Here is a 288,358-nt window from a genome sequence, read left to right on the forward strand (position 1 = left end):
CTCCTGCAAAATCGGGACTGGTACAAAAAAGTGTCTGCAGCCCATGTCAACAACATGACCATTCGCTACAGACAATTAATTGGGACTGCCTATCATCAAGGCTTAATCACAAAACAGACATGGGACTTTCTTAATGTCCCCTGCCCCCGGATTCCCACACTATATGCCCTCCCCAAGATCCACAAGGATCTGCAAAATCCCCCTGGCCATCCGATAGTGTCCGGAAACGGATGCCTAACTGAAAATGCTAGCCAACTGGTCGACAACTTCCTTAGATCCCATGTCGAGGGTCTGGCATCGTATCTACAAGATACCAGTGATCTTCTCAGAACATTAGACGGCTTAGCTATTCCTGAGGAAGCATGGCTTGTTACCCTGGATGTGGAAGCCCTCTACAACTCAATTCCCCATCGTTTGGGGGTGGCAGTTGTGGAGGGCTTCATCTCTTGAAATACTGATGTGTCTTCGGCCTATAATGGGTTCATTTTGGACCTCTTGAGGTTCATTCTGACAAACAATATTTTCATGTTTGCACGCTCCCATTACCTCCAGGTGCAGGAGGTCACTATGGGGAACAAATGTGCCACCTCCTATGCGAACCTGTACCTGGGGGAATGGGAGCAAAACCTGTTTTTCAGGGACGACATGCAGACCCTGTTGGAACACATACCAATTTGGAGACGTTACATTAACAACATTTTCCTCATCTGGACGGGCAGTAGGGAGGATCTCTCCTGTTTTTTTGAAGGCCTCAAATCAAATTCATACAATATGACCTTCACCATGGAAGCAAATCAGTCCACCCTTACTTTTTTGGATATAACAATTTTTGTTAATCCTGATAGAACTATAGGGACCACCCTCTTTCGGAAGCCCTCAGCGGGAAATTCTCTCCTGCACGCCACCAGTTCACATCCACTTTCCATGATAACCAATGTTCCGTATGGACAATATTTGAGGCTAAGAAGAAATTGTAGTGAAAATGCCCATTTTGAATCTGAGGCCAAAGCATTAAGAGACCGCCTTAGATTACGTGGCTACAGCAACAAATGCCTTAAAAGAGCTTACTTAAGGGCCAAAAAGCAGGACCGTACCCATCTCATCCATGGTCGAACCACCCCCAGACCGGATTCCAGTCTGAGATTAATTACTAGATTTTCTGGACAACACCAGCAGGTACGGGATCTTTTACAGAAACATTGGTATTTGCTGATGGGAGACCCCAACGTCTCCAAACACTTAAAAGATCACCTGGAAATCACATATAGATGCTCTCGCTCAATTAGGGACCATATTGTCCATAGTCATTATGCTCCTCTCTCTAAAAACAACACCAACGTCAAGGGGACCAGACCTTGTCACAAGTGTGACTTTTGTAGATATATCTACGCATCACGTAATATTGCTCTCCCTAATGGACAAGTTTATAATCCAAATTTTCTGGCCACTTGCCAATCCATTGGCGTGGTCTATCTAATGATATGCGAGTGCAATGCGTTCTATAAAAATCTTTTTTTTTTTTTTTTCTTGCCCACCATTTACCCTACACCTAAATATGTTGTGATTAACTATTATTTTCTGATATTGACTATATATCTATTATATATATTTTTTATAACTACTATATAAGTCACTTCTCAATTTTTGTGCCTTTTGCCTTTTCTAGCCCTTCCTTCACTGCTTGTGGTATGCATGGACACCCGGGGCACTCAGCGGTTTGGTCTCCAATCAATATTTTGACTGCTTTGTGCCCTTTTATGAGGACCGCCTGGGGCTCATGCACCCTAGCTCCACTATTTTCCAGTCCTTTTTTTTCCCCTCGAAGACTGGGAGGCACCATTGTCCTCCCTTTGTATATCTCTGAGGGCTCTCTTTGTGTCCTGCTCCGGGCACCGGATTTTCCAAAATGGCCGCCGCTCAATGAACGCTCCTGCGTCATTGACGTCGTCGCCATTTTGCAGCCTGGATGCGTGCACATGCGCGGTCCTCTTCTTTGGTCCGCGGCATGACAGCAAGTCAGACGCCGTCACGCTGGAGAGGGGTATATAGCGGGGTTTTCCCCGCCACCCTCTGTCATTTCTTTCCGACGCCAGGCAGATAACGCTGCGGTCCCTTTGGTGGACCACCTCGGTGTCCCTTTCTGCCATCTGTGTCTCCTTCAAGTAAGTCTCCAGCTCCGCTCCAGCTATGGATTTGTCATTAGCTTTGTTCCTGTTTAGTACCATCATTTTCCTACTGTTGAAAAATGTTTTTTTTTTTTTTTAATCTATAGGTCCCCAGCTATGGGAAGTACAGCTCCTTCTCATGCTGTCTGACCCGCAGGACCCACGTGGGGTCATCTTTACATCTTGCAAAGTTGCGCTTGCTTCCCATTGTTTTTAAGGAACCCTTTACCAAGAGGTTATTTGCTTTTAACCATCCTTTGGATGTGACTTTGAAACTTTATTGATTCTACTCACCTGAAGAGGTATTTTGCAATCAATATTTTAATCTTTTACTACCCCAGGGTGACACCAATGTATTTGATTCTTTCTCTTCTCACAGAGAGTTTCATCTACTCTACATACCAAGACCTTTTTTGCCCCTCTCTGCATACCTTGCCAGGGAGTCAGGGCTGGAGGGCATCACCCATTTGTGCACAATTTCGAGTTTCAAATACATATCTACAGTTACTCCCAGTTTTTATAATACTGGTAAGGTGGATTGGTTGTGGTGGTTGGGTTTTTTTTTGTTTTTTTTTGTTTTTTTGACAATATTATTACTATTATTATTGTTTTCAAATCTATTATTCTCTTTTGCAACTCCGTTGACAAATTATGTTGCAATATTTATACCCTGCAATGATTTATACACCCCTATACCCAAAAATGTATTGTATTGATGTATACCAAATGAATTTAATATGGTTGTTATGTGTATGTTTGGACATGAGTATTTATTGCTTATTTCTCATTCCATAGTTGATCAGATGCCACATTATATCTCCTGAAGAAGCTTTAGAAAGCGAAACATGTCGAGAAAGTGGTAGTAAGCTCTGTATCATATTTTTACTAAAATTGTTCTGTAAACATTCATCAGCGTGTTGTCTCATGTCTGTCTTTTTTAAAGATTTATCAATAAAATATATATTTTTTTACTTTGTAAATTTTCATTTTGTCTATTGAGCGCTGTAAAAGTCCATTGGCCTCTCCGTGGCCTCAAGTCCCTCTTTTTTGCACTACATACTTTGCTAATGTGTGGAGTGGGTGTTTTGTTTGGACATCTAAACACTCGACATGTATACACATTTGAAGCCAGATTCCAAGAATACTTACTTGCACAAACAAGAGGCTCCCGAATACTTTCTTCTTCCTCTTCTGGGTTGCTTTGGCCCTCACTGTGACTCACGTCAGGGGATTTGATGTCCACAATGGCAATGTCTGTGCTGGGTCAAGGAGTCAGATCCCATGGCTCCAAGGAAACATCCTTAGTGAGCTGACCACACTCACTTTCCTCTAAAAATAAACAATACACCATTCATTAAGCCACCCCAAGTCACTGTTTCTCTGTTTCTAGCATCCATTTTGCTACATTAGTTGACCAACCTTGCACTTGGTCTGATGTCAATGTTTGCTCCTAACTAGTGGACTCCACCATGCTGCACTCTGGTTGTTTTTCTGTGAAAATGTATAGAAAAGGGAAGGTGATGTCATTTTACAGAGGGCAAACACTGGAAAAGTACCAACATTGGAAAAGTACAGCAGTTGCCCCCCACCCCTCTTGTCTCCTATGGGATAGGGAATATATGATGATCATCCTAGCAGGCATGAATCTGTGTAGCCTCTCCTTTAACCATGTCTACATTGGCAAGGCTGCCTTAATGGGCATTGATGAGCCAGGCAGCAACAAGAAAGTGTTCTTGACCCCTTAAGTTCTGCCCTAAGCCCCTGGCCTTTGGCCAACCTAGAAACACCCCTGTCAGTGGCTCCAATCATTTATATGAGTCAAAAAGAAAAAAAACTGCGCTTGGCAAAGGAAAAAGAAGCTGCGGTTATAAGTGTGGTCACACCAAATACAAACTAATAAACAGAAACCGCGCTAAAATAATAAATAAAAAGTCTTAATATAGTCCGTGCAGTCCCATATGAATGTCCACATAAAATGAGGTGGGTGGAATTGTTAAATGCAAATAACATAAGATTTCATCCAATGTGGTAAATGAAAAACAGCAATGGAACTGGAAACACCAAAATACTGGGAGGCACCAAAAAAGAAGGCTACAGCCAAGCCACCACAAGAGACAAAGGGAGGCTACCCCCGCTCGGGCCCCAACAGGAGAGGCAACAAGGCCATCTTCCCCACAAAAACGTAAGTGCCAACTTCAAACACACTCATATATATAAATATATATATAAATATTTTTGGGATTTAAATCTTGACGGACTGGACATATGGGACGGATGTGATCATCTTGACTCGGCTGGATCATCATTTTAAAGGCCCAGGCTGGGTTTAAGCCACCCGCTCTTATTTGGCTTACATCTGGTAAGCGCAGTATTTTGGTGTTTCCAGTTCCATTGCTGTTTTTCATTTACCACATTGGATGAAATCTTATGTTATTTGCATTTAACAATTCCACCCACCTCATTTTATGTGGACATTCATATGGGACTGCACGAACTATATTAAGACTTTTTATTTATTATTTTAGCGCGGTTTCTGTTTATTAATTTAGATGAGTGTGTTTGAAGTTGGCACTTACGTTTTTGTGGGGAAGATGGCCTTGTTGCCTCTCCTGTTGGGGCCCGAGCGGGGGTAGCCTCCCTTTGTCTCTTGTGGTGGCTTGGCTGTAGCCTTCTTTTTTGGTGCCTCCCTGTTGAAAGAAGATAAATAACTTTGATCCAAAAATAAAGAAATGTCCAAAAACAGGAGCAAACAACAATGTTCATATCTGCTTTATATTTACCATTATCTTTAGAATACCAAGTCATACAAGGATTTTAGAAAACATTAGATAGAATTCTCTTGAGCTACTTGTATAAAGAACATATACAGACAGCTAATTTACACATATACATATTGGTTATATACAAATATTGCCTACTTCTTTTTTATGACCTGATGTATGTACTCCATCTGGTCTTGTTCATGGTGTTTGAGATGAGACCATCGTTTTCTGATTTGGTCCTTTGATCATTCCACCAAAAATTTGCACTGCAAAACAGCGATGACCTTCTCCAAAATGAGGTCCTTTCGGCTGTTGGGCCTTTTGTAATTGCGCAGCTTGCAGTCATAATCGTGCTTCTCTAGGATGCCCACCATCTCCACCATCTACCCTTGCTCATGGGGGTTGCTTTGTGCCTACTATGAGCTCCACCACCGCTGGGGCTGCCTGGAATCTGCCGAATCCGCCATGTTGTCCCTCCCAAATGTTCCGCTGTGTGTGTTGCATGCAGAAGAGAGATGGTCACGTCCCAACATCATTAAGCACTGAGAGCGGAGTTTCACACAGGCGCAGTGTATATAAAGCCAGAACGCATGGTCGATGGAACGGCCATAGGAATGATCTTGGAGTGAAGGACAAACGTTAGCCAACACAAGAAAGGAGTCATAAAACAAAAGGACAATTGGAAATTGGGGCATAGGAGGGTAGTGGTCTATACTGCTTAGATTGAGGCCAGTATTGGGACCAGCTTATAAGTTAAGCCAGACATTATGGTTTGTCTTCAATTCATTGACCTGGGAGCTGCCCTGTCTCTGGAAGGTCAAGAGTAGAGACTACTCCAATAAAATATTGAGGGAGGTAGCTGTGGAGAAACTGCTCGAGTTGGTGAAGCCTGTATACCCCAGGGCAGACATCAACTACATCAAGACAAAAATTTCAAAACCCAAGGAGTACTTTTAAAAGGGAGTTGAACGAGGTCCTTGACTCAGAGAGATCTGGAGCAGCAGCGGATGACCTATATGTTCCCAGATCGTGGTATTACAACAGCCTGCGGTTTTTGACTGGCCAGACAGAACCTAGGCCATTGCTGTCTACACTCCCTTCGACATCTGCTGAGGCCACAGCTCCTGAGGTCCACACAGGTCCTGCTGCACAGGATGAAGATGTGGAAGAGATCAGCTTGACACAGGTATAGCATTGTTGACCATATTTGTCCAAAAATACAATGATGATAACTAGACCTTATTGTTAAAATATTTCTGCCTTAACAAAGTGGTTTCCATAGCAATAGATAGTAGTGACCAGAAATTATTTGAACAAGAATGAAAAATGCTGGGGTCAGAATGATAGTCTTTTCTCTTTCTCCACATTCAATTTGCAACAGTGAGGAGATCAAAATTGTGTGTGATTGATGACCAAACCCTAAAAAAGATTACAATTATGTCCCATTTTCATACACAGGAAATTGTCAGTCTGGAGGAGACAACGGGTAGTAGCCAGACGGAATCGCGGATCCCTCCCCTACACCCTCCTGCTAAAAGGGCCAGGAAGAGCAGAAATCTGGAGACCACAGCTTCCTTCCTCAGCCAGGCCACTACTGCGCTCTGTACAGATCCAGATGAGGCTGAGGGATTAAGGCAGATGGCCGGTGAGCAAAGGAGCAGATGTGAGGGACTCATCCTGCAACTCCTCAACAAGGGGGTGAGGGGCCAATTTTCAGAAAACACATACCTGTATGATTTTGTGGCCCCCACATCCACCACCTCCACAGCCAACCCACACACAACAGCCACCCCACCCACCACAGCAGCATGGCGGTCAGTGGCAATACCAGCCACAAGACCCCCGACAAGGCCGCTGGACTGGGGATTTTCACTGTTTCACCACTTACTAATTTCAATTTTTTTTTTTATAATGATTTTGTTTGTTATATTTTCTATATTTTTGTATGCATAGAATGCACTTTTTGGTTAAGTTCTTTGTATTTGGATGGCAGATAGCCTCTCTAATTACATTTTTTTATTTTTTTATGCACAATAAACAAATTGTGTAGAATAATAACTGGCTATGTGCTTTACTTCAAAATGACAGTTTGGGAGTAAGCAGTTACATTTTCAAAAATACAATGTAAAATTAACAAGGGACACCAACATAATTGCATCTTTGATTTTAAAAACTCATGGATAATGGTGTTGTGGTAATTTGCCCAAAAATAAAAAAACAACCATAATAATAATAATCTTGCTATCACTAGAAAACAAAAGCCTTTTAAAATACGTTTGCCGTAACTCCATTAGTATCACCAGCAAAGTAGCTTCATTATTATCCCAGTAAAGAAGCAGAGAAAGTGCGCTGCATTTAGACATTTCATAATTTGCCGCATTATGAACACTAGTTTACAAGACCGACCGCTTCCGGCTCGTTCCTTGCTTCCGGTCATTTGTGTTTGTACTTTCGACTTTTGTGTGACGGACTACTGTATTGACAATACGAAAAACAGACCGTTGACCCCCGAAAATGTACTAGCCGTTGGACAACAATTGTCAGAAGGAGCGTACTGACAGTCAGATTTTAGGACAATAATGTGTGAACAGACAGTCCCCTGCCAACAATCAGATTGTGTGTACGAGGCTTAAGACTGGGATGCCATTAAAGTTCATGTGTGTGTAAAGGCAGGCGTCCAAATGCTTTTGGTAATATAGTGTATATACTGTATACAGTGAGGGAAAAAAGTATTTGATCTCCTGCTGATTTTGTACGTTTGCACACTGACAAAGAAATGATCAGTCTATAATTTTAATGGTTGGTTTAATTTAACAGTGAGAGACAGAATAACAACAAAAATATCCAGAAAAACGCATAAAAAAGTTATAAATTGATTTGCATTTTAATGAGTGAAAGAAGTATTTGATCCCCAATCAATCAGCAAGATTTCTGGCTCCCAGGTGTGTTCTATACAAGTAACGGGCAGAGATTAGGAGCACTCCCTTAAAGGGAGTGCTTCTAATCTCAACTTGTTACCTGTATAAGAGACACCTATCCACAGAAGCAATCAATCAGATTCCAATCTCTCCACCATGGCCAAGACCAAAGAGCTATCCAAGGATGTCAGGGACAAGATTGTAGACCTACACAAGGCTGGAATGGGCTACGAGACCATTGCCAAGCAGCTTAGTGAGAGGGTGACAAAAGTTGGTGCGATTATTTGCAAATGGAAGAAACACAAAAGAACTGTCAATCTCTCTTGGTCATGCGATCTCACCTCGCGGAGTTTCAATGATCATGAGGTGAGGAATCAGCCCAGAACTACATGGGAGAATCTTGTTAATGATCTCAAGTCAGCTGGGACCATTGTCACCAGGAAAACAATTGGTAACACACTACGCCGTGAAAGACTGAAATCCTGCAGCACCCCCAAGGTCCCCCTGCTCAAGAAAGCACATGTACAGGTCCATCTGAAGTTTGCAAATGAACATCTGAATGATTTAGAGGAGAACTGGGTGAAAGTGTTGTGGTCAGATGAGACCAAAATCGAGCTCTTTGGCATCAACTCAACTCGCTGTGTTTGGAGGAGGAAGAATTCTGCCTATGACCCCAAGAAAACCATCCCCACCATCAAACATGGAGGTTGTAACATTATGCTTTGGGGGCGTTTTTCTGCTAAGGGGACAGGACAACTTCACCGCATCAAAGGGACAATGGATGGGGCCATGTACTGTCAAATCTTGGGTGAGAACATCCTTCCCTCAACCAGAATGGATGGATATTCCAGCATAACTGTAACGAGCCCCTTGCTCGCTCGGTTCCACTCTCCGACACTCCAGTGCAGCTAATGATTTAGATTGCAACGTCTGATGGTTCGGTCATCCAATGCTCGGGGATTAGAACTTCAGCTATGTGCCGTTCTAACCCAGTTGTGATAGCTCAGAACAAACACCAGGCAGGCTGTATGTAAGTTCAACCAGGAATCTATTTTATTGCAATATACAGGCTCTTTTATACACTAAAAGTGGAGGTGCATACCTCCGACTCATATTACTCTAACAATACAGCTGTAACCTAATTAACCTAATTAACATGAGCTAATTAACTAATCCCTTTAGACAGCCTAGATGACTCAGACATGACCTTTAGGCCAGACTGGCCGTCTTGTAGTTCAGAAAATCCAATCAACATTATCACAATAGCAGAGTTAATTAAACACAAACAACAATGGGGATCTAATGACTCTTAGATCCCATAGTAGACTTATTTATAATACACATTCTAGCAGGCAACAGACAGACAGGTGCTGGAATTTACATCAGCATCTCCTAACAGTATCTGTCCCAGCATTATGAATCAGCCACTATTTCTAATATGGCAAATCCAGGGTCCCCAGAGTCTGTGTGTCCTGGGGAACCAGGACCCGAATCCACAGTAATACCACCTCAAGGGTCCCCAGGCATACAGCTCTCAAAGAGCACCCTTCCCCCAAATGCAAGGGCCCACGATCGATCGGCAAGAGGCTAGCATACAGTCCCCTCCAAAAGTCTCTCTCCCGGATAGGTCTGTCACAATAACAATGACCCAAAACACATGGCCAAGGCAACAAAGGAGTGGCTCAATAAGAAGCACATTAAGGTCCTGGAGTGGCCTAGCCAGTCTTCAGACCTTAATCCCATGGAAAATATGTGGAGATAGCTGAAGGTTTGAGTTACCAAACATCAGCCTTGAAACCTTAATGACTTGGAGAGGATCTGCAAAGAGGAGTGGGACAAAATCCCTTCTGAGATGTGTGCAAACCTGGTGGCCAACTACAAGAAAAGTCTTACCTCTGTGATTGCCAACAAGGGTTTTGCCACCAAGTACTAAGTCATGTTTTGCGAAGGAGTCAAATACTTATTTTACTCATTAAAATGCAAATCAATTTATATTTTTTTTAAAATGCGTTTTTCTGCATATTTTTGTTGTTATTCTGTCTCTCGCTGTTATAATAAACCAACTATTCAAATTATAGACTGATCAATTTTTTGTCAGTGGGCAAACGCCCAAAAAAAAAAAAAAAAAATATATAAATATATATATATATATATATATATATATATATATATATATATATATAAAGTTTGTTCTGTCATAAAAAATTGGATAGACACATAAGAAACTTTATAAGTTAGGATATTTCAAATAAGTCACAGTGAGTGATACTAGTTTAACTTTTTTACTTTGTTTTTGCAGTTACATGAAGTAATGCAGGTGTATACTGTAAGTTCATAGCACATTGACATTACTAAGATCTAGCACTTTACCTATTAGCACTGCTATTGTTTTTTATATCTTTTTGTATTCAATTTTATGATGGTGTCATAGGAGGTACAGTTTCTAGTAGCTGCTGAGATCCTTGGGAGGGTATATTTCCTTTTACACTATAGGTGCAGGTTAGTGGTGGCTAGTGGTTTTTTTGGGGGGGGGGGCGGCAAACAACCACCCCCCGGATCGATTGGTCGGCTGGCAGCACCCCCCCAGTCAGTCAGTCTGGTCACCTGTACTATCCACCCCCCCCGCGGTCGGTCATCCAGCCCAGCACTTACCTCATCTAGGTTGTGGTTGGGCGATGGCTTGCGGCTTCCATTGGGTCTTCTCTTCCTCCGCATCGTAGCGGGTTGCACAGTGCACCTCTTCCTTCCTCCTAGGCATCCAATCCGATCACCTGTCCTTTCAGCCAATTGGGTGATGGGTCTCAGGATCCTTCCTGATTGGCCGGGAGGAGGATCAGTGTTTCAGTAGCAAATATTATTGCATATCAATTTAGTGCATATCTATTTATAAGTGGACTTCAAAGTAATGGACACATGAATGGCAGGTCTTAAAGTTTTCCAGCAAAACATTGCCCAAAGCATCACACTGCCTCCGTCAGCTTGTCTCCTTCTCATACTGCATCATTGCGCCATCATTCATACCATGCACACACACCGGGTCATAAATGTGAAGTAAAAGAAAACATGATTTGTCAGACCAGACCACCTTCTTCCATTGATCCATAGAAAGGAGGTAAGGGTGCTCTGGTGGAGGTGGATAGCTGGTCAGGGGGATGACAATGGAGGGGTGGCTCTTCTGGCAGCACTTTGGTTTAAGGTGTGTTGTGGAAATTTTATGAAGATGTATTTTATTATGTATTGTCATAGTGTCTCCCAGTGTTATTACTCCCGCAGCCTGCTCTAAAGAGCTGACTGGGGCAGACTGACACTGGTTGAGATCCGTTTGATAGTGGAAAACTTCCTGAGGTTGGAGAGAAGTGTTTGCAGAGTGGGGATATGTCCGCCAGCGAAGGGCCCCTGTGCGATGCACAGAACGATCGTTGAGGGGGGTGTTCACTCTGCAAAGACATTATCAGTTTAGCGGATGTGCACTTGTGTCACCCCTGTATGCCTGATCAACATATTTGAGGTGCCATGGTGTACACCTGCAGATAATCTCCCATCAGCAGAAACGGTAGCATAGTCCGGGTATGCGTTGTTCTCTGAACAACGCAGAATAAGGACTCACGAAAAACGGGAGCCTTTGGGTGCGTTATGGTCAGACAGCGTCCATGATTTAACCCAGCCATGCGGCTTCCATTGTCTAGCTGAGGATAGCTTACAGAGACAGGGGGCAGGAAATCATACACGCTTCCCATGCCCAGGCACGCCCATAAGACTTCTCTAGTCATTGTTCATTAGTTGTTGTATAACCCCTCCTGTTTGAGGGAGCCTGTGCTTGATTGGTCGATTGTGAAACCGTGAGGCTATGAGTAAGCGCGCTGTACGAGAGTGAAACATATTTGAGGTGCCATGGTGTACACCTGCAGATAATCTCCCATCAGCAGAAACGGTAGCATAGTCCGGGTATGCGTTGTTCTCTGAACAACGCAGAATAAGGACTCACGAAAAACGGGAGCCTTTGGGTGCGTTATGGTCAGACAGCGTCCATGATTTAACCCAGCCATGCGGCTTCCATTGTCTAGCTGAGGATAGCTTACAGAGACAGGGGGCAGGAAATCATACACGCTTCCCATGCCCAGGCACGCCCATAAGACTTCTCTAGTCATTGTTCATTAGTTGTTGTATAACCCCTCCTGTTTGAGGGAGCCTGTGCTTGATTGGTCGATTGTGAAACCGTGAGGCTATGAGTAAGCGCGCTGTACGAGAGTGAAACGCGTTAGCGGCTAAGCTGTACCACTCCAGCGGTGTCATGTACTTTATTATTCCATGTTTTGAATAAAGAAGATTTTATCTGCCTATCACGGTGTGCGGCCGTCCAGATCTTTCTACAGGATTACAACCGTGAGACTCTATTGTTTATATGAATAAAAGGTGGCTCCCAGGAAGAGATCAAGGCAGATGAAGGAGCTATGGAGCTAAGATGGTGATTTTGTCTGTTTACTGGGGAAAAGGGGAGACATGGGTTATTTAAAGATGCATTATACCATTAGACTGAATGTGTGCTTATTAGCACAAAAGAGGAAAATGGGTTTTTCCACGACAGTTAAGATGGCGGGCCAGGACCTTAGGAGTGAACAGAACCTCCTTCACAATCAGATCAGTAGACTGTCTGATGCGTTAGCGAGGTTCTGCTTTGCAAAAGAACAAATTTTTCATCTTTTGGTATAATGTTATTTATTGTATGTTTGTTATGTGTAAGTAACCGTATGTTGTGTATGATTTGTCAGTATTGATGGGGTATTTGCCTCTGCTATGGGACCCATTTTGTGCAGCCTGGAATGTGTGTGTGACTGAGCAGTTTGTTTGGGTGGCTGATGATTGAATTCGTTTTGGGGCTGCCATGTGGCTTGGCGGAGGAGTGGCGGCCAGGCAAGGCTGTTCCATCATTTACATTGGAGACTGCTGGCTACTACCTGTGGACAATAGCATGGGGGGAGCTCTTTTTGTTTTGAGATGAAAAGATCATGCATGCAAGCATCACTGTTGAAATGTCTTGTTCCTATGGAAGATGCCAGAGTAAGTATATGAACTTTATTTGGGAACAAGACTGTATGTTTGAGCCATGTTATTTTGTGTTTTATGTAACGTTGTTGTTTGATTGGAGAGTCTGTGTTGTTTGGTTGGCCAAGGTCCCTAGTAGTATAAAGCTTAAAATGTTTGTAAGAGTTCATTTGTATATCTCAAATGTGTAGTTTTGTGGGGAGAAAGTGTTGGTGTTTTAGTGAAGAAATCTTGGTTTTGGCAGGATCAGCAACTGCATTTCATGTGTTGGTGTTTTGGTGTGGCCCTTTTGTCGTCGGCCATTTTGCCATGTGGTTCCTTTGTTGTCGGCCATTTTGCTGTCTGCCATGTGGCCCAGCTCTTGTGGTCTCTGTGGGGCCGTGGCGTGATCTTCGTTTGTTGCAGCCACCATTTTGTGTCTGCTGTGTTTTGGTTTTAGATGGAATTACTCTGCTTTTTGGCCAGGTTTAAAAAGGTGATTTTGGTTTGTAGAGGCTCAGTTTAAGGATTTTGTGCTGTTTGGCCTGTGGATCATCCCAGAGAGGAAGCTGCTCCAATTCCTTTGTGTGTGTAGCCATGCGCTTTAGCTGAGGTTTGTATTTTATAGCCTGCAGTGGAAAAGAAAGGCTTTGGTTGACCTCCTTGAGCCATCTTTTTTGCAGGAGTTTCAGTTTTTGGCTTTTGTTGCGCCATAGATTTTTTTAATGTCTTGATAGACATAATATGAAACTAGGCTTCCCCTCCCTCTCCCTCTTCCTGTTCATTGATATTTAAATAAACAAGTTAGAAGAGTTTTTAGAGCTGAGAAGACAGGAAGCTCTTCACAAGATGTGATGTACAACAGGAAGTTTTTTGCAGGTGTGCAACAGGAAGTTGGTTGGAGGAGCTTGGGGTCTTTTGACTCGTGTTTGGAAGTATATTTGATTTTTAAATGTCATTCCAGTTGTTTTATACTGTAATACAGTTTTGGGTAGAGAGCCAACAGGAGGCATCCAAGTTATTGTTGTAATATCTAGGTACAGAGAGAAGCCACATTGTTCTGTAGAGAAAGCGGGCGTAAGTGTGCTGTGCACTTTAGTCAAGCAACACAGTGTACGGTCGTACAGCACAATGTGCTTGTGTATGCATACACTGTGAGGGGTAGAGACATATTTCGGGGGTTGATCTGTGGTTGTTGACGAATCATTTGGCATAGTTAATAGTTTGTTGTTAAAAGAGTGGTACTCTGTAGTTCTGTGCCAAAAGTGTTGGGACAACAAGCCATAGAGCTGACGCCTCGGTTAGGGTTTCTAGTTGGGGGTCTGGACCAGCTATAGTGGTTGTAGTCCGTCAATCCACTGTAAAAAAAGGTACTGGGCGGTGCTCTCCTAAATGGGTGCAATGGTTTCCCTGGACGCAGGGGTAAGACGATAAGCCGATTCGAATCGCTATGGGCAATAAGTAGTCCATGCAAGGGAAGGAATGCGAAGCTTCCCACAGTCAAACAAGATATTTGGGGGGCACACCCTAAAAGATGCATTAAAGATGGTGCAGTCATAAGACTGTACAGTAGAAGAAAATATTACAGCGCACACATGCAAAAAAGACATTTACCTCCAGCAAGGCTAGTTTAAAACACCTAAACATTTTCAAAAAACACTATAAAAAAATATGGGGATTTGGTCACACCATATTGCTATATGGTGCTAAGCCCACTTACTGCGACAAAGTACCCCATGATCAGTGGGTCCTACACTATCCATAGATTGGGAGATCCTGCTTCTCTAAACCATGAGAGCAATACACTCTTCTAAAATGGGAGAATCTTGAGGTCTCCACCCATGACGCAAGTGGACACTAATTAGAGGTACTTAATGAGGGAGTGGGGTGCTCCTCACCCAAAGGGATTTGGTCAGAATCCATACAATAGACAAACAAGATATTGTAGCACCATATAGCAATATGGTGTGACTAAATCCCCATATTTTTTGATAGTGTTTTTTGAAAATGTTTAGGTGTTTTAAACTAGCCTTGCTGGAGGTAAATGTCTTTTTTGCATGTGTGCGCTGTAATATTTTCTTCTGCTTCCCACAGTCAGACGGTTGCACAGTACATGAAGTCTAGTTTTGGGGAAAAGGCCATTAAACCCCTTAAAGTGGTGTTCCGGCAGAAATTATACTTTTTAAATAAAAATACCCCTATATTACACAAGCTTAATGTATTCTAGTAATGTTAGTCTGTAAACTAAGGTCTGTTTTGTTAGTTTATAGCAGTAATTTGTTATTTTATAAACTTACAGCAGGCTGTGGCCATCTTAAGTGTGGGCATCTGAAGCCAGACTGTATTTCTTCCTGGATTTCATCCTTGGAGATCTCGCACATGCTCAGTGCAGCACAAGCAGTGTAATAGGTTTCAGGTCAGGTTTTCATAGCAACGCCAGTTTCAGAGGAATTTGCCGCCCCTTCCCAGAAGGCATTGCAAACAGGAAATGATGCGATGGGCCGCGGCCAGGGAGGAGGAAGTGAAAAATGAATACAGCAGATATAGAGTAGGTGCTGAGAAAAAAAAAAAAAATATCCAATTTGTTTACAGTGCACAGTTTAGTGGGGGATGCTGAAGAGTTGTAAAAGTGGGTGGAACTCCACTTTAAAGATTGGCATATATGGTCAGAGGGTAGAGTAACGTGTATTCCTTTGGAAGGTACTTTTGATGCCTGGAGGTATGAGACCCCAGAATAAAAATACCTTGGAAGTAGTTCAGCTGTGGCTTCAGAAATCTGTAAAGTACACGTTTGTGTGGTTAAAATTCTTATGCCTGTTTTTCAACTTTGTGTGGCTGGTCCATGCAAAATTTCGAGATGCTCTCATGTCTTTCCCATTGTATTGTTTTTTTCTATCGCTAAGAGTGAAGGCAGCATTCCATTTGGTTGTTTTGTTTTTTAATTTTTGTTTTGGGACCTATAAAATATCCCCCCCACATTTGTATCTAAATGTTTGTCTCATGTTTGAGTCTTCTCATTGTTTGTATGTAGTAACAAGAATATGTTTGAACCTACCACGACAGCCCTCTTACGTGTCACGGGTGTTGTATTCTAGTAGGAACGTGAAAGTAATGCCGCGTACACACGGTCGGACTTTTCGTCTACAAAAGTCCGACAGCCTGTCCGACAGACTTCCGGCGGACTTTCGGCGGACTTGCAGCAGACTTTCTAACGAACGGACTTGCCTACACACGACCATACAAAAGTCCGACGGATTCGTACGTGATGACGTACACCGGACTAAAATAAGGAAGTTCATAGCCAGTAGCCAATAGCTGCCCTAGCATGGGTTTTTGTCCGTCGGACTAGCACACAGACGAGCGGATTTCGGGTCCGTCGTAGTTACGACGTAAAGATTTGAAGCATGTTTCAAATCTAAAGTCCGTCGGATTTGAGGCTGAAAAAGTCTGCTGAAAGTCCGGAGAAGCCCACACACAAACGGATTACCAGCCAGCTTTAGTCCGTCGGCGTCCGTTGGACTTTTGTAGACGAAAAGTCCGACCGTGTGTACGCGGCATAAGGGTTACAGAGGGTCTAGTTATTGTGGGTTTTGAGGAATGTCAGTGACAATTTACCAATGTACACGAATGTTGTATTGTTTACCATTCTTTGCAGGTTAAATATGAAGGTTAGAGTAATAACTTTTGTTTATAAGTATCTTTTCAGGTCCAAGGAGTTTCTGAAAGTGTATGTACATAGAAAGCAGGTGAATTTAGATAGCTGTACATATGCATAAATACACATGCCTGAGAAGATAAAAGTATTATAGGCTAGAGTTTAGGGAATGTTGGGAGCCTGGTCCCCCAACCAGGCTACCAAAAGGAAATGAGGGCATTTGGACTATTGCGGTACAGTAAAAGGTGTTACAATATAAGTAATATAACAATACAAAATAAAAATTAAAAAATTGATTTATTGATGCAGAAAACAAATCATCAGTTACACAGTAAAATATAGTAACAACAGTAAAGTCATTGAACCCCAAAAGGGGAAAAATTGTACACAGTAGAAAATTTCATCTCAGATATCACGTTCCTCGACTAGTTTCGCGGATACTGGCCGCTTCATCAGGAGTGAATCTGTAGATTGTATTTCTGACTAAACAGAGGTTGCTAAAAGACTTTATAATACAGCATCATAGGTAGATAAGATATTAATGAGGCTAAGAAGGGGAAGGAGCGAAGCTGCTTACTCGTGTCCCAGCAGACCCCAACCGCAGGGCTCAACCACCACAATTGGTCCCCCCGCGGCGACCCGGGGGAGCTGCAAAAATGATGACAAATGATCAGGGTAAATAGAGTAACCAAGTAGGTATACTAGGGTAGCCAAACTAGGGACAAGTGGACCACGGGGGGTGTCAATTAGTAGAAGGAATACTAAGAATAAATTGGTGACAAGCGTGAGGTAGTGATAGAAGTGTATACACAGTTAGGGGAAAGGAAAAATGGTGAAGATGATGGAGAAATGAATGGTATAGAAAGTGTGGAGTGAAAGTGATAAAAATATAAAGGAATGCAAAAGAAACGGTGAGAAATAAGTAGAAGTGTGGGAAGGGATGGGGGGAGGAAGGGGGGGGGGCAGAGAGGGGAGGGGAAAAAGGATGGATAAAGCAAGGGGTAAATAGGAAACGTGGGGGGGGGAGGAAGGGGGAGAATTGGGAAAGGCAGCACGGGAAGGAAAGGGACAAAAGGGAGGGAAAGGGGGAAGAAAGGAGAGGGGGGGAAGAAAAGAGAAAGGGAAAAGGATGATGAAGAGGAATGTGAAGTATGAGGTGAGTAAGAGGCACAGTAATACCTGGTACTAGTATAAGGGTTAGAAGGTTCCCAGGGGAGGCACCCCAGTTGATGTCTTCTCAGACGAAACGCGTCGGGTGTAGGACGCTACCTTATACCATCTGTCTACTGCGCTAATTACGTTTTTATGAATTTTTGTTTTTATCTGGAACTTTTCGTTGGAAATTTTTTTATACAATAAATCTCCTGATTAATTGGATTTACACTATGTGGAGCCTCTTTTCGTCCACTTTTTCCCTATCTCATATTGCTTGAGACCCAAGAGAGTGCTGGAGGACGAACCGGGAGACTGTTTAGGACTGGAGTTCTTCTCAAGACCATCCGATTGTAGACCAGGAACAGCTATAACCCTACCGTGCTACACGGTTCAAGCTCGTACGACTCACCGCTGTATGGCTTGTGAGTCCACCGCGTCCGGTAAGGGCATTTTATGTTACTTTTGCACCAGGCTGATCAGTGGAGGAGTCCACCATTAACAACTATTACTATGAGATCTATATCCATGTTCTAAGAGGTCTCCACCTGATTAAAAGAACTGTCCTCACCTCAGGGACTTATCACTTATTCCCACCCCTACATGCCTGTGTTTTACTATAAGGGTTTGGGTTTAATTTGTGTGATGCACACTTTTTATATTGTTATATCACAAAGGACATGATAGGAGTGGTTTTCTTTATAATATTTGAATTCTCACTGTTTCATTGCTCTTGTATATGTGATCCAATACTACTTAATCTTTGATATACACTGTTGGCCAATCAGCATACTCCAACGTTGCTGACTGACATATTATAGCGCTACACTTTTTTGTTTATATTTGTTGTCACAATTAGTCTAATTGGTGGTGTTGGCTGCTTATCGTTTTCACTACATTTTTCATTCTATACGTATATTTGTTTTGTTTGGTGGGCGCAGCAGCTTTTTCCTTCACTTTTTACCCATGTATTATAAATATGCTGGTATCCATCTCTTACCTGAGCCTGTGGTCGCAGACACTCACCTGTTGTGGTGACAATTTCCACCACGTCTTCCTCCTCCTCCTCCTCCTCCTGTTGGCTTTGGTGGATTTACACGTCTTTATGAGGTGGGGGGTCTGTTGTCTCCTCAGATGAGTGGTGTCCTCCGAGTCTTTTCTCCCCTATGTAAAAAAAAAATAGGTATACTTAGCACTCAGGTATTTGATGACAGAAATAGGAATATGAAACATTGCTTGGAAGTGGGGTACAATTGTCTGTTTTGGCAGAGTTCCAAGATGAAGAAATATTTTTGTCCTTTGTCAAGTTTGAATACTTACCTGTTTTGTACAAGTTTCACAGATGGATACACCCCTATAGTATACACTGGAGCACCTGTTTGGGGCCCCTAATAAAAAGGGTGTTCTTGTGTCCCACACTAGTGCTCCTGTGTCCAGATGTGTAGCTGCTGAGTGTCCTCTCCTTACACAGAATCTAGTTTGCATTACATTCTAGTTACAAACCCATCTAGACACCAAAATTATTTTAAGAGAAGTAGGCTAGCAAAAATGTATTCAAATGCATATGGCCAAAACAATGGTGTTTTCTAGGCCAAACGAACAATGTTTCATACGAACGAACAATGTGCCCATGAACATGAAAGTTGCCATTTTAAACTGTACAACAGTAAAGAAAAGCATATGGAGCAGCATGAACGTAATAAAAATAACGAATAGGAACACAGGACAACTACTTACTTTTTTGCAGCACTCTCCTGATCCTTCTGTACTGCTCATTCTCCCTTAATTTGAGGTCTGACCACCGCTTCCTGAGTTGATCTTTCGATCGTCGTACCCCAAAGTTTCTTTGCAGACTCTTGACAACTTTCGCCATGATCTTGGCCTTTCTGACATTGGGGTTGGGGTAAGGTCCATACTTCCCGTCATAGTCCGCCCTCTTCAGGAATGTCGACCATCTCCAACATCTCCCCAAAGGACATATTGGATGCCTTAAATCGTCCCTTCCGGGATCGGGACGTTTCTGGCTCCGGGCTTTCCTCCTCCTCCTCCTCGTTGCTGTAATTAGCACGCACCTGCTCTGTCTCCGCCATGTGCTCTTCCCCCACTGCGCCGAACAAGAAGGGGTGGGGAATAGACTAGAAAGAACGTCAGGGGCGGGCGGAGTTTCACGCATGCGCAGTGTATATAAAGCGTTATGCTGTGTACACACGAGCGGACTTTACGGCAGACTTTGCCCGGCGGACTGGATTTCATCAGACAATTCGATCGTGTGTGGGCTCCAGCGGACTTTGTTTTCTCAAAAGTTGGACGGACTTAGATTTGAAACATGTTTTAAATTAATCCGTCGAAATCGAGTCCGGTCGAAAAGTCCGCTCGTCTGTATGCTAGTTCGACGGACAAAAAGCCACGCTAGGGCAGCTATTGGCTACTGGCTATGAACTTCCTTCTTTTAGTCCGGTCGTACGTCATCACGTACGAATTCGACAGACTTTGGTGGACTGTGTGTAGGCAAGTCCGTTCATTCAGAAAGTCTGTCCTAAAGTACGTCGAAAAGTCCGCCGAGCAAAGTCTGCCGTAAAGTCCACTCGTGTGTACGCGTGTGTCTTCGTACGATCTGTGAGCGGAGGAAGGAGTATTGGAGGCGCCTAACGTGATAACGAAGGTAAGATTTAAACTTGGGCCTATACTGCTTCTAGATTGAGGCCTATATTGGGAGAGGATTAGGAGAGTTCGGCCTGACGTTAGGGTTTGTCTTGTCTTGTGTCTTGCAGATAAAATGGATGGCTTCAATGATCACAACTTCCTCCCCCTTTTCATAGACAAATACATGGAGCTGCCCTGTCTGTGGCAGATCAAACACCCACATTATAATCATAAACAAAAGAGGCAGGCAGCGCTGTAGAAACTGCTGGAGTTGGTGAAGCCTGTGGTCCCCACAGCAACCAATCCCCTATTTAAAAGCCAAAATTGGTGGCCTGAGGGGCACTTATCTTAGGGAGCGCAAGAAGGTCCAGGATTCCCAGAGATCAGGAGCTGCAGCAGATGACGCTCATGTCCCCAGGCTCTGGTACTATGAGAGACTTTGTTTTCTGTCAGACCACCCTGAAGTCAGGGAATCCCTCTCAACCCTTCCTTCCACTCTGCTGAGGCTTCCGATGTCCAACCTGGGACTTCCAGCCAGGAAGAAGTGGAGGAGCCCAGCTGGAGCCAGGTATAGCATTCTTCTACAGATTTCTGGTCAATAAATAAATGATGTTTACTAGATGTAATTATTGATCACTAATTGCTGATTTAATAAAGTGTTTTACATATCAATACACAGTAGTGGGCACCAAAAATTGGGACAAGAATGAAAAATGCTGGGTTCAGAATGATAGTCTGTTATATTTGTTAACATTCAATTTGCAACAGTCATGAGGTGAATATTGTGTGTGATTGATGAATAAAAAAATAAAACTATGTCCCTTTTTCATACACAGGAAGACCTCAGCCAGGAGGAGGCTGTGGAATGTAGCACACAGGAGGAGGCTGTGGAATGTGGCAGCCAGGAGGAGGCGGGGGTAAGTGGCAGCCAGGAGAAGGCCGGGCCCAGTAGGAGCCTGACAGAATCAGAATCGCAGGTTCCTCCCCTCCGCCTTCCAAACAAAAGACCCAGGAAGGGGAGTAACGTGCAGGATTCAGCGCTCAGGCTGATTCAGGAGGCTTCTGCGTCCCTCAGAGCCTTCCCCACTCGCGAAGAGGCCTTTGCCTCCATGGCTGCCACCAAACTGCAGGACATGTAGGAGGGCCAACGCCTCATGTGTGAGGACCTTCTTTATAAAGCCTTAACTAAGGGGGTGAGGGGTGAAATCACACACAAAACCCACCTGTGTGAGTTAAACCATCCTCCTCCTCCTCCTCCTGCCACACTTCCACCACCAGAGCCACAGCGTGGTAGGAAGCGTGGAAGGAAGACCAGAGAGCGATGGCCCTGGGTTCAGTCTGGTTTGACAAAAGATGCAGGCTCTTGTATGACCACAGCCTGGGGACAATACATGTCATCTGCTGCTGCTCAGGATCTATTGGACTTCTGGACAAGACTGCACTCCCTTAGATATGGACTCCTCAGGCCACCAATTTTGGCTGGAAATAATTGATGTCTGCCCTGGGGGCCAAAGGCTTCGCCAATTTCTGATGTTTCTCCAGCGTTGCCTCCCTCTTTGTTTGGTTCTGATCCCTTAATAAAGGATTTTTTGTTTCAATTATACTCGCCTATGTGTGTTTTCCTTCAAAAAGGACAGTTTGTGAGGAGGCAGGTACATTTCAAAAATACAATGTGAAATTAACAAGAGACACCAACACCAAGCAATCTCCTTGAGATTAAATAATACAAGATAATAATGGTGTTGTGGTAACTTGACACACAAAACACGCACAAAAATATTCTGGAGTTAAAAAAAAAATAAATAAATAAACATCAGGCTTGAAAAAAATACTAACCAAAAAAAAAAAAAATTTTGAGTCAGATGTGACAAATACAAATATTATATTGATGAAATCAACAGAAATAATAAAGAAATAATTTTGTGAGAAGTCTGTGTGAATATGAGCAGCAAAAATACTTTATTCTTCTAGCATTATAAAGAAGAACAGAGTGCGCTGCATTAAACAATTTAAAACATTGCAGCCTGACGAAAATGCTATATCCATTCCGAACGCTAATTTTACCAGACCGAGCAGTTCTGTCTCGGAATTTATTCCGAGCATGCGTGGCACTTTGTGCGTCGGAATTGGCCACACACAGTCGGAATTGACGTGATCGGATTTTGTTGTCGGAAAATTTTATAGCCTGCTCTCAAACTTTGTGTGTCGGAAAATCCGATGGAAAAAGTCCGATGGAGCCCACACACGGTCGGAATTTCCGACAACACGCTCCGATCGCACATTTTCCGTCGGAAAGTCAGACCGTGTGTACGGGGCATTACAGGAGAATTTCCCTTCCTAGGGGTAGATTTCCTCTCACTTCTTGTTGTCTCCCTCCGTTTGTAAGTAGGAGTCGTTTGTAAGTCGGATGTTTGAAAGTAGGGGCCTGCCCTATATACTCTGCAGAAATTTGGGGCTTAGGTTTGGGTGGTACCAGAACACTGTAAGCCCTCACAGTTACTCTTGGTGGGCGCTGGAATGGGCCCTGCTGTGAAATATTATATCAAGAATTGTAATTACATGCCCCTGTTGAACAGGGTCAAAAAAATTGGGCCTTTGGTGGTGGTGTGGTGGTGTGGTGGTGTTGCCACAACACTGTAAGCCCTCACAGTTACTCTTGGTGGGTGCAGGAACGGGCCCTGCTGTGAAATATTAGATCAAAAATTGTAATTACACACCCCTGTTGAACAGGGGCATAAAAATTGGGCCTTAGGCACTGGTGGTGGTGCCACAACACTGCAACCCCTCACAGATACTCTAGTTAAACGCAGGAACAAGCCCTGCTGCAAAACAGTACAGCAAAAATTGTAATTACACGCCCCTGTTGAACAGGGGCAGAAAAATTGGGCTTTAGGCACTGGTGCTGGTGCCACAACACTGCAACCCCTCACAGATACTCTAGTTTAGCACAGGAACAAGCCCTGCTGCAAAATATTACAGCAAAAATTGTAATTACACACCCCTGCTGAACGGGGGTCAAAAAAATTGGGCCTTAGGCACTGGTGGTGGTGCCACAACACTGCAATCCCTCACAGATACTCTAGTTAAACACAGGAACAAGCCCTGCTGCATAATATTACAGCAAAAATTGTAATCACACGCCCCTGTTGAACAGGGGCGGAAAAATTGGGCTTTAGGCACTGGTGCTGGCTCCACAACACTGCAACCCCTCACAGATACTCTAGTTTAGCACAGGAGCAAGCCCTGCTGCAAAATATTACAGCAAAAATTGTAATTACACGCCCCTGTTGAACAGGGGCAGAAAAATTGGGCTTTGGGCACTGGTGCTTGTGCCAAAACACTGCAACCCCTCACAGATACTCTAGTTTAGCACAGGAACAAGCCCTGCTGCAAAATATTACAGCAAAAATTATAATTACATGCCCCTGTTCAGCAGGGGCAGAAAAATTGGGCCTTAGCCACTGGTGGTGGTGCCCAGAACCAAAAATGTTCTTACAAGCTATCAACATGAACATTGTGGAGGAATAGTATAGTCACTCAGCATAACAGGATAGTCACTCAGCATCAGCATAGGCAATCTTCAAGAGATCTCACATTCATAAAAAAATTAGTCGGTTACATCAGCATCAGGTGCTTGGTAGCTGGTGATCCAAGACTGATTCATTTTTATGAAGGTGAGCCGATCAACCGAATCGGTGGACAGGCATACTCTGTGATCGGTTACAAAGCCTCTAGCAGCACTGAATGTGCATTCCGAAAGAACGCTGGATGCAAGACAGGCCAGTAGCTCAATTGCATACTGTGCAAGCTCTGGCCAATGATCCATCCTCAAGACCCAGTAACCCAGGGGATTTTCGGTTGGAAAGGTCTCCAAGTCTGATCTTGCCCCTAGGTATTCCTGCACCATGTAAATCAGATGCTGGTGATTGTTGCTGGAACCGATCAGACCTTGGGGCTGCGGTCTAAAAAATTGTCTGAACGCATCTGTCAGACGGCCACCTTCTCCACTGCTCCTTCTGTGACTGACCAAAGCCTCAGCAACACGTTGTCCAGGACCAGGAATTTGTAACCTCCCAGGCTCTGGAAACGCGTTGCACAAACCTTTCTGCAAGGCCTCCCGAAGATGTTTCAGCCTCTGCTCCCTCTGCGACGGCTGGATAAGTTCTGCAACCTTACCCTTGTAACGTGGATCAAAGAGGGTTGCCAGCCAGTACTGATCCCTCTCCTTGATACCACCAATCCGAGGGTCCTTTCACAGGCTTTGCAGGCTCAGGGAGGCCATGCAGCATAGGTTTGCTGAGGCATTCCTCTGGGGGGTCACTAAGGACGACCTGATCCGCAGCCACCTCCTCCCAGCCACGTACAAGTCCATGGGTTTCTGGGGACTGTAAACAATCCCTTGAAGACTGCTGCTGATGCTGAGTGCTAGGCTCCACCTCCATGCTGACACAATCCTCCTCCTCCTCTTCCTGTGTGATTGGCGGGCCCACAGGAACACTGTCTGGATAAGAGGGGCCTTGAGAGGTAAGGAAGTCCTCCTCTTCCTCCCTCTGTTCTGCCTCAAGTGCCCTGTCCATTATTCCATGCAGCGTGTGCTCCAATAGGTAGACAAGAGGGACAGTATCACTGATGCATGCACTGCCACCGCTCACCATCCTCGTGGCCTCCTCAAATGGTGACAGGACAGTGCATGCATCCTTGATCATGAGCCACTGCTGTGGCGAAAAAAAGCCAAGCTCCCCTAAACCTGTCCTGGTGCCATAGTCGCACAGGTTTTCATTGATGGCCCTCTGCTGCATGTGCAGCCGCTGCAGCATGGCCAACGTTCAGTTCCATCTGGTGGGCATGTCACAGGTTAGGCGGTTCTTGGGCAGGTTGTATTCCTTTTGGAGGTCAGCCAGCCGAGCACTGGCATTATATGACCGGCGGAAATGTACACAGACTTTCCTGGCCTGCCTCAGGAGATCCTGTAAGCCTGGGTACCTGCACAAGAACTGCGGCACCACCAAGTTAAGGACATGAGCCAAACAGGGAACATTGGTGAAGTGTCCCTGTCGGAGGGCGGAGAGGAGGTTGGTGCCATTGTCGCAAACCACCATTCCTGCCTGAAGCTGGCGTGGCGTCAACCACCTCTGAGCCTGCCCCTTCAGAGCTGACAGAATCTCTGCCCCAGTGTGGCTCCTGTCCCCTAAGCACACCAGCTTAAGCACCGCATGGCATCTTTTTGCCTGAGTGCTTGCGTAGCCCCTTGAATGCCTACAGAGCACCGCTGATTCAGAGGACAAATCTATAGAAGAAGAGGAGGGGGTGGAGGAGAGAGGTGTGTTAGAATCCCCACTAGTAGCATTTTGGAGGCGTGGTGGCAGAACAAGCTCCAACAATACTGCACCCTGTCCTGCATCCTTCCCAGTTGCCAGCAGGGTCACCCAGTGCGCCGTGAAAGATAGGTAACGTCCCTGTCCATGCCTGCTAGACCATGATTCAGCGGTAATATGCACCTTACCGCTGACAGCCCTGTCCAGCGAGGCCAAGACATTGCCTTCCACATGCCGGTAGAGAGCCGGAATTGTCTTCTGTGAAAAAGTGGCCCTTTGGGAACCTGCCACTGAGGTACCGCACATTCCACAAATTCACGAAAGGGGGCAGAGTCTACCAGCTGAAAAGGCAGCAGTTGGAGTGCTAGCAATTTAGCCAAGCTAGCATTCAGCCGCTGGGCATGTGGATGGCTGGGACCAAATTTCTTTCGCCGGTTTAGCAACTGGGGTAGAGAATAGCAAGTACTTGGCACACCTAATTCTACACCTTCATTCCTCTCAGTGCAGGTTTCTGAGAGAACTGAAGGTATAATAGGGTTGGAGATCCCAGCTTATGAGGAGCAAGGAGAGGTCTGCCTTGTTCTTTGATGTGGGTCTTTTAGGTACGCTTACCAATGGACTGCATGGGAGTTCGACATATGTCTGGTCTAGCATGTGGTGCCCAAGCGGCTGCTGTTTTGGCCATGCTTGATACGCTTCAGACATATGTTGCAAACAGCAACGGTGCGATCTGCTGCACACGTCTCAAAAAATGCCCACACCACAGATCTTTTGGAAAAACGCGCGGAGTCAGCAGCGCCCTGCACATGCGGAGCTCTGCGGTGTGATGCAGTCGGTTGGCTGCCCTTAAGCTGGCCCCTGGAGGGCATCTTGCCTCGTTGGAGATGTGCTTCCTGCTCCTCCTTCTCCCCTCTCCTATCAGGCACCCACGTAGAGTCAGTGACCTCATCATTCCCTCCCACCTCGTCACTGGAGCAAACCTGGCAGTATGCTGCAGCTGGGGGAACATGACTGCCAGTTTGTTGTCCTTCTTGGGCATCCCCTCTCTCTTGCGCTTCAGCCTCTGTTCCTGACGTGCCCATTTGTGTATGATCCGGCCTGTCTGTACCTGCCTTCTATTCAGCCTCGAGGGTGCCACCATCCCTTCTGCTGCACCTGCACTTCTGCCTGTGGGGACCGGTTGTCTACTCGCTCCAGATACCTGCCTAACACTGCTCTGGGATTTCTACAGACACCTCTACAGCTCGGTCGAGTGCTCCGATCCAGCTCCAGGTTCAGCGATCCCACCAGGCACTCGTGCGACTCTGCATCTCGGTGCTTCCTGTCAGCTCTATCAGGGGCTCCAAGTCAGAGTTGTAAGAGAGGCCATCCTCTGCATATCAGGCTCCATCACCAGGTACTTGACAGTAGCAGACAGCCATGTCTGAGCCTGTGCGAGGACCCTCTCATATGGAGGAACTCTGCCAACACAGTGTCTGCCTCTGCTCCTGCTCAAGTACCTTCCACTTCTGGGATGCCAGCAGCTCCCGCAGTCATTATGCTATCACCTGAACCCAGATTCCCAACTCTTGAAAAGTTCCACGTAGAACGCAACAAGTTCAGAGCCTTCTGCAACGCATGCAACCTCTATTTTGCGCTACAACCACGAACCTTCTCACTGGAAGCTACCAAGGGCGGGTTTGTCATTTCCTTGCTTCAGGGGGAACCACAGGGCTGGGCTCACCGGCTCCTTGAACAAAAGTCCACATCTCTGACGGACTTAGCCTCTTTTTTCGGAGCCATGGCTCAGTTATATGAAGACCCCTAGCAAGCCGCTACTGCGGAACTGCCCTTTACACGCTTCAGCAGGGTCACAGGGCCGTGGAGGACTATGTTTCAGAATTCAGGCGCTGGAGTTCTGACACCAGCTGTAACGATGCTGCCCTGCTTTACCAGTTCCGCATGGGCCTTTCTGATCATCTCAAGGACAAGCTAGCACGAACAGGTGTTCCTTCCACCTTGGAGACACTTATAAATTTGTCAATCCAGATTGACCATCACCTAAGGCAACGTAGGTCGGAACGAGCCACTGACTAGTCACGTCCAGTATGGATGCTTCCACAAGTGTCTGGTTCTTTCAGTCCCTCTTCATCTGCTCCTTCCGCATCCGCTTTAGATGCACCTGAACCCATAAAGCTTGGCCTCCTCCGCCCTCCTCTGACTACAGAAGAACGCCAGCGCAGACACCAGCTAAATCTTTGCCTGTACTGTGGAGGATCAGGACATTATGTGAGGTCTTGCCCAGTCAAAATCCGCAAGTGCCTCTCAGTTACATCCGCTTCTCCTCCATCTCTACCCAATCACTTTGCTCATCTTGCTCTTCCCATTTTGTTACAGCTCCCAGGAGGAGAAATCTGGATTGGTTACTCACGAAACCATCCCGTTATCTGTCACCATTGCCGAGAACCATCAAGAGCTTCTACACCAAGATGCAATCGCTTCCCCTCTGTTCCCAGTCATTCTGGGTATGCCTTGGTTAAAAGCTCATAACCCTCACATTAACTGGGTTACAGAAGAAAACAAGTTTGTTTCCCCCTATTGCCTTCAGCATTGCTGGCAAGAGAATCATCAGGACCAATCTCCCCTGCTGTGCATCGATGTGGAGTCCAAAGCCCGCCAAGTCATTCCAGTAGCATATCACGACTTTTTGGACGTTTTCAGCAAAAAGGGTGCAGAAACGCTTCCTCCTCATAGGGCTTATGACTGTCCAATTGAGCTCCTTCCTTTATTTGAAGTTCCTTTTGGCAGAATCTTTCCTCTATCTGAATCTGAACTTGTTGCTTTGATAGACTACATTGATGACAACCTTAAAAAGGGGTTCATTCGCCCCTCCATGTCTCATGCTGGTGTGGGGATCTTCTTTGTAGAAAAAAAGGACCACTCATTACAGCCCTGTGTGGACTACCGTGAACTTAATAAGGTCACTGTAAGAAACCGTTACCCTCTTCCACTTGTGCCTGAATTATTTCAGCGACTCGGTACGGCCACTATTTTCACAAAATTGGATCTTCGGGGTTCTTATAACCTGGTTCGCATACGAGAGGGGGATGAATGGAAGAAGGCGTTTTGCACACGGTTTGGGCATTTCGAATACCTCATAATGCCCTTTGGACTTTGCAATGCCCCCGCTACTTTTCAGCACTTCATCAACGATGTCTTCCAAGATTTCCTGGATCTGTTTGTTGTTGTTTATCTTGATAATATACTAATCTTCTCTCCCTCCCTAGAACACCACCGTAGTCATGTCAAGAATGTACTGAGTCGCCTTCGACAACACAGACTTTATGCAAAACCAGAGAAATGTGTATTTGAACACCAAAGCATCCAATTCCTGGGTTTAATCATCTCCACCGAGGGCATCCAGATGGATCCCCAGAAGGTTACGACCATCCTGAGTTGGCCTGCTCACAGTGATAAGAAGGGTGTCCAGCGTTTCGTGGGGTTTGCAAATTTTTATTGAAAATTCATCAGAAATTTTTCTGCAATCATATCCCCCATTACAAGCTTAACCAAACAAGGTACAAGATTCTCTTGGTCTCTGGAAGCTCAGAAAACTTTTGACATCCTAAAAAGACCTTTCACATCTGCATCTGTCCTGAAACACCCTGACCCAGCCCTGCCCTACGCCTTGGAAGTAGACGCCTCAGAAACAGCGGTCGAAGAAATATTATCTCAGAGGCAGGGAGCTAAGGCTCTACTGCATCCAGTTGCTTTTTTTCCGCAGGCTGTCAAATGCTAAAAGGAACTACGATGTCGGGGACCATGAACTTTTGGCCATCAAAGCCGCTCTGGAGGAATGGAGGTACCTGCTACAGGGGGCCGCACACCCAATCTTGATCTATGCCGATCATAAGAACCTCGAGTATTTAAGAACAGCAAAAAGATTGAAACCCCGACAAGCCAGGTGGGCACTATTCTTTTCTAGATTCTCTTTTCACTTAATGTTCAGGCCCAGATCCAAGAATACAAAATCCGATGCACTATCACGCATGTTCAGCAAATCTAAAGAGATCTCATCTCCAGATACCATTCTATCCCCTGGGAACTTCCTGTTACTTCGAGGAGAGTTAATAAAACAAATTAAACAAACTCTAGTAAGGAACCCTTCACCAGCCGGGCTTTCTCTACTGGCAAAGGATGGGCTACTTTGGCACAAAGACAAGGTCTTTGTGCCGGAAGACCTCCGAATGGCCATCCTGGGGCGATGCCATGATCATGCGCTGGCAGGTCACTTTGGCATTGGCAAGACAACTGAATTAGCACAACGGACATTTTGGTGGCCTGGGGTGGAAAAAGATTGCATCTAAGATGGCACACTTCCTGCCAATGAAGGGCACACCATCTGCTCAAGAAACAGCTCAAACCTTTGTCAAGGAGATCGTAAGGCTTCACGGGATTCCGGCCAATATTGTGTCCGACCGTGGGATGCAGTTTACATTCAGATTCTGGAGAGCCTTATGTGATTCACTCGGGATTGAACTTTCATTTTCTTCTGCATATCACCCACAAACGAATGGGCAGACAGAGAGGACTAATCAAACCCTCGAACAGTACCTGCAATGTTTCTCCCCATTTTCTCAAGACGATTGGGCTTCTCTGCTTCCCCTGGCCGAGTTTTCTTATAACAATTCAGTACACTCTGCTACAAAGCAATCTCCATTTTTTGCAAACTATGGTTTCCACCCTTCCTTTTTGTCTAATACAGTTCCAGATTCCCCTGTACCAGCTGTTTCCGAAACTATAAATTTCTTCCACGCCAATAACAAACTGCTACAGGAAACAATGGCCAAGACACAGGCATACAATAAGGAAGTTTTTGACAGGAAAACAATGGGAGAATTGATCTTGAACCCTGGTGACCAAGTGTAGCTAGTAACTACTAATTTGAAACTTGCCTGTCCCTCGAAGAAACTGGGCCTTAAATTTATATGACCATTTCCGGTGAAGAGACGGATCAATGAGGTTGCGTATGAATTAGAGTTGCCTGAGTCATTTAGAATCCACCCTGTATTCCACATTACCTTGTTGAAACCTGCCATTCCTGACCCCTTCCCAGGACGAAGTTCTGGCCCGTCTGAACCTGTAATTATTGACGGGGAGGAAGAATTTGAGGTGGAAACAATCTGCAGGAAGAGAAGACATCAGATCCAGTTCCTGATAAAATGGAAAGGGTATGGGCCAGAGGACAACTCCTGGGAGCCTGAAGGTAACATCCATGCCTGAAATTTGGTTCAAGCTTTTAAGAACTCCCATCCTGACAAGTGGGCCTAGCTGGGCATCCGGAGGCTGCCCATTGGGGGCGGGCAGTATCAGGAAGGGCATGCCGGCACCCAAGATGGCTGCCGAAGAAGATGACCTGTTACCTCTGCCCTGTCAGAATGCCATTGGTGCACACGCACCCTGTGACAGCTTTTGCCGCCCAAACAGGCTATTTAAACTCAGTTTCCAGAATCAGTGCTGTCTGCTCTACAGCGTTCCCTGTGTATCCTGCAATTACTTACCTGACTTCCGTTTCGGTTGTGACCCGGCTTGCTTCCTGACGTTCCTGTTTCCTGCCTGCATCCGACCCCGGCTTGTCCTCTACTCCGCACCTGCCTGCTCCTTCTGCCACTCCGCTGCCAGTCTGTTGATGACCCGGCCTGTAATCTGATTCTGCTTTTGCTTTAGCCTCTGTTCCTGACATGCCCATTTTTGTATGACTCGGCCTGCCTGTACCTGCCTTCCCTTCAGCCTTGAGGGTGCCATCATCCCTTCTGCTGCACCTGCACTTCTGCCTGTGGGGACCGGTTGTCTACTCGCTCCAGATACCTGCCTACCACTGCTCTGGGATTCCTACAGACACCTCTACAGCCTGGCTGAGTGCTCCGATCAAGCTCCAGGTTCAGCGATCCTGCCAGGCACTCATGCGACTCTGCATCTCGGTGCTTCCTGTCAACTCTATCAGGGGCTCCAAGTCAGAGTTGTAAGAGAGGCCGTCCTCTGCATATCAGGCTCCATCACCAGGTACGTGACACAGACATACTGTATTTGATGCATTTGTAATGTATTTGAATAGGTATACCAGGAATGGCCTGTAGTATATCTACTGACTGGAATGGTACCAGCTGATTGGAGAAAAAGCCAAAAGCCAATATTTAAAAAGGGCCCAAAATACATCCCTGGGAATTACAGACCAGTTAGCCTAACATCAATAGTACGTAAACTCTTGGAGGGAATGATAAGGGACTATATACAAGATTTTAGTAATGAGAACGGTATCATTAGCAGTAATCAGTATGAATTCATAAAGAATCATTCTTGCCAAACCAATCTACCAACCTTCTATGATGAGGCGAGCTGCCATCTAGATAAAGGAAGGGCCGTAGACAGGGTGTATCTGGATTTTGCAAAAGAATTTGACACAGTTCCCCATAAACGTTTACTGTACAAAATAAGGTCCATTGGCATGGAGCATAGGGTGAGTACAGGGATTGAAAACTGGCTACAAGGGCGAGTTCAGAGGGTGGTGATGGGGAGTACTCGGAATGGTCGTGGGTAGCGGGGTCCCCCAGGGTCTGTGCTGGGACCAATCCTATTTAATTTGTTCATAAACGACCTGGAGGATGGGGTAAACAGTTCAATCTCTGTATTTGCGGACAATACTAAGCTAAGCAGGGCAATAACTTCTCTGCAGGATGTGGAAAACTTGACAGCTCTTATGTAGCTGAAGGCTGGGCCTCCGGTCACGTGACCCCGCCCCCCTCTGACAAGGGGAAACGCCGGGGTTTTCCAGTGATGTGTACGGGTGACCCCGCCCCCCTCTGATGCAACGCAGGATTCTCGTTGCATCAGAGGGGGGCGGGGTCACCCGAACACGTTACTGGGAAACCCTGGCGTTTCCCCTTGTCAGAGGGGGACGGGGGTCACGTGACAGGTGGCCCCGCCCTCAGCTACATAAGAGCTGTCAAGCTAGCGTCGCGTCATTGGCTGGGTGCCTCCGCTGGAGGCAGGATCCTGTGCGTGTTCCTCGCTGGAAGATCATCCATTGCTGGAGATCGAAAATTGGATTACATTGCTGGAGTAGGAGCATGGATTAATTGGATTACATCGCTGGAATCTCTTTTTTATTTTTTATTTTTTATTTTTAATAAGCTGAGTTAGACTTACCGGTAACTCCTTTTCTGAGAGTCTTCCAGGACAGCCCATGAGACCTTGGGCTCCTCCTGCCAGGACAGGAAACACGTCACCCCCACCAGATAAAAGGGCGGTCCTCCAGGCCCATGTCAGTATTCTCAAGAACCGTAGGACCCTGCAAAACATATGCATAATACACATAACTTCAGACAATACCGGGTGGGAATCTGGCTGTCTTGGAAGACTCTCAGAAAAGGAGTTACCGGTAAGTCTAACTCAGCTTTTCTCCAAGCGTCTTCCAGGACAGCCCATGAGACGATGAGCCAGAACTTACCAGTCTAGGGAGGGACAACTGCCTGAAGGACCTTACGACCAAACGCCTGCTCCTGAGCTGATAGGAGATCCAGGAGATAATGTTTAATGAAGGTCGAGTAACTGGACCAAGTGGCAGCCCTGCAAATTTGTTCCGGTGAGGCACCAGCCCTCTCAGCCCAAGACGTAGACAAGGCTCTAGTTGAGAGCGCAGTAACAAAAGGTGTAGGGACCTCCCTAATTTTGTAAGCTTCCAAGATGGCTTGCTTTAACCATCTAGCCAATGTGGCTTTAGATGCACTATTCCCCTTGTGAACTCCAGAAAAGAGGACAAACAAGGCATCAGTTTTCCTAAAGGTCTTCGTGACCTCAAGATAGACCAAGAGAATCCTTCTTACATCTAGAAAACTAAATTTTCTTTCTAAGTCGCCCTGTGGCGAACTACAAAAGGTTGGTAATACAATGTTCTGAGATCGGTGGAATGTACTTGCCACCTTGGGCAAAAAACCTGGATCGGTTCGTAACACAACTCGATCCTCAAAAATCATGAGGAAGAGCTCCCTTACTGATAGGGCCTGCAACTCACTTACCCTACGAGCTGAGGTAACAGCTATAAGGAACACAGTTTTTAATGTAAGTAACTTAATTGACATACTTTCCAGAGGTTCAAACGGAAATTCTACCAGAGTTTGAAGTACTAGGGACAGATCCCACGTTGGACAACTTCTCACTACTACTGGTCTGGCCCTAGAGATAGATTTGAAAAATCTGGCTATAGTGGGATTTTCCAGGAGAGAAAACACCAATAACTGCCGCCTGTACCTTTAAGGTACTAACAGAAAGACCTTTGTCGACACCCTCTTGGAAAAATTCCAAAATAGACGGAATATCATGAGTTAATCTATCATTTTCAGATAGCCATGAGTTAAACCTTTTCCAAACTTTGGAATATATGGCTCTAGTAACCGGCTTCCTGCAATTAACGAGAGTCCTGACTACTTTGTCAGAGAACCCTTGGGCGCTCAGTATCTTTTCTTCACATACCAGGCCGTCAAGTTTAAGGAAACCACCTGAGGGTGTGATACTGGACCCTGCAATAATAGGTCTTCCCTTTTCGGAAGACTCCACGGAGGCTCTGAAACCAGAGACTGTAGCAGGGAAAACCATGGCCTCTTGGGCCAAAACGGGGCAATTAGAATCAGATCTGTCTCTTCCAGCCGAAACTTCCGGAGGACTTCTGGAATCAGTCTGATTGGCGGAAAGGCATAACATAGGCCTGGAGGCCACGGGTTTGCCAGAGCATCGATCCCCAAGGCTTGGTCTGCCGGGTTCATGGAAAAGAATATCTCCGTCTTGCGGTTGTTTCGGTTTGCGAACAAATTCGCTACGGGATAACCCCATCTCTTGGTGAGGTCTGCAAAGACTTCGGGATGAAGGGACCAGTTGTCTCGGTCTATCCTGTGACGGCTGAGATAATCTGCCAGGCAATTGTTTGTCCCCTTCAGGTGTACAGCAGAAATAGAGGCTAGATTCCCCTCTGCCCATGAAAGGATCTCCTGGGCAATGGACTGAAGCCTCCGGCTTCTCGTGCCTCCCTGCTTGTTGATATACGCAACTGTCGAGATATTTTCTGACAGAATTTGGAGGTTGTGACCCCTGATCTCCATCTGAAAAGACTGAAGGGCTCTCTGGACTGCAAGCAGCTCTCTTTGATTGGATGAGGCCCTTGCCTCCTCTGGGGACCACTCTCCTTGTGCTACTGCATTGCTGAGGTGGGCCCCCCATCCCCAGGAACTCGCATCCGTGGTAATCCTTCGGGAAATGGGAAAGGACCATGGGAGACCTCCTGCTAGGTGCTGACCAGCTCTCCACCACCACAGGCTTCTTTTTATCCTGTCGGGAAGCCAGATCCTTGACTCCAGGGACCTTACGTCCCCGTCCCAGTTTCTTAAAAGAAACCTTTGTAACGGACGCTGACGGAGTCTCGCCCATGGTACTGCGAGAAAACATGAGGTCATAAGACCCACTGCCCTCGACACCTGTCTCAGAGAGACCAACTGGTTGGTCTGCAATGCTGACATAGTCTGGAACACTTTGGTAATCTTCTCCTGAGGAAGAAAAACTCTTTGGTTCACTGAGCAAAAATCGTAACCCAGATAAGTTACTTTCTGGGCCGGAATCAAGGACGATTTTTCTTTGTTTATTAGCCAGCCTAGGGACTGTAAGAAGTCCTGTACAGCCTGGAGATCCTCCAACAGCCTTTGGTATGATTTTGCCACTATCAGGAGGTCGTCTAAGTAAGGGATAACCATTATTGCCTTTAATCTTAGTGGAGCCAGCGCTTCCCCCAACACCTTCGTAAAGATATGTGGGGCTGAGGAAAGACCGAAGGGGAGGGCCTGAAATTGAAAATGTCGGGTTCCCATACCCGTCTTCACTGCTAATCTCAAAAACTTTTGGAAGGCTGGATGGATAGGGATGTGAAGATAAGCATCCCTTAAGTCCAACGTGGCCATAAAGCAGTTTGGGTATAGTAGGTTTTTGATTGTAAAAATCGTCTCCATACAGAAATGCTTGTATCTGATGGACTTGTTTAAGGTCCGGAGATTCAGGATAAGTCGAAACTTTCCTGCCGGCTTTCTGACCACAAATACATGGGAATAGAATCCCTTGCCCTGCTCCGATCGAGGAACGGGAATCAGTACTTTTTGATCTAATAAGTCTCCGATCTGGAGACCCAGAGCCCTCGCTTTCTCCCGATCTTGTGGAGGAAATGTGACCAACAAACGTTCTGGTGGTTGGTGAACAAACTCCAGCCTGTACCCGTTGGTCACTAGGTCCAGGACAAAGGGGCTCAGAGTAACTGCTGCCCACTGTGGGATGAAGGCCCTCAATCTCCCTCCCACCGGGGAACACAAGTCACTGCGGCTTGGCGGGCTGTTGAGGAGGGTTAAACAGCACTCCCCCTTTGCCTCTGCCTTTGTGCCCAGTCCAATGCTTTTTTGGCCTGCTGTCCTTTTCTCTAGGACTCTGTTGCCTGCTTTGGCCACAAAAAAAATTTCTGGCTGTCTGAACTCTCTTTTTCTCTGGAAACGCCTTTTTCTTATCAGTGCCTCCTGTAGACCTGGGCCAAATAAATGATCGCCAGTTAAAGGAAGGCCACAAAGGTGCAACTTGGAGGCCGAATCCCCTGACCAGGTCTTAAGCCAAAGGCTTCTTCTGGCCGAGTTCACTAGAGCCGAAGTCCTGGCTGACATTCTTACCGACTCAGCGGAAGAATCTGCCAAAAAACCCACTGCCTGAAATAGGAGAGGAAAAGACTTTAAAATTTGCTCTCTGGAGGTACCTGCTGACAGATGTGACTGAATCTGAGTCAACCAAACCTCCAGATTTCTGGCCACACAAGTGGAAGCCAGAGCTGGTTTCAGGTTTCCAACTGCTGAGTCCCAGGCTCTGTGGAGAAGGATATCCCCCCTCTTGTCCATCGGATCCTTAAGCGTACCCATATCATCGAACGCCAGGTCCGAGTTTTTTGAAACCTTTGAAAGAGGTGCGTCTAACTTGGGATTCTTATTCCATGGCTGCACAGTGTCCTCATCAAAAGGAAACCTCCTTTTTAGGTTACTAGAGAAGAATGGTTTTCTCTCAGGATTATCCCATTCCAGTTTAATAGTATCAACCAAAGAACTATGAACTGGAAAAACTCTCGATTTTCTCTTATGCAATCCTTTATACATAAGATCATGTTTGGATAACTGAACCTCTTCCTCTTTTAATTCAAGAGTAGTATAGATAGCCTTTAATAAGTCATCTACATCCTCAACAGATAACTTAAATCTTGAGCCTCGAGTGGATTCTCTATCTCTGGGCTCTGTATCTGACCCTGATTCTTCCAGAGAAGAACGGGTAGATCTGACCTCAGCCTCAGAGTCCTCACTCTCTGCCTGCTGCGGAGTGCTTACTGACGCCTTCAGTGAAGACGGACTCTCCGCTGGAGTCTGGAGCTTGTCAATAAGCGTTCTAAAGGAACTGAAGGTGGACGCAAGCTCATATCTAACAGAAGTAAGCATCTTCTGGCAAGAGGCAACCGGGTCATCCTTTACTAGGCCTTCTATACAGGTGCGACAAACTGCTTTGCTCCATGAGGAGCTCAATTTGTTTGTGCAAACCGCACATTTCCTTTTAAGTGGCTGCGCCTGGGCCTTGTCCTGAGTCTTGGTCTGCAAGACAAAAATAAATGACCCACAATGTAATTAAAGCCACCCAATCACTCCGTAACACCACGTGCAGGAGGGAGGAAATGTGTCCCCTTACACCCACTACTACAGAGGGGGGAGGGGGAGGGAACACTCACAGGGATAGCAAGGTGGTGACAGAACACCCCAGGCTTACCTGTGAGGTGCTGGTGTTGGGAACTGCATCCGCTGCCTGTGCAGGTACTGCAGGAGGATCCATTCTGCCCCTCTTGGTCATCCACAGCCTGGCTGCTTAACACCAAGAAACACCAGCAGCCAGCGTTCTCTGTTCGCGCCGTTTATGAAGACCGGAACCTCGTCTCCGGCGCCCGATGATGAGGTCATATGCCCCGGAAGTAACCCTCTCCAGGCACTTCCTGTGGGCCAGCTTGGAGCGCAATAGCTCCGCCCCCTCGAGCGCTGCGGCTTCCTCCATTCCCTGCTCAGATCAGCCACGCTGTCGGCAGGGAAGGACAACCGAAGCTCAGCTGAGCTATAGTGCAATGCACTGCGCTAGGGGCACGACCTCACACCGGTCCTGGCCCTCTCCAGGCACTGAGGACAGGGAACAGCAGCACAGCCAACCTCCCCAGCGGTGTGCTGCTTCTGGCAGAGGAAGAGGTAAGTGATATGCCCCAGAAAATAGCCATACAAAGCCCCTGCTTATAAGGCCTATGGGAGCAGGTTCCATGAACATGTTACCCCCCGTCCGGAGGCAACACAAATAACTGACATGGGCCTGGAGGACCGCCCTTTTATCTGGTGGGGGTGACGTGTTTCCTGTCCTGGTAGGAGGAGCCCAAGGTCTCATGGGCTGTCCTGGAAGACGCTTGGAGAAAAAGGACTTGTCCCAAGCCGTCTCCTGTGGTTTTTTAACATTTTGACACTTTTTTTTTGTGAAATGGTAGGGGTACCCCTTACCAATTCACATAGGGGGGCGGGATCTGGGTGTCCCCTTTGTTAAAGGGGGCTTCCAGATTCCGATAAGCCCCCTGCCCGCAGACCCCCACAACCACCAGGCAAGGGTTGTGGGGATGAGGCCCTTGTCCCCATCAACATGGGGACATCTTTCCCATGTTGAGGGCATGTGGCCTGGTACGGTTCAGGAGGGGGGGCCGCTCTCTCACCCCCCCCGCTTAATATCCATACCAGACCTGAAGGGCCTGGTAATGGAATTTTGTGGGACCCCCACGCATTTTTTTTTATTTTTCAATTACTTTTAATGACTTTTATGTGTATTGTCGGGACCAACAATTCATTAATAGCCGGCACTAGCGCTAGTACTTTTAAATAACTTTTGTTTCCTTTAGAAATGTAATTTTTCTCTCGGACTGTTATAAACACGGGAAACATGCGCTATTTTACAGGCATACTATAGACACCCCCCAGGTACAAAATTTAAAGGAATATTTCACTTTTATTGTTTCACTTTAAGCATTATTAAAATCACTGCTCCCGAAAAGACTGTCGTTTTTAAAACTTTTTTTTTGCATTGATACATGTCCCCTGGGGCAGGACCCAGGTCCCCAAATACTTTTTATGACAATAACTTGCAAACTAACCATTAAAATTAGCACTTTAGATTTCTCCCATAGAATTTTAAAGGGTGTTACGTGGCTTTTTGAATTTGCCGCGAACACCCCAAATTGTTCGCTGTTCGGTGAACGGGCGAGCAGCCAATGTTCAAGTCGAACCCATGTTCAACTCGAACAGATAGCCCGTCCCTACTGATGACCCCACAATAGGGATAAAACTCGTGGTCACTCATTAAAATTAAAAGAAAAGAGATTTAACCTTAAACTACATAGAGGGTTCTTTACTGTAAGAGCGGCAAGGATAGGCGGTGTTCTCAGCGGGGGGCATTGATAGTTTCAAGAAACTATTAGATAAGCACCTGAACGACCGCATTATACAGGGATATACAATGTAATACTGACATATAATCACACACACAGGTTGGACTTGATGGACTTGTGGCTTTTTTCAACCTCACCTACTATGTAAATATGTAACTGTAACTATGTAACTATAGTGTCTCCCAGTGTTAGTACCGCCGCAGCCCGCTCTAAAGAGCTGACTGGGGCAGACTGACGCTGGTTGAGATCCGTTTGGTAGTAGAAAACTTCCTGAGGTTGGAGAGAAGTGTTTGCAGAGTGGGGATATGTCTGCCAGCGAAGGGTCCCTGTGTGATGCACAGAACGATCATCTGGGGGATGTGTTCGCTCTGCAAAGACATTATCGTGTCACCCCTGTATGCCTGATCAACATATTTGGGGTGCCATGGCGTACACCTGCAGATAATCTCCCATCAGCAGAAACGGTAGTATAATCCGGGTATGCGTTGTTCTCTGAACAACGCAGAATAAGGACTCACGAAAAACGGTAAAAACAAGAGCCTTTGGGAGCGTTATGGTCGGACATCGTCCATGATTAACCCAGCCATGCGGCTTCCATTGTCTAGGTGAGGATAGCTTACAGAGAAAGGGGGCAGGAAATCATACACGCTGCCCATGCCCAGACATGCCTATAAGACTCCCCTAGTCATTGTTCATTGGTTGTTGTATAACCCCTCCTGTTTGAGGGAATGCCTACGCTTGATTGGTTGATTGTGAAACCATGAGGCTCTATTGTTTAAATGAATAAAAGGTGGCTCTCAGGAAGAGATCAGGACAGATGAAGGAGCTAAGATGGTGATTATGTATGTTTACTGGGGAAAAGGGGAGACATGGGTTATTTAAAGGTGCATTATACCATTAGACTGAATGCGTGCTTATTAGCGTAAAGGGAGGAAAATTGTTTTTTCCACGACAGTTAAAGCAACTCTAAAGGTAAACAAAGAGAGGTGCCTTAAAGGCGCGTTTCTTCCTTTTGTTTTCATTGATCCATGGTCCACTTCTGAGGATCATGTGCCCATTGTAACTGTGGACACGGGTCAGCATGGGCACCTCAAACGGTCTGTGGTTGCCCCATACACAACAAACTGTGATGTACTGTGTGTTCTGACACCTTTCTAATGGAAAATATAGAAAAAAATTATTTGTTTCCCCAGTTTAGGCCTATATGTATTTTTCTACATATTTTTGGTAAAAAAAAAAAACGCAATAAGCGTATATTGATTGGTTTGCGCAAAAGTTATAGTGTCTCCAAATAGGGGATAGTTTTATGGCATTTTTATTATTATTATTATTTTTTTTTTTAATTAGTAATGGTGGCGATCTGCGATTTTTATTGTGACTGCGACATTATGGTGGACACATTGGACACTTTGACACTATTTTGGGACCATTGTCATTTATACAGCGATCAATGCTATAAAAATGCACTGATTTCTGTGTAAATGACACTGGCAGGGAAGGGGTTAAACACTAGGTGGGGATCAAGGGGTTAAGTGTGTCCTAGGGAGTGATTCTAACTGTGGGGGGATGGGCCAATACTCACATGACAGCGATCGCTGCTCCGGATGACAGGGAGCAGTGATCTCTGTCATGTGGTCAGAGTACAGAATCAAGTCAATTAAATTCCTGGGATATTGATCTGGTCAGTTGAGTAGCAGAGGGGGTTGTTAATCAGTTTTTGCTGCTTTGATGTTAATGAAATTAACAACAGGTGCACTAGATGGGCAACCTCAAAAAACAGGAATGGTTTTACAGGTGGACGCCACTGAAATTTTTTTTCCCTACTTAACTTTTATGACTGTTTTTCAGTAGTTTGCATTTGGCTAGAGTCAGTGTCACTGCTGGTACCCTATACCTGGACCCTATAGAGGCTGCACAGCAGTCCAACTCCTCCAGGATGGCACATCAATACGTGCCATTGTCAGAAGGTTTACTCTGTCTCCTAGCACAGTCTCAAGAGAATGGAGGAGATTCCAGGAGACAGGCAGTTACTCTAGGAGAGCTGGACAGGGCCATAGAAGGTCCTTAACCCATCAGCAGGACCGGTATCTGCTCCTTTGTGCAAGGAGGAACAGGATGAGCACTGCCAGAGCCCTACAAAATGACCTCCAGCAGGCCACTGGTGTGAATGTCTCTGACCAAACAATCAGAAACAGACTTCATGAGGTTGGCCTGAGGGCCCGATGTCCTCTAGTGGACCCTGTGCTCACTGCCCGGCACCGTGGAGCTTGATTGTCATTTGCATTAGCACCAGAATAGACAGGTCAGCCACTGGTGCCCTGTGCTTTTCACAGATGAGAGCAGGTTCACCCTGAGCACATGTGAAAGACGTGAATCCATGGAGAACGTTATGCTGCCTGTAACATCGTTCAGCGTGACCAGTTTGGTGGTGGGTCAGTGATGGTCTGGGGAGGCATATCTATGGAGGGACACACAGACCTCTACAGGCTAGACAATGGCACCCTGACTGCTATTAGGTATCAGGATGAAATCTTTGGACTCACTGTCAGGCCCTACGCTGATGCAGTGGGTCCTGGGTTCCTCTTGGTGCACGACAATGCCGGCCTCATGTGGCGAGAGTATGCAGCCAGTTCCTGGAGGATAAAGGAATTGATACCATTGAATGGTTCCCACGCTCCCCTGACCTAAATCCAATAGAACACCTCTGGGACATTATATTTTGTTGCGTCCAACACCAGGTTGCACCTCAGTCTGTTCAGGAGCTCAGTGATGCCCTGGTCCAGATCTGGGAGGAATTACCCCAGGACACCATCTGTCGTCTCATTAGGAGCATGCCCCTGAGGTTGTCAGGCATGCATACAAGCACGTGGGAGCCATACAAACTACTGAGTACCATTTTAGTTGCTGCAATGAAATTTCAGCAAAATGTACTAGCGGCGCCTGCTGCATCATTTTTTCACTTTGATTTTCAAGGTGTCTTTGAATTCAGCCCTCTGTAGTTTGATAATTTCCATTTCCATCAATGTGGCATCCTTTCATTCCTAACACATTACCCAGTCCATATCAGTATACTGTAGATATCCAGCATGATATTTATCCCATTTGACATTTGATGTGTTTTTAAAGTGTTCCTTCAGCCTGGGTTCAAACTATTGCAAACACAGACATTGCATGAGATTTGCACCCGCACTACTGTGCCGATCACATGGGATGTCTGTGCAATGCGAGTTCAGCCTAGGGTTGCCACCTGATCCCTTTAAAACCAAACACATATTAATTACAAAAGTTCTGTGGCTGATTAAAGCGGAGTTCTACCCAGGAATGGAACTTCCGCTGAGCCAGTTCCCCCCCCCCCCCTCCAGTGTCACATTTAGCACCTTTCATGGGGGAGGGGGGAGCAGATACCTGTCTAATCCAGGTATTTGCTTCCACTTGTGGCGAAATATCGCTGCAGTATCCGCGGCGATCTACACCATGTCCGGCCCCTCCTCCGACCCCCCCCGCTGTCTTTTGGGAGACACACAGGTCCCAGAAGACAGCAGGGACCAAACAGACTGCATGCGCAGTAGGGAACTAGGCTGTGAAGCCGCAAGGCTTCGCTTCCTGATTCTCTTACTGAAGATGCCGGTGCCTGCACCCAGAGCCAAGGGGCGGGTTGGCTTTGGGTGAGGACATCGCGGGGGTGCCCTGGACAGGTAAGTCCTTATTTTAAAAGTCAGCAGCTGCAGTATTTGTAGCTGCTGACTTTTAATTTATTTTTTCAGGCGGAACTCCCGTGTAAGGTGGTAATGAAACACTTGGAGCCTTTTAATTAGCCTCAGAACCTGTGTAATCCGTATGTGTTCAGGTTTAACCACTTGCGGACCAGCCGCCGTCATTATACTGCGGCAGGTCAGCACGATCCCGCGAACCGTCGTAGCTGTACGTTGGTCCCATTAAGAGGGATAGCAGGCAGGGGTGCCGATGCTCATGACCGGCGGTTGCGATGACCGCCAGCCACGAGCGATCGCGGGCACGAGAGGCAAAACAGGGACGTGTGTGTGTAAACACCTACATCCCAGTTCTGTGTGGAGAGGAGAGAGAGATTGGGAGTTCCTACCAGCTGGGAACCACAATCTCTCATCTCCTATAGTCAGTTCCATCCCCCACAGTTAGAACACACACATAGGGAACACATTTAACCCCTTGATCGGCCCCCTGGTGTTAACCCCTTCCCTTCCAGTGACAATTACACAGTAATCAGTGCATTTTTTTAGCCAATGGTCCCAAAAATGTGTCAAAAGTGTCCGATATGTCCACCATAATGTCACAGTCCCGATAAAAATCGCAGATCACCACCATTACTAGTAAAAAAAACCCCAAAAAAACAATAATAATAAAAATGCCAGAAATCTATTCCCTATTTTGTAGACGCTATAACTTTTATGCAAACCAATCAATATACACTTTTTGCGATTTTTATTACCAAAAATATGTAGAAGAATACATATCGGCCTAAACTGAGGAAAAAATTTGCTTTTTTTTCCAAAAAAATTGGGGCTATTTATTACAGCAAAAAGTACAAAATATTGAGTTTTTTCAAAATTGTCGCTCTTTTTTTGTTTTATAGCGCAAAAAAGAAAAAACGCAGAGGTGATCAAATACCACCAAAAGAGAGCTCTATTTGTGGGAAAAAAAGGACGTCAATTTTGTTTGGGTACAACATCGCACGACCGCGCAATTGTCAGTTAAAACGACGCAGTGCCGTATCGCAAAAAATGGCCTGGTCATTGAGCAGCCAATTCTTCCGGGGCTGAAGTGGTTAAAGGGATGAAGTGGAAACCCTAGTTCAGCCATACAGTTGTACGGCTGGATTCGCATAAAAAAAAGGTACAGGGACTTCTTTCTGCCCGCACTAGAATCAGATCGCATGGGTGTTCTCATCCATGTGATACGATTCCTGTCCGAGCCCACAGTTCACACTTTGATCTGTGAACCAATCAGGGGTCTTTAATGTCATTAACATTGTATTGACACCCGCAGCGGTTCGCAGAGGGCAGTGTAAACTGCCTGTGGGAGGGATGCAATGTGGGAACCGACGCTGGAATCGCACCGCTATAGCATAGTTGCCAATAGTCACGAATTTCCCGGGACATTCCCGGGATTTGGACCCTTTTCCCGATTTTAGTGTTTCCTGTGAAATGTCCCGGGAAATCCCTTTTTTCACGATTTTTTTTTTTCGGTAGAGGTCCATGGCCGCCGCCGTTTTCCAAAAGACCAGAACATCCATGCGCTCTGTGTTTGACCTGAGCTCAGCAGCGGTGGGTGTCCTGTGATTGGCAGAGGAGCTGGTCACATGTGCATGCAGGTCTGGACTGTGTCTGTGGGTAATCGCGCCAGCCCTGCATGCTCCCGGAGTGTCCTATACTCGTGTTGTGCATCTCAGTCATCTGCTCTGTCAGCCGTCCCCCTCTCCTCTCTGTCAGCCACCCCCCTCTCCTGTCTGTCAGCCGCCCCCCCTCTCGTCTCTGTCAGCCACAACCCCTTCTCTCTGTCAGCTGCCCCCCCTCTCCTCTCTGTCAGCCCCTCCTCCTCTCTGTCAGCCCCCCCCTCTCCTCTCTGTCAGCCACCCCCCCTCCTCTCTGTCAGCCCCCCTGTCCTCTCTGTCAGCCGCCCCCCCCTCTCTGTCAGCCACCCCCTCTCTCCTCTCTGTCAGCCGCCCCCCTCTCCTCTCTTTCAGCCCCCCCTCTCCTCTCTGTCAGCCCCCCTCTCCTCTCTGTCAGCCCCCCTCTCCTCTCTGTCAGCCGCCCCTCTCCTCTCTGTCAGCCCCCCTCTCCTCTCTGTCAGCCGCCCCCCCTCTCCTCTCTGTTAGCCCCCCCTCCTCTCTGTCAGCCGCCCCCTCTCCTTTCTGTCAGACCCCCCTCTTCTCTGTCAGACCCCCCTCTCCTCTCTGTCAGCCTCCCCCCCTCTTCTCTGTCAGACCCCCCTCTTCTCTGTCAGACCCCCCTCTTCTCTGTCTGACCCCCCTCTTTTCTGTCTGACCCCCCCCCTCTTTTTTGTATGACCTGTACAGCCTAACAGCAGCCCTGTGAGTGCACCAGACCTCCCTACTCTCTGTCAGACCCCTCTCTTTCACCTCTCTCCCCTCCTCTCCCCTTTCTCTTACCCCCCCTCACTACTGCCTCTATGACAGGGGGTAGGTCAGTGTGGAGTGTAGGGGTCCCTCTATTAGAGGGGGTAGGTCAGTGTGGAGTGTAGGGGTCCTTCTATTAGAGGGGGTAGGTGAGTGTGGAGTGTAGGAGTCCCTCTATTAGAGGGGGTAGGTCAATGTGGAGTGTAGGGGACCCCTACATTCCACACTGAACTACCCCCTGTCATAGAGGGACCCCTACACTCCACACTGACCTACCCCCTGTCATAGAGGGACCCCTACACTCCACACTGACCTACCCCCTGTCATAGAGGGACCCCTACACTGCATACTGACCGACCTGAAATGTAAGGAGGCACTCCGCTGGGGACACCTGAGATGTAAGGAGGGACTCTATTGGGGACACCTGATGGCATCTGGTGGCAGGCGACGTGACAAGTGTTACATTCTGGGCTCCCACTGGTTCTAAATTATGGTGAGTTGAACTATTTAATTTTATATTACAATGTAATAATAATGCGCTTCAATCACCCTGACACCATAACAACCGTGGTGCTGGGATGATTGAAGTGCTAGCACCAGGTGTTTGGAGTATCTTTACTTGCTGATTGTTAAACTTTCTGAAATACACATATTTCTATTGTGGTGTAGGATCTGGGCCTGCTGTCCCTCCATCCCTTTCTTTCTTTCTCCCTCCATCATCCCTTGTTTATCTCAGACTCTAACCACACCCCCTTTGAGTCACGCCCCTTTAACCACTTGACCACTGGGCACTTAAACCCCCTTCCTAACCAGCACAATTTTCAGCTTTCGGTGCTCTCACATTTTGAATGACAATTACTCAGTCATACAACACTGTACCCATTTGAAATTTTTGTCCTTTTTTTCACACAAATAGAGCTTTCTTTTGGTGGTATTAAATCACCGTTGGGTTTTTTATTTTTTGCGCTATAAAAGAAAAAAGACTCAAAAGTTGGTAAAAAAATGAATTTTTCTTTGTTTCTGTTATAAAATTTAGCAAATTAGTAATTTTTCTTTGTAAATTTTGGGCAAAATTTATACTGCTACATATCTTTGGTAAAAATAAGTACAACTTGGTGTATATTATTTGGTCTTTGTGAATGTTAGAGAGTCCAAAAGCTATGGTGCCAATATCTGAAAATTGATCACACCTGAAGTACTGACGGCCTATCTAATTTCTTGAGACCCTAACATGCCAGAAAAGTACAAATACCCCCCAAATGACCCCCTTTTGGAAAGAAGACATTCCAAGGTATTTGAAAAGATGCATGGTGAGTTTTTTTGAAATTGTCATCTTTTCCCACAATTCTTTGCAAAATCAAGATTTTTTTTTTCTTTTTTTTTCACAAAATTGTCATATTAGAAGGTTATTTCTCACACACAGCATATGCATACAACAAATTACACCCCAAAACACATGGTGTTTGGGGAGTATGGCGATACCACATGTGTGGCCACATACAGAGACCCAACATGCAGGGAGCACCTCCAGGCGTTCTGGAGCACCCAGGCCAATTCTGACATTTCTCTCCTACATGTAAAAATAATCATTTATTTGCTAGAAAATTACATAGAACCCCAAAACATTATATATATATATATATATATATATATATATATATATATATATATATATATATATATATATATATATTTTTTAGCAAAGACCCTAGAGAATACAATGGCGGTTGTTGCAACTTTTTATCTCGCACGGTATTTGCGCAGCAATTTTTCTAACGCGTTTTTTTTGGGAAAAAAAAACAGTTTTGTGCTTAAAAAAAAAAACAAAACAGTAAAGTTAGTCCAATGTTTTTACATAATGTGAAAGATGAAGTTATGCCGAGTAAATAGATACCTAACATGTCACCCTTCAAAATGGCACACTCTCGTGGAATGGTGCCAAACTTCGCTACTTAAAAATCTCCATAGGCGACACTTTAAAATTTTTTACTGGTTACATGTTTTGAGTTACAGAGGAGGTCTAGGGCCAAAATTATTGCTCTCGCTCTAACGTTCGCATTGATACCTCACATGTGTGGTTTGAACACAGTTTTCATATGTGGGCAGGACTTAAGTATGTGTTCGCTTCTGCATGCGAGCAAACGGACAGGGGCGCTTTAAATTTTTTTTTTTTTATTTATTGTTCATTTTACTTTATTTATTTTAGTTTGACACTTCCCCCCCCCAAAAAAAATTTTGATCACTTTTTTTCTATTACAAGGAATGTAAACATCCTTGTAATAGGAATATGGCATGACAGGTCCTCTTTACAGTGAGATATGGGGTCAATAAGACCCCACATCTCACCTCTAGGCTGGGAAGCCTGAAATAAAAAAATAAAAAAAACGATCCTGGCTTCGATCGTAGCGGTGAGTCGGTAGAAGCACCGGAGGGTGGCGGGAAGGGGGGGGCCGTCCCCTCTCGCCTCCCATAAGAATGATCAAGCAGTGGAACAGCTGCTATGATCATTTTTATGGTGTAGGAAATCGCCAGCTGAAAAAGCTGATATCTGAATGATGCCTGTAGCTGCAGGCATCATTCAGATACCCCTGCTCAAAGTCAAGGACGTCATATGACGGCGGGCGGGAACTGGTTAAAAATTGCGGGGTATTGCGGAGTATTGCGGGGTATTGCAGAGTAGTGCAGGGTATATTGCAGAGTATATTGCAGAGTATTGCTGGGTATATTGCAGAGTATTGCTGGGTATATTGCAGAGTATTGCCGGGTATATTGCAGAGTAGTGCGGGGTATATTGCAGAGTAATGCGGGGTATATTGCAGAGTGTTGCGGGGTATATTGCAGAGTAGTGCAGGGTATATTGCAGGGCATATTGCAGAGTAGTGCGGGGTATATTGCAGAGTAATGCGGGGTATATTGCAGAGTAGTGCGGGGTATATTGCAGAGTATTGCAGGGCATATTGCAGAGTAGTGCAGGGTATATTGCAGAGTATTGCAGGGCATATTGCAGAGTATTGCAGGGCATATTGCAAAGTAGTGCAGGGTATATTGCAGAGTATTGCAGGGCATATTGCAGAGTAGTGCAGGGTATATTGCAGAGTAGTGCAGGGTATATTGCAGGGATGGCTGTGCATGGAGTGATGGATGGATGTGACTGCAATTGTCACTGAGCACCGCTGTGGGAACTACACATGCAGCCCACAGCGGTGCTGCCATCCGATCCCCCCCCCCGCACTGTACCAATTGGTACAGAGAGGGGAGGGAGGAACCGGCGTCATGACATGACGCCGGTTTGTTGACATGTGATCGCTCCGTCATTTGACGGAGCGATCACATGGTAAACGGCCGCGATCAGCGGCCGTTTACCGTGATCCGTGATGCGCCAGGTCCCCTGGACCCGGCGGTCACGGAAGTTCTCGGGGGAGCGCGAGAGCTGGATTCTGGGATGACGTCCATGGACGTCCACCCAGAATTAGCCGACCGCACTGCTGCCGTCTTTCGGCTATGGCCCGGTCGGCAAGTGGTTAAGCCATACCCACTATTTCACGCAAACCACGCCCATTTTTCGTCGTGGCACGCTCAGCGTGCCGCATGTTTCTCTTTCCCTATGCCACACCTACTAATGCATGCCCCCGCCCCCTAATTATAAGGTTACTTCGCCTACAGCCAAAAAAGTGTCCCAGATTTTTTTTTTTTTTTACAATGTTGGCAACTATGCTATAGTGTGAACCCAGGCTTTATTTTTTTTGAGCAGTGTCTTTTTGAAATGTATTTATATAAAAGACAAAACTGAAAAAGCTGAAAGTAAAGCCAGTGAAGAGGATTTAGTAAAGCTGTAGAGTGAAAAATCTGGTGCAGCTCTGCATAGAAGCCAATCAGCTTGTAGGTTTTATTGTCAAAGCTTTATTGAACACACTGAATATAGAAGCTGATTGGCTGCCATGCCACGCAGCTTCACCAGATCCTGAGGGCTCCAGTTTTAGTAACTCTTCCCAAGTGTTTCTTTATTATTTTGTGTAGAAGACATAAGGCCACCCTGTGACCCGAGCCTGGCTGGGTAATCTCCAGACACCACTCCCTGGAGTCAGAGCGCCATTTGTTTTCCTTTCTCTCAGGACCCGGAGCAGAAGCCTGACACAATCCCTGTTGGCGCGCCGAGCTCGGTGATTTCCGTAAAGTGTCGTCGCGCGGCTCGCCCAGAACTCGGCAATTTCCGGCTCATCGGGCGGCGCCATTTTGTTTGTGTGAGCGGAGCGGCGGAGGTGTTTTACAAGAGAAACCTAAGGAGTGTGTGAGCGGCGCGGCCATGGACGGGTAGGTGACGGGGCTGTATGTGTGGTGAATGGGTGTAATGAAAGCGGCTGAGTGGCCGTAGACGGTGGTGTCCGGAGTGTTGCACCTCACAGAGGCGGGAAGTGACATTTTCGGGACGATCACCTGAGCCGTGGCCTGCTTGTGTGTGGAGCGGGGACGGGAAGGCGCGCTGGGAGTGGGACGGAGGCTGCGGGGAGGCCTTCCATGTGAGAAGGGCCCCTTGCCTGTCCTCAGAAGGGAATGGTGGTCTCTATAGAACGGAGCCCCCCCATCACATCACTTGCCCACACGTCATCTTTGTTCTCGGAGCTCCCTGGGCCTCAGTGTAAGCAGGTGCAGCTGTCAGGAGCTGGATGACTGGGCCCTTTTCTGTAAGCATACTACTTTATTCATACTTCAGTCACCCATAGCAACCACTTAGAATGCCTCTTCTACCACCTAAATGATTATTACAGTCCGGTGCCACTCCTAAGGGCCTGTTCGTGCCAGATCGGTCTTCCCCAGATTCACACACATTAACACAACTTATTCATTTGTATAGACTACCCAGCAAACCGTGAGGGGCCCATGACCCCCCTGCGGTATTTTTGGCAGCGCACCATAACACAAGTGCGCCATGGTGCAAGGAAGAATGGCGCCACGTCATCGTGTATTGTTCATGTCACTGCAATGGCGGGACCCCCAACTAAAATGTAGGCAGACACTATGGAATTACTACAGATTCGATCAAGCATTCTAATAGCAGCACATCACACGCCAACTTCCCATACCCATCTAGAATTTGTGCTTGAATTTGATGCCCGCTGCGCCATTTTTAGAATGCATGCAAGACAATTTGGCAAAATCTGTTTGTGCCAGTGCCAAAAGAAATTTGGTCTTGGGGCCAGTTCACAACGCAGTGCGTTTTTGTTTGCTGCATCAAAAACATATGGAAAGTAGGTTATATGGTTTCCAACAGCATCGTTCACACCAGTGCGTTCCAGGGGAAAAAAAAAAATGAAAATGTTGCCATTTTCCTGGACTGTACTGGAATATGGCAAGGCACATCAAAAATGCACCAGACCCCAGTATGGAAAAAAGCATCTGTGGTGGGAACTCTCCCTTAAAGTGGTTCTAAAGCCTCAAGGTTTTTCATCTCTAAAGCGGAGGTCCACCCACATACTGCAGCTGTTGGCTTTTAATAATAGGACACTTACCTGTCCTGGAGTCCAGCGATGTCGGGTGCCACAGCTGATGTTTCCATCAGCTGTCGGGTGCTTACGCCGCCATTGTGGGTAAGGGATTTCGGCAGTGTAGCCCTATGGCTTCACACTGGGAACCCTACTGCGCATGCACAAGGCCTCTCTCCTCCTCTCTCCTACTGGCCCAGCGACACGGGAGGAGGAGGGAGCCCAGCAGTGACGTCATGGGCCGCGGTGCAGACTCCCCGAAGTGGGAACAGGATACTTGTCAAAGACAGGTATACTGTCATGTGTCTCCCCAATTATGGCACCGGAGGGGGAGAGGAGACAAATGAGCGGACGCTCCACTTTTGGGTGGAACTCCGCTTTAATGCATTCTATACATTAAAGGCAGAAGTTGTTTTTTTTTTTTTTTAATCTTAATGCATGAAGACAAAAAGCCTTCTGTGTGTAGCAGCCTCCCCAGCACCCCTATAATACTTACCAGAGCCCCATCTCCATCCAGCGATGTCCACAAGTCCCTTGGCCGTCCGGAACTCTCCCTCCTGATTGGCTGAGACACAGCAGTGGTGCCTTGCTTCCCGCGGCTGTCAATCAAATTCAGTTAGCCAACCGGGAGAGAGAGGGGGCAGGGCTGAGCGGCAGCTTCGTGTCTGAATGGATACATGCAGCTCAGCTCCGGTGCCCTCATGGCAAGCTATTTGCTGTGGGGGCACTTGCCAGGAATAGTGAAGAGGCACCAAAGAAGAGGAGGATCCAGGCTGCCCAGTGCAAAACCACTGCACATAGGAGATAAGTATAACAGGTTTGTTTAAAAAAAAAGAGACTTTCAATCACTTTAAGGTGAAAAACCTTTTGTGCTGCAGATAACCCCCCCTGTGCTTCCCCAAGCCCAATCCGATCCAGCAATGTGCTCAATAGCAGCGGCTCCAACCATTGTCTCTCTCCTCATTGGACAGATTGATAGCAGTGGGAGCTGCTGTCAAGCAAATCCTGTGTCGGGGGGGGTGGGGGTGTTAGAATCCCGCTGTCTGTGTCAATGGACATAGCAGTAGAACTTGGGAGCGAGCCCGCACAGTTGCTTCCAGGAAATGCAGCTTTCTGTGGGGGCAATCAATAAAGAGGAGGGCCCTGGAGTCCTGACGGGACCCCAAAAGAAGAGGAGCGCGACTACTCTGTGCAAAACCATTGCACAGAGCAGGTAAGTATAGGCATGTTTGATATTAAAAAATGAAGGTTTACAACCACTTTAAAGCTGATCCTCAGCCCCCCCCCATCTAAATCGAGCTTACTGGGATTTGCCTTCTGCACCCATCAGATCCAGTGTTGTCTTGCTGAGATCCTCTTCTGGTTTCCCTGTGCTCAGTCCTGTACTGCCATGTTTAGGTGTAACATCATCAGTAGGGTTCCGGCTTTTCCAGGTTCAGCTTGACCCGCAAAAAAGTTTTATCAAAGGTTAACTTGGCCTTTAATGTAGGGCTGAAACCACTAATCTATTAATCGACAACTAATTGATTATGAAATGAATCATTTACTATTTTCATAATCGATTAATCGGCCAGTAACATAATGGGGTTAAAAATAATAAAATTAGCCCTTTACAGTGCAAAAAGAGCAAATCGCTACTGTAAATATTACTTTCACAGTTCTACAGTAAAAAAATTGAACCTCTTACAGTAGCGATTTTTTTGCTTTTTTTGTACTATAAAGGGCTCATTTTAGTGTTTTTTTTTTTTTTTTTTTTTTTTTTTAACCCCATTATGTTACTAAACGTCTTAGACCTGGTTCACATCTTTGTGTTTTTTGGTGCTTTTTCAGAAACACACTACAGTTCATTTTAACATGGTTTTCTATGGGACACATTCACATCTATGCTTTTTTTTCAGCCGCTGCATATTTGGAAGACAAGGACTTCTTTTTTTTTTTTTTTTTTTTTTAAGCGCAAAACGGTGCTTTTTTGGTTCAATATACTTCAGTGGAGAAGCTGCAGAAAAGCATGTAATGCGTTTTTGCAGCAATTTGTATTTTTTAATCTGCCCAACAACAAATTGGCCAAAAAACTGTATTTATCTTCTAATAGTGTATACAGTATATCCCTTCTGTCTGTTATTCTCAGAGTGGATTCAATATTTTGCTCCCTAACCATATAGTTGGTTGTTTATATTTACCACTGCATAGAGATATTTAAGAATAAATTGATTTTTTTTAAAAACTTTACATATTAACTAAATTATACACCACACTTTTTTTTTTTTTAAGGTTATTAACGATTAATCGAAAGAATAATCGACCTACTAATCGATTATGAAAATAATCGTTAGTTGCAGCCCTACTTTAATGTGCCTAAAAACATGTATCACCACGCATACACCAATGGAAGGAAATGCGCATTCATTTTTTGAGCACATCCATGCATTTTGGTGCACGTTTGAGTGAACAGGCCTCTAAGTTGATACCCTACAATACACTATTCTTTTACTGCCCCTGTTATGAGGGAATGGAAGTTAGGCAACTGGTGTGTCACGTGACCACCAAAAAAAAAACATGAAAATTAAGTAAATAATTTATTTTTGGTAAAAAATAGCTAGTTTCCAAATGCTGCTTTTTTTCTCTGTATATGGATTCAGAGATCTTTGTTCTTGTACTTTAAGATCTCACATGGCTGCCTAGAGGTCACAGGTGTTTATGTACAGCCACTTGAACAAATGAATGACAGGCTGACTGATGCCACAGCGGTATGCACATCTGGGCATTTACATCTGTACAGGAATGGATGAGTGGCCCTGGATGTAAAGCGTGTTTGTCCAGGGCTGCCTATTCTTACCCGTATGGATATAAATGCTGAGATGTATGTACAGCCATGTTGACTGTCAGCCTGTCATTGATTTGTACAGGCTGCTGCATGATCCTCTTATAGTTTTTATGCTGACTGATTGAGGCCTACTGGTGACTGGTTGCTATGGGTTACAACACTCAAGAATAGGAACTCTGAATTATTGCGTTTATTCAGCAAATGCTGTATACACAATAAATGCGCCCATGCCTCTATTCCTTTTCACCCTTTTGATGATTGCATTGTGTGTGGTTGTGTTTTTAGCGAGATGTCTAGAATCTTTCTGAGGTAAAAAAGAATATTGATTGGATGAGGCGAAATGTGATTGTTCTGAGCAAATTGTATTATGCGTGGTGTGCTTGTAGGATTGTTTTTGGGTTGCAATCGTAATGAGCATGCGTAGCATGATTTTTCTTCGCTGGCGTGAATGGGTAATCAATCAGCATGTATTGTGAGAATGTCCAGGCCTCTTGCTAAATATTCCTGCTTTATATGGCCTGTGATTCAGCATGTGCATACATATTGAATGTATCTCATTGTCTGTCATTTTGTTTTATTTATAAAGTAAATGTTTTGGTATGGAAATGCACCTGCATCCCCTAAGGCTCGGTTCACACTGGGACGACTTGGGATCCGACTTGTCGCCCCTCAAGTCGCCCCAAGTCGCCCCAGAAAGAGATTCACATGAGAGTGAATGGGAGCGTCTTAAATGACACTACTGAAGTCGCTCCGACTTCAGAGCGTACTCCCTGTACTACTTGGATCCGACTTGGTAGGCGACCTGTACCATAGAAATCAATGGAAGTCGCCTCCAAGTCGGATCTCTCTGTAAAGTCAAGCGACTTTGCAGGGAAAACCCCTCCCTCCCCCCCTCCCTCCCAGAGAGCTGATTGGCCACAGGCGAAGTCGCCTGTCATGCAGGCGACTTCAAGTCGCCTTGTAATTTGCTAAAGTCGCGTCGAAGTCGCGTCGAAGTCGCGTCGAAGTCGCGTCGAAGTCGCGTCGAAGTCGCCGTGCAAAGTCGCGCTGAAGTCGTGTTGCCCCAGTGTGAACCGAGCCTTAGAATTGTGTATACATATGTGTATGCTGTATGCCTGCTTTACAGGAAATAAGTCAGCTCTAGGATGACTAAAATTCATAATAATGCATGGACTGGCTGCATTTAAAGGACTAAAAAGCTATTACCCCAAAATGTAAAATGTCATTTGACTTTGTTATCATGTATTTGTTTATGAATGTAGTCTTTTTCTATTGCCTCCTCTGCTATAAAATACTTGATGACCTTGCTAGTCCTCCTCCTTTTCTGTTTTAATCTGACCATGCCAGTAATGGAAACTGATCCTCCTAGAATGGTTAGTCTCTGCCTTCTGTTTGGGAGCTAGGGACACTTCTATGGGAGATGAAGGGAGGTGAGGGTAGTATGTATCTGTGGAGGGAGAAGGAGGTTAGGTTAGGTTGAGGCAAAGCGGCAAATTGAAGAAGTACTTTGTCTTAAAGTGGACCTCCCCCTACCCCCTCTTCAGAATTTGAATTGGCGTGGTTGGGGCTACATCACCACTGCCTTGAGGAACCCAGAAGTGTAAAAGAGAAAGGAGTAAAAAAAAAAATAGACGTATTAAAGAAAATGGTGGTTGATTTTGGAACAGCATGCTTAGTAGCACATAATACAGGAATGTGCATTTTAGGAGGGATAAGGTGTACTTTAACCTGTCCCCAGCTACGGTACTCGTATACAGCCTCATGGCTTTTATCTGTAGGGCCACATATATACATATCAGTCTTTGTGCTGGAAGCACGCCACACAGCGCACTCCAGTCACAGAGACTGGATTGTCACCAGGAGCCCCAGGTCCCGTACTAATGATTGGAACCTGGGACTTCCGATTCCGGGTCACCTAAATGCTGTGAGAGCCTCTGATTGGCTGTCACAGTGATTAGTTACTGTGCAGCCCACCCCTGTGTTTTCCTTCTCTCCGAATGGAGTTAAAGATATATTGTAATCTCTCTCCTTGGAGGGAGAAAGATGTAAAAGTGTGTAAATAAATAAAAATGAAAGAAATAAAATGGCTAGATCAAGGTTTGAACTAGGTGAGGCGCAGGGTTAGCATTTGGGTCAAAGTTTGGGGCCAAAGGTCATGACCAGTATATTTTGGTCAGGATTCTCCTTTTTTTTATTTTTTTAAAGCATTTTTTTAAATTGGTGTCAGTATGTTTTAGGTAGGATAAAAAAAAAAAAAAGCAAAATACACATGATTGTTTCTTGGCTGTACTACAGGTACAAACAACTACTGACATACACATATGTAGGGATCGACCGATAATTATTATTTTTTTCTTTTTCAGGGCTGATACGATACCTTTATTTCTTAATTTACTTATTTTTTTTGGCTGCCTTACAGACCGATAGCCGATATTAGGTGCCAATATTCTGTAGATTTTAAACTTTCTATTTTTACATGGTCCTTTAAAAAAAAAAAAAAGAAATCTGTTACTGCTGTCACAAAGAATGTAAAATCCCTTGTGACAGTAATAGGCAGTGACAGGTACTCTTAATGGAGGGATCTGGGGTCTATAACACCCCAAACCCCTCCCCTGCACTTGAAAGTATTCAAAATGTCAAGATGAATACTTCCTATTTTTTTAAAACTGCCGCCTTTTAGGATGCCAGTAATCTTACTAGATCTGAGACCCGAACAAAGCCGATCCTGCTTTGACGCTGCTTTCGATGAAGTCCCCTCCTGCTGCTTGTAATAACAGCCAAGTGGCTGCTGTTACAAGAAAGCCGCCCGTCCGCTCTAAAGAACGGTACCGGGGTTACCCGAGTATAACCCCTTGAAGCAGTATCGGTAAGTTTGTCAGTTCTTTGGCAGTAAGTTATGGTAATCGCAAGAAATATACAGCTAACTTAAAAAAATAAATATATATTATAATTTTTTTTCTATTTTGGGCCAGTTTTTTTTATTAATGAAAAAAAAAAAATCAAGAGTTATCCTTTCCCATTTACCCCCAAAAGAGTTGCAATGATATGTACGGTTTTCCTAACACATGAGAAAATTGCAAAATTGTGTTCAGGCATTAACATTTGTTTTGCCCTCTGTCACAAAGGGGTTAAAAGCACCTTTTCTTTAATGCCCTGAGGAAAACTGCCACAATAATTTCCCTATGTTTTGCTGCTGATTTGTCCAGCTACCCATCTACTCATTTAAGCAACAAGAGTACTAATTGTAGGTGTGCCCTGTAAGAATTGGGCCTGCTGAAGTGTAGTGTTTTTACATGTGTTGTGTCGACAAGCATTTTGCCAAGTTAGCAACTTCTCACCCATGCTATGAAAGCACATATCGTCATTCTTATGGGATAGAACAGGCATGCTATATTATGGATATGTGAATAGAACTTCAAGAATAAGCACTCCATTAAATATGGGCTGTGATTTTATTTATTTGTTTACTTATTTTTTGTCTTTATAAGTGCCTCTCAAACATTTTGTTTTTGTATGTGAGGTATAAACCGTGTATATAATGCCCTGGTGCTCATCCACAAAGAATTCCATACAAATCCAAAACTGGTATAAAGGCACTCCTGGGTCTTGCAGAAGAGATAAGTCAACGCAACAGTGGTTTATATCAAGACTTGAGAAAGATGGACTGGGCTTTATCAATATGTTGGCAATAAAACACACTTGCTTTGATTTATGTCCTCTGTAAGACCTGTGTGTGCCGCTTTAGCTCTGGATTTTAACTACATGTGGCAGGCCTGGACAAATCTCATCCAGAACGAAGAGCCAGCTTTCACCCCACTACTGCCAAAACCATTTTTGCACATGTATAAAATTATTTAGACCTGAAGATTAGATAAACCCCTAAACAAATGGGTATATTTTCTGAAAGCAGGGACCCTGGAGAATAAAACGGGAGTAGTTAAATTGCAGTTTTGTGGCACAAAAAAAAAAAAAAAAAAGTTTTATCAAATCCATATTAGTAAAAAATACATTCAGCTGAAGTTCCATTTCTGGGTGGAACTCCGTTTTAAGTGCTTAAACTGACCTCAGCTACAGACGAAGCTTATTCCTTTTGATATTAGAGCCCTTTCACACTGGGGCGGGCTATAGCATGGCTTTACCGTTGTTTTAGAGGCGCTATTTGGCTGATAGCGGGGCAGTTTAAACCCTTGCTAGCAGCCGAAAAAGGGTTAAAACTTCCCACAAAGTGCCGCTGCCCCAATGTTTTCAATGGGCGGGGGCACTTTAAGGGCGGTGTATATAGGCGCTGCAAAGATGCAGCTTGCAGGACTTTTTTTTTACCGTCCTGCAAGCTCACCACTCCTCCGGGCTTTCACACTGAGAGGAGAGGCTCTTTACAGGTGCTATTTTTGGCGCTGTAGCGCCTGTAAGGCGCCTCAGTGTGGAAGGGCTCTAAGAATGAAAAGTAGCAATGTTTAGTTATCTACCAGCGGGGACAATGTTGTGTAAAACTTGTCAGGCTGCCGTTTTGTTCCTTTAGACAGCTGAGTGAGCAGAGACTCCCTTGTTACATGAATGAATCTGGAAATTCTGCATAGAGATCACGAGGGGGTTTGACATGAGATTATACATTTTTTAACAATCGTGCAGATTTACTGTCCAGGCCTGGCATGTTGGTACACTTTTATACATGGGCCCCTTATTAGCCTCTGCCCACGTTAAAGTCACTGTCACTAAATTAAACCAGTGAATACAAGCTGTACTTACAAAAAAAATCTTGCAAATACTTTCTCTCCTGCGGTCTGTGCTGCTTTGTTAAAGAGAACTAGTATGTCCAAAAACCAGCATATTAGGAAGTAGAGATGTGAAGGCCCGGGAAAAAAAACGGAAAATTTTGGAAAAAAAACGGAAAATTTTGGAAAAAAAACTTTTTTTTTTGTTTTCCAAAAAATTGGAAAAATTTTAAAGAAAAAAAAATTGTGGAATATTTTATTTTAACATGATGAATACAATATTTTAAGACAGGGTGTTCAAATATTTTCCAAATCATTTCTAAAAAAAAATGTATGATATCATATTATTCTAATTTCTGTGCACTGAGTGAGGACAAGCAAGTCCTAGGTAATAAACTGAACCCTCCAATGCAAGAACAGTATGCATTTCTTCCTTTAGTAGGTGCTGTGCTGCTATTATAACAAGAACCGGTTCGGTCAAACCTTAAGTTTTTAGAAGTTCCTAATTGTGATGACGGACAAAAGAGTAGCTGCAGAGACAGATACTGACAATTTCAGCTCAGAAAATTATTCTGATTAAATGTCCATTGAAACTTAGTCACACTCTCTTCTTAACACTTCCCCCATCTTCAATTATTTTTATGAGAATGGGGTTTTTATTTTTATTTAATACTGTGTAGAGGAAATATGAAAAATTTGTTACTTTTGGTTTTGAAAATTGTTTTGTGGAGGCTTTTTGGCTGTTTCACATAAACTAGTAAGCAGTTCAGGAGATTGTTGCTCCCTTTGTTACAAATAAATATTATAAAAAAGTAAATTCTGTTTGATAATTATTTGGCTACACTATATTTTTAATATGCTAGTTGTGTTTTTTCTGCCAAGTCAAATTGTCCATAGTCATATTTTATGTTCCTGAAGTAACAGAATGACTTTCAATCTTGAAAAGACAAAAAAGTGCTAATGTAGCATTTTTTTTTAAAATTTTTCTGAAAATTTCTGTTTTCTTTTTTCCCCAAAAAAGTTTTTTTTTCCGAGCTTCAAAATTTCCGGAAATTTTACATGTCTATTAGAGAGTGTTGATCTACTTTGCCCTCCACTAGGGTTGCACTGATGCCTATGCTAGGCATTTACACAAGTATCGGTACTCGTGAAAATGCACTGATACCTTCTGGCTCAGTTGTCAGCGGGATTAGAGGAGGAGGACGACGACATAGGTCATTATATTTGTGGGGCCAACAGAGTTGAGTGTTGGGAGTGCTTTGTTTCTTCATCACTTGGACTCATCCAGATGGTAATATTACACACTGATAGATGATAGAGATCCCCCTCCCTGCTCCTTCTCTTTATCTCCCTAAATGCTGGAAATGGGTATTGGTAATTGGTATCTGTGAGTACCAAAAAAAGAAAAAGTATCGGTACTTGTACTCCTTGCTAGAAAAAGTGGTATCGGTGTGTCCCTACCCTCCACACAATCCCTACTGTGCTCAGTGGTTCCTCTTACCGACATGTCGCTGCCTTCTGCAGTGACATGAGGTAACCCTGAGCGCACTGTTAAGATGTGTGGGTATTTACTAGCTTTTTTTTTTTTTTTTTTTTTTTCCAGTTACAGCTTTTATTTACTGGTTTAGTTTGAGTCACTTTATTACAGTATAACAGTGTCCTAGTATGCCAGTTGCAGTTATAAGCTTGTATTCATGAACATGCACTGCAGTGTTTCAGGAAGCTGTGCCATGTACACCTGTATATATGTACCTAAAAGCTAAGCTTGCCTTTTGTAAAAAAAAAAAAAAAAAAAAAAAAAATACACATGAGTTTCCAGGTAAAAAAAAATGTCTTGAGCCTTCAAAGCCCTATTCTTTCCATGTACAGCACACTGTTAAGATATAACCTGTTCATTAGTTCATGTTTTAAGTTGCGTGCCTGGTGCAGCATTGGGGAAAGGTCCAGCTTGTTTTGTCTTCCAGCAAAATGAGCACTGTGTAAGGTGCAATTTTAACAGCATGGTGTGCCCTAAACATGCCAAAGGGCCTTTTCAAAATGATATGTTTTTGCTTTGCTTTTACCTTGTCAAAACTCAATAAAAATATTTCTCTTGAAATTCTATGGGGGTCTTAACACCACTGCGCTACTGGTGCGGTGCGTTTTGAAAAGTCCTCCATACTGCATCTTTGGTGCGTTCAAAACAGTTTCCCTTTGAAATGAATGGGAAATGTGTCAGATGCATCGACAATGCACAGTAGTTGCATTTTTAGTGCGTTTTGGGTTACATGTCCATGTTTCACAGGTGCATACCAACCAATAAATGCATTGGAAATGTATGAAAAAACGCATATGCATTTTTAACACATTTTTTTTTTTCAACAGAGCAATGTGAATTCACCCTAATATGCACAGATGTATAAAAGGCCTTACTATGTAAAGGGTTATTGATTATAACTTCTAAAGACCTCTTTCTATTCAGGTCTGCTTTGACACAGTTGAGTCATAGTTCTAATCTCTACAGCTTTAGTGATTTCATCCACACGATAGTAACACTGGCTGTCTTTAAGGCAAAACATATTTTTAATGTCATTACTATTTTGTCTATCACTGAGTGTGGTTTGGCTTGTTTTTGCCTTTAGCACATTGCAGTAGATAGGAACAGATAGAAGAAGAAATAGAAAGCTTTGATTTGAGGACAGTCTTTGGGTGGAAGTTGTAAGCATATGGAATCAGTCTTTTGTGTCTTGGCATTGATCCAGTGAGAGCAGTCAGCACATTACATGGCTCTGTTTCATGGTGGAAGGGAGGAGGGATACCCTGCTCATTGTGACCATTGCATCCGCCTTCATAAATGCAGCATGATGGAGATAATTAAGCCTTCTGGTGGGGAGGCAGACAAAACAATGGACTGAATGAGATTAGGCCTCACAAAAGTCCTCCATTAAAAAATAAAGTTTTACATATGATTCCCAAAAGTGTGACTATATTACCACTTTCAAAAATGATACTGGTTGATTACTTGAAAACTGTAATTAATAAAAGTATGAATAGTCATAAACAAACGTTATAACATCACACTGAGATACTTGAACTGTTTAAATTAAAAGGATTATTTTTTTTATTTTTTTTTTACCTGTCTATGTAGTGTGGTTGGCTAGTCCTAAATCTTAATCAGGATGATGTTTCAGGTAAAGATTTTACAATGCTACAAATACAGTCACAATAATTAAAGTAATATTAACCAATTGCCTACTGGGCACTTAAACCCCCTCCTGCCCAGACCAATTTTCAGCTTTCAGTGCTCTCACACTTTGAATGACAATTACTCAGTCATGTAATACTGTACCCAAATGAATTTTTGTCCTTTTGTCATACAAATAGAGCTTTCTTTTGGTAGTATTTGATCACCTCATGGGTTTTTTATTTTGTGCGCTATAAATGAAAAAAGACTGAAAATTTTGAAAAAAAAAAAAACGCATCTTTCTTTGTTTCTGTGATAAAATTTTGCAAATTATTTTTCTTTATAAACCTTGGCCACAATTTATACTGCTACACATCATTGGTAAAAATAACCCAAATTAGTGGATATTATTTGGTCTGTGTGAAAGTTAGAGAGTCTACAAGCTCTGGTGCAAATCATAAAAAAAATAACACCTGATGTACTGGTGGCCTATCTCATTTCTTGCACCCCCCAACAAGCCAGGAAAGTACAAATACCCTCCAAATGACCAATTTTTTTGAAAGTAAACATTCCAAGGTATTTAGCAAGATGCATGGGGAGGTTTTTGATGTCTTTTTTTTCCCACAATTCTTTGCAAAATCAGGATTTTTTTTTTTTTTTTTTCACAAAATTGTCATTGTAATAGGTTATCTCTCTCACATGGCATGTGTATACCCCAAATGACACCCCAAGATACATTCTGCTACTCCTAAGTATGGCGATACCACATGTGTGGGACTTTTTCACAGCCTAGCCATATAGAGAGGCCCAACATGCAGGGAGCACCATCAGGTGTTCTAGGAGCATAAATTACACATCTAACTTGTTGACTGCCTATAACACATTTGAAGGCCTTGGAGTACCAGGACAATGGAAACACCCACAAAATGACCCCATTTTGGAAAGCTAACACCCAACGTATAATCTGAGGCATAATGAGTCTTTTGAACAGTTCAGTTTTTTCCAGAAGTTTTTGGAAAATGTGGGAAAAAAATGAAAACTCTTCTTCCTTTTTTTTTTTTTCCACAAAGTTGTCCATTTATAAGATATTTCCAACGCATAGCATGTACATAGCAAAAGTGACACCCCAAAATACATTCTGCTACTCCTGAGTATGGCGGTACCACATGTGAGACTTTTACACAGCCTGACCACATACAGAGGCCCAATATGCAAGGAACACCGTCAGGCATTCTAGTAGCATAAATTACACATCTCATTTCTCAACCACCGATTACACTTTTGAAGGCCCTGGAGCACCAGGAAAATGGCCACATACAGAGGTCCAACATGCAAGGAACACCGTCAGGTGTTCTAGGAACACATAGCATGCACATACGAAGAATTACACGCCAAAATACATTCTGCTGAGTAAAGGGTAAACTAAAGATTACCTGTGGTTTTAGTAGTGCAGTTGTCCACAGGAGGATAGCACTGGTCCAGGCAACAGGCAGGGACTTGGTCAGCAAAAGTGAACATAATTGTTCAGGCAACAGGCAGGGATACTATCAATAGTCAGTAAAGGGCATCAGGCAGGGATACTGTCCATATGCAGTCCAGGGTCAGTGCAGGCAGAGATTGTCAGCAGTGCCAAAATATTGGTCCTGGTAGTAGGCAGGAACATGGTCCGTGTGGTGTGGTCAGTTCATGCGACAGGCAAAGGCATGATGGCAGAAGTCCTACAGGCAGCAGGCAGAAGTAGGGCCTCGTTCAGGACAGAATGGGGACAGGGGTAGAGGCTTCTCCCACCCAAATCTCTTTAAAGCGGAGCGCCGCCGAAAAAAATTTTTTTAAAAAGTCAGCAGCTACAAATACTGCAGCTGCTGACTTTTAAAACATGGACACTTACCTGTCCAGGGCGCCCGCGATGTCGGCACCCGAGGCCGAATCGTCTCTCCGTCCTCGGGTGCTGCCGCCTCCATCTTCGATAAGGGAATCGGGAAGTGAAGCCTTGCGGCTTCACTTCCCGGTTCCCTACTGCGCATGCGCGAGTCGCGCAAACGCAATACGGATGGTCCCTGCTGCCTCTGGGACGCGTGTGTTTCCCAGCAGGCAGCGGGGAGGGAGCAGGAAGTGGCGTAAATAACTGCAGATTCTGCAGCTATCTATGCCGGAAGTGGGTACAGATACCTGTAATATACAGGTATCTGTACCCCCCTGAAAGGTGCCAACTGTGTCACCGGAGGGGGGGAGGAATCTGATGAGTGGAAGTTCCACTTTTGGGTGGAACTCCACTTTAAAGCTTTCGAGTCTCCAGACCCTAATCTAGGAATGAGAAAACAAAAAAAATTGTTTTCTTCATCCAGAAAAACATTTCTGGGGCCCCTCATATATGTGAGACCCCTGTGTTATGAATCCCACTAGTCCAGTAGCAAGCAAGAGGCATGGTCAAACAGTCCAGGGTCAGTTCCAGATCAGGCAGAGGTATATACAGAATCGGTAGAAGCATGGTCGAATAACAAGCCAGGGTCAGTTACAGAGCAAGCAGAGGCATAAGGGGTGTGAAGGTAAATGGCAGGAATTGAGGGTTATGGTTACCATACTTCACTAATGATTTACTGAAGTATGGTAATGGCGGAAACAGTCAACTATGCAGAGGCCTGGTTCTGAAGGACATTGGGGACAATAATGGTGTCTCTTACTCCTCCTTTGGTGCACAGCTGGCATGACGTTTTCGGCCTGTTGGTCTGGGAGGGATTTTGTCGGGAAAGTGGCGTTCGGAGAGTCGGCTAATCACATCGGAACGAATGTTTTCTGGCGGGCCGTTTGGGAATATAAGGGCAATGGTGACTTCCTGCTGGTAGCCAAGGAAGGGTTTGGGGCTTTCAGTGGAGTTGCGATAGATTATATAGGTGTTGTAAATGGTAGGGCTGGGCGATTTTCTTAAAAATTCACGATTCAAATCCAGTTTTTTTTTTTTTTTTTGGACACCGCGCCAGTCCTGAGGAGCTGTGGGCAGGCGTTTTTAGGCGAGGCCGCAGCTTCGTCCTAGTCCGTGGAGTCCGGCCTTGTGGACTAGGCCGAAGCCGCGGCCTCGCCTAAAAACTCCTGTCCGCAGCTCCTCAGGACCGGCGCGGTGAAAAAAAAAATCTAAAAAAAATCGATTTGCCTAAATTTTGAATCGATTTGACCTCTCAACTCTATTCAAGATTTAAATCGATTTTTTTTTTTTTTTTTCCCCAGTCCTAGTATATGGCCAAATTAAACAAATGATATTTTTTATACCACTGGTATGTTCGTCTTGTGGCTAGGTAGGGTACGAGCATTTGGTCGTTGAAGTTGATATCCTCCATGAACATATTGTATTTGTGGATACATGTTGGCTTTTGGATTCGGCCAATCCTGGTGATAGACCACAAAGCTATAATTGTGGATCGAAGACAACATGTAGACCTCTCTTCTGTCCCTCCACTTTACAGCCAGAATTTCCTCATTCTGTAAACTCGCCATCTCCCCCTTCTTAACTTCTGGTTGAGGAGCCTTTGAGGAAAGCCCTTATGGTTCTTCCTCACGGTGCCGCATGCTGAAGTGTTCTTCCTATGAAAGTTGCAGAAAAGGGGCCAACTACTATAAAAATTGTCCACATACAAATGGTAGCCTTTCTCCAGGAGTGGATTTAGGAGTTCACAAATGACTTTCCCGCTGGTTCCTATGTAGTCTGGGCAATTAGGGGGATGCAGCTGGGTGTCCTTCCCTTCGTATACCACGAAGGCATATGTATACCCTGTTGCTCGGTCACACAATTTATACAGCTTCAGGGCCCTTTTGGTGGGAATAAATTGTTTTATGTCCAGCCTGCCAGTAAATTTGACAAGAGACTCATCCATGCATATGTGTTGGTCTGGGGTAAACAACTGGGGGAAGTTTTCAGAAAAATAATTTAGTAGTGGCCGAATTTTATAGCGCTTATCATAATTTGGGTCATTTGGGGAGGGCACTGGGTATTATTATAGTGTAGGAATCTCATCATGAGATACCTGGTTCTGGCGTTACCGAGGAAAAGATGGGCATGTGGTGGATGAGGAGGGATTACCAATATGAACGTAATTTTTTTTTTTTTTTTTTGTCCCATACATAATGTGAGGCCCATAAAAATCTTAAACTCCTTCACTGTTAGGGCTCTCCACTCGTAGGGACAGGCGTAATAGGACGTTGGGTTACTTGTTATGAATTGTTGGGCATATAGGTTGCACTGGGCCACAATTGATGCAAGCATGTCCTCAGTAAAAATAAGGTGGAAAAAAAACTTTCGGTGAAAAATTTTCTGTGTCTACCTGGACTCCTGGCTGGGCAGTGAAAGGGGGAATGTTAGCTTCTGCTGAATTAGGAGGAAGCCACAAGGGGTTCTGAAGGGGATAGGAAAGGCTGGCATGAGACCTAACCCTTTGGGACTGAGGTGACACCCCACTGGTACTTGGCCTTTCTTGCTGAGGTACTGCGGTGCTGGTGGATGGCACTGCCTCCTCACCAGAACGCTTTTGTCTGGCGGACGGGCTCTCATCCTCCTCTGAGGCTGTCAGTGTTCCACTGCTTAGGACAGGCTCGAAGTCCACGTCAGACTCAGAATCTGAATTTGAGAAATCCGAAGCGGAGAGCTCCCCGTTGCTCTCGTCGGCCGCAAGAATAGTGTACGCCGCCTCAGCTGTAAATAATTTTCTATCCATTGTTGATGGGCACTGGTGACACTGATTACACGTGACACTGATGACAAATGGCACTGATTACATGTGAACAAGAAAACCAGATAATCACCGCGCTATATAAAATACCCCTTCAGAAAGCAGCAGTTCAACTGTGAGATATTCACAACATACAAAAAACAAGGAAAAAACTGCTATAACATAAATGAAAAAAAATGCATAGAAATCAATCAGTGCAAAAAATAAATACAAATTAACATCAAATCATGTACAAAATGATAGTAAAGTTCATAAACTCAGAAATCTAGAAAGTCTTTTATGGAGATGGAAGAGTCCCCCGATAACTCTTCATAACAGCCAGTGTGGAAAGGTAGGAAATAAAAACACCCCTCACAGTGAGCCTCCACCACCTAAGTTATGCGCTTACCAGATTGCAAGCACAACAAGCATGTGTGTGAACCCAAATCAGGATGTGCGGCTAGCACTGGAGCAATCCTCTAGACAGCGTAATGGATGGTAACCAAAACAAGCACGTAGTAGGCTGTATCCGGATGTCCCGCTAGTAGTAGAACGTCCCTCTCTATACAGCGTGGCTCCAAGCACATAAAAGGACAATGCAGCAACCCGAGTTCAAGGACATGGGGGTGAAGAAAAAGTGGCCATAGTGTGATTCCAATAAAACAATTTATTAAAAATAAAGTGGAAAACTTACAAGATTGCAGTGTAAACAGAGCAGTTCGCCGGCTGGCAAGTGAGCGCCCGTTCTGGCAAAGTGCGATGACGTCAGAGTGTCAACCTCCCGACGTACGTTTTGTCTATAACTGACGTCGTCTGGGGAACGGGCGACGCTCTGACTCATCGCATTAAATGGACAGGTAAAACCACGCCCCATTATAACATCTCAGGGGCGTCAGACGTAAACAGCCAATCGTTTGAAAAGATTGAATCAGGAAACGCCCACGTAACAGGAAGCTTCCCTGAAAGCAAAAACCCATATTGAAATCAAATGAAGATGAAATGATAAAATAACAAGGTCTAAAGCTCAAAATATGTGTAATAAACCCCTGAAATGTTCATAGGAATAAAAATAAAAATAGAATTGGCCACATGGATAATCAGTCCTTAGATGATAATACACACTGACACAAACCCATATCAGCCCGAAATATATTAAAAAACATTTCAGGCTCTTTCTTCCCATAAGATGGAGTAATGCTGTTTTTTAATATATTTCAGGCTGATATGGGTTTGTGTCAGTGTGTATTCTCATCTAAGCACTGATTATCCATGTGGCCAATTCTATTTTTATTTTTATTCCTATGAACATTTCAGGGGTTTATTACACATATTTTGAGCTTTAGACCTGATTTTATTATTTCATCTTCATTTGATTTCAGTATGGGTTTTTGCTTTCAGGGAAGCTTCCTGTTACGTGGGCGTTTCCTGATTCAATCTTTTCAAACGATTGGCTGTTTACGTCTGATGCCCCTGAGATGTTACAATGGGGCGTGGTTTTACCTGTCCATTTAATGCGATGAGTCAGAGCGTCGCCCGTTCCCCAGACGACGTCACTTATAGACAAAACGTACGTCGGGAGGTTGACGCTCTGACGTCATCGCACCTTGCCAGACCGGGCGCTCGCTTGCCGGCCGGCGAACTGCTCTGTTTACACTGCAATCTTGTAAGTTTTCCACTTTATTTTTAATAAATTGTTTTATCGGAATCACACAATGGCCACTTTTTCTTCATCCCCATGTCCTTGAACTCGGGTTGCTGCATTGTCCCTTTTATGTGCTTGGAGCCACGCTGTATAGAGAGGGACGTTCTACTACTAGCGGGACATCCGGATACAGCCTACTACGTGCTTGTTTTGGTTACCATCCATTACGCTGTCTAGAGGATTGCTCCAGTGCTAGCCGCACATCCTGATTTGGGTTCACACACGTGCTTGTTGTGCTTGCAATCTGATAAGCGCATAACTTAGGTGGTGGAGGCTCACCGTGAGGGGTATTTTTATTTCCTACCTTTCCACACTGGCTGTTATGAAGAGTTATTGGGGGACTCTTCCATCTCCATAAAAGACTTTCTAGATTTCTGAGTTTATGAACTTTACTATCATTTTGTACATTTATGATTTGATGCTAATTTGTATTTATTTTTTGCACTGATTGATTTCTATGCGTTTTTTTTTTTTCATTTATGTTATAGCACAGTTTTTCCTTGTTTTTTTACTGATTACACGTGACACTGATGAAAGATGACACATGACACTGTGGCACGGATGGCACTGTGAAACAGTGATGAGCACTGTGACAACCAATGGCGCTGATGTGGTACTGTATGGGCACTATTTGGGCTGATTTACTGTGTTTTTATTGTACTGTACTTTGAAAACCGTTGGCACTCACAGATCCGCAGCTCTCCCTCCTCACATGCGGTCTCTGTTTGAGGAGGGTGAGCCGGCACTGAGAGATGATCTCGTATGTTTACATTTGAGATCATCTCTCATTGGACATTCCGATCGATTGGTAGATGGCCGCTGTGATTGGCCATTTACCACGATCTGTAATTGGCTGTGTCCAAGGGACACGGCCAACACAGATTTTCCCCGATGCGCGCCCTCGGCGGCGTGGGGAACAGGGAAACAGGAGGGCGTCCATGGAATTAAGCCCCGCGCTGTAGCCGTCTTTCGGCTATAGCGCAGGCGGGGAGTGGTTAAAGGCAAGTACATTCCTATTGGCCCCTTACAAAGACAGGGGCAGGCAGTATCCAACACTAGTACTAAGCTTTGTCCTATCTGAATGGGGGGTCATCGAAAGTTGCTGCAGGTAGAGGTGCCCACTAGCGGTTTTATGTTTTGCTTATTTGATTGAGTGACAGTCACTTTTTTTTATAAAAAAAAAACAAGTTACCCACTATTTGCTTGATAGATGCACCCATTTATAAATTAAAAAATACATCTCCATAACCAGCCAACACAATTTAAAATCTATTCTTTATAACCCTAAATTGGTAAATATAGCTGCACTCTGTTGTATTTCAGTAAACTCAAGTATGTTTGGTGATAGTAAAAATTTGCCCTCATGATGGAACCATTAGCCATGGCTATTAGGATGAATCTTTGGTATTAATGTTACGGCTTATTCCCATAAGATAGCATTTTCTGTCAATGATGTCATACTTACTTTAAAGTGGCTCCTTCTCTGAGAGCTGTGCAGGAAGAAGTTGAGAGATTTGGCTCAGCGTCTTATTACAAGATGAATCCTTTTTCTGTGCTCTGTATAGATGAAAGACGTAGGGCGGGGGGCCAGCATCCTATGATGTCATGCCTGCGCGCATATATATATATATATATATATATATATATATATATATATATATATATATATATATATTTATATTGCTGTTTGCAAGTGGTTCACAGGGGTTATGGCTGAAAGCGGGGGTTCACCTACACCGCCAAAAAAAAAAAAATATTAAAAGCCAGCAGCTACAAATACTGCAGCTGCTGACTTAATACATGCCCACTCACCTGTCCCAGGGTCCAGGGATGTCGGCAGGGGACGCAGAGAACCCGCTCGGTTCTCGGCAGCTGCCGCCGCCATCCTAGGTGAGGGAATCAGGAAGTGAAGCGTTGCGGCTTCACTTCCTGGTTCCCTACTGCGCATGCGCGAGTCGCGCTGTGCGTCCCTAGTGGTCCCCGCTCTCTCCTGGGAGCTGTGTGTTCCCAGCAGACAGCGCGGTGGGGACGGGAAGAGGCGTAGACTCCCATGGGAGTCTATGCCGGAGTGGGTGCAAATACCTGTCTTAGACAGGTATCTGCACCCCCCTCCCCCCTGAAAGGTGCCAAATGTGACACCGGAGGGGGGGAGGGTTCCGAAAAGCGGAAGTTCCATTTTTGTGTGGAACTCCGCTTTAAGTTATCAGCCATATCCCTGGTGTGTTTTTTTTTTTTTTTTTTTTTTTTTTTTTTTTTTTGTGTTTTTTTTTTTCCCACCGGCGCCTGCCATTTTCATGAAAGCAATCCGAACAGCTCATTCCCAGTGGATCGCTTTCCCCCCTGCTGCTCGCCAGTGTCGCTCTGGTATATGTCGAAAGTAAACAATTTTTGCTTTTGAAGGTAAAGGAAAGATTTGGGATCTTTTTGACCCGAGATCCCCCCCCCCCCATAAAAGAGGACCTGTCATCCTTATTTCTATTACAAGAGATGTTTTTATATTTCTTGTAATAGGAATAAACAAGGTGAGTAGGTGATGACAAAAAAAAAGTTGAAGGGACAGCATAATATAAAAACCTAAAATAAGGGAAAAAAAATATTTAAAGCGCCTCCATTCCTCCGTGCTCACGTACAGAAGTGAGTGCATACATAAGTTGCACACGCATGTGTAAATAGTGTTCTCACCACACGTGTGCGCGGTATCACTGCGAATGTTAGAGCAAGAGCAATAATTCTAGTGCTAGACTTCCATTGGAACTCTAAGCAGGTAACCTGTAAAAAAAAAAAACTTTAGAGTTGCCTATGGAGATTAGGTACCTTAGTTTTGTTGTCATTCCACAAGCTTGCACAATTTTAAAGTATGACATGTTGGGTATCTATTTACTCAGTATAACATCATCTTTCATATTTAAAAAATAAATAAATTGAGGTATATATTTTGTGGGTTCTTTTTTACATTAACCCCTTGCCAACCAGCGCACGCCGATTTATGTCGGCAGAATGTCACTGGCAGGCAAAAGGGTGTACCGGTACGTCCCCTTTCAGAAGCGGTGTCGCGCACGCGCCTTGGTTTCTGTGACCGCGGGTCCCGCGGACTCGATGTCCGCCGGGTGCCCGCGATCGTGTCACAGAGAGGAAGGACTGGGAGATGCTTTTGTAAACAAAGCATTTCCCCGTTCTGCCTAGTGACAGGACAGTGATCACAGCTCTCTCTCATTGAGAGCTATGATCACTGTTCTGTGTTGAAGTCCAGCCCCCTCACGGTTAGAATCACTCCCTAGGAAACACTTAACCCCTTCACTGCCCCCTAGTGTTTAACCCCTTCACTGCCAGTGTCATTTACACAGTAATCAATGCAATTTAATAGCATCAATCGCTGTGTAAATGACAATGGTCCCAAAATAGTGTCAGAAATGTCTGATGTGTCTGCCATAATGTCGCAGTCACGATAAAAATTGCAGATCGCTGCTATTACTAATAAAAAGGCTATAAATCTATCCCCTATTTTGTAGACGCTATAACTTTTGTGCAAACCAATCAATATATGCTTGTTGCAATTTTTTTTTTTTTTTTTTTTTTTACCAAAAATATGTAGAATACATATCGGCCTAAACTGAGGAAAAATAATTGTTTTTTTATTTACTTTTGGGGGATATTTATTATAGCAAAAAGTAAAAAATTTAGTTTTTTTTTTTTCCCAAAATTGTCTCTATTCTTTTTTTTATAGCGCAAAAAATAAAAACCGCAGAGGCCATAAAATACCACCAAAAGAAAGCTCTATTTGTGGGGAAAAAAGGACATCAATTTTGTTTGGGTACAACGTTGCACGACCGCGCAATTGTTTAAGTGACGCAGTGCCGAATCTCAAAGTGCTCTGGTCAGGAAGGGGGTAAATTCTTCCGGGGCTGAAGCGGTTAAAGTGCATTTTTGCATTTGAACAACTGCTGCACAAATACCATGTGACATAACAAAAATTTGCAACAATAGCCATTTTATTCCCTAGGGTCTCTGCTAAGAAAAATTTTTCGGGGGTTAAAAGTAATTTCTAGCAAAAAATACACATGTAAACAAAGAGTGCCAGAAAACGTTTGGTCTTCAAGTGGTTAAATGTGTGTGTCTGTATGCATGTATAATATATACATACTCACACACTATGTCACAAAAAATGAGTACACCCCTCACATTTTATTTGATTTTATTTATTGTAAATTTTCTGTACCCTCAAAATTAACTCAACACACAGCCATTAATGTCTAAACCACTGGCAATAAAAGTGAGTACACCCCAAAATTGGACCAAAGTGTCAATATTTTGTGTGGCCACCATTATTTTCCAGCACTGCCTTAACCCTCTTGGGCATGGAGTTCACCAGAGCTTCAAAGGTTGCCGCTGGAGTCCTCTTCCACTCCAGTCCTCTTCCACTCCAGTCCTCTTCCACTCCAGTCCTCTTCCACTCCAGTCCTCTTCCACTCCAGTCCTCTTCCACTCCAGTCCTCTTCCACTCCAGTCCTCTTCCACTCCAGTCCTCTTCCACTCCAGTCCTCTTCCACTCCAGTCCTCTTCCACTCCAGTCCTCTTCCACGATGACATCACGGAGCTGGTGGATGATAGAGACCTTGTGCTCCTCCACTTGCTGTTTTGAGGATGCCCCACAGATGCTCAATAGTGTTTAAGTCAGGAGACATGTTTGGCCAGTCCATCATTCTTACCCTCAGCTTCTTTAGCAAGGCAGTGGTTGTCTTGGAGGTGTGTTTGGGGTCATTGTCATGTTGGAATACTACCCTGCGGCCCAGTCTCTGAAGGGAGGTGATCATGCTCTGCTTCAGTATGTCACAGTACATGTTGGCATTCATGGTTCCCTTATGAACTGTAGCTCCCTAGTGCCAGTAGCACTCATGCAGCCCCAGACCAGGACACTCCCACCACCATGCTTGACTGTAGGAAAGACACACTTGTCTTTGTACTCCTCACCTGGTTGCCGCCACACACGCTTGACACCATATGAACCAAATAAGTTTATCTTGGTCTCATCAGACCACAGGACATGGTTCCAGTAATCCATGTCCTTAGTCTGTTTGTCTTCAGCTAATGGTTCGCAGGCTTTCTTGTGCATCATCTCTTTAGAAGAGGCTTCCTTCTGGGACAACAGCCATGCAGACCAATTTGATGCAGTGTGGTGTATGGTCTGAGCACTGACAGGCTGACCCCCACCCCTTCAACCTCTGCAGCAATGCTAGCAGCACTCATACGTCTATTTCCCAAAGACAACTTATGGATATGACCCTGACCACTTAAAGTGGAGGGCCATCCTAAAAAAAAAAAAAAAAAAAAAAAAAATCTCCACAAATCCTAAAAAAAATAAAAAAAAAAAAAAAAAAAAAAAAAAAATTTGAAAAAAAAAAATTTTTTAAAGTTGCATAAACCCTTTTTGCTAGGCAGTCTTCCTAATCTGCCTCTTCCTTTTCCGCGACGTGTTCTGCTACTCGATGAGCGCCCCGTTGTCTTCTAAGAACTGTGTGTGTTCCCACAACACCACGGGGCCATTCACAGAGCGCCGCTCACGCGTGCGCAGTAGGAAACTGGCAGGGAAGCCGCAAGGCTCCACTGCCTGTTTCCCTTACCTAGGATGGTGGTACCGAGGGACGGGTCGGCCTCGGGCGGCCGACATCGCGGGCACCCAGGACAGGTTAGTACTTATTTAAAGTCAGCAGCTACAGTGTTTGTAGCTGCTGACTTTTTAAATTTTTTTTTTACCGCCGGAATCCCGCTTTAACTCCTTTGGTTGACCATGGCGAGGTCTGTTCTGAGTGGGACCTATCCTGTTAAACCACTGTATGGTCTTGGCCTCCGTGCTGCAGCTCAGTTTCAGGGTCTTGGCAATCCTATAGCCTAGGCAATCTTCATGTAGAGCAACAATTCTTTTTTTCAGATCCTCAGGTCTTTGCCATGAGGTGCCATATTGAACAGTGACCAGTATGAGAGAATGAAAGCAATGACACCAAATTTAACACCTGCTTCCCATTCACATCTGAGACCTTGTAACACTGAGTCACATGACACCGGGGAGGTAAAATGGCTAATTGGGCCCAATTTTTGGACATTTTCACTTAGGGGTGTACTCACTTTTGTTGCCAGCGGTTTAGACATTAATGGCTGTGTGTGGAGTTATTTTGAGGGGACAGCAAATTTACACTGTTATACAAGCTGTACACTCACTACTTTACATTGTAGCAAAATGGCATTTCTTCAGTGTTGTCACATGAAAAGATAGAATAAAATATTTACAAAAATGAGAGTCGTGTACTCACTTATTTAACACATTTTAGTGGTCTTTAAATGCACATATTTTTTGATGGGTTTAAACCTAACCATTTTTATTATATTTGATTACAGCACTTGTATCATTCATTTGATATTGGGTTTTTTGAATTCTTTTTGAATATTAGTTATATCTTTCTATATCTGCAACACAGGGTGCCGCATTACCTCATAGCACTAAGCACATAAGGGAATATTTGTTTTTAATTTTACAAGGTGAATGTAAAGTGATATTAAACCTTACTAGAAAATAAATGTAGTTTCATACCTTAAGTCACCATTGCTTCCTGTACCCAGTTATGTGCAGTCAATGACACCCAAACAATAGAAATTACTTTCTCGAGGCAGGGGTACTTAGAAATTTTTTTTTTTTTTTTTTAGATCTGCAGGGGTACTTCTCCTCCGTAGAAGGTTGAGAAACAGTGTTCTAAAGCACACCTGCAATTTGTGAACTCCAGCAGGCAGGGAGCAGTGATCTGACATCACACACCTCGCAGCATAGAAAGGAGAGCTGAGTGTGCTCTGAATGTATACACTCCCCTCTACGCAGTCTCATAAGAAAACATGCACAACAGAGGTTGTCAATCACCTGCTGAAGAGGGGGCAGTCTCCGGAGATTCTGTAGTGTCGGCATTACTTAATGCACTTGTTACTTTGGATTGAGGCAAGTATACACTATAGAAGGATATGCTCTGTTCATTTTTCATTTCAGAGGTTTACAACCACTTTAGAGCAGGTTGTTGACACACTAGCACATTTTTTCACAGGTTCACAAAAAATTTTAACTACTTCCGAACCGGCTCAAGACTATATACGTCAGCACTTTGAAGAGGGGTATCGTTATGGAAGCAGCTAGCTGCCATAACCCTGGTATCCTCTTCAGTGAGCGGTCCGTTTTCAGATAAAAGTGGTCTCTGTGTCGGATTCACCGCAAGATCACTTTTTATCGGCGAAGGATTTCAGAGTATACTTACAGTATAGTTGTAGAGCTGTATCATTGTGTTACATAAGAAAGTTAACAATGATGACATGAAGTACAATATGCCTTATTGAATAAAGGTTCCATAGATCTATGTGTAGCCAATTGTAAGTCCGTTCCAGATGGGGAGGAGGTAATGGTACTAGGAGATGAAAGTGGGTCGTGTTGGTACAGGTGAGGATGAGCGTAGGAATGTGGAGTAATCCGTGTTAATAACATGGTATGAAGTTGGTAGAGTAACGAGGTAATATCCAGTTAATTGTATTTTGAGCCTTGGAGCCCAGTCCTTTTGGAATTTAGGTAGGTTTAGGTTTGCTTTGGCAAACATGGGCTCCAATTGTAGGTGTTGATGAAGGGTCTGAAAAATGAGTTGAGAGGGTAAAGAGTCGCTGTTCCAGTTTCTCGATATTGAAAGTCTAGCTGCGTTTAGGATGTGGGTGAGGGTAACATGGAATTGAATGTCCCAAGCTTCCAGCCCCATGCCTAGGAGAGCCAGTTGGGGTGTGACATTTGTGGAGTTGCTAGTAAGGTTGGTGAAGAGGGTTTGAACAAAGTGCCATAAAGGGGAGAGTTAGGGTCACGACCACCAGATGTGTATATACGATCCGACATTGCCACATTTCCCCCAGCAAGCATTTGATTGGGAGGGTGAAAAACGAGTGAGTTTATCCGGTGTTTGGTACCATTGGTCGAGCAGTTTTTGTGCCGTTTTCCAGTGTGATAGGCACTTAAAAACTTTCAAGGGGGCGTGATACTTGGTACCACGTTGTTAAGCTTGCTAAGAAGGTTAGGGTCTGTTCCCACTTTTCCATAACTGGTAATTTCATGTGGTTCTGTGTGTTGTTAATCAATTTGATAGGGCTTTCATAGGCATTGATGTCTGTCATGAGAGGTTGGTCCGACCAAAAGATAGAGGCCATGGCTTGACGTATTATAGGTATTTATAGAAGTCGTTGTTAGGGATGTTGAATTTTTCATGTAGGCCTTGAAAGGTACGTAAGGATCCACTGTTTAGGATATTCCCAATTGTGGTGGCACCAGCAGTTATCCATGAAGAAAGTGACATATCTGTACATATAATTTCAAGTGCTGATAGGGGGAAGGACCCCATAATGTCTGTTGATATTCCCTTTGTTGATGGATCGAGCTCCAGACTTTAACTGTTACATTAACTGTGCTTTAGAAAAGGTGGTGCTGGGTGATGTAGCCAGATGGTGGCTAGCAGAGATTTGGTGGGGGAACTAAGAGAAGCTTCTTCTATCAGAACCCACAGTGGACGAGAAGTGGATGACCACCAGTGTTGAGTTTGGTTTAGGATTGTGGCTTTGTAGTAAGTTTTTTTTGAGGTTGGGGGTTCCCATGCCTGCTTTTGACGTTGATGAGCAAATAACTGAGTGTTTAATTCTAGGGCGCTTGTCGTCCCATATGAAGTTGTTGAGAGTGCGCTATAGCATATCCAATTGAGAAGATGGTAACAGGACTGGGAGAGTCCTGAAGAAGTATAACAGATGAGGAAGAAGAAACATTTTGGTTAGTGCTATTTTTCCACACCACGAGGTACGGGTGGAGCGGGGAGAGGAGCAGAGGTCTTGCAGCTTCTTGAGAAGAGCTTCATAGTTCGTACGGAGGATATTACTGGAGGAGACAGTTGTGTCCCTAAGTAGGTAAGCGTTGAGGCTGGTGCCCATGGAAACGGGGACGGGTGAATGAGGGGCCTTTTGTGATGTGATCTAAGCAGATGCCAAGCAGATTAGATTTGGAGCAATTGACTTTGTACAAAGAGATTTGTCCGAATTGTGTGATAAGGTCATGAAGTGTTGGTAGGGATTGGAGAGGATTGGTCATGAATATTTTTTTTTTTTACCAAAAATATGTAGCAGAATACAAATTCACTTAAATTGATGAATACATTTTGTTTTTTTGTTTTTTTTAATTTTTTGGAAATTTTTTATAGCAGAAAGTTAAAAATTTGTGTTTATTTTTCTTTTCAAAATTGTCACTGTACCCAAACTAAATTTTTATTATTTTGTTCCCACAAATAGAGCTTTCTTTTGGTGGTATTTGATCACCTCTGCGGTTTTTATTTTTTGCTAAGCAAATAAAAAAAGACCGAAAATTTTGAAAAAAATAAGTTTTCCTTTTTTGTTTCTGTTAAATTTTGTAAATAAGTTTTCTCTTTCACTGATGTGCACTGATAAGGCGGCACCGATGAGGTGGCACCAATGAGCGGGCACTGACAGGCACTGATGGGTGACACTGATATGCAGTACTGATGGGCATTGATAGGCGGCACTGGGCACTCATGGGTGGCACTGGTGGACACTGGACACTGATAGGCGACACTGGGCACTGAAAGGCTGCAAATATGGGTTCTTATGGGTGGCACTGCTGGGCACTGATGGGCACTGATAGGCGGCACTGCTGAGCACTGATACGCGGCACTGATGGGCATCCCTGGTGGCAGTGGTAGGCATTGTGAGTGGGCATTGATTGGCAGCTGCCTGGGCACAGATTAGTATTTCCCTGGAGGTCTAGGGGGCATAACTGGTGGTCCAGTGTGGATGGCTTCCCTGGTGTACCTGGGCGGCTTCCCTGGTGGTCCTGGGTGGGATCTGAGGGGGGACTGTACTGATAAACCATCAGCACAGACCCCCCCTGTCAGGAGAGCAGCTGGTCGGCTCTCCTCTACTGGCGTCTGTCAGATGCGAGTGAGGAAAAGCCGATCACCGGCTCTTCCTATTTACATCGTGATCAGCCGTGATTGGACACGGCTGATCACGTGGTAAAGAGTCTCCGTCAGAGACTCTCTACCTAGATCGGTGTTGCGGGGTGTCAGACTGACACCCCGCAAAAACGATTGCCGCGATGCGTGTCCCCAGGGGCGTGCAGCGGCTCAATATCCTGCGGACGTCATATGACGCCCAGTCAGGACATTGAAACCACTTTGCTGCCGTCATTCTGCTATATGGTGGGCGGCAAGTGGTTAAATACTGCCAAAAGAAAGCTCTATTTGTGGGGGGAAAAAAAGGACATCAATTGTGTTTGGTTACAGAGACGTGCAATTGTCAGTTAAAGCGACGCAGTGCCATATCGCAAAAATGGCCTGGTCATTAAGGGGTAAATCCTTCCTGGGCTGAAGTAGTTAATCAGTATAGTTTTCCTCCAGAAAAGACAGAGAAGAGACTATGCTTGCTTAGAAACAAAAAAATACATTACATCACTTCTGAAGTTGTATTCTGTCATACAAGAATTTTCGTAAGTTAAAGTGGTGTTCAGGCCGAAATTATACTTTTTAAATAAAAATACCCCTATAATACACAAGCCTAATGTATTCTAGTAAAGTTAGTCTGTAAACTAAGGTCTGTTTTGTTAGTTTATAGCAGTAGTTTGTTATTTTATAAAATTACAGCAGGCCGTGGCCATCTTAAGTGTGGGCATCTGAAGCCAGACTGTATTTCTTCCTGGATCTCATCCTTGCAGATCTCGCACATGCTCAGTGCAGCAGAAGCAGTGTACCTGGTCCTGCTCCCTCTCCCCAGATTGGCTTCCACTGCTGTCAAAGTCAACTAGCCAATCAGGAGGGAGAATCTCGGAAGGCTAAGACACTTGTGGACATTGCTGGACCTTAGCTAAGTGTTAAGGGGACTGAGGAAGGGGGGGGCTGCTGCACACAGAAGGATTTTTATCTTAACCACTTGCTTACTGGGCATTTAAACCCTCCTCCTGCCCAGACCAATTTTCAGCTTTCAGCGCTCTCACACTTTGAATGACAATTACTCAGTCATGTAATACTGTACCCAAATTATTTTTTTGTCCTTTTTTCATACAAATAGAGCTTTCTTTTGGTGGTATTTGATCACCTCTGGGTTTTTTATTTTTTGCGCTATAAATGAAAAAAGGCCGAAAATTTTGAAAAAAAAAAACGCATTTTCTTAGTTTCTGTGATAAAATTTTGCAAACTATTAATTTTTCTTCAATAATTTTGACCACAATTTATACTGCTACATATCTTTGGTAAAAAATAACCCAAATTAGTGGATATTATTTGGTCCGTGTGAAAGTTAGAGAGTCTACAAGCTATGGTGCAAATCATAAAAAATTGATCACACCTGATGCACTGGTGGCCCATCTCATTTCTTGCGACCCGAACAAGTCAGGTAAGTACAAATACCCCACCAAATGACCCCTTTTTTGAAAGTAGACAATCCAAGGTATTTATTAATATGCATGGTGAGGTTTTTGATGTTGTCATTTTTTCCCACAATTCTTTGCAAAATGAAGTTTGTTTGTTTTTTTTTTTTTTTTTTTTCTCCACAAAATTGTCATTTTAATAGGTTATATCTCTCACATGGCATGTATATACCACAAATAACACCCCAAAATACATTCTGCTACTCCTCCTGAGTATTATGATACCACATGTGTGGGACTTTTTCACTGCCTGGCCACATACAGAGGCCCAACATGCAGGGAGCACCATCAGGTGTTCTAGGAGCATACATTACACATCTAACTTGTTGACTACCTATTACATTTTTGAAGGCCCTGGAGCACCAGGACAATGACACTTGGCACTGATGACAGATGGCACTGATGACAGGTGGCACTAATATGTGGCACTGACAGATGGCACTAATACGTGGCACTGATGACACATGACACTGGGGACGGATGGCAGTGGGAAAACATAACAGTGGGGACGGATGGCAGTGACGTGACTTTTTTTTTTTTTTTTAACTCACCGCTGCAGCGGTTCGCTCTCCCTCCTCACACGCTGTCTCTGTGTGAGGAGGGAGAGCCGGCGATAAGAGATGTTCTCATATGTTTACATATGAGATCATCTCTCATTGGCACCGCCAATCGCACTGTAAACGGCCGCTGTGATTGGCCGTTTACGGCGATCTGTGACTGGCTGTGTCCAAGGGACACGGCCAGCACAGAACTTCCCTGATGGGCGCCCGCGGGAGCGCGCATCGCGGAAGTAAACAGCATGACGTCCAGGTACGGCCACCCGGCAGTTGGCGTCCGCGCTGCAGCCGTCTTTCGGCTATAGCGCGGGCGCGAAGTGGTTAATGCTTCTGCCTTTTACAGCTCCTTTTTAAAGTGATTTGTAAACAATCCCCTTGTAAAACAACCCATTCAGTTTGAAATACCATTGAAAGAAAACATAAATACACCTTTATCCCTATCTATCTCACCTTCCCTCTGTTCTCAGCTGCATAAGAGCTGAGGGGAGGAGGAGAAGCAGCAGTATACTGAGTTTCCCCGTGAATGGCCGTGCGGGGGGTGTCCGAACAAGTCTGATCATTGGAAGAGAGCAGGCTGAGTTCCCAGTGTAGCTAGAGAACTGACCATGGTGTGCTGTACTGCTTAGTGTAGTCAGTTTTTAATAGGAAAGTAGAGAGTCTGGCAGGAACACCACAAAGAGAACAGGAGACTTTTTTTCATACAAGTACCTGGTACAGCAGACACATATCAGGAATATGAAATTTGGGGCAACAAACACCTTAACTGAATTGCCTAGGTTTTCTTAGAGCGAAGATCCAGTATTTGTAGCTGTTGACTTTAATTTTTTTGTGCTGGAAGCTGGACTTCCTTTAACTGAATCGCTTATGTTTACTTGAAAACATATATGTTAATAGGTGCTGCTTACCATTTGTACTGCAGTGATTTTTTTATTTTTTTTTTATGACATGAAGGGGCAGTATTCTAGATCAAAACTGATACAGTGCCATAAGATTAGGGCTACAACTAACGTTTATTTTCATAATCGATTAGTTTGCCGATTTATTGTTTTGATTATTTCGGATAATAACCTTAAAGTGGTTGTAAACCCCCACCCCCCCCAAAAAAAAAATCCTGCAAGACAAAGGCATTACTTACCTTAGATCGAAGCTCCCGCAGCGGTCCTCGTGAACCACTCCAGCTGGCAACATTACTTCCGGGTATTGTGGCTCTGGCGTTGTGATTGTCCGGAGCCGCGATTACGTCACTCACCGCACATGCGCGCGGAAGCTGCCGGTAACTGCACAGTCTAACTGAAGTGAAACGTGCCGTTGCTCCAGTTTGCTTCAGTGCGCATGTGCTGATGATGTCGGCACATGCAAATACAGGGGATATCTCCTAAACTGTTCAGGTTTAGGAGATATCCAGGGTAGCTACAGGTAAGCCTTATTATAAGCTTACCTGTAGCAAAAACTGTTATAAGGGTTTACAACCACTTTAAAGTGTGGAGTATAATTTAGTTAATGTGTAAAGTTAAAAAAAAACAAAAAACAATGTATTCTTAAATATCTGTATGCAGTGGTAAATATAAATAACCAACTATATGGTTAGGGGCAAAATCTCTCTGAAAGTAACATACAGACAAGATATACTGTATATACTATTAGTGGTTGAATCTGGTAAATATTATCAGACTCGGAGATCAAATTTATTATTTTAAAGAAGAATTTTTTTTTAAAAGACTTGTAGCGCGTGGTTGCTACTAGTAACTAACATCCACCATGTTGCCCTGCTGCCAGACCTTCATCTATTAGTTCTGAGACAAAGAACAGTGATTTTGCATTGGTTTTGTTTATTGGGGGGATATAACTTGGTTGGGGGAAAGGAAATATAGGATGCCCATGGAACAATTGCTTTGCCATCATATTTAAAAATTAGAATAAAAGGTTGAGCCGTGAAGTACTGATGTACACATAATATCTACAGACTCTTCTCCTGCATAAGACCATGCAGATTATTTCTCCTCCTCTGCATATCTCCTGCAGACTATTGCTCCCAGGACTTTCACCCTCCTGCACAAACTTGCACTGTAGATCATTACTCTTCCTGTCACATCATCCGCTTTTGACAAGAGACCACTCTGAACAGTTTCAGTTGCTGGCTAGAATTGGTTGCACTGTTACTAGGCCAGAGGTCTGTAGTACCTCTCCCCGGCGGCCTAGTAATTTACTAACGTGCTGATTGGTAGACTACTGCTCCCAGCTAGTCCGGCCTGCAAATCCTGCACCCTCAGGCCGCAGCGATTTGACACTCTCTCCAGTCTCTCCTCCGGCCTCGCACCCAGCTCCCCTGGCATGCCCCATCCAGAGCTCCACTGTGGTCCACTCACCGATCTTCTGCCCCATCATCTTCCATGATGGAGAACTTTAACTGGACATACATTCCCGCAGCTTCTCCAGCCCCTCTGTTCAAGAACACTTCATCCATGACTGTGTAAAGCTGAAGCTCCCTCCCAGCTCTCCTGGGCTCCTCTGCTGGGGCCTCGCACCCACACCCCCCCTTCCCCAATGGGGATGGGGCCGGGGGCCCCTGCTGCTGCCTAGTACTCCATGTCTCCCAGCCGACAACTCCCCCCAATGGGCTGTTACCTCAGCTTACATGGGAGACCTACCCCTGCCATTTCCAGTTGAGGATTGGTCAGGGTTCCTCACATGAGCTTCTTGCCACTCCAGTCCTAGGCCCTGCCCCTCTTCCAGATCATTCTTCCTGGAAGCAGGGGAGGAGCCTCCGAACTAAAGCACAGGTAGTCACACCTACTGCTGCACTAACCACTCCCTGCCCTCCCAGTTTAAAACAAGCAAGCCTAGCCTTCAGCATAGGCCTGCCCAAATTTATCTGCACTGACAGTTTCCCTTACAAAATCCTCACTCTAGCACCTACCTATGGTAGAGGGTGCTACAGACTTTTTTTTAATGGATTTTCCGAAGAACTGTAATATATTATGTATGACAGACTCCCTTGTCATAGGCAGGTGGCTTGATAAAAGCTCCCTACGCCTGCTGTCACTTATGCCATACAAAAACAATGCCATCCTTCATAAAAAAAATTCATTTTAACAACGTTTGTTTGATTTTTTTTAATCGTTAGTGGAGTTAAATCGGCGTTTGTTTTCAACCACAGTGACAGGAAAATTTGAAGGAGCAGTATAGAAAACCTCTTGGTGAAAGGAATTTTTAGACCGCGTATGTGTGTTTTGTTCAGAAATTACATTCTTTAAAAGCAAGTGAAATGTTCAAATGACACCCTTTCATTCTGCGAATGTACAAAGATTATTCACATGAATATTCTCGTCCGAAAATCGATACGTGTATGGCCAGCATAAGGCTCGGTTCACACCTATGCAGTTTGCTTTTGATCCGTTTCTACACTGCTTATCCGAGCACGCAGCCTGGCTGGTCAGGAAAAGGGTTGGGGACGAGCGAGCACCCCCACTCCTGAACCGTACCAGGCTGCATGCCCTCAACATGGGGGGGGGGTGGGTGCTTTGGGGAAGGGGGGTGCCCTGCGGCCCCCCCACCCCAAAGCACCTTGTCCCCAAGTTGATGACAAGGGCCTCTTCCCTTCAACTCTGGCCATTGGTTGTCGGGGTCTGTGGGCGGGGGGCTTATCAGAATCTGGGGTCACCGGGTGACATCACCCGGTGACCACGCCCCATGCCTATATAAGTCCTTGCACACTGCATACACGGCATTACAGCGGGAGAGAGCGTTGTGTCAACATCGGAAGAAGAGAAGAGGGAAGAAGACAAAGACAACCGGGCCACCGCTCGCAAAAGAGCGGCAAAAAAGCAGAGGATAGCGGAGGAGCCCGGGTGAAGAGGCCAGAAAGAGCGAAGAAGTCGGAAGAGACCCCTGAAGTCGGAAGAAGACCCCCGGAGCTGCCTAATAATGAATTACTTTAAAAACCTGTGTAGTGTGTTATTTTTATTGACACTTCTTTTCCCCCAGGTGAATGGGTAGGGGTACGATGTACCCCATACTCATTCACATAGGGTGGGGGGCCAGGATCTGGGGGCCTCCTTATTAAAGGGGGCTCCCGGATTCCGATAAGCCCCCCGCCCGCAGACCACGACAACCAACGGCCAGGGTTATTGGGAAGAGGCCCTTGTCCTCATCAACATGGGGACAAGGTGCTTTGGGGTGGGGGGGCGCAGGACACCCCCCCTTCCCCAAAGCACCCACCCCCCCATGTTGAGGGCATGCGGCCTGGTACGGTTCAGGAAGGGGTGGGGGGTGCTCGCTCGCCCCCCTTTCTGACCGGCCGGGCTGCGTGCTCGGATAAGTGTCTGGTATGGATTTTGGGGGACCCCCACGCAGTTTTTTGGTGTAGGGGGTTCCCCTTAACACCCATACCAGACCTAAGAGCCTGGTATGTTCAGTTCCCTGTCCTGGAGGCGAATTCAGGTCGTGTTGTAAGTCGCGCTGAAGTCACCCCAAGTCGTGCTGTGATTCATACTCCAGTCGTGTTCAAGTTGCCTCCCAAAGTCGCGCTGGAAGTCATGTTGCCCCTGTGTGAATGGGCTCTTACGTCTATTCCATTGACAATGTATTACAATGTTTATACTTAAAACATTCTTTATCCATTTGAAGTTGATTCTTGGCAGACTGCCCAGTTTTTCTCTTCCTTTCTTTTGAGGGCTGTGGTTTCAGAAGAGCAGAGAGAATTCCTTGCATAGAAACAATTGTGAAACACTTTAGTCAAGAACGCGATAACTATTCTTGACGATTAGTTGTGCAGCTCTAATAAATACATGTGTATGTGTGTATATATACATTTTTTTTTTTTATTATATTTAAAATGTTTATTGAAAATAAATTGCATGACATGGTATTCGTAATAAAGAAGACCAAAAAAGTGTCGCATTCACATTGATCGTTGTCTGTCTAAACAAATATCACGCTGCAAGGTATTGGCAAGACCTTGTTACAAAAAGGTAAATGTAATCTAATAACTGGGAGATAAGTCCAACTGTTAATAAGGGATCGTGTTGGTCCGTCGCTCATGACACCCCTAGTGGGTTCACACTGTGTCATGAGTCAGCTGCCAAGGGTAAGAAGGGACTGGTGCCTTCTATAGTATTACCCGAACAAGAAACTTGGAAATGGCAGTAGTTTCCAGAGATGCTGTGAGATCTAACGGAGTGTATCTCAGCTGGAGAAGGAACATTCCATTGTTGGCAGTGTATTTCTAGTTAACCAATGGCAATTTTCATCCGCCTGCTGTTGAAATGTCAATAACGGGTAGAAGACAACCATAATTAAAACGTGTTTTTTGTCATCAATAACTTCACATAGAAGAGAAGAAGAGGAAAGAAAGAGGAGAGCAAGAAGAAAAGAAAAGGAGGTGAGTGAGGAGAGCCAGATTCCGGGGGTGGCACCTATTTCGTGTTGGGTTCCAGGAATGAGTTGAATTCCTACATATCTGGCCCAGGGTTCCGATGTTGCTTGGAATGAATTGGTGGTGTTCAATATGGAGCTAACCATTTTTTCTTCGGTCGTGATCCACAATATTTTACTTTTCGCAGCATGGAAGGAGCCCGTGGGTCATTTGCAAGCTTTGGCAATTGTTATCTTTGCCCCCAGAAGGATAAAGAAAATTAATTTTTGAGTGTGTTTGGGGGTTAACGGTATGGGGAAATTCAGGAGTGCCACTTGGGCAGACTTTGGAACTGAGTGTCCTGATACTTACCTGATAAGGTTGAACATTTTGTTCCAAAATCCTTACATTTTCGGGCATTCCCACCATACGTGGATCATGGAACTAAGGGTGTGACATTCCCTAAAACACAGTGGAGAGGCTGAGGGGAACATAATGGGCAGTCTAGTGAGAACCTGGTACCATCTAGTGATTACCTTCAAATTGGCTTTGACTAGGGGAGACGTTCATTATTCCCTTTTAAAGGCTCTCGATACTGCTTGGTGCCATTCCTCCAGGTCCCAGGTTTCTTGTAGGTCATTTTCCCATGCATCCATGTATGGAAACCTGGAAGAGGGTTTGGATAGTGCTATGTAGATTGATATCCCACCTTTTTTTGCTTAGAACACGATTCTCACGGCATAACATCATCTTTCACATTAAAACAAAAAAAATTGGGCTAACTTTTAGGGCTGGGAGATTTTCTTTAAAAAAAAAAATCTTCGATTCTCTTAAAAAAAACTCGATTCACGATTCGAATCGAGTTTTTTTTTTTTGGAAACCGCGCCGGTCCCGAGGCGCTGCGGGCATGAGCTTTTAGGCGAGGCCGCGGCTTTGGCCGTAGCCGCGGACTAGGCCGAAGCCGCGGCCTCGCCTAAAAGCTCATGCCCGCAGCGCCTCGGGACCGGCGCGGTGAAAAAAAAAAATCTAAAAAAATTTTTTCCCAGCCCTACTAACTTTACTGTTTCGTTTTTTTTTTTTTTTTTTTTTCATCGAAGTGTATTTTTTCCCAAAAAATAGACTACGTCTATTGCCCGCCTTACTTGATCTGGGCCCTGTTGTCCCGGGATGAATCCCACTTGGTCCTTGTGTATATAGCGGTTGATAAAGGACCCTACTCTGTTTGCTAAAATTTTGGTCAGTATTTTCAAGTCATTGTTAATCAATGATATGGGCCTGTAGTTCTCAACAATTTCTTAATCTCTATCGGGTTTCGGAATGACTGAAATGAATGACGCATTGAGGTAAGGGTCTACCGGGTCTCCCTCTTTTTTAATTGAAGAATTTGGCTAGACGTAGGGCTAGGGTTTCTGCAAAGGTTTTACAATAAGGAACGGAAAATCCGTCAGGGCCTGGGGCTGATCCCCCCCCCTTTCAGGTTTTTGATCACATTGAGAACGTCATCTGCCGAAATAGGGGCGTTCATTATTTCCCTGTGTTCATTTTTTAATGTAAGGATAGGTTGGTCGTCTAAAAAGGAGTGTATTTTGGACTCGTCAGTGTTGGTCTCTCCCTGATACAGTTTGGAGTAGAACGCTTGAAATGTTTGTAGTATGTGTTGAGGGTTTAGGGTCGTAGAACTGCCTTTCAGTCTAATTTTTGGTAATGCTTGGGACCGAGACTTAGGAGTAAGTTTGGTGGCTAGCATAGTGCTCATCTTGTCTTTGTGCTGATAGAATTTTTTGTGCTTAACAGTGAGCGCTAGGTTTAAGGCTAAGCGAGCAGAATCAAGTTGTGCTATGGAGACTGTAGAGGGGTCTTGCTTGTGGCATTTAATTAACCCCTTCCCGCCGACCGTACGCAGATATGCGTACTCGGCTTTCCGGGGTTATACCGGGATGATGCCCGCAGCTGCAGGCATCATCCCGGTACCGTTGTTTACAGCGGGCGATCGGCTACCCGAGTATAACAACCGATGCGGCTAAAAGCCGCTCAGTTGTTATACCGGAGGAGTGGGAGGGGACATCCCCCCCCCCCCCCCTCCCGCCGCTGTTACCGGGCCTCCCGTGCGGTTGGGAGGCCCGGTGTCTGATCCTGTGCCTTCGGCGGCTGGGGGCGGGCTGGAACGAAGCTGTGGGCGACTTCGTTCCAGCCTTCTCGTTGTAAACGCGGAAGCGACGTCATGACGTCCCTTCCCGTTTACTCGGCTGCCAATGGCGCCGAATTTAAAAAAGTACACAGTATTCAGAATTGCCGTTTTCGGCGATCTGAATACTTTGAAGTGTAAAGAAGGGATGGGGGGGTCTTTTAGACCCCCCATCCCTCCATAAAGAGTACCTGTCACCACCTATTACTGTCACAAGGGATGTTTACATTCCTTGTGACGGCAATAAAAGTAAAAAAAAAAATAAAATAAAAAAAATATATATTTTTAAAGTGCCCCTGTCCCCGCGAGCTCGCGCAGCGAAGAAAACGCATACGGAAGTCGCGCCCGCATATGTAAACGGTGTTCAAATCACACATGTGAGGTATCGCTGTGATCGTCAGAGCGAGAGCAATAATTCTAGCCCTAGACCTCCTCTGTAACTCAAACCTGGTAACCGTAAAAAAAAATTAAAGCGTCGCCTATGGAAATTCATAGGTACCGTAGTTTGTCGCCATTCCACGAGTGCGTGCAATTATAAAGGGTGACATGTTTGGTATCTATTTACTCGGCGTAACATCATCTTTCACATTATACAAAAAAATTGGGGTAACTTTACTGTTTGGATTTTTTAAAATTCATGAAAGTGTCCCTTTTCCAAAAATTTGCGTTTAAAACACCGCTGCACAAATACCGTGTGATAAAAAATATTGCAACAATCGCCATTTTATTCTCTAGATTCTCTGCTAAAAAAATATATATATATAATGTTTGGGAACTCTAAGTAACTTTCTAGCAAAAAATACGGATTTTAACTTGTAAGCACCAAATTTCAAAAATAGGCTTAGTCATGAAAGGGTTAATATCGCAAACTCCTTTTCTAGTTTATCTATGTCTGAGGCTCTTTCCTTTTTAAGCTGAGTTGCTATCTGTATAATCTTGCCTTGCATCGTTACTTTATGGGCTGCCCATAAAGTCTCGGCCGAGATGCCATTTCCGTCATTGAGGGGAAAATATTCTTTTTAAAGCTTTTTCAATTTCAAGGACTCTAATGGGGTCATTAAGTAACGATTCATTGAGAGTCCAGTGTGTCACATTTGGTCTAGTGTGGGGTGTCCTCATAGGGTAATGAGAACCATGGAGTGGTCAGAAAGAGCTGAGTCTTTAATGTGGGCTTTGCTGACAAAGGGGATGTGTTTAGTGGAGATGAGTATGTGGTCAATTCTGGAGTAAAATTTCTGGGGGCTCAAGTAGTGTGTGTGTGTGTGTAGTCACGTTTTGTGGGATTAAGTTCTCGCCATATGTCTGCAAGACCAGGTATATTAGTTAGAGCTATTTCTGGTGGGGCTCGTTAGTTGTGAGGCCGGGGGTTTTGACTTATCTAGTGACTGAATGCTGTGTTGGAGTCTCCTCCGAAGATAACAGTCCCTTCTAACTTTGGTCCCAGTGAATGGAACATTGTCTGAAAAAACTTTACCTGACCCTTATTGGGGGGCGTAATAAGAGATGAGGGAAAAGAGATTCTGCTGTACTGAAAATTTGCATTTCTTTGCGAATAATACGGCCACCTCCTTCATCTTGTTCTCAGCAATCTCTAAATAGAATTGTGGGAATTGAACGTGGAGGAAGGAGGGGATGTACCGCCTTGACAAGTTCGTCTCCTGTAGCATTACCACATCCACTTTTTGGGAGTGATAAGCCTGGAGCACTTTCTTTCTCTTGACCGCTGAGTTTAGGCCCTGAACATTGTGAGAGACTACTCGGAGTGCAGGGGCATGGCAAACGGAGAAAAAGGCGATATCAATACAGGCATCACTTACCCTCAGCTTTGGAGTCAAAAGAGGATCTAGATACGGCTGGAAGTAGAGCCTGGGGCCTGGAGGAATTGAGAAGCATGGTGACGTCCATGCACTGGCAAAAATAGAAAATAGTTTAGTGGGAGATAGAGGAGAAGAAAGCGTAAAGAGAGGTAGCCTGTAATGGGCCTGTGGTGAGAGGAGAGAGTAAAATGTCTCTCCTTTTTCACCAACCGGTAAACAAACATAGCCCTCAAATTGGACCTTAGTGCCATCCTTCGGGTATGGATTATTCATAGTCGAAAGATGGATGGAGGCGCACGACTGCTGCCTCAGCCAAAGACAACCCTGGAAAGGAAGCAAGTTATCAAAAAAGGAAACACAAAAATTGTAAAAACTAACATTAACTGAATTAAGAATTGCAACCAGCCGGTGAAGAGAGAACTAGGCCGTTAGGCCACATTTAGGTATTAGGGGGAGTGGGTTATTCAGGGGTGACCCGAGTCATTTTAAGCGGAAGACTGGATAAAGTCGAGGGACCTCGAAAGTAGAGTTCCTCTGGACAATTCGCGGAGGGTTGGGAAAGTCTGGTGTCTTCCCACACTTAATCTGGGGCGTGTTTGGTGTATGCACCCTCATGTTGTCTCCTAAGGAATCTGAGAGCGTTCATGTAAGGGTGTCCTTCCCAGGCATTGTCAAAGTGTATAAATGATTTCCTAAAGTGTGGGGAGTTTGTGTTCCTTCTAGGGATGCACCGAAATTTCGGCTGCCGAAACATATCCGCCGAAAATGGCCCTTTCTGCAAAAAGCCGAAAGAGAATTCTTGCCGAAAATGGGGCGGGGCTCCGGGAACATCCAATGGGACGGGTGATCTGTCTGTCAAAGTGCCCGGACAAGGGGGAGGGGCTGTATGTGACCGCGCGCAGTGGGGAACACACAGCTATTGAAATGAAAGCTGTGATGTTCCCGCGCTGTAATCCTCTCCCTTCACTGGCTGCACTACTGGGGACACTGGCTGCACTACTGGGGACACTGGCTGGCTGCATCTGGCGGGCACTGGTGAGGCTGCATTGATCTCTTGTATCATGTTTGCAGTCTCTGACTCTCTCTGGCCATGTCCTGTACCATGTCTGCAGTCTGACCATCTCCTGTACCATGTCCCCAGTCGCTGACCATCTCCTGTATAAAAATATTTTTAAAAACAGTTACTTTCGGTATCGGTGGTGTTTCGGTATCGGTTTCCGGTTTAAGGAAGATTTATTTTCGGTATCGGTTTCGGCACCAAAAAACCCATTTGGTGCATCCCTAGTTCCTTCATTTGGCCCTCATTGTGTTGGGGACAAAAATTTGATCAAGACAGAAGTCTCGATCAAACAACTGGGGGGGGTAGGTCCTGGTATAATCAGCTAGACAATGCCGAGCAGTAGCAAGTGGCAGTGAGATAATCCTGTTGTCATGTTCAGGTGGGCATGGCTTCTTTCACTCTCCTGTTTTTTGTGGTTTTCCACGAAGGGGAGATTGTGGTATCCATTGCGGAGTCTTGGGTGATGAATTTCAGGTAAAGGAGCACCCGTTCACCCTCTGGAAAGCTGGTGAAGGAGTGGGTTTTGCCTTTAGAAGCAAATTTTAAGGCAAAGGGGAAGGCCCACCAGTACTTGATTTCTTTTTGCGAGAGAATCGTTGGTAATGGTTTAAGGCAGTGTTTCTCAACTCCAGTCCTCAAGGCGCCCCAACAGGTCATGTTTTCAGGCTCTCCATTATTGTGCACAGGTGATTTGATCAGTTTCACCGCCTTAGTAAATACCACAGCCGTTTCATCTGAGGGAAATCCTGAAAACATGACCTGTTGGGGCGCCTTGGGGACTGGAGTTGAGAAACACTGGTTTAAGGTATCTACGACGTTGGATGGTCATGGGAGAAATGTCTGCGAAAATCTGAATGTTCTTTCCCTGAAAGGAGATGTGAGGTTTTCATTATGTCCTCCTTTTACCCCGTTATAATGAGGCTTGACCACTACATCCCAGGGGGCTCCATTTTTCCTGGGTTGTCCCAGAGATCTGTGTGCTCTGTCCAGCTCAAGTTTGTGTGGTGCTATGGACGGGATGAGGGTTTTGATGAGCTCCTGGACTGTCTTTGGGATGTCAGTGGTGGACTCTGGCAGGCCTCTAATTCTAAAATTATCCCTCCTTGAACGATTTTCAAGATCGTCGATCCTGGCAAGGGCTGTGTCCAGTTGCTCCTGTATGACTTGTATATGGTCAGTGTTTTGGTTGGCCCTGGACACTGTTATGTCAAGCTTGTGTTCGATCGCTTCCATTGTGGAACCCAGGTTTTGGAAGTCAGAACGAATGTCATTGGTAATTTTGTTGGCAGTGTGAGTGAGACCCCCATCAAGAAGCTCAGATAATTTGAGGTATAGGATTCCTGCGTTCAGGGGGATGTCTATCTCTGGGCCTCCTTGGGTAGTGATATTTTCCATGAGGGCTGGGGTTTCCCCCATAGGGGAGAGCCTGTATGTGTCCATCGATCGCTCTATAAGGGATTCTGTTGAGGCAGGAGATGGGGTGGCAATGTGGGTAATGCTAGTGGAGTCCCGGAGGGTATAGGCCAGTGTGGAAGGGGTCAGGACTTGCCTGTGTTCTTGCTGTCTTCCTGAGTGCTGGTGTCGTGGCTGAGTTGCAGCCTCCATCTTAGATTTGTCCCGTTTGCTCTCTGCGGAGAATTGTGGTCTGAGGTCTCTCCTAGCGGTGCTACCTGGCATGTAGATGCTCCTGGGGGGTTCCCCAATCGGCTCCTGCTGTTTGCGGGGGGACCCGCTGGTCACAATCCAGCGTTAGGATTGCTGGATGGCTGAGGCAGTGTGGAGCTCCTGGCTTACGCGGCCATCTTGGAAGCTACCGCGCATGTGCCCTTATACATATACATTTTAACTAAGAGTCAGACATGAAGCTATATGAAGGGTAGAAGGGCGATATAAATCTTTTATATTATTATATAAGTAGTACTAAAAGCTGAGACTCTTTATTACTCATGGATGTGATCATTTTTATATATAATGCGCAATACTGGTAAAAGTTTAAGGCCTCATGCACACTGGACGTTTTTGGATGTTTTTACAGCATCTGTTTTTGGCAGTAGATGTTTTTATCCTACAGTCATTAAACTCTCCATCATGTTATCCTATGTGTCCATGCGCACACAGGCTGTTATCAGCAGTTTTGGGCAGTAACGTTTTTGAGCAGTAAAAAAATCCCCAAAACTAGCGGGTTCTGAGAGACTTTTTTCAGCTGTAAAAGCGCTCTAACGCTGATAAATGCTGATAAACGTGGATAAACACTCAAACGTCATTCACCAGTGTTTTTTAACGTTTTTGATCCATTGAAAAAAAAAAAAAAACGGAAAAACGCTATTGCAAAAACGTTGAAAAAAGCTGAAAAAGTTGAAAAACTCACTGCAAAGCTACTGGCATTTTTATAACGTTATTTATGAGGCCTAAATGTAATTGTAATTCCTTATATTACCTCCAGTCTATCAGCCTCCCCCTTCCCTGGGTTCAGATGCTGATCTTCTCTGAGTCTTTAAAGTGATTTTTTTTTAAACAACAAACATGTTATACTTACCTGCTCTTAATGGTTTTGCACAGAACAGCCCCGATCCTCCTCTTCTGGGGTCCCCCACCAATGCTTCTGGCTCCTCCTGCCTTCAGAGTGCCCCAATTGCAAGCTGCAAAGTATAGTATAGCGTGCCCCTATAGCAAGGTAAAAAAAAAACTTATGCCTTTTTAGAACCACTCACTTCCTGCCCAGGACTACATGTCCCATGAGGCATTGCTCCTCACACATTCTCAAGTTCTCAGGCACTTACTGACATGGATGATGTACTGAGCTGTATGTGTGCTGCACTGTATTTCCTGATTATGTAAAAAATGAATTCTGTTTGCAGTCGAACTAATCGGCTGACTGATTAATCGATTATGAAAATAGTTGACAACTATTTTCATACTCGATTAGTTGTCGGCCCTACATAAGATATGTTTCTTTTAAAATACAGAGGTTCACTGAATGCATTCTACTATGGCATGGTGCAGTGTCCCTCCAAACAAACCACATCACCCTCACAAAAAAATATTCAGGTTCTGTAATATTACTTTTTTTTTTTATTTTTAAATTTTTTATCATTGCACTTTTGTGTGGCGGTAAGCATTCATTATTGCTGACCTAGTTGCTCACTTTTAAAATGGTAACCACTGTAAAATACAAGATGTGTGAAGAGATGCCATCATATTAAGATAATCCTACGAGGATAACTATATGGGAGCTACCATTGTTGACCTATTCATGAAGGTGGAAGCTTTAGAGGCTGTAATCCTAGCCTAACTACCAAGTGGGTTCCTAACCTGTTTACAGCCACTAAAAACTTCAAAATCTGAACTCCCTTCTGCATGCTTTTCCATGTTCAGAATCTCGGTTTGGGGTGGCAGTACCTGAGCATGCATCTGAAGAGATATGTTGAGCAAAGCAACTTGTATACTGTACTGTTTGCATATCTGGGTTGGAGGAACTGCAGATACAAATCCTTGAAGTAAAGGTACCTCTTGATAGCTCATGCTGTCTTTTTTTTTTTTCTAATTTTATCAGTTTAGGCATTTTATTATACCCACAGGGTCAGTTTTGGTTCCAGTTTCACTGCTTGTATTTTCTGTTGGAAGATAAACTTGCTCTGCAAAAAAGATATTTGAATACATAAGCAAATTAAATCTGGAAGGAGACTGGCGGCACATGGGCTTTGCATATGTTTGCTAGTTCATGTGTAGTTCACTGTCCTAAACAGAGACATGAATTGCACATACTTGCTGGAAAGTAATTTTCATTTGGTCATTTTGATGCCAAACTTGGCTTAGGTTTGTCATTCCAGCTTATATTAATCAGACTTTGAATGCCTTCTTTTCCTGCTGGTTTCTATTTTACTAGCTTGGCTCTGGTACAGGTTTCCGGCGTTTTTCCTTCTTCATTCCATTAACACTGTGTGCATTGTCTATTTTAATCTTTCTTTATGTTTAGTGATGTCTTGGTGTTAGGTACAGCACTTTTTTTTTTTTTTTTATATATTTTTAAAAGTATGACTTTTAGTATTTGTTCATAAAAATGTTTATTTCTTTTACAGCATTGTTACTGATGTTGCGGTTGGTGTTAAGGTATGATTTTTTTGTTTTTGTTTTCCCTACTTTTATATTGACTGTAAAAATTTTGGATGTATGTGGAAAATTAAACGAAATGCATGAAAGGGTTTTTGCCTGATTTGAGTTGAACTAAAGCTTATCCACATGTCTGATGGTACCAACCTTGACATTTAGCTGTGCAGTGCTAGGGCCAATTTGTTTGAATTTAGTGTGAATAAATAAGGTATGCCCCCACATTACATGGTTAATGGTGAATTAAAAGGAGTTTGTACAATCAGATTGTAACATGCATGGCCAACAATAGTAGAAAACACTAGGAACTTTTTACTACTAGTTAATACAACTTAAAGCAGCGTTCCAACCAAAAGTGGAACTCTCGCTTATACGCTCCCCCCCCCCCCCAATCGGGTGCCACATTTGGCACCTTTCGGGGGGGAATGGGGGACCTGTTTTTGACAGGTCTCTTTCCCCACTTCCAGGGACAGGCCGCAGGCCGATCTCCCAGAAGTTCGCGTCCCCTTCCCCCGTCGCCGGGCCAATTGGAAAGCGCAGCGCACAGTAGGGAAATCGTTGTGAAGCCGAAAGGCTTCACTACCGGGTTCCCTTACCAAGTATGGCGAGAGTCGATCCAAAGATTTTCTGGGGCGCCAACTTTGCGGGCTCCCTGGACAGGTAAGTGCCCTAATATTAAGTCAGCAGCTACAGTATTTGTAGCTGCTGACTTTTATTTTTTCACCCAGGCTGGAACTCCTCTTCAAAGCCCGTACACACGATCAAAATATCAGACGAAAAGAGACGCATTTGAAGTGATCGTCCAATAATCTATTCATTAGTGCACAGCTTTCGAGAGCTGCTCATGACAGTTCGTCCGAAAATATGCGAAGGGACAAGCACAAAACTTTTTCTTGTATGATACCAGAATGAACGATTTTCGTGTATTTGTAAAAAAAAAAAAAAAAAATCTGACCAAGACTGCATGCTCAGAATCAAACGAATACATTCCAATACATTACATTGTTTCCGAATTTGTATTCTGTCTTGCGAGAATTTTTGTAACTTTAGTAACCTGTTATTTTCGATACGAGTCTGGCATGCAAAAGGAAATGGACAAACATTTGTCTGATTTTCTCATTGTGTGTACTAGCCCCTATTTACCTGTCTTGTAGTGTGTTGTTTTTTATTTTTTATTTTTTTTTTTTATTTTTTTGTAAATACATTTTTCCCTTAACCACTTCAGTACTGGGCACTTTCCCCCCTTCCTGCCCAAGCCAATTTTCAGCTTTCAGCGCTGTCATTGTTTAAATGACAATTGCGTGGTCATGCCATGCTTTACCAAAACAAAAATTTTATAATTTTCTTCCCACAAATCGAGCTTTCTTTTGGTGGTATTTGATCACCTCTGCAGTTTTTATTTTTTGCTAAACATATAAAAAAAAGACAGAAAATTTTGAAAAAAAAAAAGTTTTTCTTTGTTTCTGTTATAAAATTTTGTAAATAAGTACGTTTTCTCCTTCACTGATGAGGCTGCACTGCCGGACACGAATGAGGGGGCACGAATGAGGTGGCACTGATGGGCACGGATAGGTGGGCACTGATATGCAGCATTGGGCACTCATGGGTGGCACAGATGGGTGGGCAGTGATAGGTGGCACAGATGGGTGGGCAGTGATAGGTGGCACAGATGGGTGGGCAGTGATAGGTGGCACTGATGGACACTGGGTGGGCAGTGATGGGTGACGCTGATGGGTGGCACTGATAGGTGGGCATGGATGGGAGGTGATAGGTGGCACTGATTGGCATCACTGATTAGCAGGTATTGCTGATAGGCACTGATTGGCATAATGTGTAGGCACACATTGCCACCCAGGGCCACCAGGGATGCCATGCCTGGTGGTCATCAGTGGTGGCCATCCCTGGTGGTCCTGGGTGGGCATACGAGGGAGGGGCTGCGGTGATAAACAATCAGCACAGACACCCCCGTCAGAGGAGCAGCCGATCGGCTCTCCTCTACTCACGTCTGTCAAACGCGAGAGAGGAAAAGCCGATAAATGGCTCTTCCTGTTTACATCATGATCAGCTGTGATTGGACACAGCTGATCACGTTGTAAAGAGTCTATCAGAGACTCTTTACCTAGATCCGAGTTGCAGTGTGTCAGACTGACACACCGCAACGATTGCCGCGATGACCACATCATATGATGTCCGGTCAGGATAACATAACCACTTTGCCGTTGTCATTTTGCTATATGGCGGGTGGCAAGCGGTTAAAGTCCAGGTCCTTAACCTAGTTGAGAATTATGTTGCGTGCCAGTTAAAAGATGCAGGAGCCTGCAGGTTCCACAGGTGCTGGTACCAGTCTAGCATCCCTGAGACTACTAAAACGTTTTCAATGCACCTGATATTTCCAGACATTCTATATATCGAAAAACCAGCCTGCAAGGAAATGACAAAACTGGATGGCCTATAATCCTCAACGTGTTTCACCCAATTGCCAGGCGTTTTCAAGAAGCTATGGGATGCCATCTTGCCTATGGTAATTATACTCAGGGCCAGTCTTAATTACCTAAGTTATGTAAGGGTCTTGCGAGCCACAGATGGATTAATGCCTCTGGAATGTATATCAATTACAGATAAGCTGCAAACACTGACCACGTTTCATTTCATGTACATACCAAAAATATATGAATAATTGTGTCTGCGCTAAAAAAATATAAAAATATAGAACTTTGCTTAAAAATACAATACAGAACTCTGCTGAAAAAATACAATATAGTAGAACCAAAAAAGTGCCAATACAAAACAAATGCGTATAATAAATGCAGTCCTTTTGTGGAAGTATACTATAAAGTGTAACATGCAAAAAGGAAAACAATATATGCATATAACTATAAATCTAAAATCCAAGTGCTAATTGTGTAGCAATCAAGTGTCCACATCCAAATAAAAATCAGCTCATTGATAAAAAATAAAGTGCAAATATATAGTGTCCATAAAAATTAGTGTCTATCATGCTCCTCCTTAATGGTGTCCACAATAAAGCATGCTTTAGTGCTCTCCTGTGACCCCCCCAATCGTGCTTGCGCTCACCTCTAAGCGTGTGACACAGTAATTAAACAGTGTCTAAACACGCATTGGAGCCACTCCTGGGCTCATACAGGGTATGCTGATGTAAACTTCAACCCTCTCAGATGGCATCAATGGTTTCACATAAAAGAAAGAAAAAGCTCCATAGTGTGATATAGCCAAGGATTTATTAAAAGTAAATTAAAAATTCCCACCAGGAGGGAACTCACAATCTACAGGTGCGTGAGTGCACCAGCCTTTCCAGAGTGTAGTATACAAAACAAATGTTCGTATGGCGTGCGGTGTGGTGTGCTTCCTCTGCTCCTCTGCTGACAGCTCCGTCCTACCCCTCCCCAGTCTTAATTACCTGATGGAAACTCGTTTATTTTTATACCCAACGGACAGTTTTACATTTTTCCACAAGCAATTACCCTGTATATATGTCTATATTAAACTATATAGATTTTATTTAAAAAAAAAAAAACGTACATTGTTTGTGTCATCCCATGGGGAATATAAGGAATATCACCCCCTAGTGGATGCAATCCAGAAAAGCTCAATATTTATTAATAAAATTTTTTTTTAAAAAAATTAATAAAAACAGATACAAATGTATAATTCATGGATAATTAACCATAAAGATCTGTTAAAAAAGCCTTTGCTTTAAAAATTGTTTACCTCCTGCCCGCCATATGGACAAACTACAGGGGCGGGATGCTCTGTTGTTCTGGGATGACGTCGCCCCATGCTCAACGTGCTTGTGCGACCACGGGGGCGTGCAGCGATGTGATTGCCGGCAAGCTGTGCCACTGGGACATTGTGCAGCCACAATCTCGGTGTCCAATCACAGCTGATCACATGTAAACAAGGAAATGCTGTTTATCGGCTCTCATTGCCTCACACTGACATTGTGAGGAGAGGAGAGCCGACCAGCGGCATCTCCTCACAAGGGAGACTTGTGCACTGATCATCAGTGCAGCCCCAACAGTGGCCAGCAGTTATGCCCATCAGTGCTACCTATCTGTGCTTCATATCAGTGCCGTCTCATCAGTGCCCATCAGCACACATCAGTGAAGGAGAAAAATTACTTGTGTACAAAAACAACTTTTTGTTTTTTTAAGCAAAAAATAAATAACTCCATGATGATTAAATACCAACAAAAGAAAGCTCTATTTGTGTTAAGAAAAAAATCGAATTTGGGTGTTACATGCCCACACAATTGTCATTCAAAGTGCGACAGCGCTGAAAGCTGATAATTGGCCTGGGCAGGAAGAGGTTAAAAGTGCCTTGTATTGTAAAATTTTTAATTGATGTAGAATATAAATATATATATTTACACCCCCTACAAGCCAATAATATTCAACAAAACAATTTAGATCTATTTCAGGGTTCATCCCTTTGGGGGCAAGTGTCTCCAATTAAAAAATCCAGCAGGTTTCATTACGTGAAACCTCCCTCTTCAGATTGGACCCCCTCCCATGTCTATTCACCTTATCTATACCATAAAAGTTTAGTAGTTTGGGGTCTCTATTCTGTTTTAAAAGAAAATGGTTAGAGACGCTGTTTCCTGTACCCCTTCCGGATGTTTTTCATATGCTTCTCTATCCTCACTGAAAGTTTGCTTGTGGTGCAGCCTATTGTAGGCCGCCAGGACATTCCAAGGGCATTCCAGTACATATACAGAGTGGGTACTGTACTGCAAGCCCTATTTTTTCTGGCAGATGCTGCATTGCAACTGCCATGGCCATGATGTTAGTCTGTCAACCATTAGGTGAATGAACTACATTTGCGAGAAGGGATTTAGCTTCAATCCACACGATGCCTCTGTTCGCTGAATATTTAGTATAATTTGTTTATGCAGACAACTCTGCACTGCTGTGTGGACGGGTCAGTCTCCCATCCTATTTCCCATAGAAGTCTCTTATCCTTTAACATGCAAAAAAACTCTTTGTTTAAAATGTTGGTTGTGGAGTTGGCATATAAAAAACATTTAGTGCGTATGCCCTTGCAGAGATGACATCTCTTTGGAGCTGCCTTGGACACCCTCTTCTATCCCAGCGAAAGCAGCCTAGGCCTCAACCTGGAAGCAATCACTCATCCTCTGCATCCAAGAAGAGTGCCATTCATTACTCCAGGGTTCAACCTTCAAAGCTAAGCCCAAACCAGGATCCCAGTTACGCCACAAAACCTTAGCGCCTAAATTCCCCATACCTACAGACAAATCCTCCTTGGCATGAATACACAAGGGGATTTTTTCCTCTATGGGACTTTAAAAGGCAAAGAGTGTTAAACTGAAATTGTATCAAAAAATTATAATTTTGATTAGAATAAATTAAAACATGATAGAATAAAAAATCGGATGCATGTATAACACAAATGAGGTAACAAGATCAGGAAATATTGCAACGATACAACAAACACCACAGTAACTCTGTCCTGACTGTTAGACTAGGACTAGAAAAGCCTTTCTAGTTCTAGTCTGTCAGGACAGAGTTACTGTGGTGTTTGTTGTATCGTTGCAATATTTCCTGATCTTGTTACCTCATTTGTGTTATACATGCATCCGATTTTTTATTCTATCCTGTTTTAATTTATTCTAATCAAAATTATAATTTTTGATACAATTTCACTGTTTAAGACTCTTTGCCTTTTTAAGTCCCATAGAGGAAAAAATCCCCTTGTGCATCTCAATTAGGGATGTGGGCAGAGTGTATTTTTTCCATAAAGTTTTTGGCACTACCACAACATATCTTTGGCATGAATAGGAGGGGGTTTTAAGTGGGTGTATGTAACTTTTTTCACTTTATTGGTATCACATAGGGGGGACATATTTCCTGTGATAGGTTCTATTGGATCTCTGACAATTCCACTGTACTAAAGCTAATGGAGTACAGATTGCATGGGGGGGGGTTTCCATGGAAGCGATTCTGCGGCCATACAACCACCAGCTTGCTTCCACCTGAAAGCTGACAATTGACTTGCCCGATTTACATGCGTTCCGTGTGTGTGTTGCTTTTTTTTTTTTTGTGAATTTAACTCTTCAAGAAAATTAAAGTAACTGTGCAGCTTTATAAAAATGATGATTAATGTAATTGCCATACTTTTGGCCATTTTGATTTTACATGATTTTTTTTTTTTTTTTTTTAAATATATAGAGGGGTTCTGACGAACTGCTGTCAGGAAGTGTTCTTAATGGTCCAAGCTCTAACTTAAACAGCATAGTTGTGACTGGTAAGTACAACTTTTTTCCACACACAGTAGATTCTTCTTTTTTTTTTTTCCATAATATATATATCTATATCTATCTATATATATATACTCTCAAATTACGTACATTACATTTCTAAGCAGATTGAACCACATATTTTAGCTGAAGGGTTAGGTGATCAGTGTAAAGGAAAAGTGCTGCCCTTTTTTAAAGGGAATTTACTTATTGTCCATTGAGGGAGACAGCACTCTAGACCCCTTTTTTTTTTTTTTTTTTTTTTTTTTTTTTTTAATAGACATTTGGGTTATATGCTACTACTGCCTATAGGACACTGGCAGAGAAAAATATGAAGGCCAGCCCCGATATAACCCTGCCCCTAACCATCCTACTTCAGTTTTTTTCTACCGTTCTAGGAAGTTTGATGCCTTTTTCCAAAATTTAACCATATTTCTGCTAGTTTTTAATTTTATTTTTTTAAATCACACTTCTTGGTACAGACTCCTTTTTTTTTTTTTTTTTTTTTTTTTTTTCATATATCTTGGGATACTGCCCAAAAAAAGCCAGGGATTCGCCTCCCAGGCGTAACACCTCCTGGCTAGGCATAGCTATAGTTTTTTGACAGTGTCTTAGGTGATGGTCATGTCTGTGCAGACTTTTGTATATAAAATGGCTAGTTTCTCAAGATTCCATCTGAAATTAGGAGACTGGCTTTTACAGATCCATTGCCTAAGAATTCTGCTCTGAAGAATGGCCCCTAGACATGTGGAAATGGCCTGTAATGTTGCCGGTCAGCACTGGACTCTGTGAAACGAGACCCTGTGCAATGATAAATTGTCCTGAGGAGCGGCAGGGTGCTAAACAGGGTACAGCTGAATAGTCAAGTCTCCGAAGGCCCTTGTGAAACTGGCCTGCAGATGGATAATGATGGACCTCCTTCCTTAATAACTCCTTCTGGGATAATTCTTTACTTCCTGAGTTCCTTACAGTACCCAGTGCAGGATTTTGGGCTTTCAAAGACCTCAAATTCCTGCATCAGCTGTTCCATGATGGTAAAATAAAGGATTTCTCTGTAATTCATGCAGAATTTGATGTTCCAGCAAAACCTTTTCTTTTCTGTTTTTATTTACGACACGCTGATAACAGCCAATTTAATTTCCTATCTGTGTTTTGGCAAACCCTGTTGGAGAAGCTCCTACTGTCGTCTTGGGTCCAAATTGAATAACTACTAAATAATATATTGTCATCTCCTCTCCGAGTTTGAGATTGAAGTGGCATGAGATGATCCCTCAATTGTCTGAAGATGATTGTGATGAGGTTGAGGAAGCCTATATTACATTGGTCATCTTGTCTAAAAGTAGACTTAAGCCAGCATAGACAGATCGATATTTGGCACGTTCAGCAGGAACCTGCTGATATTTGATCCATGTATGTACAAGCTGGTTGTACTGAAGATGATCCACTTCAGTACAACCAGCCTGTTGGATTTTCTTCAGCTATATCTGCAAGCAGTGATCATTCTATTCTGATGGCTTGGAAACCTCCTGCCATCAGAATACAGTAGCTGTACGGTAGGGATTCCCTCATCAACACGTTTTGATGGGGAAATCTGGCAGAAAATTGGCTAATGTATGGCTTTTCTTATATAACTTAAACTGTACAATCAGACATACGATACACCCCAACATTTGCATAAGCTTAAAAATAGACATTCTGGCCACACTGCTTTTGTCAGCGTGGCCAGGGATGCAAACTTCTTCTGTGATCTGCGCTTGTGCCCACAGATTAGAGTGGTTAAAACTCAATGATTTAAAAAAAAAAACAAAATTAAAAAAAAAAACGCATTTAAATATGATTTATTTTAATAAAATGCTTTTGGAGTAAAAATCTAAAGATAGTTTTCTTTTTAAAGCGGAGTTCCACCCAAAAATGGAACTTCCACTTTAAGTGCAGGTGACCCCCTGACATGCCACATTTGGCATGTATTTTTTTTTTGGGGGGGGAGCGGATACCCTCTTTTTAGAGGGATCCAGCTCACACTTCCTCCTGGGGCACCGCAACACCGGAAGGAAGTTCACCCCCACCTTCAGCAATCATCTGGGACTTGTCACAGGTCCAAGATGATTGCCCGGCCAGTCACAGTGCACAGCACGACTCGCGCCCACAGTGACTATGCCGGTGCTGCAGAGAGGAGCGGGGCTTTGTTCGCCCGCATCGTTGAACCGTGGAACAGGTAAGTGTCCGATTTTTTTTTTTTTTTTTTTAATAAAAGTCAGCAGCCACACTTTTTGTAGCTGCTGACTTTTATATGGGTGGAACTCCACTTTAAGATGCATTAATAATTTAGTTTATTCAGCATGAAATGGAGCTTAGTTATGTAGCAGGAGGCTGTATATTCGGCAAAATTTACATTTTTGGCAAACTCATTCAATGAATCCATTCTCTGCAAGCTCAAATAGCATGCACTGCATTAATGCATTCACACAATTTCACCGTAACCATGAGCTAAAAACAAAGTTCAAGAATACGAAATAGCATGCACTGCATTAATGCATTCACACAGTTTCACAGTAACCATGAGCTAAAAACAAAGTTCAGGAATATTCCTTTATTCCATTGTTTTGCAAATCTATGTGTAGCACTGACCCCTGAAGGAGCTGCTGATATTTGATTGGGCCTGTACTCTGCTAACCTTACCCCCTATAATTTGCTCAACCCGCTTGACACAGCTGTGGTGTAGTGTTGGTGTGAAGCTTAACACTTAAGGACACTCCCACAATATACAATACACAATAATGTACCTTTTACCAGCTCCTGGGTATCTGTAGCTTGAATTGCATTGAATTGGTACCTGCAGGAGAATTGACAACACCTCCACACATTGAATTTAACCAGAATGCAATTTTCCTGAGACTGGTATGAAAAGTAATTACAATGGCTGCACTGCCACACAAACGTAATGTGACAATGCGCTGAACTTTCACAACTTATTAAGATATAAAGATTTCTTAGATAATCCCCTGCAGGTGCGTCTCCGAGTGGGACTAGTGCTCAGAGTGAACAATGCCTTTACACTGGGCACCTTCCCACTTCCAGCACGCTGTACTAAACACATGTACAGTTATAAACACAGCACAATACAATTGCTAATGAGCTCCTACTGCTTTATGATGCAGTCCTTGTCACTGTGACTGAACACAAGGCCTTACAATGAAAGCTGTAGTCTTTGATCTTCTGTCTTCTGCTAGCTGTTATACCGCAGTGATTGTAATCCAATGGTTTAACAAGCAAAGCAATAGTGTAGAATAATAAGTGAAACTGTTCTTGCTGTATAACACACTTGTAACTGCCTCCAGTACAGTTGTCTCTGAACCACACAGTATCAATCCTCAGTGAAGTATAGGCTTGAGGCCTGCTTAAACTCGGTTTATTTGAATGAGACCCCTCTGCGGGTCCCAGCCACTCGGTTAGTGGTTTATTACTTATTGTATTTGTTAGATGCTTGTATTTGAAATATTAAACAATACCTTTATAAAAAAATAAGTTTGCGCGATGGAATGGTAAGTACTCTGATAGCTTTCCTGCGGGTCCTCTACCCGGTTTGCCTATCTTTGAGTGAGCTAAGTTATCTGCTATACCTCTTTATTTTTATATTGTGTTTTTCACTGCGTGGCTGCCTGAAGTCATATCGCTTTTAAGGTGCAGCCTGTGAGGCTCTGGGTGCCAAGAGCAAGGATGACATGCACACGGATGCTTGGTATGAGCAGTGACGTCCCAGAGGGATGCTATCTTAGTCTTTCTAAGTGGATGCAGAACATTCACAACTGGCACCCCGCACACAACGAAGAGGCAAACTATAGGTTGTAGCAAGTATCTTTGTGCTGCTTACAGACAGCTATTTTTGTGGGGAGGGTGAATTACTGGCAGGGTACCACCACACTGGTGCTAATTGCACTGTGTCCTCTTGGCTGACTTGGACTGCCAGTTCTGCAAAAGTTCAGTACAGGTTGTTGGTAGGCCATGTTTTGACTTCCTTTGCAATATATCCCCTGGAGGTTAGCTAGTTCCACATGGCTATGACTCTCTCTACTTGTCTGGTCTTTCCACTACCTCTGGGGCACCTTCCTCCAGTTATTTGTGTCAAGGGAGGAATTCTCATCTGCTATTGGTTGATTGCAACACCAGCTCTGTAGAATCTTTTTCGCTTTTGACCATCGTGGTTGCGAGCAGAAATGCTTCCCTTCTCCTCTTGGTTTAACGGAGGAGGAACCTGCCAAAGAAAAGGTGGAGAGATAAGTAAATTTTCCAGAGGATGGGGATGCAGAAGTTCCCACCTCTGAGGAATCCCACGGTCAGATTTTATCTCCTATCCAAAAGGCTTTTGTGGTTTTCTTGAGAAAGTGGCTGGACAAGTTTGAATCTACTGCTTCCTAAGTCTTTCCTAAATTCTTTGCCCCAAAGGTTGCAGGATTTGGATCACAGTACTCGCACAGTATCAGCATTGTCAGTTTTCCTGTACATTCTCATTTAAATGATGTACTTATATGCATATTGGGCTCACCCCGACAAGATATTTCTTCCACCAAAATGACTAGCTCAATAATACACCATGGCAAGTGAATTTGTTAAGAAATGGAATATGTCTGTGGTGGATCCAGCGGTTTACTATCTCAATAACACCCTCACGGGTTCCATCTAGAGACCTTATTTAAAAGTGAGTAAAGCAACAATTGTGTGTATAGAATATTCAGTTCAGTAAACCTTTGATTACAGGTAGCCGGCCGCTCAGTGCTTCGGCCCACCCTCCTCCCGTGGTTCCCGGGCTATCCTGTTCTTGCCAACACCAGGGAACACATCCACTGGCTTTGGGAGAGAGACTGCAGGTGAGATCGAGGCATGGATTTGCCTCGGTCTCCATGCAAACAATGACACTGCAAGTGATGTCACTTACGCTTTCATATGCACACTTTTCTGCCCAGTACAGCCAGGGGAGACACCTCCTAACCAAGTTGAATTGTGCTTGGTTAGATTGTATGAATGACAGGGGAGACATTGGGGTCTATTAGACCCCTAATGTCTCCAAAAAGAGTACCTGTCACCTGCTTAATGCTATGACATAAGGGTTTATTAACCCCTTGTGATGGCAATCACATAAAATTAAATCAAAAAGTAAAATAAAATATATATATAAAAAAAAAAAAAAAAATTGCGGTCTCACCACACATGACATATCACCATGGGCATGAGAACAATAATTCTAGCACAAGCACTCCTAGTTAACTCTAAATTGATAAGCATTAATGGCTTTTAAGGGGTCGCTTATGGTGATTTTTGGGCACCATATTTTTTGGTGATATCACGGGCACGCACAATTTTAAAACTTGGAATGTTAGGTATCTATTTATTTACTTGATGCAACCTCCTCTTTTATACTTTAACTAACAATAGGTCTTATATGGTGGTATTCTACAGGGCCTCTGCTTTCAGAAAATATATAATGTTCTGGTGGTTTTATGTAATTTTTACTGCCAGAAATTTGGATTTTTACATGTATGCGACAAAGAAAAAAAATTGCTCTGGAGCTGAATTTGGAAATACTGTATAGATGCATACGGAAACATGAACAATTGCATCTGCAAAAAAAAAGAGAAAATAGTAGTATGAATATAGAGTCCGTAACAAAAGCTCAGAATAAAATAGGAGAAGTAATGCCTTACAGCGTCTTGAGCAGGTAACCTCTAAAGACGGTTCAGAATCATAAGGGGCTGGACAAAATTTCTCTCATCTGTTGCTGTAACTCCTCAGAAGATCAGGGCAATCTTGAACTGGCAACAAACATAGCGGGCTTTACAAAGGGGGCACTGCCTAGAGTGTGTGTTGTAAGGGGCCCCTCAGCTGTGCTTGGCTATAGTCTGTGATCCAGCAGAATCTGTTTTATGGTAGTGCTGATCCCCTGCAGCAGATAGCGGTATTCCTCTTGGTGTGGAGTAGCCTCCTCACTGTGGCTGGGTTTTTGTTTCCTTAACTTTTGAGTCATGTGAGTAGGGATGAGCTTCGAGTTCGAGTCGAACTCATGTTCGACTCGAACATTGGCTGTTCGCAAGTTCGCCGAACAGCGAACAATTTGGGGTGTTCACGGCAAATTCGAATGCCGCGGAACACCCTTTAAAAGTCTATGGGAGAAATCAAAAGTGCTAATTTTAAAGGCTTATATTCATGGTATTGTCATAAAAAGTGTTTGGGGGACCTGGGTCCTGCCCCAGGGGACATGGATCAATGCAAAAAATAGTTTTAAAAACGGCCCTTTTTTCGGGAGCAGTGATTTTAATAATGCTTAACGTGAAACAATAAAAGTGTAATATCCCTTTAAATTTCATACCTGGGGGGTGTCTATAGTATGCCTGTAAAGGGGCGCATGTTTCCTGTGTTTAGAACAGTCTCACAGCAAAATGACATTTCAAAGGAAAAAAAGTCATTTAAACTACTCGTGGCTATTAATAAATTGAATCAGGTCTGGTATGGATATTAAGGGGAACCCTGGCCAAAAAAAAATGGCGTGGGGTCCCCCTCAAAATCTATACCAGACCATTCAGGTCTGGTATGGATTTTAAGGGGAACCCCACGGCAAAATAAAAAAAAAAAAAAAAAAAATGGCGTGGGCTCCCCCCAAAAATCCATACCAGACCCTTATCCGAGCACGCAACCTGGCAGGCCGCAGGTAAAGAGGGGGGACGAGAGAGTGCCCCCCCCTCCTGAACTGTACCAAGCCACATGCCCTCAACATTGGGAGGGTGCTTTGGGGTAGCCCCCCAAAACACCTTGTCCCCATGTTGAGGACAAGGGCCTCATCCCCACAACCCTGGCCGGTGGTTGTGGGGGTCTGCGGGCGGGGGGCTTATCGGAATCTGGAAGCCACCTTTAACAAGGGGACCCCCAGATCCCAGCCCTCCCCCCTGTCTGAAATGGTAAGGGTACCCCTACCATTTCACTAAAAAAACTGTCAAAAATTACAAGGGACAGTTTTTGACAATTCCTTTATTTAAATGCTTCTTCTTTCTTCTATCTTCCTTCGGTTTCTTCTGGTTCTTCCCCCGGTGTTCTCGTCCGGCGTCTTCTTCCCTTCTCCTCGGGCCGCTCCGCATCCATTATGGCACGGAGGGAGGGCTCCCGCTCTTCTCCTCCATCTTTTTCTCTTCTTCATCTTTTTCTCTTCTTCATCTTTTTCTCTTCTTCATCTTTTTCTCTTCTTCATCTTTTTCTCTTCTTCATCTTTTTCTCTTCTTCATCTTTTTCTCTTCTTCAACTTCTTCTCTTCTTCAACTTCTTCTCTTCTTCATCTTCTTCTCTTCTTCATCTTGTCTTCATCTTCTTTTCGGGCCATTCCACATCCTTGATGGCATGGATGGAGGCTCCCACTGTGTGACGCTTCTCCTCTTCTGACGGTTCTTAAATAACGGGGGGGGGCGGGGTCACCGGGCCTCTGACGCACGGGGACTTGACGGGACTTCCCTGTGGCGTTCCCCGTGACGCCACAGGGAAGTCCTGTCAAGTCACCGTACGTCAGAGGGGGGGGGGGGTCAGCGGGTGGCCCCGCCCCCCCCATTATTTAAGAACCGTCACACAGTGGGAGCCTCCCTCCATGCCATCATGGATGCGGAGCGGCCCGAGGAGAAGAAGGGAAGAAGACCCCGACGCCGTGGAGGAAGATGCCGGACGAGAACACCGGAGGAAGAACCAGAAGAAGGAGGAAGAAACCGAGGGAAGATAGATAGAAAGAAGAAGCATTTAAATAAAGGAATTGTCAAAAACTGTCTCTTGTCATTTTTAACATCTTTGACCGTTTTTTAGTGAAATGGTAGGGGTACTTTTGTACCCCCTTACCATTTCAGACAGAGAGGAGGGCCGGGATCTGGGGGTCCCCTTGTTAAAAGGGGCTTCCAGATTCCGATAAGCCCCCCGCCCGCAGACCCCCACAACCACCGGCCAGGGTTGTGGGGATGAGGCCCTTGTTCTCATCAACATGGGGACAAGGTGTTTTGAGGGGCTACCCCAAAGCACCCTCCCAATGTTGAGGGCATGTGGCCTGGTACGGTTCAGGAGGGGGGGCGCTCTCTCGTCCCCCCTCTTTTCCTGTGGCCTGCCAGGTTGCGTGCTCGGATAAGGGTCTGGTATGGATTTTTAGGGGGGACCCCGCGCAGTTTTTTTTTTTTTGTTTTTTTTTTAATTTTGGCGCGGGGTTCTCCTTAAAATCCATACCAGACCTGAAGGGCCTGGTATGGAATTTAGGGGGACTCCCACGTAATTTTTTTCTTTAAATTTTGGTTCGGGGTTCCCCTGTGGGGAATTCCCATGCCGCTTTTATCAATGAACTTCTATGTGCATTGTCGGACCGGCAATGCATTAATAGCCGCGAGTAGTTTTGAATGACTTTTTTTCCTTTGAAATGTCATTTTGCTGTCAGACTGTTTTAAACAGGGGAAACATGCGCCCCTTTACAGGCATATTATAGAAACCCCCCCAGGTACGAAATTTAAAGGGATATTACACTTTTATTGTTTCACTTTAAGCATTATTAAAATCACTGCTCCCGAAAAAGGGCCGTTTTTAAAACTTTTTTTTTGCATTGATCCATGTCCCCTGGGGCAGGACCCAGGTCCCCAAACACTTTTAATGACAATAACTTGCATATAATCTTTTTAATATTAGCACTTTTGATTATTAATGTTCGTGTCCCATAGACTTTAATGGCGTTTGCTTGTTCGAATGAATTTTTTGCCTGTTCACAAGTTCTGGTGCGAACCGAACAGGGGGGTGTTCGGCTCATCCCTACATGTGAGTGGCCATTTGGCTTTATTTTTATTAAAAGTTTATTTACTGCCCTAAGTAAGCGCACTCTATGCTAATTTATTTAGCTTTTATTTAAGCCTCCTTTTGCTCTTGTGGGCAGCCCTACAGCCTGTGATTTATGGTTGTAAGAGTGTGCCATTTATGGTCTGGGCCCGTTGAATCCTGATAGCGGGGATACCGTGTTGGGCAGATACCTGGCAGATTTTCCATGTGTCCTTAGATGCCTTAAAGGACTCCTCCATCCAACAATTTTCTTGGCTGGATGTGGTGTTGCTACACATGTGTAGGATCTTGAGAAGCATGTTGAGTACTTGCTTGGGTTGGGGATGATTGTCAGGGGGTAGATTATGGACCATTCAGTCAACAACATCATGGCTCAAAGGTACAGTTACATAGTAGGTGAGGTTGAAAAAAGACACAAGTCCAACCTATGTGTGTGATTGATTATATGTCAGTATTACATTGTATATCCCTATATGTTGTGGTCCAGGTGCTTATCTAAGAGTTTTTTGAAACTATTGATGACCACTGCCTGTGGAAGGGATTTCCACATCCTTGCCGCTCTTACAGTAAAGAGCCCTTTACGTAGTTTAAGGTTAAACCTCATTTCCTCTAATTTTAATGAGTAGCCATGTGTCTTGTTAAACTCCCTAGTGCGAAAAAGTTTTATCCCTATTGTGGGGTCACCAGTATGGTATTTGTAAATTGAAAATAATATCCCCTCTCGAGCGTCTCTTCTCCAGAGAGAATACAGTAGGTTCAGTGCTTGCAACATTTCTTCAGAACTAATGTCCTCCAGACCCCTTATTAGCTTTGTTGCCCTTCTTTGTACTCGCTCCATTTCCAGTACATCCTTCCTGAGGACTGGTTCCCAGAACTGGACAGCATACTCCAGGTGCGGCCAGACCAGAGTCTTGCAGAGTGGGACAATTATCGCTTTATCCCTGGAGTTGATCCCTTTTTTAATGCATGCCAATATTCTATTTGCTTTGTTAGCAGCAGCTTGGCATTGAATGCCATTGCTGAGCCTGCATTCATATTTTTGCCACCCAAATGCATTATTTTAAATTTTTCTACATTAAACCTCATTTGCCATGTAGTTGCCCACCCCATTAATTTGTTCAGATCTTCTTGGAAGGTTTCCACATCCTGCGGAGAAGTTATTAACCTGCTTAGCTTAATATTGTCTGCAAATACAGAGATTGAACAGTTTACCCCATCCTCCAGTTCTTTTATGAATAATTAACAAATTAAATAGGGTTGGTCCCAGCACAGAACCCCGTGGGACTCTACTACCCACCCCTGACCATTCCTAGTATTCCCCATTTATCACCACCCTCTGAACTCGCCCTTGTAGCCAGTTTTCAATCCATGTACTCACGCTATGGTCTGTGCCAACGGACCTTATTTTGTACAGTAAACGTTTATGGAGAACTGTGGCAAATGCTTTTGCAAATTCCAGATACACCACGTCTACGGGCCTTCCTTTATCTAGATGGCAACTCGCCTCCTCATAGAAGGTTAATTGGTTTGGCAAGAATGATTCTTCATGAATCCATGCTGATTGCTACTAATGATACCGTTTTCATTACTAAAATCTTTTATATAGTCTCTTACCATCCCCTCCAAGAGCTTGCATACTATTGATGTTAGGCTAACTGGTCTGTAATTCCCAGGGATGTGTTTTGGGCCCTTTTTTAAATATTGGTGCTACTTGGCTTTTCTCCAATCCGCTGGTACCATTCCAGTCAGTAGACTGTCAGTAAATTTTAGGAACAATGGTCTGGCAGTTACTTGACTGAGTTCCCTAAGTATCCTTGGGTGCAAGCCATCCTATCCCGGTGATTTATTAATGTTACGTTTCCTAAGTCTAATTATAATTCTCTCCTCTGTTAGCCATGAGGGTGCTTCCTGTGATGTGTCACGAGGATAAACACTGCACATTTTGTTTCCTGAAGCCCCCCAATTCCCTTGTGAAGACTGAGGAGAAGAGTAAATTTAATAACTTCACCATCTCCCCATCCTTTGTAACCGGATTTCCTTCCTCATTCTTTATGGGGCCAATATGGTCTCTCCTCCTTTTTACTGTTTACATACTTAAAGAATTTCTTGGGAATTTTTTTGCTCTCCTCCACTATGTCTCTTTTGTGTTAAATCTTAGCCACCCTAATTGCACCCTTACATATGAGCAGTTGTGCTCATAAGTTTACCTACCCTGGCAGAATTTGATTTCTTGGCCATTTTTCAGAGACTATGAATAACACAAAAAGTTTCTTTCACTCATGGTTAGTGTCTGGCTGAAGCCATTTATTATCAATCAACTGTGTTTACTCTTTTTAAATCATAATGAAAACAGAAATTACCCAAATGAACCTGATCAAAAGTTTGCATACCCTGGTGATTTTGGCCTGGTAACATGCGCACAAGTTGACACAAAGGGGTTTGAATGGCTATTAAAGGTAACCATCCTCACCTGTGATCTATTTGCTTGTAATTAGTGTGTGTATAAAAGGGTCAGTGAGTTTCTGGACTCCTGACAGACCCTTGCATCTTTCATCCAGTGCTGCACTGACGTTTCTGGATTCTGAGTCATGTGGAAAGAAAAAGAATTGTCAAAGGATCTGTGGGAAATGGTAGTTGAACTGTATAAAACAGGAAAGGCATATAACTAGATATCCAAGGGATTGAGCATGCCAATCAGCAGTGTTCAAACTCTAATCAAGAAGTGGGAAAATGAGGGGTTCTGTTGAAACCAAACCACGGTCAGGTAGACTAACTAAAATTTCAGCCACAACTGCCAGGAAAATTGTTTGGGATGTAAAGACCCACAAATAACTTCAGGTGAAATACAGGACTCTATGAAAACATGTAGTGTGGCTGTTTCAAGATGCACAAAAAGGAAGCACTTGAAGAAAGATGGGCGGCATGGTCGAGTCGCCAAAAGAAAGCAGTTACTACACAAATGCCACAAAGTATCCTGCTTACAATACACACATACGCAGAGACAAGCCTCAAACCTTCTGGCACAGTCATTTGGAGTGATGAGACCAAAATTGAGCTTTCTTTTTCATACATCATGGGACACAGAGTCGGGCTAATATTCATTACCTGCTGGGTTATACTCCATCAATAGGTGAATGGACACTGGTAGACCAAAGGTCTTCAGACAAAGTGATCCCCTATATAACCCCCCCCCCCCCCCCCCCAATACAGGAAGTAATTTAGTTTTTACCAGTGTCTGCAAGGTGGATGGCAGTTTGTTTGAGCTCTCTGAGCTCCAGATCTCTAGTCCCACAAACGGTTCCAAAAATGAATGAAGGGATTGACCGGATCCATTTGACACAGGCCTTTATGCTTAGATAAATGGTACCCAAGCCTTGCATAGAAGATCTCAAGATCCTGCGAGGTTTTACCTGTAACGTAGCCTCCGGGCACTGGACACTGTGGAGTGGAAATCCTGAACACTACTGCGCTAAGGCATTTCCTGCAGGGTGCTGTAAAGGTCCAAGGGAGTGGACCCTAAACATGAAGGGGTACCCAGTCCTTGAAGGTCCAAGTGACAGGAACCCATCATGAAGGGTGAAGGATGTCTTCCAAAAAGAGGAGTGGGACTAACACCATAGGGAAGGGCACACCTATGTCATCAGCAGTTCCTGATGAACCTAGTCGTATCCCTAGTGTTGTATCCCCTGAAAGACCAGAGGCTCCCAGGCAATCTGAGCCCCTGCTCCTATTTTGTATTGTGCCTACATTCAACGCTGCTGCTTCACCCTTATCACTAAGGATGAACTGTCCTTAGCCCTAGCCGGGTTAGAGCACAGGATTGCCGGCATGATTGCCTCCATCCCGCAGAGTGACAGAAAGTGTGACAGATCCCCCTCCCGGAGTCTCCTAGTCTGCAGCAGGAATGGGTTGAGGATGAGGAAAGCTCAGGATTCTCTGGAGTGCCCAGCAGATGAGTCTGCTTCCGAGCAATCTGGACAAGAAGATATCCTTTGGATGTCTGCCTCTGTCGCAGAGGCTTTTGATCCTGACTCTGACCGAAATGGTTCGTTCTGCCTTTAAGTTGCCTCCTGCAGAGGTAACTGAGCCCCCCTGGTCCTCTTTGGGATCTATAAGACCTTTTCAGGTCGTACAGACTTTCCCGCTACACCCTCTGTTGGAAGGCGGTCTATGCTGATTGGGAACATCCTGACAAGACTTTTTTGCCTTCTAAAAAAAAAAGGTTTACCCTTTTTATAACCCATGGATGAAAAGTTTGTTAAAAAATAGAGCATGCCAGACCTAGATGCAGCACTCTCTTCCTTAAACAAGAACTTAACTTGTCCAGTAGATAACGTACAGGGCTTGAAAGACCCTGTTGACAAGAAATTGGAGTTATTATTAAAGGCTTCCTTTTCTTTGGCCAGTTCAGCTATGCAGCAATTGCCAGTCTGTAAAGGATCGGGTCAAACAGCCGGATAGGCCTAAACAGGAGGATGATCTTCCTGAAAGTAAAATAGATATTCCTCAAGCGCTGTGTTTTGCTGTTGATGCTTTAAAGGATTCAATAAAGCAGGTTTCTCGTCTGGCTCCCTTGTCTGTATATATGCGCAGACTTTCATGGCTTAAGAACTGTTCAGCTGAGCTTCCTTGTAAAAAGTTATTGGTAAGTTTCCCGTTTCATGGGGAATGTTTATTCGGTGATCACTTTGGTGGAATATATCCAGAAGATTTCCAGAGGGAAGAGTTCTAAAGAAAAGCACCAAACGTCCCTTGTTTAAAAATCCAGGGACTGCTTCCTCAAATGTCTCAACGTCAGGACGGTTCCGCCATCAACAGGGCACTAGGGCCAGAGGCAAGCCGCAGGGCCAGAAAAGGCTCTGGGTCCAAAATTCTTCTAAACCCAGAACCAAGCTCTCCTTTTGAGGGGACGCCCCCACTCCACCGGTTGGGGGGAAGGCTGCTGCACTTTGTGGACATTTGGAAAACAACAATTCAGGACGAGTGGGTCACCTCAATTATATCTCGCAGTTACAAGCTGGAGTTACGGGGGTTTCCCCCTCAGAGGTTTCTAAGATCCAGCATTCCCTCAGGTCCTCCAAAAAAAACTTAATGTTTTAGGCACTACATCAAGTGCATCAAGGAGTGATTGTAGAGGTTCCTGTATTTGAAAGGGGCACAGGGTTTTACTCAAACCTGTTTACAGTTCATAAACCAAACAGGGACATAAGGCCCATTTTGGACCTAAGGTCCCTGAACAAGTATCTATTGATGCAGTCCTTTCGGATGGAGTCTGCCCTCTCAGTAGTAACCTCACTCCAGAGGGGAGACTTTTTAGCCTCCATCGATAGATATGTGTAAGTACGCGTCCTTTTTATCTTTCAGCCTCATCAGAGGTCCCTACGTTTTGCAGTAGAGGAACGTCACTTTCAGTTTGTGGCTCTACCTTTGGGCTTGCTATAGCTCCCCAGGTGTTCACAAAGGTCCTAGCTCCAGTACTGGGTCTTTTAAGGGCCCAAGGGATTCTGGTGCTTGGGTATCTGGACGTCGTCTTGCTCAAAGATCACTCAGTACAGGCTCTAGAACAGAGCATAATATACACCGTAAGGTATTTGAAACGCTTAGGCTGGATCATAAATACCAAAAAGTCAGCCTTGAGACAAACTCAGTCTAAGATAGTTAGGTCCGATTCTAAACACGGTCCAAGCAAGAGTATTCTTGCCACCCGTAAGGATCTGTGCCCTGAAGGATCAGGTGCGTTAGATAAGGGGCACCATACACCCTCCATTCAGCTCTGTATGAGTCTTCTAGGGAGGATGGTATCCTCCTTCAAGGCAGTTCCCTATGCCTAGTTTCGTTCCAGGCCTTTACAACAAGACATCTTGTCGGCTTGGAACAGAGGAAGAAAAGCCCTAGATTATCCAATGTGCTTAGCTCCTCAGGCATGCTTAAGCCTAAACTGGTGGTTGCAGGATCAGAACCTGCAAAAGGGAAAATCCTTTCTCCTGGTAACTTGGAGAGTACTGACTACAGATGCCAGTCTATCAGGCTGGGGAGCAACCCTAGACGGGCTCACATCTCAGGGGAAATGGTCAGGGACAGAGCAGACCCTGCCCATTAACATCTTAGAATTACGGGCAGTACGTCTGGCCCTACGGTCCTGGACGGTGGAGCTTCAGGACTACCCCATCATGGTTCAGTCCGACAATGCCATGGCAATGGCCTATATAAACCACCAAGGCGGCACCAGGAGTCGTTCAGCTCTGAAGGAGGTGAACTACATACTAGCCTGGGCAGAGAGACATGTGCCAATGATATCGGCAGTCCATATCCCGGGAGTAGAAAACTGGAAGGCATCTTTTCTCAGCCGCCAGCAGATCTGCCCGGGGGAATGGTCCCTACACCCAGAGGTGTTCCAGGAAATTTTGCCAACGTTGGGGATGGCCAGAGGTCGACCTACTGTCATCCAGGTTCAACAACAAACTACAGCAGTTTGTGTCTCAAACAAGACATCCTCTGGCAATTGGAGCAGATGCTCTGAGAGTTCCCATGCAGCCAGTACTCCCTGGTTTATGCTTTCCCTCCGGTCCTTCTCCTTCCACATTTATTGTGCAGGATTCAGATAAAGGGGGTTCCAGTCATTCTGGTGGCACCAGCCTGGCCCTGGTTCCCGGAGATTGTGAGACTGACGATAGACGGGCCATGGGCGCTTCCACGTTGCCCCGATCTACTGTCTCAAGGTCCCGTATTCCACCCCAATTTACAATCTCTAAATTTGACGGCATGGCTATTGAAGCCAGGGTGTTAAAGGACCGTGGCAACTCGGGACCAGTGGTGTCAACTCAAGCTGTCACTAGGAAGATTTATCATAACGTCTGGAAATGGAAATCAAATTGGCTTTGAGTACAATCAGAGGTCAGGTTTTGGCCCTATCAGTATTCTTCCAAAGGCCTTTAGCCTCCATTCACTGATCCAAACCTTTTATGCAAGGGGCAATTCGCTTGCTTCCCCCATTAGGTCACCTATGTGTCATTGGGACTTGAATTTGGTGCTGTCTGTGTTACAGAAACAATCATTTGAACCTATTAAGGAAATTCCATTAGACTTTTTGTCACGCAAGCTTGCCTTCCTGATGGCTATCACCTCGGCTAGAAGGGTGTCGGAGTTGGCCCTTTCATGCAGGGAACCGTACTTGATCCTTCACCATGGCCGTCCTGTTACGACTTGTTCCATCCTTTTTTACCAAAAGTGGTGTCGGCCTTTCATTTAAATCAGGATATTATTTTGCCTTCTTTTTTCTCTCAGCCTCGTTCGGCGAAGAGAGACGACTGCATTCTTTTGACGTTGTCTGGGCAGTCAAGTTTTATCTGTCTAGATCTGTGGAGATTCGAGGATCAGACTCTTGTTTTTTTTTTTTTTTTCGGTTTTACCAAAAGGACCCAAGAAGGGGCAGGCAGCTTCCATTGCTAATTGGGTCCGTCAATTGGTAATTCAGCCATATGGTCTGAAACATAAAGCTCCTCCCTTTTTAGGGTGAGAGCTCATTCTACCAGGGGTGTAGGAACGTCCCTGGGCTTTTCGCCATGTCTCAGATTTGTAAGGCTGCTACCTGGTCTCCAGTGCATACGTTCACAAAATGTTATCGAGTGGATGTTCAAGCAGCCGAGGATTCGGCTTTCGGCCGCAGTGTACTGCGGGCTGCTGTATAATTTATGATGGCTATTGTTTGGCAGGGTGTTTCCCTCCCCTCAAGGCTATTGCTCTGGGACGTCCCAGCAGGTAATGAATATTAGCCTGATTCTGTGTCCCATGATGTACTCAAAGAAAAGGATTTTACAGGTAAGAATGACGTTAAAGTCCTATTTTTTGGCCATGACCATAAATGCTTCATACTGTGAAACATGGAGGTGGATCGCTGATGTTTTGGGAATGTGTGAGCTACAAAGCCACAGGAAATTTGGTCAAAATTTATGGCAAGATGAATGCAGTAGGTTATCAAAAAATACTGGAGGAACATTTTCATTCATCAGCCAGGAAGCTGACGTACTTGGACATTCCAACATGACCATGATCCAAAACACAAGGTCAATCAACCTGTCATTGGCTACAGCAGAATAAAGTGAAGATTCTGGAGTGGCCATCTCAGTCTCCTGACCTCAATATCGTTGAGCCACCACGGGGAGATCTCAAATGTGCAGTTCATGCAAGCCAGTCTAATGCCCCGTACACACGGTCGGATTTTCGAACGGAAAATGTGTGATAGGACCTTGTTGTCGGAAATTCCGACCATGTGTAGGCTCCATCACACATTTACCATCAGATTTTCCGACACACAAAGTTTGAGAGCAGGCTATAAAATTTTCCGACAACAAAATCCGTTGTCGGAATTTCCGATCCTGTGTACACAGATCCGACGCACAAAGTGCCACGCATGCTCAGAATAAATAAAGAGATGAAAGCTATTGGCTACTGCCCCGTTTATAGTCCCGACTTGCGTGTTTTATGTCACTGCGTTCAGAACGATCAGATTTTCCGACAACTTTGTGTGACCGTGTGTATGCAAGACAAGTTTGAGCCAACATCCATCGGAAAAAATCCTAGGATTTTGTTGTCGGAATGTCCGATCAATGTCCGACTGTGTACAGGGCATAAGAATTTACAGGAACTGGAGGCTCTATTTGCCAAGAGGAATGGGCAGCTTTACCATTTGAGAAGATAAAGAGCCTCATCCAAAAATACCAGAAAAGACTTCAAGCTGTCATTGATGTTAAAGGGGGCAATACACAGTATTAAGAACTGGGGTATGGGTATGTAAACGTTTGATCAGGGTCATTTTGGTAGTTTGTTTTCATTATGATTTAAAAAGAGTAAACACATTTGATTGATAATAAATGGCTTTAGCCAAACGCTAACCATGAGTGAAAGAGAAGTTTTTGTGTTATTCATATTCTCTGAAAAATGGCCAAGAAATCATAAATTCCGGCCAGGGTACCTAAACTTATGAGCACAACTGTATTTGGTGTATTTGCTCCTGAGTATTTTACAGAATAAGATGGAAACTTAATGGTTTCTAGTATTCCTATTGAAATTTTGTATCTTGGCAACTGCATTCACCAGAGGCTGTCCACTTAGTTATTTGCTTCTAAATTCCCATCTGAATACCTCCTTTTTGACTTTCAAACTATTCTGGCTTCTAAATACGTTTCATTAGTGCCAAAGAGTAAATGCCTGTTTATGACATTTTCTTTAATTTTTTCACCAACACCACCGCCACCATCGTCTAAATGTGCCATTATTGATTCCATATGTCTGAACTGTATGGGTGAATAAAAGCATCCAGTTTTTCAATTGTAATGTTCATGTACTTATTTTAATCTACCTTTTGAAACAGCTATCATCTGGCCCTCCAAACGGGAGCTTCTTTTCTTTTCTTGTTCATGCTGGATCTGAATAGCAGTTTTGTAAAAGCTTACGTTTAGGACACTTTAAAAGTAAAGCTGTTCGGAATGTTGTAGAGCCTTTTGTTTGCTAGTAAATGGGATTCAGCCATGCAGCGTGGAATTATTGCAGATGATTATGACATTGTAAAGAATCTATTCAGTGGTACGTTCCTCACTTATTCCAAGGTCATTTTCTACTGGGAGAAGACAGTAAAACAGGTGCAGAAATGCTCATGAAGAAAGACCTAAATGTTTTACATTGGCGGTTTTCAAACAAAACAAAAGATTTCTGCTCTGAAAGAACAAAAACTCTTTATTGATATGTTATGAAAATTGAAGTGCCTCTTTGAATCCTATCCCTTTTCCATCAAGTTTTGTTCTAACCTTCCATTTTTAGAGATGTGACTCAATTTTCTAAACTGCCGATTTAGAAAAAGTACAGATACCTTTGGTCAGTGCTTCAGAATTGCAAAAATTCACCTGGGTTAAAGAATGATCGTATGTTGACTGATAACTGAAATGATACCTTCCAGAAAACTCACTCACTGCTTCACTCACCATTTTTCATAGCAGAAAGGGAATATCTAGCAACAGCTCATAGAAACTGTAGCATTATCAAAATAACATTTGTGTTACCCCAAGGTTGATGCCTTGCCCTATAAAGGCTTGCACCAAGATAAAAGCAGACACAAACCTTTATGGCAAAACTCCAATTTAAACTTGGTGTGTATATGCCGATTATGATTGAGCTGCAAAGCACTAGACCTTGTAGACATTGAAGCACAAGTGATGTAACAATTCAAGGCTAAGTTCAACCTTACAAAATAAATGCAGCACGTGTTTTTGCAGGGGAAAAAAAATGCATTGATTATTTTTTAAAACAGGAGCCTGGAAAGCATTGCACCCGCGATTAGTAGATTACGAGTGCAATGTCAGGCTCCTGCACACACTGCCTACAGCTCTGTTAACAGCACCTCTGTATGGGCTGTCATTGCAGAGCTATAGCCAGTGTGACTGAATTACACGCATGCTGATTAGCACACCCACAGTTCATTCAGACCTCCAAAGTGCCACAGTGGCTGGCGATACTTGTGGTTTATTCTAAGGAAAGACTGAATGACTGACGTGGCTGTGTCGGTTGAGCTCTGCACAACAATGCTACTTTTAAAATTGACAGGGCGCGTTGTCCCATGGGGGTGGATCGGGCAGAGGGTGCAGGAACTGGAATATGTTACACGTTCTACCCTAAAAAAAAAAAAAAGTGGTGGAATATGTAACAGGAGCCTTTCTAAATTTAGTGTATAAGTGACAGCAATCTTTACCTGATATTGGTGGATTTCAGGTGTATAAAAACCCTCTGCAAGCGAGCAGACGATGAAGAACTTGCTGATTTCCCTTAAACAGACATTGTACTCAGACCTCTCAGCTGCAGTATCCTCGCTGGCTAACGTGGTACAACACCAGGACCAGCATCTTCACCATGTTAAAAACAAAATGTCTGATCTCTTCACTGCCCACAATATCGTGCATGTATGCACAGAACATGAGGATGAGATGCAGGCAATCAACCTTTAACTAGCAGATCTCGAGGACCGCTCTCGCAGGAACAATATTAAGTTTCCCAACATACCCGAAACGGTACAACAACCCGAGCTGGTACAATTCCTGCAATCTCTGATGCGAGTGCTAGTACCTGACCTAACTGACACAGACCTGGAAATCGATGGAGCCCATAGGCTACCAAAACCACCTCACCTCCCAGCAGAGAAATCAAGAGCTGTATTGGCGCGCATACACTTCTACAGCACAAAAGAAAAAGTGATGTTTGCCGCCAAGCGAGCCCCACACCTCCCTGACCCTTTCACTACAATTGCACTATATACAGATCTTTCCAAGGCAACAATGGAGTATCGACGGCAACTAACCACGATCAAGAAAGCACTCCAAAACCACCATATACCATACAAATGGGGTCCCCCCACCAAGCTCCTGATCAAATTTCAAGGTAAAACCCATGTTGTGCGCACACTCCAGGCTGGTCTCCAGCTACTGAGGCTCTGGCGCATAATTCCTGAGGAAAGCCCAAGACTACCTCCTTCTCCTCCTTCCCAAATGGAAACTGACTGGTCTCTTCAAGACGCCTGATCTATCCCATCCACGCACATGACCCTAATTTGTTACATAGCCGGGTTGCAGCGGATTACTGCCTATTCCAAGCCTCTTTCAATCCACTGACTCCAAATTCCTGGAGGAAATCCCCCTCCTGTTTGGAAATTATCAGCAGTAATTCTGCAGATTGAACCCGCACACCAGCCTCCAACTAATCTTTTGGACTTGCTATATCAACTCACCTTTTTACTGACCGGCTTTATCGGATCACCCAAGACCACACTCCTCTACGGATAATCGCTCCTGGCAAGTGCTTTCCCACACCTAACATCATTGTATTACCACAAAGAGACATTACCAACTGCCCTAAAATGCCAATAAAACTGACTTCCCTAAGCGTAAAGGGCCTAAACAGCCTGCACAAACGGGCTAAGCTACAAAGGGAAATGACCAAACAAAATGCGGCATTGTATTCGTACAGGAGGTGCACTTTACAGAATCAAAAACCCCAAAGATCAGACTCAAGGGGTATGGCACCATCTATCTCACCTTGGGCCTGAGGAAGAAGAATGGAGTGTTGACGGCTGTCCGAGATACCCTTCAGTTCCAACACCACAACACCTATGCCGATCCGCAGGGCCGATGCCTAATACTCATCTGTACCATCGCTCAAACCACCTACACCCTGGTCAACATATACGGCCCAAACTCCAGACAACTCCGCTTTTTCCGACGCTTCTACAAAAAGGTTAATAACCTTCAACAAGGAAACCTAGTTATGGGTGGTGACCTCAATATATTGTGCGATCTCTTCATGGACCCCTCCACTAAAAAAAAAAGGTCAACACCGGCCGGCTTTGAACCCCCTGCTCCACAACCTAGACCTCTTCAACGTATGGAGAACACAACATGGCTCAAAGCGTGACTATATGTACTTTTGCCACTCACGGCTATCTTATTCACGCATTGATTCCTTCCTGGTGGATATATGAACCCTTCAAAACATCATGAAGTATGAGATTGGTCTCATTTAGTGGTCAGATCATGCCCCTATCTCAACCCTAGGCAACCTATAACCTGGACCACCGAGACTATGGCTAGACCCCTCCCTGTTAGATGACCCTATAGTCCAATGAGAAATAGAGACCGAGCACCAATCTTTCTATGAACTTAAACTGACAGATACTGACAAATTTACACTGTGGTCAACTTACAAAGCTTACTTCCGAGAAAGTTCTGTCCCAAATATCCTGTATAGAAAAATTAAACAAATCCTCTCCCTTTCACGCGCAAGCCATCAAGCTCCTAGAGCTAAGACAGAAAGCATAACTTCGAATTCTCCAAGGCCGATTTTTATGCATTAGGCAATAGAGCTGGTTCACTTTTAGAAAAACAAGTTGAGGCCCAACGTACAAAAGCCAAAATTCTTTCCCTCCACCACCTGATTTAGAAGCAACTTTTAACCAACCCTCAGGAAATTGCTAATGTGTTTAGCGACTTTTACACATTTCCTATAATCTCAAAAAGGACCCTCTCACTCCCCAATCAGCTTTCTCACCCCTGTCAATTTACCCACGATTTCAGAGACCCAATTCGAATGTATTTCTAAACCATTTACTACGGAGGAAATACTCAGAGCAATTCAGGCTCTCTCTCTGCATAAGTCCCCCAGGAGAGGATGGCTTCACTAATGTTTTACAAAAAGTTTGCCGACATCTTAGTTCCTAAACTAACAGACCTCTTCAATGCTGCTGGCTTCTCGGGCTCCTTGCCTACAGATATGTTACGCTCTATCATAACCACCATCCCAAAGCCTGGGAAAGATGCCTCTGTTTCCTCTAACTATAGACCAATATCTCTCCTGAACACGGACATCAAGCTACTTGCTAAAGTTATTGCCAACAGACTGATGATGTTTCTCCCTGAGCTGGTACACCCAGACCAGGTTGGGTTTGTCCCAGGTAGGCAGGCCCCAGACGCAACCAGAAGGGTGATCAACCTCATCCACCATGCTGTTCATAATCAAACGCCTTCTCAGCTACTATCCCTTGATGCAGAAAAAGCTTTGATAGAGTCCACTGGACATTCCTTCAGGCGATACTGACTGGTATTAATGGGTGGTTCCAAAATGTAATCCTATCCTTATACTCCAACCTATCAGCTAAAGTACTCACCGGAGGGACTTTATCCACCCCTTTCGAGATTTCTAACGGTACACGACAGGGATGTCCCCTCTCCCCAATTACCTTTGCCCTACTCATGGAACCTTTGGCCTCCAAAATTTGATCCGATCCACAAATATCGGGGATTCCCTGCAATGGCACGGACCATAAAATTCGCCTATTTGCAGACAACATGGTCTTGATGGTCACTAACCCCATCCAGTCCCTGCAGGCAATACAAGACACCCTCCACCAGTTTAACTCTGGATCTTATTACAAACTTAATACCACAAAATCCGCAGTCTTCCACAAATGGCTGCCCGGACGAAATCCAACACACCCTACATGTGGGCGAGTACATCTATCCCATACTTGGGAGTTCAGATTGCCCCCAACCCAAAACGACTGACTTAAATTACCAAACCTTCTCTTGAAACGTACCCACCCTACTGAAATCACTACGCAGCATAGGCCTTTCTACACTGGGTCGTATCTCTACCTTCAAAATGATTACTCTGCCTAAGCTTCTCTACTTATTTTGAACGCTCATTCTGCCTATTCCTCGCTCCCTCCTGACCTCAATTCAGAGCCAACTAACTAAATTTATCTGGGACTCTAAACCACCTAGATGTGCTGGCTACATACTCACTAGGCCCCACAGGAAAGGCGGAGTGGGATTGCCCCATATCCGCAATTACTACTACGCGTCAATATTAGACCAACTTTACTTTTGGTGGCATCTTACGCCCGAAAAAATAGACTTACTAACAACGGCTGGATACTACCCAACCCTTCGGAAAATCAACCCTATGATCTCTGCCTCACTGTTGACCTGGAGAAAACTCTTAAATGCATACCCCCACAACTCCCCTAGTAGATCACTAAGAGCCGTATCTTCCTGCATCCTTGATTTGAACCTCTCCCAGTTGCACTCCACTGGTATCCTAACCATTGGCGACATGATAAACCACGGTTCGCTGCATACATTTGAAGCTTTCCAAGATAAATTCAAACTCCCAAACTCAGAAGCTTTCACATACACGCAAATCTCTCACTTCCTGAGCACATCTAAATTACCTTCCATAGTAAGTATCCCCGCACCAGTATTACTTTTCCACCCAATGCCCTAGCAAAGGTATTTTCCTGATGTACTCTTGTCTTCGCAAATACTGACCCGGCTCTCAAGTACATTCCTTTAAACAAATGGGCTGCAGAATTGAATGTCCCTTTCACCCAAGACCAGTGGCTACGAGCATTCACAGAAACCATTTAAAGCATCTCACTGTACCAACCACTGGGAATCCTACCAGAAAACCATCCACAGATGGTATTTCACACCTTATCGACTATCTAAAATGTACCCAGGTCACCTGCCATCTTGCTGGAGAAATTGTGGCAGTATAGGCTCCATCGCACATACCCTTTTGGTTCTGCAAATCCTTGAGTACCTTTTGGAACCAAGCATTCGCTTTAATTTCCTCCATTACTTGGACACCCTGGTCCCCGTCCCCTGCACTAGCCCTTATTACATATTGGCATGGAAAAATTTCCACCTCATGCTAGATATGTTGTCATCCACCTACTTTAAGCTGCTAAATTAAACATTACCAGGTTATGGAAAACTACTACCATCCCTTCCATTTCAAGCACTATTGCTGATCTCAACTTCCAGCGTGAAATGGAAAGAATAGTAGCTAGGAAAAACTTGCACCAAGAGAAATGTATGGCTATGTGGTCACTTTGGTTACAACGTCCAAAATGTACTGTTCGTGTATAAATACTCCAATAAGAAATATTCATTGAACACATTTGTCTCTATCTCAGGTCCGCTGGTGCCCCTCTACCTCCTCCTTCCTACCCCCCCCCCCCCCCTGGTTCCACCCCTTCCCCGTCTAGATCCTCTCCCTAATTGAATACCTTTGCTTCACCCAACCTCGGTTATAATCCCACTGTTTACAATTAACACGGTGTTGCTCGTTAGAAGAGCTTGTTTCTAGTTGGAACATCTGTTTATGGTATTAAAGTTATGGCTGTAACATGTATGTACCTACCTTTCTAAAACTCCAATACCAAAAAAAACCCACTCTGCTAGATTGCTACATTTTTTCACTGCTGTGTATTACAAACTAGCGTATCTGGTGCCACTGACAATCTGCACATCCAAGTCTTTATAGGAGAAGAGAAGTTTTGATAGGATGACATTAAAGTGGAGCTCTACCCAAAAGGGGAAGTTCAGCTTTAAGGACTCCTCCCCCGATTTTGACAGGTACCCGCTCGGACCACCTAGGCAAGTGGAAGCAGAACTTTTCCAATCCCCCGTGAAGTCTTTTGGGACACGTGACCAGTAGCGCCGCTCGCGCATACACTGTGGGCACCTGGCTGTGAAGCCACAAGGCCATAGTAAAGATGACGGCGAAAGAGGACACAGAGGGAAAAAGCGGCTGGGGTGAGCACACCGCTGGATCATGGGACAGGTGAGTGGCTGATTGTTAAAAATCTGCAGCTACTTTTTTTTTTATTTTATTTTGGTGCTGATTTTACATTTTCACTTAAACTGGAGCTCCTCTTTAACCACTTCACTTTGTACACTTCACAAAAAGTTAAAAACAAAAAATAAAAAAAGCTGTGGGGGAAGGGGGCTTGGGTTGTGGCTGGAAGGGGGTTGACATCACTCCTGCATGCGCAGGAGCTAGTCATCACGGCACGCCTCAGGGACCGACCTGTGCCGCTCCGTTCACTGCACTGGAAAAGACCGCAAACAGGTAGGTAGGGACATTTTTTATTGCAGAGGAGTTTTCTAGGAGTTTTTTTAAGCTTTTTTTTCCCCTGGTGATCTGGCCAGAAACACCCCATCTGTACTAGAATGCATCTGTAAGAGACATCTAGGTAAGTATGATTGTTTATTTTTTCCTAATCCCATACTTCTCTTTTAAATGGTTTTTCTCTTCCCTGTGTAACTGATGCATCTAAAAGAGAGCTTGTTCTTTTGAAAAATAACAGACTTACTGGCCAGATCACCAGATGAAAATAGACTTCAAAAGAAAACTAAGAATTGGTAAGCTACAACAGTATAATAAGTGCATTTAGGTTTAATACTTCTTCCAGTTTAAAAATTGGTCAGAAAGCATTTCCTAATTATATCCTCCTTTTTTTTTTTTTTTTTTTTTTTATCTCACTTTTTTTTTTTTTTTTAAAAAGTGAAGTGAAAGTGAAGCGTTATAAATAAGAACGTAAATGTAATGTCATGATTATTTTATTGGGACCTGTAAGGCAATCGGGGCCACCATAGCAAGGCTAATAAAGTTTAGGAATTGTGCACATTTTTGACTCTATTTATTTATTTTTTCCTTGTAGCCAATGGTAATGATAACAAAAAGTTCAAAGGTGATGATAAAATGGAGAGCACACCATCCCGAGTGCTCCATATTCGAAAACTTCCTGGAGAAGTTACAGAAACCGAAGTTATTGCTCTGGGTTTGCCCTTTGGGAAAGTGACAAACATTCTGATGCTGAAAGGAAAGAATCAGGTATATTTACGTATTTTGTGTCTGTAAAATTTATCTCCCCAGCTCTTTTTTTTTTTTTCTTTACATATTTCATAATATGCTTGTGATTTTTCCAAGTTGGCTAATAACCATTTAGAGAGCAGGGTTTCTCAACCAGGGTTCCTCCAGAGGTTGCTAGGGGTTCCTTGAGCAATGAGCATTTTCTGCCTCTCAGATAAGTTTCCACTGATATTATTGATCATTTTAGCTATCTTTACGGGGGTTATTCTTCCCAGAATCGTAAGGAGCATTCTACCCACTGACCATCACACTAATCGATCATAAGTTCTAGATTACATTGCAAAATTATTACAAGGGTTCCTCTGTGTTGAAAAGGTTGAGAGGCTGATTCTGAGTTCCCTGAAGTCATTACACTTTTTATTTTTATTTTTTTAACATTCTAAAACGTTGTGCACCATGTGTTTTTTATTTTTATTTTTTTTGTATGCCAGAACTGGATAAATCCAGAAGATAGTTCACAAGCAAATAAAAATTAAAGTCTGCACCTTATTTCGTTATTTTTATTTTTTTTTTTTTTTGTCTTTTCTGTGAATATTACTGAAAGTACGGGTCTCTGGCTCCTACATTGGACTAACTGCCTCCTGGAGTCTAACTATATTTAGGACACAAGAACATGGACTTTAAATCCCTGCTGGTGAATGAGTAGGAGATCATTCCTTTCTTTGTGACAACTTTAATCTATAGCCAGTGCAGAGCATCAAGTAAATTTTCATTAGTCATGGAATATGTATTTTGCCAAATAAAGTGAATATAAAGAAAAACATTGTGCCCCATGAGATGAGACAACTTTATCTTAAATGATGTGTCTGTTCTGTTCGATAACTGTGTATCATGCTAAAGGGCAGAAATCTCATGTTTGGATTGCTGATTCCTTCTCCTCCTTTTTTTTTTTTTTTTAAATGGATGCACACAGTGCCAACATGCAAAAGTAATTTGAAAAATGTATTCATACTTTTGTAGGGGCTTGTCCACATCTCTGTATTTTCACAAGCATTTTGCTGCTCACAAAAGTACATACAGTATCTCACAGAAGTGAGTACACCCCTCACGTTTTTGTAAATATTTTATTATATCTTTTCATGTGACAAGACTGAAGAAATGACACTTTGCAACAATGAAAAGTAGTAAGTGTACAGCTTGTAGAACAGTGCAAATTTGCTGTCCCCTCAAAATAACTCAACACACAGCCATTAATGTGTAAACCGCTGGCAACAAAAGTAAGTACACACCTAAGTGAAAATGTCCAAATTGGGCCTAATTAGCCATTTTCCCTCCCTGGCGTCATGTGACTCGTCAGTGTAACAAGGTTTCGGGTGTGAATGGGGAGCAGGTGTGTTAAATTTGATGTTATTGCTCTCTCTCTCTCATGCTGGTCACTGGAAGTTCAACATGACACCTCATGGCGAAGAACTCACTAAAGATCTGAAAAAAATAATTATTGCTCTACATAAAGATGGCCTAGGCTTTAAGAAGATTGCCAAGACCCTGAAACTGAGCTGCAGCACGGTGGTCGAGACCATATAGCAGTTTAACAGGACAGGTTCCACTCGGAACAGGCCTTGCCATGATCGACCAAAGAAGTTGAGTGCACGTGCTCAGCATCATATCCAGAGGTTGTCTTTGGGAAATAGACATATGAGTGCTGCCAGCATTGCTGCAGAGGTTGAAGGGGTGGGGGAATCAGCGCCTGTCAGTGCTCAGACCATACGCCATACACTGCATCAAATTGGTCTGCGTGGCTGTCGTCCTAGAAGGAAGCCTCTTCTAAAGATGATACACAAAGCCCACAAACAGTTTGCTGAAGACAAGCAGACTGAGGACATAGATTACGGGAACCATGTCTTGTGGTCTGATGAGATCAAGATAAACTTATTTGGTTCAGATGGTGTCAAGCGTGTGTTGTAACATACTGAAGCAGAGCATGATCCCTTTCTTTCGGAGACTGGGCCGCATGGCAGTATTCCAACATAACGACCCCAAACACACCTCTAAGATGACTACTGCCTTGCTAAAGAAGCAGAGGCTAAAGATGATGGACTGACCAAGCATGTCTCCAGACCTAAACCCTATTGAGCATCTATGGGGCATCCTCAAAGGGAAGGTGGAGGAGCGCAAGGTCTCTAACATCCACCAGCTCCATAATATCGTCATGGTGGAGTGGAAGAGGACTCCAGTGGCAACCAGTGAAGCTCTGGTGAACTCCTTGTCCCAGAGGGTTAAGGCAGTGTTGGGAAAAAAATGTTGGCCACACAAAATATTGACACTTTGGGCCAAATTTGGACATTTTTACTTAGGGGTGTACTCACTTTTGCTGCCAGTGGTTTCGAAAATTAATGGCTGTGTGTTGAGTTATTTTGAGGGGACAGCAAATTTACACTGTTGTACAAGCTGTACACTCACTACTTTACATTGTAGCAAAGTGTAATTTCTTCAGTGTTACATGAAAAGAGATAATAAAATATTTACAAAAATGTGAGGGTGTACTCACTTTTGTGAGATACTGTACATATATATTCCTGCAATGTAACACACATTATGTTGCGCTCCCAAGCTTCTTCATTTAAAATGATAGTAAAGCTTTGCATTTTATTTTTTTTAAATAACCACATGTTATAGTTTTCTGCTCTATGCAATGGTTTTGGTCCCCCGCTAGTGCTGTCTTCCCAGCCGAGTGCCCCATAGCAAGCCATGTGCTCTGGGGGCACTCGTACCTGCACGCTCCCAAATTGGCCCTGAAACGCACAGCGCGAATCGGTCCTGCTCCCATTGATGCCTCTCTGTCCATGAGAAGAGAGAGCCACTGCTGTCGTGCACATCACTGGATCAAGATCAGTGTCCAGTTGTGTGTTATTAATATACATGTAATGTGATTTTGCAGAAGGCACATTCTTCTGACAACAATCTTGTTCAGTGAAAATGTTTGAGTAGAAGGTCAATGTTAGGAGTATTAGTGATATTTTGCTATGATATTATGATGGCTAAGTTTAAATGGTGAAATGCAGATAAATAAAACTGTCAGCTGGAGACATTTGCACAGTATTAACCTTCTCAGAAAAAACTTTTTATCTTCTTCAGAGCTTGTGCTAACCTCTGTCTGGTTTTGGTCATCAGTAGTAACTTGTATCAATGATGTGAGCAGTGACAGTTATATAAACATTGACTTTATGTATTGTCTCCTATTTTAGATACCAACTAAGATAGTATTCTAGATTGTAGTATAGTGCTAGCACAGACTTTATTTAACCGTAGTTTAACAAAACAAACGGCAAGACTTTGTATGACTAAAGAAGTTAGGAATGACATTTAGTTGTGTGCATTTTTGTAAATGTAGTATCTTGATGTACTGTAGGCGTTTTTGGAACTGGCTACTGAAGAGGCAGCTGCCACCATGGTTAATTATTATACATCAATGACACCACATCTACGTAACCAACCGATTTATATTCAGTACTCGAACCATAAAGAGCTCAAGACAGACAGCGCACTCAACCAGGTATTTATGTTGTAATGATTTATGTCAAAAGGTGATCTTGCAGAAAATATTCATGGTCGTTCTTTTAGATAATGACCTAAAAACACCCAAGCTTAACACGCATAGAGAAAATGCCCTGTAGCAAAACCATCAACAAGATGATAACCTATTACAATGAACTAAATTTCTGTGGTTTTTTTCTCTGACAGAATGAAAGAGGAGGGTGAATGGGCTTGCAGCGTGAATAAAAGCATTCTAAAAATAGGATATGCATAAATTGTGTATACTTAAAGTGGTTGTAAACCCCCCAGAGACATTTTTACATATAGGTAATCCTATAATAAGGCTTACCCATATGTACTGAAAATATCTCCTAAGCATGCGCCGTTTAGGAGATAATTTACCTTGTAGTGCTCCAATGACATTGGAGCATTCGCAGTCAAGAAACGTCCCTCTGTGCCGTCTCTTCCCCAGCATGTGCGGTGACTGGCGGCTCCCGCATGCGTGACATCATGCAGCTCCGGCCAGTCACAGAGCCGGAGTACACAGCCCCGAAAGGAAGGGGGGGCGAAGATGGATGCTTCCACCAGCGGGGACATTGCGGACATAGCAGGCTTCGTTTGCAGATAAGTGCCACATAATGGGCTACAATGCGAAGCATACTAGCCCATTATTCCTTTTCTTTGCAAGGGAATAAAAAGGAAGTAAAAACCCATCTGGGTTTACTTCCTCTTTAAAGCCCACTTCTCAATAAAATGCTCCACCTTCCCTTCCACCAGGGGATAAATGCAACATGCATAGCCAGTCTCTCGGGGTGCTATACAGGTCCAGGGCACTGGACACTATGGAACCCAATCCCTAAAGACACTTGTGGGGGTTATGCCCACACTGATGGGTAACGGTTGTATTTTTTTTTTTTTTTTTTATACAGTCCAGCATCGTGAACAGGTAAGGTATGGTCACCCTGTATGTTTCTGACTATTACTGTTAATCACTGGGGCAATATTGAATTGTAGTCACTACTGTGTAACCATTTTAAATTTGGTGCTAAAACCCAACTGCTCAGAGCTTAGTACTGAGTAAATGACCAGGTTTGACATCATACCACAGGCTACATAATTTACTGCCACTTCCTCCTAAAGCCCTAATAAGGTCTTTGGGTGCTTCCTTCTTTCCTTTTGCCACAAGTATTCCTTACAGGACAGTCTACACCCAGGTTGCTGCATTTTCTTTCAGGATCTTACCTTAAATATACCTTGATTTGTAGCTACGGTAGAGAGCAAGCGAGGGAGTCATTGCAAAAGCACAAGCGAACATTCACTCTGCCAAAGGCCTAAACGCTCAGCCTCAGAGTGACAATGTTTCCCTTGCACTGGAACAGGAACCACCTCTAACACCGGGCTCTGCATCCAATTATAACTCTTTCAGGCATGCAACAAGTGGCCTATTTGGGGTGGGTATTGGTCTAGCTGACTTGATCTCATACTATCAAGCCTTATACTTGTCTAGAGTGGTGTCATGGTGTACTTCCTCGCAGACCAAACCCTATGTACAAGTAGAACAAGAAGCTTCACCGATCGTTTTGTCTGTGCTTCCCTGGGTTGCCTATAAACATTATCGGGTATTGAAGAGGCACCCTACGATTGGGGCTACAATTGCAGTCCTTTCTCCCAATCCATCACCTTTTAATACCAGTGATTCAGAACTCAGACTTCACGCCTGGGCTTGATAATAAACAGCTCCGGGGGCTTGGTAGGACTTGACATATCTAGACGTAGCCACTTTGCTACCTCGCAGGGATGGATGTCTAGGCGAGATCTACCCACCCGTTCACAGCCCCCTCTGAGCCCTTGGTCAGCCTTTCAGTTGGCACATTATTTAAGGTCTATACCAGATGCGGAACTTCATGTTAGGTCACTGACACCCTTTGAGCATCTATGTGTGGCGGGGGAATATGTACCACACTCCTTGTCACTCTTGTATAAACTGATCATTGAGCCTCTAGAAGGCCACGTCCCCTCCTATATACGCTGCTGGGAGGAGGACCTTCAAATTTCCTTTTACAAGCGTGCAAATTAAAAGGATTATTTCATTGGCCCATAAATCTTCTATAGCAAGCCACTTTCAAGAACTGGGCTATAAGTTGCTGGTCAGGTGGTATAGGGTTCCGGCCCTACTTGATAAACTCTATCCCCAAACCTCTAACTTATGTTGGCATTGCAAGAAAGAGCCAGAGACTTTCTTACATATTTTCTGGTTATGCCCTTCAATTGTACCATTTTGGAAGGAAGTGGGGAATTGGATTAAATTGACATCAGTCGACCTTGGTTTTAGACCCCCTGGGATATCTTCTGCACCTAAATGGGATACCACTCCATAAATTTAAAAAGTCATTGGTAGCTCACATGTTGAATGCTGATCGGGCATGCATCCCAGACCTATGGAAATCTACTATCATACCACCCGTGAAACATTGGTTTACCAGAATAGATGAAATTAGGGCAATGGAAAACATGACCGCTTCATTCCATGGTAGAGAGGAGGAATGCAGGGAAACCTGGCGGCCATGGATGACCTTTACTTGTACACTTCAGTATGTTGATTGCTGTGCTGATTAGACCCACCCATATAAATCTCAAGTATTGAATTGAGATTTATATGGGTGGGTCTGGCTGGGTGGGGTGGCCTGGGGGTGGGGGGGGGTAGATTTAGAGGCCGAGAAGTTATATTTATTCTCTTTTTTTTTTTTTTTTATCTCTCTCTCCTGACCTCCAGGGGGGAGGTTTCTTTTCTTTTAAAGTAGAGAAGGGAAGGTATAAGAAAGGAAGAATTTAAGTAGTTATATGGAAGGAATGTAATTCCAAGTTAATAATTGTAGTAATATTTATTACTAGGCATATTGGGTAGCTTTATACTCCTAATTGTATGAATTGTATAGGTGATACCGCTGGTTTATTTGTTGTTGGATGGTTAGATTTGTTCTCTACTTTAATACAGGTTTATTTATAATTATTTCTTTTTTTTTGTTATTGTTTTATATTGTTTATATGTTTTGTTATAACTGAAAAATATTGAATAAAGAATCATATATTCAAAAAAAAAAAAAAAAAGGGTAGCTATTGGCTAAAAATGGGTATAGCGTTGGCGATATTTTGAAAGGACATGTCTCTGCCTATTCCATTTTTTCCGAGACTTCTGGCTTCTCTCTCCATTGTAAAATTAAAATAAAAATTAATAATTTCTTCAATGTGTATTTCACATTGCAGCACCCCGTGTTTACTTGGGATCTTAACTTGGTTCTTTCTGCCCTGAAGCCAACCACCCTTTGAACCCACCAGGGATATATGTTTAGAAGGTCTCTCTTGCAAAGTAACCTTTTTATTTTCAGTCACAGTGTCTTAGTTGGTGGCCCTCTCCTGTAAAGAGCTGTTCCTCATACTTCACGCAGAAGGTAGTCCTTTGCCCAAGACCATCCTTTCTTATTTAGGTGGTAATAATCATCTGCTTCAACAAGGGCATAGTTCAACCTTTCTTATGCCCTGCTCCAAAATGTATCTTCATTGCCTGGACTTGGTCAGAGCCAATAGTCTACTGGCCGATATATATTCTTCTACATATTTTTGGTAAAAAAAAATCGCAATAAGCGTATATTGATTGGTTAGTGCAAAAGTTATAGCGTCCACATAATAGTGGATAGATTTATGGCATTTTTATTTATTATTTTTCTGCTAGTAATGGCAGTGATCTGCGATTTTCATCAGAACTGCAATATTGCGGCGGACAAATTGGACACTTTTGACACACTTTTGGGACCATTTGAGAATTGTACAGCGATCAGTGCTATAAAAATGCACTGATTACTGTAAATGTCACTGGCAGGGAGGGGGTTAACACTAGGGGGCGATCAAGGGGTTTACTGTGTTCTAACTGTAGAGGGGATGGGACTTGCTAGGGGAAAAGAGATCGGTGTTCATACTTTGTATAAACACACGTTCAGTCTCTTCTCTCCTCAGAGAACCGGGATCTGTGTATTTACACACACAGATCCTGGGTTCTCGCTGTGTCACAAGCGATCGTGGCTCCGGGAGCAAGCACCGAGTGCGGGCGCGCCCCTAGTGGCCAGAGGGCGAAGCATCGTAACATAACGTTGTTTTGCCCAGCCGTGCCATTCTGCCGCAGTAGAACTGCAGCTGCTGGTCGGTAAGTAGTTAATAACCATACAGGAAACAGTTCCAATGCAGCTCAATGGTGCAGATTTATCCCCTTTACGACAGCGTAACATGTATATGTGGTGTCCAGGAAGAGGGCTTTAAGCCTGGGCCTGTATGTATTGTGTTTTGTGCTTGGAGTGCGGTTGATCGCTTGTTCCCATTTCTCAGATTGGGCTGTTGGTGACAGCCTCAGCTCTCTACTAATGATCAGAACCAAGGGGGAACTGGATCCTAAGCCTCTGATTGGCTATCACAGCAATCATGTGATATCACAGTGATCATTCATTCTGCACCCAGTGCCTGTGTTGTCTCTTCTGTGTGTAGAGGAGAGACAACCGACTTCTCTGCTAGTGGGGGAAAAGATGCAATATATCAATTCTTCCTTGCTGGAGAAGTCTGTTCAAAAAAGACAAAAACAAACTAGTTTAATGCTTTACCTAGCTTAGTGAGTGTAGGTGGAAGTGTTGGCAGTGTAAATATCAGTTAATGGCAGTTAGTGTCAGAGTAATTGTCACTGTCCGTAAGTGTCATTAAGCCTAGGTTCACACTGAATGTGGCTTTGAAATCATGCGACTTCACTTAAAATTGCACGATTTCAAAGCCGCATCTCAGTGCGACTTGGCTGACATATGTGTGACTTCATGCACAGATGTTTATGCAAGTCACACCCGTAGTGGCCAAAAGTAGTGCAGGAACTACTTTTTTCAAATCGGTGTTACACCGCGTTTCACCAGTTTGAACAGTTCCATTGCCGACAATGGGGTGAAACAAGTCGCACCGGTGTGAATGGAGGCTTAGTGTCTGTGTCAGTTAATGGTAGCGTGTTAGTGTATTTTGGTAAAGAAATAAAGGTTTAGGAGAATTTTAGTAAATTTTTAGTAGATCCTTTTTTTTTTTTTTTTTTGGTGGTGATACAGTGAGTGAATAAAGTATTTGATCCCCAGCTGGTTTGGTACATTTGCCCACTGACAAAGAAATGATCAGTCTATAATTTTAATGGTAGGTTTATTTTGACAGTGAGACGAACAACCAAAAAAATCCAGAAAAACGGATTTCAAAAAAGTTATAAATTGATTTGCATTTTAATGAGTAAAATAAGTCCCCCATCAGGCTAGGGTCACACTGATGCAATGCAGGAACCAGCGCAATTAGTGCTGGTTCCTGCATCGCATTTCTCCCACAGGCAGTTCACACTGCCTTCTGCGAACCACTGTGGGTGTCAATACATTGTTAATGACACTCCCAGATCGGTTCACAGATCGCAGGGAGTCCCTGCACTTTTTTTTTCCCTGCAAATTTAATGAGTTCAGCCATACAGTTGTATGGCTGTACTCACATCTCGCAGACATCACATGTGCTCGGCACCTGCAGTGCGGGTGCGAATCACATGCGATGTCTAAGATCGCGCTAGTGTGAACTTGGGCTTGCTCAATCAGTAAGATTTTTAACTCCCAGGTGTCTTCTATACAGGTAACAAGCTGGGATTAGGAGCACTCTCTTAAAGGTAGTGCTCCTAATCTCAGCTTGTTGCCTGTACAAAAGACACCTGTCCACAGAAGCAATCAATCGGGTTCCAATCTCTCCATCATGGCCAAAACTGAAGAGCTGTCCAAGGATATCGGGGACAAGATTGTAGACCTACACAAAGCTGGAATGGGGCTACATCTCCCAGCAGCTTGGTGAGAAGGTGACAACAGATGGTGCGATTATGCAAATGGAAGAAACGCAATATAACTGTCAATCTCCTTTGTTCTGGGGCTTGATGCAAGATCTCACCTTGTGGAGTTTCAATGATCATGAGAACGGCGAGGAATCGGCCAAGAACTACACGGGAGAATCTTGTAAATGATCTCAAGACAGCTGGAAACCTAATCACCAAGAAAACAATTGGTAACACACTACGCCGTAAAAAACTGAAATCCTGCAGAGCCCGCAAGGTCGCCCTGCTCAAGAAAGCACATGTACAGGCCCATCTGAAGTTTACTAATTAACATCTGAATGATTCAGAGGAGAACTGTCTGAAAGTGTTGTGGTCAGATGAGAACAACATCCCCACTGTCAAACATGGAGGTGGAAACATTATGCTTTGGGGGTCTTCTTTTGTTAAGGGGACAGGACAACTTCACCGCCTCAAGGGGGCAATAGACGGGCCCATGTACCATCAATTGTAAATACGAATATTCCGCGCTTAGGTCAGACACAAGAACTGCAGCCCCCCAAAAAAAGGAAAACACCAAGGTGAAGTCCAAGTGCTGAAAACTCAAATAGGGGAATTGGCGCTGTTCACAAATCAGATAATTATTAAATATCTCACCATGCGAAAATGTATGTGCAACAAGGTGTATTATCAAACTTGGTGAAAAAACTAGAAAACTAATCAAAATGTGTGTGTCATATAAATTAATAAGTGTACAAATCACCACAAAAGATGTGAAAGTAAAATAAAAGCTAATATGGGTGTAGCTGAAACAACATAAATCACACTGATAAAGGTATGACACCTAAAAACAGCAAAAAAAGAAAAAAACTTTCTGATGTTAATTGGAACAATCCAAAAGGTGATACAAAAAATAATCTATACCAAAAATGAATAAATTCTATGGTGAAAATTAATGTGATAATCTTCCGTCCAACCAAATACTCCAAAAAAATATATTGTGTAAATCCAAAAATTGTCCTATGTATGAAAAAAACCCCTGTGAACAAATGGTGTATACATCCAAACGATCCCAGATAAGTTTGCTGTAGCTGGTGTTAACCGTCTTGAGTGGAACCCCCACTTGTGCCCTCACTCACCGGAATGCCCAACCCCTGCAGGGGTAGTGGGCATGTGAATGTAGATCCAGTAGCCGGATTCCTGAATGATTGATGTCCCCCTCACCGACCCCGCGGTCCCCTTCCCACCTGTGTCACTGCTGTCTTTTTAATAGTATCCACCGGGAGGTGTCCATATGTATGGAGAAGAGAGGAGCCTCATAGCGTAAATCCAAAAAAAATTTTTATTGAACCAATACAGATTACAAATAAAATGAATTAGAATAAAAATGGGAGCTGGCAGTGCTCCGCCGGCTGGCTACAAGCCAATGGCTGCAACAATAGCGTGGTAGCGGCGTGCGTTCCACGGCCTGTCTACCAAAAACTGGAAGTATCCACACAATCAGAAGCTAGAGCGACGTATGCGTACCGCGTGACCACAATTTTTTTGACAATTTTTGGACTTGCACCATATATTTTTTTGGAGTATTTGGTTGCACGGAAGATTATCACATTAATTTTCACCATAGAATTTATTCATTTTTGGTATATATTATTTTTTGTATCACCTTTTGGATTGTTCCAATTAACATCAGAAAGTTTTTTTCTTTTTCTGCTGTTTTTAGGTGTCATACCTTTTTATCAGTGTGATTTATGTTGTTTCAGCTACACCCATATTAGCTTTTATTTTATTTTACTTTCACATCTTTTGTGGTGATTTGTACACTTATTAATTTATATGACACACACATTTTGATTAGTTTTTTAGTTTTTTCACCAAGTTTGATAATACACCTTGTTGCACATACATTTTCGCATGGTGAGATATTTAATAATTATCTGATTTGTGAACAGCGCCAATTCCCCTATTTGAGTTTCCATGTACCATCAAATCTTGGGTAAGAACCTCCTTCTCTCAGCCAGGGCATTGAAAATGGGTCATGGATGGGTATTCCAGCATAATGACCCAAAAGAGTGGCTCAAGGTGAAGCACATCCTGGAGTGGCCTAGCTAGTCTCCAGACTTTAATCCCATAACAAATATGTGGAAGGAGCTAAAGTTTTGGGTTACCAAACGTCTGCCTCGAATCCTTAAAGTGTTACTAAACCCACAACAGTAAAATCTGTATATGCAGAATAGCATGCTTGTTATACTTACTGTGGAATTTAAGGGGTTAATCCTCTGCATTGTGTAAAAAGGCTCTTTGATCCTCAATGGACAGATAGTTCCCTCCTGCACTGTCTCTTGGCAAGGCTAGAAAATACAGTGAGGGTAGCCCTCCTGCACATGCTCAGTTGAGTCTCTATTGCTGTCGAGAACATTTCCTTGTTCTCAGAGCTAGCCAGATCACATGATATTGACATCACACATGTGGGCGTATATACAGACTGTAGTGGAAATCTCCTCCTCCATGAACACACAAGAAAAATTAACACAGCTCTGGATAAACTCTGCAGTTTATCATGTGACCGTGGTATAAAGATTAGCCAAAAAGGTATATAGTGGCAGAATTGTAATATAAAAAAAGATTATAAGCTGTGGGCAGATGAACTATTTTCGTATTACTGGGTTTAGTAACACTTTAACCACTTAAGGACCAAGCCTCTTTCTGAGATTTGGTGTTTACAAGTTAAAAACAGTTTTTTTTTTTTGCTAGAAAATTACTTGGAACCCCCAAACATTATATATATTTTTTTCTAACACCCTATAGAATAAAATGGCGGTCGTTGCAATACTGTGTCACACCGTATTTGCGCAGCGTTATTATAAGCGCACTTTAAAAAAAAAAAAAACAAACACTTTTTTGAAGTAAAAAATAAGGCAACAGTAAAGTTAGCACAATTTTTTTTGTTATATTGTGAAAGATAATGTTACATCGAGTAAATTGATACCCAACATGTCACGCTTTAAAATTGCGCCCGCTCGTGGAATGGCGACAAACTTTTACCCTTAAAAATCTCCATATGTGAGGTTTAAAAATTTCATACTTGCATATTTTTAGTTACAGAGGAGGTCTAGGGCTAGAATTATTGCTCTCGCTCTACCAATCGCGGCAATACCTCACATGTGTAGTTTGAACACCGTTTTCATATGCGGGCGCTGCTCACGTGTGCGTTTTTTTTTTTTTTTTTTTTTTTTTTTTTTTTTTTTTTTTCTTATTTTACCTTTTTATTTTTTTTTATTTTTTTTTTTATTTTTACACTGTTCTTTTAAAAAAAAAATTGTGGCACTTTTTTATTCCTCTTCCTATTACAAGGAGTGTAAACATCCCCTGTAATAGAAAAAAAGCATGTCAGGACTTCTTAAATATGAGATCTGGGGTCAAAAAGACCTCAGATCTCATATTTACACTAAATGCAATAAAAAATGTCATTTAAAAAAATAACTTAAAAAAAAAAAAAAATGCCCTTTTTAAGAGCTATGGGCTGAAGTGACGTTTTGACGTCGCTTCCACCCTGCAGTTGTATGGAGACGGGTGGGGGCCATCTTCCCCTCACCGGTCTCCATACCAAGGCAGGAGGAGGAGCCGATCGCCTCCGCCACTACCGACGGCTCCGGTAAGCGGCGGAGGGGCCGCTAAAAGTGATCTTGCGGCAAATCTGCCACAGAGACCACTTTTATCGGAAACCGGACCACTCACTGAAGAAGAGGATAAAGGGGTTATGGCAGCTAGCTGCTGCCATAACGATATCCCTCTTCAAAGTGCTGACACGTGTATATATAGACGTGAGCCAGTCCGGAAGTGGTTAATGACTTGGAGAGGATCTGCAAAGAGGAGTGGGACAAAATCCCTCCTGAGATGTGCAAACCTAGTGATTAACTACAAGAAACGTCTGACCTCTGTGATTGCCAACAAGGGTTTTGCCACCAAGTACTAAGTCATGTTTTGCGAAAGGGTCAAATACTTATTTCACTCATTAAAACGTAAATCAGTTCATAACTTTTTTTTAAATGCATTTTTCCTGATTTTTTTGTTATTCTGTCTCTCACTGTTGAAATAAACCTACCATTAAAATCATGGACTGATAATTTCTTTTTTGTTTACAAACTTTTTTTTTTTTAATGTATATAAAATGTACATTCTTGTGACAAGATACAACAAAGAGTAGGTGTCACAAATATAATCTTGAATACAAAAACAAAGAACAATTCAGAAGCATACAGAAGAACCATTAGAAAATATGGATCGATAACTGTAAAAAAAAAAAATGTAGGTATATAAAGAATTACAGATCATGGCAACTCAACCATTTACGGACCACCCGCTGTCGTTATACGTCGCTACTTTGCCCCGCTCTGGTGCCCTCCGCCGCTTACCGGAGCCGTCGGTAGCGACAAAGGCGATCGGATCCTCCTTCCTGCTAGGCATGGATATGAGTGAGGGCATGGTGGCCCCCACCCATCTCCATATCATGGTCAAAACGTCATTTCCACCCATAGCTCTTTTTTTTTTTTTTTAAATACTTTATTTAATATTTTTCCCATACAAAACCAAGCCCCTCCAATAAACAAGAAGAATACAAATTTCATTGACTGACAAAATACATCATATTACTGACAATCTTCCCCCCCCCCCGGACCCCTCCCACACCCCCCCCCCCCCCCCCCGTTCCTGCAGAAGGATCTAAAGGAGACATATAATACATCCATATACACCTAATCTTATCTAACTCACCCACCCTTTATGCAGCGTTTATAAACTCCTCCACATAGCTCCAGGTCTTTTTATACTTTTGCCATCCTTCCCATTTGCCCTCCCGTACCTCCCCCTCATCTGGTGCCATTACCCTGCTGTCCAAACTTTCGACGTTGTATACCTCATTAATACAGAGGAGCCAGTCCCGAATATTTGGGCTAGCTGGGTCTAACCATTTTATTGCTATCTGCTTCTTGGCTGCATCCAGCAATATAGGAACAATAGAGGATAGGTAACTCTTCAACGTCTTTGCCGTACCGTGGAATAAACACACCCATGGATCTTCAGCAATATCTTCCCCTGTTATTTCCTTAATCAATATTATGATTTTTCCCCAGAAGGATTTTATACAGGGACACTCCCACCACATGTAGGCCATAGTTCCCAGGCGAATACACCCCCTCCAACATAAATTGGATTTAGTATTATCTATTTTGCTTAATTTGTCTGGGGTGGCATACCATCTTGCCAAACATTTGTAATGACTTTCAATTCTCCTAGTATCAAGTGCTAAGTGTACCAATTTCAATATCTTCTCCAACGTGGATTCACTACATTGTGACCCCAACTCCCGTTCCCACTTTTTGACGTAAGGGGGCACCTCCAGCTCCGACCTCTCACCCAGAATCCTATAAATTTGTGAGATAGCACCAATCGGTTGTTCCCTCACACAGAGCCGCTCGAATGGTCTATACTCCTCCTCGCCTCTGAGTAGTTTCGGTAATTTTTCAATGAAATGCGAGAGCTGGAGATACCTCCACACATCCATAGCCCGCAACCCCGATTCTGACCTTAAATCTGCATACGTGCATAATCTCCCCTTATTTAAAAAGTTTTTTAGTTGAATTCCTTCCTCTTTTAACCAATTCCCTCCCACCTCCCTCATCCCTGGCTCAAAAAAAAAATTATCTTTCATGTAAATCAATGGTGAGTTATGTGTCCACTTATTCTGAGTGTGTAACAAATCCCAATGTTTAAGAGTGTTTCGCGTCAATACCGCTGTGTTTGTGCCCAGTGCTCTATACTTTGGGGGGTTCCAGATAATCCTTCCTAGATCGGTGTTACTCAAATAGTGTTCTAAGTTAACCCATCTCTTCTCCGAATCCTTTTTTGACCATTCAATAACACGTGATAATGTGACTGCTAAATAATATTTATTAAAGTCGGGTAGGGCCAATCCCCCCCTTTTTTTTTTTTTTTTTCCCCCTACTCAGAACTGCGTAGGAGATACGTGGTTTTTTACCACCCCAGACAAATCTTACTATCAAACTCCTTAGAGCTCTGAGGTAATACTGAGGGAGTGGAATAGGCAACATCTGAAATTTAAACAATATTTTTGGAGTCCGTATCATCTTAACCGCATTAACACGCCCAAGCCATGAAAGAGGTCTCGATGATAATCTTCTAGTTTCTTGCCTCATCTCATCCAACAACGGTATATAATTTTTTAGGTACAGTTTTTTAAATGTATTGGAGAGTTTTATCCCTAGATACTTGATTTCATTTTTCCAAGCGAAAGGGAATACCTGTGCAAGATGGGCTTCCTCTTGTTTTCCCACACTAATATTCAGGATCTCCGACTTCTTCAGATTTATTTTAAAATTTGAAGTTTCCCCGTATCTTCTAAGAATTCGAAGTACGTTCGGGAAGGTGATTCTAGGGTTGGTAATAAAAAACATTACATCATCGGCGAAAGCCACGAGTTTGTGTTCCTCTGCTCCTATCTTCACCCCATTGCAATCTGGGTTATTGCGAATAGTGGCTAATAGAGGCTCAAGGGACAGGACAAATAGGAGAGGGGACAGAGGCCACCCCTGCCTGGTGCCGTTTTCCATATTGAAAGGTTTTGAGAAAACCCCATTAACCCTAACTGTGGCCGTGGGGTTGCTGTAAAGGGCCTTAACCCACGAAATATACCTCGGGCCCACCCCCATTACTTCCAGCGTTTTCATCATGAACCCCCAGTCTACCCTGTCAAACGCTTTTTCCACGTCTACTGACAGGAATAGAACTGGGGGTCCCTCACGTTTACTTAATTCCAAAAGGAGCGCTGCTCGTACCCCGTTATCTCTGCTCTGTCTCCCGGGCACAAAGCCGGCCTGATCTGCATGTACAAGGGAGGTCATTTTATCCTTCAGTCTGCTCGCCAGAACTTTTGCATAGAGTTTAACGTCTGCATTCAGCAGTGAGATGGGTCTATAACTGGAGCAAAGCTTATCATTTTTTCCTTCTTTTAATATTAGGGTAATTGAAGCTGTTAACGCCTCTCTCCCCATTTCACAGTTAGTGCCCAACTCGTTCCAGAATTGGCAGAGTCTAGGAACTAGAATGTGTTTCAATTTATCCAGGTATAGCGTAGTGAAACCATCAGGGCCAGGGCTCTTGCCCTTTGGGGAAGTTTTCAGGGCTGCCAAAATTTCTTCCTCTCCTATCGGTCTATCGAGGGCCGTTCTCTCTTCCTCTGTGAGCTCCGCAACTCCCGCCCCCCTCAGAAATTCCTCGGCCATCTCCAAATGTGTTGAGTTACCTATTCTATTTTGCCCAATAGAGTAAAGCGCCTCATAAAACTTTTTGAACTCATTTGCTATACCTTTTACTAGTCCCTATTAACTCCCCTTTTTTATTCTGTATTTTTTCTATAAAATTCCTGTCTCTTTTCTTTCTTACTAATCTGGCCAGGTGTTTACTTGACTTGTTTGCCCACAGGTAATTATCCTTTGTTATCCTATTGAGAGTTCGCTTAGAATCCTGTTCCATAACGTCCCTTAGCTCCTCCCTTTTAACAACTAGTTGGTGGAAGACTTCCTGACTCTGTCCCCTCAGCTTTTTATGGGTCTGTTCCAATGAAAAAATTTCCTCCATCATCTTTTCCCTTTCTTCCTTTCTCTTTTTTTTAATTCCCGCTCCTATGGAAATAAGAACCCCTCTAGTATACGCCTTGTGCGCTTCCCATAGAATGGAAGAGGGGACCTCTCCTGTGTCATTTGCTTTGAAGTAAAAATCAACCTCTTCCTGTATCTTTTCCAATATTTTTGGATCCTTCAGCAAAAATTCATCCAACTTCCACGAGAAAGTCCTCTCAACCCTTTCAGGGAGCCTCATTCTCATCGTGACTGGTGAGTGGTCTGAGAGAGAGAGAGAGAATTTCTATTCTAGTTTCCTCTACCCCTTCCAGGAGACTATGGTCCACAAAAATATAATCTAATCTCGAATACGTCCCGTGCACAGGGGAGAAGAAGGTGTAATCTCTGTCCTTGGCATGTTGCAACCGCCATGCGTCAACCAGGCGGCAACTAAAAAGCCGCCGCCCTATTGCTCTAATTGAGGCCTTCCTTGTCCCCTGTGCCCGGGACGTACTATTGAGACCAGGGTCAAGGCAGAAGTTGAGATCCCCCGCCAACACCACCTCTCCCTCCCTAAACTTCGTCAACTTCGTCAGCACCTGTCCAAAGAATGCTATTGGGTTTTTGTTAGGACAATATATATTCGCTAAAGTAAATGTTTTGTTCCCAATATTGCCCTTCAGAAAAATATACCGGCCATCCGGATCCGACATTCTATCTATCAGGGAGAAGTTAGAAGTCCTCGATAGCCCTATTGCCACCCCCTTCGCTCTCCTAATAGGGGAGTCGCTGTAATACCATTGCGGCAGTCCTGGGGAGAAAAGCCTGATCCTGGACTCCAATACTAGGTGAGTCTCCTGTAGGAAAACTATGTCAGCGCCATAGTGTTGGAGTTCCTTCAGTATTTTGTGTCTTTTTAGTAGGTGAGTTAAGACCTTTTACATTATATGATAGGAACTTAAGATCAGGCGTTTCTCTGGGTCTATCCCTTTTTCACCTTCCCACTGCACTCCTAAGATCCACCCCACAGGAATGCCCTTCCCCGCCCCCCTCCCCCAACCTCAACCCCACACCCCCTCCTCCTCCCCCAACCTCAACCCCACACCCCCTCCTCCACCCCCCCGGCTGCAACCCAGCCCCAAGCCCGCCTGTAAGGGATGCTCCTAATCCCATACTGCGCGCTTCCATCCTAGGGGTGGTGCTCCAATGACGGCTCCTGGTACCCCCTCCGTAAAAAAAAAAAAAAGTGAAACGGAGGGAGGAGGGGAAGGCAAGAGACCAGCACCCCGACCGGAAGCCACCTCTCCCCCTGCCCCCCACCCACCAGCAGCAACCTCTTTATCTTTATTCACATGTTCAAATGTCCAAAGACCAGAGTAACAGCATCATATTAGATCCACGAATCACCTGATTGGAGGAGAGGAGTAACAAACAGAAAAAAAAAAAGAAACCTCCCCCCCCCCGTAATCCCCCCCCCCACCTCCCAGGTGAACAAAGTTCGCCAAACACTCTAACACAGCTTATGTGTTCATTGACTATCCCTTCTCTAGACTTCAGGCATCGGAATCCCCAAGCTAACGCAAAAGTCCTGCATCTCTTCTGGGAATCTCATCCTATAAGATCTCCCTTCTTTAACAACTATCAGGGATGTTGGAAACCCCCAGCTGTACTTCAGGTTGGCCCTCCGAAGTTGTTCTAACAGTGGTCTCATCTGTCTTCTCCGCGCCAAGGTTCCAGCTGAAATGTCCGCAAATATCTGTAAATTTTTATTTTCAAAACAAATTGGGGGTGCGCCCCTGAGATTCTTCCATATTTTTTCTTTATCCTCATAAGAGTGAAACTTCACGATTACATCTCTAGGATGTCTTGTTTTAAATTAGGGGGTTTCCTCACCCTATGGACCCGGTCTATCCTTAGCACCTCCTCCTCCCTTCTGCCTAGGATAGGATTGAATATTTTTCTCAACTTATCCCCTAGGTCCTCATTTAGTTGTTCCGGGATGGATCTGATACGCACATTTTGACGTCTACTCTGGTTCTCCTGCTCTTCTATTTTATATGCCATCATGCGATTTTCGATCTGCATCTTGCTGATTTGCTCTTTAAGGTCCGAAATCTCTTTTGCTTGTTTTACTGATACCTCTTCTGCTTCTTCCACTCTGTGCAGAAACTGGCCCATGTCTATATGAACATTCATGATTTCCGTTTTTATAACACTTTCCGTTCTATTCAAACCGAGCTCCATGTTTCTTTGCTCTTCCAGGGTGCAGCTCGCTACTGCTCCTTCCAGGTCTAGTTCCTTCTTGGTCCTATCCCCCTGTCCCCCCTTCTGTTTCTGCTGGTCTTTTTTCTTATCTTTTGTTCCTGCCTGTTTCATATCCAACCCAGGACTCTTTAGACTTGCTTCTTTCAGGTATTTTTGTATGGAGCTAGAATTGAGGCTCTCCCTTGGATTTTTAGGCTCTGTTGTTCTTTAGAACCGCCCTCTCATACTTCAGCTTACTGCCAGCTTTTAATTCCGACAAATCTTCCCTCTTGCGATTTCCAGGTCTTCTCCACCCGCCTCCGACCCTGTTACCACGCAATATTACACGCACCCTCCCACTGATGCGTCCACACTGCGTGTATATATTATAACACAAAAAAGTCCACGGAAAGTACCCTCCTTGCCCTCCTCGCCTTCTTACTGTCCTTATTGCCCTCCTTTATTCCGTTCCTCCTGTAAATGCTGGGGCTTTCCTGGATTGAGTGTATACTACCCGACTACTGGGGTCCCGCTTATTTCCTTTGTAGGTCCCCCACCGTATACCTCCTCAATGACAGGGAACAAGGCAAAGAGGCAGACTAAGCGTACTAAGTAATAAGGCTCAAAAAGATAATGACCAGCAATATAAAAGTTTCCCCAACAGTCCCGGAATAATATGGCCAAAGTTCACTGCTCTCTCGAGCTAGTTATAGATTCTATGCTCCAGACCACACTATTATTCCTTATGGATCTTCATATTTAAGAAGGGAGATTTTCATACCTTTGCTTCTGATTCCTGTCCCTCACCTGCAGTGCTGCATCACTTCTGTTACCTTGTTCTTTCTGCAACAGGACGGATCAGAGTTCTTGATGCTGGTGAAGGGAGGAAAAGTGGAACCCAGAAGGTCCGCAGTGCGTCCAGGCTGGCCCGGTGAAACCTTCTGGCTGCTCAATGTTCCGACATCCGCTCTGCTAACCACCACGTTCACTCCTGCTCTGGTTCCTAATGCTTGTCAGCTCTGGTCTGCTGATGTCTCAACTCTAACCTGGCCAATAATGCCGGCAGAGCGGGACGGTGTCTGTCTTGTGCTGCCGCCTGTGGCCCCGGGGGCACGGAAGGGGATGCCGCCTCACGGGAGGTCATGTATCCCAGTCAGGCTCTTTTCCTGGGACCGCTGCGGTCTCTCACCGCGCTCGCGTGTCTCTCCTGCCCGGAGCGGCTCGCCTCAGGCCCTCACATCGGCGCCGCCATCAGGCCCCTCCCCCTACACGGACGTCACGTCCTCATCGCCTCGACTGAAGACTACTCCACCCATAGCTCTTAAAGGGACATTTTTTATTTATTTTTTTACAAATGACAATTTTGTTTTTTTATTGCATTTTAGTGTAAATGTGAGGTCTGAGGTTTTTTTTGACCGCAAATCTCATTTTTAGGAGGTCCTGTAATGCTTTTTTTCTGTTACAAGGGATGCTTACATTCCTTGTAATAGGAATAAAAGTGACACAATTTTTTTTTTTTAAAGAACAGTGTAAAAATAAAAGGTAAAACAAGAGAAAAAAATTTTTAAACGCGCCCCGTCCCGCCGAGCTTGCGTGCAGAAGCGAACGCATACGTGAGTATCACCCGCATATGAAAACAGTGTTAAAACCACACGTGAGGTATCGCCGCAATCGGTAGAGCGAGAGCAATAATTCTAGCCTTAGACCTCCTCTGTAACTAAAAACATGCAACCTTTAGAATTTTTTTTAAAACGTCGCCTTTGGAGATTTTTAAGGGTAAAAGTTTGGCGCAATTTTGAAGCGTGACATGTTGGGTATCAATTTACTTGGCGTAACATCATCTTTCACAATATAAAAAAATTGGGCAAACTTTACTGTTGTCTTATTTTTTAATTCAAAAAAGTGTATTTTTTCCAAAAAAAAAAAAGTGCGCTTGTAAAACTGCTAATACGGTGTGATGAGGTATTACAACAACCGCCGTTTTATTCTCTAGGGTGTTAGAAAAAAATATATATATGTTTGAGGGTTCGAAGTAATTTTCTAGCAAAACTGTTTTTAACTTGTAAACAACAAATCTCAGAAAGAGGCTCGGTCCTTAAGTGGTTAAACTGGTACTATATTTAAGATAGCAGAATGTCTGAGTTTTCCAAGCTTCCCATTTACGATCAAACAGGTGCAGTTTGTCCTGTAGGGTATATAAAATCTTTTCCATCAACATACACCTTCAACCCTATCTAGTATTGAGGACAGGGGTACTGCTGGGGACTTCCAGTGTAGAGCAATAGCCCACAAGGTCGATACACAAATAGTGTGTAATCTTTCCTCCTTGTGAAGGACACCTAGAATAGGTGCTCCAATGAGACACATTGAGATTTAGAAATGAACCGGATATCGCCGAGGCTATAGAAGTAATTTTTTTCCATACCGGAGAGCGAATCCCACACTCCCAAAATACATGTTTGAAGGTACCCAGTAGGTACCCAAAAACAGAGTCCCGATGTTCCTGGAAAGATGGCTTGGAGTCTGGAAGGGGCATAATACCAACTGGTCAATACCATAAAGGCAGTGTCTCTGACTGCTAGGGATTTCGTACATTTACGTAGATTATCCAGCATTATATCCCAATCTTCCAGAGTAAACTGTGCATCACAGTCAATTTCCCACTTGTTCCTATAGTGAAGCTCACTAGAAAAATAAGAAGCTAATGCAACTTTATAGAGGTCTGAGATTAGGCCTTTACCTCTGGGAGAGTTATGGCAAAGCTGTTCAAAAGATGTAGGTTGGGAGGATGGGGAAAGGCTATAATGTGAGATATAAAAGTGCCTTATTTGCACATAGTGATAATGTTCCGGAAGCAGGATTTGCTTCTGTGAGAGTAAAAGATCAAAGTGGCAAATGCACCTCCTATTTGTCTAAGGTGACAAGGGAATCAGTCTGCCACCATGAGAATCTCTCTGGGGAGTCAAAAGCTGGGGTAAATGATGGTTCTCCTAGGAAGGATGAACCTTGAGGTGCAATTGAGATCTAAGTTTACGCTTATAGTGGTTTCAGAGGATTAAAGATTGAGTTACAATAGAATTAAGGGGGGATACTTTTACTGTTGGTTAGAGGGTGACCATAGAATATATGGGAGGCAATAAGGGCGGATGGAGTTGGTTTCCAATTTCACCCAAGGTACCTTTTTTGAGTTTGGGATATTCCATTGGGCAATCTGAAAAAAGCGGGCTGCTAGAAAGTATAACCATAGATTAGGTAATCCTAGGCCACCAGTAGACTGAGATTTATATAAAAATTGTCTAGAGAATCTTGGTCTTTTTGTCTTGCCAGATAAATCTATTAACATCTTTTTGTAGATTATCACTAAAGTGTTTTTGGGATAATGGTGCGAAGAGCTCCAAAAAGATATAAAAGTTTAGGTAACAGGTTCATTTTGACAGCCGTGACTCTCCCTAAGAATGAAATTCGATAGGAACTCCTGACTTTAACCAGTTGCCGACCACCTAACGCAGATATACTGTGGCAGAATGGCACGGGCAGGCCAAATCACGTACCACTCATTCATGGCCACCCCTTTGCGATCGCTCCCAACGAATGAGAATCTTCCTCTGCTGCTGTATAGTAAACAGTGGCAGAGGAAGTGATGCCATCTCTCCTCGGCTCAGTATTTTCCGTTCCGGCGCCGAGGAGAGAAGACATCTGAGTAAGTGCACAACACATACACTTACAGTAAAACACACCAGGCACACTTTACACTCCCCCGATCACCCCCTAATGGGGCCCCCCCCCGTCACAGTGACACAAATAGCAGTTTTTTTTTTTTTTCTGATTACTGCATTGGTGTCAGTTTGTGACAGTTAGAAGTGGTAGGGCAGTTAGTGGTAGCCCCCTTTAGGTCTAGGGTACCCCCCTAACCCCCCCTAATAAAGTTTTAACTCCTTGATCACCCCCCCCCCCGTCGCCAGTGTCACTAAGCGATCGTTTTTCTGATCGCTGTATTAGTGTCACTGGTGACGCTAGTTAGGGAGGTAAATATATAGGTTCGCTGTCAGCGTTTTATAGCGTCAGGGACCCCCATATACTACCTAATAAAGTTTTTAACCCCTTGTTTGCCCCTAGTTAACCCTTTCACCAGTGATAACGTATAACTGTTACGGGTAACGCTGGTTAGTTTATTTTTTATAGTGTCAGGGCACCCGCCGTTTGTTACCGAATAAAGGTTTAGCCCCCTAAACGCCCGACGCTGATATAAGTTAGGTTTTAGGGTCAGATAGGGTCTGCGTCGCCCCAGGCAGCGTCAGTTCAGTGCCAGTACCGCTAACGCCCACGCACGCACCATACACCTCCCTTAGTGGTATAGTATCTGAACGGATCAATATCTGATCCGATCAGATCTATACTAGCGTCCCCAGCAGTTTAGGGTTCCCAAAAACCCAGTGTTAGTGGGATCAGCCCAGATACCTGCTAGCACCTGCGTTTTGCCCCTCCGCCCAGCCCACCCAAGTGCAGTATCGATCGATCACTGTCACAAAACGCTAAACACATAACTGCAGCATTTGCAGAGTCAGGCCTGATCCCTGCGATCGCTAACAGTTTTTTTGGTAGCGTTTTGGTGAACTGGCAAGCACCAGCGGCCTAGTACACCCTGGTCGTAGTCAATCCAGCACTGCAGTAACACTTGGTGATGTGGCGAGTCCCATAAGTGCAGTTCAAGCTGGTGAGGTGGCAAGCACAAGTAGTGTCCCGCTGCCACCAAGAAGAAGACAAACACAGGCCCGTCGTGCCCATAGTTCCCTTCCTGCTGCATTCGCCATTCCTAATTGGGAACCCACCACTTCTGCAGCACCTGTACTTCCCCCATTCACATCCCCAACCAAATGCAGTCGGCTGCATGAGAGGCATTTTCTTTATGTCCTCCCGAGTACCCCTACCCAACGAACCCACCTCAAAAAAGTGTCTGCAGCAAGCGCGGATATAGATGTGACACCCGCTATTATTGTCCCTCCTGTCCTGACAATCCTGGTCTTTGCATTGGTGAATGTTTTGAACGCTACACTAGTTGAGAATTAGCATAGGGTACAGCATTGCACAGACTAGGCACACTTTCACAGGGTCTCCCAAGATGTTATTGCATTTTGAGAGACCCGAACCTGGAACCGGTTACAGTTATAAAAGTTACAGTTACAAAAAAAAACCCCACAAAATATATAACATAAAAAAACAAAAATAGTTGTCGTTTTATTGTTCTCTCTCTCTCTCTTTCTCTCTCCTCTATTGTTCTGCTCTTTTTTACTGTATTCTATTCTGCAATGTTTTATTGTTATTATGTTTTATCATGTTTGCTTTTCAGGTATGCAATTTTTTATACTTTATTGTTTACTGTGTTTTATTGTTAACCATTTTTTTGTCTTCGGGTACGCCATTCAGCTGCAGCGCGGATTTATTTATCTTGACAGCAACAGCGTTTGCTCCCACGATACATAAAGCCGTGACTCCAGCGCTGTCGGAGGTGATATATGCCGAAGCATGGGGGCAGCAGGGGCGGAGGAGCGATTTGCTCCTAACTTTTGGGGCGGATGCCCCCATGCTTCGGCATATATAAATGGTGCATGTATGCCCATCATTAGAAGTGGGTGGAAGAAGGGAGGTATTCTGATGGTGGACATACCCACCAATCAATTTTTTTTTCGTTCAGCCCACAGGCTGCATGAAAAAAAAAGATTACAATATATGCCCAAGGACCAGCAACGTACTGGTATGTTGCTGGACTTTGAGTGGTTATACTAGAATGATGCCTGCAGGTTTAGGCATCATCTTGGTATCATTCTTTTTCAGCCAGCGGTTGGCTTTCATGTAAAAGCAATCCCAGCAGCTAATTAGCCTCTAGGCTGCTTTTGCAAGCAGTGGGAGGGAATGTCCCCCCCTCCCCACAGTCTTCCATGTTTTTCTCTGGCTCTCCTGTCCCAACAGGGAACCTGAGAATGCAGCCGGTGATTCGGCCAGCTGACCATAGAGCTGATCAGAGACCAGAATGGCTCCAATCATCTCTATGGCCTAAGAAACTGGAAGCTATGAGCATTTCATGACTTAGATTTCGCCAGATGTAAACAGCGCCGTTGGGAAATTGGGAAAGCATTTATCACACTGATCTTGGTGTGGTCAGATGCTTTGAGGGCAGAGGAGAGATCTAGGGTCTAATAAACCCCATTTTTTTCAAAAAAAGTACCTGTCACTACCTATTGCTATAATAGGGGATATTTACATTCCCTGACATAACAATAAAAATGATAAAAAAAAAAAAAAAAATGAAAGGAACAATTTAAAAAATAAGATAAAACAGCAAAAAAAGAAAAAAAAAAGCACCCTTGCCCCCCCCGCCATCGCGCAAAGGCGAACGCAAGCGTTGGTCTGGCGTCAAATGACAGCAATTGCACCATGCATGTGAGGTATCACCGCGAAGGTCAGATCGAGGGCAGTAATTTTAGCTGTAGCCATCCTCTGTAAATCTAAAGTGGTAACCTGTAAAGGCTTTTAAAATGTATGTAGTTTGTCGCCACTGCACGTTTGTGTGCAATTTTAAAGCATGTCATGTTTGGTATCCATGTACTCAGCCTAAGATCGTCTTTTTTATTTCATCAAACATTTGGGCAATATAGTGTGTTTTAGTGCATTCAAATTTCAAAAAGTGTCTTTTTCCCCAAAAAATGCGTTTGAAAAATCGCTGCGCAAATACTGTGTGAAAATAAAAATGAAACACTCACCATTTTAATCTGTAGGGCCTTTGCTTTAAAAAAATATATAATGTTTGGGGGTTCAAAGTAATTTTCTTGCCAAAAAAAAATATTTTTTCATGTAAACAAATAGTGTCAGAAAGGGCTTTGTCTTCAAGTAGTTAGAAGAGTGGGTGATGTGTGACATAAGCTTCTAAATGTTGTGCATAAAATGCCAGGACAGTTCAAAACCCTGCCAAATTATCCCATTTTGGAAAGTAGACACCCCAAGCTATTTGCTGAGAGGCATGTCGAGTCCATGGAATATTTTATATTGTGACACAAGTTGTGGGAAATTTTTTTTTTTTTTTTTGCACAAAGTTGTCACTAAATGATATATTGCTCAAACATGCCATGGGAATATGTGAAATTACACCCCAAAATACATTCTGTTGCTTCTCCTGAGTACGGGGATACCACATGTGTGAGACTTTTTGGGAGCCTAGCCGCATACGGGACCCCTAAGGGTATAAATTTTTGATTTCACTCCTCACTGCCTATCACAGTTTCGGAGGCCATGGAATGCCCAGATGGCACAACCCCCCCCCCTAATTACCCCATTTTGGAAAGTAGACACCCCAAGCTATTTGCTGAGAGGTATGGTGAGCATTTTGCAGACCTCGCTTTTTGTCACAAAGTTTTGAAAATTGAAAAAAGAAAAAGAAAAATACATTTTTCTTTTCTTTCTTCATTTTCAAAAACAAATGAGAGCTGCAAAATACTCACCATGCCTCTCAGCAAATAGCTTGGGGTGTCTACTTTACAAAATGGGATAATTTGGGGGGTTTTGTGCCATCTTGGCATTTTATGGCCTCTGAAACTGTGATAGGTAGTGAGGAGTGAAATCAAAAATTTACGCCCTTAGAAATCCTGAAGGTGGTGATTGGTTTTCGGGGCCCTGTATGCAGCTAGGCTCCCAAAAAGTCCCACACATGTGGTATCCCCATACTCAGGAGAAGCAGCAGAATGTATTTTGGAGTGTAATTCCACATATGCCCATGGCATGTTTGAACAATATATAATTTAGTGACAACTTTGTGCAAAAAAAAAAAAAAAAAGTTTGTCATTTTCCCGCAACTTGTGGCAAAATATAAAATATTCCATGGACTCAACATGCCTCTCAGCAAATAGCTTGGGGTGTCTACTTTCCTAAATGGGGTCATTTGGGGGGGGGGGGGGGGTGAACTGTCCTGGCATTTTATGGCCTTTAAAACTGTGATAGGTAGTGAGGAGTGAAATCAAAAATTTACGCCCTTAGAAATCCTGAAGGCAGTGCTTGGTTTTGAGGGCCCTGTACGTGGCTAGGCTCCCAAAAAGTCCCACACATGTGGTATCCCCATACTCGGGAGAAGCAGCTGAATGTATTTTGGGGTGTAATTCCACATATGCCCATGGCCTGTGTGAGCAATATATCATTTAGTGACAACTTTTTGTAAATTTTTTTTTTTTTTTTATTATTATTCAATCACTTGGGACAAAAAAATATTCAATGGGCTCAACATGCCTCTCAGCAATTTCCTTGGGGTGTCTACTTTCCAAAATGGGGTAATTTGGGGGGGTTTTGTACTGCCCAGCCATTTTAGCACCTCAAGAAATGACATAGGCAGTCATAAACTAAAAGCTGTGTACATTACAGAAAATGTACCCTAGTTTGTAGACGCTATAACTTTTGCGCAAACCAATAAATATACGCTTATTGACATTTTTTTTTTTACCAAAGACATGTGGCTGAATACATTTTGGACTAAATGTATGACTAAAATTGAGTTTATTGGATTTTTTTTTTTATAACAAAAAGTAGAAAATATATTTTTTTTCAAAGTTTTCGGTCTTTTTCCGTTTATAGCGCAAAAAATAAAAACTGCAGAGGTGATCAAATACCATCAAAAGAAAGCTCTATTTGTGGGAACAAAAGGACGCAAATTTTGTTTGGGTACACCATTGCATGACCGCGCAATTAGCCGTTAAAGCGACGCAGTGCCAAATTGTAAAAAGTGCTCTGGTCAGGAAGGGGGTAAATCCTTCTGGGGCTAAAGTGGTTAAGTAAACTCTGGAGACAGGATACACATGGTGGATAGTTCGCAGCAAAAATAGAAGATACCTGTGGTGTGATGTATATGCCGAGATGAGGTATTTTGTCAACTGACCATTGGAAAGGAAAAGGGATCCTCAGAGTGCCTCACTGAGCAGCTGGTGTATTAATTGGGAAAGCTGTAGATTTTGTAATATTGACTGAAAGCCCAGCGATAGAGGCGAATTTAGATAATATAGAGAATAAATTGGGCAGGAATATTTGGGGATGGGTCAAGAAGAGCATAACATCATTTTGCATTCATGTAGGGTTTAAATTGAGAAGATTTAATAGGGTATCCAGTTATATCTGGGTGTTGTTTAATAGCTATTGCTAGGTGTTCTAGAGCTTAGGCGAATAATAAAGGGGACAAAGGACATCCCTGTTGGGTACCCCTGCCCAGTGTGAGGAAGTCCGAGTTTCAACCTGGTAATTTAATTCTAGTTTTCGGAAAGTGGTAGAGAACTTGTACACCCGTCAAAAACTCATCTTTAAAGCCCATACGTTGTAGCACCGAAAACAAGTAAGGCTAGAGTACGCTATCAAAAGCCTTGTTAATGTCAAGACTCAATAGTAGGACCTGTTTTGTATGGAGATTAGCATCTTGGAGAACATTCATATTTAGATGAATGTTGTCCCTGATAAATCTATTCGGAATGAATCCTGATTGATCAGGAGAGGTCAGGGTTTCTATAATAGCCAGCCTATCAGCCAAAGCGCGACTAAAAATTTTGAGATCATTGTTAATGACCAATATCAGCCTGTAGTTTTGTGGGAGTAAATGGTCTTTAAGAGGTTTTGGTATTAAGGACATATTGGCCAAGGTAATTTAATTCGGGAAATAATCATCGTTAAGAATTCTGTTAAACAAACACAGTGGTTAATCGTGGGGTTAAAATAGGGGCATAGTGTTTATAGCAACTAGCAGTAAACCCATCTGAGCCTGGGGCAACCGAACGCTTTAAGGATTTGATTACTAAAAGTATTTCTTCCTCTATAAAGGGCGCATTAAGAGATTCTAATTGAAAAGATGACATGGAAGTAAAAGGAAGGGAGGTTAGCCAATTGAGTGATGCCTGTGGGGGGGTGGGGATGGGCAAGTAAAGTTGAATAAAAGTTTTCAAAAATGTTAAGGACTTTGATCATTTGTCAGGGAGCAAACATACAAAATCAGCAGGGGATCAAATACTTTTTTCCTCTCATTGTACATGGTAATGCCATAGAAATATTTTTTTACTAATTTGGGCAAGTTTTTTTTTTTTTTTCTTATTTACAAAATCAAAGCCTAGTCTGTCATAAAAAATAAAGTATAATCCACCTGGATACACATAGTCGTTGCGATATGTACGCTTTTTAACTAACGCATGTCAGAGTGGCAAAATTGGGCTTGGGTGTTGTTTGTTTTGACCCTGGTGATGAAGGGATTAAACGAGCCCTCTAATAAAATTGTGAAAAATTGAAACATATTACTGTTATGTGGCGATCTATACAACTCAATTATTTGTGCTTCTTAAAACACACTGATATTACTCTTAAAAGTATAAAGGGATCTGTTGATATTCAGAATAAAAAATTACCTGATATTGTCCATACATGTAATTTCCTACATGTATATCGCATGCTACCTGTCAATTATTTAATGCTAACAGAATTGAAAAACATTGCTTTGTAGGGTAGTTTTTGTTTTGAGGCTTCTGCCCTTTGGAGCTGTTATAGAAAGTGGCACAAAAGTGGAGCTGTCACTCATAACAACCAGGTTGTGCTGTGAAAGTGAAACAGGCAATTTTCTGAACAGAATGACTTGGGTTTTTCTCTGGTTTTCATGAATCAGCCAATTTTAAGGTCACAGTGCAACAAACAGGACAGCTGTCAACTGAAATGCTGTGGATGCCGGAAGGAAGCGAAGTGTGAAAACCTACAGTGATTGTTCTTTAGCCCTGACTGTTTTCTGCATAGTTAGTTTAATTTGAAGCATTCGAGAATTTTAACATTTTCTGTGTGACAGAGCTTATAGTAGTTCATCTTTATTTCTATACGCATGCAGTACGTTTTTCTCTCCGCCACTACTGTTTTGGAAGTTCTGTGAGTGTTTTTGTTTTTGTTTTAGCGTGCTCAAGCAGTGCTTCAGGCTGTATCTGCAGTTCAGACTACAAATTCTGCTGTGGGTACTACTGCAGGAAGTGAGACCACCGTTTCCTCAGCACAGAGTCCTGTCCTAAGAATAATTATTGACAACATGTACTACCCTGTCACCCTTGACGTCCTTCATCAGGTAGGTGAAAGTGAATCCTAACGGGCCAGTAAAGCTAAAGTAGTAAACAACTTGTATAGAGTGTGCTAATAACCTTTACAGAAGACAATAAGTAAAGTCACTAGCGCTTAGGATTGCTATAGGAGGTTTGTTAATAAAGACTGTGTAGCAGCTAAACAAAAAACACAGGCTGCTAACAGCCTGTAGTGAAATTGCAGAGACAATAAAATATTACTATATTAACAAAGCACATATACAGTACATAAGTCTTTTAGAAATGTGTAGGTTTATTTAGGGTTAACTGACACACAAACATCATAAACTTGGTCTTGTAGCTGAAGGGTTAACTTGAGTTAAGTGCAGTGGAAAGACTGGATTGGCTCCTTCCCGATGGGGCTCCAGTCTTTCCACTGAACCCACTAAGTTAATCCTTCAACTACCAGACCAAGTTTATGATGCTTGTGTATCCGTTAATTCTTCAACTACCAGACCAAGTTTATGATGCTTGTGTATCCGTTAATCCTAACTTCACCTGGGCGTTTCTAAAAGACATGCAGTATCTCACAAAAGTGAGTACACCCCTCATATTTTTGTAAATATTTTATTATATCTTTTCAAGTGACAACACTGAAGAAATGACACTTTGCTACAATGTAAAGTAGTGAGTGTACAGCTTGTATAACAGTATCATTTTGCTGTCCCCTCAAAATAACTCAACACACAGCCAGTAATGACTAAACCGCTGGCAACAAAAGTGAGTACACTCCTAAGTGAAAATCTCTAAATTGGGCCCAAAGTGCCAATATTTTGTGTGCATGGCCACCATTATTTTCCAGCACTACCTTGACCCTCTTGGGCATGGAGTTCACCAGAGCTTCACAGGTTGCCACTGGAGTCCTCTTCCACTCCAGTCCTCTTCCATGAAAACATCACGGAGCTGGTGGATGTTAGAGACCTTGCGCTCCACCACCTTCCGTTTGAGGATGCCCCACAGATGCTCAATAGGCTTTAAGTCACAAGACATGTTTGGCCAGTCCATCACCCTTACCCTCAGCTTCTTTAGCAAGGCAGTGGTTGTCTTGGAGGTGTGTTTGGGATCATCGTCATGTTGGAATACTGCCCTGTGGCCCAGTCTCCGAAGGTAGGGGATCATGCTCTGTTTCAGTATGTCACAGTACATGTTGGCATTCATGGCTCCCTTATGAACTGTAGCTCCCCAGTGCCGGCAGCACTCATGCAACTCCAGACCATGACACTCCCACCACCATGTTTGACTGTAGGCAAGACACACTTGTCTTTGTACTCCTCACCTGGTTGTCTCCACACACGCTTGACACCATTGTAACCAAATAAGTTTATCTTGGTCTCATCAGACCACAGGACATGGTTCCAGTAATCCATGTACTTAGTCTGCCTGTCTTCAGCAAACTGTTTGCAGGCTTTCTTGTGCATCATCTTTAGAAGAGGCTTCCTTCTGGGACAACAGCCATGCAGACCAATTTGAAGCAGTGTGCTGCATATGGTCTGAGCACTGACAAACTGATCCCCCCCACCCCTTCAACCTCTGCAGCAATGCTGGCAGCACTCATACGTCTATTTCCCATAGACAACCTCTGACGTGCACTCAACTTCTTTGGTCGACCATGACAAGGCCTGTTCTAAGTGGAACCTGTCCTGTTAAACCACTGTATGGTCTTGGCCACCATGCTGCAGCTCAGTTTCAGGGTCTTGGCAATCTTATAGTCTAGGCCATCTTTATGTAGAGCAACAGTTCCTTTTTCAGATCCTCAGAGAGTTATTTGCCATGAGGTGCCATGTTTAACCTCCAGTGACCAGTATGAGGGAGTGAGAGCGATAACACCAAATTTAACACACATGCTCCTCATTCACACCTGAGACCTTGTAACGCTGAGTCACATGACACCGGGGAGGGAAAATGGCTAATTGGGCCTAATTTGGACATTTTCACTTAGGGGTGTACTCACTTTTGTTGCCAGCGGTTTAGACATTAATGGCTGTGTTGAGTTATTTTTAGCGAACAGCAAATTTACACTGTTATACAAGCTGTACACTCACTACTTTACATTGTAGCAAAGTGTGATTTCTTCAGTGCTGTCACATGAAAAGGTATAATAAAATATTTACAAAAATGTGAGGGGATGTACTCACTTTTCTGAGATACTGTATGTGTATGCACTTTGCTATTGTAGTAATAGTTTATTGTCTCAGTAATTACATTCACAGTCTTTAGTTAACACTTCAGAGCCTTTAGGTAATTTGAAACTTCTGTAAGGCTACTTTCACACGAGGCGCTATAACGCTTTAGCACCTGTAAAGCGCCTCTCCTGAAAGCCCGAAAACTCCTAACACGCCCCTGCCCATTGAAATCAATGGGCAGCACCAGCAAAGCGCCGCTAGGTGGGGTTTAAAGCTCCGCTAAAAATAGCATTGCTTTACCGCCGATGCCCGCCTCAGTGTAAAAGTGCCCCAAGTTTATTTTTTTGTGTAGGTGAAAGTGGTTCCAAGTCATAGTATAAGCTGCATGGAATTTAACTTTTTTATTTTTGTGGTTTATTAAAAAAAAAAAACAATTTGATGCTCTTGTTTTTGACTCACAGATATTTTCAAAGTTTGGTACTGTTTTGAAGATAATCACTTTTACGAAAAACAATCAGTTTCAAGCCCTCCTACAATACGGAGACCCAGCTAATGCACAACAAGCAAAACTGGTAAGACATTTGCAGCAAAATATTTAAAGTGAACCCAACCTGGTTTAAGCACTTTAGCTCCAGAAGACTTATCCCCCTCCATGACCAGGCCATTTTTTGCGATACAGCACTGCGTTGCCCACGCACACACACAGGTTTCTGTGGTCTCTTTATGTATTTGATCACCCCTGCATTTTTTTTTGTTCCTAGCCTGTGTTTGTGTACTGTGAGGGAGGTGTTTTTACGAAGGGAAGACCTGGATCATTGTCCCTGCTTTGCAGGAATACAGGGTCCATGCCTTCCTTACTGTCAGAATGGCAATCTGCCTTGTTTACATAGGCAGACTGCCATTCTGTCTCTCTAATGATGATCAGCAGGTGCCGGCAGACATAGAGTCCGTGATACCCGCTGATTGTCTCCCACTATACATAATCACAGCGGGAGCGAGCCTCTGGCAGCGCGCATTCGTGCCCACTACTTGGAAGTGCGCAATCATGTGTATGTGTACCTGTTCCGGCGCACAGTGGCCGTCCTGTAACAGTAAAACTGCTATAGGGTGGCCGTGAAGTGGTTATAGAATGCTTAAGGAGAAAACCTGTGCCATTCTTTAAATGGAACAAAGACTTGGGGCGGGGGGGGGGGGGGGGGGCGCACACCCTAACTATGAATCACATTAAAGATGGTGCTGTTATAAGACCATACAAACAGAACAAAAGATTATAGCGCACACATAGAAAATTGTCATTTAAATCCTACAAGGCTATTTAAAGCACCTGAACATAATAAGCAAATATGGGGATTTGGTCACACCATATGGCCATACAGTGCTTAAACCCACTACTGTGTCAAAGTACCCCAATCTCAGTGGGTCCTACACTAATCATAGACTGAAAGATCCCACTTCTTTAAATTGGTGCCTGTGGAGCCCGAAGTCAATCACAACCAGTGGGGAGGGGTCGAGTCACGCTCTTTGTCTTATGGACAGAAGTGACCCTATAGCAAGCCGCAGGGGGGAGGGGACAGGAGCGTCGGAGGGGAACCCAAGAAAAGGAGTATCCAGGGCTGCTCTGTGCAAAACCATTGCACAGAGCAGGTAAGTATGCCATGTTTGTTATTTAAAAAAAAAAAAAAAGTGGGCCTTTACAATCACTTTAAGGTTTGTGCATAAAGTTTTTGTTTCTTGATTTTGCTGTTCATATATATTTTTTTCCTATTTATTTAGGCACTAGATGGGCAAAATATCTACAATGCCTGCTGCACCCTTCGGATTGACTTTTCAAAACTGGTAAACCTAAACGTAAAATATAATAATGACAAAAGTCGGGACTATACTCGTCCAGACCTGCCATCAGGAGATGGGCAACCTGCATTAGACCCAGCTATTGCTGCAGCATTCGCAAAGGAAACCTCACTTCTAGGTATACATGATCCTATTTCCAGTATCCCACAGCAGCTCTGATTCAAATATGGTTTCTTTTAATAAGCAGGTGCTTATGAGTTCCATATTCCCACAGAATGTGCTTTTCTGTTTAAGGCATTGCTGGAGCTCTGTCTGAGGCTCCTGCAGTGTTCTCCTAATATGGTGGTGGTGATAGCTGCTTACATAAATAATGAGAAGGATGTGAGTGACTCAGTGCATCTGGGAATACTCACATCTGATTACCTTGTGACAGTAAAGTTTAAACAGTGGCTCGTATACACTAATTTCTCTAAATTGTTTACCTTGTTGTAACTTTGGCTGTACTCACAGCAGTTTTCTAGCACCAAGGCAATGTAACATCTCTGTCATATAAATATAATAATATAAACAGTTTTTGCCTGCCTTGATCCTATCCTTTTATTTTTCAGTAGATAACAGGTTAAAAGTGTATGAAATAATTTTACGGGATGATCTAGTACTTGCTATTACACCTGCGTTTTAGACCCCTATCCTATCCTAGAAGGTCTCAATATGTTACCCCTCAATGCAGCCAGATCAAAAGCACTGTTTCAGGCCCAGAAGTTGATATTTATTCACTTGAAAACCCCTAAACCTCCTCCCTCCTTAAGTAACCATATGCATATCAGGATGTAGAAGCTTATATATCTGCTGAAGCAATATTTAACAGCCTTTGGGTTGATTGTTTGAACCAGGGATATAACCATTTTTTTTCCTAATCAAGTTAATATTAAAAAAAAAAGTGTTTGAGTTTGCTGTGTGTATAACCAGAAATTCACTTTTTGTTATCTCGGCATTTTCATAATTTATGTGGGGAATTAATCAAAACTGGAACTAGAATTTGGAACACTTGTGCATGACAGCCAATCAGCTTCTAACTTTCATTTCCAAAGCTTAACTGAACACGAACACAGTGAAGAGAGAAGCGAATTGGTTGCCATGCACAGCTGCTCCAGTTTTGATAAATGAGAGCTGAATGGGGGAATTGACACACCCTACTTCACACAGCACTCAGGAACAGAGCTGAGGCTTTCATTTAGCTGGAGGTCCCTCCCCGTCACCTTTTTTCTCTTGATGTCAGGAAAACTTGTCAGAAGTGATTCTTTCTGATAGCAGAGGAACAAAGCAGCAGACAGAAATGACTATTATAGAGGGATATGCTTTGTTCATATTTTATGTCTGAGGTTTACAACCACTTTTAAGTATGGTGTTTTCTTTAAGATTTGTCATGGCAGCTTTCATTTTTTTTTCTTTTTTTATTTATCCATTATTTTTTCAAACGTGTATATATACAGTTGTGCTCATAAGTTTACATACCCTGGCAGAATTTGATTTCTTGGCCATTTTCAGAGAATATGAATAACGCCACAAAACTTTTCTTTCACTCATGGTTAGTGTTTGGCTGAAGCCATTTATTATCAATCATGTAACTGTGTTCTCTTTTTAAATCATAATGGCAACAGAAACTACCCAAATGACCCTGATAAAAAGTTTACATACCCTGGTGATTTTGGCCTGATAACATGCACACAAATTGACACAAAGTAGGTTTGAATGGCTATTAAAGGTAACCATCCTCATCTGTGATCTGTTTGCTTGTAATTAGTGTGTGTGTATAAAAGGTCAATGAGTTTCTGAACTCCTGACAGATCCTTGAATTTTTCATTCAGTGCTGCACTGACGTTTCTGGATTCTGAGTCATGGGGAAAGCAAAAGAATTGTCAAACTGCCAGGGTATGTAAACTTATGAGCACAACTGTATAGATAGATCTATCTATCTTGTGATCTTTCTGTATATTATATATGAGACCACATTCATTTGAGTTAAATGCCATCAGAATGTTGGTGCAGACACTCAGTGGTGCTTGCTCATATGTCCAGTTACCTTTTAGAGCACCCTGCAAATCTTCTAAGAATTTGGTGCTTGGCTCTCACAATAGGGCAGGGAGGCCAACATTCATATTGTTGTACCTCGGGGTACAGAAGAGTCCACATGGAAATTGATGTCTATAAGACACCCTAGAGGTTAACTCTGATGTGCTAAAACCACTGGAGATCCAAATAGGCATTGAGCTAGACTGTATATAGCAGGCACAATTAGATGCCTATTTGATTGCCTTTCTGCTGGAGCACCCCCAAATACTGGGGCTCTCTGATATTCAGACAGTTTTATAGTTTGGGTACTTTCTGCCCATTCCTGCACCTAACTACTGGTTTGTGAGGTTGGCTCATTGGTGATGAGCACATGCTGAGGTGCAGGAGACAGTGGTCAAAACTAGTGACCACAGGAGCTGGTTTTTAAGTTTATATACAGTGGTGTTCTGGTATTTGAAGGCTGTGAGTTGTTTTAGAAGAAAAGCATTCCAGGATGGAGACAACTAGGAGTTCTCACTTGTAAAGACTAAGCTAGTATTTTTTTTTTTTTTAGCTTGGTTATAGGTTCACTTTAAGGAGATGAGGGAACAATACACACTTTTATTTGTAAGAGAGCAAAAAAGAAATGACATGCAGTGATTGTTGCCTATTTACACCTTTCGCATATTGCTGCTTTTTTTTTTTTTTTTTTTTCTTTTTTCTTGTCCTAATGGTTTTCAATTGTAATAAATAGAAACACAATAAACATGTCTCATTTCCTTAACATAGGACTGTGCACATTGAGGTGTATTGACACACATTTTAACTTGCATTATAACATTCTGTTGCGCTAATAATAGCGCCTGCAAACCGACCTGAAAGTGCCGCTGCTTTGTCTCCAATGTGAAAGCCCTGAGGGCTTTCACACTGGAGCAGTGCGCTAGCAGGACGGAAAAAAAAAGTCCTGCTAGCAGCATCTTCGGTGCAGTGAGGGAGCAGAGTATATACCGCTCCTTCAGCGTTCCTGCCTATTGAAATCAATGGGACAGCGCGGCTATACCGCCGACAAAGCGCCTCTGCAGATTGCGGTGGTTTTTAACCCTTTCTCTGCCGCTAGCGGGGGTAAAACCGCCCCACTAGCGGCCAAATACCGATGGTAAAGCTCTGCTTACAATAGCGGCACTTTACCGCCGACCCCGCCCCAGTGTGAAAGGGCCCTAACATAGAAAGTGGGAGCTATTTTGTAGCTTATAGTATTTTCATTGGTGAATTTGCTGACATTTTTGGAGTGACCTCTTTGCTCGACTAGTCTGTATGCAGCTGCTAGTGTTATGTTTGCAATGGAAGTAAAACATTCTGATAATAAAAGATCCTATTCCTTTCTTTGTCTTTTATTGTCTAGAAGACATATGTGGTATTTAGCTTTGCTCTTAAGAGCAGATTTAGCCTAGGTTCACACTGATGCGATGCGGGAACCATCGTGATTACAGCGCTGCTTCCTGCATTGCATCTCTCCTGCAAGCAGTTCACACTGCCTTCTGCGAACCGCTGTGGGTGTCATGACATTGTTAATGAAACCCCCAGATCAGTTCACAGATCGCAGTGCGAACTGTGAATTCGCACAGGAATCGTATCGCATAGGTGAGAACACTCATGCGATCCGATTTTAGTGTGGAGGGAAAAAAGTCCCTCTACTTTCTTTCCTGCGAATCTAATTCAAGTTCAGCCATACAACTGTATAGCTGAACTCTCACATCTCAGACCTCTCATGTGATCGACACCTGCAGTGCGGGTGCGAATCGCATGCGATGTCTGTGATTGCAGCAGTGTGAACCTGGGCTAAAGCTCTGTTCAAACTTCAATTGCAGTCCTTGTAATATTGAATGCAATCTGGAAGCAGTTTGTAGAGTTGATGCTCTTTCTAAATGAAAGGGGATGTGATTTGGGGAACAAAACTGAAATAAACATTCACAATGTTTTGATAAAGGTAAATTGGGTTACTATAGGGCCTATGTTGACAGGCTTTGAGTTTGCATTGATTACATCAGTTTACTATAAGTTTGAAACGCTTATGAGATTAATCAGAATTCATATAGGTGTCTTTGACTTGCCGTTGACCTCCTTCTGACCTGCAATTGACCTGCTTCAAGGTGGTTTTGCATCCCCATAAATAATGTTCTTTAGGGTTGGAGATAGCGCTAGGCTGACTCAATCAGTCATAGGTTAATGGGTAGGTGATGATTATGATGGGGGGGTTGGAAAAGTTCTCTTCCGATGATTAGCTACAAGTGATCAAGCCAATGCTTTTCAGGGGAACAAAGACTCCCCCTTTCTCAGGGCTGTTCCTACATGCTAATAATAAATGGAAGGATCCCAAACAGCTGTGACTTTAACAGGAAGGATAGGGGAGTCTTTGTTCCTCTGAAACATGTCAATAACTGATTAGAAATTCACCTTCCAACTTGCATTGACTGCATATCAGGTGCTCATTTTCACCTACATTTACATAGCGTAGCTATACATGGAAATGCAAATCCTATTTTGAATCTAAAAAAATCTGATTGACACGGGCCCTAACTTGTGACCCTGTTGATTTTTCCTTGTGATTATTTTGGAGTTCATGCAAAAAATAAAAAAACATTTGAGCATTCACTCAGGTTGTGTCAGAACACCTGGATGAAAATAATCTATAATCTATATGCGTTCATCTTTTATAAACACTTTCTTTTGCATCAAGTTTCTAAGTATAGTATATAGATTGGGGTAGTCATATTTGCTTATTTCATGCTTTGGCTTTGTTTGCTCCTTTGCCTAGTGCTACAGATTACTGTTCCTTCTCACAATTTAGCTGACTCATTGAAAACCTTGCACTCCCTTTGTGGCCATTTTATCTCAATAGTTGTTAAGCCATTGTAGTAGCTAATCTAAGTAGCTAATTTACAATCTCTACATATAATACAATAACACATTTTGAAAGGATTTGTGATATTAAATCTCATCAAAAATTTAAGGTAAACCCCTTTAAAACTTGAAATATGTGCTCACTTAAAATGCACTATATCTTTCCTTTAAAAATGGCATTGTACGAAGAAAGAAGTTGTTGCTCTGACCATAAACTGTTCTTTCATCAGACACTGTTATAGGTGAGGTTCACTATGTTTTTTCCCTTAATGTATTTTTGTGTTTCCTTTTGCAGCTGTTCCTGGTGCATTAAGTCCATTGGGGATACCAAATGCTGCAGCTGCTGCGGCTGCTGCTGCTGCAAGCCGTGTTGGTATCCACGGTGTTTCAACGAGTGCAAATACTGTTCTTCTTGTTAGCAATCTGAATGAAGAGGTCAGTGGAGCAAATCTGTTTTAAAACAAATACATGACTCAAACACTTCAGTTTATCCTCATATCTTCCTTTTTTTTTCTTTTTGTTTTATTTTCAACACATCTTTTCAAATTTCTTTTTAAATCATTAAACCATGCTAATCTGGTAACCATGGAATGTGTGGGGAGAAAATGAAAACTGATTACTTAACTAGCGTGGTTCTCCTAAATGAAATCTGGTTGGTCAGATCACCCTTAAATGTTTTGCAGATGGTGGTTATTGCAGATTATATATAGATAGAGAAATGTATATCTATATCTGAGGAGGCCGAGCGGTGTAGGTGAACATTTTAAAAAGTGGCAATGAGGGAAATAATGACTTTTCGGGATTATGCATTGTAACAGCCACTGGAATAATGCCGCTAAGAAGAATTAAAAAAAAAAAAAAAAAAAAAAAAAAATTTCCAGCACAGCTCCACAGTGTTTGCACACCGTGTGATAGTCTCTTCTGTAGTTGCTTTGTCAAGTGAAATCACAGCAAAGCCATCTGAGATGCAGTAAAGTGGAACCTAAATGTGCATGCAATACTTACCTGTCTTTCAACGGTCTTAAATCCCTCATGACAAAGAAGACTCAGAGCAGGCAGGTAGGTAGGTTTATTGTATTGCTAAAGAGACATTGCATGTCTCTTCTGCAATAAAGTGCTTGCCTGGTCACTGTTTTAAAAAGGAAAATTTAGTTCTGCTTTAAAACTGAATTCCAGGTATCGTGTGTTTTTTGATTACATTGGTCTGCTAGATCACAAAATATATGCATATGCCATATCTGACCAATCCCTTTAGAAGCAGAGAATCACTTTAGTAGCCAGCAGAGCAGTACTACAGTGATACTGTCTTCCACTTCCAGTGCTGAGTGGTTGCTCCGCTGTGTAGTGAACGTGGGGTCACTTGCTCAGCATGATGGCCATTCAGGGAACAGCTTGAATTTTTCTTACAGAGGTGGGCTTGGTATGGCATATGCTTACTTACTGGGCCAATGTAGCTATGCAGAAAAAAATAAAAAATCTTTACCTAATCAATTACGGTACACAGCAAGGCAGTGCTAAACCAAAGCAGTGAGACTGATAGGTTATAAAATTGCAACTTGACCCATACATTTACTGCTCTGCTGCTCTAACTTAGCATTGTGGTAAAATAGAACCTGCCCCGATCACTTCTTCATTGTGCGTCTCTTTTAAGCTCTGTTTCATCTTCAGTGATTAATCTGTCATTTCCTACCCAGAATTAGACCAGGGATTGCAGACACACACAAAAACAGTTGTATAGTTTTTTTTTTTTTTTTTTTTTTTTTTTTTCTATACTATGCGTGGCTCATTTTGGTAACTTTTTTGATAAGTGTCCCCCATATTTGCCTGTGGTCATAGGAATATTGGTAGTGCACTGATCAGCACATTTCTGTAAGTTTACAAATACTGTTGCATACACTGAGGCCTGTTCACACCACAGCACGCAGTGGCTCGCAGCAGGGGTCCGGTGCATCCCCGTTCATCATTTCAGGTACAATTTCAGCCCAATTTTTGGCTGAATTCGGACCTGAAACGGACCAGAAGACCCACAGGACTCCTGTACAATTCGCTCCGGAGATGTGTGAACCAGCTCCATAGAAAGCCGGTCACGATCTCCTGACATGCAAATTCAATTCGCAATAGCGTGAACCCAGCCTTAAAGCAGAGTTCCACCCAAGAATGAAACTTCTGCTTTAAGTGCTGGTGACCTCCTGACATGCCACATTTGGCATGTCATTTTTTTGGGAGAGGAGCGGATACCCTGTTTTTACAGGCACCCAGCTCCCAACTTCCTCCCTTGGCTCTGGCAGGAAGATTGCCTCTCCCCCCACACCCCCCTGCAATCTTCTGGGACACATCACAGGTCCCAGAAGATTGCCTGCCCATTCACAGTGCACAGTGCGTCACAGCCGGGCGCCCACAGTTAGAATGCGGCCCCACAGAGAGGAGCGAGGCTTTCTGCACCCGCATCGCTGGACCGTGGGACAGGTAAGTGTCTGATTTATTAAGTCAGCAGCTACACTTTTTGACTTTTAAATGGGTGGAACTCTGCTTTAAGTTGGTGGATCCTTGAAATATCAAAATATATAGTGCATGAACAAGAAGACATTTTTATTTACTAAAAGCAAACTATTGGTATAATTCTAAAAGAACAGCTTCACCAACTTTGACCAGTTTAAAGGCTCCTTTTGAAAGAATTTTTAGGACCTATTTTGCATACTGCCTCCTTTGTATCAATAAGGTATGAACTTTTTGGAAGTCTATAGAAAATATTTTAGGCCCAGCTCTCTGGGTGGGTACACACTAGAGATGGGAAGGTCTGAAAAACTGGGGGGGGAAACTTTTTTTTTTTTTTTTTTTCTGGAAAAATTGGAAAAAGAGTGTGAAATATGTTCTTTTACAATGATAAATAATATATTTGTCACATGGTATTCAAACTTTATACATTAGGACCTTTATGAAGGATTTATGACACTTTATATAGTCTTAAATGATTGCAAGTTCTCTCAGCTGAAGATGAACCCTGAAACACAATTCAAGTAACACTGTACTGCCCAATGCAGTTCTCAAACAAGAGAAATATGCATATCTGCCGCTAGGGGGCACTTGAGGGGAAAAGCTCCCGTTTAGTTTGCTTGTGGGCTACATCTTGTACCTCCTACAGTTGGGTGGGTGATGGGATACAGTATATTATATTTTCTGTCCTCTCAGGCCTTAATTGACAGGTAAGAGGGTAGGTAACAAATGTCTTTACAAATTAGTTTTATCTTTATAACCTTTAAATTATTTATCATAATGTTCTCCAATATCACAGCATGTTTCTCTATAGTTTGGTCAGTAAATTGTTTGTTTTTTCTTTTCCACCTCCCAGTAAAATAGGGAGACTAACATCTAGAGTTTCTGCTGAGAGCAATGCTGCAGTTTACAAATATTGTTTTCCAATTGCTACTATGGTGACAAAACACATTGTGGCACACCATGGGGGATCTAAAGAGATTTAAAAAAATACATTATGAAATAATGAGGACCATAATAAAAGTGCAGTAGTAGCTTTTCCCTCCAGAGTTCTCATTCTAGAAACACTTTCTGCTGCTTCTGGATCATTACAAGGTGTTTCTCCAGCAGCATCTTCAAGTAAGGAAGTGTTACAAACCACGGCCTCCCAAAAACACACAATACCTTCATTTATAGATGAATTGACTCCTGAAAATCAAAATGATTTCAATGTGAAAAACGAATCCACACTGAATTTTATTTTATATTTTTTTCAAATTCTACAAAAATTTCTATTTTTTTTTTTCCAGGAAAAAAACGTTTTCTCCTGGCTTTAAGGCTACTTTCAGACTGGGGCGGGCGTTGGCGGTAAAGCGGCGCTATTCAGCCGCTAGCGGGGCAGTTTTAACCCCTGCTAGCGGCCTAAAAAGGGTTAAAACCGCCCTCAAAGCACCACTGGGTTTGCGGTGATGCCCCATTGTTTTCAGTGGGAAGGGGCAATTTAGGAGCAGTGAATACAACGCTCCCATAGCGCTGCAAAGATGTAGCTTGCAGGACTTTTTTGATCGTCCTGCAAAAGCACCGCTGGAGACACAGGAGAGGCGCTTTACAAGCCCTTATTTTTAGCACTGTAGCGCCAGTAAAGTGCCTCAATGTGAAAGTAGCCTAAAATTTCCAGAAATGTTACATATCTAGTACACTGTAACAAAATAATTGTGACAAATTAATTAACACCACTCTTTGACAACACAATATGACCTTGTGGTCATAATCAACATATAATGTATATAACATCTATGTGATAAATTATAACAAAACCTACTTACAAATATAAAAATCAAATATAAAAATCAAATAATCAGTGTGACATAGTGATATTTGTGATAGTCCATAACATAATATAGTGCAGATCTTCAATGACAAAATCTTCCACCACACCGCTGTGACTGTGAAATCCACTCCCCTTCAGCGAACCCTGTCGGGTTCAGCCTCTTCCGATTCAGAAGACCCCCCCCCATATAGGCTGTAAATCTCCTGAGGAGGTGGGTTCCCGTGGTGTTGGGATTGTATGAGAGCTATGCATATACACTCTGGATACTAAACGGGGAGTCATTGGAGGTCATTACTCTGCCCCATAGTGTGTGGGAAAAGCCTGTGAGCCGAACACGAGAGTGGAAGGCAAAAGTAGCTGGTGAGTGTGCTCGCTGAAGGGGAGTGGATTTCAGTCACAGCGGTGTGGTGGAAGATTTTGTCATTGAAGATCTGCACTATATTATGTTATGGACTATCACAACTATCACTATGTCACACTGATTATTTGATTTTTATATTTGTAAGTAGGTTTTGTTATAATTTATCACATAGATGTTATATACATTATATGTTGATTATGAGCACAAGGTCATATTGTGTTGTCAAAGAGTGGTGTTAATTAATTTGTTACAGTTAATTTTCACATATAGTTTTTGAGGGAATTTCATTAGCGCTGCGATTTGATTTCACTATTTGGGAGGGCGTGTTTATAGTGAATCATTTATTATTTTGCACTATTTTATTATTCAAGCAGCTGCTTAGAGTGAGGCTTTAATCCCCTAAGCGCAGCGTTTGGCACACAGGAGAGGGCGGAGAATCTGTGTACCATATTATTGATATATCTAGTACACTGTGTTTATCTCCACTGACCTGCAGTTGTCTTAAAGTTTTAGACGATGTACTGCAATTAATTTCACTCCATCTGTATAGCTTTATGTGATTTACCTTACATACTTGAATTGGTCAGCATTAATTTCTTTGTCTTTTTTTTTTTTTGGTGGTTTTGTTTCACACTCAATTTTTGCTTTTCTTTTTTATTTATACAAATCTCTATTTGTATCAACTACTCTAATACGTTTTTCTTTCAAGGTCCTACCAAAGATTTTGATGAAGCTCTCTTCCTGTCTTAGTAATCTCTTATTCTTTGCAGTAACTGGGCATTCTGTCATCTATTCTAATGCTGTATCTTTCCTCTGAAACTTGTCTTTTCCTATCCCTATTCTGCCATTTGCTCTATTCCTTCATTTCTATTTGGATGATGTGTATTCTGGTATGAAATGTGGGAAGTTTGATTGCCAGGATATCTTGATACATTTTTTTTTTTCTTTGCCATCTAGACTGAAGGCAGGCAAACTGGGTCTCTGACTAGATTACCCTGACAACCAAGGGGATTCTTAACACAATGCAATATTAGGCATACCACATGAAGTTTCTAACAACGTTTTCCCTCTAGCAACCAGTTAGCACCTCCATTGAATGTTTTTAATTCCATGCTAGCCAAAAGGAAATTGTAACTCGTTGCTATGTAGCAGCTCTTAGGTCAGAAACTTCATACGAAAAAACTTTTGCTTGTGTGAGGCACCGGTATTCACTGTCAGGAGCATGCACACATCGCTTCATTGATCAGCATCATGGTATAGAACACCCTGATGACTAGGTATGTGTTTACCTGTGGAATCACATTTTCTCTGCCTTTAGTCCAGAAGCTGCAGGCCATTTCTGTGCTGAGTATGGTAATCATTGGTCAAACATTAGTCTGTACCATCTGCATGTTTAAATGATTTGCCAGCCATCCATGTGATGTTTCCTTAGCATTTCAAATCAAAGTGTGCTTTATGCACTGAAATCTAAAACTGTTTCTGCTACGTGCCTTCCCTGTGTCAAAACAAATGACTGCCTTGTATTCTGATGAATGTGTTTTCCCATACTTGTCTTGGATGACTACATTTTAGTTCTTCTTGCACAGTACATAAGCCAACCATTTTTTTTCTGACCAAACTCCTGCATTTCCTTTGTACTGACCTTTATTTTATTTTCTCCCCACTTCTTTTTTTATTTTGTTCTGCATCATCTTCTACCCTCCCCCTTACTCCTTATATTTGTGTCCTCCCTGTGTGTGATGTTCTTCCTGTTCCTCAATGTTTTCTAAACACTGCTGTCAAACGTCTTCCCATGTTCTGTGTCTGTTTTCACCCTCCCCCTTCATACCCTATGTTCATGCTTCTTTGCTTGAACAATATGTTCCTCGGACCAACTTGCCCCAATTAACTGCCTTGAACCATGATCCATGACCACCTTCACCATTCTACGGGAACCACCCTTCGTTATGGATGATCTGTTCATCTCCGCTCTTCCTCGACTCTTCTCTCTTCTTGTCTTACGCTGCTTGCTCTTCTCTCCTTCTAAAGATGGTTTCGCCCCAAAGTCTGTTTACCCTCTTCGGTATGTTATTGTTAGCACTATACTTTTATTATTAATTTAATTATTTTTTTTTACTTTTTTTTTTTTTTTTTTTTTTTTTTATTTGTAGTTAGCACTTTGGCGTAAAGTTGAATAGTACTTCATTTTCTGCTTTTTTTTTTTTTTTTTTTTTCTTATTTCCCTTTTATTAAAAAAAAAAAAAAATCACTATAGACACGTTATTTTAATGCATGTGAATTTATTTTGCATGGTCTTTAATTTTGTTGTCATTCACATAGCTTTGAGGGTATATCAAATATATTCTTATCCAAAGTTCACTGTTCAAAATCTTCTTTTCATTCTTGTGAATGTCAGGACTGGTTGAATGGTACTTTTGGTGTTTGATTCATTTTGATCTTAAAATCTTATTGAAGTTCATTAGACCTCAGTTTACGTTTTTATTTATTTTTTTTTTTTTACATTTTGCTTTGAATCTGATATAAAGGTGTTTATGGAGATGTGCAGCGTGTGAAGATTCTGTACAATAAGAAAGACAGTGCGCTTATACAGATGGCTGATGGAAACCAGTCACAGCTGGGTAAGAAATTTGTTGCATTTTCTCAATGTATTACATTGCTGGCCTTTTTCATTAAACTATATGCAAATCCTCACCTTGTAAATCCACCTATTAAGTTTAACATAGAAATGAAAGGAAAAACATACAGTGCCTTGAAAAAGTATTCATACCCCTTAAAATTTTCCTCGCTGACAGCTGAATGTCAAAAAAAACATTACCAGTGTTCTGTCGATTTGTGCCTTCCATCGAACAGAAGGGCACTCCAGCTGATTTCCCGATCAGCTGTCGTGACGTCACCATAGCGCATGCACACATTGTAGGAGGCTTTTTTCGATGGGAGATACCATTTGACGGGCACAATTGAATACTACGCAAACAGTGGAGGGACACCGTATTTGTCATATTGTGCCTTGCTGTTGCGCCACAGGTTTACAGTGTGCTCAAGGTCCAGTTTTGTCTGTGTTGCAGGGCGGGTATGCTTTGTTGAACGGCGGGTTTTGCCTGTGTCTAAGGGCGGGTTGCAACACAGACAAAACCGCCCTGCAACAGCGAGCATCAATCTGACAGCTACGGTGTCCCTCAGCTCTTTGCATAGCTTTCAATTGTGCCCGTGAAATGGTATAAAGCCTCCTTCGTTGTGAGCATGCGCTATGGTGACGTCACTCCAGCTGATTGGGAGATCAGCTGGAGTGCCCTTCCATTTTGCACATGCGCGGGCACTTTTCGATGGGGGGGTGGGCGATAAAACACCGGCAAAACAAAATTGTGAAAAAAAAATCCCCAAATTTTATAACGTGGAGTCCCTCCAAAATCCGTACCAGACCCTTATCCAAGCATGCAGCCTGGCAGGTCAGAAAAGGGGGAGGGGGGACAAGCAAGCACCCCCCCCCCCCCCTTCCCGAACCATACCAGGCCACATGCAGGGATGGGAGGGAGGCCCTTGTCCCCATTAACATGCCCATCCCAAAGCACCTTGTCCCCATGTTGATATAGTATATGTAGGTAAAAATGACCACAGAACAGTTTTCCACTTTGCAACAAACCATTTTAAATGTGCTTTGGCCCAGAGAAGATCGCACCATTTCTGGATCATGTTGAGATATGGGTGCTTCTTTGCATCATCGAGCTTTAACTAGCATTTTTGGATGACACAGTGAACTGTGTTCCAAGACAGTGACTTTTGGAAGTATTTTTTTTTAGCCCATGCAGTGGTGTCCATCGCATAATTAACCCTGTTTTTAATGCAGTGCCGTCTGAGGGCCAGAAGATCATGGGCATCTGAGTATTGTGTTTTGGCCTTGTTCTTTGAGAACAGGGATTTCTCCAGATTCCCTGAATCTTTTGATGACATTATGTATTGTATATGATGATATATTTAAAGTCTTTGCAACGTTACATAGGGGAACATTATTTTGAAATTGTTTGGCAATTTTTAGATGCAGCTTTTCACGGGTTGGTAAAACTGCCCATCTTTACTTCTGAAATACTCACTCTCTCTAAGATGTTCTTTTTATACCTAGTCATGTTACTGACCTGTTAGCATTTAACCCAATTAGTTGCAAAATGTTCTTCCAGCGCTACCTTGTTAGTAACACTAAGGCTCGGTTCACACCCAAGACGGATCTGTCTCACAGCAGGGGTCCAGTGCATGCTGGTTCAGTTTCGGGTCCTATTTCAGCACAAATTTTTATGCTGAATTTGCACCTGAAACGGACCAAAAGACGCACAGCATTTTTCTGCAAAACCCACTGGACCTGCTGCGGAGATATGTGAACCAGCTCCATAGACACCCGGTCAAAATCTCCTGCTATTGCGAACCCAGTCTTACTGTCCCAACTTTGAGACGTGTTGCTGTCATCAATTTCAAAATTACCTTTTTGTTTTTTTTGTTTTTTAATGGTACATTTTCAAATTTTCTCAATTTAAACATTTTGATATGGGGTTTGAGATTTGCAGATCATTGCGTTCTGTTTTATGTAGATTTACATACCGTGTTGTACTAAATGACATACAGTACTATGCAAACGATTTAGGCAGGTTTGAAAAAATGATGAAAATTAGGAATGCGTTCACAAATAGAAGTGTTTATAGTTTATTTTCATCAGTTAATAACATGGAAAGTAAATAAACAGACGAGAAATCTAAATCAAATCAATATTTGGGGTTACTGCTTTTTGGCTTCAAACAAGCATCAATTCTTCTAGTTACAAATGCGCAAGCGTTCGAATGGAATTGGGCAGGTTGGTTGGTTCCAAACATTTTGGAGAACTAACCACAGATCTTCTGTGGATTTAGGCTGCCTCAGATCTTTCTGTCTCTTCATGTAATTCCAGACAGGCTCAATGATGTTGAGATCAGATCTTTATAGGAACCAAACCATCACTTCCAGGACTTCTTGTTCTTCCTTATGCTGAAGATATTTCTTAATGACATTGACTGTACGTTTGGGGTCATTGTCCTACTGCAAATTAGATTTGGGGCCAATGACGCGCTCCATGATGGTATCACAGAGACACAATTGATCCCCCAACTCCATTTGCAGAAATGCAGTCCCAAACCTGCAACGAACTTCCACCATTCTTCATTGTTGGCTGCAGACACTTGTTGTTGTGCTACAGCCCTTTGGCGAACAAACCGCCTCCTGCTACAGCAAATGTTTCAAATTTTGACTCGTCGGTCCAGAGCACCTGCTGTCATCACCCCAGTTCCTATGTTTTTGTGCATAGTTGAGTCGCTTACCCTTGTTTCCATAAACAAAAAAGAAAAGTGCCATTTGACAGGAACTCAAGCGCTCACAATGGCCTGCTGGATCATGCATATGAAGTGGTTGCGAAGGATGAGCAATTGTTAACTCTTGAAGTAGCAGTAAAAAAAGGTTGCAGAGGATTAGCAACTGCCATTGAATTTTTCAACGTTGAAAAAGGGGCGGGACACTGAAACTTACGCCTACCCACTGCTATCCCTTGCACAAGGTCTACACAGGACTGCACAGTGTGTGTGAGAGGCTACACCGCAGCCATGGCTTGAGGTTCGGTTTCTCTGCTGGTGTGTTCCCCTGGCTTTCAGCCTCCTATCCAGGTGTATTGGTGATCGAGATCTCCGCCGCCATTGCTGTCCAGCGCTTTTTTGGGCCAACATCTGCGGCCTTTTACATTCCCATCTATGCCTTTAACCAGGCTCCTCGGTGTGGGGATGCGGTGTAGTCGCATCGGCTAAAAGCCGCTCGGCTGTTATACCGTAGGAGCAGGAGAGGATGCCCCTCCCGCCGCTCTTACTGGGTCTCCCGATCACCAATCCGCTGCCTCCGGCGGCTAGGGACACACTGGAACGAAGCCGTAAGCGGCTTCGTTCCAGCCTCCTGATTGTAAACACGGAAGCGACGTTATGACGTCACTTCCCATTTTAAAAAAATATACAGTGTTCAGAATCGCCGAAAATGGCGATCTGAATACTTTAAAGTGCAAAGAAGGGATCAGGGGTTTTTTAGACCCCCGATCCCTCCATAAAGAGTACCTGTCACCACCTATTACTGTCACAAGGGATGTTTACATTCCTTGTGACGGCAATAAAAGTGATCAAATTTTTTTTTTTTTTAACCGGTTCAATACAGGGCATTTTCACCCCCTTCCTTCCCAGACCAATTTTTAGTTTTCACCGCTGTCGCACTTTAAACGACATTTGCGCGGTCGTGCGACATTGTACCCAAACAGAATTTGACGTCCTTTTTTTCCCACAAATAGAGCTTTCTTTTGGTGGTATTTGATCACCTCTGTGGTTTTTATTTTTTGCGCTATAAACAAAAAAAAGAAGAGCGACAATTTTGAAAAAAAAAACACTATTTTTTACATTTTGCTATAATAAATATCCCAATTTAAAAAAAAAAAATATTTTTTCCTCAGTTTCGGCCGATACCTATTCTTCTACATATTTTTGGTAAAAAAAATCGCAATAAGCGTATATTGATTGGTTTGCGCAAAAGTTATAGCGTCTACAAAATCCGGGATAGATTTATGGCATTTTTTAAAAAAAATTATTTATTTTTTTTTACTAGTAATAGCGGCGATCGCAATTTTTTTTCGTGACTGCGGCATTATGGCGGACACATCGGACACTTTTGACACATTTTTGGGACCATTCACATTTATACAGCGATCAATGCTATAAAATTGCATTGATTACTGTGTAAATGTGACAGGCAGTGAAGGGGTTAACCACTAGGGGGACACAAGGGGTTAAATATGTTTCCTAGGGAATGCCTCTAACCGTACAAGGGGAGGAGACCGATCAGTGTTCCGCTGTACTGGGAACACAGATCGCTCTCCTCTCACCTGACAGGACGTGGATCTGTGCTTTTACACACACACATCCACGGTCCGGCCCGGTTAACGGGCAATCGCGGATGCCCGGCAGACATCGCGGCTGCCGGGCACACGCACCGGGCGCGCGCGTGCGCCCCCTAGACGGCCGGGAACCCGAGGCCGTCATATGATGTCCACCCAGGATGGGAGATCCCATCTGTGGACGTCATATGTCTATACGCAGGTAGGGAAGTGGTTAAACACAATTTATAAATATAAAAATAAATAAAATTAAATAAGGGGAACATTTTTTTTTAAAGCGCCCCCGCGAGCTCGCGCAGCAAAGAAAACGCATGCGGAAGTCGCGCCCGCATATGTAAACGGTGTTCAAATCTCACACGTTGAGGTATCGCCGCGATCGTCAGAGAGCAATAATACTAGCACTAGACCTCCTCCATAACTAACCTGGTAACCATAAAAAAAATTTAAAGTGTTGCCTATGGAGATTTTTAGGTACCGTAGTTTGTCGCCATTCCACGAGTCCGTGCAATTATAAAGCGTGACATGTTTGCTATCTATTTACTCGGCATAACATTATCTTTCACATTATACAAAATAATTGGGATAACTTTACTGTTTGTTTTTTTTTTTTTTTTTTTTTATATTCATGAAAGTGTCCCTTTTCCCAAAAAGTTGCGTTTAAAACACCGCTGCACAAATACAGTGTGATATAAAATATTGCAACACTTGCCATTTTATTCTCTAGATTCTCTGCTAAAAAAAATATAAGTAATTTTCTAGCAAAAAATACGGATTTTAACTTTTAAACACCAAATGTCAAAAATAGGCTTAGTCATGAAAGGGTTAAGAACTGTCTTCAGCATACAGAACAAGGAGTCCTGGAAGTGATGCTTTGGTCCCACAGAGCCCTGATCTTAACATTATCCAGTCTGTTTGGGATTACATGAAGAGACATAAGGATCTGAGGCAGACTACATTCACAGATCTGTGGTTAGTTCTCCAAGATATTTGGAACAACCTACCTGCCACATTCCTTCACAAACTGTGTGCACATACACTGTGCGTGAACAATTGCTGGTTTGAAGCCAAAGGATAGTCACACCAAATATTGATTCTTCTGTTCTCACAATTAAAATATATATTTTTGAAAGCATTCTTTCTTTACAGTATTTAACAGCTGCCTAAAACTTTTGCACAGTACATTACATTTTTTATACAAGTGGTACTGCTGATGTTTTATGAGTGGAGTCTTGTGGTTTAATTGCCACCCGGTCACAGTCTGCCTAGCAGGGTAGCACGGGCAGACTGGATCAAGTACATGTAAGTGACTAGATTAAAAGCATGCCACTCCTGCAATTCCCTATACCCGGCCGTTTTGAATGGCCCGGGGTATCACGTGACACCCCCCCCCCCCCAGAGTAATACAGTGTCACTATGCTAACACTAAACTACTCTGATGAAAGTATGTACAAAAATTAATAAAAAATTATGTATTTTTAACATAGTCACCAGTCAGTATCCCTGATCACTGCCACACCAGTCATGATGACACTGTACTGCACTAGTGACAGTATGTGAAAAATGTTTTATTTAATGTCTTAACTTTTCAAAAAAAGTGACATTGTGAATTGTGACTGCTTTCCAAAAAGGCGTAATTTGGGGGATATTTGTACTATACTGCCATTTTAAGGGCCTCAAGAAATGAGGTAGGTCGTCGGTACATAGGGATTGATCAGTATTCAAATATATATGTAAAGACATTCCGGGGCAACCACAATTGGAAGCGCTGATCGGGACAGTCTTGAAAGGACAAACAATCAGAAAGCTCAATGAGATAAAATCGTGCCGATTTAATAATGACATATACTTAAATGAACAGTTATTTAAAAATCTCCTTGCATAGATGGAGCAACTGCAAAGCGTGCTCCTCACTGTGTGACAGTACCTTGAGCAACAGTCAGTGGTGGACTGGCTTGGTGAAGCAATGCTGCGATGGCAAAACCTTCATGTATTCCTGGATGTCACTAGGAGGAGGGAAGCCAGCATGTGCAGAGCCAGATGGACAATATGAGGCCTCGATCGAATCACCAATGATATGTGGTAGGATGGTGGGACAGAGAGGCCGCCGGAACAACCACCGACCGGAGCTGGTGGATGGAAACACCCGAGCGTGACGTCTTACGATCGGGGAACACAAGTCCAAAACGAGGCTTGAAGCACACAGGGTAGAGAGCAAGCCGAGGGGAATGGGGAGAGAGAGGATAGCTGTTGTCTTGACAACACGTATTGGGCGTGGCCCTTCTTCAGGTCATGGGACATAGACAGCCAATGAGGTTTAAATAGGGGTGGATCGTGGGAAGGATCACAAATTTAAAGGAACCATGATTGGTTTCTCCACCGCAGCATACCTCCATTGTTTAAGCAAACTGATGACAATAATTTACTCTACATACACTGTAACTACTCAAACAAACAAAGACAAGTGGAACAATAAAAATAAAAGTAATGGACAAGAAAAATGGTTAAAATTAAGGATTAAAAAAAATTTTTAATAAAACGATTGAGAAAAAATATGTAGTAAAATAAAAGTAAAACTAAATGTAAAAAATAATAATAAATATAAGTTACAAGTAAAAATAATTAATAAAAATAATTCCCAAAAGAAGTATTACATTTCTGAAATAGAAAATATTAAAAGCTATACTGTATATGATAGCCCAAAATACATGATCAATAGAGATTTAGGCTCTGTTTCCACTACTGCGAGTTGTTGTGCGACTTGACACATCAAAATCCATGTATTTCAATGGTCCCGTTCTAGTTGTTGTAACTTAAGTCGCAGCAACTCAGAAAAGGTTGTTGTACTTATTTGTTCTGACTTTGGTGCGACTTGTTCTCACCAGTCGCATGGCATTGCATCAAAAAAAAAAAAAAAAGAGGCGGGGGGGAATAAATGGGTAATTGGAAGCCATGTGGAAATGGACAGATGGTGTCCAATGCATAACGCCATGTAATATGTAATATATATATATATATATATATATATATATATATATATATATATATATATATATATATATATATATATATATATATATATATATTCAAATTCCCTCAGTATGTAACCTATGGGTACTTACTGAGGGTTTACAGACTGAAAAAAAGATGATACTATGAATCTCTAGACCTTCGTACAGCCCATTGGGGGATGGAGAGGCCAGTTTGTAGATCCAGAATGATTCTCATTTACATAATAAGGAGAACCTCTCATCATCAATCAGAGAACCACCCAGGATGCATTCAATGGCTACAACCTTTAGAAAATGAATGTTTTTAGCATGATGAAAGTGGCTGGGAAAGCTATGTTCACGAAGTCTCTTTTGTATAAAACTCTGGTGCTCCCTTACACGTTTTCATAGGGTTCGCATCATACACGTACAACAATGTCCTTCAGCGTACGTGTTCTTTTAAAGGTTATCTGTGGTGCTGGGGTAGAATGGGTAATAGTTTTGGATCCATATGCAGAATATGGCAATGTTTTCTTGATGATACTCTGAATGGATCTATATTTGCTGTTGTTATATTCAGTGACAAACCTGATGGTGTTAACATCTGGCTTTTCACGAATTTTGGGAGGTCGTACAGTTTCCAAAAGCTTATCAGGAGCCGTTTCCACTAATTCTGCTGAGTATCCCTTTTGCAAAAACTTGTTTTTTAGGGACACGCTCTGTGATTCATACTCCCCACTGTTGGTACAGTTTCTTCTAATGCCGCGTACACACGAGAGGACTTTTCGACCGGACTGGTCCGACGGACAGTTCGACCGTGTGTGGGCTTCATCGGACCTGCAGCTGACTTTTTTGGTCGAAAATCTGACGGACTTTAGATTTGGAACATGTTTCAAATCTTTCCAACAGACTTGAATCTGGTCGAAAAGTCCGCTCGTCTGTATGCTAGTCCGACGGAGGAAAACCGACACCTGGGCAGCTATTGGCCACTGGCTATCAACTTCCTTATTTTAGTCCAGTCGTACGTCATCACGTACAAATCCGTCGACTTTGGTGTGATCGTGTGTAGGCAAGTCCGTTTGTTCGGAAAGTCCGTCGGATAGACCGTCGGACCAATCCGGTCGAAAAGTCCGCTCGTGTGTACGCGGCATTAGCCTTTGAAACTGTCCACTTGGAATGTTCTTTATCCAAGAGGGATGATGGCAACTTGTATAATGTAAGTACGAGTTGCCACTAGTGGGTTTGCAATATTTTTTAGTGTAAATGGACCTGCCTTCATGGTATAATGCCAAGTCTGGAAACACTAGGTTGGTGGAATCAAATGTGTAAAACTGAGACCCAAAGTATTGTCATTACAATGAGTAACAAATTACTCAAATAACTCAATACTCCCATTCCAGATGATCAAAATAAATCAATATAACGCCCTAGGAACACTATGGGGTTGGTTTACTAAAGGCAAATCCACTTTGCACTACAAGTGCACTGAAAGTGCACTTGGAAGTGCAGTCGCTGTAGATCTGAGGGGAAGCTGTGAAATGAGGTGAAGCTCTGCTGATTTTATCATCCAATCATGTGCAAGCTAAAATGCTGTTTTTTATTTTCCTTGTATGTCCCCCTCGGTTCTTACAGTGACTTTACTTCCAAGTGCACTTTCAGTGCAAAGTGGATTTGCCTTTAGTAAATAACCCCCTATATGTCTGGCGAAAGGGTTATGTATCCATATATATTGCTCTTCCCAATAGCCCATGACGATGCTGGCATATGAGGGGGCAAAGTTTGCTCCCATAGCTGTTCCATATTTTTGAATATAGAACTTTTCCTGGAACACAAAATAATTGTGCTCTAAGCAAAAACCTGTAGCATCAATCAAAAACTGTGCCTGTCTGTAATTCATATTGGGATCTTTGGAAAAAAAATGCTGGAGTGCTTCTAGGCCTACACTGTGTGGAATCGAGATGTAGAGGGAGACCACATCCAAAGAGGCCCACAGGTAGTCTGTCTCCCATTCATAGTCCAGGAGTGTCTCAATCACATGGCCTGAATCCTGAGGAATTTATAGTATATGTGTATATAATATATGTATATATTATTTAGCACATTGCGTTATGCATTGGGCACCATCTGTCCATTTCCACGTGGCTTCCAATTACTTACCCCCCCCCCCCCCCTTTTTTTTTTTTTTTTTTGGGATGCAATGTCATGTGACTGATGGGAAACCATGGGAGAACAAGTCGGATCATTGAAATACATGGATTTTGACTTGTCATGCGACTTCACGTGTCAAGTCGAACAACTCCTCGTAGTAATGGAAACAGAGCCTAAATCTCTATTGATCATGTATTTTGAGCTATCGTATACAGTAACTTTTAGTTAATATTTTATTTTTCAGAATTAATTTAATCCTTCCTTGTAATTTATATTTATTATATTTATTTTATATTTATTTTTTACATTTAGTTTTACTTTTATTTTTATTTTACTTTACTACATATCTTTTCTCAATTGTGACAATGATTCAATTTTTTTTTTTTTTATTCATATTCTAACCATTTTTTGGTCCATTACTTTTACTTTTATTGTTCCTCTTGTCTTTCAGTAGTTGCAGTGTATGTAGATTAAATTATTGTCATCAGGTTGTTTCAACAATGGAAGTATGCTGCGGTAGAGAAACCAATCATGTGGTTCCTTTTAAATTTGTGATCCTTCCCGTGGTCCACCCCTATTTAAACCCCATTGGCTGTCTATCACATGACCTGAAAGGCCATTGTCAAGACGATAGCTATCATCTCTCCCTCTCCCTTCTCCTCGGCTTGCTCTCCACCCTTTGTGCTTCAAGCCTTGTTTTGGACTTTTGTTCCCCGATCGTAAGTAGTCACGCTCTGGTGTTTTTATCCACCAGCTGCGGTTGGTGGTTTTTCCGGCGGCCTCTCGGTCCCTCCCTTGTTCCGTGGCTGTTCCACCATCCTACCACATATATCATTGAGGATTCGATCAAGGCCTCATATTGTCCATCTGGCTCTGCACACGCTGGTTTCCCTCCTAGTGACATCCAGGAATACATGAAGGTTTTGCCATCGCAGCATTGCTTCACCAAGCCAGTCCACCACCGACTGTTGTTCAAGGTACTGTTACAGTAAGGAGCACACTTTGCAAGGAGATTTTTAAATAACTGTTCATTAAAGTATATGTCATTGTTAAATCGGCACATGATTTTATCTCATTGAGCTTTTTGATTGTTTGTCCTTTCAAGACTGTCCCGATCAGCGCTTCCAATTGTGTGTGCCTCTGAATGTTTTTACTTGTTTTCTCACCCCTCCTGGTGTGCTCACCCACACAGCTGCTTTTTGGACTTTTGCTGGACATTCACAGGGTTCCCAGTGCAACATATGTCCCATTTTTCTGGCGCCAGACTGTTTTTGTCATTTTATTTTCAAATATATATATGTTTATATACCATAATTTCGTAAAGGCTATAACTTTCACACAAACCAATTAATATACATTCATTGTTTGTTTTTTTTGTTTTTTTTTTTTGTTTTTTTGTTTTTACCGAAGACATGTAGCGGAGTACATTTTGGCCTAATTGTAAGAAATGTGATTTTATTGGATATGTTTTATAACCGGAAGTATAACTATTATTATTAATAATAATAATAATAATATAATATTATTATTTAAAATTTTTTTAGAAGTATTAACAAACGACAAGTCCGATGGCAGACGGCTTGCCCACATTTTCCCACAAATTTTCGGTCTTTTTTTTTATTTGTTGCACAAAAAATAAATTCCCCAGCAGTGATCAAATACCACCAAAAGAAAGCTCTATTTGTGGGAACAAAATGATACAAAAATTTGTTTGGGTACTGTGTAGCATGACTGCTCAATTGTCATTCAAAGTGCGACAGTGCTGAAAGCTGAAAATTGAAGGGGAAATAGTGTCTGGTATTGAAGTAGTTAACCACTTCAGCCCCGGACCATTTGGCAGCTCAATGACCGAAGGACTTTTTACAATTTGGCACTGCGCTGCTTTAACTGGTAATTGCGGGGTCATGCAATGTTGTACCCAAACGAAATATGCGTCCTTTTTTTCCCACAAATAGAGCTTTCTTTTGATGGTATTTGATTGCCTCTGCGATTTTTATTTTTTGCGATATAAACGGAAAAAGACCAAAAATTTCTCATTTCTTGAGGTGCTAAAATGGAAGGTCAGTACAAACCCCCCCCAAATGGCCCCATTTTGGAAAGTAGACACCCTAAGGAAATTGCTAAGAGGCATGTTGAGCCCATTGAATATTTAATTTTTTTTGTCCCAAGTGATTGAATAATGATAAAAAAAAATTTTTTTTACAAAAAGTTGTCACTAAATGATAAATTTCTCACACATGCCATGGTTATATGTGGAATTACACCCTAAAATACATTCTGCTTCTCTCTAGTACGGGTATACCACATGTGTGGGACTTTTTGGGAGCCTAGCCGCGTACGGGCCCTGAAAACCAATCACCTTCAGGATTTCTAAGGGCGTACATTATTTTTATTTCACTCCTCACTACCTATCACAGGCCATAAAATGCCAAGATAGCACATAACCCCTCCAAATTACCCCATTTTGGAAAGTAGACACATCAAGCTATTTGCTGAGAGGCATGGTGAGTATTTTGCAGCTCTCATTTGTTTTTGAAAATGAAGAAAGAAAAGAAAAATTCTTCTTTTTTTTTTTTTTTTTTTTTTTCAATTTTCAAAACTTTGTGACAAAAAGCGAGGTATGCAAAATACTCGCCATACCTCTCAGCAAATAGCTTGGGGTGTCTACTTTCCAAAATGGGGTCATTTGGGGGGGGGGGGGGGGGGGTTGTGCCATCTAGGCATTCCACTGCCTCCGAAACTGTGATAGGCAGTGAGGAGTGAAACCAAAAATTTACACCCTTAGAAAGCCTGAAGGCGGTGCTTGGTTTTTGGGGTCCAGTACGCGGCTAGGCTCCCAAAAAGTCTCACATGTGGTATCCCCATACTCAGGAGAAGCAACAGAATGTATTATAGGGGTGTAATTTCACATATGCCCATGGCATGTTTGAGCAATATATCATTTAGTGACAACTTTGTGCAAACAAAAAAATTGTCTTTTTCCCGCAAGTTTTTCAACTTGTGTCAAAATATAAAATATTCCATGGACTCAACATTCCTCTCAGCAAATAGCTTGGGGTGTCTACTTTCCAAAATTGGGTCATTTTGGGGGGGGGGGGGGGGGGTGTTGAACTGTCCTGGCATTTTATTCACAGCATTTAAAAGCTTATGTCACACATCACCCACTCTTCTAACCTCTTGAAGACAAAACCCTTTCTGACACTTTTTGTTTACATGAAAAAATATTTTTTTTTGCAAGAAAATTACTTTGAACCCCCAAACATATATATATATATTTTTTAAAGCAAAGGCCATATAGATTAAAATGGGTGTTTTCATTTTTTTTTTTTCACACGGTATTTGCGCAGCGATTTTTCAAATGCATTTTTTGGGAAAAAAACACACTTTTTTTTAATTTTAATGCACTAAAACACACTATATTGCCCAAATGTTTGATGAAATAAAAAAGATGATCTTAAGCCGAGTACATGGATACCAAACACAACATGCTTTAAAATTGCGCACAAACGTGCAGCAGCAACAAACTACATACATTTTAAAAGCCTTTAAAAGCTTTTACAGGTTACCACTTTAGATTTACAGAGGAGGTCTACTGCTAAAATTACTGCCCTTGATCTGACCTTTGCGGTGATACCTCACATGCATGGTGCAATTGCTGTTTACTTTTGACGCCAGACCGACGCTTGCATTCGCTTTTTTTTTTTTTTTTTTTAACTGTTTTTTTTCTTGCTTTTTTATCTTATTTTTAAACTGTTCCTTTCATTTATTTTTTTTTTATCATTATTGTTATCTCAGGGAATGTAAATATCCCCTATGATAGCAAAATTGGGGTCTATTAGACCCTAGATCTCTCCTCTCCCCTCAAAGCATCTGACCACACCAAGATCGGTGTGATAAAATGCTTTCCAATTTCCCAATGGCGCTGTTATATCCGGCGAAATCTAAGTCATGAAATGCTCGTAGCGTCCGGTTTCTTAGGCCATAGAGATGATTTGAGTCATTCTGGGCTCTGATCAGCTCTATGGTCAGCTGGAGGAACCACCGGCTGCATTCTCAGGTTCCCTGTTGGGACAGGGGAGCCAGAGAAAGCCATGGAAGGTGGGACACCTTCCCTCCCACTGCTTGTAAAAGCAGTCTAGAGGCTAATTAGCCGCTAGGATTGCTTTTACATGAAAGCCGACCGCTGGCTGAAAAGAATGATACCAACATGATACCTAAACCCGCAGGCATCATTCTGGTATAACCATTCAAAGTCCAGCAGCAGTATGTTGCTGGTCCTTGTTGGGCATATATTGTAATTTTTTTTTTTTTTTCATGCAGCCTGTGGGCTGAACGAAAAAGAGATTGATTGGTGGGTATGCCCACCATTAGAATACCTCCCTCGTCCACCCACTTCTAATCATGGGCATACATGCACCATTTTGTTTTTAACTGTGGTGGTGAAATCGCCTCCTACAGCGCTGGAGTCACGGCTTTATCTATCGTGGGAGCAAACGCTGTTGCTGTCAAGATAAATTAATCCACGCTGCAACTGAATGGCGAACCTGCTAGGCAAATGATGGTTAACAATAAAACAAAGTAACATTACAGTATAACAGTAAGACATACCATACCTGCAAAGCAAGTACAAAAAAAAATAGTAACAAAAATTTTTTTTTAACGCAATCTGTGCCTAAAATATAAATATATATAAAAAAAAAAAAAATATATATATATATATATATATATATATATATATACCCCGAAGCATGGGGATACCCCGCCCCAAAAGTTAGGAGCAAATCGCTCCTCCACCCCTGCTGCCCCCATACTTCGGCATATATGCTCTTTGTTTTTTTAACTGTGTTGGTGAAATCACCTCCTAGAGCGCTGGAGTCACGGCTTTGTCTATCGTGGGAGCAAACGTTGTTGCTGTCAAGATAAATAAATCCACGCTGCAGCTGAATGGCGTACCTGCTAAGCAAATGATGGTTAACAATAAAACAAACATTACAGTATAACATACCATACCTGCAAAGCAAATACAATAAAACATAGTAAAAATAAAACCAAGAGAGAACGATCGATATAGAACAATAGTGAGCGAACAGTAGAGTGGAAAGTAGAGAGCGAACATAAGAGAGAGAACACTAGAGAGAAGAAAAATACAACCACAACTATTTTTGGCTTTTTTTTTTTTTTTTTTTTGTGTGTGTGTTTTTTTTTTCACTTTTATAAAAACTGTTAAAAAAAAAAAAAAAAAAAACTATAAACTGAACGTTGCAGATTAGGGTCTCTCAAAATGTGATGGCCATCACATCTTTCGAGACCCTGTGTTTGTGTGCCTATGACTGTGTCCTACGCTAATACTCAACTAGTTTGTAATAGCGTTCGAAACAGTCACCAATGCAAAGACCAGGTTGGTCAGGACAGGAGGGACAATTAATAGCGGGTGTCACGCCTAAATCCGCACTTTCTACAGACACATCTTCTTTAGGGTGTTCTATGGGTAGGAGTACCAGAGAGGACATGCGGAAAATGCCTCTCATACAGCCGGCTTACTGCATTTGCGTTGGGAAGTTGGGCCAGAGCACCGTCTGGAAACAGAAGGGCTCTGATGATCTCTTCCTAGAATTTAACCCCTTCCCGCCGAGCGTACGCAGATGTGCGTACTCGGCTTTCGGGGGTTTTACCGGGATGATTCCCGCGGCTGCAGGCATCAACCAGGTACTGTTTTTCAGAGCCGGCGATCAGCTTTCCAGGGATAACAACCGATGCGGCCAAAAGCCGCTCGGCTGTTATACCGGAGGAGCGGGAGAGGACGTCCCCCCCCTCCCGCCGCTCTTACCGGGCCTCCCATTCGTTCCAGTCTCCTAATTGTAAACACGGAAGCGACGTCATGACTTCCCGTTTACTCGGCTGCCAATGGCGCCGGCTTTAAAAAAATATACAGTATTCAGAATCACCAAAAATGGCGATCTGATTACTTTGAAGTGCAAAGGAGGGATCGGGGGTCTTTTAGACCCCCGATCCCTCCCATAAAGAGTACCTGGCACCACCTATTACTGTCACAAGGGATGTTTACATTTAAACACAATTTATTAATATAAAAATAAATAAGAAAAAGAAAATTTTTAAAGCGCCCCCGACGCCGCGAGCTCGCACAGCAAAAAAACCCATATGGAAGTCGCACCCGCATATGTAAACGGTGTTCAAATCACACATCTGCGGTATCGCCGTGATCATCAGAGCGAGAGCAATAATTTTAGCACTAGACCTCCTCTGTAACTCTAACCTGGTAATCGTAAAAAAAAAATTAAAGCGTCGCCTATGGAGATTTTTAGGTACCGTAGTTTTGTTGCCATTCCACGAGTGCGTGCAATTTTATAAAGCGTGACATGTTTGGTATCTATTTACTTGTCGTAACATCATCTTTCATCTTTTCCCAAAAAGTTGTGTTTAAAACACTGCTGCACAAATACCATATGACATAAAATATTGCAACAATCGCCATTTTATTCTCTAGATTCTCTCCTGAAAAAATATATATAATGTTTGGGGGCTCTAAGTAATTTTCTAGCAAAAAATACGGATTTTAACTTGTAAACTCCAAATGTCAAAAATAGGCTTAGTCATGAAAGGGTTAAGGAAGGATCCAGTTCATCCTGAAGCTCTGTATAGCACATGAGCGGTCATCAAAGCCAATTGAAATAAGTATACAGACATTTTTTTTTATACCAGCGTCTGACCTTACGGGCAAGTAGGTACGGTGCCAACAACTGCTCGTTGAGGTCCACCCCTAACATATTGAGGCTATATTCGTGGACACAGAGGAGTTTCTCCACAACACCAGTCGCCGTAGTAATTTGGACAGTCGTGTCTGCGTGAAGGGAGGCAAGAACAAAAACATTCTTGTTATCCCTCCACTTCACAGCGAGTAAATTATTACATCTCAAGCAGGCTCTGTCCCCCAGCCTAAGACGGGAATCTACAAGCCGATGGGGTAAACCCCAGCGATTAGATTGCATGGTGCCACATGCGCGAATTTGATCAAGTGACTAAAAAGTGTCATGCTTGTGTAATAATTGTCCACATACAAGTGGTACCCCTTTCCGAATAAGGGTGACACGAAGTCCCACACAATCTTACCAGCGCTCCCTATGTAGTCAGGGCAGTTCTCCGGCTCTACGGAACTATCTCTTCCCTCGTAAACCATAAAACTACATGTATAGCCTGTGGCCCTGTCACAGAGCTTATACATCTTGACCCCGTATCTGGCACGCTTGCTGGGAAGATACTGTTTGAATGACAAGCGGCCAGAAAACTTAATCAGAGGCTCATCAACGCAGACAACTTGATGGGGAGTAAACAAGGCTGCAAAACGTTGGTTGAAGTGGTTTACGAGGGGCCGAATTTTGTAGAGCCGATCAAATTCAGAGTCACCCCGAGGACGATAGAATTCATTGTTGTTGAAATGCTTGAACCGCAAGATCTGCTCATATCGTGTCCTGGTCATTTAGGCAGAGAACACGGGCATATGGTAAATTGGGTCAGTGGACCAATATGACCGCAACTCACTCTTTTTAGTTATGAGGAGGGATAGGCCCAGGAAGGTCTTAAATTCGGAGACTGTAATTGGTCTCCAATCTCTGGCAAGGGTCAGTTGGGGATTAGCGGCGATGAATTGACCAGCATATAAATTGCTTTGGTCCACAATAGATCTATAGAGATCTTTGTTGAAAAACTGCGAATAAAAATCAAGTGACGCAAAATTAACTGTTTTCACCTGAATTCCGGGTTGGCCAGTGAATGGGAGAAGTACGGGTGCTGCAGAAGTGGTGGGTTCCCAATTAGGATTGATGAATGCAGCAGGAAGGGCACTATGGGCTCGACGGGCCTGTCTTTGTCTTCTTGGTGGCCACGGGACACTACTCGTGCTTGCCACCTGCACTGCACTTATGGGACTCGCCACGTCACCAAGTGTTACTGCAGTGCTGGATGTACGACCAGGATGTACTAGGCCGCTGGTGCTTGCCAGTTCACTAGAAGGAATAGCGGCGCTAGTACTGGCTTTCTGCTCCATATGAGGGACCTGCGGTTCTTGCACCTCAAGGACAGCAGAAAAAGATCGGGGTCTGGTACGCCTGACCTTGGCAGGGACCACAACTCCGTCGTCAGAGTTATCTGTCAGGGTGCCGCTGTCGTCTACAGGTTCCATATTCTGAGCCTGAATCTGACAGATGAGTGACTTCCTCTTCACTATCTGTCATGCTCAGAAACGTGTAGGCCTATTCACTACTGTACCTTCGATTTGCCATTTTGGGCTCTAAATTTACTGGTACATTAGTGAGACTCACAGGTAAAAAAGCTCCTGTTAGACACTGATTCAAACGCTACCAAAAAAACTGACTCTGCGAACGCTGCAGTTATGTGTGTTGTGTTTTTGTAAGTGACAGTGATCGATTGATACTGCACTGGGCTGGGCGGAGGGGCTAAACGCAGGTGCTAGCAGGTATCTGGGCTGATCCCGCTAACACTGTGTTTTTGGGAATCCTAAACAGCTGGGGACACTAGTATAGATCTGATCAGATATTGATCCGTTCAGACTCTATACTACTACGGGAGGCGTATGGTGCGTGCGTGGGTGTTAGCGGTACTGGCACTGATCTGACGCTGCCTGGGGTGACGCAGACCCTATCTGATGCTAAAACCTAACTTTGATCACTCGCCAAGTGATCAGGGGGTTAAACCTTTATTGGGTAAAATACGTCGGGTGCCCTGACGCTATTAAAAAAATCTAGCTAAACTGCATCACCCGTGACACTTATACTGTGGTCACAGGTGACGGGGTAATCAAGGGGTTAAATCTTTGTTGGGGGGGTCCCTAAATCTGAGCCTAATACTAATTACTCTAACACTGATTAGTGTCACTAATGACACTAGTACAGCGATAAAAAAAAAAATCTGATTGCTGTACTGGGTGACACAGTGACAGGTGGTGAAGGGGTTAATTGGGGGGGTGAATTGTGTACCTACGTGACCTGGTGTCAGTGTAGTGTTGGTGCACTTGTATGTCTTCTCTCCGTCTGGAACGAAAAGACCGACACGAGGAGAGATGACATCACTTCCCCTGTCAGTGTTTACAGTTACAAACAGGGGAAGGATCGCAAGGTCCAGGCCAGATATCATTGGTCTGGGCCTGGGGATTGATCGGTTCCTGATCGAATCCGATCGTAGCGGCCGGCGGGGGGTGCGTGCCCACCGTACAATGACGGAGATTTACCTGCCTGTGCCATTCTGCCACAGTATAACTGCTGTGGGCGGTCGGCAAGCGGTTAAGCGATTAAACAAAGATGTAGGCAGTGTCTGAAAGGAGCCCCACTTTGCAGCTGCAATCTTCTGATCGCGAGCGCACTCCTCTGCTCCTGAGAAAAAAGAATAAATGCACAATTTTTTTTTTTTTTAACACACATTTATTTATTTTAATGTGAACTTCTGCTTTATAGCAGGACTAAAGTCAACATTGTGGTGGGTGGGCACTCTTCTGTTGCACAGCGTACTCTATATCATGGCACACTAACCTGCGACATCTGTGATCTCCCTTATTGCTTTATCCCCACTGTTGACATCTTTGCCCAGACTTCTAGGTTTGGTGTCTTTAGGCATCTTGATTGGCCAACCCATGACATATCTCCCACACATGCTCTCAGAAGTTATTTCATCCCAGCACCAAAGGCATACCCAGAATGTACACTAAGTGTAAGTGTACACGAAAAAGAAAATTGCTAACAGGTAAGGCAGAAGCTTTTATGGCAAAAAACACATACCAAGTCTCTGCTGCTATAAAAGCCTACCTGTTAGCATTTTAAAGCACTTTTGTTCCACTTTAAGGCTCATTTCCACATACCAGCTTGTGTTAGACTGTGTTACAGATGTTCTCAATAGTCGAGCATTCTCACTAGATTAGTTGTGGTTATTAGGTAGTATTGTTGGAGTTGTGGATTTTTAGTGCCTTGAGTTAAAGCACAAATTAACTTTGTGTTTATAACTCACTAATTTAATTAGTCATTGTTTTGTTCTGTTTTTGCAACGTAAAATCCAAATCGTTGTAATTGCGTTTCTCCCAGGATAATACTTGTTTACTTAAACTGGATGACACACTTCCAGATTGTAATTGGATTAATAACAGTTCTTAAATTACATTTCGTTTTATGTGAAATTAGGAAGTAATTTAGTGAGTAAATTGTTTTCATTTAAGAATGATTGGGTTTCCTGCTTTGCAATATATGTATAGCTTGAAATGGATGCAGTGATATCCAAAATGTTATTTTACAAATGTATTACTATGCTGATTGTTTTGTAGCCATGAGCCACCTCAATGGCCAGAAAATGTATGGAAAAATTATCAGGGTTACATTGTCTAAGCATCAAACAGTCCAGCTACCTCGAGAAGGGCTTGATGATCAAGGGCTAACAAAAGACTTTGCCAACTCCCCTCTACATCGTTTTAAGAAGCCTGGCTCTAAAAACTTTCAGAATATATTCCCACCCTCAGCAACCCTTCATTTGTCTAACATTCCGTGAGTATTGCCACTTTTCTATCACTGCACTTTGCCTAACTTTACATAAAACACTCAACTGATTTTTTAAAAATTTTATGGAAGAAAAATTTGCAGATAAAATGTTTTGCAGTCAGCATGTTTGTCTTTTTAATCAATTAGGATACACTGGCTCTTGTATTTTGTATAGAAGTAGAGATAAGTACATCTTTTGAATGTCAACGCTTGTACAATTACACGCTCATTTATGAGAGATCACAGATTACATGATCATGTTTCCAATGCATGGTAATATCTTTCCAATGTGAGGGAAATCCCCACTTAGTTGTCACAGAAACAAATGTCCTCCATTTGAAGATTTCCACTCTCAAATTTTTGGATCTACCGCTCTTTTTCATTGCCGGTTAAAATGGTGTTTAGAATAAAGGCAATAAAAACCTGATGTTGGTTTTAACTCTTTGCCAGTCTGCCCAAGTTTTTACCTTTTAATTTTAAAGTGTGCTTAACCAGTTGCCGACCGCCTCACGCATATATACTGCGGCAGAATGGCACGGGCAGGCAAAATCACGTACCTGGTACGTGATCTACCTCCCGCGGGCGGGGGTCCGATCGGACCCCCCCAGTGCCCGAGGCGGTCGGCTTCTGTCCGGGAGCGATCAGAGGCGAGGGGGAGACCATCCATTCGTGCCCCCCCGCGATCGCTCCCAGTCAATGAGATTCTTCCTCTGCTGCTGTATAGTAAACAGAAGCAGAGGAAGTGATGTCATCTTTCTTTGGATCGGTATTTTCCGTTTCGGCGCCGAGGAGAGAAGAAATCAGAGTGAGTTGCACAACACACACAGTAGAACACGCCAGGCACACATTTCACCCCCCATCACCCCCTGATCACATCCCCCCCATTCTCACCCCCCCCAGTCACACTGACACCAAGCAGTTTTTTTTTTTCAGATTACTGCATTGGTGTCAGTTTGTGACAGTGTGGTAGGGCAGTTAGTGTTAGCCCCCTTTAGGTCTAGGGTACCCCCCGATAAAGTTTTAACCCCTTGATCACCCCCCGTCGCCAGTGTCAATAAGCGATCATTTTTCTGATCACTGTATTAGTGTCACAGGTGACACTAGTTAGGGAGGTAAATACATAGGTTCGCTATCAGCGTTTTATAGCGTCAGGGACACCCATATACTACCTAATAAAGGTTTTAACCCTTTCACCAGTGATCACCGTATAACTGTTACGGGTGACGCTGGTTAGTTTATTTTTTATAGTGTCAGGGCATCCGCCGTTTTATACCTAATAAAAGTTTAGCCCCCTGATCGCCCAGCAGTGATATAACTTAGGTTTTAGGGTCAGATGGGGTCTGCGTCGCCCCAGGCAGCGTCAGGTTAGCGCCAGTACCGCTAACACCCACACACGCAGCATACGCCTCCCTTAGTGGTATAGTATCTGAACGGATCAATATCTGATCCGATCAGATCTATACTAATGTCCCAAGCAGTTTAGGGTTCCCAAAAACGCAGTGTTAGCGGGATTAGCCCAGATACCTGCTAGCACCTGCGTTTTGCCCCTCCACCCGGCCCAGCCCACCCAAGTGCAGTATCGATCGATCACTGTCACTTACAAAACACTACGCACACATAACTGCAGCGTTCGCAGAGTCAGACATGTTCCCTGTGATCGCTAACAGTTTTTTTGGTAGCGTTTTGGTGAACTGGCAAGCACCAGCCCCAGGCAGCGTCAGGTTAGTGCCAGTAGCGCTAACACCCATGCACGCACCGTACACCTCCCTTAGTGGTATAGTATCTGAATGGATCAATATCTGATCAGATCTATACTAGCGTCCCCAGCAGTTTAGGGTTCCCAAAAACGCAGTGTTAGCGGGATCAGCCCAGATACCTGCTAGCAACTGCGTTTTGCCCCTCTGCCCAGCCCACCCAAGTGCAGTATCGATCGATCACTGTCCCTTACAAAACACTAAACGCATAACTGCAGCGTTCGCAGAGTCAGGCCTGATCCCTGCGATCGCTAACAGTTTTTTTGGTAGCGTTTTGGTGAACTGGCAAGCACCAGCGGCCTAGTACACCCCGGTCATAATCAAACCAGCACTGCAGTAACACTTGGTGACGTGGCGAGTCCCATAAGTGCAGTTCAAGCTGGTAAGGTGGCAAGCACAAGTAGTGTCCTGCTGCCACCAAGAAGAAGACAAACACAGGCCCGTCATAATGCCCTTCCTGCTGCATTCGCCAATCCTAATAATTGGGAACCCACCACTTCTGCAGCGCCCGTACTCTCCCCATTCACATCCCCAACCAAATGCAGTCTGCTGCATGAGATGCATTTTCTTTATGTCCTCCTGAGTACCCCTACCCAACGAACCCCCCCAAAAAAGATGTTGTGTCTGCAGAAAGTGCCAATATAGACGTGACACCTGCTATTATTGTCCCTCCTGTCCTGACAATCCTGGTCTTTGCATTGGTGAATGTTTTGAACGTTACCATACACTAGTTGAGTATTAGCATACAGCATTGCACAGACTAGGCACACTAACACAGGGTCTCCCAAGATGCCATCGCATTTTGAGAGACCCGACCCTGAAACCGGTTACAGTTATAAAAGTTAGTTACAAAAAAAGTGTAAAAAAAAAAAAAAAAACCACAAAAAATATAGAATAAAAAAAAAATAGTTGTCGTTTTATTCTCTCTCTCTCTCTCTCTCTCTCCCTCTCCCTCTCCCTCTCCCTCTCCCTCTCCCTCTCCCTCTCCCTCTCCCTCTCCCTCTCCCTCTCCCTCTCCCTCTCCCTCTCCCTCTCCCTCTCCCTCTCCCTCTCTCTCTCTCTCTCTCTCTCTCTCTCTCTCTCTCTCTCTCTCTCTCTCTCTCTCTCTCTCTCTCTCTGCTCTTTTTTTTACTGTATTATATTCTGCAATGTTTTATTGTTATTATGTTTTATCATGTTTGCCTTTCAGGTATGCAATTTTTTATACGTTACTGTGTTTTATTGTTAACCTTTTTTTTTACTTCAGGTACACCATTCACGACTTGGAGTGGTTATACCAGAATGATGCCTGCAGGTTTAGGTATCATCTTGGTATCATTCTTTTCAGCCAGCGGTTGTCTTTCATGTAAAAGCAATCCTAGCGGCTAATTAGCCTCTAGACTGCTTTTACAAGCAGTGGGAGGGAATGCCCCCCCCCACCGTATTCCATGTTTTTCTCTGGCTCTCCTGTCTCAGGAACCTGAGAATGCATCCGGTGATTCAGCCAGCTGACCATAGAGCTAATCAGAGACCAGAGTGGCTCCAAACATCTCTATGGCCTAAGAAACCGGAAGCTACAAGCATTTCATGACTTAGATTTCGCCGGCTGTAAACAGCGCCAATGGGAAATTGGGAAAGCATTTTATCACACCGATCTTGGTGTGGTGAGATGCTTTGAGAGCAGAGGAGAGATCTAGGGTCTAATAGACCCCAATTTTTTTTAAAAAGAGTACCTGTCACTACCTATTGCTGTCATGGGGGATATTTACACTCCCTGAGATAACAATAAAAATGATTTAATAAAAATGAAAGGAACAGTTTAAAAATAAGATAAAAAAGCAAAAAAATAATTTAAAAAAAAAAAAAAAAAAGCACCCCTGTCCCCCCCTGCTCTCGCGCAAAGGCGAACGCAAGCGTCGGTCTGGCGTCAAATATACACAGCAATTGCACCATGCATGTGAGGTATCACTGTGAAGGTCCGATCGAGGGCAGTCATTTTAGCAGTAGACCTTCTCTGTAAATCTAAAGTGGTAACCTGTAAAGGCTTTTAAAAGCTTTTAAAAATGTATTTAGTTTGTTGCCACTGCACATTTGTGTGCAGTTTTAAAGCATGTCATGTTTGGTATCCATGTACTCTGCCTAAGATCATCTTTTTTATTTCATCAAACATTTGGGTAATATAGTGTGTTTTAGTGCATTAAAATTTAAAAAAGTGTGTTTTTTCCCAAAAAAAATGCGTTTGAAAAATCGCTGCGCAAATACTGTGTGGAAAAAATATATAATGTTTGGGGGTTCAAAGTAATTTTCTTGCAAAAAGAAATAATTTTTTCATGTAAACAAAAAGTGTCAGAAAGGGCTTTGTCTTCAAGTGGTTAGAAGAGTGGGTGATGTGTGACATAAGTTTCTAAATGTTGTGCATAAAATGCCAGGACAGTTCAACCCCCCCCCCCCCCCCCCCAAATGGACCCCATTTTGGAAAGTAGACACCCCAAGCTATTTGCCGAGAGATGTAGTGAGTATTTTGCAGACCTCAATTTTTGTCACAAAGTTTTGAAAATTGAAAAAAGAAAAAAAAAAAAATGTTTTCTTGTCTTTCTTCATTTTCAAAAACAAATGAGAGCTGCAAAATACTCACCATGCCTCTCAGCAAATAGCTTGGGGTGTCTACTTTCCAAATTGGGGTCATTTGGGGGGGGGGGGAGGGGGGGGGTGTGCCACCTGGGCATTCCATGGCCTCAGAAACTGTGATAGGCAGTGAAGAGTGAAATCAAAAATTTACGCCCTTAGAAATCCTGAAGGCGGTGCTTGGTTTTCGGAGTCCCGTATGCGGCTAGGCTCCCGTGATATCCCCATACTCAGGAGAAGCAGCTAAATATATTTTGGGGTGCAATTCCACATATGCCCATGGCCTGTGTGAGCAATATATCATTTAGTGACAACTTTGTGAAAAAAAGATTGTCACTTTCCCGCAACTTGTGTCAAAATATATAATATTCCATGAACTCAACATGCCTCTCAGCAAATAGCTTGGGGTGTCTACTTTCCAAAATGGGGTCATTTGGGGGGGTTTTGTGCCATCTGGGCATTTTATGGCCTTCAAAACTGTGGATAGGTAGTGAGGAGTGAAATCAAAAATTTACGCCCTTAGAAATCCTGAAGGCGGTGGTTGGTTTTCGGGGCCCCGTACGCGGCTAGGCTCCCAAAAAGTCCCACACATGTTGTATCCACGTACTCAGGAGAAGCAGCTGAATGTATTTTGGGGGTGCAATTCCACATATGCCCATGGCCTGTGTGAGCAATATATCATTTAGTGACAACTTCTTGTAATATTTTTTTTTTTGTCATTATTCAATCACTGGGACAAAAAAATTAATATTCAATTGGCTCAACATGCCTCTCAGCAATTTCCTTTGGGTGTCTACTTTCCAAAATGGGGTCATTTGGGGGTGTTTGTACTGCCCTGCCATTTTAGCACCTCAAGAAACACTAAGCTGTGTAAATTCCAGAAAATGTACCCTAGTTTGTAGACGCTATAACTTTTGCACAAACCAATAAATATACGCTTATTGACATTTTTTTTTACCAAAGACATGTGGCCGAATACATTTTGGTCTAAATGTATGACTAAAATTGAGTTTATTGGATTTTTTTTACAACAAAAAGTAGAAAATATTTTTTTTTCAAAATTTTCGGTCTTTTTCCGTTTATAGTGCAAAAAATAAAAACCGCAGAGGTGATCAAATATCATCAAAAGAAAGCTCTATTTGTGGGAAGAAAAGGACGCAAATTTCGTTTGGGTACAGCATTGCATGACCGCGCAATTAGCAGTTAAAGCGATGCAGTGCCAAATTGTAAAAAGTGCTCTGGTCAGGAAGGGGGTAAATCCTTCCGGGGCTGAAGTGGTTAAAGTGAACCTTTTGTGTTTTACTAAAGCTAACATTAATGGCATCTTGCAGGTACCTTAACATCTTTCCAGGTTAAGGACTGTCACACTGGTGATCCTGTAACTGGCAAGACCTTGCCAGCACTAGGATTGCTTTAGAGAGCACAAAAGGGAGAGAAAACACTCACCTGCTTGCAGATGTCACCTCCATGCTGGCTAGAGAAGCAAGGCATCACTCTCTTCTGAGACGCATACAAAGCAGGCCTGTGTCAATCCTGCCTTTTCTAATTCGTCTATGGCTGGTGAATTCTCACTAGTGACTGGATCGCTAGTGTGATATGGGCCTTAGTCCTGCTCCTTATGATTCAGCTGATCAATGCCAGGACCTCTGTGGTCAGTAGAAGCTCCTGATTCTGACCATTGACTCATAGGGAGGTGGCCAAGGCTTAACTTTTGAGATTTTAGGGTCCTAAACACAACACACCCCAGATCTGCACTATCATAAATGTAGTATTTTAATTTAGGGCACTTTTACACTAGGACGTTGGGGGTGTCGGCAGGAAAGAGCCGCTATATTTAGCAGCGCTTTTCGGCCGCTAGCGGGGCGCTTTTAACCGCCGCTAGCATCCAGGAAAGGGTTAAAAGTGCCCGCAGAGCGCCGCTCCCGAGGCGCTTTGCAGGTGCTTCGGTGACGCTGCCCATTGATTTCAATGGGCAGGGGCACTTTAGGGGTGGTGTGTACACCGCTCCTAAAGTGCTGCAAGGATGCGGCTTGCAGGACTTTTTCTTTTCTTTTTTTAACGTCCTGCAAGCACACCGCCTCCAGTGTGAAAGCACTCGGGCTTTCACACTGGAGTGACAGGAGATGAGGTTTGCAGGCGCTATTTTTAGTGCTATAGCACCTGTAAAGTGCCTCAGTGTGAAAGTGGCCTTACTATGCACTACTGTGCAAAATTCCTTGTTGTTCTTTACGCCGAAGATAGTTCTTAATGACATTGGTTGTATGTTTGGGGTCATTGTCCTGCTGCAGAATAGATTTGGGGGCAGTCACACACCTCCCTGATGGTGTGGCATGATGAATAAGTATCTGCCTGTATTTCTCAGCATTTAGGACACGGGGCCAGTCACACACCTCCCTGATGGTATGGCATGATGAATAAGTATCTGCCTGTATTTCTCAGCATTTAGGACATCATTGATCCTGACCAAATCTGCAACTCCATTTGCAGAAATGCAGCCCTTAACTTGCAAGGGGCCTCCACCATGCTTCACCTTTGCCTGCAGACACTCATTGCACCGCTCTTCAGCCTTTTAGTGAACAAACTGCCTCCTGCTACAGCCAAATATTTAAAATTGACACATTAGTCCAGAGCACCTGCTACCGTTTTTTTGCACCCCAGTTCCTAGTAGTGTCTTTCATCTCCTGCATTGTTTCCTTGGCTGACCACTGTGTCTGCAGTCCTTAACATTGCCTTATTCTTTGTGGTTCTTCAAAAGTGCTTGAACAGCACATTTTGAAACCCCAGTCTGCTTTAAAATATTTGCCTGGGAGAGGACTTGCTGGTGCAGTAATATCTATCTTTTATGTCTTGTTGTTGCGCTCAGTCTTGCCATTGTGAATGACCGGTGACATGAAACTGTCTTCCACAACCACACTTTAGTAGCAGAGTTTGACTGTTCCTCATCCAGTTTTTAGTCACTTACACAGGTGTTTCAGTTAATGACTGTTTCAATCTACATGTGAAATTGATGAATAGCACCTGCTTGGTATAATTGGTTAATCTTACAATTCTAATCCTACAAAATGCCTGATATTGTGCAAGTGTAAGAATCGATGCTGGTTGGAAACCGAAGGGTAGCCAGACCAAATATGGATTTGATTTAGATTTTTCTTCTATTTGCTCACCTTGCATTTTGTAAACTGCTAAAAATAATTAAAATACATATTCTTTTAAAGTGTTATTTCCCAACGTTCTCATTTCAGGACAACGATTACTGAGGAAGATTTGCGCACTCTGTTCACTAACACAGGAGGAACTGTCAAAGCATTCAAATTTTTTCAGTAAGTTTTTTTTTTTTTTTTTTTTAAATGTACGTGCCAGCATTTATTTTAATTGTTTTATGGAGTAGTACACATATTCAGCTAAGTCTATCCAATAGTTTGAATGTAATGCAAGAGAATTGGGAAGTTCAGAGAATGTGTGTGTATGTATATATATATGTGTGTGTGTGTGTGTGTGTGTGTGTGTGTGTGTGTGTGTGTGTGTATATATATATATATATATATATATATATATATATATATATATATATATATATATATATATATATATATATAAATTTTTTTTTTTTTTTTTTTTACATCTATATTTCATAATGTAAAAACTTTACTTTTACCATATAATGTATTATAATACTGAGGGACCATTTATATTCATGTTTAACTACATAATTATTTCAAATATAAAATCTATTCGTTAACCACGTTCAGAACGTCATATGAAATCCTGGGCTTTCAGTGGTGATATCTGAATGATGCCTGCAACTGGTGATTCTCTTCACCGTAAGAACAATCATAGCTGCTGTTCAGCTGCTTTTTTGTTCTTATGTGCTCCCCCGTGTGGTCAGCGAGCCCGAGAAGGTATCAGCCGGCGCCGGAAGTTAGGCCCAGATGGGCCCCCGTAGTCGGACTCTCAATGTGTGCAACGTTATGACCTCACGTCTGGGCCAGCTGAAGTAAACAATTCCAGGGACTCAACTGGAAAGCCTGAGATCGTTAACCTTTTCTTTTTTTTTTATCTCGGCCTTTCCAGCCTGGAGGAGAACTGTGGGGTCTTATAAGACCCCACATCTCTCCATAAAGAGGACCTGTTAAGCACTATTACATTTCTTGTAATAGGAATAAAAGCAAACAATTTTTTTTTAAAGGGGAAAGTGTAAAAAAAAATAAATGAAAGCTCCCCCGTCCCTGCATGCTTGCACACATAAGCGAACACATACATAGGTTGTGTCCGCATATGTAAACAACATTTAAACCACACGTGAGGTATCACCACAAACATTAGAGCGAGATCAAAAATTCTAGCCCAGTACCTCCTCTGTAACTCTAAACAGGTATCCTGTAAAAAATTTTAAAGCGTCGTCTATGGAGATTTTTAGCACCAAAATTTGGCACTATTTCATGAGTGTGCGCAATTTTAAAGTGTGACAAGTGAGGTATCTATTTATTCAACGTAACACCATCTGTAACATTATACAAGAAAAATTGGGTTAACTTTATGTTGTGGGTTTTTTTTTTTTTTTTTTTAAATTCAACGAAAATGTTTTTTTTTTTTTTTCTTCCAAAAAAAAAAAAAGTTTTTGAAAAATTGCTGCGCAAATACTGTGTGACATAAAAAGTTGCAATAAAGAAAAATCTTGCGAGCCACAGACAGACTAGTGCCTACAGAATAAATAAATGAAAATAACCAGCTGCAAACGCTGATCACGTTTCATAACCGTGCAATAGCGAGATATATAAATAAATGCGTTGTGCTAGAAAAAATATGGTATCCAAAGTGAAAATCTGTATGTGATAAAAATAAATACCAATATATCTTAAACAATAATTCATAAATAACAAACTGTGATGAAAAAATGAATTAATAAAGTGCAACGTTCATATGTAATGCTGAGATGCAAATGCAAACTCAAGCTGAAAAGTGCACTCTATTTCCAAAAAAATACTATATAAATAAAAAGTTCATAAATGATGAATATAAAGTTTTAAAAGTAACACAGTGTCCAGCATGCTTATCCAGAGAGTGTGATAGAAAAAAATCATGCTTCAGTGCTCTCCAGTGACTCCCCAAAAGCTTATGCACTCACCTCAGAGCGTGTGACACAGTAACCAAACTATGTCAAATCACGCTTTGGCGCCACTCCTGGGCTCTGTAATGCTGTGCAGTTGCCGACCTCCAACTTGCTCAGTCAGTAACGTTCCACATCATAAATAAAAAAAGAAACTCCATAGTGTAACATCATAAGGATTTATTCTAAAAAAAACACTCCCCACAATGGGGTACTCACATTGCACAGGTGCGTAAGTGCACCATCCTATAAAGGCTTCCCAATGTAAAACAGACCGCTGGTATGGCGTGGGTATGCTTGTCTCGTCTCTTGCTCCGTCCTGGCCCCTCCCCTACGCGTGTTCGACACAGGGATCACATGTCTTCATCAGGGGGATCTAATTGGACGGTCGCTCTATGATCAAGATATACTAACAGCAGCCATTTTGCCATGGACCGCAGACATTATAGCAAATGGGCTTCTGCACCTCAGACTGGGGCAAAGGTTAATTTTCCAACAGGACAATGACCCTAAGCACACAGCCAAGATAACAATGGAGTGGCTACGGGACAAATCTGGGAATGTCCTTGAGTGGCCCAGCCAGAGGCCATACTTGAACCTGATTGAACATATCTGGAGTGATCTGAACTGATGCTCCCCATCCAACCTGATGGGAGTTTGAGAGGTCCTTCAAAGAAGAGTGGGAGAAACTGCCCAAAAATAGGTGTGCCAAGCTTGTAGCATCATACTCCAAAAGACTTGAGACTGTAATTGGTGCCAAAGGTGCTTCAACAAAGTATTGAGCAAAGGCTGCGACTACTTATGTACATGTGATTCTTTTTATGTATGTATATATATATATATATATATATATATATATATATATATATATATATATATATACACACATATATACATTTTCAAAGATTTTAAACTTCTTTCACGTTGTCATTATTTGGTATTGTTTGTAGAATTTTGAGGAGAATAATGAATTTAATCAATTTGGGAATAAGGCTGTAACATAACAAAATGTGAAAAAAGTGAAGCACTGTGAATACTTCCTGGATGCACTGTAAAAGTGTCTGTTTATTAAAAGTCAGCAGCTACAGTTTTTGTAGCTGCTGACTTTTAATTTTTACACAGGAGACTGAAGCTCCTCTTTAAAGCAGAGTTCAAGGCTTTTTTTTTTGTTTATTAAAAGTCAGGAGCTACACTTTTTGTAGCTGCTGACTTTTAATAAACAGACATTCACCTGTCCCACGGTCCAGCGATGCGGTTGCACAGAGCCTCACTCCTCTCCCCCTCAATTGAAACTGTGAGCACCAGACTGTGAGGGCTTGCGGCTGCACAGCCGGGCATGCTCTTGGAGTGGGCAGGCAATCTTCTGGGATCTGTGATGTCCCAGAAGGTTGCCGAGAGGGAGGGGCCGCCTACGGGGAGAGAGAGAGGCCCAAAGTGGGACAGGAAATCCCACTCAAAACTAGTTGCCCACTCCACCCAGACCCCCCCCCCCCCCCCCCCCCCAAAAAAAAAAATTACATGCTAAATGGGACATGTAAGAGGCCGAGGAGTGCTTAAAGCAGAAGTTCCACTTTTGGGTGGAACTCCACTTTAAGTAACATGCTTATTACTGCATTGGCTTATGTGATAAAGGGCCTTATAATGCTCAGATGTTTGCCATTTTTTGCAGCCTCGGTGAATGATTTTTTTATTTCATCATAGTAACCAAGCTTTTTGTTTTCCCTACAATCTCTTTAGAGACCATAAAATGGCTCTTCTTCAGATGTCTACAGTGGAAGAAGCTATACAGGCATTGATCGACCTCCACAACTACAACATTGGCGATAACCACCATCTGAGAGTTTCTTTTTCCAAGTCAACAATCTAAAAAAACAAAACAAAGAAAAACACAAAAAGCAGAGCATCTGGGTTAATCGCATTGTTACATGTGTTGCCACCAACAGACTGTTCAGGAAAGTGGGGACCAGAGTTTGGCTTGGTTTTTTTTTCACTCAGTTATCATTCCTTGGTTCATCACATTAATTGATTTAAACTGCAGTTACACATTTTGGCTGCAGGTTTTCAAATGTGACTATGAAGACACTTTCTGGTTACATTTATGTTTGTGTTTTTTTCAGTTTTTCTTAACCATGGACATGTGCCTTAAATAGTAAGGTTTTTTTTTTCTTTCCCAACTTTTTACCATTTAGAATGCAGGCAGATGATCACGGGCACATTGTTTCATGTGAACTATAGAATTTTGCACCAGGAGACATGTAAAGAGGTTAAGCTTTGGTTCCTCCTGCTCAGAACTTCAACACAAGCATCAGTCATGTTCTCTCTGTACTGTGCCCACATCAACATTTCTTTCACTTTAAACACAAATCATTTAATGGGAGGAAAACTTACTGTTTTTATTTTCTTGTTGGTGTTTGCCTTTAGACATGGTCTATTTTTGATGTCTCTTAGTAGCAAATAGCATACTTTTTTTTTTTTTGTAAAAGGCAAGGAGATGATCCTTAGAAGTCCTGGTCCTGTTTCAGAAACAATGTAGACTCTTAATCTTTTTGTACTCTTGTGAATCGTATCATTTAAATGTTAGAACTAAAGTAACGTCTTCTTTGTGGCTGAATATTTTCTGTAGTTTTTGAAGTTGACATGACTGATGTGCATTTAACTCTATATATGCCATCTGCTGTTTGTAATTCTACTCAAAATATGGTTGTGGATTTCTGAGCATGTGCAGACTGGTCAAGTGATTTCAGAAACTGGTGCATGTACTTTATGGCAGGGAGCACCTTTTTGACGAAGATAAGAAATTAGTGGCAGTTTTTGTAAAAAAAAAAAAACTGACATCCAGGTGGGACCAAAGTTTATGTGCCTTTAGTCTTAATTTACCTTACATTGTAATATTCTGTTTTAATAAAGAACTTCAAACTATTTTGTATGTTTAAACAGACCTGACTTATAGACATGGCTCAGAATCTACTAGCTAGAATCCAGCAAACTGGCTTATCCCTTCAGTGAGCTGTTTGTTTGGTTCTCTTTCGGACAAGTACATTTTTTTTCCTGAAATGTATTTGGTTGAAGTTCATAGATTCTGTTTATCTATGTAGGAGAAAAAAATGGTCATGTATATTTTCTATTAGTTAAGTTTTTACATCATTAGAAATGTAAAATTAAGTCTAGTTTGATTGCGGCACAATTAAAAATTAATTTTCTAACAAAGTCGGGAGGTTGACGGTGGTTTTGATTTCATCTTGTGTACTCTGCTTACCTCTGTAGCATGCTCAATAAACACTTCTGTAGCTCTGTATTCTCTCTTCTGTCTCTCTCTGCTGCCTCTTCTTTCTTCAGCTCTGTTTTCTCTCCACTGTGCTTTTATAATTCATATCTCTCTGCCAGGGTGGGAAACACTATACATATTTTATATACAGACCTTCAATTGTAAAAGCCCTTAATTGGTAGCACATTGTGAAAGGAGAGGTTTTTATCACACATTCCATGACTTACTGGAGTTGGCAATAAGGCAATAATTGGTCTACCTCAGTAGCCATGGCCTAAACTTTCCCACCCTGCTTGAATATCTTCTGCTTTTACAGACATAGCCTTTAATAACTACTTGTTTCTTTCTTTCTGCAGTAGCAATTGGAGAATTGGATTAGTTTCTCAACTCTGGTCACTACAAGCTGCTGTTGAAAAACTGTTTTTGATATGTAATTCCCTATTGCTACAGCTTCATTTCATTTGCATTTAATAAAATTACTATTCCCTCATATACACACACTTGAATATAATCTGCTCAACTTAGGGTAACCAATATGGCCATACAATCTTTGTACAGTCAACTTTAGATTTACCAAATCTATATAATAATGAGAACATAATTTATGCAGTTAATTTGTATCAAGTCAGGCAGGCTTTTGGCTTACAAACTTGTTGGTAGAGCTAAAGGGGATTTTACAATCAGATTTTAGCACGTGTAATAAGCTTTACTTGTCATTACAAAATACATTTTAGACACGAAGGGAAAAAGATAATCTCTAACAAAGCAACGTACACCCTGTTGTAATTACTTTTCAATTCTAATTTGGTGGTATATTGTAAAAGGAGAGTGGCATTTCTGACACATATTCATCTGGAGATTACTTTCACGACAGAGGTGCCAACTGATTACTCTATATGAACATGCTTTGTGCCAAAACAGCTGATCATGAATTTCAGTTACCTAGACATTGAAAATTACATTTATAATACCCAAGCCGATGCAAACAATTCTTCTACCTTGCCTGTAAAGCTTGGCTATCACTTATATACAGCAAAAAGTCTGAACTGTGATTTAAGACTACAAGCTTTCCAGAATTTGGTTACCATTGCCACATAATGCACAGTAGCCTATGACATCCGTTCCTAGGGATGTGACAAGAATGCATACAGTAATTTTTGAACTGTGACTTAGCCTTCACGAAGACCACAAGTTTTCTAAAACTTGGTGACCACTGCAGCATGAAGCTTGGTGGCTTAAGGCACAGGTTCCTAAGCATGTGAAGAGAGTGTATATAGGATATTTTTTACCAAAAGGTATTCACTGTATGTAGGTAACATGAAAATTGTATCTAAAATTCAGTCCCTCAAAAATGCAATAAATAACTGTTAAAAACTAAAAATACATAATTATATATTGTATTCTGTTTCATCTGATTGGTAGAGGAACAAAGGAAGCCGGTGTAAATCTAGTGATCTAAACAATAGGATATAATTTTAATTTTGCTAGTGATCATACCCTTATTCGATTGAAGCTGAACACCTATTTTCTTGTCTGAGGGACACAGGAAGTCTCACCTATTAGGTATGTTGCTGATTACAGGAGAATTGGAGACCTGCAATAAAAAAAAAAACTGTAGGCTCTGGATATCTAAGGACTAATTTTAATTTTATTAGAACCTTTTTTTCTTATCCAAGATTATTCTTCAGCATTCTTCTCTACAAAGCTGCTGGTTTTTTACATTGCAGCCATCTGGTATGGCTGTTCTCAACCCGGCTCTTGGAGTTCCGCATCCGGAACCCACTGGACTGGTTGATATGACGGTAGTTTGGAAGAAACCTTTAGTTCCTCATGTGCAGGAGTCTGTTGTCCTGGTACCCACCCGATATGTAACCTGAGCTGCGCATACGCAGCTTAGTTTACATGCCGCAGAAGGCTGCGAGAAGGCAGGTAGGTGTATTTTATTTCAGAAGGGTCATTGCATGGTAATAGCCTGCCTGCTCGTACTTTGTTAAAAAGTCTTCGTATCCACTTTAAGATCTGCTATGTGAGCAGTTACATTACACCTTAAAAACAGTCTTTCATCACCTAAAGCCACCCGACTCTCACCTGCTACTAGCTTTCTGGGTTTCATGAGTGCTTGAGCCCTTGCTTTTGCCTGAGCCCTACGTAGCCTTGCTGTTATGCGGTCACAACATGATTCTAGAAACCAGGGATGACTCCCACTGTAACCGATGCCCCAGCTCAACTCTCATATTGGCTCTGGTGCCACTTGCACTATACTTGCTGATGTCTGCAGCCTAAAATCCTTTTGCTCTCTGCTCCTAAACTCTCTATTCTGTCATTGCCGCCTAGCTTGGTCAGGGCCTGGTTCCTCTGCCCTTTTAGTGAGGTTTTTCCTACAATCCTAAAAAATTCTATGGCCGAAATCGCCCTTTTTATTTACCTTTTTGATTTGCAACTCATTTAAGCATGGCCTTGGTGACTTCTGAGCCATCTGGTGCTGATTCTAAGCCTCCAGTCTTGACTGAAGGAGCTTCCTCCTGAGGATCTGTCTTTGTTTCAGTGCTATTTTTAGTCTTGTCCTTTAGAGCCCCTAAGGCCGCAAAGATTTTCCTATTGCACCCACTGCTCCAACTTTCGCTACAGAGCTTGGAAACACACTAACAATTTGTTTGCTCCCCCAAGCGCTTATTAGCATTGTGTCAGTTTGGGAAGGATTTTATACAAAAGTGGTCAACCCTCATTTTGTATCAAGCAGTGTTCCACCTTAAAGTGGCCTTAGAAGAATGATTTCCCAGAACTACTAGTACCATTATCAGGGTTGCCACTGGTGTCAAGAGCACCAGTCTTCCTCAAGAAGCCTAAGAAAAAGGTCAGAAAAGTCTTCTAACTCTAATATCCCTTTACTACTCTACTACTGCACCCTGTGTATTGAGACCCCCCCCCCCCCCCCTCACAGTTTTGCTCCCAGTCCACCCACAATGTCTAGAGCTCAAAATCTGCCAAATGTTTAGACAAGCCTTTCTCCGTATGAAGGTGTGTCTCCACTTTTCGGAGGTTGGGGGGGGGGGGGGGGCGGCTTTTGTTAACCTTTGTGGACAATGTAACTTTAACTTCCAGCCACTGCAGTGGTTTGGATGCTTCCTGAACCCTCAGAAATCGATGCTGTAACCAACTAATTAGGAGAATCTGGATCTAGTCCTGGACACAGCTCAGGACAGTGTGTTTCTTCCACAGAAGAAACTTCAGACTCATGGATCTCAGATTTAAGCTGTCCAGTTAAGGAGTCCTACTGCTTTTGTATGAGAGTCCTGGGCCTGACGATGGCCTCCTTTTTGAGTCAATCCAATTTGACCAGTTTGCTCCAGACCTCTACAACACAAAATTCTGTGATTGTCGGATAAGTCCAAGACAGACTGATTTGTTTGGTATCGAGGACCACGTTGTCTCTGACCTGATGGCTGAGGAAGCCTGTTGGGTGCCAGCCTGTTGGAATAGGGAGGAATCCTGGGGACCTTGTTGAAATTGGAGTCTTGTCTCATGATCAACACTCTGAAACTCTGGTTGATTTGGATGTCTCTGGAGCATTGGATCATTCTGCTAACGATCAGGTTGTTGGCAGAATTTCACGTTCCTTCTGCCTTGTACATACTATGAGGAAATCTGCCTGCATATTGTCTATGCAGCCAACAGTGCCTGGACTTGGGGGAGTGGTCCCTACATCCAGAAGTATTCCAGGACCTTTGATTGTTTTAGTCCAGGTTTTGCGAGACAAGGCATCTCAGAATCTGATTCCTCTGATGCTAAAGGCTAGGAATGCTACCTCCCGCAAGGTCCATCATCCGATGTAAATGGCATTCTTCACTTGGTGAGAGTCTAGGCACTTCCAACCTCGAATTTTCTCCATGGGAGCAATTCCTTTTTATCCTGCGGCTGTGTTTAGACCAGCATTTGCCTCTCAACACTATTAAGGGTCAGGTTTGTGTTCTTTGTTTTCTTTCAGAAACCATTGGCTTCTCACCCCTTGATTAAGACCTTTGTGCAGAGAGTTTCCATGCGATCTAAATCTCAGAAACTGTCATTTGCACCCCTTAGAAACCCTGTTCTCTACTCTCCACTATAAGGTGGTATTCTTTGTAGCCGTCATCTCTCTGATGTTGGTGTCTGAACAGGATAACTTGATTTTGCACTGTGACAAGGTGGTGGTAAGTTTCAGTACTTCCTTCTTCCTAAGTTAGGTTATGCCTTTCAACTCAACCAGGACAACTCCTCCTGTTCCTTTGCTTAGCTCCAGTTCACAAAAAGCTACTCTTAGCCACTGCTTAGAGAAGATGATCTCGAATGAACCCCATAAGGGTGCATCAGTTTCTCCTTCATGAACAATAGGTGGCTCAGACAGTCAACTAGATTTGAGTGCTTTTGGTCTTTGACATCAAGTGTTTCTCAGATTTGCAAGGCTGTCACCTTGTCATCTGTTCAAATGTTTTCCAAGTTCCACCAGTGGCTTTACCTGCCATCTTCAGATATAAGGTTTTTCAGGCAGTTCTTTGAGCTGCAGGTTGTCCCCAGTTCTGTGTGTTTTAGTTTTTGTTTTTTGTTTTTTCCTCTTGAACTACTTTGCTACTGAGACATGTTGGTAGTATGAGGGAAAATGTTAGACTGGCCTACAGTATGCCTGTGTCCAATCCTGCTGTAGGCAGCAGTATAATCCAAAGGTGAAACACTTATTGCGTCCCTCACTTTAACTCCAAGAGAAGTTTTCTCTCAGCAATGAATACAAAATCCTATTCTGAACATGTTGATCAAGCTCCTTTTCCCTGATAGTGCAGCACAAGTTCCATCTACAGACCTTAGAATGTTTAGTTCTACAAATTGCTTGGCTGCCTTGTACATCCTGTATGTTGAAATTGTACCAAATATTTTTTGTATAATGTCTCAATCTCATTAAACATGCGGGTGCCTTAAGAGATGACTTATCCATTTTCAAAGAGCTCATGGTGTTACATTTGGAACCCAACATTAGTTTAATTAAAAGGAAATTTGTTCACCCCACATAGTGTGAAGGCACCTGTATTTCTGTTAATTTTATGTGAGATTAAAAATTGGATACCATGCAATAATACACGAATTTTAGTTGAGCCCGATAAAAAAAAAAAAATTTTCCCTCCTGTAGCCTAAATTGATGCATAGGGCCATATCCTTATTTTGTATACAAAAACATAAATAAATCTGTAGTGTAATACATTGACCCATTAGCAACATATTAACTTTTTTTGTTAATGCCTTAGTCTTTACATTTGTGCAGTCTTACCTTTTCTTCACTATTTCCTCCTATGCTTTATATCTTTTTCAGTTCTGTACTGCTTCTATAATTCTTTCGCTGTTGCAAACTAATCCTACATTCTGTCGCATTGTTTCTCTTGAGCCTAAAATATAAGACATAATGAAAGCACATCTGTACTGTACTATAAGGTAGATGTACCTACCTTCCTATTTGCAGCATATTGTTTTCTCCTAAGATTCAGAAACATTTGTTTGAATCACCACTGAAACTGCAGAAGCTGTATTTATATTGGATAACAGTCACATCATTATCTGGTACTTTTATGAAAATTTTGACTTTGTATTCTATGTCCTTACATTAGTTCAGCTCTTTTGAGTACATTATAGTCTCAGTTGTAGAATGGAACTGCAACTGAAGAATACTTTTCTCTTTTTATAAATATTTTCATGACCACAATCAGTATGCTACAGTACATTCCAAAACATAAACAAGATGTTTAAAGTGGAGTTCTTCCTACAATAAAAATAAAATAAGTCAGCAGCTACAAATACTGCAGCTGCTGACATTTAAAATAAGGACATTTACCTTTCCAGGACTCCCGTGATGTCCTCACCTGAAGTGGACTCTTCCCTCTGCTCCAGGTGAAGGGGCCGGGATCTTCAGGAAGGGAATCAGGAAGTGAAAGAAGATTACAGGGGAAAGATTCCCACTGAAAAGAGACACAGGCGGACAATGCTGCTTAATAAGGGATGAATTTTATTAGATAAATATGTTTAATACAAAAAGAGCCATGACCAGGCACCAACACCAAGATCATATTAAAAATAGACAACGTTGTCTGTTTAAGAGCAGCTGCATCACGCTTCAACCATGCATGCACACACCTATAGCAAGGCTATTGTTAATTGGAGTAGTTAGTCTTTTATGGATCATACTGATGGTTTCAGTGACATGCACCATGCATGACGTTCTGTCACTATATTTTATTAGAAACTCTTTTAACAAAAAAACCCTGCTAAACGGTGGTTGATTGAGACAAGTTGCTGGTCATGCAGAGACAGCTTTAATTAAGATTATTGCAAAACATAGCTGTCAGCGTGGAGAGATGATTATAGTCCACAGTTAGTATCCAATCTGAAGGCATAGATGTACAGTTTCCCAGAATGGAATTGCATGTATTCACAGGATCTAGCTGTTGGAAAAACAATAGCTCAATGATGCTATTATGAAGCTGGCTAATATTGGCTGAAAAGTAACAAACAGCAGGAGGCAAAGTAAAAGAAGGCAGCTAAAAGGCCTATGGTTCGCTCACCCGACCATTAATGGAGCGATATAATCACAGTCCTGTACTATCTTTCTCCAGTCCGGGGGGCTGTATGTGTCATCTTTTATGCTCCGTTTGTTGAGCGGGATCCGTGGGGCTTCCAGTGAGCAGTTTGCTGTTAGCACTATGTAAGTGTCAGGTCCTCTGGGCCACTGTCTGCTTGTCTCAGCCAGCTTTAAGCAATCAGCTGCGTATGCACAGGCGCGATGAGATACATCATCCACGACACATATAGGGTCTCTGTTGTGATGCCACTTCCAACATGTTTCACCAGGAACTCTTTTTTTTTTCAAGGATAGGAGGGGCATGAGTTGTGTTTCTATTTATACTGCAGTTAATACCTCCCACTTTCAATTCAGGGTTGCTATATTAAGAATCATAACTAGATGTCATCTCCCATATAGAACATCACACCCTTTCTCTTCCACTATTCAGAGGCAATTAGATTTGGGCATACATTTGCAGACACGGATTGATAAGTTTTCAGCAAAATTAAAAATAGAACAGGTTGACTTAACAGATATCTTAAATAATAAAGACGTAGAATCAGACCTACATAACATCAGAGAGAGGCAGAAATAAACTGAAAATAGAAAAAAAAAAATTAGTAATAATTCTTAATGGAGCTTGTATAGATGTCAGTTTTTTGCTTCCATTAATGGAGATTGTTTTGTCAGCCAGAAGATCTCTTCCATCTGTCAACTAGGCTTTTTTGTGTGCTTGCTTTTTTTTTTGGGGGGGGGGTAACCCCTATCTTTAAATCTGGCAAACATTTCAGTTGCCTCCTTGCGAAAATCATCGTCTTTTGAGCATACTTCAAAAGCATTGGGGGCTAAATTGTTGGTCCTCGCCCCCAAAAGATTGCCAGGAGAGCAAGGAATCTAAAAGATGTACTAGTACATTCAGAATACACTAGAAAAAGAAAGACAGACTGCCCCCCCTCCCTCAAGGAAATGCATGCCTGCGGAGATTGCCAGCTGTGAAAATTTGTTGAGAGGACTACAATGTTCACTGATGCGACTCGTGTCTCATTCCAAATCAAGAATTTTATTAATTGTGCAACCTCCAGGGTTATTTATATGCTGGAGTGTCCATGCCATAAATATTGGAAAAACCAAAAGACAGCTCCGGGTCCGCACCGGGGAACATTTTAAGAAGCATATAAATGCAGTTAAAGAAGATAACAAACAAAAAAGAGAGGACATGTCCCCACTTGCGTTACACTTCGCAGATCACCATAATGGCAATACCGCTGGCATCCATATCAAAGGGATTTATACCCTAAATTTACCTACACGGGGCGATTTTGACATGATCCTACTCCAAAAGGAGAAGATGTGGATCTTCCAATTATAAAACACGTATGCCTCAAAGCCTAAACACAGAATGTAGCCTCCAGACATTTTTAGATTAATTAGGGCCTAATTATATATTTTTTGTTTGTATTTGATATACAGTACACTTGAGGTATGTGACTTTTCTGTATACTGCATCTGTAAGAGCCTTATATGCATCCACTTTGGGCTTAAACTAATTTATAATGAAATATGCATTTTTTTCAGGTTCAGCTAAATTTATGTTATCTTGAAATCAATATTCACATAACTTTCATACTTGCTGATTACTTTAAAGTAAATCTACACAATGTAAGTTTAGGCCCTATCTGGAGTGAATTACCTATCGGCTTTGCTTGGAGCCGTATTGGATGCATATCGAATCATGTGAATATCCTCTATTTTATTGAATACAGCTGCTGTGTATAGAGTAAAGTATAGGAATATAGAAAGACATATACAGTCTTTCAGCCTTAACCACTTCAATACCAGGCACTTAGACACCTTCCCGCCCAGACCAATTTTCAGCTTTCAGCGCTGTCGCAATTTGAATGACAATTGCGTGGTCACTGGACACTGTACCCAAACAAATTTTTTATCATTTTGTTCCCACAAATAGAGCTTTCTTTTGGTGGTATTTGATCACCTCTGCGGTTTTTATTTTTTGCGCAACAAATAAAAAAAGACCGAAAATTTTGAAAAAAACACGTTTTTCTTTGTTTCTGTTAAAACTTTTTGTAAATAAATACGTTTTCTTCAATAACGGGCACTGATATGGCTGTACTGACGGGCACTGATACGGCGGCACTGATGGGCACAGATGAGGTGGCACCGATGAGGTGGCACTGATAGGCGGCACTGATGGGCACTGATAGGTGGCACTGATGGGCATTGATAGGTGGCACTGGTATGCGGCACTGATGGGCACTCATAGGTGGCACGGATGGGCACTTATAGGCGGCACTGATGGGCACTCATAGGTGGCATTGATGGGCACTCGTGGGTGGCACTGATAGTTGGCACAGATGGGCACTGACAGGTGGCATGAATGGACACTGATGGGTGGCACTGATGGCATTGCTTATTTGCAGTGATGCCCCTAAGGGTGGCATTGCTGGGCATCACTGCAACATAATTGTGCCAATCAGTGCCCATTTGTGGGCACTGATTGGCACACTGGGCACATGTGGATGGCCATGGGGTATATACCTGGCCATCCACATGTTGCCCCTTCCCTGGTGGTCCTAGTGGCGATCCCTGGTGGTCCAGTGTGGTGATCTGCGGGGGGGCTGCGCTGATAAACAATCAGCGCAGACCCCCCCCTGCCAGGAGAGCCGCCGATTGGCTCTCCTCTACTTGCGTCTGTCAGACGCGAGTGAGGAAGAGCCGATCAACTGCTCTTCCTATTGACAGCGTGATCAGCCGTGATTGGACACGGCTGATCACGTGGTAAAGAGCCTCCGCCGGAGGCTTTTTACCAAGATCAGTGTAGCGGTGTGTCAGACTGACACACCGCTCCACCGATCGCCGCGATGCGCGCCCCCGGGGGCGCGCTGCGGCATGTTATCCTGCTGGACATCATATGACGTCCAGTCAGGATAACAGAACCACTTCCCGGACGTCAATCCGCTATAGGGCGGGCGGGAAGTGGTTAATCAATTTATAGTGATATATGCGACTGTCTGCTGAAAATGCTACATAGCAATTAATAGTCACATAACTAGGGCTTCATTCTCTCTCTCTCTCTCTCTCTCTCTCCCTCTCCCTCTCCCTCTCCCTCTCCCTCTCCCTCTCCCTCTCCCTCTCCCTCTCCCCTTTTGTCTGTATGTGATTTCTTTGTATACTTCAGGCAGCTGTTATTCAACTACTCAAGATCCATATATATGCATCCTCTATGGGCTCAAACTAATTTATAATTAAACATGTGGTTTTTCAGGTTTAGTTAAATTTATGTTATCTTGAAATTAATAATCGCATAACTTTCATACCTGCTGACCACTTTAAATTAAACTTACATAATGCAAGTTTAGGCCCTTTCTGGAATGAAAAACCTATCCATATTGGATGCATGTCGAACTATGTGAATATCTTTTGTTTCACTGAATTCAGCTGCTGTGTATAAAGCAAAGTATAGTAATAATAACAAATATAGAGAGACACATAGTCTTCTAGCCCTAATCAATTCATAGTGATATATGCGACTGTTTACTGAAAATGCTGCATAGCGATTAACCGCTTCTCGACCGCATCACGCAGATATACTGCGGCAGAAGGGCACGTACAGGCAGATTAACGTACCTGTACGTTGCCCTTTAAAAAGCGGCTTGAGCGCCCGCCGGGAACTCCTCACCGATTGTCTCACGGTGAGGAAGAACGGGGAGATGCTAATGTAAACAAGCATCTCCCCGTTCTGCCTAATGACACTGACACTGATCACGCTCCCTGTAATCGGGAGCGGTGATCAGTGATGTGTCACACACAGCCCCTCCCCCCCACAGTTAGAATCACGCCTTAGGACACGCTTAGCCCCTACAGCACCACCTAGTGGTTAACCCCTACACTGCCAGTGGCATTTTTACGGTAATCAATGCAATTTTATAGCATTGATCGCTGTATTAATGCCAGTGGTCCCAAAAATGTGTCAATATTGTCTGATGTGTCCGCCATAATGTCGCAGTCACGATAAAAATTGCTGATCGCCGCCATTACTAGTAAAAAAAAAAAATCTATAAAAATGCCATAAAACAATCCCCTATTTTGTAGACGCTATAACTTTTGCGCAAACCAATCAAACGCTTATTGCGATTTTTTTTTTTTTTTTTTTCTTCTTTTACCAAAAATATGTAGAAGAATACGTATCGGCCTAAACTGAGGAAAAAAAATGTTTTATATATTTTTGGGGGATATTTATTATAGCATAAAGTAAAAAATGTGTGTTTTTTTTCAAAATTGTCGCTATTTTTTTGTTTATAGCGCAGAGGTGATCAAATACCACCAAAAGAAAGCTCTATTTGTGGGGAAAAAAAGGACGTCAATTTTGTTTGGGAGCCACGTCGCAGGACCACGCAATTGTCAGTTAAAGCGACGCAGTGCCGAATCGCAAAAAGTGCTCTGGTAAAGAAGGGGGTAAATTCTTCCGGGGCAGAAGTGGTTAATAGTTGCTTAACCTCTATTCAGCCTTTTTTTTTTCTATTTTCATTTTTTTTACTGTCTTTCCCTGATATTACGTAGGTCTGATTCTATGTCTTTATTATTTAAGATATCTGTTAAGTCAACCTGTTCTATTTTTAATTTTGCTGAAAAAGTATCAATCCGTGTCTGCAAATGTATGCCCAAATCTAATTGCCTCTGAATAGTGGAAGAGAAAGATAGTGTGATGTTCTATATGGGACATGACATCTAGTGATGACTCTAACATTGTCTATTGTAAGCGGCGCTTTACCGTCGGTATGCGGCCGCTAGCGGGGCTGTTTTACCCCCTGCTAGCGGCCGAGAAAGGGTTAAAACCACCGCAAAGCGCCTCTGCAGAGGCGCTTTGCCTGCGGTATAGCCGTGCCGTCCCATTGATTTCAATGGGCAGGAGCAGTAAAGGAGCGGTATACACTCCGCTCCTTCACCGCTCCGAAGATGCTGCTGGCAGGACTTTTTTTACCGTCCTGCCAGCGCGTCGCTCCAGTGTGAAAGCCCTCGGGGCTTTCACACTGGAATTAAAGCAGCGGCTGTTTCGGGTCGGTTTGCAGGCGCTATTATTAGCGCAATAGCGCCTGCAAACCGCCCCAGTGTGAAAGGACCCTTAATATAGCGACCCCGAGATTGAAAGTGGGAGGTATTAACTGCAGTATAAATAGAAACACAACTCATGCCCCTCCTATCCTTGAAAAAAAAAAAAAAAAACGAGTTCCTGGTGAAACATGTCGGATTTGGCATCACAACAGAGACGCTATATGCGTCGTGGATGATGTATGTCATCACGCCTGTGCATACGCAGCTGATTGCTTGAAGCTGGCGGAGACTGTCTCGGCTGAGACAAGCAGATGGTGGCCCAGAGGACCTGACACTTACATAGTGCTGACAGCAAACTGCTCACTGGAAGCCCCACGGATCCCGCTCAACAAATGGAGCATACAGGATGGCACATACAGCCCCTCGGACCGGAGAAAGATAGTACAGGACTGTGATTATATCGCTCCATGAATGGGCGGGTGAACGAACCATAGGTCTTTTAGCTGCATTCTTTTACTTTGCCTCCTGCTGTTTGTTACTTTTCAGCCAATATTAGCCAGCTTCATAATAGCATCATTGAGCTATTGTTTTTCCAACAGCTAGATCCTGTGAATACATGCAATTCCATTCTGGGAAACTGTACATCTATGCCTTCAGATTGGATACTAACTGTGGACTATAATCATCTCTCCACACTGACAGCTATTTTTTGCTGTAATCTTAATTAAAGCTGTCTCTGTGGGACCAGCAACTTGTCTCAATCAACTACCGTTTAGCAGGGTTTTTTTTTTTAACAGGGTTTCTAATAAAATATAGTGAAAGAACGGACTTTGCTATGTATGGTGCATGTCATTGATACCATCAGTATGATCCATAAAACACGATCTACTCCAATTAACAATAGCCTTGCTATAGGTGTGTGCATGCATGGTTGAAGCGTGATGCAGCTGCTCTTAAACAGACAACGTTGTCTATTTTTAATATGATCTTGGTGTTGGTGGTGGGTACCTGGTCTTGGCTCTGTTTGTATTAAACATATTTTTCAAATAAAATTTGTCCCTTATTATGCAGCATGATCCACCTGTGTCTCTCTTCAGTGGGAATCTTTCCCCTGTAATCTTCTCTTTCAAAGTATTTAGGCACAGAGACCACACCTATTATTGGTGAGCCTGCAAATCTTTGGACACCACACGAGTATATAACACCCAGTGTTGTGGTAACTAATAGTGAGTACTGATCTTTAACCAATTTTTCTATATGAATCAGGAAGTGAAGCCTTGCGGCTTCACAGCCTGTTTCCTACTGCGCATGCGCGAGTCGCGCTGCGTGTTCTTAATGGTCCCTGCTGTCTTCTGGGACTTGTGTGTCTCCCAGAAGACAGCGAGGTGGCGGAGGAGGGGCCGGACATGGCGTATTTTTCGCCGCGGCTTCTGCAATGCTCTTTAGCCAGAAGTGGGAGCAAATACCCCCCCCCCCGAAAGGTGCCAAATGTGACATCGGATCAGTGGAAGTTTTATTTTCGGGTGGAACTCCGCTTTAAGTATGGTTGCTTATTGGCTGGTACCAAACATTTATACTCTGAGACTTTTCTTACTCATGCTATTAATGCTTTAAATTTGTTTTCAGAGGGAGACACGTGGAATGGTTTACCAATAACTTAAAGCTGTAGTCTAGAAAAACAAATAAATGAGCTAGATAAAGGGATTTGTATTTTTGCTCATCCTGTCCTGAGATATACATAGCCCTACCAGTCAGACAAGAGCCAGGTGTATGTCTGCAGTTAAACAAATACAACCTGGGTAACCCCATCCAGGCTGTGATTGGACCCTGATAGAGCAGTAACATCACAGCGATGAGTTAATTTTCCTCTGCCTCTTCCTCAAAAGTATTGGGACACCTGCCTTTACATGCACATGAACTTTAATGGCATCCCAGTCTTGGTCCATAGGGATCAATATTGAGTTGGCCCACCCTTTGCAGCTGTGACGGCTTGAGCTCTTCTGGGGAAGTCTGTCCACAAGGTTTAGGAGTGTGTCTATGGGAATGTTTGACCAATCTCCAGGAAGCACATTTGTGAGGTCAGGCACTGATATTGGACGAGAAGGCCTGGCCTGAAGTCTTCGCTTTAATTCATCCCAAAGGTGTTCTATCTGGTTGAGGTTTAGGACTCTGTGCATGCCAGTTAAGTTCCTGCACCCCAAACTCGCTCATCAATGTCTTTATGGGCCTTGCTTTGTGCACTGGTGTGCAGTCTTGTTGGAACAGGAAGGGGTCATCCCCAAACTGTTCCCTCAAAGTTGGGAGCATGAAATTGTCCAACATGTCTTTGTATGCTGATGCCTTAAGAGTTCCTTTCCCTGAAACTAAGGGTCCAAGCCAACCCATGAAAGACAACTCCACACCGTAATCCCCCCTCCACCAAATTATTTGGACCAGTGCGCCCCCCTGGCGCTCTTAACCAGTGAATACCTGTGTTAAGGAGCTGGCACTCACTGCATCTTTAACAAACATGACTCATCTGCTGTCAACAAAAGAGACGTTGGCCCTCAAAATATACCAGGCCCTTCAGGTCAGATTTTGTTTGGGGGACATTTATGTTGTTTATCCTTTTATTTTTAATAAAGGACTTATCAAAACCTGGCTTTAGGTTTTTATTTACTTTGGATACTTTTTTTTTTTGCTGAATGAGTACCACATACTTGTTCACATGGGGGGCTGTGGGGTCTTCCAGATTCCGATAAGTCAACCCTGCACTCCCACAACCACCAGGCCAGGGTTGTGGGGAAAGAGGTCCTTGTCCTCATCAGCATGAGGACAAGGTGCTTTGGGGGGAAAGGGCACCCCACGTTCAGGGCATGTCACCTGGTATGGTTCAGAAGTGGGAGTCCACCTTTTCCATGGATGAGGTTCTCCCTGAAATCCATATCGGCCCTAAAGTACCTGGTATGGAGGGAATCCAACAGTATTTGTTTTATTTTTATTTTTTTAATACTGACTTTTCTTTTGTTTATATTCTGCAGTCGGCAGGGAATCCCACTGACAGCAGATGAGTCATAGTTGTTGATGATGCGGCGGGTGACAACTCCTTAACAACCAGCTATTTAGCTATCTTAAAGTAGTGGATAACATTTCTTGAATTGAGCCCATACTGAGCACAGGAAGTTCACAACTGTAATTTCTCTTGGTTTACATATTTTAAGAGGCAAGGGAAAGGGGGGGGGGGGGGGGGAACAAAAAAGGGGAGGGCACAAGGGTGTTTGCTACACCCATCCTCTCTCCAAGTCCAGAGCTTGTGCCACTAGTTGCATGAGGGGTAAGAGCCCAAGTTCTATTTTGCTCAGAAGGAATTTTACCTTTTACTTTATATACTTTGGATGAAGTTTTAAAGCCTGTTTAGGAGAACATGAGAAATGGCATCCTCCTATGAAAACTGCAACTGCTGACTTGTTTTTAAGTGTACACCTGTTATGAGAAAAATAAACTAGAGTTGGTGAGTTAAGTTTATCTGGGATGGTTGGAATCGTGCATAGCCCATCCACCAGTAAGCCAGGATTGCATCTGGAGTAGTGACATGGTTACCGGAAAATTCAGTTCTGATTTATGACATTTGAAAAAAAACGACTTGCCAAGCCTATTTTTGACAGAATCAACAGGTATGATATGGGAGAAATTGAGGCCATAAAGTCAAATATACAGTTCTTAGATTTTAAATGCTTATGTTCTAACATTTCATACTGTCATATTGGCCATGCATACCCTCTATCCTTAGAGGCCACAGGGATGTGCTATCTCAAACTGGTGCTTTATGTAACTTAATATCGTACAGGACGCAAGCCTCTTAATCATATGCCATGAGTTATAGGCTTGGACGCTGGCAAGTTTTTGAGTTCCTGCCCCCCTGGGGCACCTCCCCTGTAACCCATTCCATGAGTCCTCAGTTTTTCATTAGTTTCTGTAGGTGATGGACCTCTTCCTGGAGAAATCATTTACACAAATGTATTATTTTTCTTTATTTTCTTTAATCAACCTCACTGCCTTCTAATGCCTACTTGGAAGCAGTGAATCCAGATTGATGCAACCATAGCAAAACCTTGGGAGTCAGACTTCATACTGTGGGAATTGCCTATAATGTTGCTTCAGGCACTGAATCCTGCTTGTGGTGTTAACCTTGGCACTCTGTGCATCGTGTTGAGTTAGTCACAGGGTGCTTTTATAGGGCCGTGGGCCATTACTATGGAACACGTTTTTGAAGAACCCCTCAGGGCTATGCCGACTGTGACAGGCAAAGTCCAGACTTTATATACAATCCAGCATCGTGAACAAGACAGGGCCATCCTGTATCTGTGACTGATGCTGTATAAATGGGGGTATGTTTGGAATATATTCACAGTTAACACAGTATAGACTTTCTAAACTTGGCACTAAAACTCAACCACCAGCATCTGGTTCTTGCTCTATTTCAGGCATGCAACAAATGGCCTTCCAGACAAAAGCAGAACTTTCTGCATCTATGTAACTCCTCAGATTATGGCCTTAATTCAGCCATCTATATCCAGTACTCAAGAATGGCCCACCTCTTCTCCCACTTCTGTTTCTCAACTGAGTCGGATCCTGGTATACTAATCTTACAGGACGCTGAATCAGAAGGGAGTGAAGAGGGTGTTAATGCACTGTTTGAGGATGTTGCGGAAGATTTCTCTCCCCAGCATGTCATTATATTGAATAAGGAGCTTCACACAACATGCTTGCTAAAGTTTAAAAGCTCATTGCCTCTGTCCCCAAAAGCCTTGGCATTATACAAAAGGTCTTCACCTGACCCGCCAGCCCCTTTTTTGCACGAGATCCACAAATCACACTCCTCCCTGTTCATGAACAGATAGAATGGATGATTTGGTTACTCCTGAAAGGAATTTTACTTCCCAAAACATATTTTCCAAACTCAATCCAGTGAAAAAGTTTACAAAGAAGTGGGCTATTAATATATGACTAATTGTGGGACTTTGTTTTATTTATTATACTATCAATTGTGGGATTGTTTCATTATGAATTTTGAAGTTTAATTAGTGCCTCACTTTATTACACTTATTCCCGTAATTGACCTTGCCATCTCTGTTCTAAACAAGCATCACACTGTACACCTCTCATGTGCCTTTAACCAATTCAGCCCTGGAAGGATTTACCCACTTAATGAACAGGCCATTTTTTGCGATATGCTGTACACAAACAAAATTGATGTCCTTTTTTTCCCACAAATAGAGCTTTCTTTTGGTGGTATTTGAGCACCTCTGCGGTTTTTATTTTTTGCGCTATAAACAAAAAAAAGACCGACAATTTTGAAAAATTTTTTTTTTTTTTTTACTTTTTGCTATAATGAATATCCCCCAAAAAATGTCTTCATCAGTTTAGGCCAATATGTATTCTTCTACAAAAAAAATCGCAATAAGCGTATATTGATTGGTTTGTGCAAAAAGTTATAGCATCTACAAAATAGGAGATATATTTATGGCATTTTTATTACTGTTTTTTTATTTTTTTTAACTAGTAATGGCAATCAGCAATTTTTGGCAACACTGTGACATTGCGGCAGACAGATCAGACACTTGTGAAACTTTTTTTTGGGACCAGTGATAATATTTCAGTGATCATAGATAAAAATAGCTCACTGTATAAATGGCACTAGCAGGGAAGGGGTTAACACTAGGGGGCGATCAAGAGGTTACGTGTTCCTTAGGGAGTTGTTTCTAACTGGGGGGGAGTGTACTGACGGAGTACAGAGAGATCACTGTTCCTAATCACTAGAAACAGACAATGTTTATATTGACAGATCCCCATTCTGTCTCTCTGTAGAGGGGTGGCTGGCGGACATCATGGCTGCCCGCCACACGCATCGGCACCTGCTATAGCTATTGAAGGGACCGATGTACAGCTACGGCGATTCACGCAACCAAGCCAACATGCCGCAGTATAACTGGAGGGATGGGCCCCCCAAAGACATACCTGCCCTCTATCCACTGCTGTATGTGTTCAAATGTAGGAGACTATGAAAATTATAGTTATAGCAGTATGCAGAGGAGCCCTGATGTGGGCACTGCCGCTTACGCATATATTTGCAAATGTGTGCAAACAAAACCTTCTGTTTTTAATATGAATTGTTAGGGTCAATTTGATTATTTTGCAGGCTAGCTGGTAAGTCTGCTGGGGAATCTTTGTGAATCATCACACTGTACCAAAATATTCCGTCTTTTAAAGAATCTGCTGAAAAAAATTTGAGACGTTCTTAAAAGCTCTTTAACCTGCTAGGCCCAGCCCTGCAACCTTCTGTTGCTGCTATTTTTGTTTGTCAGACCACAGCTGTTCTTCAGGATTGTACAGTGGAAGATGCATCAGCTTCCCTCACATGTATGCCTTTTCAAGAAAAAACCCTACTTGGTGAGGCATTTAACCAATCCATAAAAGAGGTTACAGATGTGAAAGTTTTGCTTTCCTAGAGAATGGTGCCAATAACCCCTCGGGGACTCCTAGCTTCTCTTCACATAGAGCACCATGAGGCTCTTTTAAGGCTTCAACTTCAAAACCTAAGCTTGCACCTTCACTCCAAAGAGTGGGGGGATGTCTATTGCAGTTTGCATTACTCTGTGTCACAGACCTGTGGGTTCAATCAGTGGTTACAGAAGAATGCTAAATACTGTCCCACCACTTTCTTCTTTCTGTTTCAATATATTTTTATTGGACAAACTTTGTAAGGTCCAATTACATACATCTGGCCATTTAGTTTTAGAAAGTTGCACATCTTGGTAAAAAGCATATATAAGATTTATAAGCTTAAGTGTGACATGTAAACTTGTCAGAACCAATATTTATTAGCACATTATGCTTTAAAGAACTACGCTTTTTATTTAACCACTTGCGGACCGCCCACCGTAGATATACTGCGGTAGGGTGGCCGCTCTGTGCCAGATCACGTACCTATTACGCGATCTGACACTTCTAGGTCTGGGGTGCGCTACCAGCAGGCCAGCACAGCGGGAGTGCAGAGGCAGGTACCATGAACTTGATGTCCACCGATTATTCAGTACACAGGCAGAATGGTGATCTGCCTGTGTAAACAAGGCAGATTCGCCGTTCTGTCAGTAGGGAAGGCATTGATCCCATGTTCCTGAAAAGTAGGGACACGGATCTATGCCTTCCCTTAGTAAAAGCACCTCCCCCCACAGTACAGAAGCACTGGCTAGAAGCACGTTTAACCCTTTGATTGCCCCTGATATTAACCCCTGCCCAGCCAGTGTCAGGACAGTGAATATTTTTAGCGCTGATCTGTATTAGTGTCACTGGTCCCCAAAAACTGTCAGTGTCCGATTTGTCCACCACTATATTGCAGTCCCGCTATAATTCGCTGATTGCCGCGACTACTAGTAAGAATATATAAATAAAAATATCCCATAGTTTGGTTTGCACAAAAGTTATAGCGTCTACAGTCAATATATGCTGATTGGGATTTTTTTTTAACCAAAAATATGTAGCAGAATACATATTGGCCTAAATTGATAAAGAAATTTGGTTTAAAAAAATAAATATTGGATGTGTTTTGTTGCAAAAAGTAAAACATATTGGTGTTTTTTTTTTTTCAAAATTGTCTGCCTTTTTTTGTTTATAGCACAAAATAAAACCAGAGGTGATCAGATACCACTAAAATAAAGTTCTATTTGGGGGAAAAAAATGACATACATTTTATTTGGGTAGTTGCAAACCACTCAATTGTCGGTTAAAATAACGCAGTGCCGTATCACAAAAAAATGGCCTGGTAATGAAGGGGGGTTAATCTTCCAGAGGGCAAGTGGTTGAATAGAGCTATGGTGGTCTGGAGTATACTCAGGAAGTTCATAATTGTTAAAGGAGCCTGTCCTCCCTCAAGGTGATGGAAAAGCTAATGAAATGATTGCATGTTACTGGTATGAACCTCCACATACCATCAGGTCATTTGAGAGTAAAACTTGGTCAATAAGAATATCATCTGTGAAACCTGAGATTAAGGTGTACGTTTATTAAACAGAGATCATTTATCTCATTTCAGTTATCAGCAGTTCTCAGAAAAATCTTCCCCTGTTTATGAAGCGGAGAACATTTGTTCTCAGAAGGAGAAGAGAGGATACAATTTTCCTCTGAGAACACCTGAGATCTAAGTAGAAGGGGGAGGGCTGCCTGTGATCTCCTGAGATACCTGTGTGATTACAGAGCAGCTGAGTTTTAAAAGTGAAACTAATAAGCACTGGCGCTTTTTTTAACTCGTTTTTTCACACACATTTTGGCATATTCTTTAACCACTTAAGGACCGGGCCTATTTTTCAAACTTGTGTACAAGTTAAAATAATTTTTTTTGCTAGAAAATTACTTAGAAACCCCAAACATTATGTATGTATGTATGTATGTATGTGTATATATATATATATATATATATATATATATATATATATATTCTAATACATTAGAGAATGAAATGCATATATACACAAATAAATATATATATATATATATATATAGTTATTATATCAATCTTTTAAGCTTGCTGTTGATATTAGGAAGAAAGAAGCCTCCTTCCTCATATTACAGCAGCTTCTCACCCATATTCTCCACCTCTGGGCTGGATAATCTGGGACGGAGATATTTTACAGAGACGGCCAGTACAGTCTTTAGATCTCACCTTCATAAACTGGTCATCTGTGTAAAAGTGAATGACAGAAGAGTGTGTCCTGTGCTGAGAAGTGAAGAACATGTTCTCCAGGCCTCATCTCAGCTTCATAAACTGGCACACCTGAGAGATCAGCCTTGATCATCAGGATCTCAGTTCTTCTCTGATACGTACACCTCAATGTCATAAAGATTACATGAGAAAATAGAAGAAAATACAGAGGTTCAAAATACAGCGATATAGAACAGGTAGAGGGGTAGGGTTGGAAATGCTTTCTTCTTTCAAGTCATCCAAAAACTGTTCAAGGAAGTTAGCTTTTCAGAAGGCCCTGGACCACCTCTTATTCCAGTGCTTTATATCAGCACTGCCACAGATTGAAGGGATTTTACTCAAACCTATTCTTGCTACCAAAGCCCAAGTGAGGTATCTGTCCTATCCTGGACTTTATACCTCTCAACAAATTACTTCACTTTCCAAAGTTTCCAATGGAATCTGCAGGGTCAGTAATCCCCTCTCTGAGACAAGAGGAACACATAGCATTCATAGACATCCAAGATGTCTATCTACATGTTCCCATTTACCCACATCATCAGCAGCTTCTACGTTTTTCAGTGGCAGATGACCACATTCAGCTTGTCACATTGCCCTTCGGCTTGTCCTCTGCTCCCAGGATGTTAACAAAGATCTTAGCACCCTTGCTTGTCCCTATCCAAACTCAGGGCATCCAGGTGGCAGGCTATGCATAAGACCTTAGTATGTTTCTCTCTCACAACTCTCATCAAATATCCAAAAGACAATCCAGCTGCTTTATGCCTTTTGGCTTGGTGATCAGCTTAAAAAAAAATCTGCTCTCCAACCTTTCATGCACATACCTACAGGCAAAGGTCCTTCTTCCAGGAAACAGTTATTTTTCTAAGATCTCATGCTCTACAACTGAAATCCAAAATAAATCCTACAGAAAGATTCACCATGAGAGTTCTTCTAATTGCGGCCTCCTTCTAGGCAGTACCTTTCACCCAGTTCCATTCAAGAACTCTCCAGTTAAACATCCCGCAACATCTATTCATGCTCCTTTACCCCAAGCAGGAACTTTCCTGGTCCTGTTGGATCACCACTCACCCTAATGGGCCGTACACACGATAGGATTTTCTGACAACAAATGTTCGATGTGAGCTTGTTGTTGGAAAGTCCGACCATGTGTATGCTCCATAGAACATTTGTTGGAATTTCCGCCAACAAATGTTTGAGAGCAGGTTCTCAAATTTTCCAACAAGACTTGTCGGAAATTCCGAGCGTGTGTACACAATTCCGATGCACAAAAGTCCATTCATGCTCGGAATCAAGCAGAAGAGCCACACTGGCTATTGAACTTAATTTTTCTCGGCTCGTCGTACGTGTTGTACGTCACCGCATTATTGCCGATGGGAATTTCCGACAATATTTGTGTGACCGTGTGTATGCAAGACAAGTTTGAGCCAACATCCATCAGAAAAAAATCCACTGTTTACTTGTCGGAATGTCCCATCGTGTGTACATAGCATTACAGTGGGCAAATCCTTATTTTCCTGCAATTGGAAGGTTCTTACAACATATGCAAGTCTGTTAGGTTGGGGAGTAGTCTTTTAATACCTGACAGTTAGGGAAACATTGTCCCATCAGCATCTTGCAACGCCTCCTCCACCACTGGACCACCCTTCCAAGTGGACACACAATGTAGCTACAGTCAAACAATGCCACCTTAGTGGAATATATCAACCATGAAGGGGGCAGAGGGAACCTGATTGCCTTGAAGGAAGCAGAACAGATTTCCTTGTGGACAGAAACTCCTTCTTCAGCAATTTCTGTGGTCCACATCCCAAGAGTTGTCAACTGGGTTATTTCAGCCAATTGGACCAAGGAGAATGGTCTCTTACTCCAGGTCAAAAAACAAACCTGTTGCTATCCAGAACCAAGATCCTCTAGCTCTTGACTCGGATGCTTTAGCTATCCTCCAGTATCAGTTCAGGCAAAGATGTGCCTTCCCTCCACTGACCATTTTGCCTCGCCTTCTTCACAAAATAGAGCAAGAGAGAGACAGCGATTCTTCTGTCACTGAACTGGTCCAGAAGAACCTGGTACACAGATACAGTATCAAAAGTGAGTATATCCCTCACATTTTTGTAAATATTTTAGTACATCTTTTCATGTGACAAAACTGAAGAAATTACACTTTGCTTCAATGTAAAGTAGTGAGTGTACAGCTTGTATAACAGTGTACGTTTGCTGTCCCCTCAAAATAACTCAATATGCAGCTAATAATGTCTAAACCACTGGCAACAAAAGTGAGTACACCCCTAAGTGAAAATGTCCTAATAGGGCCCAAAGTGTCAATATTTTGTGTGGCCACTATTATTTTCCAGCACTGTCTTAACCCTCTTGGGCATGGAGTTCACCAGAGCTTCACAGGTTGCCACTGGAATCCTCTTCCACTCCTCCATGATCACATCACGGAGCTGGTGGATGTTAGAGACCTTGTACTCTTCCACCTTCCGTTTGAGGATGTCCCACAGATGCTCAATAGGGTTTAGGTTTGGAGACATGCTTGGCCAGTCCATCACCTTTACCCTCATCTTCTTTAGCAAGGCAGTAGTCATCTTGGAGGTGTGTTTGGGTTAGTTATCATGTTCGAATACTGCCCTGCGGCCCAGTCTCCGAATAGAAGGGATCATGCTCTGCTTTAGTATGTCACAGTACATGTTGGCATTCATGGTTTTCTCAATAAACTGTAGCTCCCCAGTGCCGGCAGCACTCATGCAGCCCCAGACCAGGACACTCCCACCACCATGCTTGACTGTATGCAAGACACACTTGTCTTTGTACTCCTCACCTGGTTGCCGCCACACACGCTTGACACCATATGAACCAAATAAGTTTATCTTGGTCTCATCAGACCACAGGACATGGTTCCAGTAATCCATGTCCTTAGTCTGCTTGTCTTCAGCAAACTGTTTGTGGTCTTTCTTGTGCATCATCTGTAGAAGAGGCTTCCTTCTAGGATGACAGCCATACAGACCAATCTGATGCAGTGTGCTGCGTATAGGCCGGGGCACTCACAGACTAACTCCCCACCCCTTCAACCTCTGCAGCAATGCTGGTAGCACTCATATGTCTATTTCCCAAAGGCAACATCTGGATATGACACTGGGCACGTACACTCAACTTCTTTGGTCGACCATGGCGAGGCCTGTTCTGAGTGGAACCTGTCCTGTTAAACCGCTATATGGTCTTGGCCACCATGCTGCAGCTCAGTTTCAGGGTTTCTTATAGCCTAGGCCATCTTTATGTAGAGCAACAATTCTTTTCTTACGATCCTCAGAGAGTCCTTTGCCATGAGGGGCCATGTTGAACTTCCAGTGACCAGTATGAGAGAGTGAGAGTGATAACACCAAATTTAACACACCTGCTCCTCATTCATACCTGAAACCTTGTAACACTAACAAATCACATGAAACTGGGGAGGGGGGGCAGGAATGGCTAATTGGGCCCAATTTGGACATTTTCACTTAGGGGTGTACTCACTTTTGTTGCCAGTGGTTTAGACAATAATGGCTGTGTGTTGAGTTATTTTGAGGGGACAGCAAATTTACACCGTTATACAAGCTGTACACTCACTACTTTACATTGTAGCAAAGTTTCATGTCTTCAGTGTTGTCACATGAAAAGATATAATAAAATATTTACAAAAATGTGAGAGGTGTACTCACTTTTGTGAGAAACTATATCTCCCACCCTGCTTCTCAGCCTCTGGCTTTAACAGCATAGTTGTTGAAACCCAGGTCTAATGGATAGAGGAGGTTTGTGTCCTCAATTCCTACTTTGCCAAAGGCAGGAAAAGCTTCCAGGAAAGATGTATTATGGTACCTTGTCTTGTTTCGGTAATGTGAACGCAGTCATTTTAATCCCAGAGATTATTCTGTGCCTTACATCCTGCCCCTCCTACAAACTGGTCTTGACCAGAATCTAGCTCCTAGCATCAGAGTTATCCGTCTGCATCATTCTTTGGATGACCTGCTGTTACTTTCTCGGGAAAGGGAGCAGCTGTCCATCGATCTCAGGTCATCTCCACTCTGCTCAAGTTCATTTGGCTGTTGAACAGGGAGAAGAGGCTCAAGGGCTCAGGGCTCAATTCAACACACTCGGGCACCATCTCCTTGCCCCTGAAGAAAATTCCAGTGATTCGGGACAGAATTTATCTTGCAATGTCCTCATCTCAGGGCCTCACAGTGTCTGAAGATCATCGGCACCATGGTGGCCACAATGCCTATGGTGAAATAGGCACAGTGGAAAATGTGGCCCATCCAGAAGGGTTTCCTTCAGCAGAGTGATCTGGGGTCCCAAGATCATTCCGTCTGGATAACCCCGTCCATGCGGGAGAGCCTTTCATGGTGGCTTCAGCAGAAGAATCTCCCCAACTGTCACTCCATAGCACCTGTTTCCTGAATTACGATCACAACAGAGGCTGGGGCACTCTCTGCCTGACAGAAGTAGCCCAATGCAAATGGAGTTTTCCATCCCATGGGATAGTTCTGAATGTTCTAGAGCTCAGGGCAGCATTCTGCGCTCTACAAGCCTTTCACAATTTAATGGCGGTAGCCTCAGTTCTCCTAAGTCTGGACAACACAACAGCAGTCTCATACATCAAGAGGCAGTGAGGTACGCGCAGTCTCTCCCTGTTGAAAGAAGAAGAGCCTATCATGTCCTGGGCCCAAGTGAACTTTGCAATCTGACTGCTGTCTATCTCCCTGAAGATCAGAAAGTTCAGGCAGACTTTCTTTCGAGGATGTCTCTAGACAACAACGAATAAGCTCTCCACACTGAAGTCTTCAATTGGGTCCTGTTCCTGGGAGTCATCCCGGAGGTGGACCTATTTGCCTCCCCGTGCAATTTCAAACTGGAGAGGTACTACACGAGGTGTCATTGTCCCCAGGCCTTGGGGTAGATGCTCTGATAGACCAGTGGATATTTCAACGGGGCGATAGTTCCGTACTGGCCAAACAGGCCATGGTTTTCCCTGCTGATGCAACTCAGCTTCTGGGACCCAGTTCCTCTGCCCTCCAGGCCAGATCTCCCAGAAGAGCAGATACCAACAGAGTCTACCAAAGGATTTAGTCAAAATTTGCAGACTACATTTCCACCACTGCAGGTTCTTGCAATAACCTGAAAATACAGGATATCCTGGGCTTCCTACAAACAAGCCTGGATCTTTCCTTGTCAGTCAGCTCCTTGCGGGTTCAAGCCTCTGCAATTTCTCCCTTCACAGGCATATCCTGGGCTAGACACCCTCTTACTCGGCAGTTCTTCAGAGGAGCAATAAGGCTCAAATCTCAAAGAAAGCCAAGATTTTCTAAATGGGATCTACCCCTTGTCCTGGATTTCTTCTCAGGAAGGGAGATGGAACACACAGATCAGTTCTCTATCAAGGAACTTTCTCTAAAATTTGCTTTCCTGGTGGCCATAACATCGGCCAAGAGGGTCTCCGAAATTAGCTCTCTGATATACAAAGAGCCATTCTTAACCTTCTTCCCTGATTGGGTAGTCTTGATTCCTATGCTGGGTTTAAACCCCAAAGTATCATCTGTCTTTCACGAAAATCAGGAGATTGCTCTTCCAACGTTTAGGTCAGCTGAGGATTCTAGTGTTCATCCTCTAGATGTTGGAGAAGCTCTGAGCTTTGAAACAGTATCTAGAAGCCAGAGCTCCTTTTTATCAGTCTGATCATCTGTTCATTCTTTTCCACGGGAGAAACAAGGGCTTGCATGCCTCTTCCAGATCTATTGCAGCGTGGATTGTTCAGGCCATTCAGTGGGCCTAAAGGGCTAGGGGCTTGACGCCTCTGGAGGTGGTGACCGCTAATTCAACCAGGGGCATTTCTACATCATGGGCAGCTTCCTGACAGGTTGCCCCAGGAGTGATTTGCAAAGTGGCCTTATGGTCTTCAATTAATATGTTCATACCAGCAATTGCCTACCCGGGTGTGTATGGCTAGTTACTTCTCATACGTAGGCTGCCGTGGAGTCTGTCAGGAAAACTGAAAATTTCCTATCAAATACCATAGTTTTCCTTTCCTGATGAATTCCATGACATCAAGAGTTCCCTCTCATTGGCTGGAGTAGGCTAAGTTACGGAACATGGCTTTTGGCCTGGAGCAAAGATTTATGGAAGAGGGGTCCTATGAGGTACAAGGGGGCGGGATTAACCCATACGTAGGCTGCCATGGAGTTCATCAGGAAAGAAAAATTATGGTAAGTATTTGATAGGAAATTGTCAGTTTTACACACACATAAACTACATGGAATCATGGCAGTTTATTTTTTTCTGCAGATAAATGGGGAGAAGATTGAGCACATTTTTGGAGAACTGGATTATAATTAGATATACAGGATGCTAAAGATGGGTCCTGGATGGGTGTTATGTTTCACCTGTATTTGGGTTACGGTCCCTTTAATGCAGATAGTTTTGGTGTACTCAGGGGTTTTCCAGTACAGTTCAATCATGGTTTACCAACGATTTTTATATTTTTGTATATGTTTCAAAAGAATTGAACATATACAAAGATTGCATAATTAGCCATCTTTACATGACAGATATCAGTCGGGTACAAGCAGAACTTAAAAACAAAATGACCTACAATAATAATGGCCACTTGACTATGGGAGAATGACAAACTGAGTCAAAAAGACACACAGTGGGGTCGAAAAGTATTCAGACCCCCTTAAATTTTTCACTCTTTGTTATATTGCAACCATTTGCTAAAATCATTTCAGTTAATTTTTTTCCTCATTAATGTACACACTATTGGCAGCAAAACACAGAATTTTTGACGTTTTTTAAGATTTATTAAAAAAGAAAAACTGAAATATCACATGGTCCTAAGTATTCAGACCCTTTGCTGTGACACTTATATATTGCCCCTGGAAGACATCATCTGTGGTGAAACGGCATAGGGAGGAGCGGAGTGCTGACGTCACCACATACTGCACTAGTCCCGGAAGCAACGGGCAGCTATTGAGAGCCAGCCGTCTCGTTTTATCGTATTTGAAAACGCTATATATCTACAGGGAAATTGTAAGTGCATTACTGTTTACTTTTAATAAATGTTTTTAAATGAGTTACACTATGGAAGCCTTTATGTCCTGTCCTTGTACAGAGGATACCCTGAGCAGAGAGTCTGGGAACATCTAGCTATCCAAGCACAAAGACCCGGGGCTGGGTATAAAAACCACAGGCACTTGCGATCTCCTTAAACAAGAGATCTAACAAGCTGGTAAGCGGCAGTATTATTACTGCTGGAAAAACTTTCCTGTTGAACCCTATCCCATCTTCTTTGGTGTTGTGGTCGCATGTCAGTACTGAATAGAGTGTTGAGAAATCATCACTTGAAATACCATTATGAACTGTATATTCAGTGGAGCTTCTTTTTAACACCCCATCGGAGTGGATTTGATCTTTTTGGAGAACTTTTGCAATTTTCATTTGTTTTTCATTAATTATTTTTTGCACATTTCACTTGTGATTACGTATAATATTTATGTATCAGTGGGTTATACAGAGTTTTCATATCTCCATTTATCCAGATAAATCACTTATAAGTCACTTTATTCTTTGATCACTATAACTATATAGCGCAGCTTCCTTTTTTATGATATATTTAACTCAGGTGCTGTCCATTTCTCCTGATCATCCTTGAGATGGTTCTACACCTTCATTTGAGTCCAGCTGTGTTTGATTATACTGATTGGACTTGATTAGGAAAGCCACACACCTGTCTATATAAGACCTTACAGCTCACAGTGCATATCAGAGCAAATGAGAATCATGAGGTCAAAGGAACTGCCTGAAGAGCTCAGAGACAGAATTGTGGCAAGGCACAGATCTGGCCAAGGTTACAAAAAAATTTCTGCTGCACTTAAGGTTCCTAAGAGCACAGTGGCCTCCATAATCCTTAAATGGAAGACGTTTAGGACAACCAGAACCCTTCCTAGAGCTGGCCATCCGGCCAAACTGAGCTATCGGGGGAGAAGAGCCTTAGTGAGAAAGGTAAAGAAGAAATCAAAGATCACTGTGGCTGAGCTCCAGAGATGCAGTCGGGAGATGGGAGAAAGTTGTAGGAAGTGAACCATCACTGCAGCCCTCCACCAGTCGGGGCTTTATGGGAGAGTGGCCCGACGGAAGCCTCTCCTCAGTGCAAGACACATGAAAGCCCGCATGGAGTTTGCTAAAAAACACCTGACGGACTCCAAGATAGTGAGAAATAAGAATCTTTGGTCTGTTGAGACCAAGATAGAACTTTTTGGCCTTAAGTCTAAGCGGTATGTGTGGAGAAAACCAGGCACTGCTCATCATCTGTCCAATACAGTCCCAACAGTGAAGCATGGTGGTGGCAGCATCATGCTGTGGAAGTGTTTTTCAGCTGCAGGGACAGAACGACTGGTTGCAATCGAGGGAAAGATGAATGCGGCCAAGTACAGGGATATCCTGGATGAAAACCTTCTCCAGAGTCGTCAGGACCTCAGACTGAGCCAAAGGTTTACCTTTCAACAAGACAATGACCCTAAGCACACAGCTAAAATTACGAAGGAGTGGCTTCACAACAACTCGGTGACTGTTCTTGAATGGCCCAGCCAGAGCCCTGACTTAAACCCAATTGAGCATCTCTGGAGAGACCTAAAAATGACTGTCCACCAACGTTTACCATCCAACCTGACAGAACTGGAGAGGATCTGCAAGGAGGAATGGCAGAGGATCCCCAAATCCAGGTGTGAAATGCTTGTTGCATCTTTACCAAAAAGACTCATGGCTGTATTAGATCAAAAGGGTGCTTCGACTAAATACCGAGCAAAGGGTCTGAATACTTAGGACCATGTGATATTTCAGTTTTTCTTTTTTAATAATTCTGCAAAAATGTCAACAATTCTGTGTTTTTCTGTCAATATGGGGTGCTGTGTGTACATTAATAAGGAAAAAAATGAACTTAGATGATTTTAGCAAATGGCTGCAATATAACAAAGAGTGAAACATTTATGGGGGTCTGAATACTTTCTGTCCCCACTGTATACATAACTAATGGCCCATATAGACAGGCATATATAATACTGTGCTTTATGAAAGAAAAAAGACACAAACAATTTAAAAAAAAAGAGAAAAGAAAGGGGAACGTGGTAAATAACACAATATCTTAATCTCAAGGGTATGGTGCTATCCAATAAATTACAAACCTACATATCCATAGGGGACCAAGATTCCCATTTTCTGTTAAAGAAATCATCTATCCCAGTTGCTCTCCAAACTCATTGATAGGGACCAAGTGTGCTTTGTCCCAACTAGACATGCAGGTGACAACACTAGGCGTGCCATAGATCTAATCGATCTGCTAAACAGAGTTTGCCGATCAATACTGATACTGAGTCTGGATGCTCAGAAAGCATTCGATCGGTTGAGCTGGTCTTATATGTTTGCTATCCTTTCCAAATATGGTTTTCAAGGCCTTTTTCTTTCTGCTCTCCAGGCCCTCTACTCCAACCCCTCATCCCAGGTACAGTTGTCCTCCTTTCTCTCACAGACCTTCCAGATGTCCAATGGCACTAGGCAGGGTTGCCCGCTCTCGCCTCTACTCTTGTTATGCCTGCAACCTTTGACTGCTGCTATCTGTGTTCATCTGGACATCTGGGGGGTCCCCATGAGACAGAGAGAGTATAAACTATCTTTATTTGCTGACGATATCCTGTTGACTCTGACGCACCCAACCATCTCTTTACCATCCCTATGTGCTTTGTTAACACAATTTGGTTCCTTATCCGGGTATAGAATAAATACTTCCAAGATGGAGGCTTTGCCTCTTCATATCCCCCCAGACGTTTTAGCCTCCCTGCAATAGAACTACCCATACCAATGGTGTCTTCACTTCTTAAAATACCTTGGGATGCAGATCACGAATACATACTCTTCCTTATACCAACCCTGTTTGGAGACATCAGTGACATCCTTAAACGTTGGCCCATCTCATGGTTAGGTAGAATAAATGTCATGAAGATGTTAATTATGCTTAAACTGCTATACCACTTTGAAACGCTCCCAGTATTAGTGCCTATGTCCCAACTTAAGTTGCTTAAACATTGGTTTCTTAATTTTATATGGAATGCAAAGGCACACAGGATAGCTAGTTTAGTAGTCTTTTCTCCCAGGAACCAGGGAAGTTTGGGGGCTCCGGATGTTCTTGGGTAATATTATGCCTCCCATCTTAGAGCAGTCGCCTCCTGGTCTAGCCAGATAGCCTCGAATAGATGGTCAGAGATTGGGATGGGCTCCTTATATCCTGCCCACCCATGTTCTCTACTAGGGTCCCCCTCTCTCCAGTAAGACTCCAGACAACTTGATCTCTGTCTAGCTTCGATGTTGTTCACTTTGAAGATATGGCATTCATGCACCACTAAGTTCTCTCTCTCTTCGCCATGGTCCCCTTATCTAATGTGCTTTTTAATCCCCTTATCCCAGATAGCTTGTCTACTGCCCCAATGGAACCCTGGGCTCTTGCTACACTGTTCCAGCTCCGTCATTTTGTACACCCAGTTACCCGCAGTTTATTGGCCTTCAAAGATCTTCAGGCAAAATATCATATCCCTTAACATATTTTCTTTTCTTATCTGCCAATTAAGCACTACCTTTCTGTATCTTCCCCATCCCTAACATTGCCTAAACCCACTACTTTTGAATATGTATATATGCTCAAGGCCCACATCAACTACATTTAATATCTTCCATATATAAAATCCTCCATGAAGTCCCCTCTTTCACCATAGATTCACATAGGTACATGCATAAATGGGCATCCATTCTCCAACGTTCTCTCTCCCTTTCCTGTTGGGATAAGATCTGGTCCTCCTATTCTAAAGTTTACAGATGCGTGGTGCAGAGAGAGACAGTTTTTAAAATTATGATGTTTTAGTATAGAACACCAGAAGTGTTACACCGACAGGATCCTTCATTATCCCCCCTATGTTGGAGGTTCAACAAATCAACAGGCACTCATTATCAAATTTTTTGGTCTTGTGAGCTCATATCCCCCTTCTGGGAAATGGTAATGTCTCTTCTCCAGCGGTTGCTAGATGTACCACATCCGCTGGACCAGTTACACTAACTAGACTGGCCTCGTATATCTTACTAGCGGCAAAAAGAGCTCCCCGATACATTGGCTATCTACTACGCCCCCTACTCAATCCCAATTTCTACACATCATTTTACAGATTCGGAGAATGGAATATATGACTGCCCTAATGAGCGATGTTGTGGCCCAGTTCAACAAGATATGGGATCCTGGGGACCAATCTGAGTATGGATCCCTCTTTGTGTCTTGCTGATACTTGGTCCATTTTGCAATTGCCGAACGACAAACTTTCACCTTTTCCATGGCTCCTTCTCTCTGACCCAGAACCCATGGTGTATTTTTTTAGATGTCTAGTTCTAAGTTTTGATATGTTAATGTGTAATATATTTGATTGTACTACTCAGTTTTCATATATATGTCCAGAATGTGTTTTTTTTTTCTTTTCTTTTATTATCATAAAAAAAGCATACTTTGTATTTTCTTTCTAAAAAAAACCTCATTAAACATACAATAAAAAAAAGGTATTTATACATAATAAAAATATTACCCTTATCTATGGAAGAGGACCTGCAGTGCACCTAGGTGCTCAAAGGTGACATCCACAGTTACCTTCCCCAGGGAGTAGAGGGGGGGGTGAGGGGAAATTTCTAATCTGTAAGTATTTATAAAATTCCATTCGACAAAGAGCATACTGTAGCTCAGTTGGAGAGAGGAAAAAGAGCAGAATGGTGGCTCTCGGGTTAGAGGCTCCAAGGTGACTATGTCATGCTCGATCCTACTGGAGAAATTAAACTCAGAATTAAAAGCAGGAGGGAACCTGGGGTCACGTAAAGAGGAGGCCAACCAAGGTTTGAAGGGAATAAGGGTATATTTTGCTTTGTTCAAAAACAATAAGTGTAGCAATTGGCTAACCACTTTGTTTAGGGAGTTTGGGGTGTTTGGGACGGGATGAGCTCATCCATAAGAGACCCAGGGGATAGTAAGGAGCGATGGAGGAGCAAAATCATGGGATATGAGCAGGAGGGTCATTCCACTGTGCTAACAAAACCAACCTGGCTGATAGATAATATAACCAAAGATTGGGCAAACCTAACCTCCTTGAGCTTGTGGTCAGTATACTAGCAGTTTGCCAAGACGTGTTTTTTTGGACTGCCATATGAAAGCATTCACCTGTATCATTTCAATTGTCCGGTGGGAAATGTATAGGGGTAGGTCTCTAAAGTAAAATAGTAATTTCAGAAGTATAGACATCATCGCCGCTTGGACCCTACCTAAAAGGAGATGTGGTATAGGGCCCACAATCGTAACAATTGCTTGACGCGAGAGAACACCTGTAAATAGTTAGAATAGTCCCAAGGGATTGGATAAACGAATGCTCATGATATAGGAACACTCCCCCGCACCAAGCAAAGCCAAATTCAACCTGAATGCCTAAAATCGAGGCCTGTGAGAAGTTGATTGAAAGTGCAGCACATTTTGAGAGATTTACCCCTAGACTTGACAAATCATGAAAAGTGTGCAAATTAGAAATCAAGTTTGACAAGACCACTGGGTCCGACAGAAACAACAAGATTTCGTCAGCATACATACTCAACTTAAATTCTTAATCCCCCTTCTTGTTTCCCTTAATATTAGGGTCTAGTCAAATGAAGTGTTCTAGGGGTTCAATAGCCAATGAAAATAAAAGGGGGCGCCCCTGCCTCATTCCACGACCAAGAGTGAAATACTGTAAGAAAGGGAATTCTGTGCACAGGCTAAAACAGATTCCTTTTTGCGCTTGCAAGAATAGGACATTGGCTGATACATATGGGCATGAGCGAACTCGCGCGCACCTGTGACAGATGTTGGCGCCAACCAGGCTATTTAAGCACAGCCAGTGGTCAGGTTCAGTGCTGCTGTGTCTTTCAGCCTCCTGTGTTCCTGTCATTCTGTATCCTGATTCCAGTTACTGACCTGGCTTGTATGACCACTCTCTGAACTCCATCTGCACTGACCCCGGCTTGTCCTTGACCCCCACTTCTGTCTGCTCCATTGGCTTCTATTGCACCGATTGACTCCTGACTCAGCTTGTATCCAGACCATGCTATTGCCTGCTCCTCTGTACCTGATCTGTCCTGCCAGTATATAACCCAGCTTGCCTGACTCTGCTTCTGGACACATCCTGCTGTGCCTGCTGTTCTTCTGTCTGCTACCAGTACATGCCTCACCTGCCTGCTGTTGCCAGTACCAGCCTGCTTTGGTCTGCCATCCTCCAGCTGCCCGCCTGCTCACCTGCTTGTTGGAGCCATCTGACTACTTCTCCTGCCCTGCTGCTAGCAAGACTTACAAGCACTTGTGTCACTCTGCACTCCTGCGCCTTCTGTCTACACTATCAGGGGCCCTGAGTCAGAGGTGTAAGAGAGGCTTTCCTCATCATATCAGGCTCTGCTACCAAGTAGGTGATAGTACAAAGCAGCCATGTCTGAGCCTGAACGAGGAGCCTCTCTCATGGATGAACTGTGTCATCAGCTTGCGGCACTTATGCAAGCGGTTCACAACCTGCAGGAGGTTTACAACCAGCTTGAAGAACATGTCCAAGCATTATCCACACCCACGTCTATGCCCAGTGCTTCTGCTTCATGAACTGCATCTGGAGAATCTCCTCAGAGCGTTTCGTAGTGCCTGTGAACTGTACTTTGCATTACAGCCCCGAACCTTCTCACTTGAAGCTACCAAGGTGGGGTAAGTCATTTCCCTACTGCAAGGTGAACCCCAGTCTTGGGCCCATCACTTGCTTGGACAGAAAAATGCGTCCCTGTCAACCCTGAACATATTCTTTGATTCCATGGCACAGTTGTATGAGGATCCCCAGCATACTACAATTGCAGAGGCTGCTCCCCATGTGCTCCATCAAGGCCGCAGATCGACAGAGGACTATGTAACAGACTTTAGATGTTGGCGTGCTGATACCAATTGGAATGATGCCACCATCCGCTACCAGTTCCAGTTGGGCCTCTCTGAGCTGTTAAAAGATGCACTGCCTGGAGTGGGGGTGCCAAATTCTATGGAAGCATTAATAAACTTAGCGGTCCAGAACCATCGACGCAGGTCAGAGAAATCTTCTGGTCCTTTCTGGCCTATATGGATGATGCCACGAGTTTCCGGTGGTCTGGGACCAGCACCATCAGCCCAGTCGTACCTGCTCCTCATACTTGAGAACCTATGCAGCTCGGCATGCTTCGCCCTTCCCTCTTCCTGAGAAAGGCCAGCATCAACGCCAGAACAATTTGTGTCTGTACTGCAGGCAAAGTGGCCACTATGTTAGGACCTGTCCAGCCAAGAGCTGCAAGTGTCTGACTCTCTCTTCTGCCAATCAGTTGTCACTATCGAACAACGCTTCTCACCTGGCTATCCTTATCTTATTGTAGCTTCCGGAAAGGGTCATCCAGGCACCCGCTATAATTGATTCTGCAGCCTGTAGCTGCTTCATTGATCTAGTGTTCACAACACAACACAAGATTTCCCTACAAGAAAAGTCTCATGGATTATCTATTCCCCTGGCAGATGGGTCACACATTAAATCTGGCCCTATTACTGAAGAAACTGTTCCGTTACCTGCCACTATATCTGGAATACATAAATAACTTTTGCACCTGGATGCCATAGTTTCACCTCTGTTCCCTGTCATCTTGGGTATGCCTTGGCTACAGGCGCACAACCCCCACATAAACTGGGGCACGGGAGGAATCTAATTTTCATCACCTTACTGCCACCAACACTGTCTCTCCAAGCCATCTATTCATCCTCCTACTTTGCTGTGTATTGACTCTGATACTGAGGCATGTTTATCGGTTCCTACAGTTTACTGTGATTTTCTGGACGTTTTTATTAAAAAGAGAGCTGAGACTCTACCCTCCCCACAGATCATACGACTGCCCGATTGAGTTTCTTCCTGGAGCTGAACTACCATTTGGGCGAATCTTTCCTCTTACAGAACTTGAACTTTCTGCTCTAAAGGAGTACATTGATGACAGCCTGAGGAAAGGTTTTATTCCTCCCTCCACATCTCCAGCTGGAGCAGAGATTTTCTTTGTAGAAAAAAAGGACCATTCCTGTCGTCCATGTGTGGACTACCGTGAACTGAACTAAATCACGGTCAAGTATTGTGGTAATTTTTTTCATCTTACAATGCTTATCAAGGGTAGCAGGAGATATATCTGGATATAATTTTATCTTGGTCCCATCAAGATGTATATTAGGAGTATTGCGGGAGGCCCTGAGTATCTCCTCTGTTATAACATCCCTAAGTCATAACACAATATCCCTCGGAGGCTTGTCATCAGGTGGTTTGGGGCGCAGTGCCCTATAAATCTTGTCACAAGCAAAAGAGGAGACTGGAGTGTTAGGGAGCAAGACTGAAAAAGTCTCTGTACAGCTGGGGGTAGGTCCGTGACCATCTCTAGGACCCCGCGCACCCTAGGGTTGTTGCACCTGTTTCTGTTGTCCAAATCTTCCAAATGTGCTTGAAGCTGGGTGACGGTGTCAGAAAGTGCCTCATGATCTTTTTGGGGGATCGGTGTATGCTAACTGCAGCTCATCATGTTTGGTTTCCAGCAGATCTGTCCTGCCTCCCAAAGCCGCCAGCTCCTGTGTTAGGGTGTTAGTGGATTTGTGCAGTTCAGTTGAAACTTCTCTGCTAGTTTCTCATACATGGTAGACAAACTATCATCCAGCTCTACTTTTGTGAGGTGAATAGGGTACTCACTGCCTCCCAAGGAGTGTGTCTGTGAGGCATGTGGTGCAGTGTCGGCCTGAGCATGTGGTGGCGGGGCACCATCTTGGGACATCTTACTCTGCTTCCAAACCCGGAGAAGATAGGTTGTGAGGGATTGCTGAGCTGTCTTCTTATGGCAATTCTTGGGTGCTGGCATGCACCAGGTGTTCCCCCAGGGGTGCGGGTGAAAAAAGGTAGAAATCCAAGTCGATATGGCCCTGGGGAAGTTAGGAAAGTTTATGTTGCCCTCGGAGCTCCAGCTACAAGCTTCTGTCCAGCAGTGCTCCGCGCATGCACCCCCTGAAACAATTCAATCATAAAGGAAAGGATTGACTTACAGTTCTCTCCACTTTGGCAAATTCCTATTTGGGATCCAGAATTTTGGAGGTTCTGAGAGAGATTTAGGTGGGAAAGAACCTCCACCCCTGATTACTGGGACTCTGGACTTGAAAGGGCTAAGCTCACCTCCTGGAAGCAGCACTTAAGACAGGAAGCTCCTAGTGCAGGGTGTGGGGTAGTAGGAGTTTGGAGAGAAGACACCTGTCTAAATTACTGAATCTGGACTTCGTTAACTTTAGGTAAATCCCTTATGAACTTTGCATGTGCTATGTTTCATTTGTGCTGAAAACAAGTGGACTTTTGTGTTGTTGAAGTTACATAGTTACATAGTTAGTAAGGTTAAATAAAAACACCAGTCCATCCAGTTCAACCTGAATGAGTGTGCATGTCTACAATTGTCCCTATCCCTGTACATTGCGTCTCATTAAGATCCTCATCTATTATATTATTATTTATTTAAGTTACCCATAAAGCGCCATCAATTTACACATACATCGCACACTCACATCGGTCTCTACCCTCAAGGAGCCCACAATCCAAGGTCCCCAACTCACTATTTATGTTTATGAGAACAGGCTCTCCCGTGTGATAACTAACTAACTAACTCACTAATAATATCACTAATGTACCATTTTTAATGATAACAAGATCACTCATTTCTACTTGCATAAGAAAAGACAGAAAAAATTGATCACCAAAACTGCAGAAAAGGAGCTCAAAAGTTGTCAATAGTTCAGTTGAGGTCAAGAATCATTAAGAAATTAAGTTCCTGCAACAAGGCTGTCAGAGGGGCAGAGGAAAAGACCAATGGCGGCAATCAAAATTGCTAGAATTGCATTTTTAGTTAATGGATTTATCCCAACTGCAGTTGACTATCTGTTTTGCCATAATGAAAAATCTGGAGGTTATTGTGGTACATATGTGGTTTCAACTTTTTTTATTATAATTCATCTCTTGCGCTGACTTTTTATTCACTGTCCATAACATAATTAAATGAGCAACTTCTGCTATGTCAGTAGACATTATGATAATTAACTGAATAGCACTGCTCAGCCAGGTGAGCCAGTTTAAAATGTAAATAAGTCTAGGTACCATGAATTTAGCTGAAGAAGAGCAAATTTTAATGTTGATTGATTTATTAGAATTCCTTAAAACCTGTTGTTCATGACATAATTTATCTTTGTATGAAGAAAGTGCTGTAATTACCAAGCATTTTTAATAAGATTATATTTTTTACTATGAAAAGTCCTTTGACAAGAACATCTTGTTTTATTTTTGATAGAGATGTTGGAAAACTAAACTATTGAAATATTTCCTTGATACTATATGAAATGAGTTTTGAATATTTTGTTGAAAGGAACATGTGAATGTCATTCCTGTTCTATATCTAAAGTGAAACTTATTTTATTAAGAAAAACATTACAGTCTATGTCAGTTACATAGATATTGTTGATTTTGACCCACTTTACTGCAGATCCTTACCCATTTCTGTTGTGCAAATATTAAAGTAGGCCATTTCAATGTATTTCCTGTTTTTTTTTCTTCGTCCTTGTTCACATGGGCTTTAGCTTGTACAGGTGCATCTCATGAAATTAGAATATCATCAAAAAATTTATGTATTTCAGTATTTCAATTCAAAAAGTGAAACTCATATATTTTATATAAATGCTTTATACACAGAGTGAAATATGTCAAGCATTTCTTTCTTTTAATTTTAATGATTATGGCTTATAGCTAGTGAAAACCCCAAATTCAGTATCTCATAAAATTATAATATCACATAAGACCAATAAAAAAAAGGATTTTTAATACAGAAATGTTGGCTTACTGAAAAGTATGTCCATGTACTGTATAGTATGCACTCAATACTTGGTCGGGGCTCATTTTGCATGAATTGATGCATCAATGTGGCATGACGGCGATCAGCCCGTGGCACTGCTGAGGTGTCAGCTGCATTGTTGGGTCTGGTGTCTCTCATCTTCCTCTTGACAATATCCCACAAATTATCTATGGGGTTTAGGTCAAGCAAGTTTGCTGGCCAATCAAGCAAAGTGATACCATGATCATTAAACCAGCCATTGGTACTTTTGGCAGTGTGGGCAGGTGCCATGTCTTGCTGGAAAATTAAATCAGCATCTTCATAAAGCTGGTCAGCAGAGGAAAGCATGAAGTTCTTTGGAATTTCCTGGTAGAGGGCTGTGCTGACTTTGGACTTGATAGAACACAGGACCAACACCAGCAGATGACATGGCTCCATAAATCATTACAGACCGTGGAAACTGTTACATTTCATTTGGAAATCAAGGTCCCAGAGTCTGTAGGAAAAGTAGAGAGGCACAGAATCCAAGTTGCATGAGGTCCAGTGTGAAGTTTCCATAGTCAGTGATGATTTGTGAAGTCATGTCATCTGCTGGTGTTGGTCCACTGTGTTTTATCAAGTCCAAAGTCAGCACAGCCCTCTACCAGGAAATTCTAGAGCACTTCATGCTTCCCTCTGCTGACCAGCTTTATGGAGATGCTGATTAATTTCCAGCAGGACTTGGCACCTGCACACACTGCCAAAAGTACCAATACCTGATCATGGAATCACTGTGCTTGATTGGCCAGCAAACTCGCTTGACCTAAACCCCATAGATAATCTGTGGATTATTGTCAAGAAGAAGATGAAAGACACCAGATCCAACAATACAGGCAAGCTGAAGGCCACCATCAAAGAAACCTGGGCTTTCATAACACCTCATAAGTGCCACAGGCTGATCGCCTCCATTCCACGCCGCATTGATGCAGCAATTCATGCAAAAGGAGCCTCAACCAAGTATTGAGTGCATACTATCCGATACATGGACATACTTTTCAGTAAGCCAAACATTTCTGTATTAAAAATCCTTTTTATTATTGGTCTTATGTAATATTATAGTTTTCTGAGATACTGAATTTTGGGTTTTCACTAATTATGCCATAATCATCAAAATTAAAAGAAAGAAATGCTTGAAATATATTAGTCTGTGTGTAATGCATCTATATAAAGTATATGAGTTTCACTTTTTGAATTTGAATTTTGATGATATTCTAATTTTATGAGATGCACCTGTATAAAACAGCATGTACAGTAAGCTTTTACAAAGAATTTCAGAGCTTTCATCAAGCTTTGTTGAAGCCTTTAGACCCCTTTCACACTGGGGCATTTTTCAGGCGCTTTTGGGCTAAAAGTAGCGCCTGTAAAGCACCTGAAAACCGCCTCCCCTGCAGCCTCAGTGTGAGAGCCGGAGCGCTTTCACACTGGAGCGGTGCGCTTGCAGGATGTTAGAAAAAGTCCTGCATCAGCGTCTTTGGGGCGGTGGAGGTGCCATTTATACATCGCTCCTCCATTGCCCCTGCCCATTGAAATGAATGGGCAGCGCTGCTGAAGCGCCTGAAAAGTGCTTTGGCAGCAGCTCTTTTCCTGGCACATTTAACCCTTTCTTTGGCCGCTAGCGGGGGTTAAATGCGTCCCAGTAGCAGCCGAAAATCGCAGTTAAAATGACGGTAAAGTGCCGCTAATACTAGCAGCGCTTTACCGCTAATGCTCAGCGTGGCTCAGTATGAAAGGGCTCTTAAAGTACCATTCAACTTCAGTTTAGAAATGTTAAGACAGATCTTAATAGGTGTGCTGACTGTCACTTTAAATAAGCTGCTCACAGGTTTCAGTAAGCTTCAGCACAATGTGAAAGCCTGTTGTTCAACAGCCTGCTGAAGACTGCTAGCAGCTTGTCGAACGTGATAGTCAGCACTTCTATTAACATCTATGTTTATTATTCTCAAACTAAAACAAATGCCCTTTAAAATCTTCAGCAAAGCTACTTGAAGTTTGCTAACTTTCCAAAAGCTTGCTGTACACACTGCTCTCATGCAAGCCCTGTGAATATCACATCATATTGTCTTGCTTTAGATTTTTTTTTTAGTTTTGAAATGCAAATCATTTCTTGTGAGTCTGTTGCAAAGTTTCTAACTTAGAAATCCTGCCAGTAACAGGACTTGCAGTTAGCAGCAGCATTGTCAGCCTGCTGTGCACACTTCTTCAGGTTTCCGACTGGCTTTCTATCAAGTCTTTCATTTTATTTTGTTTTTTGAATTGTATGTCCCATTGTTTGTACTGTCTTATATTAGAAGAAGGCCCACAAATTGTAGAATCACGTTGTACTGGTGTGTTGCTTCCACAGATGGTTGACTTACAGATGGTTGTTACCTTGATCTTTTCTTTTTTGGATGCTAGAAACTGTTTTAAACTAGGTTCTCCTTGTTGGGAATTTTATGCAATGCACTTTGAGCAAACTCTAGATCACAGAATTGAAAACAAACAACACATAAAAACAAATGCAAATATCCCCAGGTAGGTTTTCCAGATAAAGTTCTGTTTTTTTAATTTTTTCAGATACCGTATATACTCGAGTATAGGTCGATCCGAGTATAAGTCGAGGCCCTAATTTACCACAAAAAACTGGGAAAAATGTATTGACCCGAGTATAAGACGAAGGTGAGAAATGCAGCAGCTACTGTAAGTGGAAAAAGAGGGCCAACAATGCCCATCTGCAGCTGTATACCTCCCTGTGTCCTGTGCATGTGTCCCTGTGTCCTGTGCATGTGTCCCTGTGTATGTGTCACCTACCTGTGTCCTGTGCATGTGTCCCTGTGTATGTGTCACCTACCTGTGTCCTGTGCATGTGTCCCTGTGTATGTGTCACCTACCTGTGTCCTGTGCATGTGTCCCTGTGTATGTGTGCATGTGTCCCTGTGTATGTGTCACCTACCTGTGTCCTGTGCATGTGTCCTTGTGTATGTGTGAATGTGTCCCTGTGTATGTGTGCATGTGTCACCTACCTGTGTCCTGTGCATGTGTCCCTGTGGCGATCTGCATCCTCCGTGTGCCGCTCTGCACCGATCAGCCTGTGATATTACCATTCGGCGGCCATTCTACTGTTCGAAAGCTGCGCCTCCTTCTCACCTCAAAATTCTTGATTAGTTTATTGTTACACATAGCCTAAACTTCCATTTATTTACATAGAGCCAATGGTCACAGCAGAAGTTTAGTTATGCAAGGGCAAGATTCAAAGTTTTCCATGTAGTCAGACCTTTAAGTTGCTCCCACTGAAGGTCATCATTGTCTTCTTAAGCACTTCAAAACCCAGCAAATTCTGACATTTCTCATATACATGTAAAAAATTGCATTGGAAATTACTTAGAATCCCCAAACATTATATATTTTGTTAGCAGAGGCCCTCAAGAATAAAATGGTGATTGTTGCAATTTTTTACATCACACAATATTTGCACAGCCATTTTTAAAACACAAATATTCAGGAAAAATTACATTTAATTAATTTTATTGCACACAAACACAATATAATACCTAAGTTTTTAGTCAAATATAAAAGATGATGTTACGCTGAGTGGAATGGCAACAAACTATGATACATTAAATTATCCATGCTTTAAAAACCCCTAACAGCTTAACAGTTTAGAGTTAAACAGGAGGTCTGGCATTAGAATTATTGCTCTCATTTTGATATTTGAAATGATACCTCACATGTGTGGTGCAATTACTGTTTACATATGCACGCAGGACCTACGTATGCGTTCGCGTTTGCTCATGTAAAAAGGTGGATGGGGGTGCTTTCAGTTTCTTTTCATTTTATTATTTATTTTATTTACATCTATTTTTTACACTGTCCCTTTAATTTATTTTTTTGCAATTTTCATTTGCTATCACTAGGGATGAACAACATCCCTTGTGATAGCATGGGCAGGGACAGTTATTGTCTACTTAGATATTCTCATCTCAATCTTTGCTGCTTCCAGTTTCTGACATCACAGAGGAGGAGTTTCTCCTTTCCTCTTCTAGCAGCCAAATAGACAAGACGCAGTTGTCCGGGCTCCCCAATCGCACTGTAGAACCCGGGAACAATGGCAGGCATTGACATGAAGGGAAGCCCCCTTCCCGCACCCCCATAGAGCTGATCAGGTGGCTGTAGAGCCACTTGGATCACTTCTACAGGAAATCCCTTTGCTGGCCACAAATTGTGATACTGAGATGATGGCTGCAGCTGCAACAACCCGATGATGTACAGGTATGTCCTAAGGGAGGGAAGTGATTAAATTACAACTAGCCCATGTATGGGCAGTTGCCAGTCTGGAAAGTATATGCTCCATTATTAAATGGCTGGAATGTGAAACACAGCTATACCAGCGCCACATCCATGCACTTTACATTTTCCTGTGTATGATATGGATGTTTTGACATTTGTATCTAACTTGCCACAACTGTATTGCGTCTACTGTTTCCTTGCAACTGCTTAGAGACCTTTTCCTCTACCAGTCAGGTATAGTGTGTTGTCTTAGCTTACAGGCTAAGTTCACCTTTTCGGGCAGAAATTTACTTTTCATAAAAAATAGAATCTTTTTGTAAAATAATTTCTGGCCCAGCAATCTCAATGTTCTTATCTCTCACCTCATCCACAAAGAGTTTGAAATTTCATGTTTCTGTGTGACTTTAACTTCTTCCCACCTGGCCACTGCACACAAACGGCCGGGTTAGCCTTTCGTCATTTTGAGTGGACGTACAGGAACGTCACAAAACACAAACATTGTGTAGTGGCGCAGCCAGATAAGTATATACAATAAATAAAGACAAAAGTCCATCAGAATAGTCCTTTGAGCTAACAGCTCTGTGTAGAGGGGAAAAAACATTCCACTGCATCAGGGCCAGCCTTGGAAGGGAAGTGGAAGCAGACTCCAAACATGTGAAAAAGAAGAAAAAACAGGTGCCTCTGAGTGTAGCCTGTAAGCATTTAATAGAGTATAAGTACAATCAGGGCTCAAAATTTCAAGTCCTAAGCTACTAACCAGGCCTTAGGGTTACTTGTCACCCAACCCCTACCCTGCTCCGCCCCTAATTCCGCCCCTAAACAATAACTCATAAATTATCTCATGAAATGACACTTAAATGTTTTATGCAGAATTAAGTTAGAAAAATAAATATTAACAACTTTATCAGTGCCAATCAGTGCAGCCTCACCCATGCCAAACAATGCAGCCTATCTGTGTCCATCAATGCCACTTCACCTGTGCCCAGCAATGCAGCCTACCTGTGCCCAACAATGCAGCCTATCTGTGTCCATCAATGCAGCCTACCTGTCATGAATTGGTATGACCAGACTGTGTAGTTTGCACACAAAAACGCATGTAAGTGAATAATAGAGTTTATTTAACCCTTTCATGACTAAGCCTATTTTTGAAATTTGGTGTTTACAAGTTAAAATCCGTATTTTTTGCTAGAAAAATTACTTAGAACCCCCAAACATTATATATATATTTTTTAGCAGAGAATATAGAGAATAAAATGGAGATTGTTGCAATATTTTATATCACACGGTATTTGTGCAGCAGCGTTTTAAACACAAATTTTTGGGAAAAGGGACACTTTCATGAATTTTAAAAAATTCAAACAGTAAAGTTACCCCAATTTTTTTGTATAATGTGAAAGATGATGTTACGCCGAGTAAATAGATACCAAACGTGTCACGCTTTATAATTGCATGCACTGGTGGAATGGCGACAAACTACAGTACCTAAGAATTTCCATAGGCAACGCTTTAAATTTTTTTTACAGTTACCAGGTTAGAGTTACAGAGGAGGTCTAGTGTTAGAATTATTGCTCTTGCTCTGACGATCGCGGTGATACCTCACATGTGTGATTTGAAGACAGTTTACATATGCAGGCGCGACTTCCGAATGCTTTTTTATTGCTGCGCGAGCTCGCGGGGACGGGGTCGCTTTAAAAATTTTTTTTCTTATTTATTTAATTTAATTATATATTTATAACTTGTGTTTAAAAAAAAAAAATTTTGATGACTTTTATTGCTGTCACAAGGGATGTAAACATCCCTTGTGACAGTAATAGGTGGTGATAGGTACTCTTTATGGAGGGATTGGGGGTCTAAAAGACCCCCGATCCCTCCTGTGCACTTCAAAGTATTCAAATCGCAGAAAACGGCGATTCTGAATACTGTGTATTTTTTAAAACTGGCGCCATTGGCAGCCGAGTAAATGGGAAGTGACGTCATGACGTCGCTTCCGCGTTTACAATTAGAAGGCTGGAACGAAGCCACCCACAGCTTCGTTCCAGCCCGCCCCCAGCTGCCGGAGGCAGCCAATTGGTCACCGGGCCTCCCGATCGAACGGGAGGCCCGGTAAGAGCGGTGGGAGGCGGCGGGAGGGGGGGGACGTCCCCTCTCGCTCCTCCGGTATAACAGCTGAGCATTTTTTAGCCGCATCGGTTGTTATATTCAGATCGCCGGCTCTAAACAACGGTACCGGGATGATGCCTGCAGCTGCGAGCATCATCCCGATATAACCCCCGAAAGCCGAGTATGCACATCTGCGTACGCTCGGCGGGAAGGGGTTAAGGATAAGTGATAACAATATATAAACACCTTCAATATAAACAGTGAACAACCAACCAAACAGTGACCCACAAACAACAATAACTATATACAATATAAGGGTAGTACCGCAATCCTAAATGTAGCTAGGCCAGGGTCATTCACAGGAGATCAGCAGATAAACAAGGGCAGTTCCAGAATCACAAACGTAAGGCAGGCCATTGTCACACACAGGGAATTGACAGATGGGGGAAGGTGCTGTTGTGGAAGAATTCCCTTGGGCTTTGTATGCAAATCCACACCGCACCAAAATGTGCACTCCCAGAATCTGTACACAAAGCACAAAACAATTCCTTCGTGCTTAAAAGCACGTTTGTATCAAGCTCTTTGGTACAAGGAAATTGAAGTACTTCATAGCACCAGGTGGAATCAGGAACAATGCTGCTTCAAGCTGGAGTCTCAAGTGTCTGTCCCTGGAGCACAGACCCTTGGGCTTTTTATTCATTGGAAACAAAAGAATGACAAACAGGAAGTGATCAGCCACAACAGCCAATCACTTCCTCAGTACAAATTGACATCACAGAAAATGACAAACAGTAAAGGGGAGGGCACTCACGGGAGGGAAAGGAGGAGGAAGTGCACACACCCCGTCTTAGTCAGCATGGAACTCACCTAATACTGTTCAAAGTAAACAGTATCTAGCAAGCTCATTCTACTGGTTCTTACAGGCTTGAGACAATCTGCAGGGACATTGCTACTGCTGTTCTCAATGTACGGTACAAGTACACTGACAAGGCAGATATCAATGTCCTCTTGTAAAAACAGATATGTATCCAAAAATGGATAGTCAGCAGGATAGAGAGATGTAATAGGTTTCTCTCATTCTGCAGACTTCGCTTCTCTAATGTGCATAGTCATTTGAAAGCAAGAAGCCCAGCGCATTGCGCTTGGTACCTACAAACCAACAAACATCCACAGACAGAGAACACATCTCAAATCCCATGAGAAGGTTTTCATACTGACCGTTTTTACCACTGGTCTCGATTCAACCCAAGTGCGCTCTGCTAGAGCGCTCCTCAATTAAATCAGACACAGGGAGACAGATGACAATCTATAAAACACACATCCTAGAATAAAATGTCCACATGAGTCCATATAATAAAATTTCCACAACAGTCCTTCCTTTTTTGTCATATGCTCCCATGTGTCCCTCGATGAATCTTGATCTTCTTCTTACACCTGGGAATCAGTCCTTACAGTCCATAAAGTGGAAAACACGGCTTGACATGTAGATTCTGTTCTTCAGGAGAGATGACTTATAGGGAGGACACAACATGGTGAGCTGTAGTAATTGCTGGTCTGGGATCCTCTGTGTATTGTACGTGGATTGGGCTTCGGGACATCTTATCTCATCGAGAACGATGTGGTCATCTGCTCGGGCTCTGTTCACGCATCCAATCAGGCAACAGGAGCACCTCATCACGACATATAGAAGGAATAGAAAAAAAAACAACATGAGTATATATATCCCTACTTCCTTCAACCATGATCCAATGGAAAATAAAAAAATCCCCAAAGTTTCCCAAACCCTTAAAAGGATTCCAACCTTCACTAGCTATAGCTCTGGCTTTGCCTCCCAGGGATCTAACCTTATCCATATGGGCCTGAACTTTGTCACTGGTATCCTCAATCCAGGTACAACAGTCTTTACCTATGAATTCACAGAAACCCCCCTTGGTTGCCAACAGATAATCAAGGGCCATCTTTTCCTGCAAGAGAAAGGTCTTGATCTGACGTTGTTCCTGTGAAATTTCCCTTACAGCCTCTACGGTTTTATTGAATATACCATCCACAATGGATGAGAAATTGTTCAATCGTTTCATAAGTTCAATCCCCCACCCCATCCAAGCAGGAAACCATGCCCAGGCCTGGTCGGAGTTGGTGAACAATTCCCTTCTAGTTTTTCCTGACGTTCTTACCTTCTCTCGCGCCATCAGATCCTCCTGATCATCCGCGATGTAAGATGCTGGGACTAGTTTCACCAGGACACATGAACCTCTTGCATTAAGGGGAATTACCTTATAAGCTGATGTACCGCATAAGAAATAGTAGGGGCCAGTCAGAGTCGCACAGGGGGAATCACTCTGACGGTTACGTGCATTGAGTAGTAACAGGATAGACTGGGGGATGGCTCCCTCGGTCTGAACGTCACACCCTTTCTTTCAAAAGATGTAATCTGGCCTATTGGTGTCATTAAAAAGGCCGGGGGTTTCGTTGGTTAGATTAACTGTTATACCTTCCTTACAGGTGGTGGACCCTACGAAGGTATCCCCTCTACCGAAACTAAAGTTAAAGCACACTTGTGGGCTACCTAGTTGTCCCGATACCCATACTGGTTTTGTGAGGGAGGGGCAAAAGCCAGAGCTAATGTTAAAACTATAACTAATTTTACCCTCTAGGAATGTATCATTAAGTTCTATTGACAAGTGTCTGGTGTCTTTGATTTCCTCATGCCGATACGGATATCATATATAGAATGTACCGCTGCCATTGCTGGGGCATCAAGGCTAGGTTGGGGTTTGGAGCATACCCAGCAGTTGGTCCTGTTCACCATTTTTGCCAGCTGGAGATGCATTTTAAACAATAAATTGGGATGTTTTTCATCATTACCCTCGCTAAAATACACCAAACTAAAGCTATAAATAAAGAAGATACTCCTCATTCTTTTATGTAGTTGAGCAGCTTCTTGCAGTGGCTGGCGTGGATCCAATTGTCTCATTCTTCAAGCTTTAGAGAGGTCGGCGTGGTCAGCTGAACCTGGAAAGGTCTGAGGTATCTTGACTCTAGCCCCGTCCTCTGGTGTTTCTTTACCACAACCCAGTCACCTGGTTGGATAGAATGTAAACCGGTTATTGAATAAGGGTCTGGAAGGGACTCATGATCCCTGTGGTGGATTTTTTTTTAGCTCACGTTGCACTGACTGCACATACCCCGTCAGCTGAGAATGTGAAGATGACAGCTGCTGAGGGAAGTACAACCCTGTTTTTGGTTGACATCCAAACAAAACCTCATATGGAGATAACCCGTGAGGTCGTCTAGGGGCATTTCTGATGGAGTGGAGAGCTATGGGGAGACATTCAGGCCAAGGTTTCCCAGTATCAGCTATTATTTTGGAGATTTTGTTTTTAAGTATTCCATTCAATCTTTCAACCTTACCACTACTTTGGAGATGATAAGGGGTGTGTAATCCCTGACTGATATGGAGGCTTTACACACTTCTGCAAATATCTGACCAGTGAAGTGGGAGCCTCAATCTGACTCGATCGTTTCAGGTAGGCCCCAGCGACACACTATTTCAGACAGAATCTTCTTGGCTGTGGTGGTGGCGTTTGCTTTCTGAACCAGCCATGCCTCCGGCCAACCTGAAAACATATCTACACAGATCAAGGCGTGTTGTACGTCCCACTCCTTGGCAGCGTAATGTAGTCTATCTGGATGCGCTGAAATGGATATTCTGGTCGGGGGGAATGTAGTTTGGGTACTGGTACCGTCCTACCTGGGTTGTGCAAAGCACAAACCAGGCAGGCTGCTGCAAAATTAGCAAAGAAAAAACAACAGGGAAGGCGCCTCTTAGTAAAACTGTATATTTAATGGAATATATGCATTAAAAACACTCACATTAAAAACTTAGATAGTCCGGCATGGGGAGTTCAGTATAGCCAAACAGGATTGCGTCCTCCTATGTCCACAGTCTTATTCCTCTATTGCTGACGGCTGGTCCGTGTGGTAGAAGCTTCCGGTATCAGTAAAGATCCACAACGAGGCTTGGGCACCGCCGAGTAGTCAATTGGGAGGCTGGGACGCTGGAACGCACATCCAGAGTATGTGCTGTACTGCCGTAAGGCGACGCGTTTCAGAGCATGCGCACTCGGGCGCGCTCCTTTCTCAAGCTAGGGAATACAAGAAACTACAGCCTATTTAAGTGCTCTAGTGGCACCGCCACCTAGTGGATATAATGGTAATTGCATAGGGAATACAGGTAATGTTACAAAAAGGGCCAAACGGAAAGAACTGTATGTTAGCATTGCAATTTAGATATTGTGTGCCTACTTATTGTAGGTATAAGATATTAATATGTGTAAATAATATTGTTATGCATGTTATCACTACTTATGGCCATTATTAATACATACACTATATAAAATAACTGTAGTCGCGTTGGGCTAAATATTCTGTAATTACCTAAATGGACTAAATACCCATGTATGTGTGCAATATATGCAAATAGATAGTAATGAGGTTATGGGCACATTTATGCACAATGGCACTATCTGATAAAATAATACTAATATGAATTGATAATAAAAATTAATTAATAAAAGAAATTAGTTAACATTAATTTAAAATAAATTAAAATTAGAACATATATATATATATATGTACTAAATATATATAAAAACTATATAAGATATATATAAAAAAATGGTACTTTATATTAAGATGAGCCTCAACTGCTAATGGGAGGGCCTATTAGATATATGGCAGGGTTGTGGCAGGATTCTTACTTCATATATATGTATTCATATTCACTCTAGGTCAGTGTTATTAAAGGATGGTGGATATCTCTATTTCTTCGTTGATTCCACCGGGATTTAGAACGTCCAAAGAATAAATCCAGAAAGTTTCTCTTTCACATAATCTGTGAAATCTTTCAGCTATGGGTAAATTTTTTGGCATTTGTTCAATAACCCATACTTCAAGACCTTCAGTGGAATTAGCGTGGTGTTCACAGAAGTGGCGGGGGACACTATGTTTGTCCCTCCCGCCTTCTATCTTTCTTCTATGTTCCCCGAATCTTTGCCTAAGTGGGCGTATCGTGCGCCCCACATAGATAAGATTGCATGGGCAACTTAGGCCATAAACTACAAACTCCGAACCACAATTATAAAAATTGTCAAGTAAATAGGTTTTCCCTTTAGTAGTGAATTGTTTTTTACCATGTTTTACAAACATACAAGTTTTGCACATGGTTTTTCTACATTGGAACATGCCTTTAAGAGGAATCATGTGGGCCTGTGATGGTGCGGTTTTTTTGATGGTCTTTAGTTTGCTAGGTGCTATTTGGTTTTTTATATTGGGGGCTTTTTTGTAAGTGATTTTGGGGTAATTAGGTAGAACTGGTTTAAGATATGGGTCCTCAAGGAGGATGGGCCAATGTTTTCTGAATATTGCTTCCATTTTGGAGAATTTTGTATGAAACCTAGTAATAAAACGTCCTGATGGATTTGATGTGTTATCGTTTTGATGTTTGGTAGCAAGTGTGGGTTGCAAATATTGTTTTTGCGCTTGGTCAACCAATGACTCTGGATACCCTTTGTCTTTAAGTTTTTTTCTTAGTAGATGGCTTTGATCTATATAGTCAGAGGTTTGTGTACAGTTTCTCCGTAATCGGCAAAATTGCCCTTTAGGGATATTATTTTTCCATTTTTCATAGTGGCAACTTTTGTAGTGCAGCAAGGAATTTCCTGCCGTAGGTTTGAAGAAGTTCCTTGCGTGTATTTCATTGCCAACGTGAAAAAGGTCAAGGTCAAGAAAAGCTAATCTCTCTTTGTCCATGACATGAGTGAAACTCAGACCATGTGGATTATTATTGCAGTGGGCCACAAACTGGTTAACGACATCAGCTGGACCATCCCAAATAATAATAATGTCGTCTATGTAACGACCGTAAAAAATAAGATGCCTGAGGAACGGATTGTTTTGCCAGATATATCCGTGTTCCCATAGTCCCATTGCTAAATTAGCATATGAGGGCGCAAAGTTGGCCCCCATAGCTGTCCCCTGGATTTGTAGATAATACTGTTCGTTGAAGGAAAAATAATTGTGGGTTAAACAATATTTAGCACAATCTAAGATAAATGTTGCCTGTTTGTTGCTCATATATGGGTCTTGGGATAGAAAATGATTGAGGGCTAATATTCCAAAGGTGTGAGGAATAGACGTGTACAATGAATTCACGTCTAGTGATAACCAAATATATTGATCCTCCCATCTGTATGGTTTCAATAGGTCTAATAGATGGGTACCATCTCGGATGTATGACTGCAGTCCCTGAGCTAGGGGCTGTAGATGGTGATCAATATATTTGGATAGGCCAGACGTGATGCTGTCCATGGCAGCGATTATGGGCCTTCCTGGGGGATTGGTCGGGTCTTTATGAACCTTGGGTATGTGATAAAAGTATGGGGTGCGGTAATAATCCTTCCGTAGGAAGGATGCCTCATTCTTATCAATAATGTCTGATAGAATGGCTCCATTGATGAGAAGATTTATATCATTTTGGAATTCTGGTAGTGGATCAGACCGTAACTTTTGGTAGGTGGAGCTATCTGCAAGTAAACGTTCTGCTTCTTTTATGTAATCTGATCTGTTTTGGATTACGATTCCACCACCTTTGTCAGCAGTTTTTATGATTAGATTGGTATTGTCTGTTAGTGCTTTTAGGGCCAGTTTTTCTTTTTTGGTGAGACTACCAAGGGTGGTGGAACTTGTTTCACCTTGACCACACATCTTTTTTAGGTCTGAGAATACCATATTATAGAATGTGGTGAGGTGTGGGCCTTTTGATTGATATGGGTAGAAGATTGATTTGGGTTTTAATCCAGAATGTTGTACTGGTGGAGAGGTGTGAAGATGTTGAGTAAAAAGGTCTAATCCTGTAAGTGAGTCGTCGTGATAGAGATGCTCAAGCATCTCGATCATTTCTGTATCAAAATTGAATTCTTGGGTTTCTAATAAAGGATCTATAGTATTTATCAGGCAAGGACTATTGGTATTATTTTTGGTTTTGTTTTCTTTTACATTTTTGATTTGGAAAAATCTCTGCAATGTTAGATTTCTGATGTATCTATTCAAATCTTTAAACAGGATAAACGGGTCTGGTCTATTGGATGGAGAGAAATTTAGGCCACGGTTTAGCAAGGAGACTTCGGCTGGGGATAGGATATGTTGGGACAGATTGAAGATTTTGACCGTTTCCGGTTGTTGGATGCTTGTGCTTCTATTTCTGTTTCTGTTTCTGCCCCCTCTCACAAAGAGCGCAACGCTCAAAAGGACATTTCTATAGCAACATCTGCATATGACATTAACCATGTAACCTGCGCTATTTTGTTTGTTTACTTGCTGCAAAATTAGCAGCTGCGGTAGTAAATCCAGGGGCGATCCAATGCCCATCCACCTGCGCACACATAACCATCTTTGCCCTGGATAATGAGCCGAGTGGGCCATCATTGGAAAAAGTGATCTTGGCAGACACCATTTATTACCAAGACCCCAGATGTCATCTGGACCTCTTGTGGCCCCTAGTGCTGTCCATCGCCTCTTTTCCTGTAATTCCACTTGTGACTGTAGTCTCCTAAATTCTTCTAGAGACACATCAGAGGGGATGGCTAGCATCAGGGTTTCCCCAGGAGGGTTCAGAGCACCTTCTATAGCAGCTCTATCTGCCAAGGCATTGCCATCGGCCTCCAAAGTCCTATCAGCCGTGTGGGCCTTAACTTTTAGAATGGCTATCTCACGCGGCAGGTTGAAAGCAACAAATAACCTGTTGATTAACTGCGCATGTTTCACAGGCTTCCCCGAACTAGTCAGAAACCCTCTTGCTTTCCAGATAGGACCAAAATCATGAGCTATCCCAAAAGCATACCTGGAATCTGTGTAGATATTGATCCTTTGACCTTCTTGGGTCTCACAAGCTCTTGCCAGTGCCCACAGCTCAACTTCCTGTGCAGACATGTTGGAACTCAATGAACCCTTTTCCACAATTTCACTGACTTTAGTCACTGCATAACCTGTGTGTGGCTTACCATCTGGGGTGTAATACCTGGAACCATCGACAAAAAGGTTCTTAGCGTTTGGGATGGGGGCCTCCTTCACTGGGCCGTTGGTTGTTGACTCGAGTTCCATCAGAGAAACACAGTTGTGTGGATCATCAGCATGTTATCCTTCTAAATTAACAAGTTGGTTAGAGGTAGAGAGGTTAGTATCGTTAGTCTGAAAAGTTTGTGTGTCGTTTTTAACACCATTATCTCCCCCCTTCTCTTCCTCCTCAACAGGAAGAAGAGATGCTGGGTTTAAAATCCTGCATTGTCTTAAAGTCAGGTTAGTAGGGGTTAGGAGAGCCACTTTGTACTTAGTCAATCTGGCAGCAGAGAGGTGTTTTGTCTGAACTTGATTTAGGATCTCCTGTACTGAATGGGGAGTATAGAGGGTCAGTGGGGAGTCCAAGACTATGTCACCTACCTTCTGTAGCAGTACAGCGCAGGCGGCTAGGGCTCGTACACAACCTGGTGAGCCTCGAATGACTGGATCTAGAGCAGTTGAAAGATACATGATGGGTCGGTACTTGGAGCCATGTAGTTGGGTCAGTACTCCAGTGGCATGGATGGCCTTTGCTTTCATAGCAGAAAAGGTAGAAATGGAGGTTGTAGTTGGGCAGACCTAAAGCAGGTGCTTTGGAGAGTTCTTGGATCAAGTTCTGTAGGGTTGACCAGTTATCCTCAGTCAGTTGAAAGAGTGTTTTGGATATGATTTCGTAAAGGGGTCCTAAAGTGGATGAGATGTTAGGGACCCAGTCTCTACAGTAGTTGATAAGACCGAGAATGGCTCTCATTTGTCATGCGTTTCGGGGTTTCGGGAAGTCTTTCAGTGTCTGAATTCTCTGAGTTGTCAGGTGTCGAGTACCCTGAGATATACAATGTCCTAAAAAGGTGACCTTTTCCCTGCAAAACTGCAATTTCTCTTTGCTAGCTTTATTCCCCGTGGACGCCAGATGGTTAAGCAATGAGACAGTATGCTGATAACAGACATCCCTTGTGGGGCAACAAAGCAACAGGTCATCAACATACTGTAACAGTACCAACTCTGGATTCGTTGGGGTCCACTGATCCAACACTATTTTAAGTTTGCAGCTGTGCTCCGAAGGACTAGTCACAGACCCTTGAATGAGGTGCGTCCAAGTCAGTTGTCGACCCTGGAATGAAAAAGCAAAAAGGTACTGGCACTGGGGGTCCAGTGGTACCGAAAAAAATGCATTAGTCAGATCAATGACACTGAAAAAATTGCGTTAGGTGGTATAGAGGACAATAAGGTGTGTGGGTTGGGTACCAAAGGGGCATCGCTGATAATGATGTTATTGATAGCCCTTAAATCATGTACTAAACGGAAAGTTGTTTCCTGACCCTTGACAGACTTCTTAGCCACTGGAAACAAAGGGGTGTTACAGGGGAACTTGGTTGGCGTGAGAACTTTTATCAGCAGGTACGGTCTATTTGGATTTTAAGACTATCCATCTGAGCTACACTCAAAGGGTATTGTGGTAATTGGGGCAAAATGCTCCCTGGTCTGATGTTTACTGTGGTTGGCGGGACCAGCAGAAGACCCACATCATACTTCTCAATTGCCCAAAGTTTGGGATCCACTTCTACTAGCACATCCAACCCCAGAAAACAACCAGGTTCTATCATGTATGGTAGAGCCACCATTGCACATAGGCGCTCGTCCGACAATGCACTGCTAACCACAACACCTGTTGGAGTGTACTCAGTGACCGCTTGTATTTCAGACAAAATATCAGCTCCCAATAGATTGATGGGAACATCATCCGATACCAGTACAGACTTAATGGCCTCTGTGTGTTGGCCCAACCTACAATGGAGTGGTTTGGTGGTATATAGAGACACTGTTTGACCTGTGAGACCCACAGTGGGTGTAGTCTCCCCAGAGAGGGGAACCTTGCCTCTGAGATCTTTGGATCTCAGAACAGTTTGGGCTGCACCGGTGTCAATGAGGCAAGGGAGGGGATATTTTAATTCCTTGATAAACAAGTTGATATGACCTGACACCGCTTTGCCAACGTCCTATGAAGAATCATAGCCGTGGCTGGCCATCCCTACAACTGAAGTTGTTGGATTGTCTGGAATGAACTGCCACTTACCCTTGGGTCTGTTAGGACAGTCATGTCTTCGATGTCCTTCTTGTCCACAGATGTAACAAGTTCAGGCTTTCCAGCGCTGTGTCTTTTTGCAATAATCCTGGCCCTTTTGTATAAGGGCCTTGGGACACAAGGATTTTGGATGTTTTATCCTGTTTCTTCCTATCCATCTCTCTATAGCGGAGAGAGTGGATAGAATGGCAGGTATTGTCATTTCATTAAATTCGGGTCTGGCTAATAATAACCGGTCTCGAATTTTCATATGGATGCTTTCTAGGAATTTGGCTCTTAGTAGAAGGTGAATGGCGGTTAACTTACCTCCGTCTGTTGGCACATCAGGACCAACCTCCATATCTGCATCCAATGCAGCTTGTTTCAGGCGACGCCAGAAACAAGCGCATTCCTCTCCTGGGTTTTGACTGAGTTTCATCACATCCGTGGTAGAGGATGCACCATACAACTCTGGAAGTTTGGATAGCAGGGCCACACAGAATTCCTTACCTCCAGAAGTGGCCTGTTCATGGGTGACAAAGCCGCAACGGGATATTATAACCCCTGCCAGTTCTTCTCCTACTTTTGCCCTTAGAACCTGGGCACAATCTGTTCCGCCCATGCCGTGACTAAATTGATTCTGACAAAACATTCTCGTGAACCCTCGGGGACTAGTTCTATTGTCAGGCAGTTCAGCCAGTATGGTCCTGATTTCTGAGGAAGCAAAAGGGACATGCCATACTACCCTCTCCCCTAAAGCCCTTTCACCGTTCGTATTGGGAATACCCTCGTATTGTTGCACCTGGACTGGGTAAGTACCAGGTTCAGGGACAAAAATGGGCTCAGGTGTATACCTTGGAGGTTGTGGCTTCATTGGTTGGCTAATGTGTGCTACCTTGCCCACAATGTTCCCTGTCTGGAAGCAAACCAGTGAAGGGTAAATGGCTGAGTCAAAAGCTCTCAGCTCAGTTATGCAATCCCCACGGTTCCTTAGTCTGGTCTCAATTGCCTTAGACTCACATAGCATCTGCAGATCACCAGCTGAAAATGATTCATAATCAACCGCAATCAGTGGAGGAAATGCCCCAGATGTGGCAGAGGGAGACTGATAGAGAGGGCTAGATTGAGGTTTAGCATCAAAGGTGACACGGTTAGGTGGAGATGTGGGAGAGAGAGGAATGTTAGCTGGAGAAAGTATAGTAGGGTTGGTTACATTGGCGATGGCAGAAGCATCAGAAGAAACTACAACAGATCCTGTGTTGGTGGACCCAGCCTGCCTCAGCAGAGTTAGCCCAGAAAGAGCCTCTTCCGCTTCCAGCATTGGATCACCAATCACCGCTATCCCCTCGGGCCAGGTGTACATAATGCGGTTCTTCTGAAACCACCTTCTGTATACCTTGCCGGTTTACCATAATAGACTTCTGAAGCCACAGCTGAGCTACATCTAAAGTGTTGCTGCCCAGAGCCTGGGTTTAAACTCAGTTATGAATTTCTCCCATCTCCAGGCATCAAATGTCCCCTCTAGAGGGATACCCCAAGCGGTATCCTTGGGCCAACTATGCCATTCCTTTAGAGGTTTCATGACCTTTGCTCCAAAGCTAGATTTCATGTGCTGTGCAGCTGCCTGGCTGTGGGAAGCCTCACATTCCTTCCCTTGCGTGGACTTCCAATTGCCCATGGTGATTCGAATTGGCTTATAGTCTTACCCCTGCGTCCAGGGAAACCCTTGCACCTATCTCAGAGACCACTGCCCGGTGCCTTCTTTTATGGTGGATTGGACGGACTACAGCCACTATATCTGGTCTTGTCCCCCCAACTAGAAACGATAACCCGAGGCGTTATCACCCCCCAAATTAGGTCTCTACCCCTCACAGTGTATACACACACACACACACAAGCGTTTTCCGTTGTACACCCATACACTGCGTCGCCAGAGCACTTCCATTTGTTTTTGCTTCAGAACAATGTGGCTTCTTTAAATAATTACAAAAAAAATTAAAAATAAAATGGGGATAGCCTTCTGTTGTCTATTTCAACAGTTGTACGATGTCTCAGTAGTTACACGATCAAACTAATAATAAACTGACAGTCTGGGCATGAACAAAAAAATGTAATACTCACTGCGTAAAAGTAACTCTAAACAATAAAGTGAATTTAAAACGAGTTTAAAAAAAACAAAGCCTTTTTCTACCACAAGCTGTACCATACAAGACTCTTAAGCGATAAAACCCAAAACAATGGGGGAGGGGTATGAATTGCCCTGTGAGAAACTCAGAGAAAACACCCATACAAACTAAAAAAATAAAAATAAAAACTCAAAAGTTTTACTGAAAAATATGTAAAAAGTACAAAAATGGCTAAACCTAAAAAGATTGAATTCACTTAAAAGTAAAACAAAATGGTGCCTAGAAGCCAGATGGCAGCTTACAGCACATGGCTTTGCACACAAAGGAAAACAAAATGGTGCCTAGAAACAAAAGGTAGCTTATAGCACTTGGCTTTGCACACACAAAGGAAAACAAAATGGTGCCTAGAAACAAGATGGCAGCTTTTAGCACATGGCTTTGCACACACAAAGGAAAACAAAATGGTGCCTAGAAACAAGATGGCAGCTTATAGCACATGGCTTTGCTCACACAAAGGAAAACAAAATAGTGCCTCTACAAACCAAAATCAACCTTTTTTTTTTAAAACAGAACAGACTGTACTACTTACCTCACACTAACGTTAGACACACTATAATAGCTACACACTGTACAAAGTTATTTCACACAGTGACCAGCATAGCCACACAATGTTATATCATTCAATCTCTGTCGCACATTTAAAACATCAACTAGCACACTCCATGCATACCGTCACGTTGTACTACAGGACTGGTTTTACATTTAACATAAACCCCATACAAAGACCCTCTAGGCTGTATTGACCGGGGGTCTACAAAGGACAGTAATATAGACAATATCCCCAGCCAATACACCTATCCCTCCCAGTACAAATATTAATCCCTGTCCTTGTACACAAAGAGTGAAACCGCAAAAATTAGTTCTTTTGCTAAGCGGAGTTACCTGCAACAGCGAGCAGAGATGAGATTCTGGTTCTAGAACAACAAAAATTTTCAAAAATTGAAATACAGTCTGTCTTACCAAACTTTGCCGGCCTTTTCCTGTCCCAGAACCGGGGACCCAATCTCTCCTCTTGGATCGCTGCGCTGGAACTACGTTGGCTCCAATCTGGCTCGCCGATAAATGTTGTGGAAGAATTCCCTTGGGCTTTGTACGCAAATTCACACCACGCCAAAATGTACACTCCCAGTGTCTAAATGTACACAAAGCACAAAACAATCCTTTGTGCTTAAAAGCACGTTTGTATCAAGCTCTTTGGTACAAGGAAATTGAAGTACTTCATAGCACCAGGTGGAATCAGGAACAATGCTGCTTCAAGCTGGAGTCTCAAGCGTCTGTCCCTGGAGCACAGACCCTTGGGCTTTTTATTCATTGGAAACAAAAGAATGACAAACAGGAAGTGATCAGCCACAACAGCCAATCACTTCCTCAGTACAAAAATTACATCACAGGAAGAAAAAACAGTAAAGGGGAGGGCACTCATGGGAGGGAAAGGAGGAGGAAGTGCACACGCCCCGTCTTAGTCAGCATGGAACTCACCTAATACTGTTCAAACTAAACAGTATCTAGCAAGCTCATTCTACTGGTTCTTACAGGCTTGAGACAATCTGCAGGGACATTGCTACTGCTGTTGTCAATGTACAGTACGAGTACACTGACAAGGCAGATATCAATGTCCTCTTATAAAAACAGATATGTATCCAAAAATGGATAGCGTAGTCAGCAGGATAGAGAGATGTAATAGGTTTCTCTTGTTATGCCGACTTCGCTTCTCTAATGTGCATAGTCATTTGAAAGCAAGAAGCCCAGCGCATTGCGCTTGGTACCTACAAACCAACAAACATCTACAGACACAGAGAACACGTCTCAAATCCCATGAGAAGGTTTTCATACTGACTGTTTTTACCACTGGTCTTGAATCAACCCATGTGCGCTCTGCTAGAGCGCTCCTCGATTAAATCAGACACAGGGAGACAGATGACAATCTATAAAACACACATCCTAGAATAAAATGTCCACATGAGTCCATATAATAACATTTCCACAACAGTGCAAAGGGATCAGTCTACAGGGCATCAATGCAAGGTAACAGGAGGGACAGGATCAGGCTCAGATGCACAGGGTAACAGGATCAGGTACACAGGTTACAGGTTGCAGAATCAGGTTCACAGGTCGCAGGAACGGATCAGGGCACAAAGAAGATACCAGGGCGATGAGAGCAATCATCAGCCGGGTAGTTATATGAATGCCTGTAATTAGCCTCAAGTGACACCTGAACGCAGGAGGTGCTGTCTGCTCCACAGTGCCGGGAAACACCCGCTGGTGGACACCGGTATTACAGCCAAAGGATCCAACAGTGCCACCAACAGGTGAATCCCACCACTACAGATCCAGAGTGTTGGAAGACACCAGCTGGTGGACACTGGTACTGTGATCCAAGAGACTGACAGCACCACCAACGGGCAAACCCTTTCCTGACACTACCTGTGTCCATCATTGCACTCTACCTGTGTCCTATCAATGCAGCCTACCTGTGCAGGGGAGGAGAGGAAGAGGATTGGCGGCCAGGTCATCAGAGAGCCGAGGAACATCGCTATAACAGTTTTCATTTGAATTGCTGAGTGTTTCCACTGCTCGCCATCACATACAGCCCCGCCTCCTAGCCTGGGTACTTTGATATAAATCACACGTCCTGGCATTGGATGGGTGATCTGTCTATCAAAGTACCCAGGCTAGGAGGCGGGGCTGTGTGTGACAGCGAGTGCGGGGAACACTCGTCAAGTCTAATGAAAGCTGTTACAGCGATGTCCTTGATCTCTGATGATCCGGCCGCCTGCTCTCCTCTCTCTTCTCCGGGGCTATCGCTGGGAGAAGGGCTCCCATTCAACCCTGCCTACTGGCGGTACTCTGCCCCCCCTCGCTCCCAGACAGCTCACGCTCACCAGCCCTCATTTTCCACTTATAGGCGAGTGGAAAATTTGAGGGCTGAGTACAATAAAAGCTCACATAGAGGTATCGGTAAACAGGCACATGTGGATCCAGTTTAAAGACGCTGACATCTGCCCATGCTGTATGCTGTTCCCGCAGGTCACATAACCTTTCGTGATGGCTGTCCTGGTATCAGGGTAATAAGCGCATTCCCAGGCACAATAGTGCAGGAATCGCGAACCGGCATTGGCAGAGGCACGCCAGCGCGAATCAACACACAAGGATGTGCAGCGCCATGAACAGGTGAATGCCCATGTGGGGCGGTACACGTATAGCATGATAGCAGAACCACTGCCTATTTAAACCTGCTTCTGACAATGGTGCAGTGTTGGTTTATCGTCAGCTTCCCTCTGTGTTCCTGTGCCTTGTTTATCTTGCTCATCAGACTATTAGCAATCAAGAAACAACGACTCCTGCGCACAGGTGGATCACCATATAAAAGATGCGTCAACACAGGCCTTGCTGCCCTCAAGGATGGGGAATCCTAGTGCAAACCGAAATAAAAGAAAAACAAGGGCACACCAGCCTTGTGCATTGACTTTTAAAACCATTTAATATACAAAAGGTAAAAAGAAACAACTCACAAGCAAATAGGTGGAGGAGGCACAGCATAAAGTGTACCGACAGCCAGCATGCGACTTAGGATGAGCAATGCCTTCCAAAAATCGTGGAGAGACGCACAAGCATCACAATCAGCTAACGTGTTTCGAAAGGAACGTCCCTTCTTCGTCAGAGCTATGCAGTGATCCCTCCTTCAGCAGTCCCTTCTTATAAGTGCATGAGTGTCAAATGAAACAGGGATGGGATATGGGGCTCCTCCCCCTCAGGGGATCCCTCCCTCTTGTGCCCTCCAATCATACGGGCAACACTCAAATTAGTGAACAAAGAATAGTTTGTGTGGTATAAATAATAATAGTATATATATATATACAAACTTGCAGCACGTAATGAAATATATTCCTGTGTACCGACCCGGCTTGTCTTGACCTACTCATCTTGATCTCCGGGCTTGGCCTCTTGGCTAGTATCCTGACTTGTTCCTGCTTGCTCCCTGCATCTGATCCCAGCCTGGCTTACAGACTTTGCCTTACCTGTCTTCTGTGCATAAACCCAGCTGGCTCCTGTTTACGCTTAGCCTGGACTGTCTTACTGTGAATGACCCCTGGCCTGGCTCCCGACTCAGCTAACCGGTCTGCTCTATTGGTTTGCACCTCCTGAACCATCCAAGCACGCCTGCCCTGCATTATACATGACCTGTTCCAGCAAGTTCCTGGCAACCAGCGTCAGCAACCAGGCAACCCATGCTTCTGTGGACACCACACCCCCTGTGTCACCTCTGGGGGTGTGCTGCACTCGGCCGCAAGGGGAGCCCTCATACCAAGTTCTGACAGTATAAACCAGCCATGTCAGAGGCTGAAGGAGGTGTCTCCCCACTGGAAGCCTTATGTCAACAAGTCACCACCCTCACCAAGGTTGTCCAAAGACTTCAGGAAGGTTACTTCCAATTAGAGGGCTGTCTGCAACACCTGTCAGTGTCATCTGCTTCCACAGATCAAAGCCCATCCTCCGCTAGCTCTTCCGCTCCCGGTTCTGCACAAGAACGCACCGTGACTACTCCTACTGTGGTGGTACCCGTTCCAGAACCACGAGTACCAACACCGGAACGATTTACTGAAGATCTAAAGAAATTCAGATCCTTTAAAAACACTTGTCTCCTGTACTTGGCCCTGCAACCGTGGACTTTTTCTATTGAAACAGTGAAAGTAGGGTTCATCATTTCCTTACTGATAGATGAACCTCAAGTATGGGCCCATGGCAAAGTCCAGGCATTAATTCTGTGGACCTGTTTTTTGAAACCATGGCACAATCATGGCACAAACATCACATGTTCAGTTACGATTTGGCATGTAGTCTGCAACTCCCCATATTTTGTTTCACCAATCAGGAGAATTCAGCGTCAAAGTCACGCCATCACGTTGCGTATTACGTCATCATGCGCCGTGTCTATCAGAGTAATACAGAGCACGGCTTGCTTTCCAAGCCTCTTAATGATACACCAATGTATGAGTCAAAGTTGGGAGGATGTGATAGGCTGGCTAACATTCGGCGACTAGTTAGCGCCTCCCCTTCAGGAAGCTCAAAGTTGTCATGTGACCGAAATGTGGGGTCTGCAATCAGCCACAATATAACCCGGCAACCTGGGTCAGCATGAAGGCAAGCCAATCAACGGCTACTCTGAAGTCATGTGTCCAATGTCACATGTCCGGGGAGTAGGGATGGGCTTTATGTTCAGGCCGAACATGAGTTCTACTCGAACATTGGCTGTTCGCCCGTTTGCCGAATAACGAACAATTTGGGGTGTTCGCAGCAAATTCGAAAGCCGCGGAACACCCTTTAAAAGTCTATGGGAGAAATCAAAAGTGCTAATTTTAAAGGTTAATATGCAAGTTATTGTCATAAAAAAGTGTTTGGGGACCTGGGTCCTGCCCCAGGGGACATGTATCAATGCAAAAAAAAGTTTTAAAAACGGCAGTTTTTTTGGGAGTAGTGATTTTAATAATGCTTAAAGTGAAATAATAAAAGAAAAATATTCCTTTAAATTTTGTACTTATATATATACATATAGTATGCCTGTAAAGTAGTGCATGGTTCCCGTGTTTACAACAGTCCGAGAGCAAAGTGACATTTCTAAAGGAAAAAAAAGTCATTTAAAAGTACTCACGGCTATTAATAAATTGTTGGGTCTCTGCAATACTCATAAAAGTCATTGAAAAAAATGGCATGGGATTCCCCCACAGTCCATTACCAGGCCCTTTGGGTCTGGTATGAATATTAAGGGGAAACCAAAGTTTAAAAAAAAATGCGTGGGGGTCCCCCCAAATTCCATACCAGGCCCTTCAGGTCTGGTATGGATATTAATACCCCCGCCCACAGACCCCCACAACCACCGGGCAAGGGTTGTGGGGATGAGGCCGTTGTCCCCATCAACATGGGGACATCCTCCCCATGTTGAGGGCATGTGGCCTGGTACGATTCAGGAGGGGGGGCGCTCTCTTGTCCCCCCCTCTTTTCCTGTGGCCTGCCAGGTTGCGTGCTCGAATTGCCGAGACTGACAATTCATATAGCCGCGAGTACTTTTAATTTAAAAGTACTCGCGGCTATTAATAAATTGTCGGGTCTCTGCAATACACATAAAAGTCATTGAAAAAAACAGCATGGGATTCCTCCACAGTCCATTACCAAACCCTTTGGGTCTGGTATGAATATTAAGGGGGACCCCGAACCAAAATTAAAAAAAAAAATGCATGGGGGTCCCTCCAATTTCAGGCCCTTCAGGTCTGGTATGGATATTAAGGGGAACCCCGTGCCAAAATTTTTAAAAAAATGGCGTGGGGGCCCCCCTGAAAATCCATACCAGACCTTAGAATGGGTATTAAGGGTAACCCCGTGCCAAAATTTAAAAAAAATGGCGTGGAGTCCCCCCAAAAATCCATACCAGATCCTTATCTGAGCACGCAACCTGGCAGGCCGCAGAAAAAGAGCGTCCCCCCTCCTGAACCATACCAGGCCACATGCCCTCAACATGGGGAGGGTGCTTTGGGGTAGCCCCCCAAAGCACCTTGTCCCAATGTTGATGGGGACAAAGGCCTCATCTCCACAACCCTTGCCCGGTGGTTGTGGGGGTCTGCGGGTGGGGGGCTTATCAGAATCTGGAAGCCCCCCTGTGTGAATTGGTAATGGGGTACAAATATACCCCTACCATTTCACAAAAAAAGTGTAAAAAATGTTAAAAAAGACAATAGCCTTTTTTTGACAATTCATTTATTAATGTCTTCTTCTTTCCCCACTTCTTCTTCCATCTTCTTCTGGTCTTCCTTCAGTTTTCTTCTTCTTCCTCCATCTTGTTCTTCCCCCGCTTCTTCCTCTATCTTCCTCTGCTTCATCCTCTGGTCTTCTCCTCCGGCATCTTCCTCCGGCTTCTTCTTCCCCGCTTCGTCCTCAGGTCTGTCACATACCTAGTGATGAGCCCAGAATGCAGAAGGAGACCTCTCTTGTGTCCCTGACTCGCGGCCCCTGATAGAGGAAACAGGAGGCACGGGAGTCTGAGATAGCACGATTGCCTGGCAGGATCAACAGCCGGTGGATGGATCAGGAAGCCTTCAAGGAACTGTAACTGGATCAGCAGATCTTGGCAGCAGGAGACAGGAACCACACAGGAGCAGGTAGGGTGCACTGGAGATGATGCACAGAAGGGTCAGGCAAGCCGGGTCAAACCAGACGGTCGGTACAGGAACAAGTGCAGAAGACAGGAACAGAGTCACTAGGCAGGTCGGGTCGGTAGCAGGCAGGCACGGATGGACCAGAGGATGAGGCAGAAGCAGAGTCATAGACAAGCCAGAGGTCAGAGGCAGGCTAAAGGCAGGGAAGGTCACAGGTCAAGCTGGGTAAACACAGGATCAGATCAAGTCAACAAATAGGGCACAGGAATGCTGTAGATCAGGCAGCAAGGACTGAGGGGAGAGCTATGTTTAAATAGCCCACCTGGCGCCAGTAAGCGTGCACGCTCAAACGCGCGCTCCCGCGCACACACATGCGCCCAGATGCCTGCAGGCATGCACAGGCAGGTGAGGAACCACTGTTCCTAGCCAGCCTTTCCTGACATTGCCCCCCCCAAGATTTCTTGAAAGACTGGATTTGACGTGAATGTTACCTTCAGGCTCCCACGAGTTTTTCTCGGAACCGTACCCCTTCCATTTAATGAGGTATTGAACACGGTTAGTTCTCTTCCTGCAATCCATTGTTGCCTCCACTTCAAACTCTTCCTCACCATTGACCACTATAGGAGCGGGAGGACCTGTAGCTCGTCCTGGGAAGGGATTGGAAACAGCAAGCTTTAGGAGAGAAACATGAAAAACGGGGTGTACCCGAAGTGATTCTGGCAGTTCCAGTTCGTAGGCCACCTCATTGATTCTTCTCTTTACTGAGAAAGGATCCAAAAACTTAGGGCCCAATTTCTTTGAAGGGCAAGCAAGTCGAAGATTAATTGTAGACAGCCATACCCTGTTTCCAGGTTCCAGAATCAATTCCCCAGTCTCTTTTTATCAAAAGTCTCTTTGTTAAGACCTTGTGCTCTGGTCATGGTTTCCTGCAACAATTTATTATTAGTGCTGAAAAAATCCACAGTCTCGATAACAGCTGGCACAGGACATTCGGGAACAGAATTGAGCATTAATGATGGGTGGTAACCACAGTTGGCGAAGAACGGGGTCTGCTTAATGGTAGAGTGGGTGGAATTGTTATAAGCAAACTCAGCCAATGGCAACGGAGTGAACCATTCGTCCTGAGAGAAGGAGTAAAAACAGCGGAGGTACTGCTCGAGAGTCTGGTTAGTCCTCTCTGTTTGCCCATTCGTCTGAGGGCGGTATGCAGAAGAAAAAGATAACTCGATACCAAGGGAACTGCATAGGGCTCTCCAGAACCGAGAGGTAAATTGAACTCCCCTATCCGAAATGATGTTGGATGGTACTCCATGAAGTCTGACAATTTCCCTGATAAAAACTTGTGCAGTTTCAGGTGCTGAGGGTGTTTCTTTCAAGGGAATGAAATGTGCCATCTTGGACAGCTGATCCATTACTACAAAGATAGCAGTATGGCCTTCTGAGGGGGGAAGCTCAACAATAAAGTCCATAGAGATTAATTTCCAAGGCCTCTCTAGGGCAGGCAAAGGTTTGAGCAAGCCCCAAGCCCTGGTTCTATTACTCTTGTTGCGAGTACAGATGGTACATGACCCCACATATTTTTTGCAGTCCTTTGCAACTTGCGGCTACCACAATGTGCGTTGCACAAGATTAGAAGTTTTGGATGTGCCGAAGTGCCCGGCTAGTACATGATCCTGGCAGAGCTCAAGTATGGTGACCCCGGAGACTTTCTGGAATGAATTTTTTTTATCATTGAGCCAGAACAGACCGTGTTTCATTAGCAACCCTGCTTCTGCAGGAGGGGGCCTTTCAACGGAAGCTTGCTTAATCGGACCTAAAAAATCTTAAGAAAGAGAAAATTTTCAGCCGGTAGGATAGTATCTGGAGAGGTAGGTACTTTGGGGTCCTTAAACATACGGGACAAGGCATCCGGTTTTGTGTTCTTTGTCCCAGGTCTGTAGGTGACATGGAAGGTAAACCTAGAAAAGAATAACGTCCACCTGGCTTGACGTGGTTTCAACCTTCCTGCAGATTTCAGGTATTCCAGGTTTTTGTGGTCAGTATAGATTAGAATCGGGTGAGCTGCTCCCTCCAGAATGTGCCGCCATTCCTCCAAAGCCGCCTTTATTGCTAATAGTTCCCGGTCCCCCACATCATAATTTCTTTCAGGAGCAGTTAGTTTGCATGAGAATAGGGCAACGGGAAACAGAAGAGCCTTGGGACCTTGTCGCTGTGAGAGTACTGCCCGACAGTGAGTTCGGGTGCATCGACTTCCAAGACAAACAGGAGAGCCGGGTCAGAGTGTTTCAGCACAGAAGCAGAAGTAAAAAGGCCTTTAAGGGTGTCAAATGCAGTTTGGGCTTCGGGAGTCCAGTGGAACCGAACTCCTTGCTTGGTCAACTGAGTAATCGGGGAAATGATGGCCGAAAATCCTTTAATAAATTTTCGATAAAAATTTGAAAAACCCACAAACCGCTGAACCCCCTTCTTATCCACAGGAACAGGCCACTCAAGGATAGCGGAAATCTTTTGGGGGTCCATTTTAATGCCTTAAACTGAAATAATTAGTCCCAAAAACTGTATGCTCTGTTGTTCAAATTTGCATTTTTTCAGGCTTTGCGTATAAACCATGTTGTCGGAGTCGCTCTAACACACACTTGACGTGTTGGCGATGGCTATCGATGGAAGCAGAAAAGATCAAGATGTCATCTAAGTAAATGATGACAAATAAGTCCAGATAGTCTCAGAAAATGTCATTTATAAAATGTTGGACGGTGGCGGGGGCATTGCAAAGCCCAAATGGCATCACGAGATATTCGAAATGTCCGAATCGGGTGCAAAAGGCTGTCTTCCATTCATCGCCTTTCCTAATGCAAACCAAGTTATAGGCCCCTTGAAGGTCTAATTTAGTAAAGATGACTGCCGCCCCAAGTCTCTGGAAAAATTTGGGTACCAAAGGGAGAGGATAACGTTTTTTTATGGTCACCTTGTTAAGCTCCCGATAGTCGACACATGGCTGTAAGGTATGGTCCTTTTTTTCCACAAAGAAAATGCCGGATCCTGCTGGGGATGTAGATGAGCGGATAAATCCTTTTTTAAGGTTCTCATCAATATATTCTTTGAGTGCAATCAGCTCCAGTTCAGTTAGAGGGAAGATCCTTCCAAAAGGTACTTTGGCCCCAGGAAGGAGCTCGATAAGGCAGTCATAGACCCGGTGAGGGGGAAGAGTCTCAGCGCCTTTTTTAACTGAAGTCATCCATGAAGTCGTGTTATGCCTCTGGGACTAATTGGCGAGCTTCGGTATCTAGGCACATCAAAGCTGCAGGCGGGTTGGCGGGTTTAGGAAGGCAATGTTGAAAACAGTATGGAGAAGGGAAGGTAACTTCTCTGGTTGTCCAGTCAATGCAGGGGTTGTGAGTCTGGAGCCAGGGCATGCCCAGGATGACTGGGAACAAGAATGAAGAAATGATGTTGAGGGGGGGTTCTTTTCTTGTGGTGTGCCAGGTTGCGTGCTCAGATAAGGGTCTGGTATGGATTTTTGGGGGGACCCCCACGCCATTTTTTTTTTAATTTTGCGGCGGGGTTCCCCTTAAAATCCATACCAGACCTGAAGGGTCTGGCATGGATTTTGAGGGGGACCCGCACGCCATTTTTTTTTTAATTTTGGTTCGGGTTCCCCTTAATATTCATACCATATCCATAGGGCCTGGTAATGGACTGTGGGGGAATCCCATGCCGTTTTTTTCAATGACTTTTATGTGTATTGCTGGGACCGACAATTCATATAGCTGCGAGTACTTTTAAATTACTTTTTTTCCTTTAGAAATGTCATTTTGCTCTCAGAATGTTCTAAACACGGGAAACACACGCTACTTTACAGGCATATTATAGACACCCCCCAGGTATGAAATTTAAGGGAATATTTCACTTTTACAAAGAAAAGGGCCTATATTACTATAGAGATTTGAATGGGTACCAGTACCATCATCCCAAGGTATCAAGGTCAAAGAAGGTGAGAGGGCAGAGCAGCAGCCGCAGTTGCTGCTGCTGTCAGCTAGTGTCTCCACCCCCCCTAAAGGAAAAAGAAGGGGGACTATTACGGTACTTAATGTCAATGTACAGAGGTAGGTATAAGACAGAAAAATTATAAATTATTTTGATAAAATTTGCTTTTAATAAGAAAAATGTTTATAAAAGTACAATTCCACATACAATTACGATTATACATCACAACACTACATATAACCATAAAAAGGGAGGTACCACATAGTCTGAGCCAGTGGATTCCGCACAGTTTGTAAATGGCAAGTGTGTGTACAACTTTTATTCTCGACCGGTTTCGCTGTTAGCACCGCTTCTTCAGGAGAACCATATCTACAATATGACATAAAGTAATTTTAACAGATATAAGCATAAATATATGTGTATATCAGATAATTGCAGCACAATTATTAGCAAAATATCAAAACACTTCAAATATGGGGGGGGGCTGAGGGAGGGGGGATGGAGGAGAGGGAGGGCAAGGGGGAGAAAAGGAGGGGGGAGAGAAGGAAGGGGAGGGGGGGTGTGGGAAAGGAAAGGGGGGGGAAAGGGGGGTGGGGGGGGGTGAATGAGAGGGAAGAGAGGGGAAGGGGCGGAGAAAAAGAAATCCCAATAGACCACCATCCATGCAGATACTCAGGGTTATGAGGATTATAGGAAAAAACTGCACACTGACAGTGGCAGGGCTGGCACTCACCAAATAAAAATTAGAGTAATGTAGGACGCATGAGCTGAAATTGCATGTAGGGGTTCACCTTATAGAGACCGTGGGTCAACGGGATCAAGAGACACCGTAAGGAACATACTAACTTCAAACACCCCTATAGCTAGGGCCGTGGGTGCATCCCAAAAGGTCACTATAGCCAAAGGGAAAGATTATAGATAAGGATTACTCAGCACAATACGGCAGAGAGGATGTTGGTAGTGACACAGACACTTACTGCAGAAATCAGTCTCATATTAAGCCAAGATACTGACATAAGAAGTAAAAGGTCATAGGGGAGAAAGTAGTGAGATCAATCAGATAAGGATAATGGTTTCCTCTCAAAATTGGAAGGGCACATCCATAGAATATTGGGAATTACATAACCAGAGATGTAGAAGTAAATTACATAACAGGTACTAAGGTCATACAGGGTAGTAGAGTGGGCATCGAGCGTCACAGTCATATTTCACTTTTATTGTTTCATTTTAAGCATTATTAAAATGGCTACTTCCGAAAAAATGGCCGGTTTTAAAACTTTTTTTTGCATTGATACATGTCACCTGGGGCAGGACCCGGGTCCCCAAACACTTTTTATGACAATATCATGCATATAAGCCTTTAAAATTAGCACTTTTGATTTCTCCCATAGACAATTAATTATAGTCGCGAGTACTTTTAAATGACTTTTTTTCCTTTAGAAATGTCATTTTGCTCTTGGACTGTTCTAAACACGGGATTAGAAGTTTTGGATGTGCCGAAGTGCCCGGCTAGTATATGATCCTGGCAAAGCTCAAGTATCGCGACCCGGAGACTTTCTGGAATGAATATTTTATCATTGAGCCAGAACAGACCGTGTTTCATTAGCAACCCTGCTTCTGCAGGAGGGGGCCTTTCAACGGAAGCTTGCTTAATCCGACCTAAAAGATCTTAAGAAAGAGAAAATTTTTAGCCGGTAGGATAGTATCTGGAGAGGTAGGTACTTTGGGGTCCTTAAACATACGGGACAAGGCATCCGGTTTTGTGTTCTTTGTCCCAGGTCTGTAGGTGACATGGAAGGTAAACCTGGAAAAGAATAACACCCACCTGGCTTGACGTGGTTTCAACCTTCTTGCAGATTTCAGGTATTCCAGGTTTTTGTGGTCAGTATAGATTAGAATCGGGTGAGCTGCTCCCTCCAGAATGTACCGCCATTCCTCCAAAGCCGCCTTTATTGCTAATAGTTCCCGGTCCCCCACATCATAATTTCTTTCAGGAGCAGTTAGTTTGCATGAGAAAAAGCCAACGGGAAACAGAAGAGTCTTGGGACCTTGTCGCTGTGAGAGTACTGCCCCGACAGCGACTTCGGATGCATCGACTTCCAAGACAAACGGGAGAGCCGGGTCAGGGTGTTTCAGCACAGAAGCAGAAGTAAAAAGGCAGAAGGCAGAAGTAAAAAGGGTGTCAAAAGCAGTTTGAGGGGGACCCGCACGCCATTTTTTTTTTAATTTTGGTTCGGGGTTCCCCTTAATATTCATACCATATCCATAGGGCCTGGTAATGGACTGTGGGGGAATCCCATATTTCACTTTTATTGTTTCATTTTAAGCATTATTAAAATCGCTACTTCCGAAAAAACGGCCGTTTTTAAAACTTTTTTTTGCATTGATACATGTCACCTGGGGCAGGACCCGGGTCCCCAAACACTTTTTATGACAATACCATGCATATAAGCCTTTAAAATTAGCACTTTTGATTTCTCCCATAGACAATTCATTATAGCCGCGAGTACTTTTAAATGACTTTTTTTCCTTTAGAAATGTCATTTTGCTCTTGGACTGTTCTAAACACGGGAACCATGCGCTACTTTACAGGCATACTATACACACCCCCCAGGTTTAAAATTTAAAGGAATATTTCACTTTTATTGTTTCATTTTAAGCATTATTAAAATCACTGCTACATGTCCCCTGGGGCAGGACCCAGGTCCCCAAACACTTTTTATGACAATACCATGCATATAAGCCTTTAAAATTAGCACTTTTGATTATTCATGTTCGTGTCCCATAGACTTTAACGGTGTTCGCACAAATTTTTTTCCATGTTCGCATGTTCTGCTGTGAACCGAACCGGGGGGGGGTGTTTGGCTCATCCCTACCAGGGAGTGTAATCCACTTTCATCTCCCGTGTCACCAGGCAAAGTAGTACGGTATAGCTCACTAGCAGGTGAACACACTCATCTATTCCCATGAAAGCCACCATCGCTTAAGGAGCACAGACAGCCCAGCTCACCATGGTATCTAACAAATAGGGGGAAATTAACTATGCTAAAATAATAATTAGACAGTGTGAACCATTAATAAAAAAGCTTGTGAATAACTGTAAGAATTACAAAAAATATTACAGAGTCTCGAAGTATACAGAAGTAAACACACTGTTCATAGCATGGTATCTAAATATATAAATACAAACTTATAGAGACTGTAATAGACAGCAATATATATATATTAAACTACAATGCACTGCACATAGTGCTATTGATGTAAAAAATATAAATATAAAAATAAGGGGAACTGGCCAGTAAAAATGAAGCCAGGAACTAAGCTTTATTGATGAAGGCATTAAAATCCCAGTCAATATTCATCCCGTGAGAGGAGTAACATCTGAGTTGATGGATCCAGAACGTCTCTAATTGTGAAACGTCTCTCAGACAGGACTCCCCTGTCTGAGAGGTACGAATTTATCAATGACCTGGAATTTAATACCTAAAGGGTTTGATTATGGCATGGTTCATTCCGGCCTATCTAATCCCTCCCTTTTAATCCTCCAAGTTCTACAGCACCTTCAATTAAGGTCTTTTGAGACCTAGCCTGAAGGACTTGGAATTTTTGCGAATAAGAGAGTACATGATAATCCTAATATTATAATATTATTATTATTATAATAAAATTATAATAACAGCTGTTCCTTCTTAAATCGTAATTGAACATGTGATGTTTGTTTGTATTGATCATTATAAATATTGCGTGGTGTACGTCAGCAGATTTATGCCCCAGTTGAAGTACTTTTGTACGAAACATGTCGGGTATATAGCCTGCTCAGCTCTACACACCACGCTTGTTGTTATCGTTTTTGTGATCACTATTTGCACACATCTGTTGCAATGTTTGTACTTTTTTATTCTTCTTTTTTAAAATACATTTTTAAACGTTGGATTCATCTGCACTATGTGGAGGCCTGCCTCCCTTCCTTTTTTTCTCCATGATCCATGTTGTACCCCGTAAAGAGCATCATATATACCAGGAACATTGCCATTGAAGTCCAGGTTTTCGTGTAACCTTCGGCTTGATGGATGCAGGTGTATGCACATACCACTCCATGTGTGGGAGTTTGGCTTGGAGATTGAGTTCCTGACTGCTGTCCATTCCTGTTTGACCCACCGCTGCTGGTGTGCATGTCCACAGTTTAGGGTAAGAGCACCCATCCCCTTTCCTTGGTGTTGGAGACACATCCCTGGTTGTCGTGTGCAGGGCCGGTACTAGGGGTGGGCGGGAGGGGCAGCTGCCCTGGGCAGAATGATTTAATGTGAGAAGAGGGCGCAGTTTTCTGGGTACAACCCTTCCCATTCTGCAGCATATAACACAGGCAGAGAGCGGCTTTGTCCCTGCATGTAGATCGTAGCACAGCACTACACCAGCCCCCCTGCCTGCACAGTACACAGTGCTAGTCTTTCAGCAACAGTAGAGTGAAGCAGGTGGGGCACGTGAGGTTGGGAAGGTACCAGCACTTTCCTGAATAAGTCTACATGTATACAACTTTTTCTCTCCTGGACAGCGGCTTCTCTCCCCCCTCTCCAGTAATTTTTATCACTCCTGCTCTATCTCTCACACTGTCATGTCTGTGGAAGATCACCACCTCCCCCCCCAGGCTCCTGTTATCTCTCCCTGCTCTAGTCAATCCAGAGCCTATTCCTGCTCTGTATAGTGACCCCCTCCCCTCCAGTGCCCTTCTCTTGATCCCTCCTGTCTACCCACACAGCCAAACTGAGTGCTGTTCTCTCCTGTGTCTCTGTGCTGCTAAGACTGCCTCTACTCAGCCAACAGGCAACAGTGACATACTTTCAGGCTTCATATCACTGCTAATTGTGAAGACAACTGTTATTTCAGATTCTATTTTTAGTAAGTGCCCATTCACAAGGGGTGCAAACATGCATCTCCCATGCAGGGCTGGCATTTATCAGCATGGGTGGGTACATAGGTGTTGTGCACATCCCTGTGTCAGCACCCCATTCATATCTACTGGGACATGAGGCTGCATGGAAACAGCCTCTGTATCCTAATATGACATGCAGGTGTGGGTTTAAAAAAAGAAGTGAATAGGACACTGGCACAGTGATATGCACACAATGCCCGTACATCCCTTTGCTGATAAAAGAGAGCCCTGCACAGGACACACATGTCTGCACCCCATGTGAATGGGTCCTAAAGAACTCCTGTACATGGAGGCTTACTGAGCTCCCCAGGCATAAGAAAACAACAGGAGCTACTAAACCTGGCCTTAGATGGATGGAAATTTAACTGGTCCAGCAAGACTGGATACGTTTCTATCCTTCTGTAGTCATTCTTGCTAAAGAGACATCAATTTAATGATCAACTTCTCTCAAACCAGCAGAAATGTTTCCTTAGATTTGCAGCACTGACATAGATGTCTCACCTGTTTTGTACCAACAATAGCTCAAGTACTCGCTGATACCAGTTGCCAATACCTTTGCGGTGCGGTTTGAGCCTATACAAAATGAGTGGGCTCAAATCACACTGTAAAGAATCACATGTGATTTGAACAGGAATGTGGTGCGATTCCTGTCTGAATCACATGTGGTTTCCCGCACCACTCCAGTGTGAACCCAGATTGAAGTTATTATGACAAGCCTGGGTTCACACAGGAGCGGTGTGGGAAACTGCATGTGATTCAGACAGGAATCGCATCACATTCCTGTTCAAATCACATGTGATTCTTTACAGTGCGATTTGAGCCCACTCATTTTGTATGAGCTCAAATTGCACAGCAAGTATTGGTTTTAGATATTGCAGCATTTGCACAAGTACTCTTGCAAACGATCAGCAACGATATCGGTATCAGTGCCACCCTAGTACATGATATTTTTTTCCAGCAAGCTAAACAGATTCCTGCATCCACTCAAAACAAGGTGGATGGAGGAATCCCTCCTCTGTGCCATTGTACTCTGACAGCAGGACTCCTCCACTGTCAGAATACAATGATCAGCGCTGCAGCCCGCAGATCATAGTTCTCGAGCACCATTTACAATCTAATGGTAATAGTGGTGCACTCTGCAACCATCACATGTGTTTTTATGTGCTGCAAATGCTTCTACTAGCTCTGCGACCAGAGGGGGGGGGGCACATTTTGGCATCTTCGCCCTGGGCACTGGAATACCTTGTCCCGCCACTGGTCGTGTGTGAGCATCACTTTGCATGAATCGGCTTCATTATTTCATCTGATGAATTTTAATATTCTGCGATCATGTTCAAGGGATTGAACACGACATTTTTGAACTCTATTATTCATTGACTTTTAGGTTGTTACTTACTTTTCCTTCACACATTATGTTTTTTTGCACGGATCGTGCTATGTGCAATTTCAGATGCAATATTTTCTAGTTACCTTGGGTCAGCCCATTTTGTCTGTATGGTTGTATTATTTTAAATGTTTTTCTTAATTTTCCGGATTATTTCTTGAAGTTGCACCCATCACTTTATTACATCACATTCAAAAGTAATATTAGTCTATTTACAGGATTTTCCCTTGAATTTATATGTACTTAGCACTTTATTTAGCACTTTGTATATTTTGCACTTTATATTTCATCCCTGGACATCCATCTGGGGTACATTTACTTTTTTAGAGCTGCATTGCCTTTGTTTTTTATATTTTCTGCAATTAGTCTTATTGCTGATGCTGGCAGCTGTTGTTTATTAGTAGCGCAATTTTTCTTCATTATATTTTTTCCTTGTTTGACTTTTATTGTTGCAGCCACTAATCCCCCCTTCCTCATTTTGTATTTGGAACATGGATGTGTTTGAATATAGAACTGCCTGTTCTTTTAATACTGATGGGGTCTTTGTCACTCTAAACACTAATACTGAATCAGGTGACCTCTTTATGAGGCTCAAGAACCTCGTGGTAACCAAAATACACCTTGAATGGGATATAGCTTTCCTTAAACAATATCCCAAGGAATGTATGGTTCCAAGAGGTTTACGAGAGTCATGGTTCCACTGCTTCAATGAAGCGGGTATCAGCTTCTTAGGATTCCTTGTTGCTAAAAAAAGGATGAGATTGTCTGTTATTGACAAAGAGATTAAAGCGGAGTTCCAACAACAAAAAAAATTAAAAGTCAGCAGCTACAAATACTGCAGCTGCTGACTTTTAATAATCGGACACTTACCTCCTCTCTGTGGCGCTGGCATTGTCACTGTGGGCGCCCAGCTGTGGCTTCACTGCCGGGCATGCACACATGCGCGAGCCACGCTGCGCGCTGTGACTGGCCAGGCAGTAATCTGGGACCTGTGACGTGTTCCAGATGATTGCCGAGAGGGAGGGGGGAGAGGTGAACGTGCTTCCGGCGCCGCGGAGCCCCAGGAGGAAGTGGGAGCTGAAGCCCTCTAAAAAGAGGGTTTCCGCTCCCCCCCCCAAAAAAAGACCAAATGTGGCATGTCAGGGGGTCACCTTCCCTTAAAGCAGAAATTCCATTTTTGGGTGGAACTCCGCTTTAAAGACCTCAGAGAACAACTCCTCCCATATAAATTGACATCTGAATACACTTCCCTCTCAACAAACTTGAAAAGCAATTTGGAGAAGGGAGAGAGGGAACCGAGAATCAAGAAGCAAAATAAATATACTAGAGACATTAATGACTATAAATCTAACTTGGTCTTTAACTGGAAAAAAAAGGAGGTTATATCTCTTTCTAATGTTGCGGGCACAGCACATATGGAAGTGTCACATCTGACATTGAGTAATGAATCTGTACCTGCACCACACCCCACACAAACATCTAAATTAGGAAGGACTGTATACCCTCATACCCCTAGTGGCCCTAGGGGACGATATGGTAATGACCACACTCCTAACTATCCCCCTAGGGAGACACACTCTAATTATGGTAGGGAAAGGGAAGGGAGAAATAGAGGTAAAGGTTCAAACCGTGGGAAATAAGAAGGCTCCCATTTTATAGATTATCCGGCATATGACAGATCCCCGCATGGTCAGCATACCAACCATGGAGGGTATCACCATGAACAACATCGCTCTTAACGTACATGGGTACGGACCTATAATCAGTTTTCACCTCTCAGAGAAGACCACCCACGAGAAAATTATAATACACATTATTCATACATGGAGAGAGAACATGACCAGTATAACAAATCACCTTATAATTATAATCATACATACCCTGGACTTTCCCATAATGGGGGTTTTCCCAGGGAACTTTTGGGCCCCAAATGAGGAGCAGAATAAAACGAGGCTCCCGAGGGGGGAGGCCGGCCATGAAAAAGAAAATTAACATAAATGCGAGTGGGGTCTTTAATCTTAGCCGGGCGACTTTTATCGATGCTAAACTACTTATTTTAGATAAAGGACTTAAATTTGTCCCTTAAAAGAAACTTTACAAATCTGCTACCTTTATAGACGTACAGAGATATATACGCAAATTAAACATACAAAGACATTTTATTGCTAACTCTTCTGGACCACGAAGTGGAGTGATGAATGATGATGGCATGGTTCACAGCACTACAGCACTTTCAATTAAGGTCTTTCGAGACCTAGTCCTGAAGGACTTGGAATTTTTGCCGAATAAGAGAATACATGATAATCCTAATATTAAAATTGGCCTCAAGTCCTTGTGTGAGCGTAAAGACTTAATCATTCGCCCTGCTGATAAGGGCGGTGGTTTAGTCATCCTGGATAAGGTTGATTACTACACAGAAAAGTCTAGAATCCTTGACGTTTCGGACACTTATAGACTGTTATCCAAGGATCCCACTGTGACAGAGCTAGCCGGGACAGAGGCTTTTGGAGAGGACTGAATGCAAGCCTCTTGCCTTCTGATTATGGGCCCTGGATTTTAAGGGAACAATACTCTTTGCAAGGTGAATGAGAAATCCAGTCTGATCTGTACTAATCTGACTCAATCTTGTATATATATATATATATATATATATATATATATATATATATATATGTATATATTGTATATTGTCTCATTTCGTTGTGGACTCTTTGCTGTGATCGGTTAGGGTGTGGCTATATTCCAATGTTCTAATGTGTCTGTCTGCTCTGGATATTATGGGATGTTTATCTCTATGGAGGGAGGGGGGATTCCTCCAGCAGCCCCCCCTGCTAAGACTGTTTACTGAGTAGGAATTATACACACCTGTGTGTCCATTGTCATTGGATAGTTTAACCCGCCCTGTTTTCCAAGTGTGGGGGAAGTGTTTTGAAGTGGGATCTGTATAACGTGTTTGAATAAAGATTCATTCCTGCTTGAACCTCAAGACAGAGCATCTCGTCTCGTACTTGGGGGAGAATTATTTGTATGGGTTCCTTGTTCGGCTGATGGAAGTGTTCGGTAGCTGCCTTTGTGTTTGGGTATGGAATGTCCTAAATTACTTTAACCCCTTTCATACTCGGGTGTCGTTACAACTGGTGGCAAGCAGCGGGGTCATTCCCACAGCCCAGAAGGACAGCTACAAGAGGACACAGGACAATGGAAGCACAGTATGAACGGCTAAAGCTCTCTTCCCTCAAGGACTTACTGGAGAACTGGAGCTGACCGGCCAACAATCATAAGAAGAGGGACATTATCGCAGGACTAGTCGAAATGAATAGAGCCGAAAGACCCAACATAACCGAAAGGCCCAGCATAACAGACAGGACACCCGAGGAGGCATGGTTTGATCGGGCTGTTAAAATAAGACTAGCACATTATGGTCCTAACCCTACAGCGGAGATCATAGACCTAGTTATAGTGGCTGTGGATGCAGATTGGCTACAGCAAAGAGGTGCTGCAGCAGCAGAAGTCACAGCAGCACCAACTGAAAGGAGAGGAGAGGTACAGATACCAGCCACCATGGAAGAGGAATTCAGAAGGAGGTTGCGAGAGATGCAGATACAGCATAGAGGACCAGTATCAGAGCAGGTCCTGCTGGGATGGTTTGATTCTATCTGATGCAAACTCTGGAAGGAAGCGCTAGCTCTCGAGCAGCAACACCAGGGAGAAGTTCTCCCCTCCATCCATGTAAGGTACTGGTCACAGTATGAAGTACGAATGCTGTTATTGGGGGAATAACTGAAGCAGGAGTGGACAGCTGAGTTAAGCAGGCTGATCCGGGCAGAGAAGCGGTTGGACGAGAGCTACAGAGCCCTCTGGTGGTATGTAGCCCAAGAGCGCCCGTGGTCAGCAGATGACAGCCCCATGGAAGGCTTTGACTATGATGGCCTGGGATTGTTGTATTGGAGGCTGTCCAGGGACGCTGATTTTGGATGTGATCGGGAGTGGCATTTGGAGGAAATAATGGAGCACAGAGAGTGAAGACTGAATGTCTCGGAAGAGCACTGAGCACAGGAAGATTTGGAGTTTCTGGCCGTTCAGGAATGGGAGCTGGAGATCAACTACAGACAGCTAGACCCTGCTCACCAGCAGAGTGGGGCTCCCTTTGCCTGGGACTATCAGGAAATACCAGTTGACAACTCTGAAATCCTGGCTGAAGAATCGGCAGTGGAAAATCTGGAGATTGCCATCCCCAAAGCTGAAGTGCAGACAACAGGGCAGAGTTCTGCTAACCTCTGCCCAGCACTGATAGCATCTTCTGGGTTCCATGGACATGAGATTGTGAACTTCTATCCCCAGACACCGGTTGCAGAGACAGGGGATTTGATAGACTTTTCTGCTGAGGAAAAACAACCTGATGAGCCTCCAGCAGAAGAGCTGGTATCAAGGCCAAACTTCAGCATGCTCTGCCCAGCACCAACAGCAGTATCTGTGGAGTTGCAGGGAACTTCCCCAGCTGAGGCGCTGGTCACCGGACAGAGGGTCCAAGACCTCTGTCCCACACCTGTGGCAGTTCCGGGGGCTCATGGTGAGAAGGTGGCAATCACTTCCCAGTGGATTTCAGAGATGCAGGGAGGAGAAGCAGCCATTTTCCCTCCCCAACAAGGGTTTGTGCACCTGGGAGACAATACCAGTGAAAGAGAGTTCCAACAGCAGATGGTGCCCCAGAATGATGACACCAAGTCAGCTGAAGCACTGGCAACCGGGCAGAGTGCTACCAACCTCTGCCCAGCACCGGCAACAACTACAGAGTTCCAGGGAGCCGGGGCAGTTGGCCCCCTCCCCAACAGTTAGCCAGAGCAGATGGTGTGGGGTTTCCAACAGAAGGGCTGGCAACAGGGCAGGGTGCTGCTGGCCTCTGCCCTCAAATAAAAGAGCATGAATTTCCTGTAAGGGTGGATGGGGCCTGTATACCCCAGAGATGCTGGGCAGTCGGCCCAGATCCTCAACAGTATGATGGAGTGAGCTCAGTCGCCCTGTCTTCTCTCCAGCAGCTGAAAGGACTCCAGGGAGAAGGGCCAGTCCAGGCCTCTCCCCAGCGGCGGGCATATTCTCTGAGAGAGGCAGAGGTTGGCTGGGTGAGTAATACTCTGTTTGGAACAATTTGTTTGGGGTACTGTGTGGATACCAGCATTAGAGGACTGGAACTACTGATTAACTTCGGAGTCAACCCGTCTGGGGTCTCCTCCTGTGTTAGTCTCCTGCCAAAAGGGGAGAAATGTGACAGGACAGAGGCTTTTGGAGAGGACTGAATGCAAGCCTCTTGCCTTCTGATTATGGGCCCTGGATTTTAAGGGAACAATACTCTTTGCAAGGTGAATGAGAAATCCAGTCTGATCTGTACTAATCGGACTCAATCTTGTATATATGTATATATTGTATATGGTCTCATTTCGTTGTGGACTCTTTGCTGTGATCAGTTAGGGTGTGGCTGTATTCCAATGTTCTATTGTGTCTGTCTGCTCTGGATATTATGGGATGTTTATCTCTATGGAGGGAGGGGGGATTCCTCCAGCAGCCCCCCTGCTAAGACTGTTTACTGAGTAGGAATTATACACACCTGTGTGTCCATTGTCATTGGATAGTTTAACCCGCCCTGTTTTCCAAGTGTGGGGGAAGTGTTTTGAAGTGGGATCTGTATAACGTGTTTGAATAAAGATTTATTCCTGCTTGAACCTCAAGACAGAGCATCTCGTCTCATACTTGGGGGAGAATTATCTGTATGGGTTCCTTGTTTGGCTGATGGAAGTGTTCGGTAGCTGCCTTTGTGTTTGGGTATGGAATGTCCTAAATGACTTTAACCCCTTTCATACTCGGGGTGTCGTTACACCCACCATTGAGTTTAAAAAAACCCTGGTTGCATTGTTAAATAGAGGGTTTCAATTGGGAATTTTGGATAAAAAGGAGAGGGACTATTTAGTGCCCCTAGCCCCTCGTATATCTATTATGTACTACCTCCCCAAGGTTCACAAGAATGCCACTCAACCGCCTGGCCAACCCATCGTCAGCGGCATTTATTTTGTGACATCCGTGTTGGACGGTATATCATTTTTCACTTACAGCCATTAGTGAGATCGATTCCCCCCTACCTTAAAGATACTGGAGATACTATTTGGTTACTGGAAGGATTGGACTACCGTGGCTATTTGTTGGTCACGGCAGATGTTACAGCGCTCTACACCTGTATACCGCATGGGTTGGGTTTAGCAGCTGTAGAGTATTACCTGTCTACAAGTAGGAAAATACTGATCCCTCAACAGAGGTATATTATGGAATTACTCCAATTTGCAACAAAACACAACTACTTTTGGTTCAATAGCCAGTTTTTTTTGCAACTTAAGGGAGTTGCGATGGGGGCAAAATTTGACCCCAGTCTCGCTAATCTCTTCATGGCCCTGTAGGAGGAGAATGTCGTCTATGGCATACAAAGCCCGGAACTGGTTCTTTGGGCTAGATATATAGACGACATCCTGCTCCTATGGAAGGGTGATGAGGAATCTTTGCATGACTTCATGGCCACCCTTAATAATAATGACAGAAGTATGGCGTTGAGTTACAAGACCAGTTACACCACAATACATTTCTTAGACTTAGAAATTTCTATTGTGGACCATCAGTTGGTCGCTAAGACTTTTTTCAATCCCTCTGACCAGAATGGTAACATTCCGGTCGATAGTTGCCATTGCAGCTCATGGTTGAAATCAGTCCTGCCAACTACTACGGATCCGACGGAATTGTACTAATTTGTTGGATTTTCATTTATAGGCTCGAACCTTGAAGTCTAGATTTGTCAAAAAGGGATACCTTCTAACTATAGACGAGGAGATCAATAGGGTCTCCCTGATTGATAGATGTACGGTAACTACAGAACAACCTAAACGTGTACCTGAAGTTTAAATGGTCCTTTATCACTGAATTCTCTGTACAATATAAACAAATTAAAAGCATTTTTAATTGTCACTGGAGGGTACTTAAAAATTACCCATTGTTGGGTCCTGCCCTTCCCGATAGAGCTGGAGTCATATATAGAGGAGCTCCATCTCTAAGAAGTTGTATTTCTCCAAATATAATAGACTCTCCCACCAGACCTTCCTTCTTTCATAACCGCAAGGGGTACTACCCTTGTCGTAAATGCAATGTCTGTGTACATAACGTATGTGAGAGGAGAAAATCTGAAACCTTTGAGTCTACTACCACTTCAGTGGTTTATCAGATGAAGAATTTTACCACCTGTGCCACCCGCCATATTGTTTACTTAATTACTTGCCCATGCAAGAAGCAATATGTCGGACGGACTAATAAATGTTTTTCGGTTAGGGTAAATGAACACATTGCCAGTATTAAGAAAGGTCGCATCAATCACAGCATACCCCTAGGCATTATCTTCACTATCATCGTTCAAACCCTTTAGGCACTAAATTCCAGGTCATTGATAAATTTGTCCCTCATTGGAGAAGGGAGTCCTGTCTGAGAGGCGTTTCACAATTAGAGACATTCTGGAACCATCAACTCAGATGTTACTCTCCTCACGGGATGAATATTGACTGGGATATGAATGCCTTCATCAATAAAGCTTAGTTCCTGGCTTCATTTTTACTGGCCAGTTCCCCATATTTTTATATTTATATTTTTTACATCAATAGCACTATGTGCAGTGCATTGTAGTTTAAAATACAGTATCTCACATA

At 43.2% G+C, this 288,358-nt stretch overlaps 1 protein-coding gene across 1 annotated transcript; it reads left to right on the plus strand.

Moving 5' to 3' along the window:
* Positions 1-49,396: 49,396 nt before the first annotated feature.
* PTBP2 (polypyrimidine tract binding protein 2) lies at positions 49,397-205,975 on the plus strand. Its single transcript, XM_073593088.1, has 14 exons — positions 49,397-49,610; positions 94,414-94,444; positions 100,648-100,723; positions 126,592-126,764; positions 130,153-130,296; positions 156,970-157,134; positions 159,732-159,842; positions 161,044-161,239; positions 166,310-166,449; positions 172,707-172,740; positions 173,204-173,296; positions 193,093-193,309; positions 200,904-200,981; positions 204,506-205,975. Exons 1-14 carry the CDS (start codon positions 49,603-49,605, stop codon positions 204,633-204,635), a joined length of 1,596 nt encoding a protein of 531 aa, XP_073449189.1. The 5' UTR covers positions 49,397-49,602; the 3' UTR covers positions 204,636-205,975.
* Positions 205,976-288,358: the final 82,383 nt, after the last annotated feature.

The sequence above is a fragment of the Aquarana catesbeiana genome, linkage group LG07, assembly GCF_042186555.1.
Source record: "Aquarana catesbeiana isolate 2022-GZ linkage group LG07, ASM4218655v1, whole genome shotgun sequence".
NCBI lineage: Eukaryota > Metazoa > Chordata > Amphibia > Anura > Ranidae > Aquarana > Aquarana catesbeiana.

What these genes read in the sequence shown, in the direction of transcription:
- PTBP2 (XM_073593088.1), top strand. An exon ending in CCCTTGACGTCCTTCATCAG is followed by an intron (nt 157,135 to 159,731) that starts GTAGGTGAAAGT and finishes TTTGACTCACAG; the next exon opens with ATATTTTCAAAGTTTGGTAC. An exon ending in CTTCATTTGTCTAACATTCC is followed by an intron (nt 193,310 to 200,903) that starts GTGAGTATTGCC and finishes TTCTCATTTCAG; the next exon opens with GACAACGATTACTGAGGAAG.